The sequence below is a fragment of the Daphnia pulex genome, chromosome 3 (assembly GCF_021134715.1).
Source record: "Daphnia pulex isolate KAP4 chromosome 3, ASM2113471v1".
Lineage (NCBI taxonomy): Eukaryota > Metazoa > Arthropoda > Branchiopoda > Diplostraca > Daphniidae > Daphnia > Daphnia pulex.
In genome coordinates this window covers 4480166-4720628 of record NC_060019.1, presented here as the reverse complement: position 1 = coordinate 4720628, position 240463 = coordinate 4480166, and the positions used below count along the sequence as shown (strand labels likewise).

The window sequence follows — 240463 nt, the reverse complement described above, 5'->3', positions numbered from 1 at the left end:
AAAAATTAAATTATGTTTTATTAAATTACCCTAATACTCATTTTTTATTTTTTATTTTAAATGCATTTAGATAAAATCTCGTTAGGTGTAGAGACTTGAAAATTTTATGGTTTATAGATATTAATAATGTTTATCGTCATTAAAATTTTCAACGTCCGCCAGAACGGCGTGAATTAGTTATCATTGATTTAAAATGAAAAGTTAGCGCTATCTCTTAACACAGGACCTCCCCTTAATCGAGCCTTGGGCAACTCCCTAGACGCATATCCCTTGGGGACTCTCCCCCTTCTAGAACTTTTGTCCTATGTTAAAGAATAGGGCTATCTTATAAAATTAAATAAATCATAACTAATTCGCGCCTGTCTGGCGGACGCTGAAAGTTTTTATGACGATAAACATTATTGATATCTATATACGGTAAAAATTTCAAGTCTCTACACTCAACGAGATTTTATCTGAATGCATTTAAAATATAAAATTTAAAATAAGTATTAGGGTAACTTAACAAAACATAATTTAATTTTTGAATACAGATTCGAAAAGCCTGAATTATTTCCGATTTTTTCATGCATTTTGTTTTTCGATGCCGTAAGTAGAAACGGTTGAAAAACGAGTAAAACCGCTATTTCCGCATTCAAATTTAATGCAAAACCGGAAACTTTTATTCCGATTTCACAGCTTCCTGTTTGAATTAAAAATCTGAGATTTCACAGAGTGCATGATCGATGCATAAGAAACACACTGTAAAAAAATCATCAGTTTCTATTTTTTTCCGCGACGAAAAAATTCGAGTTTGGATGGAATGACCCGAATCACAAAACGGACATCTATTGGAAGAAAAAAACACAACAACAACGTCACTGAAATTAACCAAACAATGTAATAATAGTCCGTATTACTTCTTTTGTCAATGCCCATGCCAAAAGATAAGGTGACACACATCACCTAAACAAAAAAAAATTATTGAATTAGCAAAGAAAGCAATTGATTCACAGACTAAAAAAAACCTACCAGAGTTACACCTTCCATCCATTTGAAGTACGCTTGGGTTTTGCCGACCTCCGATAATTTCGAATGGTAAAAGTCGGCCGGTATGCCAACGTCGACGAGTTGGCTCGCAAGAAGTTCACAATCGTCCCTGGAGAAACAATATATTATGCCGCTTTGCTGGGCAAAGCCCTTTTCCAACTTGTTGATTATATCTGCGATAGCGCCTTTCTTTGAAGTCTTGTGGAGAATTATGAATTTCAAATTGTCACGCTTACAAGATGCAATTATCCTATTGAATGCACAAATCAAAGTTACTTTGAAAGAAAAAAAAAGTGTTGAAATTTGCGAAATTAAAATTCTCAATAGCACACTATAAAATAGCAACAAGAAAAGCTACTAAAACAAGGTTGCCAGTGACAAATAAAACGCTGCCACAAGAGCAACGCAAATTGAGACAGAAACAACAACAATGTAAAAAACAAAATTCCACCTATAATATAATATCTAGTTAATGAATTAAAAACAACTGCTGCAAACGAGCAATTGAAATTAGAAAACTCATAACCATGTCATAAATATGCTGCTATGAAAGCAGCGAATGGACTAATACCATAGACAAACAACCATAATCTTAGCAGTTGACGAGATCAATTTGCTAAACAAAACAACAGTCGTATTGACAAGAAAAATTGAAATAAAAATCTCGCACGGATTATGTAGGTTAAGCAAATCTTTGATCTCTAATCTAGTTTGAGGGGTCGCTGTGGCAGTTAAAGCAACTATGCTCACTGTTGGAAATAGTGATTTCAAAATGCACAACTTGAGGTAATGCGAACTATTTGAGAATAGAAAAAAAAATATACCAAACCCATTTCAAAATTAAAAAAGTAATATACCGAAATTCATGTCCCCATTGAGGAACACAGTGAGCCTTGTCAACCACGAAACGTGCCAGCTTCTGCCTCTTAAACAACGACTTGAGCATGGACTTTAACCTATTATCACGAGTATCCTCAAGAGCATTAACAATCCGTTCTGGGGTGAGATACAGTAGTTTGATGTCTAAAAGAAATTTGTCGCCCATTACTTAACACATCACAACGTTTATGGACACAAAGCACAACTACCTGGTTTGTGTTTTCCAAGATTTGCAAATATCCCGTTAGTTTCTTCCTCCGTGCCATTCAGGTGTTCTGCAGATATCTATTACAGAAATAACCAGTTGAGCTGGAATAATTAAATTAAATCAATATTCAAGGCAAATTGCCCCCAGTTTCTTCAAATAAAACACTTGATCAACCATCAAGGAAATCAACGGAGAAATTACCACCGTGACCCCAGAGTCGACAATCGCAGGTAATTGAAACCACAAGGATTTGCCTTCACCAGTGGGCATTAAAGCAAGACAGTCCTTTTTGGCTAGCAGAGCTTCGACAACCAAAGGCTGTTTTCCCCTAAGTTCACTTATGCCAAACCGTTTCAGATGAAAAATCAAATCAGTCTTCGGTGCCGGATCCCCGTTAATAAATGTTGCACCGAAAGTATCGGTGGCACTTTCACCCAAACAATTCAAATCACAAAAGTCGGAAAACAACTTGGTGTGCTGCGATTTTAAAACCAACAGCTCGTTGAGCAGGACTACAGCGACATCGTTTTTTTGTAACGATTCGCATGTGAGAGGAGATAACATCTCGACAACCGTTGCAATCTTTGAATCCAACAACTTTCCACTGACCAACTCAAATAAAAAAATAATATAAAACCATAAATTGCAAAGGAAAATTAACATACCTCTGGATTGTCTTTCATCTGACCAATCCATTCATAAGTGACTACCATTTCCTCTAACATGTCATTTAGCGTTTTCTTCTATAATACATAGATCAAAATAAAATAAAATAAAATAAATAGAGAACAATAAAACACTTGCGTGTATGAAACTGTGTGGAGTCAATACTGGACAGTTGTGCAGGCAATTTTTATCTGCAACATTGTTTGGAGAACAGTCTTCCACTTTGGAAACGTTTGTAGATCTAGTATAGCAAAGCAACGGTTTTAAATCAGTTTTTTTTGTTTCACTAGTATTACATTACCTCTTATTCAGCTTCAGCTTATTACGAAACGGTTTCTTCTCCACCGCGACAGTGAAATTATAACATTTAGAATGGTGCAGAACACAAAAAGCTGCGATTATTCACAAACCTTTAACATTAACAAACTAACGAGATTTGCTAGAAAAAACCACTCTTGGAAAGAAATGTGAAAATGTTAGGGGAATAATACTTTGAGATGAGAAGATATGACAAATGAAACAAGAATACCAGTAACTACTGTTGTTAGAGCAATTTATAAAGAGGGAAAGGCAAACTACTAAAGCTTGAGCAATTTTTCGGGAAATGAAATGGAGAAGACACCATGGAAATGGTGTGCAGCAGAAATGGTTGAGACAAAGAAAGGATATTACAACATTGCCAAATTCTACTCTATTGCAACAGTGTCGTCGAATTCGATGAACATTTAAAAATAGAAAACATTTTGATGAAATTTCCAATTTCTGTGTTATACAAAAAAATCAAATAAAAAAAGAAATTTAAATGGAAATACAAAAACATTGGTGCTATTTCGAGAAATCTGGCCAAATGTGGCTTTTTCCGCTCTAAGTTTTTTTCGATGTCGCTTCTGTGGTTGACTTGTGCAAAAGAATGTTTGTTATACGTCCATATCTCGAGGCGAAATTGAGCATGGAGAGAACTGTAACTTTGTCATCGTGACCCTTATAAAACGCAACTTTTCCATTGACGGATTCTGTCGTCTTTCGCGCTTTGGAACGTGGTGGCCCTTCTTTTTCTTCAACTGTTTGGCCGGGTTGCACACAAACCGACTTAGTTCCATTCTTTGACATTGAAATTCGATAGCTGCTGTAACGAGAGCAACTTGCTGAAATGTTACAAATTGAAACTGCTGCAATACGAGCAATACAAATGAAACGTATGACAAAAAAAAATTATCCTGCTGCGAGAGCATTGGATCGAAAATGATGTGAACAAACTGCTGCACTAATACATACATACACTACGAGCAATCCGACATTACCTAGGGCACACAATGTTCTCGAGAAGAAGATTAAATACCAGAATGGGCGACACAATTCGTTTCTTCTCTTTGTTCAACTACCAATAAAAATGAAGAGAGGGAAGGAGTGAAAAGTGAAACGTTGCCAGATTTACTACACCTGACTACCCCAGTGTCCCTTTCTGAAAAGTTGCCAGATTTCGGGAACTGGACCTGAGACCCCACATTGCCAGTTCTAAGAAAAAAACAGCAGAAAATTTTTGTTTTGATTTGGGTCCCTGGTGGTCAAAGTTTGAATCATCGGTCGCTTCGGGACTTTCACCAAAGCGTCGTTTCTTAGAACTGGCAAGGTGGGGTCTCAGGTCCAGTTCCCGAAATCTGGCAACTTTTCAGAAAGGGACACTGGGGTAGTCACTTTTTCCTGTAGAGGCTTATGGAGCGATGTTCCTCCTTCTTCTCATCCTCCGTGGTCCAGAATATTTACACGATAGTTCATAAGGAAAATTTATACGATAAGAACATCAAACAGTCTATAAGAAAGTCGATCAATCCGTCGATAATTTTTATATTTTACAATTCAAAAAAATACAAAGTGGACTGGACAAAAAACTATAGACTCATAATGCTCTAAAGAAAATGAAACAAACTATTTCTGATGGTAAAGCATTTCGTTTGTAATACCCTTTTTTATTGACACGCAAAAAAAAATCAGAAAACACAATTCGAACACAAACGAAACAAAAAAAAACAAACATCAAACATGTGGGACAAACAAATGATGAAATTTACATTTTTTCTAATCCAATAGACAGTATTGTAAGACCTTCAACCTCAGTGACGCCTACAGACGGAATAGAAAAAAAATTCCAACTATGAAAATTTAAAAAATCAAAACATTGACAAATACCTTTGATTTGCAGCATTGGTGGACCCAAAATGGAAGCCTGCAGGAAGAATATTGAGATGGGTTTGCTGGGTATTCCCCCCGCAATGAAACGATTTGTCATCCTCCTCTTCATAAAAGTACACCGTAGCAATACCCAATTGTTTGTCGACCATACGACTGGCGAGCAATGTCTGATCTTTACGATCATATAAACACACACCATTATCTGTAACACAACCAAAACCCTCTACTACACAACAATTCCACAAATGGTTTTTTACATACGTATTTAAAAAAACCCATTGCTTCCTTACTCCATTGGCGCCTATGGTTGGTACGGTCGTACGTTGCAATCAACCCATAAAGAATAAATTTAACACACAGTGGCTGATCTTGCACCTCCCCATGGAAAGTAATGTGTGGAGATTGCCGACCGCGAAGGGAATCATCAATATGCGTAACTTTTACCAACATTATGGGAAATTGCAGACAGAAAAAAGTTACAAAAAAATGCTGCAGCGAGAGCAGAATACAGAAATGACGAAAACTGCTACAATGTGAGCAATAAAAATGTGTTTACGGTGTAGAAAACCTGTTTGGGAAAAAAAACATACAATGTAATACATTTAAATAAATAGAGAAAAGCTAATTAAGAAAAATGAAGAAAGTAAAAATATTTAAGATTACAACGTAACAAAAATAGTCAGCAATGAAAAAAAATTCAACTTAAAATCATAGAATAGTGCCAAATTACCTGTCGATGAACTGCTTCTGGACGAGTGCCAAGTGTCAATGTGACGTAAGTGAAAATAGATGATTCTACCAAGATTCTTCTTTGAAATTTTCTTAATTAGCTTTTGTTTAGATTACAGTTATTTGTCAGCTAAGCATAGCCAGTTCACAATGGTAAAAAAATGTGATTTATGCCATCTTTTTGAAATAACTAAAAATGGCAATGTTTCACCCTGATTTTTCTTTTCTCCCCCCATCACCATCTTTTGTTCCTTCCATTCGTTCGACGCGAGTACAACACTTGTCTACATTTGCGGCCACCAACTGGAAATTATTACTTTCCTGTTGAATTCAGCCATTTTCAATTGCTCGCTTTGTAGCAGTTTCCCTTCATTGGCTCTTCGTTGCATTACGGCAATTTTTCTAATAAGCTAAATTGCTCTCACGGCAGCAATTCGTTTTGTTGATTGGATATCACATTCCATTTGTGTTGTTAGTCTCTAAAAGTAGTAGTTTGGTCAGTTTTACAATCCCCATATTGCTACGCCTCAAAAGGTTTCATTTCACAATGTCCAAGTCTGAGATAACAAAGCAATTGAATGCAGAAAAATTAAAAGGGATGTTAAACTCTCCCAATTTCAAACAGAAACTAATGTCAGCCGCATACGGTAAGTCAAATTTTTAAATATTGAATTCAAATATTAATGTTGTTTTTGTGTCACTTAAGCTGATTTGAAATTCACACGTCTACTACCACTGCCAGGTGCTATAAATTCTGGTGCAGCCACTGAACTTACGCTACCGTTATTTCAACAAACTCCGATGCACAACTTACCAGCTGGACAGTATTGTCAAACATGCCACGAAGGAGCAGGTAAATGATTATAATACATGGTACATTGCACTCTTCAACAGTTATTGAATTATAGGTAGACTATTCGAGGAAGTCGTGAACGGGAAACCAATACGTTAATGTAAATCCTGCAGAATAAACACGGTGAATTTGCAGGAAAATGAGGCATTCACGTTGAAGTTCATTTTACCACCGCTAACCTCTTTGCCCGTCAATTTGATTTTCCCGTTGATTCGGCAATCATCTGGTGGAAAATTTGAAATGGAAAATCTTCGTATGCAGTATTCTTTCGTTAGAAATTGGTGGTAATCACAAAATTTTCAACATTGAATAACATTACAATTGATAACAATTATTTCATTTCAAACTAGTGGTATTCCAAATCGTTCTACACATGTGCAATGGATAGTTGACATTTTTGCGTCACATGCTAATGCGTTGTCGTTGTAATCAGATATGGATTGGAGTCTATCAAAGTTTCCCGACAGAAAAACTAATAAAGAAATGTTTGTACCCATAAGCCATTTGCTTCCTCAAATACGTGCAACAATGAGAATGAACTTTGACAGTGTAACGATTGCTGTACCTACCAATGCGACCTTCAGTGCGAAGACCAGCAATTTGGTCATTCTAAAACCTTGTTAGATGTGGAAACGAAATTAATTCGATTGATTCCTCCCTAGAAAATTTTCTATTTGACGCAAGCCAGTTTGGCATACCACAGAAAGACATTTTTTTCGTCATGTATGGAACCGAAATGGAAAACCGATCCGTAAAATTCGACCCCATTTGTAAATCAGGGACCGACATATTGACAGACGTTAAAGAGTTTAAATGTATTCCTGGTTGAGAGGTTAAAAATTGCAAAGAAAAATGGTTGAGAAAACTAGATGTCAATTGTCGTGCAAAAGTATTAGCTAGTGAACTAGAATCCGGACGCACATGTGGCGCAGGATGGAAGACTTTCACAAACAAAGATATTGCTGAAGCTCGTCAACAAGTCGAAGATGAAACAAAATAACTTTTCTTTTGTGTATTCCAGATTTCTCAGTTAACACGGGATTTAATTAAAACAAATAATTCAGTCTATGGTTTTAATGTTTGTTTTATTGAATAATATTATTGAAACAAATGAAATTAAAAATACAAAAAAAATTCACTTGAATAATTGAATTTTTTTGCGGGACAATATGCCAATCGGCAAGTCTCGATTGGAAATGATGATGAATATTTCAGTATCAATATATTTCCATGAGGATTTACTTTGATCATAATTTCTCTTTCTTTTTTTGGGTTTTATCCTATCTGTATCGAAGTTTATTACAAAAAGAATGTTGTTTTCAAGCTTACTAAACATCAATAACTGCTTAATGAAAAGGTATTGTTAGGAATAACAAAATCTAAGTGTTTACGCAAGATAGATTACGTAATTTTTGTCGTTGACTGACAGGATAAGAGAAAAAAAAGGTTTTGGTTGGTGTATTTAGCTATTTTCTATTGGATTTGAATCACAAAAGATAATAACGTGTGGTGAACAAAAAAAATTTGATTGCTGGTGCGGATCTTTTCAAGGCGCGCTGTTGACATCATCTGGTTATTGAATGGTGGCTTTGAAGTGGTCCACATCAACTGTATTGAATATTAAACCTTCAGTAAACAAGTAATCCAAAATTTTGCTGCAAATAAAATAAAATATATATATATTTTTAAATCTTACTTTTCATTTTTTTTTTTTAATTTGAATATACTTACTCAACTTCTTGTTGCGGTAATTCACCCTGAACACGTTCCACGACGACTGCTTTTTCAATTCCAATATGGTTTGTTTCTGCCTGTACTTAAATATTGTTTTTAACCATTTCAATATAACAAAAAAACTTTTGAAAAACTAAACTTACTTTAACAATTGTGTAGATCAAATGTTGTAGTGGTGATGGAGTAGTGATAACAGAGTTGGGAAGTTGGGAGTCGTTAGAATTATTATTCCTTTTCAACTGACGTAGTTTCAGTCGTATCCATTGTGTCTTCAGCAAATGTGTCGTAATTTCATTGGCACTCGAAAGCTTTGATATGTTTAGTGCCATAACATGAGTGATTCCATCCGTAATTTTGGCAGATCCAACAACGCGACAAAACATTCCTTTTGAAATTTTAATATTGTGCGAGTATTTCTTTGTAAAAACAAAATGATAGGTGTTAAAAATTAATCAGAAAATATATAGATTTTATAGATTAATTTACTGCAGATCCAATTTCAACCCAAAGTAAAACATCGATCTCGCTCGTGTCGTCTCTTACCATGTAGGATATACAATTAACTTTTGGTTCAATTTTTTCTTACAAAGAAAATTGGCATTACCAAAAAATAAATTGTGTACATGGGAATATCGTACTAATTTGGCTTCACTGTCTTCGACGTAAACTTTCCCATTGGAAGACTGTAGAACATCTACAACATTAACTGGCATCATTATAGATAAAAGTCTTATTCCAATTGAGATGAGAAGATATGAAAAATGACCCAAGAATATATCAGTAATTACTGCTGTGAAAGCAATTTATAAAAAAGGAAAGGCAAACTGCTACACCTAGAGCAATTGTTCGGGAAACGAAATGGAGAAGAGACCAAGAATGTGGTGTGCAGTAGAAATGGTTGTGTTGGAGACAAAGAAGAAAGAAAGGATATTACAACATTGCCAACTTACTACTCTATTGCAAATTGTTGTCGGATTCGACGAACATTAAAAAAAAACATTTTGATGAAATTTCCAAGTTCTGTGTTACACAAAAAATCAAATAAAAAAAATTAAAATGGAAATGTTAAAACATTGGTGCTGTTTCGAAATTTCTGGCAAAATGTCGCTTTTTCCGCTTGCTCCAACACCACTCCTGTTATTCAAGATAAAAATCTGAAATTTCTTTCTGCAGGAAACAAAAATTAACATTTCACCTGAAATTGAAACTTTTAAAAAAATTGTTACCAAAACATTGGGATCATTTGTTGTGATTGTGTTGTGCCTCGTCGATATCTTGAATTGCTTAGAATCAGAGGAAACAAACAGTTTGGCAGCCTCCGCCGTTTCAAATTCCATTAACGAAGACATATCTTCTGTGGTTGACTTGTACAAAAGAATATTTGTAATGCGTCCAAATCTCGAGGCGTGATTGAGCTTGGAGAGAACAGTTACATTGCGATCGTGGCCCTTCCAATATACAACTTTTCCCTTAACGGATTCTGTCATCTTTCGCGCTTTGGAACGTGGTGGCCCTTCTTTTTCTTCAATATTTTGGCCGGGTTGCACACAAACCGACGTGGTTGCACTCGATGACATTGGGGATTCCCGTAGAGTTTCAGAAGGGGAGATTGATGTTTCATTTGTCATGTTGCTTTCCACATATTCTTCATTCACAACAGAGATTCTCTGTAGCACAACGGAAATATGCCCCACTTTTGGACTTTCGTGAATCACAGCTGCTTGGAAATGATTTCTTGTTTCGGTAGCTGTGTATCCGGTCATTTGAATTCCGTTGATGGAAGTAACGTCTCGAAAACTGAATGTGTTATTGACTTCCTTGTTTATATACTCCATAAACTTTGTGAAATCACACCTTAAGGCGATGCTTGCACGAATGTTGTAAGGAATTTCAAAGACCACACTCTGGCACAATTCAACTGGTAATGGCAAGGAAATCTTTTCCCATGATTCTTTTCCTAGAAAAAAGTAACAAACATTATGAACGAGAGTTACATAACATAAATTGAATTAAATTTTACCCAATTGTGGCACTTCTGAAACAGGTAAGTCTGGGTGAAATCTAGCCATGTGAATTTTGAAACCATCTTCAGTCAATGTGTTGCTGTTGCAAATTTCGCAAGGGTAAACCGTTTTAAAAGCATTTTTGTTGCAATTTTTCTCATGTCGTAATTGATCTTGTGGTTTCTTGTAATTCTTCTTGCACTCTGGTTACTGACAATAGTATTTCGTTACCCTTTTCTTGGGCCTGTCAACAGTCATATAATGGTAAACAATATTCGATTCTTCCGCTGAAAGGTTTTTAGAAGTTTCCGTAATTTTTCGGTTCAGATTGCGAATTTGCAAGTCGACGACAGATTGTTTTTCCAATATAATTTGCCGTCTTCTCATTTTCTCTCTGTACCACAACGCTTGTTCGTTTTCGTTCATGGACTATATAAAAAAATCATGGAAAACGCGCATTAGATCGGAAAAAAACGCAACTTTCAATAACATTTACATTTGGTTTGGAATGCAAGAAAAAATTAGCATCCAAAACTCCATTTTGGTTTTACACATTCTGTTGTTCAGCTTGATACCAGTAAATTCACTAGTGTAATTCGCCATTGTACGAATTGCGGAGTCTTTGATGCGCTCAAAGTCTTGTCGTTTGTGAATAAGAATGTAAAGCTGCTTCCATTGGTTCACCAATTTCTTTGCCGTTTTATTTTCCGTATTGGGCTGCATCTACAATAAATAACTGGATATTAGTGAAATGGACGTAACACATGTAACTGCATGTGAGAGCTGACTATTTCATTTGTAAATCTGCTGCAAGACGAGCAGTACATATATCGGGGAAGAAAAATTTCATTTACGGAGCAATTTCCAGTTAATGAATTTAACAACACTGCCGCGAACGAGCAATTGAAATTAAAAATTTAACGTATAGATTGTTCAATCAATTGATTGAATAGGCCTACTCATTATTTTGGTTGCAAAATAAATGCATTTTAATTTGCATGTTGTCAATTATATTATGTGTCATATGATTTATTAGTGTTCTTTTATTGCCCATTTGTTTCCGAATACATCGAGTGCATAATTGACGTGGCTGTTATCGGGTAAAATTTAGTGATGTGACGTTAACGATAACGTAACTTTTACGTTAATAAAGTAAGGATTGCAGCGGCTATTGTAAGCATGAAAAGGGCATCACCAATAACAGCTTTTTGTTTGTTTGACGGTACTTCTGGGGGCAAGCAAATAAAAAACAACCACAATTGGCGCTTTTTTTACGTAAACAATAGTTGCTTCGATTTGAACTTGACTAACGGCACTCCATTAACGTCACATCACTAAAATTTTGTCACCAAAAGAGAAGGGGAAAAGAGCTAAAGAGAAGGCAAAGAACTAAAGAGAAGGATTGAAAAAGCGCTAAAGAGAAGGGAAAAAGTATAGGAGAAGGGAAAAAAAGTATAAGAGAATGAAAAAAGTTATAGAAGGAAACATATAGGAGAAAGGAAAAAATTATAGGAGAAGGGACTAAGTTATAGGAGAAGGAAAACAACTAAAGAGAAGGAAAAGAGTATAGGAAAAGGAAAAAGAACTAAAGAGAAGGGAAAAAAAGTTTAGGTGAAGGCAAAAAGGCGTAGGAGAGGGAAATGAATAGTTACAGCGCGATCAAAGTTACATCGACACCCGCTTCCTAAAGAGAAGGGAAACTTCTAAAGGAGAAGGCAAAAAATATAAGAGAAGGAAAAACATGTATATGAGAAGGCAAAAAATATAAGAGAAGTAAAAAAAAGTATAGGACAAGGCAAACAATATAAGAGAAGGAAAAAGAGCTAAAAAGAAGAGAAAAGAGCTAATACGAAGAGAAAAGAGCTAATAAGAAGGGGACAGAGATAAAGAGAAGAGAAAAAGTATTGGAGAAGGCAAAAAGTACGGGAGAAGGCAAAAGTGCTATAGAGAAGGGAAACAATTAAAGAGAAGAAAAAAGGCATAGGAGAAGGGCATAAGGCATAGGAGAAATCATCTTGATGAACGGCCTCGTGGATGCCTCTGCCAGGCTCCCTGGAGAACAACACGGCCGAGCAAGCCTAAAACAGTCGATCCAGCAAAATGAGATCGTAATCTCATCATGATACCAGGTACTGTACAAACAATAATTCTATATTATTTATGAATATTCCAAGAAGATTTTTGCGATTGGAGTAAAACCTGTGAAGGGATCGCAGAGTTCCGAAACGATTTCGGGCGCTCCTTTCACGAAGACATTGTACTGTTCGTTTCCCTTACACTGAGCTATAACCTTTCGTGAAAAAAAGTCTTTGGAGTTATACCATGTGGACGTATAATGGGCAAAACGAGAGATTTACAAAACGTCATCCGTTTGATAGTCGACTCGAAGGGAAATCGTTTGAGTAATCCGTACTCCACTTGCTTGGCGTGGCGCTGCAACGGTGAACTAACCAAGAAAGGTGTTTCGACTCCGTAATCCGAATTAACGCCAGCTGGACTGTTGGCGAAATTCCATTTGGTAGCAAAGAACATTTTCTGATCGATCGAGTATCCGTTTAACTGGTCGTTGACTTTAATCAACGTATGGCATGTTGCTGCTGTGACTTGCAATAGCGGATGTGTGTCAAGTAGCTTCAACAACTCGAGAACTGGTTTCTGGAATTCTGCTTTTTTAATAGGAATAGCTCCAGCCAAATTGATATCCGTCTATGTCAAGGTCCCAGTCCTTAAGCGGTTTTATTTAGTACATAATTTATTGAAAAAACTTTTTTTCTTAAAAATAAAGGATTAATACTTTGTCGAAGCAAGCGACGTCAACCCCACCACTTAGGCTAATGTGCTTTGCGTTAAGGCAGTAGATCTTCTTTGACAAGAGGCGGCGTTGTGCAAAGGCTTTGGTTGCGGTTAAAGCGGCTGGAAGTAAGGGCGGAACGACGATTGTAACAATATCGAGTGAATGGAGGATAATCTGTTTCGTGGTTCCCTGGAGAATAAATCAATAAAATATTTCTTTATATGTTTACTGCCATTCCATCGAATTTTTCTACGAAGTTCACACCCCATTTCTGATCCAAGTGTAAATGGAATAGATCATTCCGCCTAATCGAAGGATGAAAAAAAGATCTGCCACTTTAACTAAGTCGGTGTAGAAACGAAAATGGATGGGCTTGGGGAATAAGATGGCCCGTATGAGTTTTCCTTTGCTTGTCATAAACCCTTTGATTTTCCATTCAAGATATTGATCTGCGAAAGGAAACATTAATTATTGACGACATTATTTGACTAACCTGTTCTTATGACTACGGCTTTTAGGAAGGCATTATTTCCTTGTGGTCGACCCTGTAGCAATTGCGTCCCATTGAAGAGAGTGTACTGCTTGTGCAATTCGTAATGGAAAAGCCCGTGGTCTTTGGGGGCAGGTATTTATTTAATTATTTATCGAGATAGGAAACAATAAAAAGCTAAAAAAAAGCTATACTGTTCCATGTCTTAAGATATGTATGATTAATGGGTTACTTTAGTGATGGGGTAACTTTCACCCGTCAACATGGATTCGTCAACCGAACAAGTACCCTCTATTAGAACAGCATCGCAATGGAATGGCACTTTGTCTTTTATTGGATTAATGCAGAGAATATCGCCCGGAACCAGCTGCTGAGTTAAAATCTTTTTCTCTGTGCAATAAAAAAGACGAAGATGTTGTCATTAATAAGCATGTTTTGACCTTCTAGCGCCTTCTAGATAATTCCATGTAACTAAACCACCACGGACCACGGTCACTGAGCCTACAACCAAAACCTTTTTCTTCAATACTGACATTTGCTGCAATCAATGAACAATTTATTGATGGGTAACCAATTTAAAAAAATAAAATAAAATAAAAATAAATAGTGGTAAATTAGAATACTTTTTTAGTTTCGTAAACACTGGTGCCAACTGCGATCGTTGTGGTTGCAATAACCACAGATGAATAGTCGAAATAGTATTGGGCCATGAAAACGACAACAGTTTAGAGTTGGAACAAGTGGAATGGATTGGAAATCTTATCAAACAAACAAACAAAAAATCTCTGTTAAGCAAATAGTGGGAGTTCCTATCGGATGCTGGCTATCAGCGTACGAATTACCTCTTTAAGAATTAGTCTGTAAACTGCAACCTGGTTTCACCAAACGCGACAAATGGTTCTGTCGAACCCGATATTTGTCGCTGACAAAAGGTCCCAGCGGAGTACCAACACTTTTTTTTTTCTTTTTTTAGGAATCTCCGGAGGAGGGCTGGCAATCGTTTTTTGTAGTTGAAATTTTATGATTGACCCCATTTGGAACAATTTCAGCCATCGAGAACGAAATTTGAAATCGTGCTGGCCCCCCCCCCCCAAAAAACATTTTTTTTCGCCTGCTGAACCTCTTTTTGAAAAGACCGATGAGCCCTAGAACCAACGACAAGCGTGAAAATTCTATATACTACACTTGAAAAACCTTTTTTTAGGGAACGTGACAAAAGGGCCGATCGAACACCGATTTTTATTTTTTATCCCTAAAAATATTTTTTTCTACTAATGAACCTTTTTTGAAAAGACCGATGAGCCCTAGAACCAACGGCAAGCGTGGAAATTCTATATACTACACTTAAAAAAACATTTTTTATAATTCTATATACTACACTTAAAAAAACATTTTTTATGGGAACGCGACAAAAGGGCCGATCGAACACCGATATTTACAACATTATCCAACGTATCCTCCGGATCTTGAGACAATGCTTTGTCTTAACTTTTCAAAGCAAGAGACAAAGCATTGTCTCAAGATTTATCAATAAGACATAGTTTTCATAGTTTCTTTGTTCAAATTATTGTTATGATAACCTTTTTTGACAAAAAAAATGAGTTTCATGGGAATTTAAGTTATTCGTAGACAAGCAATTCTGTTTTATGAAGGAAGACATAGCTTTGTCTCAAGATTTATTGTTGGTTTCTTAAATGAAATAATTCATGGTCTCATTGTTCAAATTAAATGTACGATACCCTATATTTGACCAAAAAATTATGATTTTTTGGGGAATTTATGATATTCGTAGAAAAAAGTTTCTGCAATATTAAGACATAGCTTTGTCTCAAGATTTGAAGAAAACATTTTTTGAAAATTCTTCCCATTTTCATTGTTGGAGCTTGGATAAGTTGCTTAAAAAGTCGGTAAATTTTTAATGTGTAGATATTCACACATGGCCTCCGGCGGTAAATTTGCAGGGTAGAGATTGTGTTATATTGACTCCGGCGATAAATTTGCAGGATAGAGGATATTAACGTTTTGCCTCCGGCGGTAAATTAGTAGTGTAGAATTTTTCACGCATTGCTTCCGGCTGTTTTTTTTTTCAATATGTATATTCTTTAATTTTACTGTTTATTTTTGTGTAAAAACTTTTTTTTTGCGAAGTTTTGACTTGTCTGAGTCATGGCTAACAAAAGCATCCGTAAAAAAAAAAATTATTCTTATTAAAATTGAGTCTATCACTGGAATTGAACCATGAATCTCTTTATTACAAAGCCAGTGCTGTAATCATTATGCCATTTCAGGTTAAATATTTTAATCATTTAAAAAATATATATTTTGTTTTGCGTCAACGCCGTGTTTTTTGCGTGAAAACTTTTCTATCACGATAAAGCTTCGGCACCGAACCTTGGCTGCACGTACCCATCCCCTGGCACGCCGTTATTTACGATAAACAGACGTATTCGGTAGTGGGCTTGAACCACCATACTTGACATCTCGAAGGCAGAGCCATATCCACTTCACCGTCAGCTGCTGTGATTGTATAATCTTTGCTAGATTCCATTGGCCTCCGGCGGTAAATTTGTAGGGTAGAGATGTTCACGCATTGCCTGACATAGGATATTCACGCACGATTTAATTAAACGGACGCGACAACGAATACGATTGCGGTCATGGGGCAGACGAGTAGCGCACGATCGTCCATTATTTTAGTGCTTATTGCGGGTCCGTCCGTTATTTTAGCGCTAAGCGAAATCCGTCATCTGTTTTAAGCGGCTCGCACAGCAATAAACAGTTTCGTTGAATATTTTGTGCTAGATCTAGCGCTAATCTAAGCGTGCATGGCGATAATGATTGAATTTTGTTTAACTTTTGCGAATTGCGCTAAACGTAGCGCAATTAAGTTCATTGATGGCATTTACGAAACGAGGAGAACCAGCTAAAAGAAATATTTTCAGCGAAAAATCGATTAGTCAAATATTTTGCGCTAGATCTAGCGCTATGTAAGCGCGCTTGTCGAAAATGATTTAATTGAGATTAACGCACGCGCGATGCGCTAAATTCTGTGCAATACATTTCACATATAATTTACGAAACGCTTAGCGCCACTTAACGCACATCGCATTTAAGTAAAATGAAGGGGCGCACTTCTCGTAAATTTTGGCTTGAAATTAATGGCGCTAAATTTTGCGCATCCTGCAGACGCATACACATAGGCTACAAGCGCGCCTGTAATTTGATCTATTGGCCTGTATAGAAATGTAAAGTCACGCGCATGTCTATTTTTAGCGATTATTGCGGGCCGGTTCGCCATTTTAGCGCTAAGCACCGCCTGTCTACTGTTTTGGGCGGCTCGCTCTAAACAAAATTAATTTAATAATATCGCGCTAGATCTATAGCACTACTAAGCGCGCATTGCGCTAATTTTTTCTTCTGAATAACTTGCGCGCGATTAAAATAATTTTGTGTGCTACTTAACGCGCATCACACTAAACGAGCACCCTTCTCATAAATTTTCATATGACATTTATCCCGCTAATATTTTACCCATAAAATTCACTTGCTGGCGACGACACGTACACAGATTAGTCCGATGATGGGTTTCACGACGGTCGATCTGTCCCGGTTGATCGGCTACCCGTCGTTGACGGCTTTTCTTTACGGCTGAGAGACCTCGCTACTCAATAAATAAAAAAAAAATTATAATTTAAAACCAAAATTTGCAAGAAGTGCGCTTGTTGAATTTACTTAAATGCGATGTGCGTTAGCCTAAAGTAGCGCTGAATATTTAATTTAGCGCTTGCGCGTTTCGCTAATAAAATAATGGAAATAACCGCGCTAAATTTCGCTTATCGTGCACAAGTTTATCACAAGTAAATGACAAGCGCAATGCGAGCTTACATCGCGCTAGATCCAGTCTAGATCTAGCGCGAAATATTTTACTAATCTATATTTCGCGCTAAATATTTTGTTACCGGGATATCCGGGTTTCGTAAATTATATAATGAACTTGATAGCGCTACGTCTAGCGCATCCCGCGAAAGTTAAGCACAAATAAATCATTAGCGCCATGAGCGCTTATAAAGATAGCCCTAATTCTTGCTCGAAATAATTGACTTCGTTATTTTTCGTGCAGCGAGCCGCCAAGAACGGGATGGGCGACGATTACGCTTAAATAACGGCGTGTGCTACTCGTCTGACCGCTGTCGCCACAATCGTTTTCCTTATCGACATATCAGCCCAGGATGCTGACCATTAGACCACCGGTGATATGGGAGCCAAGGAGAAACATGGGCAGTTATAGTATGGCCCAGGTATACCCCCCTTCACTGTCCCCTCTCCCATGGGTACGCGCCACCCCCCGCTCGACCCCCCTTTCTGGCCGGCTTGGGCTGCGTGTCAGCTCCGTAAAACTCAAAACTTTGAACGCGTATTACGGGCACTTCCGCTCATTTGCACACTCTAAACCCTATATTAAAAAATGATCAGCGTAAAAAGATCTACAACCCTGTAATAATCGTTTTTCCATATAAGAAAACCTGACTTGGTAGGGGAGAGCCGGTGTTTCGTTTTTTTTAAATGTTGGTTACGAAATCCTGTACAACCTAAACTTGTTCTTCTATCTGTTGCACTCAACGACATTTCCTCCAATAAATTGGCTCGTAAGAGGATCGTACTCATGACCTCTGCTTCATTAGCAAGGTGCTCTAACCAACTGAGCTAACAGGCCTCACATTGATAATTGGCCAAGAACCATTGAAAATCGTTAATCCTCTATCAAATGTAGAGATTATGACAGTGAAGGGATTCGTACCCTTTCCCCCTGAACGATTTAAAATCGTTAATACAATATCAAATGTAGAGATTTTTCCTCCATTACACAGGCCGTAAGCAACCTATCCTCCACATCTTTCAAAACCGTGAAAACTGAAAAGTCACTCACTTCAACACGGTGATAGACGGGGTAAAGAATTTTTTGTAGAAACATACATGGTTTTACGGTCCTACATGCGATGCGCGAGACTTCTCTAGCATGAGGCGGGCAAATACAAAAACATAACTACAACGGAAAAAGAAGAAACAATAACCCAACATAATGTGACATCCTGTGACGGGTGAACCAGAAGGACTGAGCTCTAGAAGGAGTGAGCCAACACTAGACCGACTGAACAGCCTAGCATTGACTGAAGAAGAACTGCGTTGGGTGGGATTTTATACAAGTAAAAACAGGGTCAAACGCGGTCATTTACAGTAGAGTCAAGGTTAGCGTGGGTCATAAAAAAGAAGGGGGGAATGACTTCTATCGAGGTCAGCGAGAGAGCAATAAACAAACGAGGAGAATGAACTATTTCGCTGATAACTAGAACGCTGACTGCCAATCATTACAATACCCATTGCCTTAACAATGTCAAGATGGCCGAGTGGTTAAGGCGCCAAACTTAAGATTCTAATTCAAATAATAGATTAATAGGTAATCGTGTGATATCGGTTACTTGGCATTCTGGTCTTCGAAGAAGGTGTGGGTTCGTACCCCACTCTTGACAAAACCTTCCTTTCAAGTTTTATTCTTTTTTACTTTAAATCTTCTTCTCCATTGAAAACACATACGTGTCGCAATCGTTAACAGTCACTCAAAGCAAAAGAACATAAGTAAAGGGTTTGTAACTGAGAGGTAGAGTGCTCGCTTCGCATGTGAGAAGACCGGAGTTCAATCCTCCGTAACTCCAAGGTTTTGCAAATAATCGAGTGTTAAAAAGCAAGTATCAGGAACATACTGGTAGTCTCGATTGTCAAGGGGTTGTAACTCAGTGGTAGAGTTTTCGCTTTGCATGCGAAAAGCCCAGAGTTAGAGTTCAATCCTCCGCAACTCCATGATATAATCACTTTAATTTTGAAATTAAAAGACCATTGTCAGGTCTGCCAACAGAATGAAACTACATTCCACATTCTTACGAATACCTCGTGAAAAGTGTAAATACCCATCAGTGATCAAACAAGTACTTGCAAAACGATAGGGCATAATCTTTCTCATCGTTCTTTTTCTTCTACTGGTAGAAACCGGCTTTTGTCGTCTCAGTGGTATTTTCTGACGGCAATTCGGTTGTGGCACTGTCGATTAAACCTGCAATGATCCTCGAAAATTGAACAGAAAAGCATACAATTGCCATTAATTATTGATATTTTTCCATGTAATTGTTACAATTGTGTGCTCTTCTCAATACACCTAGTTTACGCCACATTGCAATATAAGTAGTCATTGCGTTAATAATGTCAAGATGGCCGAGTGGTTAAGGCGCCAGACTTAAGATTCTAATTTAAATAATAGATTAATAGGTAATCTTGTGAAATCCGTTATTTGGCATTCTGGTCTTCGAAGAAGGCGTGGGTTCGAACCCCACTCTTGACAAAACCTTCCTTTCAAGTTTTATTCTTTTTACTTTAAATCTTCTTCTCCATTGAAAACACATACGTGTCACAATCGATAACAGTAACTCAAAGCAAACGAGATAATGTTAAGGGGTTGTAACTCAGAGGTTGAGTGCTCGCTTCGCATGTGAGAAGACCGGAGTTCAATCCTCCGCAACTCCGAGGTAGTGCAAATAATCGAGAGGTAAAAAGCAAGTATCAGGAACATGCTGGTAGTCTCGATATTAAGGGGTTGTAACTCACTGGTAGAGTTTTCGCTTTGCATGCGAAGCCCGGAGTTCAATCCTCCGGAACTCCATACTATAATCACTTTCATTTTGAAAAAAAAACCCATTGTCAGGTCTGCCAACAGAATGAAACTACATTCCACATTCTTACGAATATCTCGTGAAAAGTGCAAATACCCAGTGATCAAACAAGTACTTGCAAAACGATAGGGCATAATCTTTCTTGTCGTTCTTTTTCTTCTACTGGTAGAAACCGGCTTTTGTCGTCCCAGTGGTATTTCCTGACGGCCATTCGGTTGTGGCACTGTCGATTAAACCTGCAATGATCCTCGAAATTTGAACAGAAAAGCATACAATTGCCATTAATTATTGATATTTTTCACTGTCATTGTTACAATTGTGTGCTCTTCTCAATACACCTAGTTTACGCCACATTGCAATATAAGTAGTCATTGCGTTAATAATGTCAAGATGGCCGAGTGGTTAAGGCGCCAGACTTAAGATTCTAATTTAAATAATAGATTAACAAGATTCCTTCGGTAATGTCCTTCGGGAATTTTTTTAAACGTTAAAGAGACGGAAAAGCAAGGTGAAATAGTAGAAAGTAAATAGTATACATACTATTAAGCTTGGAAAATTCTGTTTCCCTTTATTCTCTTAAATGATTTTATGCTTATTAACTAATTGACTAATAATCTGTCAATATTATGAGTGGTGTGACTTAGGTGTGGCGGAGGCTTCACCCCGCCACCCCACGTCGCACTTCATGTTTAGATTAAGTTAAAGTAACACTTATTACTATAGTAACAATACAATTATATCATGCGGTCACATGTTGCATTAGATGAGTCTTGGCTAATAGATAGCAAGCTACCATCACACCCATTTTTTCCCTTCAAATAATATAATAATGATGGTCTAATGGTCATCAACTCAGGCTGTCATTCGCATGGTTCGCGGTTCGAATCTCGATCAAGTCGGAAACGAAAACAAAGTTTGTACTTTTTGAAAAATTCCTCTGAATAAGCTTTCGGAGGTAAATTGAAGTGGAAGATCGGTGGTAACTCTTCACGACTGCAAGAAGATCTTGATGACCGAGGAGAGGACAGAGGAAGAAGGGAGAGATGACCCAGAGCTTAAAAATGAATATAATCTAACATTTTTAAAATGTTCCTCAACTTCTTGGTTGATGACTAACTGTTAAAAAAGGAGGCATAGAAATTTTACTTGGACAACCTTTTTTGAAATTAAAAGACCATTGTCAGGTCTGCCAACAGAATGAAACTACATTCCACATTCTTACGAATACCTCGTGAAAAGTGTAAATACCCATCAGTGATCAAACAAGTACTTGCAAAACGATAGGGCATAATCTTTCTCATCGTTCTTTTTCTTCTACTGGTAGAAACCGGCTTTTGTCGTCTCAGTGGTATTTTCTGACGGCAATTCGGTTGTGGCACTGTCGATTAAACCTGCAATGATCCTCGAAAATTGAACAGAAAAGCATACAATTGCCATTAATTATTGATATTTTTCCATGTAATTGTTACAATTGTGTGCTCTTCTCAATACACCTAGTTTACGCCACATTGCAATATAAGTAGTCATTGCGTTAATAATGTCAAGATGGCCGAGTGGTTAAGGCGCCAGACTTAAGATTCTAATTTAAATAATAGATTAATAGGTAATCTTGTGAAATCCGTTATTTGGCATTCTGGTCTTCGAAGAAGGCGTGGGTTCGAACCCCACTCTTGACAAAACCTTCCTTTCAAGTTTTATTCTTTTTACTTTAAATCTTCTTCTCCATTGAAAACACATACGTGTCACAATCGATAACAGTAACTCAAAGCAAACGAGATAATGTTAAGGGGTTGTAACTCAGAGGTTGAGTGCTCGCTTCGCATGTGAGAAGACCGGAGTTCAATCCTCCGCAACTCCGAGGTAGTGCAAATAATCGAGAGGTAAAAAGCAAGTATCAGGAACATGCTGGTAGTCTCGATATTAAGGGGTTGTAACTCACTGGTAGAGTTTTCGCTTTGCATGCGAAGCCCGGAGTTCAATCCTCCGGAACTCCATACTATAATCACTTTCATTTTGAAAAAAAAAACCCATTGTCAGGTCTGCCAACAGAATGAAACTACATTCCACATTCTTACGAATATCTCGTGAAAAGTGCAAATACCCAGTGATCAAACAAGTACTTGCAAAACGATAGGGCATAATCTTTCTTGTCGTTCTTTTTCTTCTACTGGTAGAAACCGGCTTTTGTCGTCCCAGTGGTATTTCCTGACGGCCATTCGGTTGTGGCACTGTCGATTAAACCTGCAATGATCCTCGAAATTTGAACAGAAAAGCATACAATTGCCATTAATTATTGATATTTTTCACTGTCATTGTTACAATTGTGTGCTCTTCTCAATACACCTAGTTTACGCCACATTGCAATATAAGTAGTCATTGCGTTAATAATGTCAAGATGGCCGAGTGGTTAAGGCGCCAGACTTAAGATTCTAATTTAAATAATAGATTAACAAGATTCCTTCGGTAATGTCCTTCGGGAATTTTTTTAAACGTTAAAGAGACGGAAAAGCAAGGTGAAATAGTAGAAAGTAAATAGTATACATACTATTAAGCTTGGAAAATTCTGTTTCCCTTTATTCTCTTAAATGATTTTATGCTTATTAACTAATTGACTAATAATCTGTCAATATTATGAGTGGTGTGACTTAGGTGTGGCGGAGGCTTCACCCCGCCACCCCACGTCGCACTTCATGTTTAGATTAAGTTAAAGTAACACTTATTACTATAGTAACAATACAATTATATCATGCGGTCACATGTTGCATTAGATGAGTCTTGGCTAATAGATAGCAAGCTACCATCACACCCATTTTTTCCCTTCAAATAATATAATAATGATGGTCTAATGGTCATTAACTCAGGCTGTCATTCGCATGGTTCGCGGTTCGAATCTCGATCAAGTCGGAAACGAAAACAAAGTTTGTACTTTTTGAAAAATTCCTCTGAATAAGCTTTCGGAGGTAAATTGAAGTGGAAGATCGGTGGTAACTCTTCACGACTGCAAGAAGATCTTGATGACCGAGGAGAGGACAGAGGAAGAAGGGAGAGATGACCCAGAGCTTAAAAATGAATATAATCTAACATTTTTAAAATGTTCCTCAACTTCTTGGTTGATGACTAACTGTTAAAAAAGGAGGCATAGAAATTTTACTTGGACAACCAAATTTATTAAAATCAAGATAAAAAATAGTAAACAAAAAGAGGTAATAATAAAACAAAAGGGTTACAAAAATAAGAGTGGGAAAATACAAAGTAAAAAGAAGAATAAAGACGAAATCGAAGTCGAACATAAAAACCAAATCAAATAATTAATACTCTCCACTCCCATAGCAGAAAACTTGTCTTGCTAGGGAAGATCCAAACTTTTTTTTTTCTTTTTGTTTACACTGCTGAGCATGCACTGACAGTTGGAAGGTTACGCAAAAAAGCGAATTCACTAACTAGGATTCGGCAACCAGCTAGGTAACAAATACGCAAATTAAATTTCTAAAACAGTAATAAAAACAAATGAAAACCCTGTTACGCAATGTATCAAATTTTGACAGAATTATTTACAAAATTTGGTGACGATTGGTCATTCAGGAAAGAAACGTATAAAGGATTACAAAATGGACATTAAACCCTCTGAATTTCACTATTAGCTACTACTACCCAACCCCCTATACCCCACACCCTATATTGTAAAGGACCTTCGTATATAAATATACCTCAGGGATAGGTAATCTTGTGAAATCCGTTACTTGGCATTCTGGTCTTCGAAGAAGGCGTGTGTTCGTACCCCACTCTTGACAAAACCTTCCTTTCAAGTTTTATTCTTTTTACTTTAAATCTTCTTCTCCATTGAAAACACATACGTGTCGCAATCGTTAAAAGTTACTCAAAGCAAACGAGATAATGTTAAGGGGTTGTAACTCAGAGGTAGAGTGCTCGCTTCGCATGTGAGAAGACCGGAGTTCAATCCTCCGCAACTCCAAGGTATTGCAAATAATCGAGTGTTTAAAAGCAAGTATCAGGAACATACTGGTAGTCTCGATTGTCAAGGGGTTGTAACTCAGTGGTAGTGTGTTCGCTTTGAATGCGAAAAGCCCGAAGTTCAATCCTCCGGAACTCCATACTATAATACCTTTCATTTTGAAAAAAAAAGACCATTGTCAGGGCTGCCAACAGAATGAAACTACATTCCACATTCTTACGAATATCTCGTGAAAAGTGTAAATACCCAGTGATCAAACAAGTACTTGCAAAACGATAGGACATAATCTTTCTTATCGTTCTTTTTCTTCTACTGGTACAAACCGGCTTTTGTCGTCCCAGTGGTATTTTCTGACGGCGATTCGGTTGTAACACTGCCGATTAAACCTGCAATGATCCTCTAAAATTGAACAGAAAAGCATACAATTGCCATTAATTATTGATATTTTTCACTGTCATTGTTACAATTGTGTGCTCTTCTCAATACACCTAGTTTACGCCACATTGCAATATAAGTAGTCATTGCGTTAACAATGTCAAGATGGCCGAGTGGTTAAGGCGCCAGACTTAAGATTCTAATTTAAATAATAGATTAATAGGTAATCTTGTAAAATCCGTTATTTGGCATTCTGGTCTTCGAAGAAGGCGTGGGTTCGAACCCCACTCTTGACAAAACCTTCCTTTCAAGTTTTATTCTTTTTACTTTCAATCTTCTTCTCCATTAAAATACATACGTGTCGCAATCGTTAAAAGTCACTCAAAGCAAACGAATTAATGTTAAGGGGTTGTAACTCAGAGGTAGAGTGCTCGCTTCGCATGTGAGAAGACCGGAGTTCAATCCTCCGCAACTCCAAGTTATTGCAAATAATCGAGTGTTAAAAAGCAAGTATCAGGAACATACTGGTAGTCTCGATTGTGAAGGGGTTGTAACTCAGTGGTAGAGTGTTCGCTTTGCATGCGAAAAGCCCGGAGTTCAATCCTCCGCAACTCCATACTATAATCACTTTCATTTTGAAAAAAAGACCATTGTCAGGTCTGCCAACAGAATGAAACTACATTCCACATTCTTACGAATATCTCGTGAAAAGTGTAAATACCCAGTGATCAAACAAGTACTTGCAAAACGATAGGGCATAATCTTTCTTATCTTTCTTTTTCTTCTACTCGTAGAAACCGGCTTTTGTCGTCCCAGTGGTATTTTCTGACGGCGATTCGGTTGTAACACTGCCGATTAAACCTGCAATGATCCTCTAAAATTGAACAGAAAAGCATACAATTGCCATTAATTATTGATATTTTTCACTGTCATTGTTACAATTGTGTGCTCTTCTCAATACACCTAGTTTACGCCACATTGCAATATAAGTAGTCATTGCGTTAACAATGTCAAGATGGCCGAGTGGTTAAGGCGCCAGACTTAAGATTCTAATTTAAATAATAGATTAACAAGATTCCTTCGGTAATGTCCTTCGGGAATTTTTTTAAACGTTAAAGAGACGGAAAAGCAAGGTTAAATAGTAGAAAGTAAATAGTATACATACTATTAAGTTTGGAAAATTCTGTTTCCCTTTATTTCCTTAGATGATTTTATGCTTATTACCTAATTGACTAATAATCTGTCAATATTATGAGTGGTGCGACTTAGGTGTGGCGGAGGCTTCACCCCGCCACCCCACGTCGCACTTCATGTTTAGATTAAGTTAAAGTAACACTTATTACTATAGTAACAATACAATTATATCATGCGGTCACATGTTGCATTAGATGAGTCTTGGCTAATAGATAGCAAGCTACCATCACACCCATTTTTTCCCTTCAAATAATATAATAATGATGGTCTAATGGTCATCAACTCAGGCTGTCATTCGCATGGTTCGCGGTTCGAATCTCGATCAAGTCGGAAACGAAAACAAAGTTTGTACTTTTTGAAAAATTCCTCTGAATAAGCTTTCGGAGGTAAATTGAAGTGAAGATCGGTGGTAACTCTTCACGACCGCAAGAAGATCTTGATGACCGAGGAGAGGACAGAGGAAGAAGGGAGAGATGACCCAGAGCTTAAAAATGAATATAATCTAACATTTTTAAAATGTTCCTCAACTTCTTGGTTGATGACTAACTGTTAAAAAAGGAGGCATAGAAATTTTACTTGGACAACCAAATTTATTAAAATCAAGATAAAAAATAGTAAACAAAAAGAGGTAATAATAAAACAAAAGGGTTACAAAAATAAGAGTGGGAAAATACAAAGTAAAAAGAAGAATAAAGACGAAATCGAAGTCGAACATAAAAACCAAATCAAATAATTAATACTCTCCACTCCTATAGCAGAAAACTTGTCTTGCTAGGGAAGATCCAAACTTTTTTTTCTCTTTTTGTTTACACTGCTGAGCATGCACTGACAGTTGGAAGGTTACGCAAAAAAGCGAATTCACTAACTAGGATTCGGCAACCAGCTAGGTAACAAATACGCAAATTAAATTTCTAAAACAGTAATAAAAACAAATGAAAACCCTGTTACGCAATGTATCAAATTTTGACAGAATTATTTACAAAATTTGGTGACGATTGGTCATTCAGGAAAGAAACGTATAAAGGATTACAAAATGGACATTAAACCCTCTGAATTTCACTATTAGCTACTACTACCCAACCCCCTATACCCCACACCCTATATTGTAAAGGACCTTCGTATATAAATATACCTCAGGGATAGGTAATCTTGTGAAATCCGTTACTTGGCATTCTGGTCTTCGAAGAAGGCGTGTGTTCGTACCCCACTCTTGACAAAACCTTCCTTTCAAGTTTTATTCTTTTTACTTTCAATCTTCTTCTCCATTGAAAATACATACGTGTCGCAATCGTTAAAAGTCACTCAAAGCAAACGACATAATGTTAAGGGGTTGTAACTCAGAGGTAGAGTGCTCGCTTCGCATGTGAGAAGACCGGAGTTCAATCCTCCGCAACTCCAAGGTATTGCAAATAATCGAGTGTTAAAAAGCAAGTATCAGGAACATACTGGTAGTCTCGATTGTCAAGGGGTTGTAACTCAGTGGTAGTGTGTTCGCTTTGCATGCGAAAAGCCCGAAGTTCAATCCTCCGCAACTCCATACTATAATCACTTTCATTTTGAAAAAAAGACCATTGTCAGGTCTGCCAACAGAATGAAACTACATTCCACATTCTTACGAATATCTCGTGAAAAGTGTAAATACCCAGTGATCAAACAAGTACTTGCAAAACGATAGGGCATAATCTTTCTTATCGTTCTTTTTCTTCTACTGGTACAAACCGGCTTTTGTCGTCCCAGTGGTATTTTCTGACGGCGATTCGGTTGTAACACTGCCGATTAAACCTGCAATGATCCTCTAAAATTGAACAGAAAAGCATACAATTGCCATTAATTATTGATATTTTTCACTGTCATTGTTACAATTGTGTGCTCTTCTCAATACACCTAGTTTACGCCACATTGCAATATAAGTAGTCATTGTGTTAACAATGTCAAAATGGCCGAGTGTTTAAGGCGCCAGACTTAAGATTCTAATTTAAATAATAGATTAATTGGTAATCTTGTGAATTCAGTTATTTGGCATTCTGGTCTTCGAAGAAGGTGTGGGTTCGAACCCCACTCTTGACAAAACCTTCCTTTCAAGTTTTATTCTTTTTACTTTAAATCTTCTTCTCCATTGAAAACACATACGTGTCGCAATCGTTAAAAGTCACTCAAAGCAAACGAGCAAATGTTAAGGGGTTGTTTCTCAGAGGTAGAGTGCTCGCTTCGCATGTGAGAAGACCGGAGTTCAATCCTCCGCAACTCCAAGGTTTTGCAAATAATCGAGTGTTAAAAAGCAAGTATCAGGAACATACTGGTAGTCACGATTGTCAAGGGGTTGTAACTCAGCGGTTGAGGCTTCGCTTTGCATGCGAAAAGCCCGGAGTTCAATCCTCCGCAACTCCATCCTATAAACACTTTAATTTTGAAAAAAAATCCCATTGTCAGGTCTGCCAACAGAATGAAACTACATTCCACATTCTTACGAATATCTCGTGAAAAGTTTAAATACCCAGTGATCAAACAAGTACTTGCAAAACGATAGGGCATAATCTTTCTTATCGTTCTTTTTCTTCTACTGGTAGAAACCGGCTTTTGTCGTCCCAGTGGTATTTTCTGACGGCCATTCGGTTGTGGCACTGTCGATTAAACCTGCAATGATCCTCGAAAATTGAACAGAAAAGCATACAATTGCCATTAATAATTGATATTTTTCCCTGTCATAGTTACAATTGTGTGCTCTTCTCAATAGACCTAGTTTACGCCACATTGCAATATAAGTAGTCATTGTGTTAACAATGTCAAGATGGCCGAGTGGTTAAGGCGCCAGACTTAAGATTCTAATTTAAATAATAGATTAATAGGTAATCTTGTGAAATCCGTTTTTTGCCATTCTGGTCTTCGAAGAAGGCGTGGGTTCGAACCCCACTCTTGACAAAACCTTCCTTTCAAATTTTATTCTTTTTACTTTAAATCTTCTTCTCCATTGAAAACACATACGTGTCGCACTCGTTAAAAGTCACTCGAAGCAAACGAGCAAATGCTAATGGGTTGTAACTCAGAGGTAGAATGCTCGCTTCGCATGAGAGAAGACTGGAGTTCAATCCTCCACAACTCCAAGGTTTTGCAAATAATCGAGTGTTAAAAAGCAAGTAATAGGAACATACTGGTAGTCTCGATTGTCAAGGGGTTGTAACTCAGTGGTGGAGTGCTCGCTTTGCATGCGAAAAGCCCGGAGTTCAATACCCCGCAACTCCATACTATAATCACTTTCATTTTGAAAAAAAGACCATTGTCAGGTCTGCCAACAGAATGAAACTACATTCCACATTCTTACGAATATCTCGTGAAAAGTGTAAATACCCAGTGATCAAACAAGTACTTGCAAAACGATAGGGCATAATCTTTCTTATCGTTCTTTTTCTTCTACTGGTAAAAACCGGCTTTTGTCGTCCCAGTGATATTTTCTGACGGCCATTCGGTTGTGGCACTGTCGATTAAACCTGCAATGATCCTCGAAAATTTAACAGGAAAGCATACATTTGCCATTAATTATTGATATTTTTCCATGTTATTGTTAAAATTGTGTGGTCTTCTGAATACACCTAGTTTACGCCACATTGCAATATAAGTAGTCATTGTGTTAACAATGTCAAGATGGCCGAGTGGTTAAGGCGCCAGACTTAAGATTCTAATTTAAATAATAGATTAATAGGTAATCTTGTGAAATCCGTTATTTGGCATTCTGGTCTTCGAAGAAGGCGTGGGTTCGAACCCCACTCTTGACAAAACCTTCCTTTCAAGTTTTATTCTTTTTACTTTAAATCTTCTTCTCCATTGAAAACACATACGTGTCGTAATCGTTAAAAGTCACTCAAAGCAAACGAGCAAATGTTAAGGGGTTGTAACTCAGAGGTAGAGTGCTCGCTTCGCATGTGAGAAGACCGGAGTTCAATCCTCCGCAACTCCAAGGTTTTGCAAATAATCGAGTGTTAAAAAGCAAGTATCAGGAACATACTGGTAGTCACGATTGTCAAGGGGTTGTAACTCAGCGGTAGAGGGTTCGCTTTGCATGCGAAAAGCCCGGAGTTCAATCCTCCGCAACTCCATCCTATAATCACTTTAATTTTGAAAAAAAAATCCCATTGTCAGGTCTGCCAACAGAATGAAACTACATTCCACATTCTTACGAATATCTCGTGAAAAGTTTAAATACCCAGTGATCAAACAAGTACTTGCAAAACGATAGGGCATAATCTTTCTTATCGTTCTTTTTCTTCTACTGGTAGAAACCGGCTTTTGTCGTCCCAGTGGTATTTTCTGACGGCCATTCGGTTGTGGCACTGTCGATTAAACCTGCAATGATCCTCGAAAATTGAACAGAAAAGCATACAATTGCCATTAATTATTGATATTTTTCCCTGTCATAGTTACAATTGTGTGCTCTTCTCAATAGACCTAGTTTACGCCACATTGCAATATAAGTAGTCATTGTGTTAACAATGTCAAGATGGCCGAGTGGTTAAGGCGCCAGACTTAAGATTCTAATTTAAATAATAGATTAACAAGATTCCTTCGGTAATGTCCTTCGGGAATTTTTTGAAACGTTAAAGAGACAGAAAAGCAAGGTTAAATAGTAGAAAGTAAATAGTATACATACTATTAAGTTTGGAAAATTCTGTTTTCCTTTATTCTCTTAAATGATTTTATGCTTATTAACTAATTGACTAACAAGATTCCTTCGGTAATGTCCTTCGGGCATTTTTAAAACGCCGGGGAGTGGATCCTAATGAAAAAAAAACATCTACATGTAATTTTGTATTAACAATACTAGAAATGGAAAATTATCTATTTGCTCGAACAAAAACATTTTCCCAATCCCAAGAAGCAGCGTTGAGTTGACTATTTTACAGACTAGAAACAGACATTTTTCAGGTCTGTACACCATTCATGATTATATTAAAAAATACACTATTTGGCAGTAGAAATCAATTTATTCAATTATAACAGTTTATCACACATCGGAACCATGAATGTTTCATTTTAAGAAAATTAAATAAAATTGTTGCGAAAATCAAAACTTATTTTTTCAAACTTGAGTATGTTGGTGATTTCAGTAGACAATCAGTAGGGGATTAGGGGCCTTGGTGTAGTAGAAAGTAGCAGCATACATAGTCTTGTAATATTCAGTCCCACAGTGGTGTAGTACTTGGAGACCTCGTTGTTGTGAAGTATGGCAGCTTGTGGTGATTTGGTATCGGCCATATCCAGGAGGCATCAGTGCACCCGTGGTCGACCCAGCCATCCAAAGTGGTCGACCCAGGTCTAATGTTTCTTCTAGTGCGCTGTCGTCATAAACGAAGGCGGTGAGAACGGGTCCGAAAATTTCTCCCAACATTATGCGATCACGGGGATTTTTAGTTCCTACTAGGGTTGGATGTATAAAATACCCGACACTTTTATTCGCTGCCCACCAGCAATAATCTGAAGATCCGGTGACTGTTCGGCGTGCTTAATGTAAGAGGTTATGCGCTCATAAGCTCGACTATCAATGACCGAAGACGTAAGTGAGTCAAAGTCGGTGACTGGACCAATTTTCATTTGCTTCATACCCTCGATTAGCCCTTCCTTTATCTAGAAAATGTAATAAATTGATTTAATCGTGATGTATTAAATTAATGTGTGACACTAAATAGATCTAACCTGTTTCCATAATGAGGATGGGACATATAACCTTGACGTTGCCGAACACTTTTGTCCGGAATACTCAAAAGCGCCACGAAGGGTAGAATTGACAACGTGCTCTACATTTGCAGATGAATGAAGCCAATGGTAATTCTTCCCTCCGCACTCGCCAACCAAACGCGGCAAATTCCGGAAGCGGTCAACATTTTCTCCTACCTATTCTTAAATAAAGAATGGTTGAAGAGCGGAATAGGGCCACATAATCTGAAGTTCGAAAAATGACAACCATGGAAGGGAATCAGTTACTGTTACGAATAGTTTTCAAATGTTACTAACCTGACTAAACCAGTGATCAAAATCCACCTCATCGAGTAATTCAAAGGCTGCAAGTCCAATAGCATTGTAAAGTGCATCCTTCTTGATTATACGATTCATATCATCTGGTGGTATCAGTCCCATGCTCTCGTTAAGCACCGAAATCAGTACGGGACTCAAGATCAATTGATATTCGTGGAAGAGACTTAGAAATAAACATCCCGTACAAGGCTAAAAAAACGACAGAATTCATAGTCGCAATACAATATTTATAATTCAGTATACACACCCTAAGACTGTATTTCCAAGCTTCTCCACCTTCTTCAGCGGCTAGTAAAACAAATACATTTTTTAAATTAAAAATTAAGGAATTACAAAATCAGTCTAATTACCAAATTCTTCCGGATTTGTTTCCCAGACATGTAGATCCTCTTGCGACAGCAGCAAATAATTTTCAATTAATTGACGGCACATCAATGAGAGTGATTCAGGTGTAAAAACTTCCGACTTTATGCGATAGGCCTCAAGAGTGGCAGGCTCTTGGTATCTGAAATGACAACCAGTTAAAAATTAAGTCATAGTTAAATTTGAGACGAAAAATGTGAAAGATACCTTCGATAATCTTTCCTGGTCTATATTCGGCACAAAGTGCAATGCCCTTCACCAGATTTAGGGACTGCACAACAAAGGAATCGAAGAGTAGAACTTGGTTCTCTGGTTGGAACAAATAGTGAAGAACGAATTCTACGGTCATACGGATAAACGGGACAAAGGAAAAAGGATGGAAGTCGAGGAGATCCCGGAGAACCTTGCACTGAACAACCAAATATTTTTCGCACAACGCCAACAATGGGTCATTGGAAAGAACAACTTGACCTGCAAAACAGAAATGATTAGACTGACGGTCAAGTGATTTGGTTTCCTCCACTTACGGTATTGGAGAAGGTTTTTAATTCGCTCGTAAAACTCTGAACGAATTCCATAACAGTATTGGTTTGATGAGGTGTCTTAAAACCATGAACAGTCAATTTACGGATAACGCGCAAACACAGTAATGCTTTCTCCATCGTAGCCCCAACTATTTCAGCATTACGCGCTTCCATCTACATTATAACACACACAAAAAAAGAAAAAGTTCAGATCGGTCTTGCATAAAAATCTGATTGGAAATGGTTACTTGTTGCAGAAGCGTTTGACTCAGATGACTATAAAGGGCGCAAACATAGCTGTACATTTCGGAACTCAGATCCTGGAACGCGCGTCGATCACCTGCCAGTCTTTTAGAGGCAAGAGATTTTGTCACATGATGCAAGTAGAGCAAGGCTCTTTGTTGAACCAAATCATCTTCAGTTCTCACAAGATGCAAGAGGGAAGGCAGCAATTCTGGCCATTCCTTGGGATAGTCATATCTGAAAACAAATCATATTTGATTAACCACATGAAGTGAAAATGAACATCAGTCCAATATTCTTTGCCATCAATAACAATTGGAATTTCTTCAACAGTAGATTGCCTATGTTGTAATGCATTTTCCAAGGCAACTCTTTCTTCGCTGCTTTTCAAATAACCTAAATATGATTTTAAAAAAATGAAACCACCAAATCATAAGTAATTTTAACTTTTACCTAAAATAGGTTCATTTGCCAAATTAATTGGCTGAGCAATAGGTTTTTGAATAATAGATGGTCCACCCAAAAATCTAACAAATGATTTCCTATAAAGTGGGCAAACGTATATATAAATGTTGTACGCTTAGTTTTAACTCATTTATAGTCTTTTAAAACTTATTTACCCAACAAAAAGTCTCTGTGCTGATGAAAAATGAAGAGTTTTTTTGGAAACGGATGAAATCATTTCAAAAACTTTGATGGTAGTAATAGACCTCTGAACACAACGGTACTTTCCACTATCAGACTCCTGAAACTTTGGGATTGTCAGGTGAAGGGTGTTGATAGCTCCTGGCTTGTTGAGTATATCATGCATGCTGTGTTTCAAAGAGAATATTGCATTAGGAGTTGAGCAGAGCAGGCACTATGAATGTTGTCTGCAAATTTGACATACCGATTTGTACTGTGCTGTGGGAAGTGCCACTCTAGCTGAAATTTGACAAATGGTCCAGATTCTTTGACGACTTGGCAGGTATACTTGGCCTCTACATTGTAAAATTTAGTAAAATATATCAAAACTGTTAAAATTCAAGAATAACTTATCACAAACCATTTTAATCTCACTTTTTCTTCTTCACTTTGTTCTCTTTACTCGTGTTGAATTGCGTATTAAAATACAAACACAAAGGAGAAAGCATTGTGCTTATGAAGTTACTCTAATAATAATGATTACCCGAAGGGTTTCTTCTACTGTCATGATTCAAAGAATTTGCTAGATGTTGCTCGAAATAGTTTTCCAGTTTAATCAGCAGTCCACTTTAAGAATTCTTCTGAAAACAAATTGTTTCTCTAGTTGTTGACACTACTGAGAACTGACTGCACTACACTGACAGTTAGAAGGTTAAGCAAACAAAGCGAATCACTAACTTGGATTCGGCAACCAGCTAGGTAATACATACGCAAATTAAATTTCTAAAACAGTAATAAAAACAAATGAAAACCCCGCTACGCAATGTATCAAATTTTGACAGAATTATGTACAAAATTTGGTGACGATTGGTCATTCAGGGAAGAAACGTATGAAGGATTACTAAATGGACATTAAACCCTCTGAATTTCACTAATAGCTACTACTACCCTACCCCCTATACCCCACACCCTATATTGTTAAGGACCTTCGTATATAAATATACCTCAGGGATAATCTGTCAATATTATGAGTGGTGCGACTTAGGTGTGGCGGAGGCCTCACCCCGCCACCCCACGTCGCACTTCATGTTTAGATTTAGTTAAAGTAACACTTATTACTATAGTAACAATACAATTATATCATGCGGTCACATGTTGCATTAGATGAGTCTTGGCTAATAGATAGCAAGCTACCATCACACCCATTTTTTCCCTTCAAATAATATAATAATGATGGTCTAATGGTCAACAACTCAGGCTGTCATTCGCATGGTTCGCGGTTCGAATCTCGATCAAGTCGGAAACGAAAACTAAGTTTGTACTTTTTGAAAAATTCCTCTGAATAAGCTTTCGGAGGTAAATTGAAGTGGAAGATCGGTGGTAACTCTTCACGACCGCAAGAAGATCTTGATGACCGAGGAGAGGACAGAGGAAGAAGGGAGAGATGACCCAGAGCTTAAAAATGAATATAATCTAACATTTTTAAAATGTTCCTCAACTTCTTGGTTGATGACTAACTGTTCAAAAAGGAGGCATAGAAATTTTACTTGGACAACCAAATTTATTAAAATCAAGAAAAAAAATAGTAAACAAAAAGAGGTAATAATAAAACAAAAGGGTTACAAAAATAAGAGTGGGAAAATACAAAGTAAAAAGAAGAATAAAGACGAAATCGAAGTCGAACATAAAAACCAAATCAAATAATTAATACTCTCCACTCCCATAGCAGAAAACTTGTCTTGCTAGGGAAGATCCAAACTTTTTTTTTTCTTTTTGTTTACACTGCTGAGCATGCACTGACAGTTGGAAGGTTACGCAAAAAAGCGAATTCACTAACTAGGATTCGGCAACCAGCTAGGTAACAAATACGCAAATTAAATTTCTAAAACAGTAATAAAAACAAATGAAAACCCTGTTACGCAATGTATCAAATTTTGACAGAATTATGTACAAAATTTGGTGACGATTGGTCATTCAGGAAAGAAACGTATAAAGGATTACAAAATGGACATTAAACCCTCTGAATTTCACTACTAGCTACTACTACCCAACCCCCTATACCCCACACCCTATATTGTAAAGGACCTTCGTATATAAATATACCTCAGGGATAGATAATCTTGTGAAATCCGTTACTTGGCATTCTGGTCTTCGAAGAAGGCGTGTGTTCGTACCCCACTCTTGACAAAACCTTCCTTTCAAGTTTTATTCTTTTTACTTTAAATCTTCTTCTCCATTGAAAACACATACGTGTCGCAATCGTTAAAAGTCACTCAAAGCAAACGAGATAATTTTAAGGGGTTGTAACTCAGAGGTAGATTGCTCGCTTCGCATGTGAGAAGACAAGAGTTCAATCCTCCGCAACTCCAAGGTTTTGCAAATAATCGAGTGTTAAAAAGCAAGTATCAGGAACATACTAGTAGTCTCGATTGTCAAGGGGTTGTAACTCAGTGGTAGAGTGTTCGCTGTGCATGCGAAAAGCACGGAATTCATTCCCCCGCAACTCCATTCTATAATCACTTTCATTTTGAAAAAAAGACCATTGTCAGGTCTGCCAACAGAATGAAACTACATTCCACATTCTTACGAATATCTCGTGAAAAGTGTAAATACCCAGTGATCAAACAAGTACTTGCAAAACGATAGGGCATAATCTTTCTTATCGTTCTTTTTCTTCTACTGGTAGAAACCGGCTTTTGTCGTCCCAGTGGTATTTTCTGACGGCCATTCGGTTGTGGCACTGTCGATTAAACCTGCAATGATCCTCGAAAATTGAACAGAAAAGCATACAATTGCCATTAATTATTGATATTTTTCCCTGTCATTGTTACAATTGTGTGCTCTTCTCAATACACCTAGTTTACGCCACATTGCAATATAAATAGTCATTGAGTTAACAATGTCAACTTGGCCGAGTGATTAAGGCGCCAGACTTAAGATTCTAATTCAAATAATAGATTAATAGCTGATCTTGTGAAATCCGTTACTTGGCATTCTAGTCTTCGAAGAATGCGTGGGTTCGTACCCCACTCTTGACAAAACCTTCCTTTCAACTTTTATTCTTTTTCACTTTAAATCTTCTTCTCCATTGAAAACACATACGTGTCACAATTGTTAACAGTCACTCAAAGCAAACGAGCATAAGTTAAGGGATTGTATCTCAGAGGTAGAGTGCTCGCTTCGCATGTGAGAAGACAAGAGTTCAATTCTCCACAACTCCAAGGTACTGCAAATAATCGAGTGGTAAAAAGTAAGTATCAGGAACATACTGGTAGTCTCGATATTAAGGGGTTGTAACTCAGTGGTAGAGTGTTCGCTTGACATGCGAAAAGCCCGGAGTTCAATCCTCGCAACTCCATCTATAATCACTTTCATTTTGAAAAAAAAAAGACCATTGTCAGTACTGCCAACAGAATGAAACTACATTCCACATTCTTACGAATATCTCGTGAAAAGTGCAAATACCCAGTGATCAAACAAGTACTTGCAAAACGATAGGGCATAATCTTTCTTATCGTTCTTTTTCTTCTACTGGTAGAAACCGGCTTTTGTCGTCCCAGTGGTATTTCCTGACGGCCATTCGGTTGTGGCACTGTCGATTAAACCTGCAATGATCCTCGAAAATTGAACAGAAAAGCATACAATTGCCATTAATTAATGATATTTTTCCCTGTCATTGTTTCAATTGTGTGCTCTTCTCAATACACCTAGTTTACGCCATATTGCAATATAAGTAGTCATTTCGTTAACAATGTCAAGATGGCCGAGTGGTTATGCGCCAGACATAAGATTCTAATTCAAATAATAGATTAATAGGTAATCTTGTGAAATCCGTTATTTGGCATTCTGGTCTTCGAAGAAGGCGTGGGTTCGAACCCCACTCTTGACAAAACCTTCCTTTCAAGTTTTATTCTTTTTACTTTAAATCTTCTTCTACATTGAAAACACATACGTGTCGCAATCGTTAACAGTCACTCAAAGCAAACGTGCAATTGTTAAGGGGTTGTAACTCAGAGGTAGAGTGCTCGCTTCGCATGTGAGAAGACCGGAGTTCAATCCTCCGCAACTCCAAGGTTTTGCAAATAATTGAGTGTTAAAAGCAAGTATCAGGAACATACTGGTAGTCTCAATTGTCAAGGGGTTGTAACTTAGTGGTAGATGGTTCGCTTTACATGCGAAAAGCACGGTGTTCAATCCTCCGCAACTCCATACTATAATCACATTCATTTTAAAAAAGACCATTGTCAGGTCTGCCAACGGAATTGTCGATTGCTCGAGGAAGCGCAAAGCGCTTCCGAAGAGCAATCTTAATTGCACGAAATGAATGGAGGAGACCTCAACGGTGTTGACACAGTGTATTAGCTCCTTCAAAGAAAACACAAATCAGTCCCTCTAGCGGCAACGCTGAGAGTTGCCCCTCTCCCTAACGGCCTATCCTCAGACCTTAAGTCTTGGACAAACAAACCGGGAACTAGAGGGACTAGAGATCAAAATAAAATAAATAACCAATAGACGGTCTGCCTAGCTCAAAACATTGAACCGCGCAATAAGGCAAGATAAGGTGAAAATAATTGAAAAAGATCCGCTTGGCACCAACTGGGGCCGCGTAATAAGGTGAAACGCCGAAAAGATTAATTAACGCCCGCCACGAGAACCACCACGGCGACCACGGAAACTGTAAAACAGACAGAGGAAAAAAATATAAATTATAGTAAGGGCTGGATGTGGGTGGGATTAGGAGACCGTTGAGGTCTCCTCCATTCATTTCGTGCAATTAAGATTGCTCTTCGGAAGCGCTTTGCGCTTCCTCGAGCAATCGACAATTGCACTCAACCATTCCGTCAACCTCAACGGTGACTTTAAAGCACGGGGCGCTCCAAGGAATTAAAGACGGCCCCAGCCACGGTGGGGGTGTCCAGGGAACGATGATAAAATCGTGCAAATGTGGACTGGCTGGACCAACTCGCCGTCGCCAAAATGGAGTCTATTGGGACGCCCATAGACGCCGCCTTGGAAGATGCTGCCCCCCGCGTAGAATGAGCGGAAAAAAGAGGATTCACTCCGGCTAAAGAAAGATAATCTTTGACCCAACGGCCAACCGTTGAGCCAGAAACCTCCTTGTGAGGTTTACGAAGACTAATTAGTAATTTAGATTGATTATGAGCATTTCTTAAAAAATCGGTACGGAAAACATATTGGCCTAAACAATCAACTGGGCAAATGAGCGTATTGTTAATGCGGCGCAAGCTGAAAGATTGAAATCCCCCGGATTTCTGCGTCTTACGAAGACGAGAAAGAGAAAAGGAAACGCCATCGTTAGAGAAAACAACCGAGTCTTTGGCAATGGAAGCAATTTCCGAAACCCGGAACAGGGTCGCCAAGGCTATGGAGGTCACTAGTTTTTTAGACAGGTCGGCGAAATTTAAATCCGAATTGGCTCCAGATTGAGACATAAAATCCAAAACAATATCCGGGTCCCACATGCTAGAATAGCGGGGATTCGGCGGTCGAGAATGAAAACAACCTTTCATGAGTCTCATAACTAATCGATGTTGACCGATTGGTACCCCGTCAACAGAATCAAATGTGCCAGATAACATGGAGCGATGGAGATTGATCGTGGAGTAGGACTTGCCTTCACTATGGAGATCGGCCAGATATTGCAGAATCAAGTTTACAGAACCAGACAAGGGATTTGAATTCCTTCGATGGTTCCAATGACACCAGGACCTCCATGCTGACTGATAAGCAGCTGACGTGGAGTCTCTGTTACTTGCCAGCAATAAGTGGACCACGTCTTCCGAAAGGCCCTCCCCAATGAGCCGTCCCCGGACAACTTCCAAGCGGATAGTATTAATGAATTGTTGATTGTCAGCGGATGTGGAGCATTCAGGCAGGAGACGAGGAGATCCGGCCGGAAGCGGAAGATTCGGGGAATGTCGCAGGCCAGATTCAACAGGAGGGGGAACCAAGGTTGGCTGAACCATAGTGGGCATACTAGCACCAGTTCCGCTTTCTCCTTCCTCATTTTCGCCAGACACCTGGCTATGAGGGCGAATGGGGGAAAGGCGTATCCTTTGAATCTGCTCCAATTGAGCGAGAAGGCGTTCAGAGCAAATGCATCTGGTTGGATCATCCATGACACGAAGGTTGGCAATTGGGCATTCCATTTGTTCGCAAATAAATCGACTTCTGTCTTCCATACTGCTGACAACTTCCGGAAGGTCGACCGGCAGAGCATCCAATCGCTTGCGTCGAGCGATGTCCTGGACTGTTCGTCTGCAACGGAATTTAGAACGCCAGGTAAATGTGTAGCGGTAAGGGATAAATTGTGAGATTCGCACCAGCTTACTATTGAGGAGGAAATATCACATAAGGCGCGAGAGCGTGTGCCTCCGCGCTTATTGATATAACTAACGGCTGTGGAGTTATCGAGGATGAGATTTATCTCAAGATCAGTGGATTGCGCAGTTAGTGATTTAAGAGCATAAAAGGCTGCCAACAACTCGAGCTCATTTATATGGCGTAATCGATCCGATCCTGCCCAGGGACCCCTTGAACAGACCCCGTCACACATGAAACCCCAACCGTAAAGGGACGCATCCGAATAAATGATGAGATCCGGATCTTTTTTAAGAAAACACAAGCCATTGGAAGAAGAGAGATTTTCCACCCACCAACGAATGTCGTCGCGCGCAGAAGAAGAAAGCGACACGTAACGAGACAAATCATAATTAAAGAATTTCGAATGGAAAATGTAAAGACGCTGTAGGTGACGATAATGTGCCTGAGCAAAAGGTATAGTGGGAATGGCCCATGAAAAACTACCAATCAACGAAGATAAATCATGAAGAGAGACGACACCTTTCAATAGGGACCGACGGCACATTTTCAACATAGATAGGACCTTGTCAGAAGGCAACGCCAGAGACAACGCGATGGAATCAATCAACAACCCCAAAAATTCTAAAGACTGAGAAGGTAAAAGCACAGACTTTTCCCAATTGATAAGAAAACCCAAGCTAGTAAGCAAGTCGATAGCAGTCGACACATCTGCAATAACACCTTCACGACTTTCGTTCATAAAAATAATATCGTCCAGGTAAATAACCAAACGAATTCCTTTTCTACGAAGGGCTCCGATAACTGGCTTGAGCAATTTAGTGAAAAGACGAGGAGCAGGAGAAAGACCGAAAGCGAGGCAAGTAAACTGATAGCAAATATTCCGCCAACGAAAACATAAAAAGGGCTGATGTTCCAAACAAACTGGTACCGACAGGTAGGCGTCTTTTAGGTCGAGTTTAACCATCCAATCTCCGGGACGGATAAGGTGCCGTACCGAATCCATACCCTCCATTTTAAAATGTTCAAAACGAATATGGGAATTTAAGTTCTTAAGATTGATGATTGGGCGATATCCCCCCGTTTTTTTGGGAACCAAAAATATGCTGCTGAAGAATTTGCCGGATGACTCAGGAATAGAAAAAATAGCCCGTTTAACAATTAATTCCGAAATTTCTACGTCACAGGCACGCTCCATCTCCGAGGACATTTTGCAATTTGTGGGGAAATTGGATTGAGATGGAAGCGACAAAAAATCTAGCGAGACTCCCATAGAAACCATATTCAAAATAAAAGGGTCCGAAGAAATAGAGCGCCACACGTGGGCAAACTGCGACAAGCGGCCACCTACCGGTGGATAAGGGCAACTTACAATAGCGGAAAAAGCGGAGTATACTGACCCAGACGCGCGTTGAGAATTGCTTCCAGTTCCGCGATGACTCCCGGATGAAGGCCCAGCAGACGATTTCGGAGTAGCTGCTCCGCCATTGCGAGAGAATTTATTGAAAGGACGTCTAGACGATTGAGGATGACCGGCATTGCGCCCGACTTTGGCTATTTTATTCTCCTCATCAGCTTCCTTGGCCATAGCATTGAGAAAATGGACTCCAAATAAACGTGACATTTCACGGTTTGAAAACATTGTCGGATCAGACAAGAGGTTGAGGAAATCAGGAGCCGTCTGGCGGAGAATATTTTTTCGCCGGTTCATAGTGACGTCACGAAAGGCTACTCCCCACAAACGAAGGGCTGATTCGACATGTTGTAGATGAGGATCGTTCGGCGGCAATGAGCTCCATAGTTGAATTAAGGGACGAGCAATGTCCATAATTTTGTAGTGGGTCGAAAGCCAAGTCTTCTCGACGAAGTCGATCACAGAGCCAGAAGAACCTTTCAACCTCTTCAATGTACGACCCATAGATTCGTCTAAAATAGGGCATTGAAGCGTGAACGAACCTTCGTACGACGGGTTGAAAATTTCGCGAAGAGCCTTAGCTTCGGCAGGAGACAGCCCGTTTAACATCCACGAGCGAAGAGAACGGACTTTTTCACGGGAAAGCACAGTAGCCGTATCTGAAGCAAGAGACTGACGAGGAGCCCTAATGCGATCACTACTGGGGAATCTGTGACGCCTGCGAATCGGGGACCGTGAACGATCATTCCGTCGTGCCTCACTGGCAGGTGAACGGTAGCTGCGTCTAGAAGATCTGGAACGCGATCGTCGATTACGCCGTGAAGATCTGGAACTTCGTGAAGAAACCGAGCTAGAAGGCTCACGCGATCGGCCACGAGATGGATCACGCGATCGGCCACGAGATGGACCACGCGACCGGCTTCGAGAATGATCACCACGCGACCGGCTTCGAGATGGGCCACGTGAACGGCTATCTCGAGCTGGCGACAAAGAAACCACTGAACGAGTCACGACACTGATATTATCTGGTGGAAGAACCACATTCTCAACGCGAGAATCCAAAGAAGCACGAGGATTGCCTCGATATCGACGGATATCGATGTCAAGAGAACGAGAACGAGAGGTAGAGCTAGGCATGACCGTATGCACCAAGAGCTTAAACTGGTCTGAGGATAGGCCGTTAGGGAGAGGGGCAACTCTCAGCGTTGCCGCTAGAGGGACTGATTTGTGTTTTCTTTGAAGGAGCTAATACACTGTGTCAACACCGTTGAGGTTGACGGAATGGTTGAGTGCAATGAAACTATATTCCACATTCTTACGAATATCTCGTGAAAAGTGTAAATACCCAGTGATCAAACAAGTACTTGCAAAACGATAGGGCATAATCTTTCTTATCGTTCTTTTGTTCGTTAAGTGACCACTTTTTTTTTAAGCCAATCGGTGTTGCCGAACCTCACGTGACTTTGCCCTATCACCAATAAAAAGCCTGTTTTTACTCTGGAAAATGACAAGCTTTTTAGCTTCGTCGAATTTTTATGAAAAGATGTTAAAGCGAATTGAAAATCTTAAAGCTATTGTGGCAATGTTGCATTTAAAAATTGACTATATAGATTTGACAACCACTTGACGTTTTGTCGTATCTTTACGGTTGACAAAAAAAGGCGAATCTTTACACCCAAGAACAAAATTTAAATTATATCCTTTTTTATGTAGAATATTGGCCAACTTTTTCGGGTTCCAATTAACAGCAAGGAATTCGAAACTCGCATCAAACAAGGTAAATTTAGTCTTTTGTAACATCGTTTTATTTCAAAAATTGTAAAGTACACGTTATGCATGCATTGTTTTCAGATGCCACGTTAAGGTTGGAATTTGTTAAAAAGGTGCAAGCTAAGATTGCAGAAAATGATCCCAAATTTCTCAGTTTTGAAATAAGTATTTTATTTTTATTAGTTTTGTTTTTAGTATTGGTGCTAATTTCGATGTGTATTTCAGTTAGGGAAGGAGAAGCCACTAAGCTGAAATTAGTCCCATCAACTTCTGGAAGTAATCGTGCTCTCTCACCAATGCCAAAAGCTGCCCAAGCCAACAATCATATCGACAAGAAAAGGAGTGCAATGCCAAGAAACAATTTAGTACCGATTACTATAAGGACTGAGGCCCCTGTCAACGAAGAGATCAATGGTACAATTATATTCATTTATCTTCTTTGTGTTTGCTTTATTCCCATATGCTATCATTTACATTTTTCATCGCAATCTTTGTATTGCACACTAAGCAGGTCAATCAAATTCAGGTGCAGCAGCTGTTGCTGGTACTGCTGGTGCTGGGGTTCAGCGATGGACTTTTGATGAAGTCAGTACCTTACTAGAATGTTATGCAATTTATGAGCCTCGTTTCTCCAAGAAGATGGAAAGAACAGCCACTTGGTGGGAAAAGGTGACATACTTCAAAAGTATTGCTCTCTCTTCTTAAACTTTCATATTTCTTCCTTACTTCAGTCTTTCCTTCCTCCCTACTCCCTCTTTCCTTCCTTCCTTTTCTTATGGACATTGTTATTAGTTTTTGTCAATTGAAATATGAAATTGGTTAAACTAAATTGAACACCATTTTTCAATGCCTTTTAGGTCAATAAAGAAATGGAAAAGAGAGGAGTGAAGACTACAGCTGAAAGATGCAGTGTTAAATTTGCAGCAATGAAGATAAGATTCAACGAGCTAAATGATCAGAATTTCGACGGTGAAAAGGGCCGAAGGGTTCAGTGGCCGTTTTTCTCTAAGATGAATGAACTTCTAGGATTGTCGGATGCCTCAACGCTCAAACACGTGCATGGCGTAGGCGCTGACTCCTCTAAAATTCGGGATGATGACTCCAATCCGTCTACTCCTCCGCCACCCAAGAAGTCCAGAGCCAGGCACGCTAGGATTACCCATCCGGAATCAATATCCCGTTTAATTGAAATTGAAATGGACCGTTCATCGATGGACCAGGAATTCTTAAAGGAAATAAGAGCCAGTAATGCTGCTAGTTTAACGAAAACTGAGGCTATCGTATCAGCGTCGAAGGCCTTCGAGAAACTAGCTAATGGGATGTAAACCAATTCCAAAATATCCAAGGCGTTGTTTCTTCAGAAGTAAGAGAGAAAATTGGTCTCTAATTATATATAACTCTTTTTATCTTTAATATTTTTCTTTAGATGAGCGTAATACATCAGTCAGAAGAGGTCGACTAATGGCAGAACACATTGGAGAAGATGAATTGTGAACGAATGAACCTCAAAACTTGCCAGAGTGCACTACCACCCCGTTTCCTTTTGTAATCCACATTTCCAAAGAATTAACCATTGTTTTATTTCGGTTGTATCTTCAACTTGTACCTGATCTCATTGTGCAGCAGTAAATAAATCTTTTTTTGTTACCATGGGATCTAACGGTTTATGTTTCTGTGTGTCAAGCACAATGTTGTTTATGTCCATGTATTAAACCATAAAAATTCGTGTGTTGAAACCAAACAAAATGAAATGAATAGGCAAATACGAAAGCTCTTTCAAAAATTATTTGAAATTGTATTTGTTGTTCGAGGTGTTGCGTCATATTTTCAACAATCTAAAGGAAATTAAACGATGAATTGTTCTGCAATAAACTGTCTTTTTTGTAGACCCTCTTCGGTCTCTTTCTCTTCGTCTAACTCGTAATCAGGATCCTCTTCGTCATCCAATTCAACGTCTGGGGCATCGTCAAGCCAGTTGTCATGGCGCAAACCGAAATTATGGAAACAACAACAAACCAATAACGTACGTTGTGCATACCGCATTCGGAAGTAATCCAGGAACTTTAATCTTCGCCACTTCATTTTTAATAGGCCAAATGCTCTTTCCACAACCTGTCGGTCCCTCTTATGAGCTCGATTGAAGGCCATTTCATGATCTTCTAGTTCGCGGTTATTGCGAAAAGGAACGAGCAGATGTTGCCGAAGTGGATAAGCTGTTTCTCCGAGAAAATGATAGTTGGATCGTACAAGTTTAGCACCTAATGCTCTAGAGAGGGGACTGAGACGCAAAACTCTTGCATCGCCTATACTTCCCGGAAATCCAACCGCAGCGCCAATTATTTCCAAATCATGAGTAGATACTATTTGAAGCTTAATAGTTGTTTTGCATTTTCTGCTAGTATAAGATGGCAGCTGGTTTAGTGGTTGTCGTATTTCAAATTCTGTGGCATCGATAGCCCCTAAACAAAAAATGCTATTCAGTGACAAACAAAAATGATTTCTATCGTTAAAAAAAGTACCTAGACTGTCTACAATTTGAAAATTTTCTGAGAGCTCTAAGTATCTTTCTTCTCTCGGCCATACTATGAAGCGGTCAGCCATATTATAAATAACCTTCATGGTTTTCATAACCACATAGTTTACCGTCCCTTGATTCATCCCAAACCGACTTGACAAAACACGGTAGGCTTCACGGTTTGCTAAAGACCAGATCAAAATCATTAGCTTATCCGTTACAGGCAGGCCAGTATACACATAGTCAGTTAATATTTGCGGACTGACAAGCTTCACTAGAAGCTACAAAACAAAGAAATGGAATGTACACAGAAAATTGTGTTGACATATATTTCATACCTGGAACGTTCTTTTTGTAAAGCGAAAATCTCGTTTGAATGGAATTTCTGGGTACGTTGCAAACCACGTCCCTACATATGCGGTGTAATAAATAGTTCTGTTTGCGTGAATTCGATGTAAGATCAAACGCTGGCGCTGTAATAACTGCCTAAGAATGTCTTGTCTTCTTAAAATTACAGTCTCAATAATATTATTGTCATCCTCGTCAGCAACTTGGACAAATAACATTAATTGATTAAATAGAACTGAAACTTCTTGAATACAATCCATTTGACTTGAATTCACGTTTAAAAACAAACGTTAGTCATGTATTAGTTACCGTCTGCAACACAGAGTTACATTTTTATTTTATGTAATCTGGCAACATCATAAAACTATAAAAATAATGAAAAAAAAGTGGTCACTTAACGAACCCCTGGTAGAAACCGGCTTTTGTCGTCCCAGCGGTATTTTCTGACAGCCCTTCGGTTGTGGCACTGTCGATTAAACCTGCCATGATCCTCGAAAATTGAACAGAACAGCATATAATTGCCATTAATTATTGATATTTTGCCCTGTCATAGTTACAATTGTGTGCTCTTCTCAATAGACCTAGTTATCGCCAAATTACAATATAAGTAGTCATTGCGTTAACAATGTCAAGATGGCCGAGTGGTTAAGGCGCCAGACGTAAGATGCTCCAAGGTAGTGCAAATAATCGAGTGGTAAAAAGCAAGTATCAGAAAGATACTGGTAGTCTCGATTACAAGGTGTTGTAACTCAGTGGTAGAGTGTTCGCTTTGCATGCGAAAAGCCCGGAGTTTAATCCTCCACAGCTCCATACTATAATCACTTTATTTTGAAAAGCAGACCATTTTTAGGTCTGCCAACAGATTGAAACTACATTCCTTATTCTTACGAATATATCGTGAAAAGTGTAAATACCCAGTGATCAAACAAGTACTTTCAAAACGATAGAGCATAATCTTTCTTATCCTTCTTTTTCTTCTACTGGTATCCTCGGCAACTCCAAGGTTTTGCAAATAACGAGTGTTAAAAGGCAAGTATCAGGAACATACTGGTAGTCTCGAATATCATGGGGTTGTAAATCAGTGGTACAGTGTTCGCTTTGTATGCGAAAAGCCCGGAGTTCAATCCTCCGCAACTCCATACAATAATCGCTTTCATTTAAAAAAAAAAGATCATTGTCATGTCTGCCAACAGAATGAAACTACATTCCACATTCTTACGAATATATCGTGAAAAGTGTAAATACCCAGTGATCAAACAAGTACTTTCAAAACGATAGAGCATAATCTTTCTTATCCTTCTTTTTCTTCTACTGGTATCCTCGGCAACTCCAAGGTTTTGCAAATAACGAGTGTTAAAAGGCAAGTATCAGGAACATACTGGTAGTCTCGATTATCAAGGGGTTGTTAATCAGTGGTACAGTGTTCGCTTTGCATGCGAAAAGCCCGGAGTTCAATCCTCCGAAACTCCATACTATAATCGCTTTCATTTAAAAAAAAAAAAAGATCATTGTCATGTCTGCCAACAGAATGAAACTACATTCCACAATCTTACGAATATCTCGTGAAAAGTGTAAATACCCAGTGATCAAACAAGTACTTGCAAAACGATAGGGCATAATCTTTCTTTTTCTTCTACTGGTAGAAACCGGCTTTTGTCTTCCCAGCGGTATTTTCTGACGGCCATTCGGGTTGTGGCACCAATTAAACTTTCCATGATCCTTGAAAATTGAACAGAAAATCATAATCATAAATCATAACAATGTCAAGATGACCGATTGGTTAAGGCTCCATTACACTGGCCCGGAAGAAGATTGATCTCATGACCTCCGCGTTATTAGCACGGCGCTCTAACCAACTGAGCTAACAGGCCTCACATCGATAGGCTATTCAGCCAAGAATCATAAAAATCGTTAATGCACAATCAAATGTAGAGATTATGACTGTTAAGGGATTCGAACCCTTGCCTCCGAAGAGACTGGTGCCTAAAACCAGAGCCATAGACCACTCGGCAACACTATCATAGTTGGTATTGGGCTCTAAGGTTTCGACATAGCAGATTCTTCATGGGACTCTTCTAGTTGGGAATTCGTGTTTCGTTTTTTTTTTAAATTTTGGTTACGAAATCCTGTACAACTTAAACTTGCTCCTCTTCGATTTTTCCTCCATTGCATTGGCCCGTAAGATGATCGAACTCATGACCTCCGCGTTATTAGCACGGCGATCTAACCAACTGAGCTAACAGGCCTCACGTCGGTATTCGGCCAAGAACGATAACAAATCGTTTATACACAATCAAATGTAGAGATTATGACAGTGAAGGGATACGAACCCTTGCCTCCGAAGAGACTGGTGCCTAAAACCTTCGCCATAGACCACTCGCCCACACTATCATTGTTGGTTTTGTGCCCTAAGTTTTCGAAATAGCAGATTCTTCATGGGACTCTTCTAGTTGAGATTTCGTTTTTCGTTTTTATTAAATATTGATTAAGAAATCCTGTAGAACTTAAACTTTTTCCTCTATCTGTTGCACTCAACGTCTTTTCCACCATTAGACTGGCCCGTAAGAGGTAAGAACTCATGACCTCCGCGTTTTAGCAAGGTGCTCTAACCAACTGAGCTAACAGGCTAACAATTGATTATTGATAGAAAACTCGTCCACGCTATCATTGTTGGTATTGTGCCCTATGGTGTCGAAGTAGCAGATTCTTCATGGGACTTTTCTAGTTGGGAATTCATGCTTCGTTTTTTTTAATGTTGGTTACGAAATTCCGTACAACTTATACTTGTTCCTCTATCTGTTGCACTCAACGACTTTTCCTCCATTACACTGACCCGTAAGATGATCGAACTCATGACCTCCGCGTTATTAGCACGGCGCTCTAACTAACTGAGCTAACAGGACTCATATCGCTACTCGACCAAGAACGATAAAAAAACGTTAATACACAATCAAATGTAGAGATTATGACAGTGAAGGGATTCGAACCCTTGCCTCCGAACCCTTGCCTCCGAACCAGTCTCTTCGGAGTCCGAAGAGACTGGTGCCTAAACCCAGCGCCATAGACCACTCGGCCACAATATTTTTTGTTTTTTGTTTTTTTTTTGTTGATGGCGCATACCCCTAGAGCGGAGTGTTGCTGCCGTGTATTCATTTAAGGATAATAAGAATCTCAATACAATTTTTGATACGTGAATACATGATATAGTGATATAGACAAATAGGACTGTACAAGAAAGATATACAACATTGAAAATTTATTGGGAAGCTGGGCCTGTTGGACGAGAATACTCTGGTGTCGGTTCGGGCAAAAAGAGCCAGCTAGCCTCTCATCCTTCTTGAAGCTTATCCGGTATGGTTGGACCTTCAAGGCCCCACGAGGGGGCCACCGGCATAGCCATGGATGGGAGAGGTGGTTGGTTCCCGCAGTCCCCATACACCCCGAAAATTTTACTTTCTTAATTGGACATTTGGGTCTAAACGTTTGGATTTGAATATGGAATTTTTTATGGCTCTCCACATTATATCGGATTGTGGTATCATAGACAACTCAGGTGGCCAGGTCTTACACGCCTCCAGCGAGATGTCTTTAAACTCTTTTCTAATGATGTTATAGGTTGGGCAGAAGAAAAGTAAATGGGGTATTGACTCAATAGGATCACCACAACTGCAAGAAGGATCCTTAACTAATCCAAATCTGTGCTGGTGGGCATTTAGTAAGCAGTGGCCTGTCAGAATTTGAGCGATCTTATTGTTCGATTTTTTAGTCTTAAGGATAGCAGCTGCTTTAACGTTAGGAAAAAAATTCCGAGTTGTTTCGCCTTTTTTAGTACTACTCCATTCAGATTCCCATACAGAGATAAGTAAGCAATTTCCCTTTTGTTTGCAAATTTCGATGGTGGAAAGTTCACCATCACTAGAGGAGAGTTCCTGGTGGACACCTCTCTAGCAGCTTCATACCCAGCGTTCGCGCTATTGACGCCGAAATAAAGATTTATTCGGCCTCGAATAGAAGTCAGAATAGTAAAATTTTCAGCAACAAGGGAATCATGCCTGCTAGATGGTCTAGCAAAGAAGAAATCACTACTAGACTGAACGAAAATATCAATCTTTGAATGACAGTGTGATAGTGAGAGTGAGAGGGCGATACCAAGTACTTTTTTGAATGCTAACCTGAAGTTAGTTAGTTTTGATTTGTTGGATTTAAAAGAGAAGCTGTGTGAGGAGATTACACCGGTGTGATTAGTGACTACTATTTCTGTGACTGTTTGGACTGGTGAATGAGTGCTTACATAGTAGACATTTACTGATTTATCTGATGGCAGCAGTGGGACAACTATGTGTTTTGGGAGCAGTAAAATATTAAAACAAAATTTCCATGGTGGGAGAGACCCGGAAAAGGGAGATTCGGATTTTTTCAGATTTCTCTTTGGTGACTATATCAGGTATTGAAGTATTCAAGAATTTAAAAGAGGAAGGAGTAAAAGGATCATGTCTGTTTGACAGTAAACGACATGCAGCGATGCGGATTATGACGTGATCAATTGGCGTAATATTAGCTAGTAAAATTATCGACTCAGTGGACGCAGTTTTAAAAGATCTTGTTAACAGCAGCCCCACTGTCCTTTGAAATGACCTCAACTCTTTGACTATAGATTTACGATTGAGAGCTGAGACCCAAATCGCACAGCCGTATGTTAAAATGGGTTCAACAGCAGAAGAGTATAAGAAGCGCAATTTGTTGTGGTCGGAGCCCCATGAGTTTCTAATACAATTATTTACAGCAAAAAGAGCTCTCTTTGCTGACGCGCATTTGGCCTTGATATGACTAGTCCATTTTAATTGAGGGTCCAAGACAAGTCCAAGGAGGGTTGCAGACTCAGAGGGATGGATTTGGTTGCCGTTTACAGTCAGTGTGAGTTTAGGTAATTTAGTACGTTGTTTGGAAAAGATGTAAAGAAGTTTGATATCACGTAATTTTTGATTGACTGTACCACACACAATCTGCAGATTAGAAACTGCCTGAGTAGGTGAAAGGTGAGTAGAGGATGTCGTCAATTCATCGGCGAAAGCACCGATCTTATAAGGAAATGGAAAAGATAAACGAAGAATATCATCAATAAGCACAATCCAAAGGAACGGAGACAAAACACCTCCCTGAGGGCAGCCCAGATTTACCGGTATGGTGATAGAAGTACCATGCGTCGTAAGAATCGCTCTCCTGCCAGTCAAGAAATCACGAATGATTTTAATAAGGTAAATTGGACATGATTTGTTGATAAGAGCACTCATTATAGCAGGATGCCAGGCAGAGTCAAAAGCGCTTTTTATGTCCAATAAAGCACAAGCTGTGACCTCCTTGGCGGAAAATCCATTTTCAATGCCGGTCACCAAAGAGTGAGCGGCCGTTTCCAACATGTCCTCTCCGACTTAAGACAAGGCTGTGTCTGAAACTTTTTCATGTAACAGACAAAGCCATGTCTTAAGTTTTCCTTATTTTTATTACATTGCCTCCTTATATTTGTTATACATTTATTTTATCCCTTTTCAATTCACAGCAAAAACGTCCAAACGTTTATATTCCTTTTCATAATTTTCTAAAAAAATTTCTGTTTCAATGGTATGGGTTACATAAAAAATTTCAGACACAGCCTTATCTTAAGTCGCAGAGCATATGTTGAGGGTTGTACATTTTGAGAATTTTTTTTCTTTTTATCTTAGCATTTCTTTAAAAAACTTAAACCTTAGCGTAAAAAAAATTATCAAGTTTACTTCAAAATTTGAAAAAAACATTTTTTGAAAATTCTTCCCATTTTCATTGTTGGAGCTTGGATACGTTGCTTAAAAAGTCGGTAAATTTTTAATGTGTAATTATTCACACATGGCCTCCGGCGGTAAATTTGCAGGATAGAGGATATTAACGTTTTTCCTCCGGCGGTAAATTAGTAGTGTAGAATTTTTCACGCATTGCTTCCGGCTGTTTTTTTTTTCAATATGTATATTCTTTAATTTTACTGTTTAGTTTTGTGTTAAAATTTTTTTTTTGCGAAATTTTGACTTGTCTGAGTCATGGCTAACAAAAGCATCCGTAAAAAAAAATGTATCCTTATAAAAAGTAAGGCTATCACTGGAATTGAACCATGAATCTCTTTAATTCAAAGCCAGTGCTAGAACCATTATGCTATTTCAGATTAAAATTAAAAAATATATAATGTTTTGCGTCAACGCCGTGTTTTTTGCGTGAAAAATTTTCTATCACGATATATCGTCGGTACTGCACCTTGGCTGCACGTATCCATCCCCTGACACGCCATTATTCACGATAAACGATGTAGGCGGGAGTGGGCTTGAACCACCATACTTGACATCTTATAGCCAGAGCCATAGCCAATACACCGTCAGCTGCTGTATTTGTATAACCTTTGCTAGATTCCATTGGCCTCCGGCGGTAAATTTGTAGGGTAGAGATGTTCACGCATTGCCTGACATAGGATATTCACGCTTGGCCTCCGGTGGTAAATTTGTAGGGTAGAGAAATCCCGCACGGCCTCCGGCGGTAAATTCGCAGGGTAGAGCGGCATAGCCTCCGGCGGTACTCTTGTAAGATAGATGTGATGACGTATTGCCTCCGGTGGTAAGCTCGACCAATTACAGCGTGCGCTCACACCTACAGACAAACAAACAGACAGATACACAAACAAACTCCTCCCCATTTTAGCCCTTTGCGCTTTATAGACAAGGGACTATACTATATATAGCGCTAATAAGCGAAAGGTAAACGCGAAGATTACATATGTGCGATATATTTTATATCCAGCCAGATTTATTTTAGATATATTTTATTTATGAGAAAATTTATGAATGCTGAAAGTTGTTTTAGATATATATATTCGTTTTAGATCTAGCGCTATATATTAAGCGCGCATGGCGCTAAAAAATAAATTGAAATTATCTTTCGCGCGATGATCTAAATTACGCGCAATTAATTCCATCATATTATAAAAGAGCGATATAAGCGCTAAAATAAATATTTAGCGCTACATATCATAAAAAAAGAAAAATACCATGAGAATCAGCGTGAAAAACTGATTCTCATGAAGTATGTTAAAAACAAATCGAATTTCATGCAAAGACCCTATTGCTCTAATAATTTATTTGTACTTAGCTTGAGAACGAAGCGCTAAATTCGTAAAATTTACGAAACGCACAAGCGCTGAAATAAATAGTTTGCGCTAATAAACGCGCATCGTATCAAATATTATTAAATGGGCGCGACAAGGAAAACAATTGCGGTGACTTGTCGGACGAGTACCGAACGCTTGTCCGTTATTTTAGTGCTTATCACGGATCCGGTCATCCATTATTTTAGCGCTAAGTGCCGCCCGTCCGCTCAGTGAACAAAAAAAAAACAAAGTCAAATATTTCGCGCTAGATCTATATTGCTATCTAAGCGAGCATGGCGCTAATAACGATACATTTTTCCTTAACTTTTGAGGGATGCGATAAATTAATCGCAATCAAGTTTAATATAGTATAATTTATGAAACTAAGATAAACCGCTATAATAAATCTTTAGCTCGAAAAATCACGAAGTCAAATAGGCTAATTCGTGCTAGATCTAGTGCTATGTAAGCGCGAATTGTGCTAATGTTTTTTTGATTAACTTGCGCACGTTGCGCTAAATTTATTCTAATTTATTTCATCCTATTATTTATGAAACGCGCAAGCACTGAAATAAATATTTAACGCTGCTTACCGCGCATCATAATCAAGTAGGGTAAATTGAACTGTCGCACTTCTGGCAAATTTCCGGCTGAAATAAATTGCGCCAAATTTTGAGCATCACACGTTACTTTATCGCTAAGCGTCGCCTGTCCGCTGTTTCAGAAGCTCGCTCCATGAAAATAATTACGTTAAATATTTCGCGCTAGATTTCTCGCTAATAAACGTGCATGACGCTTATGATTTAATTAAGATTAACTTGCGGTAATATTTCGCCGTTTAATTCCGGGCTTGCAGTACTGCCCCTTTGCGACTACATGAACCACATGTGTGTCGTTTCAAGCAAGCGGTAGTCTCACTAGTCTGGCCAGCACGGAATTTAAGGGTAAAATATGAGCTGGATTAATTTCAGTCGATAATTTATGAGAAGTGCACCCGTTTAAATAAATTAAGTGTGATGCGCGTTGATTAGCGCAAAATATTATTTTTAGCACTTGCTCGTTTCTTAAATTTTATGATGATATTTATCGTGCGCTATTTAGCTTATCGCAAGCAAGTTATCCAGATCATTAGTGCAATGCGCGCTTATGAGCTAGATCTAGCACGATATTTTTGAATTAATTATTTGCGCGGAGTGAGCCGCCTAAAACAGTATAGACAGGTGGTTCTTCGCTCAGAAACGGACATTAGCGCTAAAAAGTCAAATAATTCGTGCTATATCTAGCGCTATGTCGCCTGTCCGCTATTTCAGGCTGCTGGCAAAGCGGAAATAACAGCATACACTTTTAAACGCATAGTAGGCTACTAATAATTTACTTGCGCTTCACTATAGCACGCGATGCCGGATGAACTATACTTTACGGAAAATTCATTTCGTCAGGTTTATTACGAAACGCGAAAGCAATTAAATAAATATGTTATTGCGCTACCTAACGCGCATCGCACTAAAATTTATTAAACAGGCGAGACAAGGAAAACGATTGTGGCGACAGCGGTCAGACAAGTAGCACACGCACCCGTCCGTTATTTAAGCGTAATCGTCGCCCATCCCGTTCTTGGCGGCTCGCTGCACGAAAAATAACGAAGTCAATTATTTCGAGCAAGAATTAGGGCTATCTTTATAAGCGCTCATGGCGCTAATGATTTATTTGTGCTTAACTTTTGCGGGATGTGCTAGACGTAGCGCTATCAAGTTCATTATATAATTTACGAAACCCGGATATCCCGGTAACAAAATATTTAGCGCGAAATATAGATTAGTCAAATATTTCGCGCTAGATCTAGACTGAATCTAGCGCGATGTAAGCTCGCATTGCGCTTGTCATTTACTTGTGATAAACTTGTGCACGATAAGCGAAATTTAGCGCGGTTATTTCCATTATTTTATTAGCGAAACGCGCAAGCGCTAAATTAAATATTCTGCGCTACTTTAGGCTAACGCACATCGCATTTAAGTAAATTCAACAAGCGCACTTCTCGAAAATTGCCGAACGACGGGTAGAAAAGCCGTCAACGACGGGTAGCCGATCAACCGGGACAGATCGACCGTCGTGAAACCCATCATCGGACTAATCTGTGTACGTGTCGTCGCCAGCAAGTGAATTTTATGGTTAAAATATTAGCGGGATAAATTTCATATGAAAATTTATGAGAAGGGTGCTCGTTTAGTGTGATGCGCGTTAAGTAGCGCACAAAATTATTTTAATCGCGCGTAAGTTATTTAGAAGAAAAAAATTAGCGCAATGCGCGCTTAGTAGCGCTATAGATCTAGCGCGATATTATTAAATTAATTATTTGTTTAGAGCGAGCCGCCCAAAACAGTAGACAGGCGGTACTTAGCGCTAAAATGGCGAACCGGCCCGCAATAATCGCTAAAAATAGACATGCGCGTGACTGTACATATCTATACAGGCCAATAGATCAAATTAGAGGCGCTCTTGTAGCCTATGTGTATGCGTCTGCAAGATGCGCAAAATTTAGCGCCATTAATTTCAAGCCAAAATTTACGAGAAGTGCGCCCGTTCATTTTACTTAAATGCGATGTGCGTTAAGTGGCGCTTAGCTTTTCGTAAATTATATGTGAAATGTATTGCAGAGAATTTAGCGCATCGCGCGTGCGTTAATCTCAATTAAATCATGTTGGTGTTCGACAAGCGCGCTTACATAGCGCTAGATCTACCACGAAATATTTGACTTATCGATTTTTCGCTGAAAATATTTATTTTAGCTGGTTCTCCTCGTTTCGTAAATGCTATCAATGAACTTAATTGCGCTAAGTTAACCCTTTTTCGACTGACTGGACGTTTTTTTTTCGACGGCTTTCAGTAGGGTCTGGTGGGACCTCGCCCTCAGACACGAGAGATTTCAAATCGGCTAAATTCATTCCTATCAAAGCTGATATCTCGAAATCCATCCTACAGAATTGAATTGCCTTACAACGAAAAATTAATCGACCTACCGTCTTTCAATGATAAAAAGGAGGAGAAATTAAAACGAGTATTTCTCGTGTTTTACCGAGTTTTCGGTGACGGGACATTTCTGGCCCGTCAGGCGGCTCTGATTGAAGTCTACACGAGAACCTTCGATCTGGACTGTCGGGACATATAAGTCTCCGCCAGATATGTCCCTCCAGGCGGCTGCAATTTTATCAAAAGCCCGGCCAGATTTGAACCACCAGGTGGTTGGGCACTTTTTCAAGTATTGATCAGTGGTGAGCTCCTAGTGTAACGTGCACTGGAATGATCTGAAATTCGGGAGAACGCCAGTGTTGTGCTGGTTTTCGGAAGTGTCCGGTTCATTTCGTTAGTAGGATCATTTCAGGAGTCAGAATTGGTGATGCCGGCGCTTAGTAGATATTTGATAAAAGGGGACGAACCGCCCTGGTTAGAGATGTCAGAAATTGTGAGGTTTTATTTGTGTTCCTCATTAAAAAAAAACAAAGAAGTAGAGCTGACCAGCCAGGCAGGCGCGTTCGAAAGAAATGGGATCGAGCGATGGTTGGATAGATATCGAAGGGAAGGCGAAAGAAGCGAAGAGTTAGCGCGAAATTTCTTTAGTAGCTTTGACGCAAAAACTTTGGTATCGACGGGGAGCTTTGGGAAATGGAACGAAGACGCAGAATGGGAAGTTGTCCGATTCGGCGTTAGTTGTAGTTTCATTTCCATCGTAGCTGAGCTCCTTTCCGACCATCAATTGGATTTATTTTGATTCCGCACGGGCATATATGAGTTCGAGAGCATGGCGGGTGAAAGAAATGAATTCGAAGTTGTGTTTGGATGGGGAGCTCTGTTGGAATGGGTCAAAAACGAAGAATCAGAAGTGTCCGATTCGGGGTTACTAGTTTCATTCCTTGTGGCCAGAGCTCCTTAACCTACCCGCCGCTTCAAATGAATTCAGCTTCGATTCCGTTGCATCGCTTCTCGGTCTTATAGTACCCACCTGTTTACGGCCGGAAGATATAAATCCGAACCGAAAGATTATGAGAGAGACGAGGGTATCGACCCGCGAAAGCAATTTTACCCTAGGAAGTCTGAAAGTCGGTTGCTTAATCAGGAAGTGAATACCTGATGGTGATGGTATTATTAATTCTTCCTTGATTACCGATGGAACAGCAAAGCGAAAGATTGGAGACGAAAAGAGGAGAGTTCATCACCAATTCGAATCTTAGTAGTTTTCATCTTTCGTGTTCTACTCACCGGTCCAAGATCGTGGAATTCCACTTCTGTACACAGTTCGCATAATGGTTTTAAATGATGGATATGGTCGAAGCGGTCGGTGAATGGTTCGAATCAGAGACGAAAGCGTTTTGGCAGATAACTCCTTACACGTTTATTTGGGCTGGTCCCCGTGCCCATTGCAGTACCGGGCGAATGCGCCAGGCGCCGAGTCTTGAAAAATCGAACCTTGCCAAGTCCCGACGACGGGGTAGTGACGTCGTTGCCGGGACTTGGATGAATGCGAGCTTGTGGAAGACAAAATAATAGACGAACGGAGCAATTCATCCTGCTGAACTTTTTGTTCGAATACTGATGAAACTTAAAAACATAGTAATCTTTCCAATACAAGAGTAACTCCGATTCATTTGCCCGATTGCCGGGTTTTTGGCCGCCTAGAAATGATCCTGATTCAACCAGAAATCTTTCCGGATTTATAGTGCCCGTTGGGTGGTCAGCAATGCCTCTTTTCTTGTCTTTTCTGTGCGTTGATCACAAATGTGCGGCAATCTGCGGCAGATGTGAAAAGCGCTGGATAAGATGAGAAACAAACCCCGTATTATTGAATGTGCATGCATGTCCCAGCATGAGGAGACCGTCGAAATCAAATAAAATTGGATCCTTTTGGCCAATATAGAAGCCTTGAATAAACATGGCAATAAAAAATAAAGTCCTAAGAGTTTTTTGGAAGTGGCGTAGAGATGAATGTCTCGTGAATTGGCTCCTAATTTATCCTAGAGCCGGGTGCAATTTCGATTAAGCCAGAGCAGACTGGCCGGTTAGAGATGTCAGAAATTCAAAGTTCAGAGATGTCAGAAATATATTGGTTAACACGGATGAAAGCAAAATGAAGGGGTGGTTGTAATGAATTCCCCTGGGAATTAGCGAAAACAGAACGGGAAGTGTCAGTTCTAAATAGTTTTTTTCCAGGCGGTATTTTTATTCCGTTCCGGTCCGTGTAATCGAATGAAATGAATTTGAAGCCGGTGGTTGGATAGATATCGAAGGGAAGGCGAAAGAGGCGAAAAGGAAAGCGCGAAATTTCTTTAGTAGCTTCGACGCAAAAACTTTGGTATCGACGGGGAGCTTTGGGAAATGGAACGAAGACGCAGAATGGGAAGTTGTCCGGTTCGGCGTTAGTTGTAGTTTCATTTCCATCGTAGCTGAGCTCCTTTCCGCCCGACGCTCCTTATTTATTTTTATTCCTATCTGGGTGCCGCGCGACTTAAGTGTCCGCGATGCCTCAAATACAAATAAAAAAAAGGGTTCAAGTGAATTTGAAGCCGGTGGTTGGATAGATATCGAAGGGAAGGCGAAAGAGGTGAAAAAGAAAGCGCGAAATTTCTTTAGTAGCTTCGACGCAAAAACTTTGGTATCGACGGGGAGCTTTGGGAAATGGAACGAAGACGCAGAATGGGAAGTTGTCCGGTTCGGCGTTAGTTGTAGTTTCATTTCCATCGTAGCTGAGCTCCTTTCCGCCCGACGCTCCTTATTTATTTTTATTCCTATCTGGGTGCCGCGCGACTTAAGTGTCCGCGATGCCTCAAATACAAATAAAAAAAGGGTTCAAGTGAATTTGAAGCCGGTGGTTGGATAGATATCGAAGGGAAGGCGAAAGAGGTGAAAAAGAAAGCGCGAAATTTCTTTAGTAGCTTCGACGCAAAAACTTTGGTATCGACGGGGAGCTTTGGGAAATGGAACGAAGACGCAGAATGGGAAGTTGTCCGGTTCAGCGTTAGTTGTAGTTTCATTTCCATTGTAGCTGAGCTCCTTTCCGTCCAACGGTTCTTTTGAATTGATTTTGAAGTCTTCGAGGCGCTATTAGTGCCCGTGTAATTAAATTTTACACAAAGCCTCTTGTACTTTCTTATCCGTGCGTTGATTACTGCTGTCTCGTGAGGAAACTCCGAAAGGCGGTGAAAGGCGCTGGATCAGAATCAGCCCCGGTAACTCCTGCATGTGCATGCTTTTCCCCTGCATGATAAAATAAGACCGTCGTATAAGGCTTAGGACGTAAGGCAATTCGTTATCCTTTTACCGAATTCACAAAGACTAATCGTGCCTTTTTTTCGATTCTGTATTTTCAGATTGATTAAAAATGGCGAAAAATAAAAAGAGAGACCCAAGATATACCAAGTCGAGAGCCGTGAAAAATTCAGCCAAGAAAGCCGCCGCCGCAGCTGTATTAAAAAGGAGGCAGCTGAAAGAAGAAAGAGAACGTTTAGCTGGAGATCAAGAGCTGGTAATCGATTTTGATACTGTACCGGAGGCTCAAGATCAGGAGGAGGAGGCGGTTGCCGTCGAGGAGCCGGTCGAGGAGCCGGTCGAGGAGCCGGTCGAGGAGCCGGTTGAGAAGCCGGATGAGGAGCCTGGTCAGGAGTTGGTTGCTTCGCAGCGGCCGGAACTTGATCAGGATCCGGAAATAGAGGATGAATCATCTGCCTCAGAGGATGATGAACAAAAAGCTGGGACAGAAGAAGAGGAGCCGGTGGTAGAGCCATTAACCCCGAAAGACGTTACAGTTCAACTTGAACGATTGGATCTATCACCGGCGACGCTTCAAAGACTCAAAAGAGTTCAAAAAGCGAAAAAAAGAAAGGAACGTGAAGACAGTTCAAAGAGTGGCTCCTCCCCACCAAAACGAACCAGAAGTCAGACCCGAAGACCAATTAGTGCAGGGTCTTCTTCTGAAACGGCCGATCCCGATGGTGAAGTAACACGGCACTACACAGGGAAAAAGGTCGGTCTCACGAACGCGACTTTGAGGTGTCGTGGGCCTCGCGTTCTTACAGCGCATCCGTTCCGGCTGGCCAAAAAAATGAACTCAGATTCGGCCAAGCTGAACATGCAAAAGAAGGCCGATGCCAAAAAAGTCGCCCAACATAAAGCCGTCAACCGGAATTGGAAAGAATGCAAAGTCTGGGGCGACGTTGGGAGACAATCACGGGCTGATGATGATTCACCGAGGCCTCAGTTCCAGGAAAGGGCAATTCAGTTTGCACCCCTAGAAGAACCAGGCCCCGTGTTGAGTCAATTCAGTCGTTTTTTGACTCCCCTCGGAGTTTTTAAGTCGATGCTTGGTGGTGAGGACACTTTGTACCTTCTTCGGGAGGCAACAAATGACTACATCGCTGAATTCTGGAATTCAAGGAAGACGCCACCGTCTCGAAAAGTGGGTGGCAAGCCTGAAGGCAGGTTAATCGGCCCGCGGTTGCCTGCTGGAGGTTTTGTCACAGACCACGAACTTATAGCCTTCTTTGGCATACAGTTCTTGATCGGATATCACCGTCTGCACGAGCTGTCGATGTTCTGGGAGCAGCAACCAGACACTGGTCTCGTGCTCGGAATAATTCAACAGGCCATGACTCGCGAGCGATTCAAATTCAGTTCTAAACACATAGCTTGCGCAAGCCCATGGGATGATGTTGACCCTAATTCTGACGACCCGGATCAGGATCCAGAGCGACCGGATCCTATCCGTAAGATCCGTCCTCTGGTCAAAAGACTCAATGGACGCTATCATGAGTGTAGAAAGCCTCCTAGGGGTCACAGCATCGACGAGTCTATGGTCAAATACAAAGGCCGCTCAATGCTGAGGCAGACGATGAAGAACAAACCGATCAAGTCTGGTTTCAAAATTTGGAGCCGCTGTTGCCATCGTGGGTATACCTATAAGTTTGAGATCTATCAAGGAGCTCGCTTTGGGGAAAAGCAAAAAAGATCTCGTAATAACGAGGCGGTGGAGAGAGTTGTCGTTGATCTTTGTCAACCCCTGACAGATCAAGGTTTCGTAGTGGCCTTTGACCGGTTCTTTACGAGCATTGCCCTCTTGGACAAGCTCCGCGAGAATGGTGTCAACGCCGTTGGAACGATTCTTCCAAGTCGGGTCAACCAGCCCATCATGACGAAGAATGAGTCGAACCTAAGGCCGGACGAATTTGCAGCCAAGTTCGGTGGTGAGCCCGGAACATGCCGAAAGGGAATCTTCGTATGGAGAGACACTAAGGCGTTTCGGGTCGCTTCCAACTATCACGGCTCAGATATTGTCAAGGTCAGGAGAAAGCAGCGTGATGGTTCGTTCCGATCCAAGTCTTGTCCAAAGGCTATTGACGATTACGTCAATAACATGGGCGGTGTAGACACGGCGAACCAGCTGCGTTCTTACTACGAGAGAGACCGTAAAGCCAAAAAATGGTGGCACCGTCTCTTATACTCTCTCTTGGAGACATGTCTGGTGAACAGCTGGATATGCTTCAATGATATGGTGAGATCACAGATGGAGGAAATTAAAACTTTAAACACACAATAATTTCCGTTTTTTTCTTGACTTAGGTCGAGGAAAATTATCTGGAGACTTACGAAGTTCAGATGCCGTTTCTCGAGTTCAAACGGAACGTCACGATGGGTCTTTTGTCCCACGCCCTGAACGAAAATAAAACCAAAGCTGGTCGAGCCGGGCGAATGATGCCAACCATTCACCCTTCCGCTGAACCAGGAGCAAAGCGGCGGAAAAGTCGACTGAGTGTAAGGGACGACATTCGGTTAACTTGTGTGGGCAACCATCTACCCATCTTTGGGGAGGCGAGAGGCAGGTGCGAGTGGTGCCAGGCAACGACACCAAAAAAATTGGAATCAAGACCATTCTCAAAGTGCAAACAATGTAATGTGTTTTTGAGCCTCGGGAAGAAGAGAAATTGCTTTGTCGAGTATCACGATGATAATTACACATCTGTGGAGGCTCCGCTGGACGAGGTGGAAGCTGTCTATTCCGCTTCGGAGGAATCAGACGGCCAAGCTTCTGACCATGAGCCAACCAACAAGGAGTGTTCTTCTTCATCCGCTGATTCCGACGAGCCAGAAGACCCTGATTACCGTGATGGATTTGTAATTGATGAATATGATGAATTCCAGCAATAAATTTGTGTTTTGTTCGTACGTCAGTGTGCATTTTTACTCTAAAGTGCGGCTACTTGCCAGAGTGGTGACCGACGAAGGATCTGACTGACTTTTCTAATTAGAGATCCTATTCCTTTTCATAAGGAGCCGTCGACTGGAAAGACCCCTGGTCGATGGTAAAGACCTCAACGTCAGGCGGGGCGCCTTTCATTCTGCCAGGTGAATGAGAGTCAAGCCCGCCTGACGGGACACATAATCGTATTCGTTGTCGCGTCCGTTTAATTAAATCGTGCGTGAATATCCTATGTCAGACAATGCGTGAACATCTCTACCCTACAAATTTACCGCCGGAGGCCAATTGAATCAACAAATGTTAGACCATCACAGCAGCTGACGGTGTAGTGGCTATGGCTCTGGCTATAAGATGTCAAGTACGGTGGTTCAAGCACACTCCCGCCTACATTGCTTATCGGGAATAACGGCGTGTCAGGGGATGGGTACGTGCATCCAAGAAGCGGTACCGACAATATATCGTGATAGAAAATTTTTCACGCAAAAAACACGGCGTTGACGCAAAACAATGTATATATATTTTAAATGATAAAATTTTTAAGTGAAATAGCATAATGATTCTAGCACTGGCTTTGTAAAGAGATTCATGGTTCTTTTCCAGTGATAGCCTTACTTTTTTTAAGGATAATTTTTTTTACGGATGCTTTTGTTAGCCATGACTCAGACAAGTCAAAATTTCGCAAAAAATTTTTTTTTAAACAAAACTAAACAGTAAAATAAAAGAATATACATATTGAAAAAAAAACAGCCGGAAGCAATGCGTGAAAAATTCTACTACTAATTTACCGCCGGAGGCAAAACGTTAATATCCTCTATCCTGCAAATTTACCGCCGGAGTCAATATAACACAACCTCTACTCTGCAAATTTACCGCCGGAGGCTTTGTGTGAATATCTACACATTAAAAATTTACCGACTTTTTAAGCAACGTATCCAAGCTCCAACAATGAAAATGGGAAGAATTTTCAAAAAATGTTTTTTTTCAAATCTTGAAGTAAATTTGATAATTGCTTTACGCTAAGGTTTAAGTTTTTTAAAGAAATGCTAAGATAAAAAGAAAAAAAATTCTCAAAATGTACAACCCTCAACATATGCTCTGCGACTTAAGGCTGTGTCTGAAATTTTTTATGTAACCCATACCATTGAAACAGAAAATTTTTTAGAAAATTATGAAAGGGAATATAAACGTTTGGACGTTTATGCTGTGAATTGAAAAGGGATAAAATAAATGTATAACAAATATAAGGAGGCAATGTAATAAAAATAAGGACAACTTAAGACATGGCTTTGTCTGTTACATGAAAAAGTTTCAGACACAGCCTTGTCTTAAGTCGGAGAGGACATGTTGAGCCGTTTCAGTGGATTTGCCGCTTCGGAAGCCATGCTGATCAGGGCTTAGCCAATCTTGAGATCTTGCCAGCCATTGAAGACGACCCAGAATGATTTTTTCCAGGATCTTAGAAAAAGAACTGGCCAGACTTATAGGCCTAAAACTCTGAATCTCACTGTAGCTCTGTTTGTTTGGTTTACCGATTATATTGACTTTAGAAATTTTCCATTTATCAGGGAAGAAACTGAGCATAATGCATGCATTCAAAATTATCATCAAGTGAGATTTAATTACTGGCAGGCAATGCACGACCATAGCAGTCGTTAATCCATCAAACCCGGCTGCTGACTTAGTATTTAAGGAGCAGATAGCAGCATCTAGCTCCCAGTTCGTTATTGGAGGAATTGTGTCAGTCGTGGCTTCAGCTAATTTGGCATTACAGTTAGTTTCAATATCGTTGTGGTAGCAGCTGGATTGCATTGGAGAAGGAAAGAAATGATCGGCACAACCGTTTATAATTTTGGATGGGTCAGAGGTGGGGATACCATTAATTATTATCGTATCAGGAAGAGAGAGATAGTTTTCTTTTTGTTAGTAAAATCCGATAAAGCTTTAAATGTATCAGTATTCGTTTCTGCTGTCCGAAATTTAGCAAAAGACTTATTCTTTGCAGAGCGAAGTGCTTTTTGATAAATGGAGCGTGCTTTTTTGTAATTATTACTATTTTCGTTGGTATGGGATCTGGAAAGTAATCTGTAACTATGCCTGGCCGAGTTGCGCAAAAGGCGCAGCTCGTCCGACCACCATGGCATATTACATGAAACGATTGGGGCAACACGAGGAATTTTAGAAAGCATAGCACACTTTGCGATTGACAAGGAGATTTTATCAACTAATTCTTCAATTTCAGAGATAGATGGAAGGCAAGGTGGATCTTGCCACTGCTTCGCTTGCACTTGCTCCTGATTAATCAAGCACAGTTTCGGAAGAGGGGGAATTGAACATTTAGCTCTAGGTGGAGCTGGTTTCACCAATCTCACTTCAAACAAGATGTAAGGGTGGTCTGACAAGGATGGCATGGACAAGAAAGACCAGGACTGTATATCAGTTGTAATACTGTTCCATACAGGGTTTCGCGCATTTGAGTCAACTCCGTATACCACGTTAGTGGAACCAATGGAGTCAAAGATTGAGGTAGCCGATGAAATAAAAGCTGGCTCAGACGGTCTCAAGTAGAGCGAACAGATACAAGAGGGCCATCAACAGTTTTTAATTCAATACACGCCACATGATTGTCAAGTGTGATTGTCAAAGAAGGTCAACACTATCAATATTGGTATTGTGCCCTAAGGTATCGACATAGCAGATTAGTCATGGGACTCATCTAGTTGTTAATTCGTGCTTCGTTTGTTTTAAATGTTAGTTACGAAATACTTTACAATTTAAACTTGTAACTCTATCTTTTGCACTCAACGACTTTTCCTCCATTACACTGCCCCGTAAGAAGATCGAACTTATGACCTCCACGTTATTAGCACAGCGCTCTAACCAACTGAGCTAACAGGCCTCACATCGATACTTGCCCAAGAACGATTGAAAATCGTTAATACACCATCAAATGTAGAGATTATGACTGTGAAGGGATTCGAACCCTTGCCTCCGAAGAGACTGGTGCCTAAAACTTTGGCCATAGACCACTCGGCCACTCTATCATTATTGGTATTGTGCCCTAAGGTATCGACATAGCAGATTCGTCATGGGACTCATCTAGTTGGGAATTCGTGCTTCGTTTTTTTAATATTGGTTACGAAATCCTTCACAACTTAAACTTGTTCCTCTATCTGTTGCACTCAACGACTTTTCCTCCATTGCACTGGCCCGTAAGAGGATCGAACTCATGACCTCCGCGTTATTAGCACGGCGATCTAACCAACTGAGCTAACAGGCCTCATATCGATATTTGGCCAAGAACGATAAAACATCGTTAATACACAATCAAATGTAGAGATTATGACAGTGAAGGGATTCGAACCCTTGCCTCCGAAGAGACTGGTGCCTAAAACCAGCGCCATAGACCAATCGGCCACACTATCATGGTTGTTATTGTGCCCTAAGGTTTTTACAGAGCAGACGAGTAACCTGAGCCCCGTTCAAATCCGGGGAACTTTTGTCTAGCGTAAATTCGAACTCTTTTGCTATTCGCTTTTCTGTAGCTTAATCATCTGCCCGTAATAGATTTAAGCATGGGAAATCTGCCCAGTACTTTACTTTAAGATTATCACGGCGATGCTATAGACATCTGGTGGTGATGCTGTATCATCAAAGATTGCGTCATCACGGCGACGACATCTGGTGGTGATGGGCATGTTTGGGCATGTTCCATTTTGGGGGAGGAGCCTGTGTTGACACAGACACAGGCTCCTCCCCCAAAAATGTCCGTGACAGACACAGGCTCCTCCCCCAAAAGCTTGCTGTTTTATTATATATGGATTATTCATGGGACTCTTCTAGATGGGAATTCGTGTTTCTTTTTTTTTAATGTTGGTTACGAAATCCTTTACAACTTAAACTTGTCCCTCTATCTGTTGCACTCAACGACTTTTCCTCCATTGCACTGGCCCGTAAGAGGATCGAACTCATGACCTCCGCGTTATTAGCACGGCGCTCTAACCAACTGAGCTAACAGGCCTGATATCGATACTCGGCCAAGAACGATAAAAATCGTTAATACACAATCAAATGTAGTGATTATGACAGTGAAGGGATTCGAACCCTTGCCTCCGAAGAGACTGGTGCCTAAAACCAGCGCCATAGACCACTCGGCCACACTATCATTATTGGTATCGTGCCCTAATGTTTTTACATAGCAGATTCTTCATGGGACTCTTCTATATGGGATTTCGTGTTTCTTTATTTTAAATGTTGGTTACGAAATCCTGTACAACTGAAAATTGTTCCTCTATTTGTTGCACTCAACGACTTTTCCTCCATTCCACTGACCCGTAAGAGGATCGAACTCATGACCTCCGCGTTATTAGCACAGCGCTCTAACCAACTGAGGTAACAGGTATCATATCGATACTCGGCCAAGAACGATAAGAAATCGTTAATACACAATCAAATGTAGAGATTATGACAGTGAAGGGATTTAAACCCTTGCCTCAGAAGAGACTGGTGCCTTAAACCAGCGCCATAGACCACTCGGCCACACTATCATTTTTGGTATTGTTCCCTAAGGTTTATACACAGCAGATTTTTCATGGGACTCTTCTAGATGGGAATTCGTGTTTCTTTTTTTAAATGTTGGTTACGAAATCCTGTACAACTTAAACTTGTTCCTCTATCTGTTGTACTCAACGAATTTTCCTCCATTGCACTGGCCCGTAAGAGGATCGAACTCATGACCTCCGCGTTATTAGCACGGAGCTCTAACCAACTGAGCTAACAGGCCTCATATCAATATTTTGCCAAGAACGATAAAAAATCGTTAATACACAATCAAATGTAGAGATTATGACAGTGAAGGGATTCGAACTCTTGCCTTCGAAGAGACTGGTGCCTAAAACCACAGCCATAGACTAATCGGCCACACTATCATTTTTGGTATTGTTCCCTAAGGTTTTTACATAGCAGATTCTTCATGGGACTCTTATATATGGGATTTCGTGTTTCTTTATTTTAAATCTAAGTTACGAAATCCTGTACAACTTAAACTTGTTCCTCTATCTGTTGCACTCAACGACTTTTCCTCCATTGCACTGGCCCGTAAGAGGATCGAACTCATGACCTCCGCGTTATTAGCACGGCGCTCTAACCAACTGAGCTAACAGGCCTCATATCGATACTGGGCCAAGAACGATAACAAATCGTTAATACACAATCAAATGTAGAGATTATGACAGTGAAGGGATTGGGGGTTCCGGACATCTCGTACCCAAAAATTCTCGTACTCATTTTTTCAACCATCTCGTACCAGTACGAGATGGTGGTACGAGGTGGCATCTGGCGGTAGAGAACAGTACCGGCTGGTACGAGGTGGCTGCCATAATCTTCCGGCTGGTACGAGTTGGCTGGCAGAAGTTTCCGGCTGGTACGAGATGACTGGCAGAAATTTCCGGCTGGTACGAGATGGCCGGCAGAAATCTCCATTCTAGAGGGAGCCAAAGGGGAGCGCCGAACTGGATGTCCGGATGAAGTCCGCCTTGAAGAACGCCTAGCCGGTGACTGATAACTTAGTACGGCCGCGGCGACCTTATATACTGCGGCTCGAGCATGCGCCACCTTGTGGCCAGTACGAGATGGCAGTACGAGATGGCCGATAGAAAGGCAACCGGCTAAGTATCCCAGCAATTATGCCATGGTATAGGATGATTATGCTTGTAATTATTCACCCTTCAATAAACTTTTTAAGAATCTTTTTATTATGTTAGCAGTGTATTTCATATTTTTCCTCAAACTTATTTTAATGCAGGAATTATGGTTGCTGTATGGGTGAACCACACAGCAGACTAAAAAAGATCGGTAAACATTTCGTTAAGAAATGTTTGAAGTGTTTCGTTAAGAAGTGTTTTAAGAAGCTTTGTAAACATTTCGTGTGCTGCATAGAACAGGTAAAGATTGGTCTTAATTTGAATACCAATATTTTCATTAATGCAATACATTTTTCACAGAGCAGGCAACATCCCAATCCATCAGCTTCATGTTATACGGCCTCAAAGCTTGTATATACCAGACCAGGAGGTATTCCTCCAATACCTAATCATTGTACGTAAGCTCATTTTTCAGCTTATTATGGCATTCTTAACATTTCATTTTTACTTTGTTTAGATAAAGACTGAGAAAATGCTAGCCAGAAGCAGAAAAGGCATTATTGCCCTTGATTGTACTACATGCTCTTTCTTGGATTGTTGGTTTTCATTAGTTAACTCGTTGGCTGCCTCCAGTCTAAAAATTTGGTCTCGTTGTCAATTTAGTTTTGGCACCATTAGAAGTGTCAAGTGTGTTAAATTGTTTTTATTTGTCAGAATTCCATTCAACCTAACTAGCTAACTAATTTCTTTCATAGTTGAAATCTCGACTGGCAGAAGTATTTGGAACAGAAATTGTCAAAGGAAAAGTGTACAGTTTTGGTGGTGGTTCCAAGATCGCTGTTTTCACATGGCAAGGTTGTCTTTTAGAACTGAGAGGGAAAACAGAAGCGGCTTATGTGGCAAGAGAAACTCCAATGATTATTTATCTCAATACACATGCTGGATTAGAACAGGTAAAGTTACATGCAGATTGAATTGTATTACTTAAAAGTTTTCCAATATTTTGTTTTGTGTGTATGTTCTTAATTTATTTCTTCCTTAGATAAGGAAGAAAGCTGATGCTGACAAGACTAAAAGAGGCCCTATAGCCATAATCATTGGTCCAACAGATGTTGGAAAATCAGCAGTTGGCAAGTTGCTTTTGAACTATGCAGTGAGAATGGGTAGCAGGTAGACAAATTAAGAAAACACAATAAAACATTTTATATCTAAAGAAATAGAATCAAATTTGTTTATGTTTAAATAGGCCTATATATGTTGATTTAGATGTTGACCAGGGACAACTTTCCATTCCATGCACTATTGGTGCAATGGCAATTGAACATCCTGCTGATGTTGAAGAAGGATTTTCCCAAGTATGCCCACTAATATACCACTATGGGTACAAAGAACTGGGAGTAATGTAATGCTGTACAATTTACTTGTCACCAAATTAGCCCAAACAGTTGCAGAGAGAATGGAAGCAAATCGACAGAGTAGGAGAGAAAGTAATATTCATTCAATTATTCAAATTATTTAAATTTCTGTGTAGATGCTGTTAGTGGAGTAATAATCAACACCTGTGGCTGGGTAAAGGGCCAAGGGTATCAAATGCTTATTCACGCAGCCAGAGCGTTTGAAGTTGATCTAATAATCGTCCTTGACCAAGAGCGACTTTACAACGAACTAGTGCGTGATTTACCTGAAACCGTGAAAGTTATATTTCAACCCAAAAGTGGCGGAGTATGTTTTCATGCTTGTTAGTTATTTGTGTCATAGCTACAACTCTTAATTCTGGAATTATTGTTTGTGTTAGGTTGTGGAACGGAGTCGGCAGGCAAGAGTAGAATCTCGAGATCAGAAAATTCGCGAATATTTCTACGGATCAGCAGCCCAGTTTTATCCACACTCATTTGAAGTGAGATTTTCAGATGTTAAAATATTTAAAATTGGTGCGCCGGCCTTACCAGATTCATTAATGCCTCTCGGAATGAAAGCAGAAGATCAACTTACGAAATTAGTCACTGTTCAGCCAAGTATAGATTTTTTATTTAATTTAGAGACTGACAAATTTTATTTTTGACGTTCCCTCTATTGCAGGCTAGCAATTATTGCATCATTTGATTTCAATTAGTATGGCTGAATCCGGGGAAGATGATATTATTCAGACCAACGTTACTGGGTTTATTTGTGTGTAAGTTTTGACGTCCTAGATCAGATGTTATTTTATTTATGACATTTCGTGCATTTACAACAGGAATAACGTGGATTTAGAACGGCAAATGCTTACGGTGTTGTCACCTCAGCCTCGACCACTACCTCGAACCCGATTGCTTTTATCCGACATTCAGTATATGGACTCCCACTGACCCTATAAATTGAACGAACAATAAAAATTCTTGACAACCTTGTTATATCTGATCTTGTGTATTGTTCGTTCTGTAGGCCGTATGATTGCTCAAGTCAAACACTCACATATACATACATACAAAATTTCTCTATCACACATATTACACCCCTCACAAAACAGTTAAATAAGCCTCGCAATCGCGCAGGACGAGGTATCCTTTTTTATCTAACCAAAATTTATGTTGAATTAAGAAGTGGACACTTAATAATCCGGGCACTGTTACATTTGACGACACTAGTGAACTATCTCATATTTTCGAGAGGGTAGGAAGAAAAGGTGGAAAAAATATCCTAATGAATAAGATTGTTAAATTTTGCAAAATTCCCGTCGAAGAGACAAAAATATTCGGCAACTGAAGCCAAACACACAGAACGTAAGTTGTGTGTGGCATTCTGTTTGAAATACTTATCGATAAAGAAACGCGCGCAGTACACTGAATACGATCAGCTATCTATATCTATATCGGCCATCTCGTACTGCCATCTCGTACTGACCACAAGGTGGCGCATGCTCGAGCCGCAGTATATAAGGTCGCCGCGGCCGTACTAAGTTATCAGTCACCGGCTAGGCGTTCTTCAAGGCGGACTTCATCCGGACATCCAGCTCGGCGCTCCCCTTTGGCTCCCTCTAGAATGGAGATTTCTGCCGGCCATCTCGTACCAGCCGGAAATTTCTGCCAGTCATCTCGTACCAGCCGGAAACTTCTGCCAGCCAACTCGTACCAGCCGGAAGATTATGGCAGCCACCTCGTACCAGCCGGTACTGTTCTCTACCGCCAGATGCCACCTCGTACCACCATCTCGTACTGGTACGAGATGGTTGAAAAAATGAGTACGAGAATTTTTGGGTACGAGATGTCCGGAACCCAGGGATTGGAACCCTTGCTGGTTCGGCGGATGCTGTTTAGCTTTTGTTAATTTTAATGGCGCCACTTGTCCGACCACTGTTTAGCCCCATTTCCCCCTTTCCCCTGTCAATCAAAGTCATCTTCTTTGTGATATCGTCCTTTCCAATTTTTCTGAACTGAAGTGACTCTTGCCCTGACAGGTATTTTAAGTTGTGACCATGTTATTCCTAACCAATATTGATTTACCATGTCTGTGCTCCTCTTTTAGATAATTACTTGTATTCGCGTTTTGAGTATTGTGACCAAATTGTTCTGACGTGCAGTCTCAGACGTCGTCGACACATGCAATTTGTGACAAGGTGGCAATTCCCACACCAGTCCACTTCTACTTGTCCAGACCGAGTTATCATCTGGTCCTTCGAACCGGAGCAACCGGTATCGTTCTGAATCACGCTGTTCAGCATTTAATTCGACTTCGACTGGCGTTGTAGCAGACCTGCCCACGCCTTCAGCATTTGATTCGACTTCGACTGGCGTGATAGCAGACCTGCCCACGCCTTCAGCGTTTTGATTCGACTTCAACTGGCGTTGTAGCAGACCTGCCCACGCCTCTTCAGCATTTGATTCGACAACGACTGGCGTTGTAGCAGACCTGCCCACGCCTTCCAGCATTTGATTTTGATTTGCCTGCCGTTAAAACCGACCGGCCACGCTGATCAGCGTTGAATTGACCTGCGCTGTGGCGCCTTGACAAAGATTGTCTGCCGTTAAGCAGACCCGACCAAGCCAACGAGAACCAAGTTGGAAGGAACTGACCAGTTCCAGCTAAGAGGATCCTTGCCCGTCAAGCAGAGCCGACTATTCGACGAGAACCAAGTTGGGGAGTTCAGCTATAGACAGACGGTGTTCCAGGATCCTAATTTCACCCTCATTTGAACTGACTAAGAGCCTGCCGTTAAGCAGGCAACCCAGGAGACGAAGATTCTCCATCGACGAGCAGAGCTGCCATCCACTACGTTGCTGTTAGCTCTGATCCTTCGCTGTCTCCTAGCCCTTTTCATCATGGCGGAGGATATTGCAGCATTCACCATCGACCAATGCAGGGCCCGCCAGAAGGTACTGCGCTTTAAGATAACCGGATGCTGCACCCTTATGCGGAAGGTTATAACCAACAAGCTTTCACGCCGTGAAGCCACGCGCCTCCTGGATGAGGCTCGCACTCTCCTTGGTGATTCCGGCCCGATTAATGACCGTTTATTGGAGCTGTTGGAGGAGACTGAAGGAGAGCAACAACAAGAATCATTCCTGCGTTACGGAGGAGATGTTGACGCAGTGGCGGACGAGGTGGCTGCTTATATCTCTAGCCGAGAGGGGGATTCAGCCTCCGTCCCTGGATGGGATCCTACAGATCCGGAAGTCATCGCAGCCCGACAACGAGCCCAAGACGCCGCGAAGGTTTACGAGGAGGCTGCCAAAGCAGCCGAAGCAGCATTGAAGGACATGGAGGCAGCAAAACAGTCCGTTCAGGACCTAGGGGAGGAGAAAGGCTTAGATGGAGATCGAGAGGACGATTTTCGGTCGATTATCTCCGTACCCCGCTACAAACCGGTAGCACGAGTTCATGCTCCGAATGAATGGATCACCAACTATTGCAGTGGAAGAGAGAAGCCCTTCGTTTATTCCGGTGATCATCGCCACACATCGGTACGAGTTGATTTGGAGGTCTACTCTGGGCGCGCTCTAGATTGGTTCGAGTGGATCGACCTCTTTCACTCACTCGTACACCAGACCGGCAAGGCACCGGGAGAGAAGTTGGCGATTTTGAAGAGGAACGTACGGGGAGAGACGGCCGATTTAGTTTACGGATTAGGTGGAGGCGAGCTGGCCTACAAGGAATTTCTCCGACGTTTGAAGGAGACATGTGGCAGCCGTGCAGTTATCCGTGCAGCACACCTTCAAGCCTTGGATCGAGTCGAGCCTCCGACGCCCGCTACCTTCCGTAGATTTGCCGAAAAGGTGAGGACTCACCTCTTCAATCTCACCTGGATCGGGGAGACCGGCCATGCTGATTTGATCGAGCGGCTCACGCAGAAACTTCAGCCCCAGGATCGGTTGCACTGGAATGACGGCCTGCGTGGAGGATTGGAGCAGCGCACCATGAACGAGTTCGGCCACTGGCTATGTACGCGAGCGGCTGCCTACCAGAATGCTTACTCCATTGCCGCCGAACAGCACCAGAGGAGCAACAATCCAGCGCGGCCACCTCAGACGGGAAACATCCCGCATCATCAGAAGAGGCATTCACGGGCCCACCAGGCCTCCACCAATCACAGGGCCGGACCGGCTCGAGGGGCTCCTGCCCCTACCCCTCGTGAAGGAACGACACCAGCATCCAAGCCTCCATATTGTTTTAAATGTGAGGGTGAGCATCGGTTGGCTGATTGCCAATTCTTCAAGAATATGCCCGTGGCTGGACGAATGACCTTCATCATGGTGCGTGGCCTGTGTTACTGTTGCTTCGGCGTACGACATGGAGCTAGCAACTGTAGTTTCAAGAAAGAATGCGGCAAGGACGGTTGCAAGACGTTCCACCACCTTCTGATCCACACTGACCGGGGACTTCCGGAGAGAACGGGCACGTCACATTCCGCCAGAGCAACGTTCGGTACCATCGCCTTTGGGGTGATCCACCTCGACGCCCTGAATGCTGACGGGGAACTGGTGCCCATTAATGTCATGTTGGACGCCGGGAGCAACACAACTTTCATCCGTGAGGGATTGGTACGTTCGCTCCGGATTTTGGGCGAGCGACAGACACTTCGAGTTCAGGGAGTAGGTGATGCGGCCTCAACGCATCTTAATTCAGAGGAATTGTTCCTTCAGCTGAAGACGGCCTTCGGCGACATGGTGACCCTTAAGGGCTCAACCTTAAAGACCGTGACGCAGCCAGTTCCCGTGTACAATTGGGAGCAGCTTTGCCACCGTTGGGTCCACCTTAACGACTTGCCGCCGCTACGCAGTTCCGGCGGAAGGACGTCCTGATTGGTTTAAACCATACAACGCTCATCACACCGACAGATTATCGACTTGGAGCCGACGACGAGCCAGCAGCTATCAAGACCAGGCTTGGATGGACAATCCTTGGTGTGCTGGGATCTGGATCGACGACGGAGGCCCTCTGCCACCGTGCCTTTGCCTCATCAGACGTACGCATCACAGCGGAGCTGGTTGAACAACTACGACGGTTTTGCGACACCGAATCATTCGGTACCGAGTATCAGGTTGCCGGAATGTCCACCGAAGATCGACGGGCAGTCGCGAGGCTGGACGCTGAGACCAAGAAGCTGGATGTGGGTTACCAGGCCCCAATTCTCTGGAAGGATGAAGAGCCTCCATTGCTGCCCGACAACCGGAGTGTAGCTGATTCCCGTATTCGTCCGCTTTTGAACAAATTTGCAAGAGATCCAGCCTATGAGAAACACTATCGAGAGTCGATAACCAAGAACTTTGCCGAAGGTTATGCAAGGCGCCTGTCTCCCAGAGAGGTCGAGGAGCGGCCAAATCGATATTGGCTACCCCATTTTGCAGTGCCCAAGGTTGCTGGCCGTCCTGAGCTGCGGTTGGTGTTTGACGCAGCTGCTAAGTACCGCGGGAGGAGCCTTAATGATTACGTCACACCTGGTCCAGCAATTCAAAATCCGCTCCCAGCTGTAATTCTGCACTTCCGGGAAGGAGAGGTGGCGTGGTCGGCAGACATAGGAGCCATGTTCAGCCGGATCCGACTAGACGACATCGATCGACGCTACCTTCGATTCCTCTGGCCGGAAGAGGACGGAACATTGACAACGTGTGAGATGACCCGGGTGACCTTTGGTGTCTCATGTTCACGGCCATCCGAACGACCTGGAGAGCAGCAGACGACGCCGCCGTAGACCAGGGTGAGGCGGTAGCCGCCATCCGGAGGTACCTCTACGTGGACGATTACCTGGATTCCAGCAAGACCACTGACGAGGCGCTGCGCCGGGCGACAGTAGTCAACAAGGCTCTGAGCAGTGGCGATTTCCATCTGAATCATTGGGTGAGCAACGACGCACGCCTGCTGGAGCAGCTCTCTCTACCAGATCCAAAGGAGAGCGGCGTCAACACGGTCAACCTTGGCGCTGACGACGCCGAGATGGTCCTTGGCGTCACCTGGAGGCCAGCCACTGATGTTTTGGGGTTTCGTGTCCGGTTGGCAGAGATCAACTACACCCGGGCCGGGCTCCTTTCGAAGGTTGCCGGATTATTCGATCCCCTTGGCGCCGCTGCTCCAATCACCGTTAAGGCCAAGATACGACTACGCCACCTTGGCGTGAAAGGCCTGAAGTGGGAGGATGTGGTGACTGGTCCAGACCATGAATGGTGGGAGAGTTATTTCGATACAATGCAGCAGCTGAAGACGGTGGAATTTGCCCGCTGCCTGTTTCCGGATGAAGTCCGAATCGTCCGGACCGAACTGGACACGTTCGTGGACGCCTCTGAGGAGGCCTGTGCAGCCGTATGTTTTATCCGCAATGTTTACAGTGACCACCGAGTGATCGTGCGCTTCATCAAGGCCGTGACAAAGTTAGCGCCGCTGAAAACAGTGTCCGTGTGCAAGTTGGAGCTGAACGCTGGACTTCTTGGAGCGCGTTTGGCCCGTTTTGTGGAATCTTCATTGACCCGGAAGATCGCAGCGCGTCGTTTCTGGACCGATAGCAGTACGGTGCGCAACTGGGTTCGAGCGTTATCTGGTGACTACCAGGTCTACGTGAGCAATCGTATCGGTGAAATCCAGACCCTATCGGACCCTTCAGAGTGGCGTTTCGTCCCGGGAGTCCTAAACCCAGCGGATGCGGCGACCCGCTCTCAACTGGATGACCGGGCAATCCCAGCGTGGTGGTTGGACGGACCACCCTTCTTGTATCAAGAGGAGACGGCCTGGCCGCAAGACCTCCCCTGGACCTTGGAGAAGGCGGAGATGCGTGGGGCCCGCGCCCATGTGAGTGATGTCGTGTCGGAGAAGATAGTGCCATTCGACTGGAAGACGGTGAAGATAGCTGCCAGCGACGTGCCTACTCTCATCAGATTAGAGAATGACTATCTCGATCTCGTCCGACGGTGCCAGAGGGAGACCTATCCCGAGGAGATAAGCAGACTGGATCGTGGAAAAGTGATTCGCCCTACATCAACCTTGCAGCCCTTGACCCCCTTTTTGGATGCTGACAAGGTGTTGCGGCTTGGAGGCCGTCTCAGCAGAGCGAATTTACCGTACGAGGTTCTCCATCCGCCGATTCTGAATGGCCGACATCTGTTAGCGCGAGCAATCACCCGCGCCATTCATGAGCAGCTTCATCATTCCGGAACCGACATGGTGCTTGCCCAGGTGCGACAACATTTCTGGATCACAGCAGGAAGAGAGGCGGTCAAGAGAGCTCGCAACGAGTGTCTGGCGTGTCGGCGTTTCCGACCAAAAGCAGTGCTACAGATGATGGCGGACGTTCACAGGGCCCGGCTCGGTGCTCACCACACCTCCGTCGACTATTTTGGCCCCATTGACATCGCCTACCACAGAGGGACGGCCAAGCGATGGGGCGTCCTGTTAACGTGTTTAGTGACGCGTGCCGTGTACGTCGACGTGGCGATCTCTCTATCAGCCAATGATTTCTTGCTGGTTTTGCGCCGCTTCGTTTCTATCTACCGCAAGCCAGCTGAGATGTTCTCCGACAACGGAACTAATTTGACCGGGGCGGAGCGACTATTACGTGAAGAGCTGGAGAGACTAAAGAAGAGTTCGGCGTTGGAGACGGAGCTGAAAGCTCTCGGGATTCGATGGTGGTTCCAGCCAGCCCAGACACCCCACTTTGGTGGAACTCACGAATCACTGGTGCGTTCGGTCAAGCGAGCGCTCTACCCCGTGCTGGACAAGGAGTTGAACGGTCAGCGTAATCCGAGCGAGGAGATTTTTCGGACGCTCCTGTTTGAGGAGTCAGGACTGCTCAATTCCCACCCACTGACTTATGTCAGCTCAGATGCGGACGACATTTGGCCCTTGACGCCGAACGATTTTTTGAATCGCGCGCCAATTGCGGATCTTCCGGCGGGTGATTTCTCTCAAGCCTTACCACGGGACCACAACCGGTACGTTCAACGGATGGCGGACCGCTTCTGGGAGCTGTGGCATGGAGCATTCCTGCAGTCCATGACCTCGCGACGCAAATGGACAAGACCAGCCCGGAACTTAGCGGTTGGCGATTTCGTGCTCGACGATTGGAAGGATGCACCGCGAGGACGCTGGCGGACCGGAAAAGTTGTGAGAACGTATCCGGGAAAAGTTGAACTAGTTCGAGCGGTAGACGTCGAGTTTTCTACAGGGATTATGCGCCGTGGAGCTAATCAACTCGCCTTATTGGAACCAAGCTCACTCGCTCCGGAAGCCGGATCCAGTTCGGGGGAGAATGGTTCGGCGGATGCTGTTTAGCTTTTGTTAATTTTAATGGCGCCACTTGTCCGACCACTGTTTAGCCCTATTTCCCCCTTCCCCTGTCAATCAAAGTCATCTTCTTTGTGATATCGTCCTTTCCAATTTTTCTGAACTGAAGTAACTCTTGCCCTGACAGGTATTTTAAGTTGTGACCATGTTATTCCTAACCAATATTGATTTACCATGTCTGTGCTCCTCTTTTAGATAATTACTTGTATTCGCGTTTTGAGTATTGTGACTAAATTGTTCTGACGTGCAGTTTCAGACGTCGTCGACACATGCAATTTGTGACAAGGTGGCAATTCCCACACCTCCTCCTTTAGGTATTACCTTCATTGTTTGTTCTCTGTCGACTCCACTAAGTTTTATTGCTATTCCCAGGTTGTGTGTGTGTTTTGTTGTATATGTGCATGAGTGTGTCCAGGACGGACCACTCTTATTTTCCATTTCCCCATCGAAGACTGGTCTCCAGGTATTTTTACTTCTCGTGCTTTACTTGAATTGTTAGTGACTTCCTTTTACTCGAATAGGATTGATGATGATGGATGCCTGAGTATGTGTCGATGCTCTGATTCTGACAGTGACTTGATGTTACACGACAGACATTGAATGCTTTAAATACAGTCCACTTCTACTTGTCCAGACCGAGTTATCACTTGCCTCAGAAGAGACTGGTGCCTTAAACCAGCGCCATAGACCACTCGGCCACACTATCATTTTTGCAATTGTTCCCTAAGGTTTTTACGCAGCAGATTCTTCATGGGACTCTTCTAGATGGGAATTCGTGTTTCTTTTTTTTTAAATGTTGGTTACGAAATCCTTTACAACTTAAACTTAATCCTCTATCTGTTGCACTCAACGACTTTTCCTCCATTGCACTGGCCCGTAAGAGGATCGAACTCATGACCTCCGCGTTATTAGCACGGCGCTCTAACCAACTGAGCTAACAGGCCTCATATCGATGTTTGGCCAAGAACGATAGAAAATTGTTAATACACAATCAAATGTAGAGATTATGACAGTGAAGGGATTCGAACCCTTGCCTCCGAAGAGACTGGTGCCTAAAACCTTCGCCATAGACTGTTGGGAATAATACGCAACAAACAACGACGACGAGATCCGGACGCCGCGTATCTATAACGGCGCACTTACGCGACTATTGCCTAAGGAGCCCCCGATAGGTGGCCCAAACTCCACTCGTTATTTCCCTTCCCTCCAATTGTTTACGCCCCTCTAAATTTAGTGTACAATCGTCAGTGTGTAGAATATACGAGAGAGAAAAGGACACGGTTGTTTGTGTCCAATTTACTTTCTTCTATTAAAACTGTAAGTACAGGCCTGACACGCCGAAAATATTTAATTACAAGTTTTAACATGGTCCTTCGAACGGTTGTTTAATTCAATGAAACACCGTGTCCTCCCTCTCAAAACAAAAAAAACTCAAAACAAAAAACTGTGAAGCCGGTTGGGGCTACACAACACGAGACCCCCCAAACGTTGATACTTGTTCCCCTTTTGTTAATATTTGCCCAAATTAATTTAAATTGTAAGAACAAAAACGACGAGTAGGGGGGGGGGGGAACCTATGCCCAAAAAATTCATCAAATCCTTCTCAAATTTTTTCTCGCATTTCATTGTCGGGCTAGCCTAAGGGGGCGGCCTTGTTGACCCATTATTGGCTCACAGATGGGCCTACGCCAAAAAATCGTGCACTCTTCCCCTTCTTTTGTCTGTTCGTGTGTTGTATTTCCGTGTCCGTTTCTCTCGTTTTTTGTTGATGCTGATTTGTTGATTAGAAATAACATTCTTTTACTCTCTGTCTCAACAAATTATAGAGGAGCCGAAAGGTCTCCAAAAACTCAATCAATATAGGCAAACGAAGCCAACGAATCAAGAGAGCGCAGCTGCGCCGGGAAGGGCTGCTGCCAGCCTGGGTGGAACCATCACCTCGTCCACCACCGCGGGAGCCGATCCCGGACGCACAACTGCCACCCGGTGCCCTTGCTTCTCACGTGCAGCCAATCCTGGAGATAGAAAGAAGGGTTCTCAACGCGGAACAACTCGCCGAAGCTCTCCGCCCGAGATACTACGGCGACTTCCGCTACCGTCCAGTCGAGGAACCGGCCCCACAACCGGTTCCACCGCCTGCTCAGAATTTATTGCCGGACGTGATTGAGGAACCGGAACCAGCACCGGAGCCAATCCAGGCCCCGTTGCCCGACATCGTACTATATCCACAGCAAGGAGGAGTACGATCCCCAATTCGGCGAGTAGTAGGCCTAGTTCATCAAGAAAGACAGGAGGAAGCAGCAGCAGCTGCAGCCCCAAAAGAACAAACAGAAAGTGAGTCGGAGGAGGAGGACGAAATCCAGCTTTGCTACGAAAGCTCGTCAGACGAATCTACGGTCGAAAGCAGCGCCACAGCAGAAAACAGGCGCCATTTCGAAAGAGAGTTGGAGGCCAATCCAGCTCTCAGAAGAGCCTACGCCAGGAGCGAAGCAGCAAGGAGTCAACGAGGCCACTTCAACGCTCGCCCTGTCCGCTGCTGGTCAAGGAGAAATTCAAGAGGCACGGAATCGAGGAGGCCAAACGAATAAGTAACAACTAAATTGTATTCTTGAATATGGCGGCAATCACCGCTAAATACAATTGTTGAATGAGTATTCTTTGATTATCTGTTCTTCTTTGAAAAAAAACTTTCTCACATAAGGAGCCCGAGGAATCGGTGACTTCAAACAAAAAAAAATCTTTTTCTCTATCACGCTCACTGTAGTGGCACGCCGCAAGGGGCGCCACCAACAAAAAAAAAACTCTCTTTCTCTATCACGCTTAGTGTAGTGGCACGCCGCAAGGGGCGCCACCAACAAAAAAAAAACTCTCTTATCTCTCACTCTCAGTGTAGTGGCTCGCCGCAAGTGGCGCCACCAACAAAAAAAAAACAACAACAACAGTTTCGCTTAATTGAGTTGGCCAGCCCGGATTTTTTGCAAGGAGCCAAGGTATCGCCCTAGCTCCAAATTTAAATCGATTCTTTTTTCAGATTCATCCCAGGGAGCTCAAACAAAGTGGAAACAAAAACGGAAACGCATCCGTTCCACGAACACCCAAGGAAATAGGAAAAAGAAACGCGCAAATCAGTCAATAAGTGTTCAAAAAATTAAATTAATTCTCCATTTCTTCCTTTTTTCCCCCAGTCAACCACAACAGCTCTTTAAGAGCTTCACAACCAGGAAGAATGGTTCAGCAACTGAAAGCCTCAAGGTCAGCCACAAAAGGCCACATAACAAGAGCAATAGGCCTGATAAACGGATTCGCCAAAAAAGTGATGAACCCACTAGAAGTATCAAACCTAGAAACCCTAGAAACAAGATTGAAAATTCTCTTTGAAAGTTACCAAAGCGCAACAAAAGAAATCGTGGAGAAGTTAAAAGCGATCAAGGCCGCGCAGGAGGAGATTGATGAGGATCAGAACATCTTTCTCCAAACTAAAGATGAAGTATCTGGAGCAAGAATGATTATCAAGCGGAAGAGCCAAGAATGGTTGGATGATGAAAGAGACAGACGATTGTTAGCGCTAGTCCAAGCATCAAATCAAGCATCAAATCAAGCGCCCAATCAAGCAACAAATCAGGCACAGATGGCGCAACTCATTGCCTAAATCATGGCGGCCATTCCGGCACCTCCCGCGCCAGTAATTAACGTGACGGCAGCGCCAGCCCCAGCTGCAGGCATACAATCGATAAGATTGCCGCAGCGATAAATTAAGCACTTTGGAGGGGACGTGCTGGAATGGACCTGTGACGGACAGCCCGATTCTCCCCGCCGGGTCAGATGGGGCTTCCGCAAAATGATCCTCGCCATCGTCCCTTATCTTGCTCCCTAATACCTCCCTTATACCTGAGGCCCGTATTCCACAATCCTTTTCTTGTTTCATCATTTGTTTTCTCGCGACACAGTTAATTGTATCTCGCCTTGCTGGCAACTTGGCGAAAGTCACTCTCTGTCTTGTCGACAATAAAAACCTTTGAAGCGATTTAGTGGCGAATCTATTTTTCATTTAAAATCTAAAACTCTAGCGACGCGCATTTAGTGCCGCCGCACATTTGGTGCATCGACCTTGCATTCGAACTCGAATCTAAATCGTGAAAATCTGATGCACACCTGGTGCATTTGAAAGAAAATCGGAGCTTCTCGTGGCGTCCCTCGTGCGGTTTCCCGAATTTGCCCCCCAGTCCGCAAACTGTTATCCGAGTAAACCCGTGGCATCTTATCGTTCTTTTGCGTTTCTGGTAAGCAAATAGCATTCCCGATTATTCTTTTTTGTATCGACACCTTTTTAAGGTGCTCCCGATTGTCGTAGTATTTGTAACACGACGGCGTTGACGCTTCCCGTAACGCGTTCGGTAGTCATTCGTCAAGTATTACACCTGTTTAATTATTCCCTGTTGTAAAATTGCGATAGGCGTAGTTAAACTATTTGATTATCTAGACAGTCCAAATAAATAAGGGAGAAATATTTTTCAGAAAAATTTGTAAAAAAAAAAACTATTCGCGCTTGTTCATTGATAGGCCCTGTAATTATCCCGTGTGCATATTTGTCCCTGAGTAGCTAACAGCAGACATTTTTTTGCCTCGTGTAAAAAACCAGACAGGCCGCTCGTGTCCAGCACGAAATTTTTCCCCACACCCCGCGCGTGTCTCTTTGTAGTCGCGTATCGAAGCGCGCGTGTCTAGCAATTTTGCTCTCTCTCCCGTCTTTTTCTTTTTCATTCATCGCTGTGCATTCCACATTTTCGTCCTTTTTTCTTTAATCGAGCGGCCACAGGGCCTATTGTACAAAACTGCCGCGCAATCGTAACAGTCCAATCAGTAGGGCCGTCCAAGCCGCCGGGCACGAAGCGAGAAGGAACGAAAAGCGAGAAGCCCAGATTGCAGAGCGTAGAGAAGTGGAAGCTCGTTTTTTTGCGGAAAATCAACAAGAAGCCAGAGACGCAGCCGAAAGAAAGAAAGCAGCGATTGAAGAAGCGAAAAAAATTTGGCGTCAACTGATAGCCGAGAAAAAGAAGAAGACCCCAGTTCAGCCCAGCGGTAGTCAACAGCTGGCCAGAGATCCAAACTCTCGCGATCAGGAAGACGAATTTATTCTTCAAATCAGCGAAGAGCTCCCGGAGCAATAAATTTCGCGTCTCTATATCTGCAAAGTCGGTGTAGTCCTAGGGTGCTTGGTCCTAAGCCGCAAGGTCCGTTGGTCCAGCGCTTAGTTGGGCTCGCTACTAGGTAGTCGGCATAAATAGTCCTAGGGTGCTTGGTCCTAAGTCGCAAGGCTCATTGGTCCAGCGCTTGGTTGGTCTTTTATCGCCCATCGTTCATCATTATTCCGAAGATTTTTTCATCTCATCATGGCGGAAGCACCAAGCAGGCCGCCAAGTCGCAACGCGGATAATCAGACCGAGCACAACGAAGATTTCCCGCCATTGTTTGAAGCTAGAACGAGGAAGCAGCTTAGGTCGAATGAAAAAAGAAGGCTGACGAATCTTACAAAAAGGATTGAAAAACACATGGCAGAACGCGGTAGCAGAACCGAATTACAGTTCTTAAGAAAAGAGCTGGCCACCCAGTTGGAAGAATGCACAAGAGCTCACAACTTGTACCGCCAGTCGAACGACCTAGATCATGTACCACCCGAGGACTGGATCATCCAGCTGGAAAACGTCACCGCAATCTGGTATGGACGTATCGACGAATACATCCGCACGGTCAATCGACCACCTTCAGCCGTGCCCAGCAATCCATCCGTCCGAAGCAGGCAAAGCATCCGGAGCAATACGACGTGGCTCGACCCTAACCATCCTGGAGCTTTTCAGCAACGAGAAAATGAAAATCCCTTCGACGACCGAGCCTCAGCTTCAATCAGCGAAATACGCGATTTGCCGTCCGACATTGAATACGAAGATGATTTAAGACAGCGTCTGGATGACGAAAGATTGGCGAGAGAAGATTTAGAAAGAAGATTGCAACAGCTACAGACAGACATGGCAGCGAAAGAAAAAGCCGGTCCTGAAAAAGAAGACAATGCCGCCACCGCAGCATTGACAGAGGAACTACAAAACCTCCGGCTACAGATGAACCAATGGAAGCAGACCCAGGATGCAGAAATGGCAAACCGCATCAAGCTAGAAAAGTCCTTACGGGGCGACATCGAAAAACAAAAAAGAGAATTGGAAGAAGAAAAACTCGCCCGTCAGACTGAAAAGTATCGGTACGAACGGGAAAAAGAAAGCGACTGGGACAAATTTAGGTCCGCCGTCGACGAGCGTTTTGCGCAACATAATGAGGCGACATCCACCAACAAAGCAGCGCACAACACGGAATCACATACACAGCACCAAGGAGCAAGACCCAAGAAACCACCAGCCTCCGCGGGCAACCGAGGTTCCGGTCCGCCACCTTACACGGAAGATGACGCTTCAATCGGCGCGGAATCAGTACAGTCGTATCAGGCGCCTCATCAAGACAAAGAAAGCGATGCAAACAATTGGTCGTTCAATCTGAATGGCAAAGAGGATCGACAACCGCCAGGAATTCATGGATCGGCGCATTCCGTCTTTCGTCTTCCGAAGATGGACCTAAAGCCGTTTGACGGCGACCCGAAGAATTGGCAAGACTTTATCGCCATTTTTCGTGATTTGGTTCATGATAATTCCAGTCTGACAACGACTCAAAAAATGGCCATTCTCAAGCGCTGTCTGACCAGCGAAATACGAGACGGACTTGGTGATTCGTTAAGCAGTCCGGCTTTGTACCAAGAGGCATTGCAAGAGCTGGAATCAACATACGGACATCCCCAGATCGTGTCGAGGACGTACATTCAGTCCCTAATTCAGCTCCAGCGAGTAAGCGCGAATGATTACAAGGCGTTATTGAAATTTTCGCAAGCTGTAAATGGGGCAGTAGCCTCGCTGAGAAGCGGCGGCTACCAACACGAATTAAAATCATCCGGCCTTTTGGACATCATCGTAACCAAGCTCCCTTCCGAGGTACAAAGCAGGTGGGGGAGACAAATCGTGAAGAATCACCCTGTCAGTCAAACACTCCAAGACTTTGCTACCTGGTTCAGCAAGTTCGTCAAAGGCGAAATGATGGCAAAGCACAGTCAGATTTCTCTGACACCAATCACGCCAGCAAAACCGAAAAGCGGATCAAAACCGGGCCGGCAGCCCGACAACAAATCCGGTTTTTCACCGACTATAAACGCAGTCACGCATCCAGCGACCTCCGGCGGATCATCATCGTCAAAATCGAAGACGGCGCAGCAAGCGGAGGCGCCTCCAAAGAAGCTTATTTGCCTCCTATGCAAAGGCGATCATCGCCTGGGACAGTGCAAGACTTTCGTTGAAATGTCGCTCGAAGAAAGAATAAAAATCATCAAAGAAAATGGATGCTGTCTCCGATGCTTAAGCAAAGGACACATGAGCAAGGACTGCACAAGCCGGAAGAAATGCATCATCAACAATTGCGGTCAACCGCATCACTCATTGTTACACGACGCTCCGCGCTTGGCCCCAACCGAACCCAAATCAATCCTAAAACCAGAGAAGACAGTCACGCTACCCCTGAATGTAGCGACAGTCTCCGTCGAAGACGACGAATCATGCACGGTGATGCAAATAGTCCCTGTCACCCTCGAAGCGGACGTAAAAACATTGGAAACGTTTGGATTCCTCGATCCAGGAAGCCAAACAACTTTGATTTTAGATCGCGCTTCAGAACAGCTCGACCTCGACGGCGATGAAGAAATGACAAAGCTAGGAACGTTCCATGGAGACGACCCGATCATCAAAATGAAGAAAGTTAAGTTCAACATCCAACCAAGAGACGGAAGCCGATCGTTTCCTGTAAAAAAGGCGTTTTCTGTTCCCAAGCTCAACATCAACGCCCAGCAGATTGAATGGCCAGTCACAAAACGGGAATGGGGCTATCTTCAAGACGTGGACCTGCCGCATATCGACACCAACAACGTGACCATCCTCATAGGCAGAGACGTTATGCGCGTCCATGATGTACTGGAGCATCGCAGTCCACCCGACGGAACCGAAGCGCCAGACGGAATCTTAACTCATTTTGGATTGAGCATCGCAGGTCCCGTTCCAGAGTCACTGCTGAAGCGACAAACTTATCGGCCCATGTCAGTTATGCACATTTCACGTCAACAATCCGACGAGTTCTTAAATGAAGCTGTCCAGCGGTTCTGGAGAACGGAATCGTACGGCGTCGGACTTTCTTCTCATCAAAACCTACCACCCGATGATCAAAAAGCGCTTCGCATTCTCCAAGATACCATCCGGCACACTGGCGAGCGCTACGAAGTCGGATTAATGTTAAAGAATCCGGAATTAAATCTTCCGAACAACGCCGAAGTCGCCTTCCGTCATTTCGCGTCATTGGAGCGCCGCTTTAAAAAGGATCCGGCGTTTGCTAAGAGTTATGCGGCCGTCGTCAACGAGTACATCGCGGCCGGCCATGCAAAATTAGTCGTCCCCAACTCTCCTTTCACTCGCGGCCATGTATGGTATCTGCCGCACCATGGAGTCACAGCGGCAAGCAAGCCCGGAAAAGTTCGGGTAGTTTTCAATCCGTCGGCGCGCTTCCGCGGCACATCATTAAATGAAGAGCTGTACAAGGGTCCGGATTTACTAACTTCTCTCATCGGAGTATTATTGCGCTTTCGGCTGCACCCATGCGCAATTTCTGGCGACATTCAGAAAATGTACCATCAGGTACAAGAGCCGGAACATCAACAATCATTATTGCGTTTTATCTGGAGAGAACCAGGCAGCACGGAAGACCCACAAACATTTCAGATGACCGTTCACGTCTTCGGAGCTGTCTCCTCACCGACAAGCTGCATTTATGCTCTGCGACGGACCGCCGAAGACTTTGGACCCCAATACCCAGGAGCCGCGGAGAAAGTATTGAAGAATATCTACGTAGATAATTATCTGGATTCAGCCGATACGGAAGCTGAAGCCATCGCCCAGCGCCAGGAAGTAACTGATCTTCTCAAGCACGGAGGATTCAATATGGTGCAATGGATGTCATCGTCCCGCCCCGTGTTGGCCTCTGTCAATCAGGCTGATCGAGCAAGAGCGCTGGATATCACCACCGATCCTTTGCCCGTCGAGCGCACCCTCGGAATTCATTGGGATTGCCAGGACGACGCGTTTATGTTTAATTCCAACACTCGACTCGATGTCAAAACGAAGAGGCAAGTCCTGCAAGAGATCGCCTCGATTTTCGATCCATTGGGATTTCTTGTCCCAATCGTGATGGTAGCAAAAATCTTGATGCAAGATATCTGGCGATCCGGAGTCGAATGGGACGATCAGCTCCCACAGGCCCTTCTCGATGTTTGGAAGCGGTGGGTCGCTGACCTTCCCGCCATCTCAACCCTGAAGATTCCCCGATGCTTTCGTCGATCGACCCTGCCGTCGGAATATCAACTGCACGTCTTCACGGATGCCTCGGAATTAGGATTTGCCGCTTGCGTATTTCTTCGCGCGTCGTACAGCGAATCCCATGTTGGCCTCACTCTGATTATGGCAAAATCAAGAGTCGCTCCTCTCCGCCAACTGTCAATTCCGCGGCTGGAACTTCAAGGCGCAGTTCTCGGCGCCCAATTATGTGCCACCGTCATCAAGGATCTTGGCCCGATCGCATCCGCCGTTTATTATTGGTGCGATTCACAGACAGTGCTACAATGGATACACTCGAAAACGTGTAAATACCACGCCTTTGTCGCCCATCGAGTGACAGACATTCTGGATAAAAGTGAAGCGACTCAATGGCGTCACATCCCCGGTGAGCTTAATCCCGCCGACGACGGATCCCGAGGTGTGTCCGCTGCCTTCTTCACCACCCAACATCGCTGGTTTCGCGGCCCTGATTTTTTATTGATGCCTGAAATGGCCTGGCCCCCACCGATGAACATTGCCGAGCCGGCAAATGACGACCCGGAAGTCTCACCCGCCAAATGGATTGGTTCTATTCGAGTTCCGACGCCTCATCCCATTTTCGAGTTGATTCAACGTTCCTCCGACTTCATCAAAATCAAAAGGATCGTCGCCTGGCAGCTGCGCTTCCTTCGGAATCATTCTCTTTCGCTGAAAAAGTGTGTCATCCCGTTATCTCGATGGCTCACAGCTCCGGAATTGCGTGATGCCCAAACATTATTGATTCGGGTCGATCAGGAACATCATTTTGCCGTAGAGATTCGTTTTTTACGCAAAGGAAAACCCGTGCCAGTCACATCCAAGCTGGCCACGTTGACCCCCTTTATAGATGCGTCCGGAATTATCCGGGTAGGTGGCCGGATTCAACATGCTTGTCTCCCTGAAGACACAAAACATCCCATCGTCTTGTCTTCCGACAGCCAGCTGGCGACGATGATTATTCTCGACCTCCACCATCGACTGACTCACGCAAAAACGGAGCGTTTGTTACATAACCTCCGGGCGACGTATCATGTTCTGCAGCCACGGGCCACCATCGAGAGAGTGATTCGTCCCTGCTTCGAGTGCAAGCGACGCGACAGCCAACCGGTGTGTCCACTCATGGGTCCGTTGCCGGCCAGAAGAATTAAAACACACCAGTGGCCGTTTTCTCACGTCGGAATCGACTACTTCGGTCCGTTGTACGTCTCCATGCTCCGACGGACTCTGAAGCGGTACGGAGTCATGTTTACTTGCCTGGATTGTCGAGCCGTCCACCTTGAACTGGCTGATTCCATGGACCTCGATTCGTTCATGATGGCGTTTTCCCGTTTTACAGACCGCCGTGGAGTTCCTCTTGTCTGTTACAGCGAAAACGGAACCAATCTGGTGGCTGGCGAACAAGAGATCCGGGATGCGATCGCTCAATGGAATCCGGAAGCGTTGGCCAAAAATATGGCTGATCGAAACATCGAATGGCGATTTAGCCCTCCCGATTCGCCTCATTTCGGCGGATCATGGGAACGGATGATCAAGTCCGCCAAGCTCGCCATGCGAATTGTTTTAAAGGAGCGAGTCGTCACTCAAGAGGTGCTGTCTACCGTCATGACCGGTGTCGAAGCTTTGCTGAACGCCCGTCCATTAACCCCGGTGAGCAGCGATCCAACCGAAGTCGACGCTCTTACCCCTAATCATTTTCTCCATGGACGGCCAAACATTCAACTGCACTCCGACTTCGACGCTCAACCGCAGTTGCTCAGCAAGCGGCGGTGGATGGACGCGCAGGAGATCGTCAACCACGTTTGGAATCGCTGGATGCGCGAGTATCTCCCGTCTCTAATTGAACGGACAAAATGGCTCCGCCCACGGCGAAACCTAGTTGTCGGAGATGTCGTCCTCATGGAAATGCCCAATCCGAAGAGAAGCACTTGGCCAATCGGCTGAATTGTTCGTGTAGAAGCTGGTGCCGATGGAGCTGTCCGGTCCGCCGAAGTAGAAGTCACTCGCGCTGTACCTGGCAAAAAGGGCCGAAAAACTCTTTCCGACATCAAGTCGAAAACGACCCGCTACATCCGTTCAGCACACAAACTTTGTTTACTCGAGGCGGATGATCCAGAAGATGTTTTCACCACTGAAAACAGGGCCGGCAATGTGACGGACAGCCCGATTCTCCCCGCCAGGTCAGATGGGGCTTCCGCAAAATGATCCCCGCCATCGTCCCTTATCTTGCTCCCTAATACCTCCCTTATACCTGAGGCCCGTATTCCACAATCCTTTTCTTGTTTCATCATTTGTTTTCTCGCGACACAGTTAATTGTATCTCGCCTTGCTGGAAACTTGGCGAAAGTCACTCTCTGTCTTGTCGACAATAAAAACCTTTGAAGCGATTTAGTGGCGAATCTATTTTTCATTTAAAATCTAAAACTCTAGCGACGCGCATTTAGTGCCGCCGCACAGGACCCAATTCTGGGAATCCTTTAATGCAGCTGTCCACTCTTCATCTCTATCGAACGTGCAAAAGTTCGATTACCTCAAAGAGTATTTGAAAGGTGAAGCGTATCTATTAGTTAACAATCTTGAATTAACAGATGCGAATTATCAAGTCGTCATCGACGAACTGAAAAGGTTGTACGGGAAGACGGACGTCCTAATCGATTCGCACTTTGAGAAACTGGATGCCTTGCAGCCCGTAAAGGACGGGAACGACGTTCCAGCTCTAAGGAGTTTCCAGCTAAATCTCCAATCGCACATCAGCGCGTTGGAAACGTTAGGAGTCCCCACAAGTTCCTTTGGAGGACTCCTCGGATCAAGATTAATCAAATTGATTCCTTCCAGGCTCCAACTAGAATGGGCGAAATCGGCAACGAACAAAACCACAGACACCGAAATGGTCATCAAATTCATTGGAGAACAAATCGATGCAGCCGAGAGGTACAACCGGATCAAAGGTGTGGAAAAGGAGAAATCATCTCCAGCTCCTAAACAGCCAAAACCGGCAAATCCACCGCCAGCAACAGCATCACAACTGGCAGTAGGAGCCAAAGCAAGCCCAGCTCCTCAGGTTAAATCCTCCTTAAAAAATAAAAACGTTAAATTTAACCCAAGTTGGATTGTATGTGAAAGGCCCTGCATCTTCTGCAGCCAAATTCACTGGCCGACAAAATGTCCGAAAGGACTGGCGGAAAGGAAGAAGATAATTTTTGATTTAAAAAGGTGCGTGAATTGCTTTGGATCAAAGCACGAGCTGAAGGATTGCACATCCACCCGGAACTGCAACAAGTGCGGAGGAAGACACCACACCTCTCTCTGCGACAAAGGAGACGTATGAGTCTCCAACCCAACAACGGCAGCAAGCATCGTGGCCAGCAGTCCAACTACAACAACTACAGCCTGTGCAAGCACCTTTGGACAATTGATGCTGAAAACGGCAACAGTCATCATCAGCGGCCAGAACGGTAACGAAACAAGAGCGATTTTATTTGCAGACGACGGGAGTCATCGTTCCTGGGTGTTGAAATCACTCTCATCGCAACTCAATATGAAGACGGTAGCGGTGGAGAACATCAGCACAAGAGTGTTTAAGAAAAAGGAACCCAGCAAGCCCGAAATGACAAAAAACGTTGAAATGCAAGTAAGGGGCACCTGGCAAGGCGCCCCAAAAGTTACTCTAATGGCTTTAGAATCAGATCATATTGCAGATACCGGCACGTACGTAGGATCCAAATTTGCAAGCAGCCTCTGGATCCAAAACGAAAAATTGGCCGACGACAGATTCGAGATGGCATACACAGAAGAGCAGCAAATTGGAATTTTAGTCGGAATGGACCAGATGTTCCAAATCATGTCGAATGAAGCCGCCATACAGAGTCCATGCGGATTACGCGCGTTTCAGACGAAACTCGGAAGAATGATTGCTGGACCATCACAAGAAGCAAAATCGAAGACAGGAACTCAAGTGATTCAAAATTTAATTTTAACGTCAAGTTATCCAATTCCACAGATTACGTCAACATTCGTGGCAAGTAGCCAAAAAAGAAAAATCCTTTCAGACCAAGCAAATAAACCTCCAATGGAAAAGGAGACTGGAACGGCCAGTCCCCAAATTCCGCAACCAAGAGCGTCATTTTCGGATGCCCCAATCGGATCCAGCGGAGCAGCAGACAGCAAACGGTTTGAACAGGAAGAAAAATGGGCTACTAATTTCGACCTTTCTCTCTTTTGGAAAATAGAAAACTTCGCGAATCTTGAAGGCGCTGATGCAGTGGAATTATAGAATCGCTTCGATTTCTTTGACGAAAAAATCACAAGATGGCCAGATGGAAGATATTGTACACCGATCCCTTGGACGACTGACAAGTGGAGACTTCAGAAAAATCTCCCGTTGGCAACCGGAAGAGTGTAAAGTACAATAACAAGATTGAGAAAAAATCCAGGAGATTTGGTGAATTACCACGCAGAAATCCAAAAGCTCATCAATAGCAAATTCGTCGAAGAGGCGAACATGGATTACGAAGAGCTTCACACCTATCTCCCACATCATTCGATCTTCAGAGGCGACAAAACAACGACAAAAATCAGACCCGTCTTTGATGGAGCAGCAAAAACGAAATTTGGACCAAGTCTGAACGACGTGTTGGAGACCGGACCAAATCTCAACCCCGATCTACTATCGGTGCTAATACGCTTCAGAAAGTACGAGATTGCCTGGATTGCCGACATAGAAAAGGCCTTTGTAAACATCGCCCTGCAGCCGGAAGATGCCGAAGCAATCAGGTTTTTATGGCCCAGGGATCCAGCAGTGCCTGGATCGCCTCTAATTGCCTACAAGTGGAAGAGAGTGCCCTTTGGCCTTAGTTCTAGCACTTTTCTCCTACGTGTAACAATTAATAAGCATTTTAAATCACTAAAATCTCGTTTTCCAGAAACGATTGAGCAGCTGGAAGAAAATTTGTACGTAGACGACTACTTAGGCGGAGCAAGCAATTTATCACTCGCCAAGAAAAGAGTCGACGAAACGGACGAGATCTTTAGTGACGCCCAACTCAACATGAGAAGCTGGGCAACCAACAACGAAGACCTCGTCGAGAGAAGGCCAACGAATCAAGTCGTAGGCCTACTCTCCCCAGCCTTGGACGGCCAACAGAAGGTGTTAGGAATCCGGTGGGACACCGGATCCGATTCTTTCAAATTTGATCCAACATCCATCATCCAAGCAGTGGAAGAAGTGGGAGCAGAAATCACCAAAAGAAAGATACTTAGTATCTCGGCAAGGATTTTTGATCCAATTGGATTTTTATCTTCCACTGTACTTTTACTTAAGATTATTTACCAGAAACTCTGGGAAAAGGAGATAGGTTGGGACCAAGCAGCTCCAACCGATATCCAAAAATCTTGGAAGATAGTGATGACTGGTCTCACCGATTTAACCGAACTACAAATTCCACGATGGATAGGATTATCTGAAAAGGTCACTTCTCACGAACTTCACGTCTTCGGAGGCGTTTCTGAAGCAGCGTATGGAGCCGTAGCTTACGCCCGACTCCAAAAAAGATTCGAAGCCTTGCCTCCGAAGAGACTGGTCCCTTAAACCAGCGCCATAGACCACTCGGCCACACTATCATTTTTGGTAACGTGCCCTAAGGTTTTTACATAGCAGATTCTTCATGGGACTCTTCTATATGGGATTTCGTGTTTCTTTAATTTAAATGTTGGTTACGAAATACTAAACAACTTAAACTTGTTCCTCTATCTGTTGCACTCAACGAAAATTCATCCATTACAATGGCTCGTAAGAAGATCGAACTCATGACCTCCACGTTATTGGCACGGTGCTCTAACCAACTGAGTTAACAGGCCTCACATCGATACTCGGCCAGGAACGATAAAAAATCGTTAATACACAATTAAATGTAGAGATTATGACAGTGAAGGGATTCGAACCCTTGCCTCCGAAGAAACTGGTGACTAAAACCAGCGCCATAGACCACTCGGCCACACTATCATGGTTGTTATTGTTCCCTAAGGATTTTATAGCATTTATATTTATAGCAGATTCTTCATGGGACTCTTCTAGATCGGAATTCGTGTTTCTTTTTTTTAAATGTTGGTTACGAAATCCTTTACAACTTAAACTTGTTCCTCTATCTGTTACACTCAACGATTTTTCCTCCATTGCACTGGCCCGTAGGAGGATCGAACACATGACCTCCGCGTTAATAGCACGGCGCTCTAACCAACTGAGCTAACAGGACTCACATCGATACTCGGCCAAGAACGATAAAAAATTGTTAATACCCAATCAAATGTAGAGATTATGACAGTGAAGGGATTAAAACCCTTGCCTCCGAAGAGACTGGTGCCTAAAACCAGCGCCATAGACCACTCAGCCACACTATCATTATTGGTATCGTGCCCTAAGGTTTTTACATAGCAGATTCTTCATGGGACTCTTCTATATGGGATTTCGTGTTTCTTTATTTTAAATGTTGGTTACGAAATCCTGTACAACTTAAACTTGTACCTCTATCTGTTGCACTCAACGAAAATTCCTCCATTACACTGGCCGGAAGAGGATCGAACTCATGACCTCCGTGATGTTAGCACGGCGCTCTAACCAACTGAGCTAACAGGCCTCACATCGATACTCGGCCAGGAACGATAAAAAATCGTTAATACACAATTAAATGTAGAGATTATGACAGTGAAGGGATTCGAACCCTTGCCCCGAAGAGACTGGTGCCTAAAACCAGCGCCATAGACCACTCGGCCACACTATCATGGTTTTTATTGTTCCCTAAGGTTTTTACATAGCAGATTCTTCATGGGACTCTTCTAGATCGGAATTCGTGTTTCTTTTTTTTAAATGTTGGTTACGAAATCCTTTACAACTTAAACTTGTTCTTCTATCTGTTGCACTCTACGACTTTTCCTCTATTGCACTGGCCCGTAAGAGGATCGAACTAATGACCTCCGCGTTATTAGCACGGCGCTCTAACCAACTGAGCTAACAGGACTCACATCGATACTCGGCCAAAAACGATAAAAAATCGTTAATACCCAATCAAATGTAGAGATTATGACAGTGAAGGGATTCGAACCCTTGCCTCCGAAGAGACTGGTGCCTAAAACCAGCGCCATAGACCACTCGGCCACACTATCATTATTGGTATCGTGCCCTAAGGTTTTTACATAGCAGATTCTTCATGGGACTCTTCTATAAGGGATTTCGTGTTTCTTTATTTTAAATGTTTGTTACGAAATCCTGTACAACTTAAACTTGTACCTCTATCTGTTGCACTCAACGAAAATTCCTCCATTACACTGGCCGAGAGAGGATCGAACTCATGACCTCCGCGTTATTAGCACGGCGCTCTAATTAACTGAGCTAACAGGCCTCATATCGATACTCGGCCAAGAACGATAAAAAATCGTTAATACCCAATCAAATGTAGAGATTGTGACAGTGAAGGGATTCGAACCCTTGCCTCCGAAGAGACTGGTGCCTAAAACCAGCGAGATAGACCACTCGGCCACACTATCATGGTTGTTATTGTGCCCTAAGGTTTTTATATAGCAGATTCTTCATGGGACTCTTCTATATGGGAATTCGTGTTTCTTTTTTTTAAATGTTGGTTACGAAATCCTTTACAACTTAAACTTGTTCCTCTATCTGTTGCACTCAACGAATTTTCCTCCATTGCACTGGCCCGTAAGAGGATCGAGCTCATGACCTCCGCGTTATTAGCACAACGCTCTAACCAACTGAGATAACAGGCCTCATATCGATACTCGGCCAAAAACGATAACAAATCGTTAATACACAATCAAATGTAGAGATTATGACAGTGAAGGGATTCGAACCCTTGCCTCCGAAGAGACTGGTGCCTAAAACCAGCGCCATAGACCACTCGGCCACACTATCATTATTGGTATCGTGCCCTAAGGTTTTTACATAGCAGATTCTTCATGGGACTCTTCTATATGGGATTTCGTGTTTCTTTATTTTAAATGTTGGTTACGAAATCCTGTACAACTGAAACTTGTTCCTCTATCTGTTGCACTCATCGACTTTTTCTCCATTGCACTGGCCCGTAAGAGGATCGAACTCATGACCTCCGCGTTATTAGCACGGCACTCTAACCAACTGAGCTAACAGGCCTCACATCGATACTCGGCCAAGAACGATAAAAAATCGTTAATGCACAATCAAATGTAGAGATTATGACAGTGAAGGGATTCGAACCCTTGCCTCCGAAGAGACTGGTGCCTTATACCAGCGCCATAGACCACTCGGCCACACTATCATTATTGGTATCGTGCCCTAAGGTTTTTACATAGCAGATTCTTCATGGGACTCTTCTATATGGGATTTCGTGTTTCTTTATTTTAAATCTAAGTTACGAAATCCTGTCCAACTTAAACTTGTTCCGCTATGTGTTGCACTCAACGACTTTTCCTCCATTGCACTGGCCCGTAAGAGGATCGAACTAATGACCTCCGCGTAATTAGCACGGCGCTCTAACCAACTGAGCTAACAGGCCTCATATCGATATTTGGCCAAGAACGATAAAAAATCGTTAATACACAATCAAATGTAGAGATTATGACAGTGAAGGGATTCTAACCCTTGCCTCCGAAGAGACTGGTGCCTAAAACCAGCGCCATAGACCACTCGGCCACACTATCATTATTAGTATCGTGCCCTAAGGTTTTTGCATAGCAGATTCTTCATGGGACTCTTTTAGATGGGATTTGGTGTTTCTTTTTTTAAAATGTTGGTTACGAAATACTTTACAACTTAAACTCGTTCCTCTATCTGTTGCACTCAACGACTTTTCCTCCATTGCACTGGCCCGTAAGAGGATCGAACTCATGACCTCCGCGTTATTAGCACGGCGCTGTAACCAACTGAGCTAACAGGCCTCACTTCGATATTAGGCCAAGAACGATAAAAAATCGTTAATACACAATCAAATGTAGAGATTATGACAGTGAAGGGATTCGAACCCTTGCCTACGAATATACTGGTGCCTAAAACCAGCGCCATAGACCACTCGGCCACACTATCATGGTTGTTATTGTGCCCTAAGTTTTTTACATAGCAGATTCTTCATGGGACTCTTCTATATGGGATTTCGTGTTTCTTTATTGTAAATGTTGGTTACGAAATCCTGTACAACTGAAACTTGTTCCTCTACCTGTTGCACTCAACGACTTTTCCTCCATTGCACTGGCCCATAAGAGGATCGAACTCATGACCTCCGCGTTATTAGCACGGCGCTCTAACCAACTGAGCTAACAGGCCTCATATCGATATTTGGCCAAGAACGATAAAAAATCGTTAATACACAATCAAATGTAGAGATTATGACAGTGAATGGATTCGAACCCTTGCCTCCGAAGAGACTGGTGCCTAAAACCTTCGCCATAGACTGTTGGGAATAATCCGCAACAAACAACGACGACGAGATCCGGACGCCGCGTATCTATAACGGCGCACTTACGCGACTATTGCCTAAGGGGCCCCCGATAGGTGGCCCCAACTCCACTCGTTATTTCCCTTCCCTCCAATTGTTTACGCCCCTCTAAATTTAGTGTACAATCGTCAGTGTGTAGAATATACGAGAGAGAAAAGGACACGGTTGTTTGTGTCCAATTTACTTTCTTCTATTAAAACTGTAAGTACAGGCCTGACACGCCGAATATATTTAATTGCAAGTTTTAACATGATCCTTCGAACGGTTGTTTAATTCAATGAAACACCGTGTCCTCCCTCTCAAAACAAAAAAACTCAAAACAAAAAAACTGTGAAGCCGGTTGGGGCTACACAACACGAGACCCCCCAAACGTTGATACTTGTTCCCCTTTTGTTAATATTTGCCCAAATTAATTTATATTTTAAGAACAAAAACGACGAGTAGGGGGGGGGGGAACCTATGCCCAAAAAATTCATCAAATCCTTCTCAAATTTTTTCTCGCATTTCATTGTCGGGCTAGCCTAAGGGGGCGGCCTTGTTGACCCATTATTGGCTCACAGATTGGCCTACGCCAAAAAATCGTTCACTCTTCCCCTTCTTTTGTCTGTTCGTGTGTTGTATTTCCGTGTCCGTTTCTCTCGTTTTTTGTTAATGCTGATTTGTTGATTAGAAATAACATTCTTTTTCTCTCTGTCTCAACAAATTATAGAGGAGCCGAAAGGTCTCCAAAAACTCAATCAATATAGGCAAACGAAGCCAACGAATCAAGAGAGCGCAGCTGCGCCGGGAAGGGCTGCTGCCAGCCTGGGTGGAACCATCACCTCGTCCACCACCGCGGGAGCCGATCCCGGACGCACAACTGCCACCCGGTGCCCTTGCTTCTCACGTGCAGCCAATCTTGGAGATAGCAAGAAGGGTTCTCAACGCGGAACAACTCGCCGAAGCTCTCCGCCCGAGATACTACGGCGACTTCCGCTACCGTCCAGTCGAGGAACCGGCCCCACAACCGGTTCCACCGCCTGCTCAGAACTTATTGCCGGACGTGATTGAGGAACCGGAACCAGCACCGGAGCCAATCCAGGCCCCGTTGCCCGACATCGTACTATATCCACAGCAAGGAGGAGTACGATCCCCAATTCGGCGAGTAGTAGGCCTAGTTCATCAAGAAAGACAGGAGGAAGCAGCAGCAGCTGCAGCCCCAAAAGAACAAACAGAAAGTGAGTCGGAGGAGGAGGACGAAATCCAGCTTTGCTACGAAAGCTCGTCAGACGAATCTACGGTCGAAAGCAGCGCCACAGCAGAAAACAGGCGCCATTTCGAAAGAGAGTTGGAGGCCAATCCAGCTCTCAGAAGAGCCTACGCCAGGAGCGAAGCAGCAAGGAGTCAACGAGGCCACTTCAACGCTCGCCCTGGCCGCTGCTGGTCAAGGAGAAATTCAGGAGGCACGGAATCGAGGAGGCCAAACGAACAAGTAACAACTAAATTGTATTCTTGAATATGGCGGCAATCACCGCTAAATACAATTGTTGAATGAGTATTCTTTGATTATCTGTTCTTCTTTGAAAAAAAACTTTCTCACATAAGGAGCCCGAGGAATCGGTGACTTCAAACAAAAAAAAATATTTTTCTCTATCACGCTCACTGTAGTGGCACGCCGCAAGGGGCGCCACCAACAAAAAAAACTCTCTTTCTCTATCACGCTTAGTGTAGTGGCACGCCGCAAGGGGCGCCACCAACAAAAAAAAACTCTCTTATCTCTCACTCTCAGTGTAGTGGCTCGCCGCAAGTGGCGCCACCAACAAAAAAAACAACAACAACAGTTTCGCTTAATTGAGTTGGCCAGCCCGGATTTTTTGCAAGGAGCCAGGGTATCGCCCTAGCTCCAAATTTAAATCGATTCTTTTTTCAGATTCATCCCAGGGAGTTCAAACAAAGTGGAAACAAAAACGGAAACGCATCCGTTCCACGAACACCCAAGGAAATAGGAAAAAGAAACGCGCAAATCAGTCAATAAGTGTTCAAAAAATTAAATTAATTCTCCATTTCTTCCTTTTTTCCCCCAGTCAACCACAACAGCTCTTTAAGAGCTTCACAACCAGGAAGAATGGTTCAGCAACTGAAAGCCTCAAGGTCAGCCACAAAAGGCCACATAACAAGAGCAATAGGCCTGATAAACGGATTCGCCAAAAAAGTGATGAACCCAGAAGAAGTATCAAACCTAGAAACCCTAGAAACAAGATTGAAAATTCTCTTTGAAAGTTACCAAAGCGCAACAAAAGAAATCGTGGAGAAGTTATAAGCGATCAAGGCCGCGCAGGAGGAGATTGATGAGGATCAGAACATCTTTCTCCAAACTAAAGATGAAGTATCTGGAGCAAGAATGATTATCAAGCGGAAGAGCCAAGAATGGTTGGATGATGAAAGAGACAGACGATTGTTAGCGCTAGTCCAAGCATCAAATCAAGCATCAAATCAAGCGCCCAATCAAGCAACAAATCAGGCACAGATGGCGCAACTCATTGCCCAAATCATGGCGGCCATTCCGGCACCTCCCGCGCCAGTAATTAACGTGACGGCAGCGCCAGCCCCAGCTGCAGGCATACAATCGATAAGATTGCCGCAGCGATAAATTAAGCACTTTAGAGGGGACGTGCTGGAATGGACCCAATTCTGGGAATCCTTTAATGCAGCTGTCCACTCTTCATCTCTATCGAACGTGCAAAAGTTCGATTACCTCAAAGAGTATTTGAAAGGTGAAGCGTATCTATTAGTTAACAATCTTGAATTAACAGATGCGAATTATCAAGTCGCCATCGACGAACTGAAAAGGTTGTACGGGAAGACGGACGTCCTAATCGATGCGCACTTTGAGAAACTGGATGCCTTGCAGCCCGTAAAGGACGGGAACGACGTTCCAGCTCTAAGGAGTTTCCAGCTAAATCTCCAATCGCATATCAGCGCGTTGGAAACGTTAGGAGTCCCCACAAGTTCCTTTGGAGGACTCCTCGGATCAAGATTAATCAAATTGATTCCTTCCAGGCTCCAACTAGAACGGGAGAAATCGGCAACGAACAAAACCACAGACACCGAAATGGTCATCAAATTCATTGGAGAACAAATCGATGCAGCCGAGAGGTACAACCGGATCAAAGGTGTGGAAAAGGAGAAATCATCTCCAGCTCCTAAACAGCCAAAACCGGCAAATCCACCGCCAGCAACAGCATCACAACTGGCAGTAGGAGCCAAAGCAAGCCCAGCTCCTCAGGTTAAATCCTCCTTAAAAAATAAAAACGTTAAATTTAACCCAAGTTGGATTGTATGTGAAAGGCCCTGCATCTTCTGCAGCCAAATTCACTGGCCGACAAAATGTCCGAAAGGACTGGCGGAAAGGAAGAAGATAATTTTTGATTTAAAAAGGTGCGTGAATTGCTTTGGATCAAAGCACGAGCTGAAGGATTGCACATCCACCCGGAACTGCAACAAGTGCGGAGGAAGACACCACACCTCTCTCTGCGACAAAGGAGACGTCAGAGTCTCCAACCCAACAACGGCAGCAAGCATCGTGGCCAGCAGTCCAACTACAACAACTACAGCCTGTGCAAGCACCTTTGGACAATTGATGCTGAAAACGGCAACAGTCATCATCAGCGGCCAGAACGGTAACGAAACAAGAGCGATTTTATTTGCAGACGACGGGAGTCATCGTTCCTGGGTGTTGAAATCACTCTCATCGCAACTCAATATGAAGACGGTAGCGGTGGAGAACATCAGCACAAGAGTGTTTAAGAAAAAGGAACCCAGCAAGCCCGAAATGACAAAAAACGTTGAAATGCAAGTAAGGGGCACCTGGCAAGGCGCCCCAAAAGTTACCCTACTAACACGGCCCATCCTCTTTATGTAAGATGTAGATAAATATGGGATGGATAGATCCAGGTCGCAATCGTAGGGCGGTAGTATAGCGTAGGTATAAATTTATTCGGATCTAGGATGGGATAAAATAAAGAATATTCATCGTAGATCCACCAGCGAATATTCATTAACATACTGATTGTACATCAAAGTAATATACTCGGGGGTATGATTTTGTTGTGATACCATTTGGTACATACACAGAATGTGCATCACAGTATAACCATATTAGGTACACAGTGGACGAAAAAGCTAAAAAATATCTCAATTTCCATTACTCCCAAACGTTTGTTCCTAAATTGTACGAACAGTTGGTCAAATGGTAAGAGAGATGAGCTACGGAATTAAAGGTCAGTAGTTCAAGTCTCGGGGTAGACTTTTATCTTTTAATTTCTGACAGAAATCATATCCAAAGATGGATGTTATTTAAGGATACTGTGTATACACAAACCGGTATATTCAAGGGACATACAAATGGTACGTGCGGGGAAGGGGAAATAAGGATAAACATGAAGCATTCCATGGATATGCTGTTTGTATCTCCCTTATCCTTGAGAGTACGCTTCAGTCATATCCATGGTACATCGCTGTGTTAGTAGGGTACTCTAATGGCTTTAGAATCAGATCATATTGCAGATACCGGCCCGTACGTAGGATCCAAATTTGCAAGCAGCCTCTGGATCCAAAACGAAAAATTGGCCGACGACAGATTCGAGATGGCATACACAGAAGAGCAGCAAATTGGAATTTTAGTCGGAATGGACCAGATGTTCCAAATCATGTCGAATGAAGCCGCCATACAGAGTCCATGCGGATTACGCGCGTTTCAGACGAAACTCGGAAGAATGATTGCTGGACCATCACAAGAAGCAAAATCGAAGACAGGAACTCAAGTGATTCAAAATTTAATTTTAACGTCAAGTTATCCAATTCCACAGATTACGTCAACATTCGTGGCAAGTAGCCAAAAAAGAAAAATCCTTTCAGACCAAGCAAATAAACCTCCAATGGAAAAGGAGACTGGAACGGCCAGTCCCCAAATTCCGCAACCAAGAGCGTCATTTTCGGATGCCCCAATCGGATCCAGCGGAGCAGCAGACAGCAAACGGTTTGAACAGGAAGAAAAATGGGCTACTAATTTCGACCTTTCTCTCTTTTGGAAAATAGAAAACTTCGCGAATCTTGAAGGCGCTGATGCAGTGGAATTATAGAATCGCTTCGATTTCTTTGACGAAAAAATCACAAGATGGCCAGATGGAAGATATTGTACACCGATCCCTTGGACGACTGACAAGTGGAGACTTCAGAAAAATCTCCCGTTGGCAACCGGAAGAGTGTAAAGTACAATAACAAGATTGAGAAAAAATCCAGGAGATTTGGTGAATTACCACGCAGAAATCCAAAAGCTCATCAATAGCAAATTCGTCGAAGAGGCGAACATGGATTACGAAGAGCTTCACACCTATCTCCCACATCATTCTATCTTCAGAGGCGACAAAACAACGACAAAAATCAGACCCGTCTTTGATGGAGCAGCAAAAACGAAATTTGGACCAAGTCTGAATGACGTGTTGGAGACCGGACCAAATCTCAACCCCGATCTCCTATCGGTGCTAATACGCTTCAGAAAGTACGAGATTGCCTGGATTGCCGACATAGAAAAGGCCTTTCTAAACATCGCCCTGCAGCCGGAAGATGCCGAAGCAATCAGGTTTTTATGGCCCAGGGATCCAGAAGTGCCTGGATCGCCTCTAATTGCCTACAAGTGGAAGAGAGTGCCCTTTGGCCTTAGTTCTAGCACTTTTCTCCTACGTGTAACAATTAATAAGCATTTTAAATCACTAAAATCTCGTTTTCCAGAAACGATTGAGCAGCTGGAAGAAAATTTGTACGTAGACGACTACTTAGGCGGAGCAAGCAATTTATCACTCGCCAAGAAAAGAGTCGACGAAACGGACGAGATCTTTAGTGACGCCCAACTCAACATGAGAAGCTGGGCAACCAACAACGAAGACCTCGTCGAGAGAAGGCCAACGAATCAAGTCGTAGGCCTACTCTCCCCAGCCTTGGACGGCCAACAGAAGGTGTTAGGAATCCGGTGGGACACCGGATCCGATTCTTTCAAATTTGATCCAACATCCATCATCCAAGCAGTGGAAGAAGTGGGAGCAGAAATCACCAAAAGAAAGATACTTAGTATCTCGGCAAGGATTTTTGATCCAATTGGATTTTTATCTTCCACTGTACTTTTACTTAAGATTATTTACCAGAAACTCTGGGAAAAGGAGATAGGTTGGGACCAAGCAGCTCCAACCGATATCCAAAAATCTTGGAAGATAGTGATGACTGGTCTCACCGATTTAACCGAACTACAAATTCCACGATGGATAGGATTATCTGAAAAGGTCACTTCTCACGAACTTCACGTCTTCGGAGGCGTTTCTGAAGCAGCGTATGGAGCCGTAGCTTACGCCCGACTCCAAAAAGATTCGAAGCCTTGCCTCCGAAGAGACTGGTTCCTTAAACCAGCGCCATAGACCGCTCGGCCACACTATCATTTTTGGTAACGTGCCCTAAGGTTTTTACATAGCAGCTTCTTCATGGGACTCTTCTATATGGGATTTCGTGTTTCTTTAATTTAAATGTTGGTTACGAAATACTAAACAACTTAAACTTTTTCCTCTATCTGTTGCACTCAACGAAAATTCATCCATTACAATGGCTCGTAAGAAGATCGAACTCATGACCTCCGCGTTATTGGCACGGCGCTCTAACCAACTGAGCTAACAGGCCTCACATCGATACTCGGCCAGGAACGATAAAAAATCGTTAATACACAATTAAATGTAGAGATTATGACAGTGAAGGGATTCGAACCCTTGCCCCGAAGAGACTGGTGCCTAAAACCAGCGCCATAGACCACTCGGCCACACTATCATGATTATTATTGTTCCCTAAGGTTTTTACATAGCAGATTCTTCATGGGACTCTTCTAGATCGGAATTCGTGTTTCTTTTTTTTAAATGTTGGTTACGAAATCCTTTACAACTTAAACTTGTTCCTCTATCTGTTGCCCTCAACGATTTTTCCTCCATTGCACTGGCCCGTAAGAGGATCGAACACATGACCTCCGCGTTATTAGCACGGCGCTCTAACCAACTGAGCTAACAGGACTCATATCGATACTCGGCCAAGAACGATAAAAAATCGTTAATACACAATCAAATGTCGAGATTATGACAGTGAAGGGATTCGAACCCTTGCCTCCGAAGAGACTGGTGCCTAAAACCAGCGAGATAGACCACTCGGCCACACTATCATGGTTGTTATTGTGCCCTAAGGTTTTTATATAGCAGATTCTTCATGGGACTCTTCTAGATCGGAATTCGTGTTTCTTTTTTTTTAAATGTTGGTTACGAAATCCTTTACAACTTAAACTCGTTCCTCTATCTGTTGCACTCAACGACTTTTCCTCCATTGCACTGGCCCGTAAGTGGATCGAACTCATGACCTCCGCGTTATTGGCACGGCGCTCCAACCAACTGAGCTAACAGGCCTCATATCGATACTCGGCCAAGAACGATAAAAAATCGTAAATACACAATCAAATGTAGAGATTATGACAGTGAAGGCATTCGAACCCTTGCCTCCGAAGAGACTGGTGCCTAATACCAGCGCCATAGACCACTCGGCCACACTATCATTTTTGCAATTTTTCCCTAAGGTTTTTACGCAGAGGATTCTTCATGGGACTCTTCTAGATGGGAATTCGTGTTTCTTTTTTTTCATGTTGGATACGACATCCTGTACAACTGAAACTTGTTCCTCTATCTGTTGAACTTAACCACTTTTCCTCCATTGCACTGGCCCGTAAGAGGATCGAACTCATGACCTCCGCGTTATTAGCACGGCGCTCTAACCAACTGAGCTAACAGGCCTCACATCAATACTCGGCCAAGAACGATAACAAATCGTTAATACACAATCAAATGTAGAGATTATGACAGTGAAGGGATTCGAACCCTTGCCTCCGAAGAGACTGGTGCCTAAAACCAGCGCCATAGACCACTCGGCCACACTATCATTATTGGTATCGTGCCCTAAGGTTTTTAAATAGCAGATTCTTCGTGGGACTCTTCTAGATGGGAATTCGTGTTTCTTTTTTTAAAATGTTGGTTACGAAATTCTGTACAACTGAAACTTGTTCCTCTATCTGTTGCACTCAACGAATTTTCCTCCATTGCACTGGCCCGTAAGAGGATCGAACTCATGACCTCCGCGTTATTAGCACGGCGCTCTAACCAACTGAGCTAACAGACCTCATATCGATTTTTGGCCAAGAACGATAAAAAATCGTTAATACACAATCAAATGTAGAGATTATGACAGTGAAGGGATTCGAACCCTTGCCTCCGAAAAGACTGGTGCCTAAAACCAGCGGCATAGACCACTGGGCCACACTATCATGGTTGTTATTGTGCCCTAAGGTTTTTATATAGCAGATTCTTCATGGGACTCTTCTAGATGGGAATTCGTGTTTCTTTTTTTAAAATGTTGGTTACGAAATACTTTACAACTTAAACTTGTTCCTCTATCTGTTGCACTCAACGAATTTTCCTCCATTGCACTGGCCCGTAAGATGATCGAACTCATGACCTCCGCGTTATTAGCACGGCGCTCTAACCAACTGAGCTAACAGGCATCACATCGACACTCGGCCAAGAAAGATAAAAAATCGTTAATACACAATCAAATGTAGAGTTTATGACAGTGAAGGGATTTGAACCCTTGCCTCCGAAGAGACTGGTGCCTAAAACCAGCGCCATAGACCACTCGGCCACACTATCATTATTAGTATCGTGCCCTAAGGTTTTTAACAGATTCTTCATGGGACTCTTCTATATGGGATTTCGGGTTTCTTTATTTTAAATGTTGGTTACGAAATCCTTTACAACTGAAACTTGTTCCTCTATCTGTTGCACTCAACGACTTTTCCTCCATTGCACTGGCCCGTAAGAGGATCGAATTCATGACCTCCGCGTTATTAGCACGGCGCTTGACCAACTGAGCTAACAGGCCTCGCATTGATACTCGGCCAAGAACGATAACAAATCGTTAATACACAATCAAATGTAGAGATTATGACAGTGAAGGGATTCGAACCCTTGCCTCCGAAGAGACTGGTGCCTAAAACCAGCGCCATAGACCACTCGGCCACACTATCATTATTGGTATCGTGCCCTAAGGTTTTTACACAGCAGATTCTTCATGGGACTCTTCTATTTGGGAATTCGGGTTTCTTTATTTTAAATGTTGGTTACGAAATCCTTTACAACTGAAACTTGTTCCTCTATCTGTTGCACTCAACGACTTTTCCTCCATTGCACTGGCACGTAATAGGATCGAACTCATGACCTCCGCGTTATTAGCACGGCGCTCTAACCAACTGAGCTAACAGGCATCACATCGACACTCGGCCAAGAACGATAAAAAATCGTTAATACACAATCAAATGTAGAGATTATGACAGTGAAGGGATTCGAACCCTTGCCTCCGAAGAGACTGGTGCCTAAAACCAGCGCCATAGACCACTCGGCCAAACTATCATGGTTGTTATTGTGCCCTAAGGTTTTTACATAGCAGATTTTTCATGGGACTCTTCTACATGGGAATTCGTGTTTCTTTATTTTAAATCTAAGTTACGAAATCCTGTACAACTGAAACTTGTTCCTCTATGTGTTGCACTCAACGACTTTTCCTCCATTGCACTGGCCCGTAAGAGGAACGAACTCATAACCTCCGCGTTATTAGCACGGCGCTCTAACCAACTGAGCTAACAGGCCTCATATCGATATCTGGCCAAGAACGATAAAAAATCGTTAATACACAATCAAATGTAGAGATTATGACAGTGAAGGGATTCGAACCCTTGCCTCCGAAGAGACTGGTGCCTAGAACCAGCGCCATAGATCACTCGGCCACACTATCATTATTGGTATCGTGCCCTAAGGTTTTTACATAGCAGATTCTTCATGGGACTCTTCTAAATGGGATTTCGTGTTTCTTTATTTTAAATGTTGGTTACGATATCCTTTACAACTGAAACTTGTTCCTATATCTGTTGCACTCAACGACTTTTCCTCCATTGCACTGGCCCGTAAGAGGATCGAACTCTTGACCTCCGCGTTATTAGCACGGCGCTCTAACCAACTGAGCTAACAGGCCTCACATCGATACTCGGCCAAGAACGATAAAAAATCGTTAATACACAATCAAATGTAGAGATTATGACAGTGAAGGGATTCGAACCCTTGCCTCCGAAGAGACTGGTGCCTAAAACCAGCGCCATAGACCAAACGGCCACACTATCATTATTAGTATCGTGCCCTAAGGTTTTTACCAGATTCTTCATGGGACTCTTCTATATGGGATGTCGTGTTTCATTACGAAATCCTTTACAACTGAAACTTGTTCCTCTACCTGTTGCACTCAACGACTTTTCCTCCATTGCACTGGCCCGTAAGAGGATCGAACTCATGACCTCCGCGTTATTAGCACGGCGCTCTAACCAACTGAGCTAACAGGCCTCATATTGATATTTGGCCAAGAACGATAAAAAATCGTTAATACACAATCAAATGTAGAGATTACGACAGTGAATGGATTCGAACCCTTGCCTCCGAAGAGACTGGTGCCTAAAACCAGCGGCATAGACCACTCGGCCACACTATCATGGTTGTTATTGTGCCCTAAGCTTTTTACATAGCAGATTCTTCATGGGACTCTTCTAGATCGGAATTCGTGTTTCTGTTTTTTAAATGTTGGTTACGAAATCCTTTACAACTTAATCTTGTTTGTTACGAGCGAAATAACGGGTCGATAAATTCGAGTGATCAGTGTGGGGGGAAAAAATAGCACTTTTTTTATTGACACGAACGATTTACACATGAAAAAAGAGTTCGATACAAATCGAGCTTGAATTGTCTCGGATCGAGAATCGGGAGAGATATTAGCTCTACGGTGTCAGAATTGCCACTAACGGTCGTCTGGACCGCTTTGTCCCGGGATAGGAATTTCGGTGCCCTAAGGGCGCTGAGGTGTCAAATATCCATCCGTATCACAGCCGGCCCTGTTTCGGATGTCCGAAACATCGCGTTCTTCGGTCTCCAGCACACACAGCTGATGAGCCGCTCGGGTCCAAAGTTTCGTTTCGGTGCCTTTTCCGGACAAAATAGCGACGGATGCGGAGCGAACGGTGCCGTTGAGGTCGGGAAAGACTTCATGTACGCGGCCGAGCGGCCACTCACCTCTTCGAGTGGCTGGATCAACAATCAAGACAATATCGTTGACAGCGATATTTCGATTCGGTTCTGTCCATTTTGACCGAGCATATCCATGGAATGCTTCATGTTGATCCTTATTTCCCCTTCCCCGCACGTACCATTTGTATGTCCCAAATCTGCCATTTTAAGTGCTCTTCGTGGCATCCGTGGGGAAGGCGTTACTTGTGAAGCTGTTATGAAAGACAATATGAAACACTTCAAAAAAGTTGTCAAATCGCAGCTTTCATTGCCTATCCTTCTTCCAGAAGAAATCTCTGTTCTGAATGCTGCCCTTTGTGACATGGAGCTATCAATTTGTCTAGTAATCAATCATTTCCTTTATTCATCCGTATACAAACTTACCTAAATTGATAGACTTGCTGATTATTTATAATGTCCGTTTTGCTCTTTCATCATTACAGTGCTGTGTTCATATACAGAATCTGCGGACATTATTAGGATCAAAAGATAAAATAGCAAAAGCTGTTTTGATCGCCTTTTTTAGTCCGTTTCTTTGCTCCAAAGTCCAATGGAAAAAACGAGGGAAAGATTTGAGGATTGGGATCGGCCACTTGATCAATTTGGTCGCAGTTTTTGGAGGTTATTATCTGCTCAGTTGGTTAATTTTTAAATATTTTTTACATTTGTTTATTATCTATAGTTGTCATCAACAAAGTTCTGGAAATGCATAAACAACCCCAATTGGCCGTTTCAGCTGTAGTGTGCGCTGTGAAAATGCTCGCAGATACCATGGTTACGAATACGCGAAGTCCGTAACTGCGGCAGCAGGTTCCAGCACTCAGATTGACGAACTCGATGACGAAGAGGAATGTCATAGTAGAGCCGACAAGCAAAAGATTATGGCGATTGACAGACGAATGCTGGAACTGAACAAAGCGATACTCGAGTACAATCCGCCGATTGTTCTTATCAACAAAAAAATAAATAGCGCGCTATTTCATTTATATTTATTATTTCGAAGTGCAATTGATTTTGTTTTTGCCTTATTTTGACTCCCACACTAATTACGATGATTGGGAATGAATCTAACCTTTTCAATTTCTTTTCCGTATTCATTTTGAAGAATATAACTGATTTGTTTATTGCATATTCATTTTTGTTTATTAGTGCGACAATCTTAAACATAATATAGATAGATGCTGATTAGTCCCAATCACCGTGCTTGTTGTTTGAAATTTTCTAAAGTCGTCTTCTGTTGATTTTGACAGTTTAACAGAGTTAGTTCCAATTACTAGCTGTCAGAATTCTTTGATTATGTGGCTTCGTAAGTGTTTTTATTCATTTAAGTTGTTTTTAAATTTTGTGGTTGTCATTTATTTAGATGTTTTGTGTTTGAAGTAGACTATCTGTTTTTCATAAGCAAAGTGCGGTGTAGAAGGGGTTCCATAATTTGGAAAGGTTACTACTTTCAGCAGTTAGCTGAGTTGGATTTTACATTATTGCTCTTAATAAACCAAGAAGTGAATAAGCTATGGTGATTGACTGATTGCAATCAATTAGTGTAATCTAGGAGACAACCGTGATACCGTTAAAGTGCATTCACTATTTCATTTAACACTAATGCACAACTTTCTGTAACTTCTGTATACCAAATTGGGATCTACCAGCTGATGTGTTTCGTTTCACTTTTGAACAAGTGTGTGTGTGTGTTTTCAACGATTTTCTTCTTAACGAACGTTCTTGTTCTTCTAGTCTGAATCTCGTCAACAGACCAAATCAAAATTTGCATTTAGATAATGTGATTCCAGAATATGTGACAGCAATTTTTAAACTTTGCCCTCAAGGTATTTGCTGTGTGTTTAAATATCTTGGACAGTAGTCTAACTTGATTTTTTTAGATAGAATTTAACAACTTGATAATTGTGAATTCTTATTAAGTGAATGTTCACACACAGTGTCATCACTGATATCATTCATATAGGAAATAACCGAGAAACATAAATTTATGTTCTATTAATCTAGGTAACGAATCTAGAACTTTGTGATATTCTACAAACAAAAGGTGCTGATGATCACCATCAACTTTAATACCAGAAACAACTCAGGTGACTCGCCTCATTCCTCGGCCAGTTGGCGAACTTTACCCAGGAAAAGAATGGTCCTTTGGCGCTGTGAACCACGAAAATTTATTCGGAAAAAGTCCATCAGTATAACGAAGCCGTTCGGGCTGAACTACGGTTAGTAACTTCCTGATATATGCACAAAGAAATCTATAGATTAATAATTTATTTCTTTTTAGGAGTTGACCACCCAGAAATGCGAATCATGCATGAAATTCAAGTAATTCGTTGGTTGAGGAATACATCCGTGGGTGTGTTCACTTTCAGCAACGCAGCATGCAATTTGGGAAGTATCTTCTCTCACATCCGGATTATTCTTATACATTAACTGCAACAATAACGCCCACCCAGCTTATTACTTGGACCAACCGCAAGCCACTCTAAACTCGTTTTTAATGACCTGAAGATGGTAACAAATTTGATTTCCCATTGACATTACACTGGCGTACAATTTAATATTTTTTTTTTGTAAAAGGGGAATTTTGTTTTGTAACCGACAAAGAATTTTCCTTGTCACAATGGAATAGTAAAATGGCAATATTTGTTCCGTTATTATTTTAAAAGTTTTATTCTCCTTCATCCGGGTGTTGGCGACCATCGTCACCATTCCATCACCATCGACCGATGCAAGTTTTGCCTTTAACGAAATATTCTTGAATAACCAATCTGATAGAAACATTTTATTATTTTCTTTCAGCTATAGCTAATACGGAGACGCATTTTTCGTTGGTGGAAAGTTATTTAGCCTCAGGACTAGAACTGGGATAGCGCAACTAATGTTGCAATAGCCTACAACGAAATGTCATTTCATCTTACACATGCTAGCTGGCTGATACCTAAAAACACTTCGATGCCCTTGAAATGTGAACGAGGACCTAACGAACGGCTATAATTAAAGATCCGCACACGTGCACAGGGTACGGGTATCGTGATGTTCAAGTGGATTTCAGTTGGAATTTGACAAAATGATAGCTAAAACACACCCAACAAATTTCTGGATTGTAGGCCTACGTATTATTGTTCTTTTTTTTTAAGTAAAACTATTTACCGATTTGCGCCTTCGTAACAAAACTTATCTCAATATCTTAATTTTGTTTTTCGTTTCATCGTATTTTTCTCTGTGAAATCAGGCGAAATTTTCCTCAGTTATTTAATGTAAATCACTTGAGAAAATTAGGCCTCCATTTTCCAAAATCAGCTGCAAAGAAATCTAAACGTCAAACGTGATCCGTTTGTACCGAAAGCACACTCTGTTTATTTTATTATGTCCATATTGTGCAATTTTAGTGTGAAGCGTTGCAACATCACACTCAAATGGAATGTATTAATGTTGGGCGTGTTCTTTTTTATATCAGGCGTGATCATTTTAATCATTTCTGCAAGAAATCATCTTCAGAAGGCAGCTGACTGTTGGCAGCCTTTATGTTTGGATTCCCCAACGGGCGCATTTACGTAAGATTAGACTATAAAATTATTTCTCACAACTGTAATTGTTCACTTTAACGGATTTATTTATTTTGTTATACAGTCCCCTCCATAAGTATGGTATCACCCCACGCCGTTCCATAAGGCGGCGTGTATATTTCTAGTTGGTTTTTCGGGTGGCAAAAAGTGAAAAAATGACATAAATTCACAAAACTTGGAATTTATGTCATTTAATCTCTTATGTTTTGTCTGGATTTTTTTCAGATTTTTTCGTTCATGGGTTAGGCCTCTAAAAGTGGCTCCAAAAGTATCGGATCACTCCAACGCCCACAATGTTATCTTATGGCCCAAACTTGTTTTTCATATTGCTTTTTATATATTTAATTTTCTAGAAGGAATTTTTATTTTCAAACCGTGTATACAATACCCTTTCATAAATAAACTGTGAGTTTTTCATGATGATCTGAATTATTTTTGAATTTTCCCAGATTTATTCGTTTCCCGAGTTTCTGAAATAAGAGACTGCAGAAGACTTCATTTACGGTTTACAACCTCTATCAGCTGGCGTAGGCCGGAAAATTAGTGTCGTTTCTATACGCCCCTTAAGTAAAAAAGGAAGCAGAGCGCCAGTGGTGGTAATTTAATTTAATAGCTGACGTCATAATACATAGTCGATCGTGAAAAACCAACTTTTTATCTTTGCGCTGCAGGGCAGACGGAAGGAATTTCGTGAGAAAGTGCTGGAATGGAGTCGTATAACTAAAAAGACCAACGTCTAGCGATCAGTTCAATGGATGTGAACGATGTGAGAATGCGACGTCCAACTCTGCACCTGTTTACATTACACAAAAAAGCGAGTGAAGAGCAGATGAGCAGGAGCGTTCCTACACTGGTAAAAAAGTATGTATACCGGCTTTGTAATTATAACTATCACCTGCTATGTATTAGTTGTGCACCACCAATAACTCGACTTCTTCGAAATTTTGAACTTATATATTTAACGAATTTCACTGATAGTAAACTTGTTTGCTGATTTCGTTTTACTATCATGTCACTCTCGAAATGTTATTGTAAATGAATGGAAAATAAAGTATTTGTAATTAAAAATGCTGTGTGAATTTTAAAACTTAGTATCGATATTTTAAGTTTAAAAAACTGGATATCGATTCGATTTTATGACAATAATTAAACGGGATTTAAATGGTCCGATTTACAGTTTTAATATAGTTTCAAAACGGAAACAACAGCATTTTTTACTAATTTGAAATCCGCTTTTATGAATTGATTTCGAACGCTTTTTGCATTGATTTGAAATATTTTAATCTCGTTTCCGCACGGAAAAATTCTTCTCGGGTTTACGCCACATTGCAATATAAGTAGCAATTGCGTTAACAATGTCAAGATGGCCGAGTGGTTAATGCGCCAGACTTAAGATTCCAAATCAAATAATATATTAATAGGTAATCTTGTGATATCCGTTACTTGGCATCCTAGTCTTCTAAGAAGGCGTGGGTGCGAACCCCACTCTTGACAAAACCTTCCTTTCAAGTTTTATTCTTTTTCACTTTAAATCTTCTTCTCCATTGAAAACACATACGTGTCGCAATCGTTAACAGTCACTCAAAGCAAACGGACATAAGTTAAGGGGTTGTAACTCAGAGGTAGAGTGCTCGCTTCGCATGTGAGAAGACCGTAGTTCAATCCTCCGCAATTCCAAGGTAGTGCAAATAATCGAATTGTAAAATGCAAGTATCAGCAACATACTGGTAGTCTTGATTGTCAAGGGATTGTAACTCAGTGGTAGAGTGTTCGTTTTGAATGCGAAAAGCCCGGAGTTCAATCCTCCGCAACTCCATACTATAATCGCTTTCATTTTGAAAAAAAGATCATTGTCATGTCTGCCGACATAATGAAACTACATTTCACATTCTTACGAATATATCGTGAAAAGTGTAAATACCCAGTGATCAAACCAGTACTTGCAAAACGATAGGGCATAATCTTTCTTATCCTTCTTTTTTTTTCTACTGGTAGAAACCGGCTTTTGTCTTCCTAGCGGTATTTTCTGACAGCCATTCGGAGCGCACGTGTGCCGACGCTCTACACTTTACGTTTTCAGAGTCGTTTTCCGAATTTTTGTTTTTCTTGTGTTTACCGTGCGGACGTATAGCAGGCAACTATCGTCCCGTCGCCTAAACCCGAATTGTGTTCCCGTGAGCCTTATGGTAGCTAACCATCGATTAAAGACATTGGCTAATGCAATGCAACATGTGATCGCATGATATAGCAATGACTGGTGCAGTTGTCATTATAAAATTTATAAATTTCAATTATTTCGAAATTTCTATTTCGACTTGCCCGAAATTCGAAACTCGGACCATTGCCATTACAGCCCAGGCTTTTGACCATTAGACCACCGTTGATATGGTGACATAGAGGAAACATGGCCGTAGATGTTATGGCCCAGGTATACCCCCCTTTCACTCACCCCTCTCCCAGGGGTGCGCGCAGTCCCCGCCGCTCAACCTCAGCCGCTAAACCCTATATTAAAAATTATCAGTGTAAAAAGATCTTCATACATGTATCAATCGTTTTTCGATAGCAGAAAACTTGTCTTGCTAGGGAACAAATCACTTTTGAATTATTCAAAATGCACGTCTGTTAAACGCTGATTGGCTTTCGATATATTTATGTATTGTGTTTTTATGTATAGCCTTAACTGATTGATCATTACTGATTGATCATTATTTAAAAAGGTTTATAAATTCTTAGGTATGAAATGTATTTCCAATATATTTAACTGTGAAAAACATAAAAATTATATTGGGCCTGAATGACATTCAAGTCCGCCTCTCAGGCCCAATTTTTTCGACGTTCAGGCCCAATAAAAGTGGGACCATGACCAAGATATGCTACATATGCCAATGGAAGGTGGAGATCGGAGTTTCCTATATCAAACTTGTCGTGTGTCAACATATCAGACTGCAAACTTTGGATAGATCCGTTTCCAGCTGCCTCATTAATAAAGTGGATGTCGTACGTAGTCCATGCCTTTAGATTCTTTTAGAAATTTTCGAATTTTCCTAAAATAAAAACAATCAATTTTTGAATTTTTAATTGAAAATGGAAATTACTTACCCAAAGTTATCAAGCACAAATTTGCGCAAATTATTAAAAATTTTATCTGGAATCAATGTTCCAGTTGACGATCTAGTAACCAGGACCACAACAAAGCAATTGGCAGACGATCGCAAACATTTTATAGGCGGACATGACCATATATGTTTTCCATGTGTTAGAGGAAGTTCGCTTCTTTAACATAGACCAAGTTGTGAAACGGACCCCAGGTGGCCTTCATCCTGGCACCAGATTCCGTGGGGTAACTTGTGATAATCTGTTTTTGGAAGTACCCCATTAACAGGTTTGATAAATCCGCAATCCTTCTTTGGTAGACGACACACTACTTCAGTTTTATTCAGTCACTAAAAGAAATTACTTTAGGTTGTCATTTAAAATTGCCATTTTAAAATGTTTGTTTTAAACAATTGTGGCGGCCGCCATCTGGAACGAAAGAAAATTTGATTACCCGACATTTACACTCAAAATAGTTTTTTGGACATTCAGAATGTTTTTTCAAAATGTTGAGACATTTGAACTCAAAATAAAAATATATTTTTTTTAAATTAAAAAACATATTGCCGACATCTGGAACGAAAGATAGTTGGATTGCCCGACATTTGGACCCGTGAAAATTACTGGGACATTTGAATTAATAATTAAAATGTATTTATTTATGGTCGAGACATTTGAACAGAATACTCGTAAAATCAATTGATAATGATCGCGATACCTCGAATATCTACGGCTATCGCCGTTCGTTTGTTTTGCATTTCACACACACAAAAGATTCTGTCTGCTGCATTGTTATTGATTTAGCTCCCCTAACAAAAATGTGCTGTTATCGTGTTATGTAATGTTATTCACAAGTTAGAATTGAACGCTTGCACAAAAATAACGGTGGAAGTGATGCTGGCAAAAGTGCAAGGCGGAAACTTTTTGGGTTTCAGATCACTAATTATTTTAGTGCACATAAACTTGGTGGTAGGAAAACGTTCCTGAAGTAGGTTTTGCTATTTAAACGGTTTGGTTGCTTAGAACTGTCAACACTTGGCATATTGGGGTATACTTGACAGTTTGCCAACAATAGTAGATGAATATACTGTAAACTGTCTTTGTTTATCCATATAGAATCTCATTGGTGGATTCAAGGATGACGTTAGTCTGTCCCACTTTTAGGTTTTGTTTTTCTATTTTGACGGCCTTTGGAATTGGATTGTGTTTCCTAAAAACAAATCTAAATCCAAAGTATGAATCAACAAAAAAATTTTGTACATACCCCACCACTTGAAAACCCAGTTTTTTCTACCCCAAAATTTTCTAAAAAAATTATATCAAATTTGTTGGAATGCGTAAGGAAACACACAATAGGTGGCAGCACAAACAGGAGTGGTGGCAGCACAAGCTGGAGTCCTCTCGGCCTTCTACCTTGACTGTGCAGTGCTCTCCTTTGTCTCTTTCTCTGTTTTCTGTCTGCTGAAACCTGTCATGCGTTAACTTGTCTCCCCGTTTTGTATCAAGAAATCAGGTCTCAAGTTATTCTTCTGTGTTCCAAATCTCGTAATATCGAGACTCTTGAGTTATTCTTTTGTTCATCCGAGTTAATCAGACTCAGGTAATTATCTCTGTAATTCAGTCTCATGTATTGCATTTTCTATGTACACATTTCGACATGCATTGAAGAAATGTACTTTGCCTGTACAGTCAATACAGAAGCCTGTGTTTATTCAATACAGAAGCCTGTGTTTATTTAATACAGAAGCCTAGTTAAATCCTTGTCTATTTCTTACAAAATTAACTACTTTATATTTGTTTTTGGCCTTTTGACATTATGTGTAGTTACATGTTTCCAATAAGTGTACCAAATTTCAATATCAGATGAAAACTAAGTACCCCACTTGCGGTTTTTATTAGGCACCCTTCATGAAAACGGGGGAAGGGAAACATAACGTTAAGTCAGTAGGGCGCGAGGCACCCTACGAGAATGGCGGTTAAGAGAACCGGAAACTCATAGATCTCATTAGATATTGAGAAAATTAGATGATAGCATTAAAACTCATCTTGATTAGTAGCTTTAAAACCATTATGCTGCGCTTTAACGAATCTTGAAGATAGCTAGGACTAATTTTTTATTATAGGTGGAGTAGAATAGACTTGACGCAAACATCAGATGCTGGTGAATCTTGAGGACTGCAGAGCTTCATTAAGAAGACAGAAATGCTGGAAATGGCTTGCCTGCTAATAAGCAAGTCGATAGCCAGGATCTTCGTGCGTGTGTGTAGTATTAAGTGCTATGAACTTTGCTACCCCTTTTTTTAAGCGTACACACAGTGTCCGGCACCATGTATGTGATCTGCTACATGCTTGGATGCTTCACATGTATCATAGCCATGGTGTCCATTAACTTAATAATTACAGCTGAACACGCCCCCTCCCCCCCAATCAATAGTAAGGAATAGGCCACATACTACTGCTGAACGTTGGATCGATGGAATCCTCAATAATTTTGGCTAATCCATACTAGATTTTTCAATTATTAGAACACTAAGTCTATCGCTTTAACTTACCAGTCAAATATCTAATAAGTTTTTTTAGTTTCCGGTTCTCTTAACCGCCATTCTCGTGAGTGAGCGAAGACCAGGCGAAAGGGAAAACACAATACAAATCAAAAGGCGTTAGAGAATATATGCAGAAATATGGTTTGACACAGAAGGATGGAATAATAAGAGATAAAATTTGGGGAGAGAAGATAGGTGCGAAAAAGCCTCGGCCTACAAAATGGCGCAACATAGGATATAAGTTGTACGGAGACGGCGACATGGTGACTAGAGTCAACAACTAAAAGATTCAAATGCATGGTGCCCATAAAACGATATACGAGACGTGGTTCGTCCTATAAACTCTCGCCCAAAGTAGCACCGTCCACAAGAGTCGCTATATACAGAGCTATATTCTTTAGTTTTTTTATTTGTTTATTCTAAAACACGAATCTCTAACGACAAATAATTTCCCTGTATATTTTTGTTCAGTTATAACGGAGAAAACCGTTTGATAGACGTCGTCGTCGTCGTGTCTTGTGTGCGTCTTTGTTATAAAGATGCGCGGAACATACAATTTGTATCCTGTCGTATAGTTGACTATGGATACGTGTGTAAATTTATGCAATTTCTGACATCATATTTGGAATCAGCGTGAAAAGTTGAGTATATGGTACTATTTTCATTAATTTGGGCAGTAGCGTGATGGAGTTGCCATTTCAACGACCAATATTTTCAAAGGAAAAAACGACGAAAATCTTGTAACTTAAACAGGGCGGACTTTCTTCGGAAAAAATTAGGCCGCAAAAAACTCCCGCAGGCTACCACCCAAATGAATGTTTTCATATATTTTATGCGTTCAACAATGGATAACCCATCACTTTTACACAAATACACACAAATAACGACAAATAATAAAAACAAAGTGCGTAGGTATGCGTCATTTTCCAAAACCTTTTATTTTAGCCAAGACTAAGCTTGTACAGATGGCTATCAAAGTATTAAAACTTAATTTAATACACCATCGGAAACATTAAGGACTTCGTGTGATACGGTTGTTTCTACTTATGATAGAAATGATTCATGGTGCGGGCTTCTGACATTGTCTTTTCTGCCAGGTCTGAAAAAATTTCCTGGCCTCCTCCAATTCAGTCGCATGCTGGTCTATGATTTCACCACGCTCAGCTTCCATTTGCTTAAGTTTTTCCTTTAAACTTTCGAATGCATTCAAAGCTTGTGAGAACCAAATATCCTTCACAGGATGATAGTTTCTGAGGGATGGATTCTTTTCTTCTCGATAAATCCGGTCATTGCAATATGGACACTCGATGTAAGGGTTGCCATCGCAATCACCAGTCCATTTAGACTAGGAAAAGCATAAAAAATAAAAAATAAATACGATGCATGAAAATCTCATTTTACATAAACAATTGACGGAAGAGAAACGAAAAAAAAACTTACATTATGACATTCTAGCAAAGCCTATGTGTGCATGGAAGGATCATCGGCAAACGAGTGCACTCGTTAAACTTGCAATAGCAGGATTTACAAACAGCAAATCCTGGATGGTCAAATTGAGACATTCTTTTCCCGTAGTGTTGCGTTCTTAACACGCACAAGATTTCCAGTGACTAAAGCTAAGAATGAAGATGAGCGGATATTATATAGCGATATTACCCTTCGTTAGAGAAACGCCGAGGTTTCACTAGATGAAATTCTTAAATCATTCCAAGAACACCTGGTCTATCACTTTCTCAATAACTGCCATCTGCATGACAACGTTTCCGAGGAGAATTTTGGCATGACGACGGCATTCCTGAGCACCCATTTGATTGTGATAGCTCAGTACATAACATTTGAAATTGAAAAATTGAAAAGGGAATAATAAGAGATAAAATTTGGGGAGAGAAGATAGGTGCGAAAAAGCCTCGGCCTGCAAAATGGCGCAACTTCGGGAAGCTACATATAAGTCGTACGGAGACGGTGACATGGTGACTCGAGTCAACAACGAAAAGAGTCTAATGCATGGTGCCCATTAAACGAGATACGAGACGCGGTTCGTAACTCCTATAAACTCTCGCCTAAAATAGCACCTTCCACAAACGTCGCTATATACAGAGCTTTATTCATTAGTTTTTTTTTATTTATTAAGTCTAAAACACCAATCTCTAACGAAAAATAATTTCCCTATATATTTTCTTTCAGTAGTAACGGAGAAAATCGCTTGATAGACGTCGTCGTCATCGTGTCTTGTGTGCGTGTTTGTCATAAAGCTGCGCGGGACATGGAATTTGTATCCTGTCGTATAGATGACTATGGAGGCGTACGTGTAATATTATGCAGTTTTGACTTGATAGTTGGAGTCAGCGTGAAAAGTTGAGTATATGGTACTATTTTTATTAATTTGGGCAGTAGCATGAAACATGATGGAGTTACCATTTCAACAACCAATTTTTTCAAAGGAAAAACGACGAAAATCTTATATCTTAAACAGAGCGGACTTTCTTCGGAAAAAATTATGCCGCAAAAAACTAACACCGCAGGCTACCGCCCAAATGAATGAAAATAACACTCTACACTAAACTTTTCATGCTGACTCCAAGTATGAAGTCAGAAACAGGATAATTTTACACACGCATCAACTACTAAAGAAAAAAAAATTATGTTCCTTGCAGCTCCATGAGAACCACGAGCACAAGATAAGACATAACGACGACGACGTCTATCAAGCAGTTTTTTCCATAATAACGGAACGAAAATAATATAGAATTGATCTCTTTTTATAAATTGGCGTATTTATTAGACTATATTTGGTGAATCCCTAATTAGAAGAACTGGCGTATATCGTTAAAGAAATTAAACTTTTCTCGACATCTAGTGGCGTGCGTTCCGTTTACTAATCGGCAGCTCGCAGACTGAGTAATTGACCGACATTTTCTTCTAACGGAAAAATCCTAGCACACAAAAATGTCAGGTAGGCCTATGTTTGTTTACGTCGTTAATAGGCCTAGGTCGTTAATGAATTTAATTTGTACTTCATTTCTTAGATTGGAGATGGGCACTATGCTATGTAAAACCATTTTTGAAGTTGCTCTCGAAGTAGGAACCCAATTTCCAGTCTGCAACTTCAGTTAGAAATACTTTACTCATGTCAAATAAGAGAGTAGGCTAGACATACAAAAATCTTTCAAATTAACAATCGTTATTTTTATTCAGTAGAAATAAATTTTTGAACTTATTTGGCCTGCTGAAGGTTCTGCTCTCAGAGTTAGTTACATTGGATGTTACTTACATTCTGACGATTTGCCGGAGACACATACTTTATTAAACTAATAAAAACATTACATTCTGAGCATTCTGGGAAGCTGGAATTCTGGATCAGTATCTGCCAGACATGCTTGTGTTGCTCTGGTCATCATTCACTCAGTTGCTGCAATTCCTTCAACTTAAAATCAAGAAATGAACCCCAAAGCCTATTCACCAATCTTTCGCTGTCACTTCTGTTGTATTAATACTCACATTCATAATAGTTTAAGCTTTTTTTATCTTTTCTAATTACGTGCTTTCTTTTTATTTTGTAGCAATTCATCACATATTTGTAGAAGGCTATTCAAATTGAAAACCCCCATGATTCGTCCATCAACGTTCTAAATCAACAGGACAGCGAAACACCTCATGCTGAACAAGGATGTTCTTAATTTTCTGAATAAAGGAGTCCATATTCCCCATCCCATTTTTGCACATTTCCTTCTTGGCTTGATGAGTATTTAGGCTCCATTAGGCAAGTAGTGCACATAGGATTGCCACCACTTTCGGCACTAGGGTTAGATTTAAACACATTCGGCACTGTAAATAACGTTTTCGGCACTGTCAAAAGTACATTCGGCACTGTCAAAAGTACATTCGGCACTGGAAAATACATATTCGGCACTGTAATAAAGACTCAAAATTTACGTATTGATTGTATTGATAGAACAAGAAGTACCACATTTTTATTTAGCCAAATAAGCTTAGCTTAGCTTTTACAAAAGAAATTTACAAATTTATTTTAATCTTCTAGTTCACAGCAACGATCATCGTCAGGGTGGGGTTTGATTTTTTTTAAATTAAAATCAGAGTACAATTTTGCACAAGACAGTAAAAGAGATTCAGAAGAAATTACGTTTTTCCTGTGATCTTCCCATAATTTAAAAAGTTTTTCATTGAGGGCCGTGTACGTCTTGCGCTCTCTCCTAAGTTTATGGCCTTGAAGGAGCATTTCTTTATACATCTCTGAAATTTGAGACTCTTTAAAAAAGACATCGATAAGCAGATACAGCGGCAATCCATTGCGACGTCGGTTGCCACAATGTACATTCAGTCGCGTATGCCATCCCTCAACGTCATTATTTGTGCGAATTTTCCTGTGATGCTGGCACCAACTTGAAATAGGCCATGTAGAAGAATTAAACCACGTTTTGGAGACGTAACTGAACCATTTTTTTAAAAGCTTTCTCGCATCACGGTTGGAAATATCACACAATGTTTCGCTAAGACGCTCAAAATTCAACTTGATTTTTGCTTTTGGGAGGAGGTGTAGGCTCATCACTTGGTTACAAAGAATAGAGACTGTCTTGTCGTCACGGTAGTACGACGTGAGTCCAATTTTTTCAATTGCCTAAAAAGGCATTGAGTCCAGTGAAAACCGCAACCGAAAATATTTACATTTTCCCCAAACACTAAACGAACACTCTGCCAAACGGCTTTTTCAAAGTCACATACAAATTCAACTACACGGGCCTTTTTTTTAAGAATTTCATTAAACAATAATTGCAATACTTTTTCGTAATCAACTCTTTGTCTTCGCGACATGAGAACATAAGCCAATGGAACTTGCTTATGCTGTGTACCACTCCGCATCATCCCATGAATAGTCCATAATTGCATGAACGGGACCTTCACAATGCTAAAGGTACCATCAAGATACCACCGCTTAGTTGTTTTTAATAATTTAAGTTGGGCGTCAGAGAAAAACAATAGATGCCTAGCTTTGCCGTTGTCGACATCAATGTTGAAATGGTTAAAGTTTTTAGGAATAGCTTTTTTAACTAAATCAAAATCTAAATTTTTTGGATTGGAGGGCCGTGAATCCTCCCGAAATTTGTTTACACTACGACACCAGTTTTCTATCTTAGGAAGTAAATTTTTCTTGTTTGTGCTGAAAAGTTTATAGAGAAGCGGCTCTACTATGGCTTTTGCTGTTTTGTCCTTCTGTTCCAAGCCATGGCGCTTGGCATCGCGAAGAAGTTTAAGCTGATCGGCCAAATTAGGAATTGGTTTGCACTCGGGAATGTGGTCACGTTCAAGAAAAAACGTTGTTTCAGTTTGCTTAACATACGACTTACAGGCAGGTTTTCCTCTTGGCCGAAAATTACATCGATGAAGAACAGTGCCGTCTGAGTTGGTTTTCCATTTGCCAAACTTGCGCTCTTGGACGAGATCAATAAGAAAGGTTGAACATCTTCAAAGAAGAAATAAAAATATAAGAAAGAAAAATGTAACAGCAAATAGGATGTGTTGTACCGTTTTCCCACGCCATTCAAAAACTTCCAACGCACGAACTTTTGCTTCTTCTGTTGGCGCAATCTAGTTCGTTTTGGGCGCGGAGAAGGTGACGATTCAGAAAGAGCAAGTTGACGTTTCCGTTTCCTGGCTTGTTGTTGTCGAATGTTTGCATCAAATACATTCCAGTCAGTTTCTGTATCCTCGTTGGTTTGGTGATTGCATGAATAGATAGATTGAGAAAGTTGTAGGTGTTCAGATTCAGACAACGACAGAGGAAAACACCCTTGTGGCGGAGGCAGTGGCAGCTCACAGTCGGCTACATATTCAAATTGCTCCGCTACATATTCAAATTGCTCTAGCGGAGGAGGCAGCGGCAGCTCCCAGTCGGCTACATATTCAAATTGCTCTGGCGGAGGAGGCAGCGGCAGCTCACAGTCGGCTTCATATTCAAATTGCTCTGGCGGAGGAGGCAGCGGCAGAGGGAAACACCCTTGTGGCGGAGGCAGTGGCAGCTCACAGTCGGCTACATATTCAAATTGCTCTGTCGGATCAGGAGTTGGAGCACGCAATAAACAATTTTCGTTGTGGTATGATTGTACAGCAGTAGTTGGCTGGTGCTCGTCTGACCTCTGCAAACTAGACTCGTCTAGGATTGTTGGAAGTGTTTGTCTGCTGCTATTTTCTCTTGATATTTCGGGAGCTAGTACTTCACCCGGACTAAGACCAAGCAAGTTGTTTGTTGGTGCATCAATGGGCGTGATAACGGACGTTAATTCTTGTTCAAACAAGTGGCCAGCTCCAGAACTCGATAGAAGCTGAAATAAAAATAAAAATAAATAATTACATACAATAAAGTACATTAGTAAAATAATAATCCCAAAATACGTACCGGTCGTAGACAAATCTTTTCAGCGAAATTTCCAACATTCTCGGTGGCATGTGGGAGCTCAGACTCGACTATGACTTCGTGCTGTTCCTGTAAGTGCTGTTCCTGTAAGTCAAATGTCTTAATTAATTTTTGCACTCACTTGAAGTAATAATCGAACAACTTGCACTTGCCTTATTTTTCCGCCCAGGTGGACGACCATGGCCTCTCTTAACTTCTTTATCAACGGTATACTCCCAATCTCCAAACCGATTGACTTCTTTCTTTTTTCGTATGGGTCTTGACATTTTTAAACACAGACAAAAATCCTTCAGCACTCACACAACTAAAACTGTAGTAATAAAATCGCAAGCCTATTACAAAAACACTCACTAAAATAGGTATGATGTAAAGTCAGCTGGACATCAGCTTTGACAGTGCCGAAACGTCTTTTATCTCGAGAACAATGTAACAGAGGAATGGCAGCATATGCAACCCGTACGAAACTTTTAGCTTAAAATTTTACTGTTAGCTAATAACCGCTAGTAACAGCTCACGCGGTGCTAGGCTAAAAAATCAAACCTTTTATCATGCTGCAAATACCTCGAAATTTGTCATCTCAAAATAATTCCCCTTTTTTTTAGCAGATATCAGCTTTTATTTTGCAAGCTAGGTCGTTTTCTTATCTTGCTTGAAAAAATAAACCTTAAAACCAGCTAGAATTTCCCCCCCTAAATATTTTACCTAACTGTAAGCTAATTCCAGTATGGAAATTTTAATCTAGGGTTTCACTCCACTTTTTTTAGCAGATTTCAGCTTTTATTTTCCAAGCTAGGGCGTTTCCTGATCTTGCTTGAAATAATTAACCTTAAAATCAGCTAGAAATTTTCCCCCCTAATATATTTCCTAACTTTTTCAGCTAATTCTAGTATTGAATTTTTAATCTAGGGTTATTTCGCTTAATGTGATCGGAATAAATCGTGATTAAAAAAATAATAGGTTAAAAAAGCGACATGTGGGGTGGTCCTAGACACAAAATATATGCATACAGATTTTTTTTATGTATAACCTAAAAAAAGCATAGCATAATTCTATATGTGTATGGGCAATAGCTGAAATTTTGAAAATATTTGTTTACATTAAAAATGGTTTATCTTTATACAAGCTTCTCATTAGTTTTTTAATTAGAAGTCTATGTGAAGAATTATAGACACAAATATAGTACCATCAAATAATTTTATTGTATAAATATATCAATAGATGCCAGATCAGGACAACCAGTGACAATAGATAAAATAGTGCAGCAAAGAATTCTACGGTAGTAAATGGATGGGTGACCCTGTTAACAATGGTAATGCGCGCAAAATTCTCTTTTCATCAATTGGTATGGTAGCGAGAAAATTTCAAGCTACCTTCAATCTAAGAAATCTAGCTAGCAAATTCAAAGCTAAAACTACTCTAAAATTCCCAATGTGGAATTTAAAATTTTTGACCTGAAAATTCCTAGCTATATACCCCTAACTTCGTAGCTATATTCTAGTATAAAACTAGCTAAAAATTTCGTACGGGAACGGTGCCGAATCATCCAATCTTAGTGCCGAATGCGTAATAGTCATCTACACATATCAGTGCCGAATGTGTCTAACTCAGTGCCGAATTTGTCTTTTTTCATTTAAGCAAATTAGTTGCATTTTGAAAACAAAAAAAAACAAAAAAAAACAGTTGTTCTCGGACATTGTCACTGCTGGTGACCATTCGCGTCATCATCTCATCAATGTTGATAATTGATCATTTTAAATGCTAAAATAGGATGAGGGGTTCAATCTCTCCGTTTTGCAGTCGATAAGGGTACAAACTTGGATCACTCGACGTGCAAGACCGGAAATGGAAGCAACTTTACCGTCCGCGACAGCCTTTCACCAGCTGCTTCCATGGCGCCTCGAGATGTTGACGTTAAACTTAAGGTAAATTAATAAAATGATTCGATTAAAAAGACGCTTAAAATCTACTATTAAATTTTAGAGCTTGGAATCTAATGACTTGGACGTTTTGTCAACTGCAAACTCTAACCTAAATTCAACATCCAATTTATCGCTTAAAAATTAGTCTGTCGTGGAGGAGTGCGGAATCGAAGACATTGTCCATTTGATGATGTATTAAGTTTATGTGTAGGAAATTTGGTGAATTTTATTGTTGAAAATTTTTTTTCTGTTTGTTTTGACATGCGCTATTTTGCGACATTGCCAAGATCTCATAAAAGTCCCTCACTAAACTGCTTAGTAGAGTAGTCTGCCTCTGCTATTTATTGTTTGACCTGGTTAATGACCTGAGTCAATTTTCCTACCATGATGGACAATTATTCTCGTGAAGAGGGTTTTACCTCTAATTCTATAGTAACGGTTTTTAACAACAAAGTATTTTATGACCACTCTACAAAGAAGAACCCTAATGGGTTAGTTTCATTGAACAAATGTACAAAGTTTTAAAATTGGAACTTATTTTATTTCCAATAGTGGTCGATGTGTTAACTGGAAACAACCCATTGAATGCAAAGCACATTTTCTCACTCATAATGGCATATACATATTGGGTGAACATCAACACTCATTAAATTGCCCTACGACAGAGGTGAACATAATCAACATGAGGGTTAGGTGTGCTCTAAGAAAGGCTTGTCATGAGGAAGCAGGTACCAACCAGACCATTTATGACCGTGTCATCACCAGGTAAACTCAAGTTGTTACACTTACGATGAGCAAAGTTGTTATTTGTCAATTTTATTTTCTAGATTTCCTGGTAACACTTTCACGTACCAGAAATGCAGCAGAGACATGAGCAGAAAGAAGAAAAACTTCTCTCCCAGACTCCAACAAACATTTCAAGAGCTAGACCAACTGCTTCAAGAATATCTCAGGCTCAGGTAAACATTTTTCTGGTATGGGAGATAACGCTTTCAAAGATTTAATTAAATTTTGTAATTAGGATGGTACACAGTGGCGAACAACCACTCTATTCTGGAATTGTATCGACTGAAGGAACGAATCCTCAAGAGGCGGCATCTTCATAAGTCCTGCTGTACTGCCATACTTTAACGATTGTGTTGAAATTGGCGTGGACGGTACTTTTGGGTCGAAACCTAAAATTCCTGTTGGTGTCCACCAAGTCATCGTGTTAACTATTTTCTTCGAAGGCCACCTAAGTGTTTATAAGAAGATTTTTTTTTCTGATTGGACTCGCATATATTTATTGTTTATTAGGCGTTTGTGTTATCCACCGTTCTGTGTTCAGGCAAGACGGAAGCGCTGTACAAACTTATACTACGGCACATTAAAATGAAGGCCGCTCAACTTCCGGGGCTCGTGCCATGATACCAAAAAAATGCACTGTGATTTAGAAAGAGCCACGATGAACGCTCTTGCTGAAGTCATCACCGGAATTATTTGTGGATGCTACTATCATTATTGCCAGGTATGCAACTAATCTTAAACACTACAATTTTCTTTTAACCTTTTACAATTTTAAATCCTAGACCCTGCATAGACGGGTGACTGACGTATGCCTGTTGGGACGGGAGTACCATAGTGTTCCACTGGTCAAAAAAATTGTGTCAAGCTGTTGGGTTCCCTGTCATATCTACATCTAACAGCGGAGAGTCAAGGCTTTGAGGTAATTACTTTGACTACGTTACAAAAATTGAAATTCAAATGGCAATAAGATAATTGCGGATTAGTAGCCATGCGGTTGTTTGCCAAAATGTAGGCTGATTGATATTTTCTTCTATTACAGATTATTAACGCATATTTTGAGGGACAAAAAGGCTTAGTTGCTCCACGTATTCAGGAACAGCTTAGATTATTGTTTATCTATTAACAAACAACCTGGATTGGAATTTATGGCCCCAACGTGTTTTGCATTGAAGGAAGGACATATCTACGAATAGCAATATGGAGTCCATCAATCGAAAGATAAACGCAAAATTTCTCGACCACCCTTGTCTGATAGCTTGGATTGGTAAATGCTTTATTAGAAAGAATATCAACTTGAGTTCCCCTAAGACTATTTTTGTTTTATAATTTAACAAGGTATTTGAAAATGCCACTGCCAGCGAACTAAAGCAATTAATAGAGGGGCAAACAATTCGTAAACCATTCACTAAAATGCAACTTGATTTCAAAGCACGAATGACTAGAATCACGATTTTGCAACATGAACAACGCACTTATTCAATTTCAATTGAATTCTTTTTGGATTCTGTATCGAAATTTTATCTAGCTACTGGCGAGCATGAAGAAGTTGTCGTAAGTAAATATCATTTTGTACCTTTCATTCCCAGTTTGTAATGATGTTTTTGTAGTCACTGTATATCACAAGCCTGCCAGCCAACGCGTATCCTCTTTTTAGAGAAACCGGAACCCGAAGGGTGACAGATGAAGGGATGGCTAATCCAAGGCTTCCTGTTCGTCCAATGCCGGCTCTCGTCCCTGCTTTACCAGTCAATCCTGCTCATCCTATCAATATAGTTCATCCTGTCGAGCCTGTGCATGCACTCGAGCCTGCTCATCAAGCCAATCCAGGACATCCAGTCGATCTTGCACGTGCAATTGAGCCTGCTCATCTAATCATTCCAGGTCATCCAGTCGATCCTGCGCATGCATTTGCACCTGCTCGTCCAGTCAATGTAGGTCATCCAGTCGAGTTTGTGCATACACTCGTGCCTGCTCATCCTGTCCATCCAGGTCATCCAGTCGAGCCTGTTCATCCAGTCAATCCAGGTCATCCAGTCGAGCCTGCTCATCCAATTGAGCCTGCTAATCCAGTCAATCCTGCTCATGCAATCGGGCCTGCCAATTCACTCCATTTTGGATATCTAGTCGAGCGTGCTCATCAAATTATTCCACTAGCAGCACATCCTCATTTGCATGCTCGCCAACAAGTTTCCCGAAGATGCAGGGAGAGAGCGTTAGCTCGAATAATTCCGGCTGGCCTGGTTGGAGCACCTCAACTTGATGGGCAAGATGGGATTCTTGTACGTGATGAGCTTGTGCATGCTGAACCTTAACTGAATGTAGAAAGGAAGAATATCGTACGTGACGTGAGTGCTGGACTTGATGGACGAGCTGATGCCTTACACATTTTTGCTACTGGCCGTGATGGACGAGCTGATGCCTTACACATTATTTCTCCTGGCCGTGGCGTCGGTGCTATCCGTGACATCACTGCTATCCGTGGCATTGATGCTGGCCGTGGCATCACTGCTGGCCGTCCTCGTGGTCGACCTCGCGGCACTACTAATGCCGTAATGGCAGCTCGTCGGTCTGCCAATGATCCAGCTATTCCTCATTATCGTCGTCCTGCTATTGCTGATGCTGTATTCGCTGATGATCATCCTCATTTGGAATTTGAAGATGAAGAAAACCACTTTTTTCAGGACGAACACACGATTCGTAACCCGGCTGCCTTAAATTGTAACCGTATTCCGTTAGCTACTCAAAACCAAGTCCACGCCAGACCTGAGTTACGTGAGCTACCAGCACCGGAAATCAACGTTCCTATTCTGGCTGACGTTGAGTGTTGTATTTGCCAAAAACAGCGGAGTTATCGAGTAACCAGTTGTGTACATCTATATTGTAACGATTGTTACTAAACCTTAATAACCACAAGACGCAATTTATGGGACGATAAATATTTGTTTGGTGACTTTGAAGACTTTGAAGAGTTTGATGTCGAAAAGGAGAAATGTGCTCTTTGCCGAAATGTACTAGGAAGAGTAGGAGTGGTGCATTTACATGAAGTGTAAATCGATGTTACGTGTAGCAAGAAAAATCTCTTAATTCGTGTCAGTGAATAATAGAGAATCGGCGATTTTTCGCTTAAAAATCAGCAATAAAAACTCAAAAATCCATTAAAAACCTGATCTTTAATAAAGTCAGTTAGGCAACGCACTATTTTGCCTTATCCTTGTCAAACGCGATTTTCAAGAGATTGGAAACACGAGTCTGGAAAAAAGCAATAAAACAAATAAATTGTATCCTGTTTGCCCTGGAATGTGACCGCCACATATTTCAATGTGTCTTTTCAAAGTTAACTACACATCGCCGAAGGTCAAAAGATTTCAATCTGTCTTCAATCGTAAACTACCCATTACCCCTGGCAAAACTCAGCAATCCGTAAATAATAAGCACATTTACAATTGAAACATTTTAAGAAACTAATGCGGTTGCTTTTGATACAGGAAATTCAATCAAACAAAGAAATTCTAAGTTGTTTGCCCCGGAATGTCGACACATTTTTCAACGTGTCTTCAAACGTTAACTACACTTCCCCTACGTCCATGGAGGCAAAGATTTCATTGTTTACCGAATAAAGGGTATTGCTAAATAAACGGTATTGCGAATGAGATTTTTCTTGATCTCAATTCAACAAACAATCGTCAAATTTCAAGTTCAGAATAAACGTCATGGAAATTTTGATTAGATTTTATTGTGAAAACAGAACAGACACAGCCATAAAAAACAATTGAATGGCAACAGCCGCATATTTTAAGTCATCGCGATAACTACAATCGATTTTCCAGGTCCAAATGTCTTGGTTATAATTGAAAATTTTTTCAAATGTCTCAGTAATTATTTTGAGTCCACATGTGGGACAATCCAACTGTCTTTTGTTCCACATGTCGAGATCAATTTTATTAATTAAAAAATAAATATTTTTATTTTGAGTTCAAATGTCTCAACATTAAGGAATTTATTTCCAAATGTCCAAATAATTATTTTGAGTCCAAATGTCGGGTAATCCAATTTTATTTCGTTCCAGATGGCGCAAACCGCATATGGGTGTTAAAAAAAAGACAGAAAACGGCAAAATTTTCCCCGAATGATGAGTCTCTCTAGTGGTAGGCATAGCAACTTCTTGTTCTGAGACGAGAAATTTTGCCGTTTTTTTCTTTTTCTTTTTTTTACACCCTTAAACTTTAACAAAAAATAAATTGAATTGTTTAAAATAAAGATTGGCTTAATCTCCATCTTCTGCTAAAAACTAGAAGGGCGTTAGTCTACCAGCTATTTTTTACGATTTAAAAAAAACAACGCCTTTTTTTTTGGAAGTGCCATAAGAAAAGCACGGAAACTGCCCCAACTTTCACTCGGCGAAATTGGTACAGTTGACGCCAGTTCTAGGGGGCAGGGAAATGTACATAAAGGGGTGGCGCATTTTTTTCCTGTAACCAATTTTGTTTCAACCCCTCCAAAAATCTTAAGACTACAGCAACTAGGTTGCTAATTCAAAAATAAAAACTTAAGACGCGTAGCGCCATAAGACGCCATGCTAAAAGCGGGCGAAAGTGGTACACTCTAAAAATTTCGCCGGTAGGTACTGTATCTTTCATTTTTTTGTAGAAAATAATTGTAAATATTCATTTCTCACATTTTTGTTTATGAATTTATACGGTTACTAATGTTTCTGTACTTGCTGGGCCTCCATCATCACGTTTCCACCACGACCTCTTTTTAACGAATGAAAAACGGCAAATTCTAGACAGCTGTAGTAAGTGTTTCAGGAATAGCACATTCAAAGTGGCACCAAAGGAATTCGCTCAAGTGTTCTCGAAAGTATTTTCGATCAACGGCTTCCTGAAAGACAAAAACGGGGAGATTATTCAAGTCCCTCTTGCGTTCTTTAAATAAGGCAACGAATAAAAGAGCCGTACACTTTGTAAAGGTTTTGAGGCGATACAAAACTTGTGTCTCAGTATTTTTGTTGAAGAAATGGTTTCTGATTTTGAGAAAGCCGTATTTAAGGAGGTAAAGAAGTGTATTCCTGGAAGCCATAATTTTTTCCTTTCATTTGAAAAAGGCAGAGTTACGTGAGTCAAGAGAAATTTTGGGTTCGGATCAGAATATCTGAATAAATATATATCATATAACTTACAAAGTTATATTACACCGCATTTTACCATTTCTTCCCAAACGAAATCAACTCTCAGCAGCACAGCGAAAAGAAAAAAGTCCATAGATAACGACCAAAACACGGAAACTTTTCAACAACAAAAAATATAATTCAACACAAAACAAAAGGGGAGGCTGACAGCTTTTTTCCTTTTATAATTCCTCCTTCTAACAAGTGGCCGACCACTTTTTGACAACTCCTAGCCGAGACTGTTAAACAGCAACCTTAGTCCGTGCATCTCCCAAGAATTTTATTTGTCCGTCATTTGACACGAAAGCGCCTATACCGACCGAGTATTATAGCAAAAACTAACTGGTGTGGATAGCAACCCTGACAGGCAGGTTTGAAAAAAAAAGTGGAACTGATAGAGGGCTAACGTAAGCGTTCGCTTGGCGGTAGTAAAAAATAAATATAAAACCACCACTAGTAAAGATGTTCAAACCTTTGAAATGATTCGCGTCACCATGGTTGATAACCACAAATAGCCAATGTAATCAATCCTGCCGATATTTAATTAATTAAATAAATTTTATTAATTATTTAAATGTCGATGTTTCCTTGTCCTTGAATTTAAATTTAAAAAAAATTAGTAAAAAATCCGGAATCCGGAATTTAATATTAAGAAATACCTTGCGCTTGCGGAAGAAGATGCTGCCGCTCTTCCGTCTTTTGGAAGAATTGGCGTCGTCGTCGTTCTTGAATCCCGGTGGCCTGCTCAAATAAAACAATTACGTCACGTGAGTGTGAAAATGGGAGGGAAAATTAAAAAAACCACGCTACATTCCGTTGGGTGGGAAGAAATCAAATGAAATGAAAATAAAATAAAAAACAAAAAAAAAACTTACTCGGCGACGAAACTACCAAGAGAATAACGGGACGAGACGTGATTGTGACTAAGGTGGTTGTGGTAGTGGTTCAAATGCAATTCAGAGTGATTCAGTGATGAGGCAGCAAGGCGTAGTAGCCGGAAAGCATTTCTGGTGGTCATAATCTCAAAAGACCCACTCTTGATAACCTCGCAAGAGCAGTGACTGGAAATAGCGTAAACTATACGAAAAGGAAGATTATACAACTATAAATTTGTGATGACTTGAGTCATGTAAGCCAAAAATTCCTTTTTTAATAGTTCTGCCTAAGATATAAACATCGATATACACCAGTCACCACAACGCACTCTTCTAAAAATAATGACTAATGAGTGTATGTATGAATGTATGAACGCAAAAAGAAAAGATGCAGAGAAATGCGAAAATGCTTTACTACTCGATTAAACAAATCACAATTTTGCAAAGCAAAATCCTTTCGATAAGTAGTGAACAAATTTGTTAAGAACAAGTTTGACTGTGGTTGGCAACGACTTTATTAGATTCAATTCCTCTTTTTAAGCAAGAAACTGTGGAAAAACAAATACTTTATTTTCCCAACAAAAATGCCACCTGCATTTCAACAGTTGAATCAATTTTGAAAATTGCCATAGAAATGAGTAATCAAGCCTGTGAAAGATAGTCACCAATCAGCTATAGTTCATAAATCCTGGTTGAAATAAATAAACCAAAAGAAAATGCTACTACCACGAACGACTTAACTGTTACCTCATATAGCAGTAGGGAAAGGTAGCCATGTGTCGGAGCCAAACCAAATACTCACAACTGAAGAAGTTAAACATCGACAATGCCCTAAGATTCAATCAGTGATGGCAAATCAAATACAGATTCCGATTGGAGAGAATTTACAGAGTCCGTCTCTAAATCTACAGCTAAGTAAAATCAAATAACCTCCTTGGAGCCATGTATAGCCAAGGTGCGCCCTTGACTTGTCGAGCCTTGATATTTAAACGAAAAAATCAAGACTTGAAGTGAAAATGTTCCTATGAAAACCAACCATCTTGCTTATCCTTTCACTGGTAAGCGAAATGTAAAATGAAAAATCAAACTTCCAACCTCTTGTTTCCCACGTCTTTTTCTTCCGTCCCATCCTCACAGTAGTACGACATCGCTTCAGGGGACCAAAAAGGCCAAGTGGGCTCTCATTGGTAATTTGAAAATTGCAGTATTGCACGTCTCAGTAACCAGTCTTCAAACGCGTGAACTGCTGGACAGTGGTTTGTTTCTCAGTAATTTTCAATTTTTACCGGAGCATCACTTACGAAATTCGTGTGGATGTCGCCCAAAAAGCCGAAAAAACAAATTAATTTTTTTTCGTTTAAATAATTAATTTTGTTTTCCGACTTTGTGTATAATTTAAAAATTTGTATTGGGCAAGAGATGTGTATTCGAAGCCTCTTGTTCCAAACTTTTTTATATTTTTTATTATTGATGTTTTTTTCTTTGTGGCGTTTACTTTAGAAATAGATGTAGATAGTCTGGAGGAAGAAATGGCTAAAATTTACGAATATATTGTCAACAAGCCAAAGAAAAAAAAGTCGAAGAAAAGCTCTAAGACTAAGTCCTCCTCGACGAAATCAGGAAAAGAGAAAGTTTCGTCATCGTCGTCGTCTGTGAGTAATTTCTGGATGAATCGCATCATATTAGCCTTCGTTATTAATTTGTGACGTTCTATGTAGGATGTCGACCAGAGTAGCAGTGATGACGAGGTTGAATATCTTGCAGAAGTGAAAGGTGTAAAAAAAAGAAGGAAAGAAGTATAAGATTGTGGTTAAGGAGGAGAAAATGGACGAAGATTCCCAAGTTGAAGTTGGCGGAATGTCGGATCAGTCGGAAAAGGTTGAAAAATTTTAAAATAAAAAAAAAAGCGTCAACAAGCAGGATACGTTAAGTGAAGACAAAAAGATGATATCAAAAAAGGTTAAAGAAGATGACGAAGACAAACAAAAACGACGAATTCGCAAATGTAAGGAAACGCCTCCGGGTACACCCCGGAAGAAAGGAAAGGTAGAATCGAAAGACCAAGAATCGATGGAACCGGAACGTGAAAGACGCCGTAAGAGGCATGTTACTTCTTCTGAGTCCTCTAGTTCCAAGCTCTCTTGTTCGTCGACTTCATCCCCCAACAAAGTCGAATCTTCACGCGGCAAGTCGGGTAGAAGCGGTAGAATAGCCAACAAAGGAGGCACTGAAACAAGAAAACAAGCCAGGCCTCACCGAAAAAGGGATGGAAGTTCTTCTTCATCTAGCAGTAGTCAATCCGCGTCCCTGCGTTCATCTTCTAAATCACGAAAAAGTAGCCGAAAAAATAAGCAAAATTCGAACCATTCGCGGTCCCGATCCAGTTCGCCCGGCTTGTCTTACTTACTTCAAGACAAAGAAAGACACGATAAAAAGAAGGTTAAAAATGAAGCTGCTGCTGTGCTAGCCCCTTATGGTTTCAAGAAGAACCGAATTGGCGAAGGTAATGTGTAATTAATGAAATGAGTTGATTGCCTTCGGAAAAATAACTAAAGTTAAATTTTGTGGGGGAAATGGATACTCCGGAGAAAAAAAGAGAGACCGTTCGAAAGTTTTTTGGTCTCCCCATTGCAAGACAAAAGCATGTACCAGCTAGAAGAGAATGGGAGTCTCTGAAATATTGTGGCATCGGTCTTAAGGATATTTCTATTCCCAAGAAGGCCACTGGAGAAGACATGCAGCGATTGATGTACAGGTATCGAATTTATAGCTCGTTAATAATTAATGGTATTTTGTCAAATATTGCTATGTGATTCAGCAACTTCCCTCCCTTGAAATCTGGTGGAGCCTATGCGTATTTTGATGTAGTTTCTCGCGATAAAAGCCTGGAGTGACCCGTTGGAATGACAGCGAGTATGTTTTATTTGGAGGTAACACAATATAATGTGTTTATCATGCTTAGAAATCAAACTTTTTTTAAATATTACATCAGAACGCAATCGAACCGCCAAGGACAATTTATGTGGTGCCAATTAAGAACGATTTGGAGCTTAAGCGAGTGACTGATGGTATAACACAAATACTCTGCCAAGTCTGTGACACTCCCATTTTAGGTTGTGAATTCCCAGGGCATATGGAGAATCACGACCAGTAAGTTTTGCAAGGGAGATCATTATTAAAAATTCCCGTGAACTAACTTTGATTATTCTTTAGGGAAGGTGACATCAACTACCAAAAAATTGTTTGATTCATCAACCAGCACAAAAGTTTACACGAAGAAGAGGGATGGAGCAAACAACGACCCCTAAACAATTAAATTTGTGTTAGAAAAATGTGGCGTAATACCTGCCTCAGCCAAGCTATAACTTAGAACGATGAAGCAAACTGCTGTCACCAATGCAATTTCCTTGAAAAAAATTTTCAGTGTTCAAATTCAACAACAAAGAAGCAATCTTGACGAGTACTTATTAGCCTATCAATTTTGCTAGCTAGTTTGGATATTTAGAAGGATTTGGATTGATCTCACAGAAATGGAAGGAAGGGAAAGTGCAATGCGCATTTTTGCACGAGCTGGCCAAAATACCTAGCTTCTAAGTTTAGCAGGTCGTCATGCCTTATGTTTGAAAATATAGTTTATTTCTTTTAAAACCTTGATTTGAATGTGATTCAGATTTACCTCTACAAAATATGTCAGAAAAGAATTGTAAACTGCATGTGGCCTTTTATGAATTTCATGATGAGCGTTCAAGTGTCCTGGTATCATTTTGCTGTGTATATTTGCTATGTGAACGGTCAGGCATCAGCGCGGACATACTCATTACGATTCAGTTTCAGAAGGTATGGTCCTTAATTTCTGTTCGCAAGTAGAATTTTCGTTCGCTGTATCGTTAGGCAACTTAGATAAAAGGACTGAAAAAAGTGAAACAAATCCCAAAATTCCAACAGTGCTTTGTCTCTGCAGTGATTTGCTTCCCCTTCCTCTTTACATACACTCCCACTTCATTTGTTCTCGAATGTTCAACCTCTAGTAGCCAGTACTTCGCATCGCTTCACTTCGTCTCGACTCTCCAACTGAAGTGGACGTTATGCTATTTATTGTCAGCATCAAAATGGTGAACACAAGAAAAGCTGTTAAGTGACTTTTGGAAACGAAGGAGAGCGTGGTTGAAAAAAAATCAAACGTTAAAGAGACCAGCAAGACAGCTGTGGAAAAAAAGTTACAGGAAGAAAAAATGAAAACAAAGGTTTTGGAAGATGAAGTTACGTTGCTGAAAGCTAAAGAAGAAGAATTAATAGCTGAAAAGAAGCGGGTAGAGAAAATGAATGAAGAGATTAAGGTGTTGAAAGAACAACTGCTGGAAAAAGAACAGAAACAGGTCAGCAAAGAGAAGAAAAAAAAGAACGTAAGTGTGTTTCAATTTTCAAATTTTTTTCCATTTTTTCACAATTCCACGATCAAGATCAAGAACAGCCATGTAACCTGGCAATGTTTTTGTTTTTAAAAGGAAGCAGACGTTGGAAAGAAGCAAGGTGTAAATTGTTCAAAAGTAACGGAAAGTGTTGAAGAAGACAGCTCATATATCTGACGAAGAAACCGAGAATGTAAGTACCGGAATCCACCTTTAATTTGAATCATTCAATTTAAACCTTATTTGTACTGGTGATGCAGGATACGGATACCGATTCGAGCGATTTCAACATAGAAAAAGACGTCTTAGCGTCCCACAAGAAAAAAGCATTTGATGAAATAACCAGGGTAGAGAAGGAATTAGCTCTTCAGAAGACAGAAAACCCTAACAAAGAGCCGGTGATCCAACGGGTTTACACCGTCAAACAATTTGTGTATGACATCATGGAGGCTGGCTTTTCTGATGAATAACGTGCAACAACTAAAATGACAAGCCAAAATGCTACACGAGGAGATAATGTTAGGAAGACAATGAAGTCCTTGGACCTTGATCATATGATAAGTAAGTAACAAAGAATACAAAAAAGGTAATTGAATAATTAATCAACTATATTTTCCCTTTACAGATCTTACGAAGAAGGTGTGGAAAAATTTACCTGGTTGGTCTCTAATTCAAATTGAGAGTGCAACTTGCACTGCTATCCGAGTGAAATTCAATAGTAAGAGAAAGACATGTAAGATGGAATGATATGGATGATGGAAGGCTGGAAGTCATGGGAATGCTTGGTTTTTTGTTCAGTTTTTAGTAACAACATGTTATTTTGAACTGTCTCAAATTATTTGAAAGTCCCAAAGTCCCAAAGTGAAAGTCGCCAAAACTCCTAAATTAATGAGTTCTTCAGAATAATGAAGCTTTTATTGTATTACTGATTAAATTTACAGGGCAGAAAAATAGACATCATTTAAGAAGTAGGTGGTAATAGTAAGGCGTATAGTAATAAGCGTAATAGTAATAGGCGTAATAGCGTAATAGTAATTGGCGTATAGTAATAAGGCGTATAGTAAAGTAGGCGAATAGGAAAGACTTAATACAACTAGACTTCACTATATACCAGGTCAGAGAGCTGAAGTTCCTATGTAACTATACTACGCTACACTACACTACACTACATCAGGGGAAGGACAAATTTGTAGAAAGACCCGTTTTCACTATACTACACTACACTACACTACGCCATACACTACACTATATCAGGAGTCAGAAAATTTTAGAAAAACCAGTTTCACTACACTACACTACGCCATACACTACACTACACGGTGGCTGGTGTGGAAGCATTCCCTATACACGTAGTTACACATACGCTCACTAGGTGGCGCCACGGTATTTCAAAGTCAGTAAGGGGTAGTGAGCCAAACGGCGCGTCATACTTTCGACATGAAAAGAAAACAAAGCGATGCTAGCGACATCAAACAAGACGCTGGGTTAGTACATGTTAGTTGCTAGTTTCGCTTAGTTGGTTTCAAAGCAAAGACCATTTTGCCTCGCCCCAAATTGAATCGTCTTACTAATGAGTAATGAACTAATGATGAATTGTCGTTACAAATTTGTTAAACCCTTGCAAGCTCGGTTCACCGTTTAAAAATATCTCTAATATGTTAACACAATCAGATTGCACATCTTTTGTTCTATGTTGCTTCGTTAAAACTTAAAACCTTAATTTTCATTCGTGTGATTGACCTTCTGGTTTCCATTCGCTAAAGGGCAGAGAGTGGTGGGAATTTTGCGGCCAAAAGTCTACAGTGACAATCAGCAAAATTTATTTCAACAAGCTCTGGCCGGTTATGATGATTACAAAGAACAGAAAAAGTGATATCCATCTTCCATTGCCCAAAAAAGACCTGCCGCAAGTGATTACAAAAAGACAAATTTATTTTTTACCTCAAACAAATCTTTTTCTCTCATCATCCGCATTTCCTCTGCGACAGGATCGCGTCGACCGAATTGAGCGAAGACGGGTGGTGTTTTTTTTCGGGGGATCAGGAACACAAGTTACACGAGTCACATCGCCATTTTTAGCCGCATCTCGGGATAAATTAAAACACACACAACACACGAAACGAGGGATCTTTTAGACTACACTCGATAAACTTTTTTCTTTTTTTTTCTTTCCTTTTCTTCTTCAATCACCAAAAAGTCAAACAGTTTCGCTCTCTCTCTCAAAATCGAGAATCAGGATCTCGAACTCAGAATCGAGGTAAGATTTCCCTTTCTTTCCCACTTTGACGACAGCGTAATAATAACACCAAAAAACGACCTTAATGATGACGAAATTTAGCACGTCGGTAGTCTTACCGGTATTCCAGCTTGGCTCGCTATTCCATCATCGATTTGGAAAAGGAAATCATGTATTCATTGAGATCTGTTCCGAACGAGCCCCAGCTGAAAATGCGTTACACCACCTGGAACAAAAAAGAAAAAAACGTTATTTACATTTACAAAAACCATATCTATTTCCGGCAGAGACCCGACTCAACAATAGCTGTTGTTTCGACGCCGATAAATTCAAATGTCTCGATCGTGTTATAACGAACAGCAGAGCTCCATCAACGTTACCGTAAATGTTGAGCGCATTTTATTCCGTGCTGGGCAAGAGAGAGATAAACTCACCGAAATGTACTGCCAGCCTTTGTGGACGCGGACTAGAAGACTCTCCTCCTCGTAGAGATAGGCGATGGTTCCGACGGGGCTGCCGTCTAAAATCTGCAACACGACAAACACAAAAAACACCCAAACGGTTATGGTTTGGACAGGTGAACGGGCGGAAAAGAAAGAAAAAAGAGCAAGGTGGATGGGCCGGACATTAATGATTTCTACGCTCCTGCTGGTAATGGCGGTGGTTGATGATCGTTTGGCAAACCCCCCATCCAAACGGCCAACAACAGAGACATGATTGCCCGTCTTTTAACGACAAACACATGGCACTGCCGTTAAAAAAACAAAAATCTTCTCCTAAATTACTCAATAAAAACTACTGGGGTCAACCCGTAAGCGCCCAAAATAAGTTTCCCTTTTGTCCGTCCGTCCATTTGTCAGTTGGGATCTCGTTCGCCTCATCGATGTTGTTCGGATCAAGTTCCAGTGTCCGTCGTCGAATGTCAGCCTGGGCTCGTCACACGCATTTCTGCCTATCCAGGCGATGACAATCTTCAATAAAACAAAACCATCACCACTGTCGGAAAATTCCGACCCATCAAGAATAAGTTTTTAATGTTTGTCCTTGTACCATGTAAAGACGAGTCGAGGCCCAACTGTTTGGTCCAGACAAGTCTGAACGTGTCAGACCCCTCGGGCTATTGAGCGCATCATGTGTTCCCCTTACCCCTTTTTGTCTGAAGTGTTCGTCAGTGTCTTAGTATTCGTGGAGCCAGTAGGTTGTAGAATACAACTGTCTTAAAGATTTTCAAGTCTTCAAGTTAATGTTAGGAAATATCCGACATTATTTAGAATTTAAGTCTTTTTTAAGTTAATGTTAGGAAATTCCCGACATTTTTGGTGCCGTAACCAGGATACTAGTCCTGGTTTTTTGTGGACGTTGGCGTTACGGAAGTAACGTATGTTGTCGTCATCACCACGTGGTGGTACAAACTCCCCTCTGCAGCAGCAGGCGTCGTCTTTGTTCAAGTTGGCGTTACGAAGTGTAACGGTTCCAAACGACCTTATTGAGCCAGGCAAATCTCAAAATTTCGCGTGTTGGCGTCATCACCACGTGGCGGTCCAAGCACCCCCTGCTGCAGCAAGCATCGTTTATGTTCACGTTGGCGTTACGGAAGGTAACGGTTCCAGACGACCTGATTGAGACAGGCAAATCTCAAATTTTCGTATGTTGGCGTTATCACCACGTGGCGGTCCAGACACCCCCTGCAGCAGCAGGCATCGTTCTTTGTTCAAGTTGGCGTTACGGAAGTAGCGGTTCCAAACGACCTGTTTTAGACAGGCAAATCTCAAATCTTCGTGTTGGCGTCATCATCACGTGGTGGCGGTCCAGACACTCCCTGCAGCAGCAGGTATCAAAGAAACACAACGTAGGATCATCAATCAACATTCGTTCGTATCTGCATTCATCTACTTCCCTACGCATCATCGGGAGTCATCTTTAATTAAACCAGCTCGAAAGATTCACAAACTTGAGAGCAAGTTGGTTGAGCTAAAAGCCCGATTATGATATGCTGGAAGATATGGATCAACAGATTCAAATTGTCACTAGCTCGAAAGATTCACAACCTTGAGAGCAAAGAAGAAGATGTGCAACGAGTCATGGAGGCGGAAAAGATTTCAACATTGCCGTCAAGTCAACCGACAAGCAGCGGAAAACAGTATGGATGGCGCGGATGGAGACCGTGAAAGAAGAGGAGTAATTCCGGCAGGGTGTATGTCGGAAAATTCCGACCTATCAAGAATAAGTTTTTAATGTTTGTCCTTGTACCATGTAAAGACGAGTCGAAGCCCAACTGTTTTGTCCAGACAAGTCTGAACGTGTCAGACCCCTCGGGCTATTGAGCGCATCATGTTTTCCCCTTACCCCTTTTTGACTGAAGTGTTCGTCAGTGTATTAGTATTCGTGGAGCCAGTAGGTTGCAGAATACAGCTGTCTTAAAGATTTTCAAGTCTTCAAGTTAATGTTAGGAAATATCCGACGTTATTTAGAATTTAAGTCTTTTTGAAGTTAATGTTAGGAAATTCCCGACAACCACCTGGGACAACATCACAAGCGGATCCATTCCCGCATAATATTGTTCCAGCTGCACCACGGCCATAGCCAAAAAAGAGCAATCAAACGAGTTTAATTTTCGTTTTGTCATGTTATTTCGAAATTTAAAAAAAGGATTTTGTTGCAAGTTTTTTTATTTTATGACCTGATTTGGAAGGTCCGCTGGGGGTTCTAGGTGGGCCTGGAGGATAGGGATGAGGATGGTGGTAAGGTACAGGACTGGAAGCAGGGCACGGAAGACCAGGGGGACCGGGAAGTCCATCACGGCCATTGGTACCAGGAGCTCCGCTATCGCCTTTAGGTCCTTGCGATCTTCCAAGAAATCCACTGATGGATTCTGGCTCTCCTTTAGCTCCCGGTGAACCAGGACGACCGATGCGACCCTTAAAACATTTCCAATAAAAAACGTCAAACAATTGAAAACTTATTGAATTTAATTATTGTCTGAGGGAAGGTTTAACGAGGGGTTTACCTTCTACCCAATCCGAGAACAGCACAAAATTTCAATCACCAAAATTTTAGTTGCAATCAATTTACAAATTATGATATTAAATTTTAGAAATTTGGTTTCACCTGATATACATACAACATGCGTATTGAATAGTGCAAACACATAAAGTTAATGAAGAAAAACATTAAATTAGCTACTTACTCAAGGATGACTTAAGGATTCAAAAAAGTTGAGAACCAAAGTAAAGGATGAATGAACTGCTCTTCGTTAAAACTCTGCCAGTGCAATGTGCACCTTCTTTCGATGAGCTTCTTGAAGTTTTGCTCTATCTATAATCAAATTAAAATGTTACTAATTTGATACTTTAAAATTTAAAAAAGATGTCAGTATCCTACAAAAAAATCTGAACGGCAATTTTTTTGTTTTGAGCCACCTATCCGTATTTCGGGAAACTGTTTGGCTTTAGACCTAAATTCGGAAGGCAAGGAACAAAGCGAATGGTGTGAACTGGGAAGAATGAAAAAAGGAGTTTATAGGCTAAATTAGCCCATGGCCATGTCTCAACCCCATCCCCCCTAAAAATATGAACAAAATCAGACAGGCTGTCTGGAATTGTCATGGCGCGAAAAATTGAACAACGAATTATTCCCGCAGCTTAATTAGGTTTTCTCGTCACTTGTCCAAATATTGACAACGAGCCTAAGGCTATTCCAGACATTACTTTCTTCCCACCATTCGCTTTGTTCCTAGCCCCCTAAATTTATGTAAAAAATCCAAACACAGTTTCCCGATATATGGATAGGTGGCTTAAAACAAAAAAATCGCTGTTCGGATTTTTGTGTAGGGTACTGTACCATGATCTCCTTTAGAGGCATGGCTGATGCCGACTACAAAATGCTTTTTTCTTGGCAATTTCGGAGGCAACTTCTGTAGGCAATTTCTTCCCAGTAGCAACCAAGTCAAAGTTTGCTCTATAACTAGAAAAGGTTAAACTGGAAGTAACGGACACAACATGAAATTCATTAAATACTCTGGACAAGAAGTGTAGAAACTGGCACTTTTTCTCTCAGAATGCATCTGGGTCAAGTAGAAAGCGACAATATTCCAACAGTATAATGGGCGCTAGTTACAGGCAACAAGATCATTGTAATCAGGAACCAAATCCTAAATAGACTTAAAGAAACAAATATTATTGGCAGCTTCATAATTAATGAAACTATCTAACCACACATTGACTATACATTTTTACGAGAACTTCATTTCCAGTAATTGAAAGGGAGATGACAGTGGATGTGGGGTGTAGTGGCTAGATCGTCAAAGCTTTGGAAAAATGGCAATGATGCTCTGGTTTCGATCCCCGGCTGAACCCGTCATAAAACTTTTAGCCTGCGCCTTGAGGCTGTGGCATAACACTAAGAATGTTGTTAGACAGGATCCTTGATTGCTTTCAAGGATATGACGTTAAATTCGCGTCATTAGAACTTTACTTGGATAGTGCGCGTTACAAATAAATCAAATCGAATCAAATCAAGTTACTTTATCATTTAATATAATTTACTCATTTGAACACAAATTTTGATGGAAGCAAAGGTGTCATTACATCAAAAGAAATAAGTTGAAGGAATTTAAAGGAAAAAAAGTCTGTGTCCGACACAACCCCCCTCCCTTTTTAGATAAAAAATCTACTCTAGTTCTACAGATAGAAAATCCATAAATATGGCATCAAAATGTGGGAACTTTAATGTAGTAATAAAAACAGTGATACTTTACATTATGAAGATAATCACAAAGAAACGAGCACGTACCGAATGATCGAACACCATCAACCAGTGTGAAGCAAGCAGAAACCATATTTGTTATGAAAGTAGCTGATCGACTATTAATAAAAGGTAGATAGTACTTGATTGAAAAAAAAAGAAAAATACAGGATTGAATCGAATTTAATATTTTCGAAAATTCCTTGTGGAAATTCACAATTTGTTCATCATACATACAATTTATAACACAAACAAGTCGGAATTAAAGTTTAAAGGCCACCAACAGGATCCTCATTCAAAGCATAAAAAGGCCGCGCCCACTGGTCAAGCAGTCTATTCACACCATGAAAAAAACGAAATAATGAAAAATATTTTATCTTGAAATAAATTAATCCGAATCAGAGAGCGTTCTTTAATTTTAAAAAAGAGCATTCTTAATTTTAGTTAACTAATTGACCACTAGAGAGCGAAAGGCAGAGAACCGTACTTTTCACGTTGAGAAGGGCAGTAGGGCACACAAGACTGTTGACTGTTGAGAGTAGTAATAATATCCCATTCATTCTTTTAACTTTAAAGTATATAGTTTAACTGATGAATTGCATTTATCGTTACAACCTCGGGTTTTGTTTTTAATTTGTTTTTTTTTTATTGCGGAGATACCGTAAATCGAAGAACGAATGGCGAATTTTGGTACAAATGCGGGAAAACGGGAGCATCACAATCCCCTTCGCCTGCAAAAAACACTGTACAATGCACATTTTATTAGACAGTAGACACATATTCATTTAAGTGTGTACCCACTTTTTTATGGGAAGTTTCATTTCCCCGCTGTTAAGGGTTAAACGTGTAGGAAGAGATTTTTTCTCTACTAGTACTATACTTTATACTACTAACCATCAATGCAGATTATTTAGAATATGTTAAGTCAACCATAGTCTTTGTATTCTGGGAGCAGAGCAATCTAAGGATTACAAACTGGGTTTATGGCAACAACAGCAAATTGAAATTGGCAGACTTCTGATTCTTCATTTTCTTCTCTCAGTGCCTTGCCTTTTCTGTGATGAGCTTCAGACTTGAATCGAACTTACAGGCTATTTCTTGTCTTTTTCAGTAGTAACCGCAACCAGGGAACCAGCTCCTGCAGCTACAGCCCCAATTGGAACTCCTACAAGTGCACCAGTTTCTCCCGCCGCCACCACTTTTGAAGTGCGATTGGCCATTTGTAAGGATCTTTCAGCTGCTTCTTTGTCGCCGCACTCGCTTTGAATCGCACTTTTAACGTAGCCAACTCCTGGTACAGAGTCCAAAAAATCTCCGATCAGTCCCAGTCCCCACGGCATTCTGAAATGTGTTAAAGCAATCGAAATTTAAAAGATCAGCGAGTTCGTTGCAAGCAGTTCAACGCTGATCAATAACTCAAGGTGAACTCCGAGGAGGAATCAGCGGTTTTTGTAGGAGAGACAGAGAAGAAGAACCAAGACTAAAGTAATAGAAAGAAAATTGCAATGGGAGTGGCAATAGCAACTGATTTCACTGCTCCGTTTTCCGCTCGTCGACAACAATTATTATTTTTAATTATTCTAGCCTATATACTTTTAACACAAAATCCTATCCGAAAAACGAAGACTGTTATCTCAACCGATAGAAATAAAATAGGGTATCCATTTGGTGGCGTATAGGGGCAGTTCGGTTTATTTTCGTTCTAAACAAACAGCCCAAAGGTAAAAACGGCAATAAAAAGAGACAAAAAAAGTTTTGTCGTTGTGTTGCTGTAATCAGGGAGGGATTATAAAAAGGCTAACCCAACTGATGGCAAATGTCGTGCGACTTAAAAGTTCCCTCAAACACCCAAAATGTTATTAATAAATAATGAGATTGAGTATACATCTTTGTTTTTGAAATCTATTATTACTGATCATTGGGGATTTCCCGAATGTCGTTATTCGGCTGATTATATGCAGAAGTTAGAGTCTGTTGGGAAGAGTTATAAATTTACTGCTTGTGAAATTATTTCGGACGCCTTTGATTGGCATCTATCGATTTCGGTATTTATGTTTTCATTTCGTTTTTTTTTTTTTTACTTTTGATGATGTTTTGCTATTCAGTTGAATGTTTTCGATGGATTGAATGACTTTGAAGTGGTTGTTACTTCTGCCAAGGCAGACAACGGAGGACAAAAAGAAATGATTTTTTTTTCTTTGACGATGTCTTCTTTTCTGAATGTGAAGAAAAAACAAAACCAGAAGTATTTTTTGGTTTTGGTGGACGTAAAATTCTTATTGGTAGTTTAGATACCTATTTGGATAATGTGTGTTAACTGGAATGAAGTTTGAATGTATGAAATTAAAATTGGTGAAATGAAGTACGAGTGCTATAGTTTGTTTGGTGTTTTTCTTCCAGGAAAACATGTTTTCATTGTTTTGATCAGAGAAGAACCGTCAAGGAGTCGTGGTTTCCGATAATCAAAGCTGTTTGGGTTGTTTGACATCGAAAATATGAGTGGTCTATGACTAAAAGGTTGGATTATTCAATCGCTAATGTTATGTTTGATTATATTTTTTTTTAGATTAAGGTTTGTTTTTCGTCTACCTAGTGTTCCCATCGTTTCTTATTCGTAGTTGGTAAATGTACTACTAAAATTATGATTGCTGTGCTGGATGAGGACATTGATTTCCTGATTTCATCGTTCTTCGATTGTTTAACGTGTAAGTATGAAATAATTTTTTTACGAGAGTTGAGTGATTGTTTAACGTGTAAGTATGAAAGAATTTTTTTACGAGAGTTGAGTTGCATTTTACGTTTTTATATCTTAGTTGGTTGTAAAGTATGGCATTAGACCTAGTTGACAAACGTTTTTGACTTTGATTTTCCAGAAAATGAGAAGAGTCAACAAGGAAAGTTGTTGATTCCTTCATTTCATTTGCTCATGTTGGGTGTGTCTTATGTGGGAATATTTGTTCAAGTTGATTTGGGAATTTGAACATTTAAATTTGAACATCCATGATGAAATAGTTACCTTTGATTCTTTTAGAGAACGAGAAGGGCACATTGAAGAAGTGTGTAGATCACGTTATGCATGGTAAAGGTGGAAGTATTCATTTCAGTTCGTTTTTGATAATTCAAGTAAGAACATGTTTTTGTTGAAAAAATAATATGGTGCAATTGATTTCTTTTTCAGTTGCTCGTTCGTCGGCATTAACCAAATGTCGTAAAATCTAGAGATGGAGTCACGGCTCCGAGAAGTGTTTGTGTTTCGAAAAGAGAGACGAAGCACTTTTAGTTAAGGTCCTACGTTGTGCATTTTTAAGATGGTTAATTCGCGAGGTAAGAACAATCTGAATTGAGAGCTCAGAAGTGTGCGACTGATCGTTACTGTAACGAGGGTGCGAATTGAACAATTAAAGGGGGGAAAAGAAGGGGGTGAGAAAGGACTCGACGTGTTGAACGTCCAGACAAGACTGATGAGACAAGTTTAGACAAGGTGATGACAAACGTTTAGACATGAAACAAAAGACAGGCGAATCTGTTATAGCTAGAGGGTGTTGAGCAAAACGGATGCGAGAGGGGTGAAAACAAGAGAGATTAGAATTAAGTTAAATGAAGTTAAGTGTGGAGAATAATATTTGACACTCCCGGGGCGAGAGAAGGCCGCTATTCGGCGTCTCTTGGTTGAGTTATTCTTGAAGATGCAGCTGGAACTGGATCGGCTGGTTTTCTAGCAGCAGGTTGAACGGAAGCTCGCAGAAGGTGAGGGGAAGAAGATAAATCGATTTTTGAGGTGAAGTAGTGACGGACACCGGCCTTTCTATTCAGCTTTGTGGAGGCTAGTGTGATGAGGACGGTGACATTAGCGGCACCGAAACGAAGAAGGGCACTCCGCTCCTATTGCATGACATTTGCTGAGGCAGTTAAAACAAAGCTTTTTGACTTTTGCGATTTCGTATCGCGCTTCGACAGTGATTGCTACGTCGCAGTCGGTGGGCCAGTGATCGCTAGAGCAGAAGGGGCAAAGAAGTTTTCAGTTGGAGAACTCCTTTGCTGAAGAAGTGGCTCCTGAAAACGAGACGTTGAGTTTTTGAACGGAAAAGGGGTGAGTGAGTGAGTTCTCACTGTCTTCGAGAATTTCGATTTCCTTTAAGAGACTTTTTCTTAGCGTGTCCAGATCCCACTCTGCGGCGTCACTTTGTCGAGCCAAGTTACGACGTAGTTCTGCAGATAATTTGTCCAGGAGAATGCAGACGAGTAGATCACCTTAAGAATCAGGTTTCTTGTTTAGAGCTTCGAGGCCACGGATGTGAGACTCTAAACAATCGACATATTTGCGGAGAGAGACCCGATCAGTGCCGGGGTTTGGTAACGATGTGAGTGCTCGCATGTGAGCCATGATAGTTTTGGCCGGTTGACCAAAGCATTTTTTTAGTAGATCGACGGCGACAGTGTAGTTGTCGTTGCTTAGCACAAGGCCGAGAAGAAGAGCTTTTGCGTCACCGGACAGACGAGAATTAAGGAAGTTGAATTTGGTAGCATTAGAATACTTAGTTTTAAGATGGACTTCTACTTCGAAGACGTCCCAGAATGCGTTCCATAGAAGAATGTTTCCGTCAAATTCGGGAAGGTTGAATTTGGGGAGATGACTCGAATCAGTGGCAGTAGTAACGTTGAAGGTTGGAGTTATTGTAGGTGCTGGAGGATTTGGATTGGTAGCTGCTACTGTAGCAGCAGAGGCAGCAGCAGCGGTTGCTGCTTCTGCGGCTTTTTCATCCATAAGCTTCTTTAGAGTGAATTCTGCTGCGTCACGAGCGTCGTACGCTGTCGTATTGATCACGCCAGCACTGTCCATTTCAGCCTGCACGTCAGCAGCGGCCAACAGTTCAACGATTTTGGTATCGAGCGTCTCAACCACCTTGATCTTGTCGTGCAGATCTGTCAACTTCTTGTTGAGTTCGTAGATTTTTCGGTCTCTGTCCATAGCAGCATCGGCGATGATGTCGGAGATTTTGGCGATGAGTCGAGTAACCGCATCGCGATTGCCGCCACGTTTGGACGTGAGAGTAGCCACGTTCGCCATATTTTTCGAAGGAAATGATGAACGGGAGCGTGGCCAAGAGAGAGCGTAGCACGAGGGGGCTAAGAGAGAGAGTGTCCACGAAGCTGAACGTAGCCACGCGGTTCGATGTAGTGTTAGTTTGTCAGTTACTAAAATGAGTTGCCACGTCTGACAACCAGAGATAAAGGGAGATCGTCTTAACACGAGGGGGCTAAGAGAATGGAGATGACCAAGCTTGGCCACGAGGTCAGCACGCTGGCTGAGTTTGAGTAGAAGCGAAGGGCCAAGTCTGGCCACGAGTTCAGCTCACGGGCTGAAGAGAGAAGAGCTTTAGCTTAAATGCAAGGGTCGATGATGAAAGAAAAAATGGATGTTGTGGCTCAAAAGATGGATGATGCGAATCGAAATGAATCCGCAAAAATCAGAAACATCCGATGATGAAAAGGGGTTTTCTCGGCCGTACTTGTCTTGAGAAAGACTTAGCAACCAGATAGACCATGAAATCAACGCCACGTGAAGAGAAAGAGAGAGAATGATTGCCGACCACACTTGGCTAACAATCCTGGTTACGGCACCAAATCGACGACGATTCGGTTCATTCCATTCAAAAATGCACCAGCAAATGCCATGCTAGGCTTATCATGTTTTTCCATTTTCAGTTTTACTTAGAAAATTAGATACAAAAAAAACTTCATCAGCTGTTTATTTAAGAACAAATTTAATTTATAAATTGAAATTTTAAATGTAAGTTATTCTACATTAATTATTGCTTGACTTCATTTGATAAATTTCTTTAATTTATTTGATTTAATTTCAGTAGGATGTGGCAACATCTGGACATCTAGTTCTGCTTTTTCTTGATGTATCGGGGTCATGAATTTCCTTATCATTGTAATGTGAATTGATAAAAATTGAATTATTGATTTTAAATTTAATTTGAAGTCATGTTTGCCTTTCGTCAGATTGTGTTCCCATCGTTTCCTGTTGCTAGTTTTGAAACAAACTACTAAAAAGTATAATGATGGGCTGGATAAGAAAATGGACTTACCCATTTTATATATATTTGATCTTTTAACTTGTAAGTATGAAAGAATTGATTTTATCGTTTGTTTGATTGTCGATGAGTTACATTTTAACATTTTTTTTGTTATCTTTGTTGTCAGGTATACCATCACATTCAGTCGAATGAAAGATTGGTGACTTTGATTTTCCTAGAGAATGAGAAGAGTCTACCAGGTAAGTTGTTGATTCCCTTCAATTCGTTGGGTCATGTTGTGTGTCTGATGGAGTGATATTTGTTTTAGGTGATTTTAGAACATTCATTTCAGGTATGGAAGATGTGACATGTTGATGTTAAGTTAAACTGTTATTGGTATTTTTTTTTATTTAGTTGCTTACAAGGTCATAAAGAGATGCAGCAGATTCCAGGCTATACCTAGATTGTTCTCCCACTTGCAGTTTGATTCTGCGCAAGTTTTCTCTGGATGCAACAAAACAATTTTCATTGTTCTGTTGTTTTTGTGTTGTTGACGTCAGTAGAAAGTAGTTGATTGTCATGGGAAGTGTTAAAGGAGGATTTAATGGTTTTTGGTATTTAATTTTAGTATGATAAATATTTTCATTTTAGTTTTAGTTTTCCTAAATTCAGTATTCTAATTGATAGGTATTTTTTTCTCGGTCTTTGTCTTGTTTCGGAATTTTGAATCCAGTTTCGCCATTGCATTCTACATTCTTCAAGAATATTTTCATCAGTTGGTGGTTTGTACGAGTGTTCACCGCATATTTTCTCATCATTTGCGTCATGGGTAATTTAACCATTTTCTGCTCTTTTGTCGTCTTTGATAGCTTATACGAAGGTTTCGAATTCAGCCGATATTGAAATTACGTGTGATCACAAAGACAATTTGCGAACTAGTTTTTTATTGATGACGGAAAGCAAAACAGTTTTTTTTGTTTTTGAAGTAGCATTTGTTAGGATAACCGAAGTTTCTTTCTGTCATCGTAATCATAAAGCTAAGTATGTTTTCAAAGTTTATGATGCAATTTAAACTTATCAGCTGTTAGGCGGCTCCATTTTCCGGTTTTAAGTCAATGCCGCGTTGCCAGTAAATTAGTTTCAGTTCTGGTTTGAGTTTTCTATATGTTGAAAAGTAAGACCGGGAGGGATTGGCATTATTTTCACGTCGCTGCTTCGACGCACTCTCGATATTCCGGTATATTACGCGTCGAAGTGGATGGGTCTTGTTTGTTTGCAATTCAAATCCAGAATGATTTTTTTTCGAGTTTTTCCTTGAATTTTTTCGAATAATTCTACGACGTGTGGTCGTATATTGACTTTGTCCACCAATTAATAGAGATTGCAAGGTCTAACTTTCAATTGCTTTTCCCCGGTCTGCATCAGTATTGGCAGCACTACTCTACCTGGAATGAGTGTTTCAGTGTCCGGCCAGTTTACCGGGTTTGAAACTGGAAAGTGAACGTTGATGGTGTTGGGACGGATTCGTTATACCACCAACTCTCCTTGTCGAGCAGTGACTATTTATAGGGTAGCTATCCGTGTGTCCTCTTCGTCTTCCTCTTCATTGAAGGAAATGGACTCGTACGATATAAATGACCCTTGAGTTAGGAATCCTGGCACCCTAACAACAAAACCTCCCACAGCCCACGTTCTTGTTTGTATAGTTGGTCAATTTTTTCTGCGGTCATGCTGGTTGCTCTTTCTCCGGAGATGGGAAAACGCCAAATAATGATTGGAAGACGACGAACTTTCGCGAAGCGCACATTCATATCGTAATTAATTTATGTTCTTACTTCTTTGAGCGTGACAACGATTGGTGTTCACGCCCATTCAGAATCCTCGGTAATGTATTTTTTCGGTTAGTTTTTTTTCGGTCAATTTTTTAAAGACTTCGTCGTCAATTGGTTGGGTTAAGCGCGGGTCACGCAATGTATAAATGAGTGCTATTTGATCCGTGTCTCCTGTTCTCATTTGTTCTGTGAGCTCAAACAAAACAAAATGAGAGAACAATTCTGGACCGATCGTTGATGGGCGTATTTGAGGTGAGGCAGAGTGCGGTTGCGTCGATCGACAACGGTGAAAAATAACGAATTTGCTTCTATGGGATGCATTTGATAGGCGTCACCAGACAATATCACTGTTATGCCCCCAAATTGACGATCCAACACCCTTATTATATATTACGAATACAAATGACTAATCGTTAGTTTAAGCTTAAGTTGTTACGCTTTACTTCTTTAATAAACTTTTTTGTACTAACCTGTTATCTATTTAAGACGCTGATCTATGTGCGCCAATCCAATGGGTCCTAACATCGAAGCCTCGTCGATCAGAAAAATATTCTTCCCGTGAAATGTGATTCGTGCAGCAGCCAGCTTTAAAGGGAACATGGGTGGTAGTTTGGCGTCCGTAGTCATATCAGAAGGATTCACCCTAAATCCGAACAAAGAATGAATTGTTTTGCCGTGAGGAATATTGGCGGCGGCGGATCCAGTTGGAGCGCACACGACGATCCCATTGCACAAAGATTCCACCAGTTGCTGTAGTGAAATGATTGTATGTGTTTTGTCTACTCCCGAACCACCATAAAGTAGCTTCAATTTTACTGCACTTTAAGATCACTTTCCAGTTCTTGCAAGTAAGTCGCCATTTGATCCAATAACCATTGTTGTGGTTAGTTTTAAGAACTTTTTTTCGTAACGGGATCGCGAATATTGAACGCATTTTGAACTTCTTTTTCTTGCGTTGCGGAAGATTCTGTAATCCTTTTTTTAAAATTCTGACTGAGTGCTGTTGTATGTTGGGAGGTTACCTCTATCAATGTTTGCCTCCACAGTGACGATGAATGGGCTGAGAGTTACGATCGCTATCATTATCGAAATTACCGAATTTCTTCTAAGGAAAGACGACCGTTACAAAAACGTCATGACGGGCAAATTAAATCAAGATTTAATAGAGGTAATGATGATAGCCAACAAGCCATTGTTCTTTTCTAATTTTATTTTTATTTTAAAGAGGTTTTTTGGTTTGATTCGACCTGCTGGTGGCAGTTGTGAAAAGCCACGCACCTCGTCTTTTTTACAATTTTACCACTTGTTGTCATGCTACTACATGACTAAAAGTGCTTTACAGGGGAATGTAGATGGCGCTGAAGATATCGAACTTCTCTCAAACTTCAAGAAAATGTATCACAAAAATAATAAAGCTAACAAGGTGGAAAAGAAGTACATGAGAGATATCCTGTTCGACGGCATTGTTGTAGAGATTAACGACAGCTGTGAAAAACACAGAAAAAATGATGCCAGTTTCGAAAACAGGAACACTGTCAACGACAACATCGTTTTCTACGTTTATGAAACCTTGGTAAATAGAAGAAGAAGGGAACAATTTCAATAACAAATTGATGAAATTAACTCATCTTTGTATAACAATAAATTATTCACTGACTTACTTCTAACTTAATTTACTTCAAAATATGAACATGAAAGTCATCTGTACTGAAGGGAAAATTTGGTGACTGCAATAGGTGCAAACAAGTGCAGCTCAATAAATAAATTGTGTTTCAAATTAAATAACGAAGGTTCGGGGTGAGACTAGTCCAGGTTTGTTGAATTAAAAATGCTACCTTTCCAGTGAGGCCGTCTTAACTATTCGCGACGGAAGCTTCTTTGAAGACTTTGAATTCTTTCTTTAATTTAGTTAAATGAGCAGCGGCATCCTAATAAAAAATTTGTTGGGTTATTTAAGTATATATGGAGCTGTTGATTTATGAACCTTTTTCCTCTTGCTTGCTCTAAGAGTGTTCTGAACGGCATTTATTTTCTCTTTCTGATATCCTTTTAACTTTATTTTCAATTCTGGGGCAGTAAGATTCTTGTTATTGCTGGTATACAGGCTGAAGCAGTCACCATGGTCAATAAAACGCATTAATCTGTGTTTCAATACTTTGGTTTTGAATGTATGACCGCTACCACAAATTAGGCGTTTCGTTTTTTCCCTCCAACAATTTTGGGCACCTAATAATTACAATTACGGTCAGACGACCGCTATAAAACCAAAAATAACACTTGTCTTACTTGTAGCCCATTGTCTTCAGTAATTACAGTAGAACTATCACTATATATAAGTGCAGGAATATCGATATAACTTTGTTTCTCTACATTGTCAGGTGGAGGTTAGTTTACTGTTACATCCTCTTTTGCTTTCTTCACTGCCACATGACTTATGTGTATTCCCTCCAGTAATCTTTTAGGTGGCTTTGACCTGTTGAAATATGATGGGCAATCTGTTGTCGAGCATAATGGGACGTGTTATTAGATAACATAGTAATACAACACAATCTAATTTTTCACTTGGAAATCTGATTGGTACAGCTGTAGGTTTAATGCGACATCACGACGGGACTTCAATACGATTACCATTCACATTTTTTGGTACAGTTTTCAGGATGTCACTGTCATCGAGATGTTTGTCACACAATTTACTATTTTTCGTTATTTCACTTTTGTTTCGAGGAATAGCTTTTTCCCTTAACGATAGTTTCCATATGTTTTGAGAAAGAAAAGAAATACCTCTTTTCCTCAACCGTATTGTTTGGATTTCGAGAATTACACCCGGGATTCAAGCCATTATAACTTGGCACTTTGACGTAAACAAAAGCTATTCCACAATCCACTATTTCACTCTTGATCACAAATGTAGCGACGCGAGTCGCTTGCAATGGTTGTACTACTTTATATAGAGGTGCGCTTTTCCTCCATTGCTTCTTAATTTTTTTCCTAATCTTACAATAAAGCGATCGACGACAAAAGAATATAAAAAATATAGCAGGTCTTAAAGATTAACATATATTTATTTCAAAATAAACACAAATGTATTTCATACAATGTTAAAATAAAGAAACACAGAGTCTCATAAGTCCCGTGTGATACTGTGGCGACGGGGTTTTTTTTTTGGGGGGGGGGGGCAGAAGTAGTTGAAAAGGGAATTTTGTGAGAGAAATTCCCCACAGGACAACACTTCTTACTAGGACACAGCCAAGCAGACGATCTTACTTCGTGGTAGTTGCACTATTTAAAAAAAATCAAAGAAATTTACGAGTGGTTCTACGTTCTACTAAAATACTCACTTCCTTCAAATCATGCATATTACTTCGCAATTCTGGAACCATCTCCGGTCTGAAAATATCTCTTGCATATGCAACTTTTATACGCTCAAAATTATCAAAACATGTCTTGTGGTGAATTCTACATAGAGATAATCCACCATTCATTGTTTTCGCAAACAGTACCTTTATCAAGGAAAAATCCATTAACTCCCCATTCCATTTCAGGGGGCGTCTACCATCTAGTTTCTGACATTTTTAAGAATGCGTTTGTTGTCAAACGACACACATTAAAATTTAGGGATCCGTCTGATTGGTGACTTTATAGTCTCGTCGATCTGTTGCTCTTCTCAAAAACTTAAACAGCTTTACATTGACTTTTAAGTTATCTCGAACAATTCTGTAAACCACTAAACTTTAAATCCATTTTCTTTCAATTTTTATAACGTAAATTGACAGGAAAAACAGCTGATGTCTTCCGGTTAGTCTCGTCACGCATGTTGTAGCATTAGTGACTTTTTTTTCCATATTCCTGTGGAATCGATGGCTCGAATTATTACCTAACCTAAATAATACCTAAACTAGCCTATTATTCTGAAATTTGTGAGAAAATGTTTGCCATGTATCTAGACGACGGTTAAACAATGGAATCGGTCCAATCAGAAATCTGTTCAGTTGCATCATGAAAATGAAATTGCTTAGTTGTAATAGTGATTGGATATTCACAGTTGAAACTGGTAGCACCCGATAATCAATATAAGTATAGATCTTTTGCTGAAAGGAAAAACAAAAGAGTTAATTCTGTGATGCTTTCTTAGAGTCATGTTTCTTGTAGTAACTGCATATGATGGACAAATGGTGTAATGCCCCTATGGTGGACAGATGGTGTAATGCCTCCATAGTAAAAGGAAAGTGTAGGTAACATCCAAACAATATTATCTGGTCCGTAAAGTTCTGGCACGAAATATCTTTAATGTTGTTGTGTTATTTCAGTGAAGGGATGAGCTATATTGCTTCAAAACGACTATCGCTATTAATATTCTTTAATACAGAAAATGAAGTAGTTAATATGAATGACATGTAATAAAAGTTGAAGGCTTTCAGAGATGTTTTGTTGTAGCACATTTCCACGAAAGGTAAGAGGCTGTTTCAGTTGAGATGTTGTTGTCGAGAATCAATTGCTAGTTCATTTTTTAGATATATTTTTTTAAAATATTCATACCAAAGGCAGATAGTTGGTTCAATGGAGACCCCAAATGTTGTTTATTAGTTGTATTACATGTTGGTCGACCAACCACAGTGGATAAAGGTACCACTTGAGAATCATGGAGTAGATCTTTTAGCTTACAATGAGAAATCATCGCTGTTTTTTTTGTTACTGGCGGTATGCTTCACCATTACAAAAATTACCTTACCAACGAAACGGAGTGTTTCCAATATAAACACACAAACTTCCGTTTGAGGGTCAAAGACACACGCATGCATGGGTAAAACCGAAATATTTATGGTTACTTTTCCTTTTTGTAAAGTTTTTTTTTTCAAAATTCAAAGAAATACTTGAACAGAATTCCAACCTGTATGACATCACCTAGATAAACATGGTTCTGAAGTAGTACAAACACCCCATAAGATATGAATGCTGCACAAATGGCGAAAATTAACATGAAGATTAAACATCTTCAAGAACGGGAAAAAGATATAGGAAGGAATTCAAGTCATTAAAAGAACTAATATTCTAGTAATTTAACGTGAAACCTTATTATTTGGGCCAGTTTTGCATTAATAATTTCCATTTTTTACCATATAAACCACTCCCTTTTCCCATTTTGGGTTTTCGTCAAAGTAAACAACCCAGTGCAAGGCTTGAGGACACATTGACATACCGAGTGCATATACTCGGGAATAAACGCTTTAACGAAATTGATTTAACAATGTGTTGATATAAGCTCCTTGGAGGGAAAGTAATTGGATCTTCGTCCTTTGGATCTGGTTCTGGATACCCCGAGCCCCTTTACCTTCTGTCTAATTTTAAATCTACTCTCCTGGATGGAAAAAAAATTGCATCCATGTTTACCATTGAACTACGTGGTTTTAAGCAGAAGTGTTAGATCAACGGTATCCGTTGTTACTATTAAAATCCAAATTTTAAAAGGAACACCTTTAAATTTGAAACCCTCCCTTCCGAGTTGATTTAGCTCCTCAATAACGCTATAAAGGAAAACACTAGCAAGGGTTTTTTGTTCCCAAACCACAGAGCAAGAATGATGATTTAAAAACTTTGCAGTTTATAGGGCACGTCATTTATGAGAGCCACCAAAGGCCAAAAGCTAAACTTACTTTTCTTAAAACAGCTAGCTTGCGCCATCAGCATTGATTTGAAGAGTTATGGTGAGGCTGTTGATCACACCTTCTTCTACAATAGTTGTCCAAATAGATTTCCAGAGTTCACATCCCTTTTTTAGTTGGGATCGACCTTTGTCATGATTTCTGGTAGAGCGTAATGTTCCAAGAAGTAAAGGAGCTGTTGTTCAATTGGTAAACGGAAACAAAACAAATGTTGGAGAAGTTATTTATGTGCTTGTGACCACAGATCGGACTGGGATCGCCCAAAAAGACCAGAGGGCATGAAAGCCACTACGGGTTCCCAGTATAATCCAACTAGATAAGGCTATCCGCGGAAGGAATGCAGTAGATCACAACGACGTCCTGAATTTGCGTCTCGTCTGAAATTTTTTTCTGTCATTGCACTTATGGCTGCTGTAGCTTTCGCAGCAGCAGAAAATTTTCCCACGAACTGAAGTGGAGTTGGAAATCCAGGTCTGTTTCTCTTTCCAAAGGAACCATCGTAACTGCAGCACACACATGCTGTAAACGGAATGAAAGTCTTCGCTTACCATTCAGATTGTTTCAGTGATTTTTCATTTTTGTCGAAAAAATCTGTTTGTAAGATTTTCATGCTAGATTTTCTGGCACATAAAAAAGCCAAAGTCATTCCGTTCTGTCTCTTCTCCAAAGAATGAGTAAAAAATTTGGTTTGCTTAGTTGTTGTTTGTATTCGGATATGGCCTTTTTAGCAGTGCAACTTTTCCGTGTTGTAGAAATAGGGAATTTGTCGTAACGGCTTACAGTTTGGATTCCAGAATACTTTGTAAACCGACTGTCTGAGTTACTCACTAAAAAAATGTAATACATTTTTCGTTTATATTATAACAATACAGACGGGAGCTCGTGTATGTAACATATGTCCCGTGCTACTCCAAATTGTACTTCTCGTCGTCCAAACTGGAGATTTGCTTCCACACGTGAGCCGTGCTCGATCCCGGTAGTGAAGCAACCCTGGTGAGAGCGAGTCTTGCGGCAAAACTTAATCAGGCGTAAATTAGATTCAGTTCTTTTCATCAGTCCGTACTGATGAACTCGTCTCTCGTTAGCTTTGTTGTCATATCCGCAAATGATGTTACATCCCTCATCATTAACAACGCGTTCATAGAGCCAGATATCCAGATCTCTTCTCGTAAACTTCATTTGCCAACGTTTAAACCCAACTGGACACATCTACAAAAACCTAGACCTTACACCCACTTACTCAGAGAAGGTTGAATTGTTAATTAGAATGGAGATAATTAAGGCGCAACAAAAAGAAGAAATTTGATCACGATGATGATGATGATTGTGCTCCTTCCACCATTGGAACGCTGTGTTTCATGCAAAACACATGGTGATGCAACAGAGAAATAATGGAAAAATTATAAAAGCTTATCTGGAACTGTTAACGTCACACGATAGAGTTTGTTATCTCTATCTTGTGACACTCTATATCTGGGCCCCACTTTCAAATCTGAAACCAGAAATTTGTACAGTCTCTCCCTCATGTTGTCGTTTGGATCCATTCTGATATTGCTGAAAAAACAAACCAGTAGCGTTAGTTTACATTTCGTTACAAGTCGATGATGAATTATATAGTCTTTTCACGATAAGTCTGTGAAAAGCCTATGATAAATTTCATCTCAAAAATTACTACGAATTATTGAGCTTGCACACACGAGATTCGTATACAACAAGGTACCAGCAAAATTCCTTGCTTAATCTTTTTCTGTGCATGAATAAAACAACATAATAATAGAACAAAACTTACTCTAGACAAAAAACTCCAAGGAATTAATTCTAGTACATTATAAAAGTGATTGGAAATTACCACTAACAATAAGTGATTTTTTTAAAATTATAGACTTTTTCTAAACAATAAATTATAACTACTAATTTTTTAAAAAACAATGTTGATCAGTTTGGGGATTAGCACAAATCCTAATAAAATTAGGAATGGAAGCTTAATTCAAAAATGAATTTAAATTACGAAATTTAACTGTAAAAAAAGTATGATGTTGTAAAGATAAGAATGTGAAAAAAACATTTTTACATCTTAATGATCTAAGGTAAATAGGAAGTGACTTAATACAAAAGCCCACCAGTAGACAATATTTTACTACCATACGTTTCAGTAAAATAAAGAAAAAAAATAGTTGATCAAATTTGGGAGATTTACGCATGGAAAAGAGATTTTCAATAAAAGAATGGCATTCCTACATCAGTCTCTGAAATGAGAGTTACATTTGATCATTGCAGACAATATAATTTAAAAAAATTATATATTACCAATTCTTTCAAAAAATTCTCCATCAGATGCATATTTAAAAAAAAATGAATTCTAAATTGCCATTTTCCCCTCTAGAAAGTTGAGTTAGCATATCCAGTATCCAGTATAGCATAACTGGGACGTGTTTTGACAGAGAAAATCAACCCTGAAATTAGACTTGTGATTTCCGGATTATCTATTGGCTAGGAAAAAATGAGTGTTAAATGTCATGTTCTTGTCTTTCCTGAATTCCTTGTCATGCCTAATCGATGGATGAAGGCCTTGTACTTTTTGGAATTTAACAACGGATTTAGCTATGGATTTCAACTTGATCAATAACAGTGTCGTTTGAACCTTTTCCAACCTGAATTATAGTTTTGTTGTTTGGGACGGACCAATTATTTGAAAGCTTTAGTGAGGTTAGCTGGATTTGTTTTGATATTGGAAGTGTAGAGAAATTACTTAAAATGTATGTATGTATGTATGTATTGCATTTTTATCCCACACTTTCACAAAAAAGATCAAATGACGGCAGAGTGTGCTACGATTTACATTATTTACAAAATGAAGGGAACGCTAAGGAGAATAGATGAGTCTTAATAAGTTTCTTGAAAACTTGGCGGTTGGTTGTGGAGCGAATCAGAGCTGGAAGACGATTCCAAGTGTGCGGGGCATAGTTGGAGAAAGACCTCATCAGCAGCTTTTCCTTTGTGGCGAATGGTTTCACGTAAGCTCCTCGTCTCCCCTCTCTGGGAATCGCCCTCCTCGACAATCTTCTGCTAGAAGCCTTACGAACATCAACAGTGAGTGTCCGAGCAGATGATCGAAGTCCTGTGTGGCCCGGGACGTGCACGTTGATTGTCTCTTGGAGGTAGAGTGGTGCTGAGGCCGTAAGACAGTCAAAGACAATCAAGAGGATCTTAAAGTCAATCCTTTGCTGAACTGGGAGCCAGTGCAAGCGGTACCTTGCGTCCTCGGTCGAGATTGACCGGCCGCGGTAGATAAGGCGAGCTGCTGAATCCTGGACTGCTTGAAGAGACTTGAGTTTGTAGGCCGGCAGACCCGCGAGAAGAGAATTTGCATAATCCAGACGAGAGATGACCAGGGAGTGAACCATCGTTTTTGTAGCAGATGTTGTAAGCTGATTTCGAATCTTCCCAAGACGATACAGTTGGTAGTGGGATGATTTGACCACGGCAGAAATCAGACTGTCCATAGATAAATCGCTGACTAGAGTCACTCCAAGAAGCTTTGCCGAGTTGGATGGGCTCAAGACTTGATTTTTCATCCGTAGTGGAAACAGAGGCAACAAACAAGCAAGATCCAAAGGTGCAAAGTACAAGAAATCACTCTTGTCAGGATTAAGTTTTACCCAGTTGAATGCGAACCAGTCGGCGAGATCCCCAGCACAGCAAGACAGGATCCTAAGAGAGTCCATCTGGTCAGGGATCCCGGGCGGGAACCTAAACTCGAGGTACACGGTTGTGTCATCTGAGTACTGGTGTATTTTGACGCCATGGACAGCAGCCACCTTCCGAAGACAGTTCACATATATTGTGTAAAGTTTTGGACCGATAACCGAGCCCTGAGGAGCTCCATAAATGACATCGACTGGATGAGAGAGTGCCCCGTCAATGACGACAGTTTGGGTTCTTCCTGAGAGATAAGAGGCGAACCAAGACAGAGCAGTACCACCTAAGCCGCAGTGAGACGACAAACGATCAATGAGAATCCCATGGTCAACTGTGTGGAAAGCCGCACTGAGATCGAGTAGCAGTACGACACAGCCATCAGCACGACTAGCAGCCAGGAGCAGATCGTTCTGTAAGGCCAGGAGGGCAGTTTCGGTAGAATGTCCAGCCCTGTACGCCGATTGAGACGGTGAGAGGAGGTCGTAGAGTGCTAGGTGTTTGTTCAACTGAGAGGACGCAACCCGTTCAATCAGTTTTGACACAAATGGTAGATTTGTGATTGGTCTGTAATTCTCTAGAATTTCTCCGTCAAGTTTAGGTTTCTTCAGGATAGGAGTGATGAGGCCATTCTTGAACTGGTGAGGGAAGACACCACTGTAAAGAGAAAGGTTGACGATAGATGTGATGGAAGGGGTGAGATAATCAGAGACTTTCTTGAGCAGAGACGTAGGAATTGGATCGATGACGCATGACTTGGTTGGAGAATCCATGATGAACTTACGAACTTCATCACATCCAACCATTCTGAAATCATTAAAACAATCAGCCTCGCTCCATTTGTCGAGAAAGCGGTCAGCTCCCAGGACCCACTTGGGATCGATCCTCTCCCTCTCAGCAAGCAATGTCGTCTTTATCTTCTCCACCTTGTCGTTGAAAAATGCAGCGAAACGGTTTGCCAAGTCAGTAGCGCTCTTGTCTTCAGGAAGGACGCAAGCTTTTTCCCTACCAAGCCAAGAATCCACGATTCTGTAGAGTTTACGCTGATCACCACCGCAGTCTGCGACGATTGAGCAGTAGTACTGACCTTTCTCCATTCTTAGAGTTTCTGAGTAGTCAGAAGCAAGCGTCTTGTAAGCTTCCAAGTGAACCTCCAGGTAGCCACTGCAACGCCAAAGTCTCTCTCCCTTACGCAGCGCGCGACGAGCATCAAGAATCCTCTTATTGATCCAAGGAGCCGGGTCACGGATCGTGACTTCCTTTACCCGCAGCTTAGCGTGATTTTCAATGACTTGGCGAATATCCCCGTACTGGTCGACAAGGCCGTTCAGGGAAGCTAGGCAGTCATCAGTATCCAAAACTGGATCCAGGATCAGAGGTAATTGTAGAAGATCGTCAACGAGGTCATTCAGATCAATTGATCGATAGTTACGGCAAGAGACCGTTCTTCCTCTGAGGTCGGCCAAGACCAATTGAACAGGTAATCAAGTGATGGTCGCTCACCAAGTCACCGACTTGCACGTTGACGACAAATGGGCTAGCGGTGCGTGTGAGGACGAGGTCCAAGGTGTGAGCAGCAGTATGTGTCCGCCCATTCACCAACTGAGTCCAGCCTAAGCTCTCAACCAGCTGGTTGAATAATCGAGCTTTGCAGTTGTCAACGACCTCAACATGAATATTGAAATCTCCGACGATTACCAGATCTTCCTTGCTGTCAGCCAATGAGCACAGTAATTGTTCAAACTCGGAGATGAATACTGAAAAAGACTGTTGCCGAGGGCGCTCAGGTGGGCGATATATCACCAACAACCTGCAGTGTTTTGTAGAGGAGGAAATCATGAGATCCAGTAATTCGAAGGACGTTAGGTTTAGGTTAGATGGCAGCTGCATCCGGTTGACGGTGAAGGCATCACTGTAAATAAGGCCGACACCTCCAACCCCCTTCTTTGAAACTGATTGTGGGCGTGGTAGATGCACGGCAGTAAAACCAGCAGGGCAGGCCGACTTAAGGATGTGATCGCCCTGCGTCATATTTAGCCAGGTCTCAGTTAGAGCTAAAAAATCAATCTTCAGGGAGACAATGAGGTCAGCAATCAGATCTTTTCTCTTGCTGACAGAACGGGCATTCAGCAGGCCCAGTTGGGGTAGACTCGGTTGGTGGGATGATCCGTGACCATGATTTATCCTCTTATCCTTGGAAAAAAGAGGCGGGGAGACGGACGTCCAGTCACCACAGCAACTGTCGAGCCGGAAACGTTGGCGTAGGCCAGCCAGCCGTCCACCTCGATAGCTTCTCCTAGTTGGTAGTCGAGCAGGCAGATCCAGGAGCTTTAGTGTGTGGTAAACAGCTTTCGAAGTCCAGTCAGTAATGAGCTGAGTTTGGCCCAAAGGCCTGCAGGCTCAAATTTCTTCCATGGTGTAAAGCGGAAGAGGCATTTCAGTACGTCCACTTGGGCAGATAAGAGCGAGGCATAAATTCTTAAAGAAAAAAATTCAAAGTCTCAAATATCTTTACCAAAGACGGAGGGTATGGTGGCAAGCCCGCGCCACCATAAGCCGTTATGGGCCTTTAGAAACAGACAGCCAATCCCGAAACAGCCGCGGCCGATGCCGAAAACTGTATTCTCCTTGGCTGGCCAGCGAGAAAACCAGATGTAGAATGAGCAGGAATGGATGGAATGCCACAGGCAGTGTTCAAGTGGCGACACCAAGCGGAAAAAGATGGAAAAACTTGACAGCGACGGGGTGATTCAGATCATCAGAAAACACAACAGTTCGGAAAAAGACACGAAGTCGGTGGAAAAAGCCACAACACGAGAACCACCACAAAAAGTAGTTCAAGAAAATTGCAAACTAAGGTTGCAGAAAGCAAAACTCCAAAGCGGAAAATGAAATGTAAGTAGAGCAAGAAACAGGTGCAGCCTTCCTTGGCGCGACTCAGCAGACGACGATGACACGATGACGAAAATGAAAGAACGCAAACACACAAATAAAGGATTGTTAATCACCCAATTAGAAAAAGTCTTTTCTATGAGAAGGCTGCAATTGCCAGTGTATATGTACTGTCCTATTCTGTCATTTGATATTGAGTTCACTCTTAATAAAAGGATAATTAATTTGATAAATCCTAGAAGATTTTACCATTTAAGACATCTCATTTTCATCCAAAGGAAGGGTTTTGTGATTTCCTTCCAGCTCAACGAGTGCAGCTACATGAAATTAAATTAATTAATTAATAATGAATTTAAAATAAATTAAAACACCCTCTCTCAGAAGTGAAATGGTTCAAAGACGGGAAGGAACTGAAGGCTAATGAGAGGATGACCATTAAATTATCTTCGGATTTGGACTTGAGATGTCTTTGGCCGATGCAGCCAAGGACTCCGGACTCTACAATAAAATGGTTGCGGTGAATCCAATGGCTTACGTTACCAGCCGGACAGCCATCGACGTCCAACACAAAACCGAAGCACCGGTACTTCTGGATGATAAATTGCATGTAGAAACTTAAGAGGTCGAAGACGACACGTTACGATTGTCTGTCAAAGTTGGCGGTAATCAATTGCCGGACGTTAAGTGGTTCAAAGACGGCCAAATACTTATTGGTGACGAGTGGACGGAGATCGAGCTGCTTTTGGATGGAACTGCAAAATTGGAAATTACCAAAAGCAGATTCGGTAAAAGATGCTGGAGCCTACAAAATGGTTGCCAAAAACGCCACTGTTCAAATTACTAGACAGACTACAGTTAACGTCAAGGAAAAATTAAAGGTGGCTAAAATTGAGGAAGCTCTGTCATCTAAAGTTACGGCATTTCAGGGACAGCCAATTAAATTAAATTTTAAAGTTTCTGGTAATCCTTTGCCGGACATGAAATGGTACAAGGATTGCCATGAACTCACTCCTGATGAACTGACAACTGTAACCTTGCTATCGGACGGAGCTGCAGCATTAGAAATCACTTCCACTGATGCACCTGCAGATTCAGGAGTCGAATTTTGAACGTAGTTTTAGACTAAACTTACCCTAAACTTTGGCTGTATTCGGACTAAACTTTGGATTTTCCATGACTTTTTGTCCATCTTTTATTAAAACTCAAGGCTAAAACAAGGCGGAATTCATTTTCTTTTGAATTCATATTGATTTAATTTTGCAATTCTACGTAACAAAAACTTTTTAAAATTACAGTTAGAATGTTCTTCGTGGTCCTCTGATAACGTAAAACTACTGTGTCACGATATTACAACTGCAGTTTCTTAACTCTTATCTTTTATATTGAAAAACATCATTATCTTGAACTTGAAAAACTAATGCAAGGATATTGTTAAATTTCCATTTCATATTCATTTTAACACATAGCAAAAATATTAATATGCTGAAAAGCAGTTATCCCAAGCGCCATTGGTTCAATTGGCTGGCACGCTTATTCGAAATCAAAATCTGTGTTTGTCAAAGTTCCAAGTCCTTTTTACCGGGACTTTTAAAGTTAAAATTCGTCTCTTAAGACGAAAAACATTCTTAGTAAGACCTTCGGCCATTGGCTCAGTTGCCACTTTCAAGTTAAGTGTTCCTAAGCCAAGTAAAAAATCTAAGTTAAGTCCAGGGAAAAAAGTGAGCTTTTTTGGTTCGGAATCATACTCGGACTTAAGATTGAAAGTTTTTAACTTTAGCTCAAAACTCGACTTTACTTGGACTTAACTTAGATTGTTTCAAGTCAAGTTTTCCTTAAGTTCAAGTTGACGTTTGGAATACAACCCCAGAGGACAATATAAAATGGTGGCCGAGAACCCGTTAGGTCAAGATACCAGCGAGACTTCGGTTCGAGTCACGAAGAAACCCCAAAAAGCAACGGTCGACGAGGAACTGTCCTCCCCATTAACAGCCTACCATGGTGACCCAATGAAACATAAAATATTAATTGTCAATTTAGAAGACGCGATGAAAGCCATTTGTGAACTACCTTGCAAATTTTGATGGTTCCAGGTCCCCAATAGAGCTAAACTAGATTACGTTAACGATCACAATCAATCGAATGATCCGTTAAGCAACACAGTACTAGATAAGCCAATATGGACAAGAATCGATTTGTTGGCACATTTAGACCGAGCCCTGGGTGATGCGACCTATCCTGTAACAAAATGTGATGGAACAGAGCTAAAAATATTGTAATCAAATTTTCCGACCCTTAATAAACAATCTAATCATTGGTCTCTAAATGCCAAACAACACCAAGCATTTCTGTGGGCTGGAATATTACCTATGCGTACATATAACAAAGGCCAACTCCATTGACCCATCCAACAAAATACTACCACTTAACTAGCAGCATGAACATGTCAACTTTAGTAACAGAACATCTCAACATTAATTTGACAACAGATGGTCAGCTAATTATGTACTATAGGGAGGCTCAGGAGGTACAGAAAAATCACGGGTAATCCAAGCGTTTGTCAACTTTTCTCGTCGTTGGCTAGCAGCAGCTTCGATAGTGATTACTGCATCATCAAGAGTTGCGACAGTTTTTATTGCAGGATCAACTATTCATTAGCTTTAGGATTTAAAAAAATCAATGAAGTCTAGTGAACCAACGCCAGCTATAATAATGGCTTAATCAGAAATTGGAGTAATGTTCATCGATTAATTTGATATGGTGAAAGCAGACCTCTGCGACTTTACGTCGTGAACCCTTACTCTGACTTTTACCTACTCAAATAATCGCAGAAGCAGGGTAGGCCTCACTTTTCTTAGACATAAGATTGTGAAATTTTACGACTACGACTAGATATTTATTAGTTTTTCTATCACAAGTTCCCTTGTAACCGACTGTCTTATCCTTCTTATTTGCTGTATTTAGTAGTCTTTAATATTTGAATTGAGAGTAATCATGGCTGTTGTTAGTAACTTTTGTAATGGGCCAAAATAGCCCGGGGACGGAGCGCGAGATACAGAACTGACAAGCGGGAAGATTGACAGCAAGAGCCGAGCCGATTCTCATTTCTTATCTGTCATTCACGATTATAATTATGTTACACACCCGCGCTTGTCACTCATCAGACCCATGATCATATCGTGCGCAATCCGTATAAATACCCCCTATGTGTAGCAGTAAGGCAGAGTTCTCTCAGCTCTCCTTCAAGCTCCAGCTCCAGCTCCAGAAGTAAGATCACCCTTCTCATACTTTCTATTGTGTACTTGTATGCTTATATGTGCTGTATATGAATACATGGTAGACAAGAAAAGAACTCTACACTTTGAAAAAAACAGAAAACCCCGGCGAAACAAACGTTTAAAAGGTCTTCGTCTGTTTTCTGGTCGGTTTAAGTTTATCAATCAATTAAATCCTCAACTGAAAATAGCGACTATCAAACCTCGTTCTCTCCTCGGTACCTGTCTACAACAACTATATTTTTTGCTGTTTTTTATTGAGAGGTAGCAGATTGATTGTAGCAGGAAAATGCGCGCTACAATTCGGCGTGAAAATCTGGATTTCTGGTGACAACGCATATTAATCAGCAAAGTTTTTGACGTCAAATTTCAAGGTTCTTGAATCAAAACAGCGGTCTTCATGGATTAGGTCTGGAAAAAACTTAATTGGACCAATGTAATGTTTTTTTTTGCGGACCAAAAGTGGACGGAACGGATGGGCATGCGTAATTCCTTGCTCACCACGGATGCAATCTGGTTCACTTAAACTGCCTTTTGCAGTTCTAGTGGAGGAATAGACAAAACTTTTATAGGCACTACCCTAGATTTAGCAAAAACAAACTTTACAACAATCTCTGTTCCACTCTCCATTGGGACACGGTCTACCAGGAGAGGTAGCCAACACCCTATCCCTGGCATCAGCCAGAATGACTGAGGGACTTTAATGGTAAATGGTTCCCTGAAATTCTGACGATTGATTTATTTCTTTTTAAAAATCTTAATAAGACGAAAGAAATCCGCGCAATAAAATAAAATAACATCTAAACATACTCAGCTAAATCGTGACATCGAATCGAATCGTCCCATCGAAATTGGGTTACGTGTTAAAATAAGCGAAATGCAATCTACGATGCGATCGTATTTGCATTTCTTGCTAGCAGTTTTTGTTTACGCCATACCAATTTGCATAATTCTGAGATGAGATAGTGAATAAGGTTTAATGTAATTAAGGCTTGCGAAAAAGGCAGTCTCCACGAGAAAAACGTCATGTTGAAAGCATCAGCATCGTACCAGATTAACTGAACTGTTTCAAATACTTATATGTGGAGAACTTCTACTTTCTCTTCTCTTCTCAATCCAATTGCAGACTCGAATTTTACATGGGAGTTGAATTTCTAATTAGAAATGTTATCAAAGTCACAAACTCTCGCTTTTTGCGAATAATTTTGAAGATAAGAAATTACCTTATATCCTTATAACCTCCTTTGGTTTATATAACCTTGACGTTTGAAACGAAGTTAATGGGAAAAATAACGTTTTAATACAAATCGTCCTTATCTTTGGGAAAATTGCTACAAAACTACTTTAATTGGAAAAGCTCCCTGTAATTAGAGAAAATTAAGAAATTAAATTTGAGAAAAAATTCAGATTTCTCTTCGTTATTGTTGACATCTGGTAATATTGAGTTGAATATCTTGAATCCTTGACAGAATCCCTAACGACGCAATGAGATTTTTCTGCGTGCTGCGTGTCCAAAAAGTATGGAATGACATTTTTCAGTAATATCGGGCATCACTTTAAAAAAAGAAATATATTAGTCAATATTGTTTTAGCCCAAAAATGCATTGATTTTAATCATTTTTTACTGGGTAGAAGAGTAAGTTGTTGTTGAAGGGTTGCTAGTTGCTTCTTAAGTTCATCATTCTCTTCACATCAAAATTTTTGTACGACTTATGATCAACCGACTACTCTGTTTGTTCTATGCTGTCGTCGTTATTGTACACATCCGGACCATCACGATCATTCTTCTCATCTTTCCCATGATCCGTAAAATTTTCGTCATCTTTATTAAAATCTCGACACAAAATAAACTGCTTTGATGTGGATGAACTAGTTTCAACGACATTACTTCCAGAAATAATTTGGCTTTTATAACATCGTCAAATTCCAACATGATTGACGTTTTAGAATCAGAATCCTATAATTAAAACATTCGCTGACAATTAGTACAACAAATACTGTTAGGGAATCCCTTTTGTCACCTTAATATTATTACTTTTAGTTGGGTGAGTCATTTTCTGAGTTGAAGTGACGAAGCTTTGTGGATTATCTTCGGGATCATCTTTTTTAAGCAATGTGTTGTTCTAATTTTTTAAAATTAAAAACAAACTTTTGAAAACGAACGGCAGTAATGGCTCTTCATAACATGTTGATTGCTGAAACCAAACATTATTCAAGGAGTGGACAATCAGACTACTTTGACAGAAATGGTGGTCTCATGGATGGTGAATGGAGACGAGATGATGAACTATGTAATAACTTTACTACTTTTAATAATATGGCACCATCTTCTAATCGTAATGCATCGAAAAATGCAATGGAGTTACGTGATTCCTACAAGGATTATTTCTGTAATGAAGGAAGTGTTCCGTGGCAGTACGATATTGTTAACTATACTAGCCAAAACAGTTGAAAAGAAGTATTTCAAATGTATTCCCTGTCAGTGATACTGCTCTTTTGTGCATGCATATTTTGTTACATGACCATTGGCTCATAATAAAGCGTGCAGTTTAGCAGGATTAATGGAGCCGTTTAAATACAAAAATCAGCGATGAGGAGTTGTTTGTATTTAAAAAATGTGTCATGGATGACACAAATGCATATCTGGATTAGTTAACATTTCAAATCACAAATAAAACATTGAATCAATATTATTAATCAGTTGGTTTCCACTTTTTGTAAGTTGTGTATAGATTTTCCATGCCCAATCTGATCTGGTCACGTGCATCTTCACACTTGATGGCAGCAACACGAATTCCAAAATTGGCGGCATAACTGTACCAGTCTTTTTGATTGTCGTCAAGATCCGGTTGTTTAGGCTTGCTTTCGACAAGAGATTTCATTGAGTCTCCTAAAAATGCAATTTGAGAATCCAGATCTTTAATTGTGCTCTTCCCTTTCTTGCTTTTCAATTGGTTTCAATTGAATTGTGAACAAACCGAGTTTTAAAATATCGCCAATAGACGATAAATTGGCTCCCGTGGGTCTACTTGAAGGCGTGGCTGAATTGGAGGAAGGGAAGCCAAATTTGCTTCGAAAAAAGCCCAAACCTTTCGGCTTCCTAAAAAGAGAAAGCTATGAAGAAAGTCAACTTGAATCATATGCCATCTACCCATCACCAAACGGCCCAAGTTCCTGCTAGTTGGTGTCTGCAAGCGGCAATATTTGAAATCAGCTTTTATTTTTTCTTGTATGATGAACTTATTAGCATAATTTTCGACTTGTTGCTCTTCTCAAATGAAGCTAAAAACTACCTGTTTCTTTTTTTTGTTTCTATTTTCTCCTTTTGTCAAATTGCATACCAAACCCAAAAATAAGCAAGACGCATAATAATAAAAAATCCGATGTTAAGAAAAAAGAAACGATAAAAAACCTTTTCTTCAATAGCAATTATGGATATGGCTCCACAGTGCATAGTTAACTGCTGTGACTCTGTGTCCCAAAAATGATTATGATCGTAAACATGCATATTTTTATGGAATTCGTTCGGACGAAGAACGAATGAAATTTTGGGTCTCTATTATCGAAAGCTATTCCAGATTACGGTCACTTAGAAAATATTTTCAATAACAAAATGAAGAAAGTATTTGGGTGATGAAAGTTTCCGTAGCCATTATTTGTACGAAAACGGAAAACTACTATGTAATGCGTTGTCATATTTTTTGCTGTGTCTTTGACGAACCACAAGAAACTGTTACTCCTTCAGTTGGAGAAGAGTTATCAGAACCACCAATGAAAAGAATTCGACTATCTTATGTTCTAATAAACGCACAATCAGTTTCAAGGTAAAATAAATTGAAAATTACCAGAGGGATCGCTCAGCGATCCCGAAAGGTAATTATGATTATACAAGAAATAACGAAAGAAGACCCTAAGGGTGTAGACGATATTTATTTAAGCTCTTTAAAGTTTTAAGGTTACTTCACCCCTTGCAACGACCCTTTCCGATCAGACTTTTTTGTGGCTGATTCTAAGAATAATACAAAGTTGGGCAAATAAATGTTGCAATATATATTTTGGGGTGAGAAAACAAAATAATCAATCAAACAAGCGTGACATTTAACAAGCGGGCTGCAACATAGCTTGAACGGTGTACAAAACTGAACAAATTGGCACTCTGCTATTTGGGCAAAAAAACCGACGGCACCGGAAAAAAAGTCTCCCAATCCGTCCACGACTATAAGTTGAGTTGGAGGGAAAAAAGGTAGATGTCATCATTCTTGTTTGTCGCTTGCTCCTTGCCTGGATGGAACAGAGTTCAAAAATTATGAAAGATCATAATTCATCACATAACATCATCATCATAACATCGATACGATGACTCGCCCTGTGAAGGTGTCACCAGGAATAGGTATCGAAGGAATGTAACGCGGGCGGATCACCAGACTCACAAGGAAAATAGATAAAAAATAGATGATGGGGGACGAAAAACAGTTTGACAGAATGTTTTTCTCAGGCGAATGGTCACAATAAGGTTAGAACCGTGTGTGGCTATGGAGAAATATAGTGGTCGATACGATGGAATATTTAAAATAATCCGCAGGACCCAAAATTATTTGACCAGTATGCCCATTAGGGCAAAAGATCACAAAGATTTTACCATGGGTTAAGAAAAATAGTAATTTCCAGGGATATATTAATATTAGTCTATAATCCAGAAACAATTTAAACGGAAAAATTCTTGAAGTATAGTTGGCGAGCTGTAAAGCTAGTGTTCAAACATTTGATCGGGCTCACCCTAGATCTTTGAAGAGTTTTCATACTGGAAAAAGAAAAGCGGTATGTCCAAATTGCACCCTAAATTTTCCGTGCCCTTGCACCGTGGCAAAGATAGTGAATATTATAGGACATATATTATGTTCAATGCCATAAAAATCCAGGATTTTAGCGATAAAAGGCAAAACTTGTGTTGTTAACTTCTTTTGCAAAAAACTACTAATAAACTTAATGCCAATATTATTCGTTATGAAGGAAGTATTTGAGACCACTAGGGAGAAAAAACTATATCTTCTCTTAGTATGTTATACTATTAGTATGTTCCCTAGTTTTCATGCGGATTTACAGTATTTCTTATTCTCTGGTTTTTATTTTGGTGATTTTATACCAAAGGTAGATGGCGCTATCGTATTTGGGATCTTTGTCTTATACTTTTTATCGGTGTCCTGACTTAGGAAGGTATTAAGCCACAAAACCACAGCATGCGAAACGACAATAGCCAAAAAAGTGTCCCAATTAGAAACAATACCCTATAGATATGATTATTTATTAAATTTTTATATATTGAAAAAGTGGCGATTTTGCGATCTAATATTTTAAGTTCTGTTCTCTTCTTGCTTTTATCACGAAAAAAAAGAAGATAAAACGCCGTATTTTAGTTAAATGAACCAGGTTGATGATCGAACTTAAATCTTGAATATTGTGTCGTGAAGAGAGACATCGGTACACGAAATGTGAAACAATATGAGGACTGAAATATTGTTTGGTTTCATAGTAGAAAGAAAGACTGACACTCACTCTACGATATTAGTCTACTGGAGATAACCTTCATACTTTCACATATGTTAGTAAGTTACACATCTGTACTCAAAATGAGAAATATTAAACAGTGTATACTCTACCCATAATCATTTTTTTAATACTTTTTTCGCTCTATGGATACGTCGAAATTCTGTACTAAACAATTAAACATAGATACTAAATACTACAAAAGTATTTTACCATTTCTTGGCTGAAATTTACCAACATTTCCTAATGTAAAATTCAAATGACAGTTCGAAAAATTATAAACGTTGCTTAACCTATTCAGAAATTTATAAATTTAAAAGAACTAATAGCTTAACAAATTGTAGTGTAAGTGATTCTTAAGAGCAGACAATTCAGCAACGAACTGTCCCGTGTGATTATTCGTCGTTATTCATTGATTACACGTTTCTTTTTTCTTTTTCTTCGGAAAAAAACTTTTTTTTATCACGGTCGTGATGTCCTTGATGGCGGTGAGAAAATTCTTTGTGCTTCGACGGTGAATGTCTCTTAGATTCATTCGTTTCTTCAGCGTTTGAAGCAGTTGGGTGGCACTACTACTGCTCAGTAGTTCCAATTGGCTTGATGAGGACGATTAAACTCATTGACTGTTGAGATGCGATTTGCGACGAAAATATTCTTCTGACGATCGTTTTTTGAAAGGCTATACAACATTTTTTGACTGTCAGACCACATTGTGATAAAAAAGAACTAAAAGCTTAAAAAATTGTAGTGTAAGTGATCCTTATAAGAGCAGAAATCAAGCACGAACAGTTCCGTGTGATTATTCGACGGATTAGACGGCTGGAATCGATCAAGTGTGTTCTCGATAAAATAAAAAGCGACAAAGTGCAGACAAAAATATCTAAATCACTGTTGGGATTAAAAATTCAAGATATAAATCTATCTATCTTAACAAAAAATAAGAATATTACTTTTAAAATAAGGACAAAAATGATGAAAAATCTTACTGAAAGGTCAAATGAAAGTCACCTGTAAACGATTCGTGGATATCACGCCATTGTCTTTATATTCTTTAATTGTGAGGGAATGTTCCAGTATTACAGGACTGGCGACAAAAACCACGCTCGGACGACATGGAATCACATTCGAGTATGTTCTTCCCTCCTTTGTCAGAAAAAATCTTGAAGTCCGAAGCGTTGTACAGCTTTCCAAAGTAGTTGCAAATTGTTACTGAACGATTATTGCTTACCAGATTCAATGTTGGAACAAGACGAGAAAATCCATCAATTGTTCCATGGATGACAGAACGCCACCGAAATTAAAATTAGAAGCAGTTCAGCCAAAATTATAGCTAAATTAGAATCAAAGATATGTGTAATTAAGAGGTGGTTTCTGGCAACGAAACATTTCAGAAATTTTTTATGTTGAAAAGTGGCAGTTTTGGTATAAAATGTTCAAACTTTGAATAGTTTTGTTCTCACTTTGCTTATTTCACAAGATAAAGAAGATGAAACGCTGTCCTTAAGTAAACTTATATTTCAACAATGAACGAGCAGTCATTAGACTATCGACTTACCCTGTATGCTTTATCGGGTACAGAATTTTCTGACAATTTAAAAGCAAATAATTTCATAGAAGACATCTGGAATTCATTGAGGCAGGACCATTTCTATGCTGAAGCAGCTGAAGCTGTTTTCAATGAAAGATTAATGGAAGACTGCCAATACAAATCATCATCAAGTGCATTATTACTGACTCCTTCTACTACCACATCTCATGACATTTCCACAAATACCCTTGAAAATAATTCACAGGTAGTATATTATAAATTGTATCCCCGAAAAAATTGTATCCTTCCTTTTTTAATTTTACTTTTACACTTCTTTCGGATTACACTTCCAAAACTAGAAGTCCAAAGTTCAGAATCTAGTAAAAAAAACCTCTTTCGAACGAAATGCAAGTCCACAAAGTTTCGTTACCCACTGCTCCTAAAAAAACAGGGATCCTTAAGATTCTTCCGACTACGCCATTCCTTCCCGTTGGAGAATTTCGGCTAGAACGGTTGCGAGAAGTGATTGAATCCTTTACTGAAGGAGATAAGAAACTAACAGGAGGCAGTATTCGTTCGCTGTCTGACTATAATGTGCAGTTACGTGATTTTGAGTCGGCAGTCGAAGGGGCATCCAAGTACAGTCAAGTAGGACAAGAGGATCATTCCAGTAGTTCATCCGCAGCATCAGTAACTATTCAGCTATACTCTTTCCTTGATAAAATTGTAATCCGATTCGAGATGAGAGATTCAACTTTCTATAAAATTGCTAGTCCGAAAGTCCTAAGTTCAGAAACTATTCTAAAATCATGACTGAATCTTTGTCCATGTGTAGCGGAGATTTTTTGAAATGGTTTCCTGAACTAACAGAACCCATTGTTAAAGAAGGGTGTCTGAGTTCTGTCGAAAACCAAATTTGTGATGTTGCGTGATGTCAAGAAGTGCACCGTGTTTTGGAACGGGACAATCCACAACAGTAAAGTTATCGGGATTATCAACGTTAGAGCACTCACAATGAGTTTATAGTTTTTGTTGTTTCTTGTTATTATTTTAATGTTTCTCTATTAATCTTATTATCGATAAGGATCGTCTAATTTGTATCGTGAACTTTTATTCATTTGTTTATTAGGTTATTGGGAGGAAGCTTGTTATCAACTTGAAATTGCCACCAATTTAGGAACTGATCGTTCGAAAGAAAAATGGAGTTGTATTGGACTACATCTACTTAACTAAACGAAAAGGAACCAGAGATATAGCTGTAGTTGTTTTTCATCCGGATTCCCAGTCTTCTTACGCGCATTTAATGGGTTTTATGTTTTATCCATAGCTTGCAGAAAATGAGGCAGTTCGCTGTCGTTGAGAAAGTTAGTCCCCTCGTAAAAATTTGATTTACCATACACAAGGACAGTCCTAATCCATCGGAAGTTGTTGCGTTTTTTTGAAAGCATTGAAAGTAAACTGTAATTTTTTTTTAGAAAATGGTTGATTTCGATTAGTATTTTTTGTTTTTGTTTTCCTTAGTGTTGGAAATGAGAAATTCTTTTGTCTTACTTGGCATAATGGTATGTTGCAAGAAGCAATCGGTAGTTTCTCCTTGCGTCACCGAAAAAATTCATCAGTATAGGTCACCTCGACCGCTGTGTTGACAATGACAACAGTATCTTTTTGTTAAATTCTAAACTAAACACAAATCACCTTTAAGACATGTAGCGCAAATTCAAAATATCCGTATTTGTTTTCGTTGACTTCAAAGCCTGATTGTCGCATATCACGGAAAAGAAAGAAGTAAAGCTTTAAGTTTTAAAAATGGTTCACGTACATTTTCTAACGGCTGTTTTACCAGAAACTCGGAAACAGACTTGCATGAAAATCTATCCTTGTGCACAGGAGTTTTCAACAGGTGATTAATAGAAAGAAGGTCGATACAAAACAGCTGAAAAATGCATGGGGTCTGTGTTCTACAGTTCTATAGATCTGCTCCACAGCTCCACAGCAATTGAAGGACACAATCTAAATATTAAGATCGTGCCTCTTGTATAAACATTTATGCGAAAAACAATCCACGACGAAATTCATTTTACCCTCCAATCTATACCTTAACAGACGTTGTACCTAGTCGACGATTATTGGTAGGAATTGCATTTGATTCCAATCGATTCAACTCGAATTCATTTTTGAGATTTTTCGAATATTCATTCATCTCAAATCGGAAAAATCGAAATTAATATTCATTCAAATTCCAATTTTTTTGTAAATATTCGTGGAAATTTACCTGAATATATTCAATTTCTGAATCATGAATTTTCATTGTGAATATTCGCGAATAATTTTGCAATTTGAGTCAAATTTGATTAAATAAGTACAGAAAAATAGAAATATTTACGAAATGTTTAGTTTCATTTTCGACCGCTAGATGTGCCACCTCTTTTTTCGTTAAACGAAGGGGAGGGGTTTGTTTGGAATTTTACAAATTGGCAAAAAAACTCGAGTTAAAGTTCCACCCAGTAGTCTGGCGTTTTCCATTCAGGCAGGAATGGCACCCCAGTGATCCTTGCCTTCCTTAATCTCCTTATGGTATGGTCACTTCTTTTTTTTATGTGTGAGAATATTCAAGCAATCTCCTCGTGCCACGATTGCGAAAGAAAGCGTCTATACCGGATAAGCCTAGCAGTAAAAATTTGAGTCGAATCTCTTAATTTCCTGTCTTGATTGGAAACGAACGAATCGATGGCGAAATTTTATTCCTGATTGTTTTCTTAAAGTCTTGACGTCGACTTTCCAGTCATCCGTGTCGAACATTTTTTAGCTGCCATCCGTAATCTTGATACATGGATCCTCTCGTAAAAAGTGAATATGGATGAGGAGGGAGCAACTTCGCCTTCACCTTCAGTGATTCAGTGGATCAGCCGATGGACGGTGCTCTCCCATTTTAACACTTAGTTTTATGAAGATGTAAGGTGTTGATGGTCGACGATGCGTCGGAAAAATCAGATCTTGTTCGGGATCTGCAAATGACAAATAAGACCGGTTAGTCTGATAAGCACTTTACCGGAACGAGACGAAATAGCTGATGGGCTATTTTTTTTCTTGCTGTGGAGTTAGACCACACCGAGGAACTACGATCAGAGGTGAGCTGATTGTATGTTGGGACCGTTAAAACCACCAGAATTATTGTTAGAACCACCAGTTGAGCAAAACAAAAACACAAGAACGTCCTTGTACGCCATTGTACGGAAGCGAGCATCCTGGCCGGAGGGCTTCCACTCTGGAGCGGGATTTACAACAACTGCATTACTCGCCATAAACTTTACGAGAAATAGGGAGAAGAAAAATACTGCAGGAGTATTTTTTGAGCTTCAGAGATCTTGGGCTTGGAGAGCTTCTTCTCCTCTTTCAAACTTTTTTGTACTAAATATACAAGAATTACATTAATAGTTTCTTGGTCTGTAAGGTCCTTACGGTGACCACGAAGAATGCAATTTTAACTTCCCTCTAATCCATTTCGTGCAGCGATCTGAAACACATTACGTACGCCGTCATGCATAAGAGAAGAATATTCCATGTACGCAATTGCGCCAATCTCGGCCCCGACAGATTCAGCCTGTTTTGCTTCCACCGGCATTTGCCCCTTCTCTTCTAATTCTGTAATTGACAAACAAACACATAAACAATAAAACAATCGAAATTAGCATTGCAAACTAACCTGTAATAGTAACGGCGTCGTTTCTCAGATCTTTTTTGTTCCCAACGAGAACAATTGGCGTGTTAGGACACCTTCGATTCACTTCAAGCTTCCATATGGTCGGGATAATCCCCGAACACTGTTTCAAAGTGTGAAACGGTATTGTTGGGCTATGAGCTATAAGTATTTGAGGAAGTACAGCACCCTTGTGCTTTTTAACGACAAATATAAATTAATTACTCAAGCATCAAGGGTACATTTAAATAAAACTCACCAGTTCGCTGCTTCAACTTGTAATAAGGTGATACTAATTCACGGAATAGCTGCGCTGCCCCTCCTTGTACTTGTAGGACAGCCTAAATGCAATCAAAATGTTAGACAAAATATTCCATCTTTCATTCTAGGATGACAGAAAACACTTACACGATCCAGTACTTCGGTTTGCCAAAGTGAAAGTAATTGATGCTGAAGAGGTTCAAATCCTCAACATGCCAACAGGAAAAACTCCCCAGTTAGCCGATGAAGATTTGAGGCACGTTAATTCCAGGTATGTCATCAGGGCGATGCAGATATGGCCTGAAAATTTTTCGAAGATTGGGTAGATACCTATTTAAAATGAGAAATGGATTAGACATTCCCATTACGAATACCTGTTTTTTTTATCACATGCTGTTGCTGTTACTGGGGAAGAGGGAAAACTGCAGATCAATAACGTTCTGTCGATGCTGTTCCCTACCTTCCACAACGTTCTTGAAATGGTGAAGCATGGAAAACCAGATGGGCAAATTTTGCTTTGTTACGCTGCTGTGGAGAGCTCCGCTTTTTGCGTCGTCGGCTTTAAGGGATGCGTCGATGAAATTCTCAAAAGTGATATCTGTTGATAATTTGAAATGATTTTGAAGACCCTTCCCTTTCTTTCAGTCCTTCAAGTCGGTCAGGAGGAAAACCCCATCCTGCTTGCTGGGTGTTGGTGTGTAGACTTGCTGCAAGGGGGTCACTTTTTTTAGATCTGTCATTAGTTGGTAATCGGGTTTCAAACTTGACGTTGGCCTGACAATGAAACCAACGTGTTCCTCCTAATTATCGGCATATGTTTGTAAGATGTATCTTTCAAATTGATCAAACTCAACTTGAGATTGCGTCAATACCAAACCAGAGTTTTCTGGTATATCTGGAAAAAAACTCTGTTTGAAGTGGGCCTCTTAATCCATAAATATGACTACTCACCTCAGCCTAAAGAACTCTGACTGGTGCAGAGCTTCAGCTTCAACTGTGGCACATCTCCTCCCAGAACAAACGGGTGTCACAATGTCTCCAATGGTGCCCCATCGGGATCCAATGACGGCAAGGCAAGGACTTGAGGTTGGGACACTCTCGATGCAAATGTCCAACTTCTCCGCATTTGTAGCATGCACGTTCGTTCCCTGTAAATAACACTTCACTTTACTACGTGAAAAATTACGTACTATGCATACTTACAGAGTGAAATAAAAATTTGCTCGCCTAAAACCTTGCCTAGTAGCGTTACATGTTCACCACAGCAGAGCTTATTACAGACAAGTGCAATGAATTCTAAATAACATTTATAGTTAGGGGAGACTGGAGTAAAACGGGACACCGGGTCAAAAGGGACAGTGGGGGGAAAAATAGTAGATGTTAATAAAACTGTAAAAATTTTTAGTATGTTATGTAAATCTGTATAATCTAATTTGGCATGAAATTTGGTTGGTTTTTGTCAATAACTGCATGAGTTATTGACAAAACAAAAAAAACGGTTTTTTTTTAGAAATTTTTGTCTCCGCCATTTTATGTTTGAAGAAACAAATAAACGCTAATGGCATGTAAATTTAATATGGAAATGAAGCTGATTCATTTCTTGATCGTTTAAAACAGAAATTATAATTTTAGATCGATTAGTTTAGACAGTATGAACTTTAAAAAAAAAGTGTCTAAACCGGGAAATCGGGACAGCTGTTTTTGGCTAATTTGGGACAGTTACGGACCAATCAGCGTACAGCATTTTTAAGAGGCTCGATTTCGTTACCTAGCAACGCAGGATGTCCTACTGCTCCATAAGGGTTTTTGTATTTATAAGAAAAAAGGTTCATTAACACAATAATCAATTTGAAACATTTATAAACTCAAAGAGTATATGCAGTGGAACACTTTTTCAATTTTTTTTAATTTTATTGATGAATTTTAAGGCGAAAACGGAGGACGTCCCTCATCACCCACCCCAGTGTCCTCAATTACCCCCCAAAATAGGCCCCTCCCACAAATCTGAGGAAACTTTAAAGGTATTTTATGGGGAAATGGTTCATTATAAAATTATATAAAAAATATGGGGGGTTCATTACAATATGGAATACATAAAAACAAAATTTTAAAGAAATTCAATAATTAGTTTGGGAGATATAGGGGGGAAACAAAAACCGTCCCGTTTTACTCCAGTCTCCCCTACCCAGATTTTTAGCCATTGATACTATTCTCCATGTCTGTCGCTATGCGTACGGAACCAGAACGGCGGTAGCTCAGCAAACAAATCGTATAAATTGATCTGAAGTATAGAGAAAAAACATAACAAAACTTGTCCATATGATTGTGTGTTGAGACATATAGAAAGTGAGATGGAAAACACGACACAAAAGCACAACAAAACTTACCCGCCAGATAATATGAAACACAGAATAATTGTCTACTTGTCGCACACACGGTAACGAACAAATCGATTGCGAAATTTTATTCATGATTGTATTCTTGAAGTCTTGACGTTGACTTGCCAGTCATCAGTGTCGATCATTTTTGAGCCGTCATCCGTAATCTTGATACATGGATCCTCTCGTAACAAATAAATATGGACGATCTATCGTTAAGTCTTTTACAGAGAATATAAGTTGAGTCATAACTTGAAAAACTTCTTCTTGGATATGGCTCTTCCCTGAAGTAGTTGTTAACAAATTAGCCAAGATCTTACTGTTGGTGAGCCAAGACAAGTTCGTTTTTTTTTTAATTCCTGCCTTTATGTTTACTATGTAAAATTATCAGGGAGAAACTGATTCAGTGGAAGAGCCGATGGTGGGTTCTCTCCCGTTCTAACACTTAGTTCTCTGAAGATGTAAGGTGGTGATGGTCGACGATTTGTCGGAAAAATCAGATCTCGTTCAGGATCTGCAAATGAAAAATAATTCTGATGCACTTTACCGGAAAGAGACGAAAAAGCTGGGCTATATTTTTCGTGGCTGTGGAGGTAGACCACATCAAGGAACTACGATCAGATGCGGGTTGATTGTATGTTGGTATCGTTCGACGATGGCGTCTTCTGGTACCCGAGGAATCAGTTCTAGTGATAAGGCAGGTGGTGTAATTTCTGCATAGGCCTACTGTGATTGTCCAAAATGGGTATTTCATTTAACGTTTTAAGAAATGTCTATTAATAATTTGTTGTGTTTTTATTAAGATTATGCTAGTGTTCTCACATATTGGGGCATTCCATTTGCATTTCACTTTTGACTAAGTACTAGACTGTAACTCTTCATCACAATGAAGATATTAATAGCTTTGTTGAGATAAATTTAGAAAGTGAAATGTGTGAGGTTGCAAGTTACTGTCAAACAATTGTGGTGTATGAAATTGACAAGGAAAACCCAACGCCACTATCAAGTTGTTTGTATCCCTGTTTCTGTAGTGGTGAAAAGTATAATAATGAATAAAAGATTGCTAATGATATTATAAAAGTGTTCTATATGTCTTGTAGAAAAGGTCCATTTCAAAAACAGAACTTGTGAAAATATGAAAATTGTGTGAAAAGTGTTAAATGAAAACCACTTTCAATAAAAAATACCTAGTTCAATTTTTTCTTATAGTCTTAAGGAACTACACTTGGGCACACATTTTTTAGAACACAAACACAACCAATTTTGTTGTAGGGGAAACCGGACCCACTTGGGACACCTCCGGTTTTTTCCCCATATCTCCCACCCCCTTACGCAAAGGAGAAATGTTTTGCAAAAACACGCGGAATAAAAACAAAAACACATGATTTTTTCAATTACATACCTTTAAAAATAAAAAAGTTATAGAGATTTTAATTTTTCGTGTTTTATTACCAGGTAATATTGGACAGACGGCTGTACCATGTAAGACAGGGTATTAAAACAGGGATAGGATGAATACAAAATTATGAAAAATAAGGAAATGTAGATCTTAATGTAGTTAAACTCCCCATAAAACTTGGAAATGATACGCTTAAAACTGAAAAAGATTTCTTATAGAAAAAAATTGCATCTTTTAGATGGGGCAAGATAGGGAAACAATGAAGGTGGAACTGAAGTCTCTCGTTAAGATAAAACAATTTTCCTGTTTCAAATGGCCCCAGAGACCGTTCTCCACTAAAATGTAAATATCGTCTAAACTACCATACTTAAAAATAAATATTTTGGTGAATAATGTAGGGTGAATAATCTCACTCAGTCTGAAATGGATGAAATTCGAGAGCTCTTGATGAACAATCGTCGTTTCTTTTCCCCCAAAAAAGGTAAAACCCATTTACCTCAACAAGAAGCCATCTGTTTGCTGTATCATGTTTCTGTGGCAAGGAGCTGTGGTGAAATTAATCTTTTGCAGTAATGATCGATATTTTTAAAGAAAAATAGATCGAAATAGATGTTTATTCTAAAAGAAAAAAAATAAACAAAGCGAAATCCCATCTGCAATTATTTCTACAGTGCTGCCAGAATAATGTTTTCAATCTTATTTATTCACTATTAATTAAAAACAGTAGATTTTGCCCTAATTCATGCAAAAGTTTTTTTTCCATATTTTATTACACCAAGTGAGATGCCATACAAAACAAAAGTTTCGATGAAAAATGTTTTAATTCCGAAAGTAAGGTTTCAATTTTTAGCCAAAGTTTCGCCATTATGATTGCCAAACGATTTTGCTTTGTATAATCTCAAACCTGGCGTAAGGTGAACTGGAGACTAGAGAGTTATTAAAACTGATGGACTACTTTACTACTTACCCCCTATTTTGAGTGACAATGTGATCCTTGAACTTTTCTTTTTCAACGAAGTTTACTTTCGATTCAAAACCTTAGTACCCCGAAAATCGAAGACGTTTTAGGACGCTTAAATGGTGCAAAGTATTTTGGTAGTCTAGATCTTGCAAGCGGCAAATGGTTTTAGCCGAAGAACATCGAGCAAAAACTCTTCGTCACACCGGATTTACTATTTGAATTTTTGTGCCTACCGTTTTGTCTTTGCGGATCCCCTCCCAGCTTTCAACGTCTCATGGAACAAGTGCTACACGGACTCAAATGGACGGAATGATTGTGCTACATGACGACATCTTAGGGTTTTGATCTATAATTTCGAGGAGAATCAAAGCGGGTTAAACAATGTGTTAACCGCCCTATTTGACACCGGCTTAGTGATGAATGCAAAAAAAGTGTATTTTGAGCAAAAGAAACTGTTCATCCAGGACATTTAAGCGACAACGAAGGCATCCACCCTGACCCTGCCAAGACCAAAGCCATCGTGAAATTTCCCAGGCCTGGGAATGTCACTCAGTTGAGAGCCTTTTGGGACTGGCATCGTTTTATCGTAGTGTGGAGAGAACGGCCAACCATATCGGCAAAGAGATACCGGCCAATGGCCGGTTTCGTGTTTTGTATTGGGCCGGTGCATCCATCCATTGACCGGTGTTGTATCACCACGCCGGTGATATAAGTTCTATTCATAGAACAGTTTTTTCAAGTGGAGGTTTATTGGCAACGATTTAACTATTATTAATTTTCAACACTTTTAGTAATAGCTACTGCTGAATTTCATTTAATGAAACGAAATGTCGTACTTAGTTACATATGCCAGTGTCATCATCACCAATCACAAGCCCCATCGACTCAGTTGATCCTCCACAGATTGATGGTAGTAATTGAATAGTTACAATGTCATGAAACATTTTTAGCCTAATTGTATTTCGTTGTCAAGGGAAGAGAAATGGAGGGCGGCCCAAAAAACAAACTCTCACTGACCAGCCAGAAGCAGCACAATTAAGCCCCCATCGCCACAGGATTGATCCTCCAAATGTTGAAGGTAGTAATTTTATTGTTACAATCTCATGAAAATTTTACAATCTCAAATGGAATTTCAGTGTCAAATCAAGTAAAGAGAACTAGCGGGTGACTTAAAAAACAAACTCCCGCCGACCAGCTAGAAGCAGCACAAGCCCCCATCGACACAGTTGATGTTCCAAATGTTGAAGGTGAGAATTTCCAGGGATGAACGCCGGGATGAACTTTTATGATCTTGTCGTATTGTTGTATATCGAAGCCAATCAAATTCCCTTCACTGTTGATATGTTGTGTGCTCAAAATTGACGAGCAAGAACCTCTAAGTCTTTCTCAGAATTCCAAAGTCAACTATATTCCAATGTCATGTTATGTCATGAAATTTCATGTCTGGATTTGCGGAATCGGCCAGGCCACTCCATGCTTTGTTAAAAAATCGCTTATCCAGACGTCGCCGGATATTGGTCATTGCGGGTTTTCGTTTTTGGGTGCAATATTCTTAGAGTTTAATTCTCCATTTAAAACTGTATTGTATAGGGTATTATTCGTGATGAAAAGTTTGTTAATTAATTTGTAATTTATGTTTGATTAGAATTGTCGCGGGCGGTTGTCGTATGCATTTGTTTTTTATGTTATGTATATTGGGGGACCCTCCTACCGTCCTACGTTTCGAATAATCATTTTTTATTTGATGTTTTAGTTCAATCGATTCGCCGTTTCATATTGCAGCCTAAAGGTTAATTCCCATCGATATTGATTTCGTTGTAAAAACGTAGCGCTCCCACTTGATTTGCTGATAATCGATTCAAACCGATTATAATCGACTAATTAATTATTGGATCATGATCGACGACAAAATTATCCAATCGACTCATAATCGATTAGTTTTTCTAATACATATTAATCATTCGATTTGAAGAAATAAAAATCGATTAATAGACCGATTTTCTTAATGGTATTTCTCTTGCTTTTTTTCTCTTAGAGCCACTACATTCTGTAAAAAATTTGGCCATTGATACATTAATGTCTTGTCACGCCACTAATCATCTGTTTGAGAATGGTTTCTTTTCATTTAACAGCTGAAATTAGATTCAATTGAGATTGTAAAAAAAATATTTTTCGTACAAAACACCCTGAGGTGCATGAATCAATGAATCTGACTCATTCTTCTGATTTTATGTTGTAAATTTCTTTGTAGACTTAGTTCTAGCGATATTTATGCCACCGACTACTTTAAGCATAAATAAGAAATACACAAAAGTCTTTTAGCATCACAAATTTCTCGAAATTAGTTCCAAAAAATTAATTTTAAGAATTCGAGAAATTTTGATCACGATTTTATCGACTTTAGTCGATTTTAATGATTATGATCGTTTGTAATAAATGTTAACACTTTTTTATTTTATTTCTTTAAATCTATTATAATCGTTAACAAAAATTAATGAAACGATTATAATCGATGGTAAAAAAATTTAGTCGATTTAGAATCTATTAGGATTTTTTATATAATTATCCAACATAATCGGTTGGACACTTTTTTAATCGATTTTGGTCGAGTGGAAATCCTATAAAAACGTTACGAGCATTTTAAGAAAGAGCTAGGAGGTTTTACAGCCGGGAAAACTACTGTACATCAACCAGTCCTTCGCTTAGCGACATCTAGTGGCAATGAAACATCCTAATCTAACCCGCCGTAGCGTTTTGTAATAGCACTCTTAATTAAAGAGTTCTGTGGTACAAAAAAACAAAACCAGTGAAATTTTGGACAGAGATGGAGGAAATCGGAAGTACAGACAAAATTGACAGGAAAAAGGGACAAGAGAAGACGATCTTATTTTTTTTATTATTAATCAAGAAAGGAAGTCAAATTTCAAAAAAGAAAAGGTCCCTTGCGCGAAAAATAAATTTGATCCTATGTATTTAAAATCTCTCTTGTTGTTACATCGAGTAAAGTCAAGTCTCTAGCGCTACTTTCGCAATTTGAATCTACTTTCTAAAAAATATTTCCATTGAGACGAATATAGGGTTGCTTGCCATAATTCTCTTTTTTTCCTCTCAATCTCTCCCACACGTCTTTTGTTACAAAAAACTTGTTCTTCCTTCTCCGCGTATATTTTTTATGAACCAATCCTGCAAGTTAAGTTCAGTTAAGTTAAGTCCCCTTTTTTTGGCGATGACGATTTCGTCGCTTTCTTTATTTTTTTAATACTTCGACATTTTTTCTTAAAACTAATTACATAAACATTGCATAAAAAATATTCTACACATGATAAAAAATGTAACAAGTTAAAATTTTCTTAAACACATAACTGTAGGGCTTCAAATGAGTAGTTCCATAAGGTCCCATGTAAAAGTAGCCTTCTTCGCTACACACCCGGCCAGAGTTGCCGACTTTGACAATTTCAGTGTTCTTCGGTTCTTCCCATTCTGAAAGTCAAGGGCTCTGGGAAGTATTTGTACCAGTAATATAATAGCGCTGTCGCCCTGTCTACTCTCTCTTGGCACGTGATAGACTAATTTCAATGAAGCCTCGAACTATGGCGTATGGATTTCGTTCTTTCAAAGTATATTCCCCGCAGCTTTGGAATTCCCTCCCTAGTCCAGTTCCGTTACCGTCTTAAAACTCACTTGTTTAGTGTTGCATTTAGAGATGACATTGATCGACTTGCTCGTCGGGAAAGAAAGAACCTTTGATCATGTCATTGGAAAAGGCGCTATATTAAATTAAATACGTTATTATGAAATACTTTATACTATGTTACCGATGTTATCATCACAGAAGAAGGGCGTTGTGAAGCACCTCAATTTAACGGTGCTAGAAAGTGCTAGAAGTTTACCAATCATGGATGGATTTGCTGTAGGTTGCGAATTACAAATCATTCAGAAAACAAATAAGTCGGTAGAAAAAAAATCCTAAATCCTAAATCTTACCTGTTTGGTAGGAAAATTCCAGAACAGAGAACAGTGTAATCAGCTCGAGTACTCTACATTCTGTTCCTTTCGAGCAAGTGGATGCTTTGAGTGGATTCTGTAAATGTACCATAACATAAGATACTCTCTTGCATAGTTTGTGATTTTCCTACTGAAGCAAACCACAAACACATGCTGGTGAAAATGTATTCTTTTCCAGTACGATTCCGTTAAAAATTAAAAAAAAATACTTAAAATGACTATCAATTCTTATTCCCTTATCAATTTCTTTTCCCTCCAGACAACCAACATTGGCCAACTGTTTTATTTATTTTTTTAAGCAAGAACAATGTAATACAGAAGAGCCAAGAGCTAAAAAAAGGGACACACTGACACAGTTTGCAAAGTCATTTGATAAAACAAAGATTGCAGTCCTGGCACAACAAAAGTTTAGTGATGGCATCCACAGGTGCAGCCAGGCTGACATCGACAAAAAATACATCTGGGCCCCTGCGGAGGGGTGCTGAAAATCTAAAGCACATTATTAAAATTTTTGTTAAATACAGGTAAGAAAAAAAAGTAAAAGAAACTTACTCTTATCTTGCTCGAAAAAACACAAAGTCTTTCGATTTTGTCTATGGCCGTGAGCAAATTCTTTCTTCATCCATGGTTTACACTTTTTTTCGGGGGAAACATAATTTTTCACGCATGGGATCGCACAGAGGTTGCACGATGAGCGGTTATCCAAATTGTATGATCCTCATCGACAAAACCAGTCTCTACCAGTACCGCCATCACCACCACCACTTCCGTGAGCGCTCCTAAAGATGAACCACCGAAACCTCCACCGGAAGAGCCTCTGTATCCACCGCTCCAGAAAGAGTCTCCATTTCCAGCACTTCCACCTTAAAAAAAATGTAATAAAAATGTTTTCAAAAAATTTAATGAAAATATAATTAATTACCTGGTCGTTCCCTACCTCCGCTACCTCCACCGCGTCTTTCTCCAACTCCACTTCGACCACCTCGGTGGCTACCTCCACCCCTGCCTCCCTGATCGCGGCTCCCAGCGAACATCCAGAAATTCGACATGCGATTCGCAATTAGTCAAATCGACAGGAAATCAGTAACACCTCCACAAAGAAATAAAAACAAATTTAAACTACACTTATACAAACATACAAATTACATACATACATTACAACATTTATCGTAATGCCTGACCAGTACGATAAGCAAATTCAACAACAACTTCACGAATAAGAATAATATGATAGTCAAGCGATTTTCTAAGTGACTAAATTGGTCTTAGCTAACGACTAACTTTCTTGAAAATCTGTGTTTAGTCTGTAAATGGTGATTCCGTTTTACGTGGCCTTCGGTGACTGCTCATACAGCTGTACCTTGTCGACTTTTCGGTATGCCCCTACTTTGAATTGTAATGTCTTGACAAATAATACTGTTTGCTGGTTGATTGTTGATTTGATTTATTTTCTTTTTCCCACTTTAACCAGCCAGTTACAAGAACTATGTGGTCCTGCCGCAGGTGCTAAGGGCAACCGACCCCCCCCCCCCATACCTTTCCACTGCATCAAGCAGCAGAAACCAGGACAATACGTAATAACCTTTCCCGGAGCGTACTACATGGTCGTCAACGCGAGTACCAATTGCACGGAAGCTATTAACTTTTGCATGTCTCAGTGAGAGCGTTTTGCCCATATGAGTGCACGTGTAAGACCGACTTCACAAAAGTACGAGAGAAGTTCAATTTTCTGTCGGTGGCTAGTGCTCCCACCGTTGGCGAACAAGTTTACCACGACGCCGTGGTTGACCGCACAGTAGGACCACAGTGGAATTTGCTAATTGTTTAGATTCCGCCTTTCCGCTGCGATTACATCAAACACGAAATGAGGAATACCTCGAAACAAGTAGTGCTAAAGCCGATGAGATGAAATAGAGACATAAAGTCAAAAGGCAGAGATCTGATCACAGTGTTGCAATTGGGTCTTATAGAAAACGGAACAATAATACTGAAATAATTCCAAGCGACTTTTGGGATGCATCCAACAGCAAAAAAGATCGCCCTACATGGAACGTCATTTTTAATCTGGAGAATATTTGACCTACTCTACACTGCCTCTTCTTTTTTCTGTCTTTTTTGGACCTTATCGACTTTTCCCGAATTTAAATCTCGTTGGCCCTCGTTTCCAACATTTTCTCTATCAGGTCGATGGGAAAAAACAAAAAAAAGGGGAAGAGATGAAACTTTAGGATTACCCCAAACACATCCACTCTGTGTGTCGTGTGTAACGGGCGCGGGATCCTGGCCGCTCACCGGACGATGTTCATCTTTCCAGGAATGATAGGCTTCGGTTTAATTGTTTATTGTAGCAACCGTTGGCCAGTTGTCAATTTTTTGTGTTAAATGAGTTTTGACCTCGAGACGGTGGTTTTTTACCTCCCACCATGAGTGAGCGCCTATGCGTAATTTTATTTAGGTTTTCTGTTTATTTGGTTTGGTTACAGTTTCTTATTGTTTTGTTGTTGAACTAAATTGTTAGGGGATATCCGGGTTACGCTAGATATCGGGACAATTTTTATATCCCGTCGGCTCATTTTTTATGGTATTGCGAGCCAGGAATTGATGTTTTTTCTTTCCCGAAGGCATTTTTTTTTATGTTGAAAAATTATATGGATTATATCTACTATATATTTACTATGTTCTCAACTGAGACCGGATGACAAATAAAATATAAACTGTAATACAATGAGCTGGAGCCCAAGGATATTGACTTAAGACCCGATACCCAAAGGAGCAGTCTAAATAAGAACTTACTAGTTTGAGTTAAGTAAGTGATCGAGTTTTGCCTCGTTGCACTGTACGATAAGTGGAGTCTCTGCCGTTCTCTGTTCCTTGGCGTCGAGACTCTGAAAGTGTTGCTCCAATTTCCACGCGTCGTAATCCAGGAGCACCTCCTCGTGAATGATGGCCTAGCGTTTGGGTACTTCTCTGGCGTTTAGACTCCATTCGTGGGCGATACGGGCGTTATCGGCGAGGGCCCTGTCATCCTCTTTGATTGCATTTCACTTGTCTTCTGGGAGACGGGTGACGGCTTCTTTCAAGCGTCTAGACGTCTGTATAATCTTGCAAGATTGTTTGGGCTCAAAGAGAGCCAAGGGCGCCGGGGTGTTAATAAAGGTGAAGAAGGGTAGCTCAAACAAGTATTCAAGCAGACGCCAGCACTCGCGAGGATCCCCTTCTTCGACAAGGGTCTTTCCGTATTCCTTCACCGTGTCGAATGTTTCGGTGAGGTCGGCGGGTTTTGGGATGAATTTGCTGGTGTTCGACACAGCAAAGATATAGAAAACAATTATGGTAGAATCGGCTCTAATCCTGGGAACCGGTTCGAAGGACCATGTAGACCAGGTGACGTAGAGCTACAGCGTTCTTTTAACCACAGATAGTACTATGTCGATCAAAATGATAGATTTCGTTAACCTTCGTTCGGCATCCCAGGGTAATCTAGGTGGTCTTAATTAATTAAATAAGCACAGGTTGCGTACCAGACGAATTGCTGGCCTAGATTTTCTATCCGTCCACACATGATTTGCAACAAAACTTGATTTCACGAAGGGACTTGACAGTCCCATAATTGATAACACTGGTATCTGGGTTGCTGAAGATCTGATAGTCAAAATCATGGCAATTCGCAACGAAGACTTTTAGCCAGTCTAGGGACTTTTTACTCGTTTTCAGTTGAATACCCCATCCTCTCTGAGTATGACCTCGTCCAGATGTATGACGGAGGCCCTGGCTTTCATGTTTACTACTGTTCCTATTGTGGGCTCTGTAGAAACACATTTATGCGAGTGTCCGAGCTAATTCTCCAGCTGTAAAGTTGGGGAAAGGGCGGGATTAAAGGGGAAAGGGCGAGACAACGAAAAAGCGTAATCGTGTCCAACCTTGCTAATAGGGTGATCCAAAGATCGTGGAATCCAAGTGGTTCCTATTGAGGTTAAAAACCAATAAATTAAGAAAGCAAAAAAAAGAAAGGTAATAGATCGCATTAGAGTTTTTATCGCTTGCTAGAAAAAGTAAGTGTCGTAACATGTTATAAGCCTCAATAAAATTAATTGTTTTTGCAATCGTTTATTACATTATGAAAATTTCATGTTATCCAGAAGTAGTAACAGGCTGTTTAAAATCTGGGGACGTCAGGTAATCCACAGAAAGTAGTTATGCAACAAACAATTAGATTGAATGTTTAAAAAAAACGAATTGTATTGAGATTGTAAAAATATTCCCTATTAAAAAATATACATAAATATTGCAAGGTAAGCTTTACTTTACTAGTAAAGTTTTCCTGTCAGACGGAAGACAAAAACGATGATTATGGACTTTTGATGGAGCTTTCATCTCGGCTGACATGACTGATTTTTGGTCAAATAAAAAAAAAATCTTGGTAACCTTTTATATCATATTGTTTGCTGTTCGTTGAGTAAGCTAAGTAAGCAGTGTGATTTTTAATGTTGGACATTCACATACACACAAACATGTTGTACACATTCTTTATAATTACTTCAGAATAATTGTAATTAATCGAAAAGAAAAGAAGAAGAAATACTCTTCAGAATTCCGATATCAGCATCGTTGATGCTTACCATGTTTTCAATTGATGAGAAAAAATACCCAAATGTCTCTTGTCTATTATTGTTTTTTCCGTCTCAAAATTTGATACTGGTCTAAATTGACAGTGAAAATGGTTTTTGGCCATTGAGCCAATTAAATCCTCGATACCACGATACTAAGCGTCGTCGTTAAAACATATGTCTTGCCCAGCCAAGTAACACAAATTCTTGGGCTTATATTTTCCTGATCGGTTTTCTGGTCGGATAGGCAATGTCGGCAAAAAATACAACTTCCAGACCAACTTGTATCTGACGAGTTGTAACGTGTAACTCCTACTGTAGGCAAGTTAGTTGCCGATATTGGATCATTGTCGGCTTGAGAATCTATTCCAACTTAAAAAACAGGATTTTGATGATCGCAATCGTTCACCCGATGTTCTGTGAAATTGCTGCCGCCAATTCTACCATGTTCCGGATTCCCTCCTTCCATGCAATGGCTGCTTTACGCTTGGGTTTTGTCGGAAACGTTTGATTCAGGCTGAGTTGAAGATCTTGAAACCTCAATTGTTTCAATGACTTTCAAAGAAAAGAGTTTGGATATTGGACGGTTGGTTTTTCCTCCAGCTGCGTGGATACCGGTGGCGCGGACTACTCCATCTGGGCTAACGATAAATTTGTCGATGATGGCTAGTTTCCGTTCCAACCCTGGGCCTTCGTTATAAAGGAGAACTACATCGCCAACTTTAACGGTGGACTCGAATTTTACAAACGTTATGTCTTACACCAAGACTAGTTAAGTAGTATTTTTAAAGGATTTGAAGATTTTCTGACAAGGGAAAAAAATATCCAGGAGGCGAAAGGGTTTCTCGCCAAAGGTGGGATCCAAAAGCTCGTCTTCGATAGATGGATCGTAGGGAGGAGACGTTAAATGATCCCCATAGAGAAGATGAAAAGGTGGGAGCGCTTCAGGCTTGTTAAGATCAAATGACACGTAAGTTAAGGGTCGTTCGTTTAAAATGGCCTCAAACTCAGCAATGACATTCCGGAACTCATTGAACTTAAGTTTTGTGCGTCCTAGCGTCTTTTTCAGGGCATCTTTTGTGAGTCCAAGGAATGGATGGAAACGGGCCGGCGAAATCAATACCAGTTAAGTTAAACGCTTTGTCTACGCGTTCTCTGAAGCTGGACAAACTTTCAAAATATGGAGCTCTGTACGGAGGTTCGTTCACTTGGTAGTAATTGGTGCAGGCACGCACCACACCTTTGACTTGCCCAATCTGTCGGATGGACGTTATCCAAAAGCGTTGACAGATGCTGCAACTAGTGGAGGAAACACTAGAATGAAGAAAGCGGTCATGATAATGACGAACAATCAGTCAATCGCGCTCAGTATTTTTTGGTAGAAAGATAGGGTTGATGGATTGGCATCGGGCAGGGGAGACCGGGGCTTTGTGGGACAAGGGGCTAAAATGTACAGGGCATGTTTTATATGTACAATCTGTTTTAAAATTCTGTAATAAATACAGCGTATTTTCAATTATGTATTATTTATCCTTTTTTTGTACGTTTAGTTTTCAATTTAATTATACTTCTATAAATATTTTTATAAAACCCAGATAGCTATTTCATAGGGTTTTCTTTCTAAGTTAAAAAGGTATTTTTATTTTATAAAAAATTTGTCTCTAAGTATTTGATAATTTCGTTTTTTTTTATGTTGTTTGGGTCCGGGTTAAATGGTAAAGCCATCTGTTGCCAGGTAAACGACCAAAAATGATCGAAAAAAAAGACATATTTACTTTTTTTATTGTATCTCCACTTATTCTCAACAGAATGAATAAAATTACAGTAATTCTGAAAGATAAATAAATTTCCTTTTCAGTAATGCGTTTTTCAATAAATTTAATCCATCCGTTGCAGAGAAATATGGTGTTCTGTTTTTCCCCTGGCTCTGTTCCGTTTAACCATAAAAATATTTTTGCCTTCATTTTTTCTTTACATTTAATCAAATAACTATTACATAGTTTAACGAAAAAATATGAACAATAACCTAATGTAGAGAAATGCATGAAAAACACTGCTATTCTTTTATTTTAACTTAATTCTTCTATTTAAAAATTGTCAGCGTAAAGAAAAAAAGTGTCCCACATAGCCCCGGTCCCCTACTCTAGTTGGAAGAAGCGATGCCAATACGGTAGAAAAATCCATTGGGAGGGGAAGTCTATCTGAAACTGCGAAATGAAGAATTTCTACTTGACTGAGGCTTGAGACGCTCCACTGTGGCCAGTCTTTTTCGGAAGATAACGGAGTGGCCCACTTGTCCAAATCGAAGATTTTTGAAGTTGGTGTAACTTTAGTCATTTTGTTACCGCAGATCTGCAGGGTTTGAAGCAGTGGGGCGGGACTACTACTGCACAGTGGTTCCAAATGGCAAGATGAGGACGATTGCACTCATTGACTGTTGAAAACGAAAATATTCTTCTGATGATCGTTTTTGAAAGCCAATACAAAATGTTTTGACTGTCATTCTTGTTATGTGAATGTATATATGTAATTTTTGGCTTGTCATCATTGAAGGCGCGATCCCAAAATAACGAAATAGGGTGGTGCGGGAGGGAATAAGGACCCTTAGGGTCTTCTTTCGTTATTTCTCGTATAAACATAATTTCCTTTCGGGATCACTGAGCGATCCCTCTTGTTATTTTCAATTATACCTACGAAAGTAACTCTTTCGACCCAAAAGTTTGACTTCAAAGCTGATCGAGCACTATTTGAAGGTAGGTTCGATTATTTTCGTTGCTACCGACGGAAATATCGAGTCTCTTTGGTAGAATTTACTAAATGTAGACTCCCTACTCCACTGCCCCACTTTCAGAATGCTATCTAACGATAAACCGGACGCTAGGGCTTTCGAGGCCGCTGCTCCTCTAGTAGAGTGAGCTTTAAATACCGCTGTGTCGATTTCGGCCGCTTTAAGAGACGTAAGGAACCAACCGCTCATTGTGTTGGCCGTGATGCTTCTATACGGCACGATAAGGGAGATAAAAAAGAGAGTTAATGTTTGTGTTTTCTCGATGGGTAGCTGTACGGTCGATATACACTCTGATCGCTTCCACGGGGCAACATGCGTCGTCCGAAATGCTGGGAATAATGATGGATTTCAAAGGTCCACTATGCTGCGCTTTTCTGGGTTTAAGCTACGTGAATTTAATTCCGTTGCTTGAAAATGCTATTGACTGCATATCAATTGTCAATAGTTCCGAAACCCTTAGGAGAGAATCTAGTGCCAACCAAACCGCTGTCTTGCGAGCTAGAACCGAGTAGCGGTTATCGCCCAAATTTAAATATTTAATTACGAAATCCGGATCCCAAAGTCTATTGTACTTAGGTCGCGGGGGATTGAGGTTGTAGCAACCATTGAGGAGCTTTTTTGCTAAGGGACGGATTCCTACCGGATGACCGTTGACAGACGGGAGGGTTTTGGACAGCATCGAGCGATTTATATTGATGACACTATAAGATTTTCTCGCTCTATGCAATCCGGCCAAATATTCCAATACGGAATTTAAAGAGTTCGAAAAGGAATTCTCACCCCGTCGAACACACCAATTATTCCAACCTCGCCATGCCGACTCGTATGTCGAATGTGTTGTAGCTCGGATGCCGGCCACGAGTAAATTGACCAGTGGTTCCGAAAATCCCTTCCGGCTGAACTCTCGCCGGATAACATCCAGGCGGCTAACTGAAGTATGCCTGTCTCCAATAGGGGGTGTGGCTCTCCCTTCGCTGACGTCAAAAGAATGGGGGCATGTTGTAGGAGAACTGGGGCGTCGCACGCTATTTCTAATAGAACTGGGAACCAAGGCTGCGCTGACAAGACTGGACAAACCATAACGATATTAGCTGCTTCCTTTATAATTTTTTCAAGACAATTAGAAATCAAGGAAAATGGGGGGAACGCGTATCCCACCCGTCCCTACCAATTAATAGAGAAAGCATTTATCGCCGTTGACTCAGGTTTTGGTCACCATGAAACGTAAGCGGGCAACTGGACGTTCCAAAATGAGCTGAATAAGTCGATCTCTGTCGGCCAGACGATCTGTACATTCCTGAATATTGCGCGATCCAACATCTAGTCACTCGCGTCGCTGGTGGCCCTTGATTATCTATCCACCTCAATATTAAGCACCCCCCACCAAGTGAGTCGCTACGATTGATATTTCCCGCTGCTCGCAAAAACTAGTTAGTCCTTTCTATATTTTTGTTAATTCAGTTGATTTGGCACCACCTCTTTTGTTTATATAGCAAACTGCGGTAGAATTATCTAAGTGTATCCTTATAGATAGGCCGTGTGCGTTCTTGGCAAGTGACTGTAAAGCATATAAAGTGCCCAGTAGCTCAAGACAGTTGATATGAAAAGTCAATTGATCCGTCGTCCAAGGCCATCGCGTTGTTATACCGTCACAGACGGCCCCCCGCCTGAGCGCGAAGCGTCCGAATAAATTTCGATATCCACTATTTTCGGAAAAAATTCTTTCCCGTTCGCTTCTTCGAGATTGGCAATCCACCAATCCAAGTCAGATCTAGCCCCGACTGAGAGAACGCACTTAACGCTGAGGTCACCTAGCGCTTTCTGAGGTTCGGTTGTATAGAATCTCTGCATGCTCCAATAGTGCGACTGGGCAAGGTATGGTGGGGATCGCCCACGTAAAGTTGCCTAAAATGGACGCAACATCTCGAAGAGGGACTTGCCCCATATTCAGAGCGTTTTTGCACATTTTCTTGACTTCTTGAACCTTAATAGGCGGAAGAGTGAATGATAAACGTACAGAATCTATGACCATTCCCAAGTATTCCACAACCCTAGATGGAGTGGTGACAGATTTCTCCCAATTTATTAGAAAACCCAGATACTTTAATAAGCGCAAAACAGTTTCTTAATCTTCGCGCGCACCTTCCTCCGGATAGTTCTTTATTAAGAAGTCGTCGAGATAAACGACTATCCGAATCTTCTTAAAAAGGCCACTGCTACTTCCAGGATTTTTGTAAAAATCCTAGGAGTGGGAGAGAGACCGAAGGCCATGCATCTAAACTGGTATACTCTACCTTTCCATGCGAATCTGAGATATTTCTGCTGTGAGCTATTCACGGGCACCGTCAGATAGGCGTCCTTGACGTCTAATTTGATGAACCAATCCCCTTCCCTGACTAAATAACGAACCGTCTCCAGATTCTCCATTTGAAAGTGTTCGTAGACAATGAAACGATTGAGCGGCTTGAGATTAACAATGGACCTAAAACCCCCGCTTTTCTCTGGAACACAAAAGAAAAGAACACACGAAACCTTCTGATCCATCTGTTACTTCCGTAACTGCCCCTTTTTTTAAAGACTAGAAAGTTCAGAATTGCAGACTGACTGCATTTCGTCCGACATCACGACATCGCGGGGCAATAAATTTTGTGCTGGTTGAGACAAAATATTAATAACTAGCCCATTCTTAACCGTATTTAGTAACCACGGGTCGTCGGTTACGGTAGCCCAAACATTTGCAAAATCCAGCAATCTAGCTCCGACCCTAACGCTTTCGGGGAACTGGCTACATGAATAAGGCCTAGAAGGTATCAAGGGAGACAATTCGTACCTTCTACTGACGCCAACGCGTCCGCGGGTGCCTTTAAAATCCACGAAACCTTTCCGGCCGTTTCCTCTGCCACGATCTCTCTGCTGGTGGTCCGAAAAATGTGGTTGACGGCCTGGAGTATCTCTCGGCTGGTCCCTCCTTGTCGACCGAACTGGATTTCTCCAGCTTCTCCACTTGATCCGACCCCGGTTGTCTGAGACGTATTCGTCTTGCCGTCGGTATGCGAATTTATACTACGTGGTCGCCACGGACGCCTGATTACGACAAGATCCTCATCATCGCCTTCCCATTCGTCTTCCTGACTCTCTTCTAGTACTAAGTCCTCTACATTTTCTTTGTCGTTTTGCAGAAATTTGCCATACGTTGGATAGGATTGTGGTTCGTAATCGGGGCGCTTCCTGTATACATCGGCGTAATCGTACGGTCCGTAGCTACCCCCATAATGATAAGGGTCCGGGGATTGCTGTGCCTTCTCAACGGGGATCTCTCCCGATAACTGAATTCCTCTCTTTCTTCCAGATTGTAAGGATCATACCAGCTGTAGGGACGCTCTTGACCCTGATAGTAACCTAACAGGCCTGGATTGTCAAAGCGATTGGCAAAACGATGGTTATCGGGGCCATTGGGGAACTCCCACCTGTCACGAGGGTGTCTTGGCATTCTACTACGATTCTACTACGGGATCACGGAAAGCGAATAGCGAATCACGTTGAATAAACCTGAATTGAATAACTGCAATGAAATTGAAGAAAAAAAGAGTTACTTTCGTAGGTATAATTACACATATGTTTTATAACAGTCCCATTCCTTATTTTAAATTATTGAATAGTGTAATAGGTGGCTCACCGGTTTCAGAAGACGATAACCTTGTTGATGGTGTTTTCAGAGTGCAAGAAATAAATAATGATGATTATTTGGATGGTAACGGCCCCGGCGATGACGAAAAGGATATCGATGATTATTGCGATCCAGTCCACGAAATAGGCGCGTAAAAGTTATCCAAATGCGATGTAGTCTATGAGCTCAGCGACAAACAAATTATTATTATTTAGCAAATGGTTTGAGGCAAAAACATCTGTTCACATTTACTTAGTTAAAAACTCACATATTTCTTGAAATTCCTTTACACACCGACGACTGATGGCCCAAAGGCCCAGATTATGACGTCAGTCTGTTGGAAATTAAATAAATTTGATTTCTCTCTATTTTTTAAGATACTATTCATATTTTTTAAACAAAGTTGATTTTTTTACGGTTCCTGCCGATTTCGGGATTGCATCACGCTTGAATGCCCCGGCCGCCAGTCGACAGACGTGGTTTTTCTTGTTCCTAATACCTCCATAACCATATTATAGCCTCAAACCTTTTGCTAAATTACAATAATTTTTTTTCCGCTGAGCTCCCAGACTAATAGAGATTTAGATCTTGCGAAGGATTGCTCAAATTCCGACTAGCATTTGAGTTTTTCCAATACTTGTGATACTGATTCCAAGTGCAATTTTAAATCTTTGGGGTGTGGTGATACTGATTACGACTGCGATCTCAGTTCGCGGGAGGGGTGTGATATTGATTCCGAATTCGAATAAATGATTCAAACACTTTGGAAACACCGGGCTCTGACACTGATGAAATTTTGTGACCGAAGTAGCGACAAAAAGTGATCTAAAATCACGAAATAAGGTTAGGCATTCATATGCTAAAAAACTATGGGTAAGCTAGAAAAGAGAATAAATGATTTGGAGAATACTATATATTGCAGGCCTCACTTGCCCCGAGTTGAGTCTCATGAAATCAATAAAAAACAAAGCATAGAAGGAGAACTATGGAGCTGTTTTATAATGGATCAAATGAAAAACTAACAAATAAATCTATAAATGGTTACAGATAGACCGAGGAGTTCATCTGACAATGCACGAGTGTCTGACAACTTACGAATGTCTTCATAAATCAGAATTGGTAATCATTCCTTCCTCTAAAACACTCCGAAGCTATCTTGCCTGATCAACAATGGATGTTGGTGTTACAGATATTGTCAAGGAATCAATAAAAGTAAAAATTGCAGGGCTGGGAGGTGGACTTGGGTTACATGTGAACATCGACTGGGATGCAGTGCCAATTAAATAAAATGAGACCTACGTTAGCTGGTGGGCCATCCCTTAATGTTAATCACCAATGTAAATATGGGGCCTATTCAACTGGCAACGATCCACAGAGAAAAAGAACCAGAAAAACCTTAACGGATCATGACATAAGATAAAAGCATAAGAAAAACAAGGCAATAGCTGTATATTGAAGACACCTTGCACCAAAGCCACACCAACAGCCCTTTTACCACCACTGTTGCAGGATCTGCCAATAAGTGAGCCCTCACCAACCCATCATCAAGAATTAATTAATAAAGCCGTGGAATGGACTAGTACCAATATAAAGGTATGGCCTCTTCAACTGGCCACGAATCCAAATACAAAAACCCTGTGGGCCAAAACGCGGAAAAGAAATATTTAGTGTGTGAGGCTTTTATATTAGAACGACGAAGTACTTTGAGATAAATCATCTCCCATTTAAACACATTTGAATAACTTTCCTTGTTTATATATGAACATTTTCAGTTTCAAAAATTGTAAATTAGAATAGATCAGACAAACCACGAAATTTCGTAAACCAGCTGTCTGATTTTCAAATATTTTATCTAATAATAAGATAGGTTTTTTAGTCATTTATCCGATCGATAACTAAGCTTGTGGACTGAACACTTTAAAAATTCAAGATTAATTTTAGTCAACTGAATTTTCATCATTAATTCGTCCATCCGATAGAATTGGTTAAAAAAGTCGGGTAGGGAGGGGGGTAGAAAATATTTAAGAAAGTAGAGACTATTGTCAGTAATTTATTTAAATAAAATTTGTTTTTTCTACGAAATGTTATGTTTGCAGCCTAATTTTCAACTTGACTTAGAATTTCCTTAATAAATTCATCTCTCTTGAAAGATACATCAATGCTGCCAAGCTTCAGTAAATTTAACCGTGAATATATTAAACCGTGGACACTAAAATAACCATGGACTACTCTAACTAAAGGAACGGGATCTTCGCCTATCTCGCCGTGTTAAAGCTAGTCCAGTGGGGTATTTTTATTAGAAAATTAATGGGAAACATCAATAAATGCAGTATTTTTCGTTGATTCCAACTATAGATATAAATCTTAGTGAAATAAACTAATCAATAAGATGTTTAATTTTACTTTAGTAGTAGAGGTAAAAGGACTATACACCCGTGCCATCTAGCAACCAAGCACTCTAAACTCTTAAGAATATACGCCAAGAGTTAGGCAGCTATGTCAAAGCAATAGAGAAAAGAGAGTGGTCTCTCTATCTCTAGGTATGCACGCATGGGCATCTGCTTGCTAACTTACAAGAGCTTAGGATGTTGTGTTTCTAGATGAAACCGGTGAACTTACCGATTTTAAATTATCCGAAAAGCATTTCAAATATTTCTATAAAAATAAATTTTAGGTATAGGAACATTAGGTAACTTAGAGTTATTTTTTAAATTCGTATTTCGATTCTTCTGAAAAAAAATTTACACAGCCGACATAGGAAATGCCGAAGACTCCCGTCCTTTAGTTAAAGTAGTCCATGCAATAAGAGACCAGGGGGTGCCAGTGTGGCAGCAAGTCTTTTTTGTGGTCAGACCTATTGCCATCTAGCTACTAATTATAGCATCCTAGAAAAAAATACATTCTCACTTGGCAATGTTACCTTTGTTTCGCGGACTTCACTCTTTACCTGGAGTTCATTAAGTGCTAGCTCTAGAGTGCTCACTGTGATTTAAAAACCATAAAACAAATTAATACATTGATTGAAAATACAATATTTTTTTAAATTCTTACTTTGTAGAGTTAGCCCATTTCGAAGGTATTCGATGCCATTTACAACTACAGACATAGTCTGCTACAATTTGGTGTTGCCAATTGTAATTTTAATTTTTGCTGGTACATGGCAGCATGGCATGGTAGCATCTCGTGGCAGCTTTTTCAAGGGTACGGAGAGAGAGGTATGGGAGTCTCTCCATACCCTTGGCTTTGTAAAACACACTTTTCGTGCCATGTATTTACTAGGCATGGTCGAGAGTACTCAAGGCATCATCTTATTGGGTAAAATGTGGCGTCACGTGACTTTTGGCAACGTCTATTGGGAGATTGACTGTGTGCACACTTAACGAACCCCTGGGGTGCGTTAAGTGTATATACCAAATCTCAGTTTGGTGGATTTCGACGGGTTGCCAAATTGTTGTAAACATGCAAACACTGGATATTCACCATCAGCATATTTTACAGAAACATTTTGTCTTTTTGTGGATTCATTAACGAGAAACAATGGATTTATTTGAACAAGTCGGAAGACTTTTCGCCTTATTTTAAACTTTTTTTGAAATCGTAATTGACGATGATATAATGAATGAGACCTTTTAACAAGCGATCCACGATTCAAGTAGACCGAAATCCCGGAGTGGCTTTCCAGATATAAATCCGGAAAAGGCCTTAAAAATATAAAAAAATATAATCATGTTCTGCTCTGCACGCCGAATTTACCTGCGTTTGCAGAAAGACGAAATTCCCATCCGTTTCCGAGATATTTAGCGTTAAAGTTTGGGTTTTTTAATTTTGTTAGAAATGGGGGGGTGCTTTAACATCGCTTTTCTGAAAAGCGAAGGAGCTATAGAAAAAACTAATTGTATAAAAAGGTTTATTGCTATCTCAACTACAAAAATCCAAAAAGAATTTTCTTTCCGGATTTTATTGGTTGAGATATGGCAAAATTACTGAGAGGCTCATTTTTCCCTTTTCCGTCTCTGCCTGGCAGCCATTTTTTGTACTCTCCACCGCGCCCCTTGCGGAAGCCAGCTTGGTTCCACTAAATATTAAGGCCGATATGACTTCTATTGGTCTAAAATTAAGGCCAACAGATAAAACATTCGGCTTGCTTTCACAAGGGGCGCGGCGGAGAGCACAAAAAAATGGCTGCCAGGCAGAGAGGGTTGATTAGTTCAATGGCTTCCATTGGTTCTGCATTATTTTCCAAATTTGGGGATAGGACCAGTGGAAGCAGAGGCTCGATCGATCCATCCAGAGACGAATCGTCAGCTTTGATGGCATTCAGTAGATTTCCAAATTTTTCCCAATAAAAAATTAATATTTCAATTTTAATTTTTTAATTTATATGTATTACCATATGATCATCCTTAAAGAAGACAGCAAATTCATCTTCCCCAATTAAATTTGGTATCATTAACTCAATTGCAGAGCGAATGTTGTCATCATTTAATGAGTCAGCTTTTTCATAATACTTGGACATTGTTTCTCCAAATCGTGTCGAATGCACAGCTTGTAAATGCTTAAATAACGTGCCTTTATGGTTGTATATATCTAAATCGTCGCAATACTGACAGAAAAAAATAATATTACACAAATAAATTAGTAATAAAATAAGTATAGCTACCTCGATGTTTTTCTATAAGTAGCCAATTTGTTGAAATTTTGTTTGCAATTTTTGTTTTTCTGACGTAGGCATCCATTGCACAAGCAACAGACATTTTCTGGACAATTGCTTTTGTTTCGTCGTTAGCTTGCTTAATTTAAAATGGCAAGTTGTTAGTTGTTTAATTAAAAATGTAAAATGTTTAAAGGAACTACTTACAAAAAATAAAATGCGATTTTCTTTATTCATTGTGGTCTGATTAAATGACGCTAAACGAGTCCACTCCGCTGTTTTTCCAAAGCATCCAACAGCTGTGAAATACGTAACGATTTTTTTTTTAATTAGAAGCTTCTCCGTCTCAGATTTTAGTTTCTTAATCGCATTTCAATGAACAGTTATCTACACAGAAAATTTTATTAGAATAATCTAAAATAAAAAATAAAAAATAAAAATAACTAACCCCAATGACAAACTTCCAACCAGTGCCTCTAAGACAGGACAATGTAATTCCTCTTCGGATATAAATGGATATCCTGTTTTTCGCTAGGTTCTTTTTTCTTCAAATCCAGTGATCTAATCTTTAACAAGCTTATCGTGCACTTAATGATTGCTGATTATGTGACAACTGTAATAAATGAAAAATCATCAATCCACTGTGTATCACAGCAAAGAAATTATGGTGCCCTAACTGATTGTTGGTTATGTGATAATGGTAAAACATTAAAATCAATTCTTATTAAAGACTTAGTATACGCTAAGTAATTTAAAAACATCTTGCCAACTCTTTGTAACTGGGATGTTCTTAAAGTTCCTGGCAGTTCCACAAATAATAAGAATCGACTGTAACTAGTCGTGGTCATCGAAGAATAACAAGCCACTCGCATTGATACTTTTACATGATGGTTCAACATGCATATTTACCTTTAAAATAATAAAACGATACAGTTACCAAGTTGTGTTAAATATAATTGCAAAAAGTGGGGGTAGAAATACTCGTGATATTTAAAAGAGTTCTGCTGAAGAAGTGGTTCCCTTTTTGGTAGAAAACATAAGATTAATGGCCATTAACAATCCAATAGTTAGTTCCCTTTTCTCCTACACTATAAAACTGTAGAAGCTGCACTCTGACTATTATGTTCTGCAAGGTAAAAGCGCTTTAAGTTAAGTCATTACCTCATTAAAAGTAACTTTAAAAAGACATTCGTTAATGTCAGTCATTTCCAGGAAATTTTGAAAACCTATAGAGAAATAAAAAGCATCAATGGAAAAAAACAATGCCTCAAATGGAAGATAAAATTTTTGTCTTAGCACGAGCAAAATTCCAGCTTCCCACATCAGCTGAGAATCAGATGTTGCTCCTGTAGGTTCTTCAAAGTTACATATTGCAGGTTCTGTTCTTGCGTCCAACTATGGTTCTAAACCAGCATACACAACTGTAGAAAGGATGTCTTGAGATGTAGAGAGTTCTTCGATAGTAACCATTTCAGGAACTATTTATAAAAAGAGAAATTATTTCTTACAAAAATGAATTTTTAACGGAGAAACCATCACTTCAGTTTAAATTAGAAAGTCCACTTTTAGAATTCTTCTCACAACAACTTTTTTCTCTTGTCACACTACTGAAAACTGCACTGACAGTTTTAAGGCTACGCAAACAAAAGGGAATTCACTGCCTAGGATTTGGCAACCAGCTAGGTAGCAAGAACGCAAATCAAGTTCTAAAAATAGTAATAAAAACAAATGAAAACCCCACTATACGCTGTATCAAATTTTGACAGAATTAAATTATTCTTATTAAAATATGAGAGGTAATTCCTTGATTGCTTAAAATTAGGAATTTTATATCTCCCTAACCAACCCTCGTCTCAATTTTTCCAAGAAACAACGGTTGATTGCAGAATGGTAGAAAATCATTGAACATCTCAAATCAGGACGCCCAGTTTGCGCCATTACAGCTAAGTGAATGATCGTCTTTTTTTAACAAAAAACTGTTCATTGACGATCTTATCTACGTCTCTGCGTGACACCAAAGTATCATGAATTCGTTTTTCTCGTCATGGCTTGACGATTCCAGATCTGGAATCGGTTGAAATGCTGGTAATTCTGTGAATTAAGCGAACGCTGACCAAAATAATTTGAAAATTTTTTTGGAACATCATTTACTCATATGTCACTTATTATGTCCGTTCTTGAAAAAAATGTCAAACCATAAAACGTACTTGTTCCCTTTCTTTCCGGTGCGCTACAATGCATTACCGTCGAACAACCTCTTAGGATCTTTTCCTATCTCATCTCACCATATCTTCCTACAGTATGTTGACAATCAATAAAGTAAATTACTAAAATCATAATCAATTAACAACTTGGGACAATGGGACAGCAATAAAACTGTCCCATTAAATTAATACATCATCCAACGACAAAAAATTAATATTAAATTTACAAGTTTAAAGGCAATTAATGGTGTTTTCTGCATGCGTGTAGAGAACACAAAGCAGTTTTGGTGGGAAAATTGTTCTTTTTTTTGGAGATATAATTTTTGCCCTTATTTGCGAATGGTTGTAAATCCAAAGAATCCCATTGTAATGATAAAATTGCAAGTTCAAGAAAGTCAATTTTCTAGCAATTAAAGCTGCAGAGTCGTTCGTTATACGAAGAAATAGTTTGCGTTAAATTGGGCAGATTGCGCAGATGATGTTAGTTTGAGGTAATTGCTGGGCCAGGACATAATGCTAGTCTCATTCCTATAGTTTATGGCCAACAACTAAAAGGAAAGTAAAATCCACCATTGAAAGTATAGTTGGCACAGATTCTTCAAAGTAGTTAATAAGCAGAATTTCTTCTGAGTCCTCATCCGCAGAATTTCTTTGATGTACTGATTCATCGTCGTCGTACGCGGGGTTTGTTTCCTTGGCGTACAGGGAAATTTAATTATTGATCATAATGTACAGTACCCTGCAATAAAATCCGAACGCGATTTTAATTGTAAAAAACATCTAGTGGGAGAAAAATTAACTAATACAAACAAAGTATTGTACTTGTCTATTTTTTCGTTATGACAAAAAAAGAGGAGGGGGCGAGTGGAATGAGACGAAAAGGATGGGACATAAGCCAGACATGGCCTAGGGGCATTTTCATTTTGTATTGTTTATTCCTTTCTAGGGTTACCGACTCTAGGCGCTCCCGATGGTGTGGTGTGTATGGCATTTAGACGCTGTTTGGGAAAAATGAGAAAGCAATTTAGTATTTTTAGTGTATTAAGTATTTTTTTAGAAGCGGCAAAATACGATTTTAGAATTGTATTTCTCGTCGGTTACACAGGCGTTTATCCGAATTAAAAGTAATATATCATGCTGGCGAGGTTGAACCGTGTGCTTCTGAATTTTTCAGGTCTGCTTTCATTCAGTTTAGAATGAATGTTTTTCCCCTAACCGAAATCTTGCAGCGGCATGTCAACTAACGTTTCGAAACATTGAGTTCAATTCAAGATTTCAGTACACAAGCTTCGACAAACAACACATATGTTGGAAAGCACATATTGGGAGGATTTGCAAAAAGACGAAATCGAGTAACATTAAAACAAGGTCGCGATTAAGTAGAGGGTCCGTTAAGCATGAAATAGTAGTTTTTAAGACGTCAGTGCAGAGATCCTCGCCAAAAATTTTGACAAGTAGTCCTAAAAATAAAAGCGAAACGTTATCTTCGTGTTTCTGTTGTCGGAGCGGTAAAAATATTGTTTAGTCAACAAATGGGACACTTCCTGGGCCACCTGATTCACATCCTCTTCTTCTGACAAAGTGACATCCAAATCGTCGACGAAAACTGTATGACGCAGCGATCGGAGGTTGTCGGCTAGCACATTTGGATTAGAAAATTACAACAGTGATCCTGATAAAAATATGTCAATGTTAAAGAGAATGGCTTTTTAGCGCACAAGTAGACTAACTTGAAAAAAAACTTTCAATTCGCTTTTCGATGACGATTTTAAGGGCCAGCAAGTTGTTTAACTTATTTCCATTATTAGGCCTGACCCTGATATCACCACCCTAGGAATGAGTCACAAAATCCTTACATGCAGCTGATGAAATGCCAGTAGACGACGCCGCCGAAGTTGTGTTCTGAGATCGGGCTCTATTTACGGCACCGTGAAGAGCCGGCCCAAGTTACCCGAACTCCTGACGGTAATCGTCAATGTTATCAGGCGATTGGCGCGTCACTTTCATGACTTAATGCAATTAAAATAAGAACATAGAAGCTGACTGATGAACACATTTTTAAGGTAAGACATACGATCGTCAATTGCTTGATGTGGGAGGCTGCTATCCGATCGGCATTGGCCTGCCCTGTTCCATCCAAGTAAAGTTCGATGCGTCCACCTATATCGTTCGTATTTTCGGAATAATGAAGGCTTTGATCAATTCCGTTCCCAATTTGGATGATCCTGTAATTTTACAAAATTGAGAAATTGATTAAATCATTTGGGCATTACGAGATGATGAAATTACCAACGAGGGCGTGGTAAAATGACGCCAATGGCATTTTGTCGTTGCCCAGCGCTCAACAGAACAACCGCGACACGAGTCTTGCAATTATTCGTCGTTGTGGGGTAATTTTTGCAAATCAGGCGTGAAGAGAATCTCTCAAAGCCCAATGATTATCCACTTCTTGCCGAAGACAAAGTTTTTGCTGTCCATGCAAGACGTGACAGCAGGAACTCATTCGTGAAGCTGAAAATATAAATGAAATTATAAATAACGGAGCTGCTGGGAAAGAACTGCAAATATGTAAACTCACTTCTTTTTAAAGGTAAAGCGTTTGATTGGAAAGCAGTGCTTTAACAGGTGCCAACTTGTTTTGAACAACATTAACTCGAACGCCTTCAGCGATAAAGGTGCACAGGCCAGGTAGCATTTAATGCAATCCAGGATCTTACTTTGGAATGCTTCCTAAAAAGAATCAACACAGAAAAGGGTATTCAGAAGGAACCAACAAATATATAAAGCTCAATCTCTTACAGCTCTTCTGGCTTGATCGGAGCAAACACAAGCCTCAGTAATTTCTTTAGAGTAGAGCTGCTGTTCAACAGACAATTGTGCTGCAAGATGTTTAATTTGTTTCTGTTTTAGGTTTGTTAATTGCCCTGAAAACAAAAGCAATATAATTTGAACTGAAATAATTAAGTGAGTCAAACGATTTACGTAAGAGCCTTTTTGGTCTTGTCCCCAATTTTAGCAAGTTTAGAGACCGGATCAGAGCTTTCCAGCCGCTGTTGATCTTTGGACAAGGAGGGGGGGGGATAATAGTTAGAACTGGTGGTTTTGTTAACCATGTATCTCGTAAGTTCAAACATTTGACAAGTAAATTGGTTATGCTGCTCGATAATGGCAGTTGGTCATCAAACCTGTTCCAACCGAGTAAAACATTGACTCATTATAAGAATATATAAAGGGGCAACTGGATTTCAATCTATTCCACCTTTTACTGGTTCGTCAACAAATTTTGTCGTAGTTTCCAAATTTGGTTGTAATTGGGCATCCGTAACGGCAGATTCTTGACTAATAAGTTGAATGTTTAATTCACTGCCATAAATGTAATTCAAAGGCTTCATACGCCGATTCAATTCGACAAACTTTTTTTTCATTGCCTGTTATTGTCTTTTCGTTAAAGCCGCCGACAGCCACTTTCTTCTTTTACTGTTAAGCACTTCTCCGTGTGATAATACTCTTAAAACGCTTTTTCACTGTAAAAAATCACTCAACAAGTTCACAACATTTGTAATTAGCTGGCCTTGCTAGCAAAGAGCCAAAGAGCAAAAACTACAATATTGACAGATCAGAGATCACAGTAGTTCAGGTGTTGAACATCAGGCCGTGAAACTTAGCTTCTTTTCTTAACCGCTTTCTTGCGACTACAAAAACGACCGACAGGTGGAGATTTCCCGTTCGGTTTTTTTTGCAGGATACTGTACTTCATTGAAGACCATTATATGCAAACTGAAATTCCAATGTTCAACTCTTTAAGCTCTAATCGTAGAAGTGCGAATCTAATCCAGTTATCCGTCGCATTCATTTCACAACAAAACCAATTTTAAAGGATCTTTGATCAATACATCTGGACCAATATGAGTTCATGTAATTTATCGTAGGAGTGTAACTGAAAATGTTCAGCTTATCCTCAGGAGCTCCTTACATATGAAACATGGAAACCTAATTAATTGAGATGCCATTATAGATTAATCTAATGTCTTTTGACTTCATGATGTCAAATATCTTGCTTGAGTCAGGATTCAGATATAAAGGACAGTCCGATGATGATAATGGAGACATTAGACTGAAGTTAAGAAGCTTGCCAATGAGATTCTCGTTAGTCTTGTCTGCTCAAGTTAGAGGAGGTGTAATGTGATTGAAGATCTGCCTTCCATGACTCGATTGTTTCAAGAAAGAGACCATTTGTTTCAACTCAGTCTTTGAGCTTAGGGTGATGCTGCTGACATATGACTAGAAAGAACCCCCTTGTTGCTTAGTGTCAATCTTGATGACTGCAGCAAATTTGATCAGAATTTTTGGTATAGCTTTTTGGTATAGCTAAGTTAACCTACGAAAAATAATAAGTAGTATTGTATTTTTTAAATATATTATTTAAATATAAAATGTCTAGGAGGACGGAAATTTTTTAAGGACGATCGGACTTATTTACTGTAGCCTAAGTAGTTGGTATGGAAGGAAAAAGTAAGCTTTAATAAAGAAGCACTCCCTAAATGGCAATAGTCATCTCCTGAAGTGATCGTAAAGATTCCAGTCAGGGATTTGAAATCTATCCTCTCCCAAATTGTTGAATCTCCTACACTTTCTTAGACACTAATGACGCTGTTTAACGTAATACCAAACGATTGATTGTATGGAAACACCGCCTAGAGAAAATGGCAGACGATCTTGACGAGTTGGATTTTTTCACAAAATGGAGCAGATATACATGTTCTACTCGTGAACCAGGAATTTTTCAAATTCAACTCAGAGAGCACAAAAACATCGTTGAAAAAAAACGAAAGAAAAACACCGTTATCACTTCTTTCCGTAGTTTCTCGCGCTGCACAGACTCGACATCCCGTTTTTGTTCAGTTGTTGCAAATCGCCTTCTGCCTTGGCCCGTCTGTGCACACTTTATTTTCTCGTCAGTCATTCAAAATATCCTGGTAATATATTTTCAGATAACTTGTGTTATGTATTATAGATGTACTAATTCGGTTTTCATGTTTTTCTATTCCAATCAATCCTTAGTTAATGTCGAGCTTAAATTGTGGATTGAACTGATTGATTAACGTTTGTTATCAGTGCCCTTGTTCAGTTTCTTCTGGATTCCGTCTGTATGAATTCCTAGCGTCGAAATAAAATTCAAGGCAACTTATGTGTTTATTCAACTGACTTAACCAATTGAATTAAAAAATTCCTAAATGCAGAATTTAAATAAAAAGATGATTTCTGGTGCCTAGTCATGTGAAGTTCCATTTTGGATCGTTAGCCCTTTATCTGCCGTTGGGAAAAAATTGGATGAATCAGCCAAAAATTTCTAAAGCCTGTCGGAAAAAATCCTGGCAGGCTTATGTACTATAGGGAATCCTTCCTGGAACCATGTTTACGTGGCGTCTAGCAACGGACAAATTTTTTGGTTCCAGGCTGAAAAAGTTTCTTTATAGAGCCGTTTTTCTAATGTCCTAATTACGTCTGTAACCCTGTAATAAAGCTTCCTTCACTCATGCTGCAAACATTTTTGTACGGGGAAATGGTTGCAATGGTCCTCAAACATCGGGATGTGAAAAGTGGTAAAATGCCTTGTCGTGTTTGCGTTTCCATAAAGTGTCATTAAATTCACTTCCAGATTCAGCTATGAATAAATATTTATAATTCTGTGTGATTTAAATTGCATGCCGTTTTATTTTTTATTTAGTTGCCATCTATTAGGTTGGAACTACTAAGACCAAGGAGGTATAAAAACAACCATTTGCCACAGTCGGGAAGATTTTCCAGAATTTTCAGTCTACAAAGGCTGCAAGGTTCAGAAATCGCTGCCTTCAGTTGTTAAATATGTCATTCGGGCTGTAAATTGGGAGAAATAATATCTCTTTCCCAAGATTGACATGAAAAAAAAAAAAAACTACAAAATCAACTTTAGTGCAGTTAAAGGTAAGTATCATAAACCTATATTTCATTTAATTGAAGTACATAACTGCAAATATTAATTTATTCATTTTTCTTTGTGAATTTAGACGGAGATTTTTTTACCCAAGTTCCTGTACTTGTTGGGCCTCCAAAAACGTGTCCGCCACGACCTCTATTTAAGGAATAACCAACGGTAAATTCTAGACAGTTGTCGTCAGTGTTTCATGGATGGCATATTCAGAGTGGTACCAAATGAATTCGCTCAAGTGTGAAAGTGTTTTCGATCAACGGCTTTCCTGAAATACAAAAGCGGAGAGATTATTCAAGTCCCTCCTGCCTTTTTTAAGTAAAGAAACGAATAAAAGAGCCTTACTTTATATGTAAAGGTTTTGAGGCGATAAAAAAACTGTTCCTCAGTATTTGTTTGAAGAAATTTTTTTCTGATTTTGAGAAAGCGGTATTTAAGGAGGTAAAGAAGTGTATTTCTGAAGTACATCATTTTGGACGTTCCTTTAATTAGAAACAGGCTGGATTACGTAAGGCAAGATCAATTTTTGTTTCGGCTCAGAATATCTGAATATATATGTATATAATATAACTTACTAAGTTATATTACACCACATTTTACCATTTCTTCGCAAACAGGCTCAACTCTCAACAGTAGAGCGGAAAGAAGAAATTCCATAGATTAACCAAAATACGCAATATACGATTATGAACAAACCCGATACTTATTACTTGTCTATTCCCCATTAAATTTTCGCATTTTTATAGAGCTCAATGTAAAACATGTCATGATTTATTTAAATTTTCATCGAAAAGTTAAATGAATAGCAGGCATCTGTTGTCCAGGTAAATGGTAAGTTATATTTCATAGTTTTATGCGACTTTTGATCCCCAATTCAAAATGAAAATTTTTGAAAATCTATTTTTTAAATCAAATTGAAATGTTGAGAAAAGGAAATTAATCCTTAGGCTGATCCCTGTCTTTTAACCATTGTAAAGGAAAAGGAAATGTCACTACGAAAGTTGAGTTAAGCTACCCATTATTTATTATTCTTTCTTTTGGGTTATAGTAGTATAAACAAAGGGCTATAACGAAGACATTTTATACAGAAAAGCATATTGAAGTAATCAGACTTATACAATGTAAATTACTGAAATTAAAAAAAAACGAAATATTCACGGGTGTCCTTAGAAATAAATTTTTATTGAAAAATTGGGGCTTCGGCCTATACCGCTAGTGTATAAACAAACGTAAACAACCAGCAAAAATGGCAGACCCCAAAACAATTGACACGCGAAACCGCGAAGTGAATTGCCCCTATAGCGACGAACACAAGGGAAGAGAACGACAGAGAAAACGGCGGAAGATGTATTTTTTTAGAGGCAACGCCGCATAAACAAAGCTCAAGGCAAATTTAAACGTACTTCAATTTGATTTAAGCATTGTTATAACTTGGCAACTTCGCCGCTTTCCTCTTAGAGAATGGGTAGTGCAGTTGGTCTTGAATCTGTGGTCAAGCAAGTACGCATTTTTTGTTGTTCCTAATGGCGTCCAATCTAACTTCATTCCAAGCAGTTTCCAAGCGATGAAATTTGAACAGAATTGACCAGTATTTTATGGGGTTCAGAACAATTTGATGGAAAGGTTAAAAAAATAATTAGATTGAGTTTGGGTTTATCCAAAATGAAAATGTCATGAATGAAGGAATTCCTCAATCTGTGAAATTCTATAAAGTAATTGCTCACACTTATCTTGTATTCATAAGTTCTCTTCCTGCGATAAACAAATATTTTAGTTTATTAAATCTTTGCTTAAAAAAGCTTACTTTTTCTATAATAAGATAAAAATGGACAAATCCAGGGCTTTTATTTGGAACACCATAGATTAATAGGATACGAATGAGTACGCAGTAGTCAGGATTTGACTCAATGCTGTCCGTAGGTAATGAGCGATATCACTACTACTGGCACAGCACTACCAGTAGATTTATGAAACGAAAAACTTGAGAAAAACTAATCAGAACAAATTGAAACCACTTAGAGCATCCTTGGTTCAAGAACAAAAATAATGTAAGTATTACTTTGATAAGAAATAAATTAACAAATCATTCTAGAATTACCAAATCAAGATCAATACCAATATTTACTCAGACCAGCTCTTAACAAGCTCTTTGCTGAGCTCTCAAAAAATACTGTTTCCTAAAGATAATAAGACCAAATAGATAGTGTTTATAAAGTAAGTGGAATTTTACCGAGATTACTTACTTAAGAGTAAGACTACAATAAAAAATACAGGTATCTTTAGCTGGTTACGATGCGAAACAATAGAGGAACTGAAAAGGCGGCTCACGGAAGTCATCATTTCAGTCAATTGCTTCTACTTATATTGTTTATCAAAAACTCTGCACATTGCCTGTATGAGGAAATGAACCTATGCCAAAAATAAAACCCTAACACAGATTGCAACTTAATAAAAGAAAGGGCGGTTTACCGTTCTGCTGATCTTTTACCAGTTTCCTCATTCCTAATTGCCTGAAGTGCCTTTGATTGACACGCCCATGCCAGGAAAAAATCTGATGTGGTGGGAAAGGCGCTGCGTACAACCACGTCCTGATTCACCCCGCTACTATTTGATGGTTCGGAAGCAATAAACGGTGGAATGGCTGAGCCATAGTATACATAACTGTTTGAAAGGGTGAATAAAACGTTCAATATAATTTTCAAATGTCCAATTAGATTTAAAAAATTACTCTCACTCAGACGCTCTCTTTGCCAGACGTGGAGGAAAAAATGATTGGTTTCCATAACAGCCCGGGGAATTTTTGGTCAGAAAATTCTGAACAAATATCGTTTATGTGTTTTTCACCGCTATCGGCAGTTAAAAATCTCCCCAAGCGTCCATGTGACATTATAGCAATGACCAAGTCGTCAAATAGATTCCAGTCAATGTCCTGGAGACGGTCGATCTTTTTTGTCTCTTGGTCATAGGTGAGATCTTTTTGTAATTCAACTGTGGCGCCTAAACTTATGAACTTGAACTTCAGTGCATTGACATATTTTCCAGATCCTGTTCGAGTTTTGCCAAACTAAAATGTCCTGCAATTAGTTTTACATGTTACACAAAGTAGTATACCTTTCAATTTTTCAGCCTGTTGCCGATTTTCCTCTTGAACCATGGTGATGTTTTTCTCTTGTTCTGGCCGTGGGATTAGACCTTGAATTGGTGGAAGCAATTGCTAATTTTCCTCTTGAAGCATGGTGTTGTTTGCTCTTGTTCTGGGGGTTTGGACTTTGAATTAGTGAAAGCAGTGGCTGATTTTCATTTAAGGGGATGGAATTATTATTTTGCTCTGGTTTTTGGTGGGTCAGGCACACATAACTCTTTAAACTCCTTCCATTCACGACCTAGTCTTCCTTGCATTTCAAATACTTTGACTTCCTGGAATAATTTTATTGAATTTCAATGAGTTTGTTAAAATAAATATAAATATTTATTATATTACAATTGATCCTCCAACAATCCTTGGCTCTTCAAAAAGGGAACTGTAATGTTTGGTGAGGGCTTTATTTGCGTAACGTAAATTTCATTGCAAAATGTTTTCATTAATTAGCTCCATCGGTTTAAATGGCATTTTAAAAAAAGAGATCTAAAATCACTTCTAGCAGACTTCAATCCAAAAAAGCTATTGCAAGCATATAGTTTTGTTCCAAGGCAAGCATGGAGATAACGGAATGGTATAGAGCTACGTCTAGTCATGTTCAGAATATCAGCGAAATCGAAGCGAAAAATAATAAAATTAAATTTTATATCCGGTTCTTCAAGCTGTTTTGCAGATTCCTCCGTTAATGTGGGTTGCGCTGCTATTCACTTTTTTCCATAATGTTTCGTAACTTTAAGTGCGAACGCACCTTTAGCTTCGGTCAACAGCAAGCCAATGTACTTCTGGCTTACAGCAGCGCAGTTTGCTATTTTAATTGTCTCTTTATATTTGAAATTCTGTTTTTTTGAAACCTTCTTACCATCTATGATATCGTTCATGAGAGTTAAGCAACCGAAAAGTCAATGAACTTCAAATATTGTCAATATGGAATCTATGTCGTTAATTCTTTCGACGCGCCGACTTCCACCATTCGGCAGTATTAAAGCCCCCGTGTTTTCCTCTAGCAGGGCTGGCTCGTTTGAAGAGGACCACTCTGGCAATCCCCCTTAGGTATTCAGTAGTAACTTGTGTCTTTATACTTCTTCTCTACTATCCTGTCGTTACTGAAATACATTTTAGTCGTCCTCAATCCGAACTCTTGCAACCATTTAATACGATACAAAAAGTAAGGCCCGGGACGAGCCTAACAATTGTTTAAAAGATATTTCTAATTCACTTTGAGTAGAACGGGAAAAAGTCGACTTGAGTCGTATACCATCTATACACTAAACGGCCTAAGCTCTTACTAGTTGGTGTCTGCAAGCGGCAAGTTGAAATAAGCTTGTCTTTTTTTGTATGATCAACTCATTATCAAAATTTTCGAATGGTTGCTCTTCTTAAATAAAGCTAAAAACTACTTGTTTCTTTTTTTGCTTCTTTTCTTCCCTGATTTCAAATTGTTTTTTCTACCCCGAAATAAGCAAGACACGTAATAATACAAAATACTTTAAAACTGCTTTAAAATCATTTAAATACTTTTACTGTTAAAAAAAGAAACGAGATACCATTTCTTTAGTAGTAATTATGGCTTCAAAGTGCATAGTTAACGGCTGTGACTCGAGAGTTCCAAAAAGGTGATGACAAACATGCCTATTTCTTTACATAATGCCTTTGTACGAAGAACGAATGAATTTGTGAGTGTCTTTTATAGAAAGTTATTCCGGGGTACGGCCGCTTAGAAAACATTGTCAATTAAATAATGCGGTTGTAGGTGGAAAACATTTTGGTGCTGAAAGTTTCCGTAGCCATTCTGTGTACGAAAACCTCAAACTACTATCAATGTGGTACCAATAATTTTTTTGAGGTCTTCGATGCACCACAAGAAACTTTTAGTCCTCCACTCTGAGAAGAGTTATCAGAACTATTAGGAAAAGAATTCGATTATCATATGTTATAATGCACAATCAATTTCAATATAATAAACTACACGAGTGTTATATAGAAGTTCTATTCCTGAACTTAAATTATCAAATGGTGTAATAGGTTCCTCATCGGATTTAGAAAACAATAACCTTGTTGATGTTGTTAGCGTGCAAGAAATAAATAATGTCCATTATGTGGTTTGTAAAAGCCTTGGCGATGACGAAAGGGATATCGATAATTATTGTGATCGCGTCGGAGAAGTCAGCGCGTTGAAGTTATCCGAATGTAATTGAGATTTCGATCTTGCGTTGGATTGCTCCAACTCCGACTGCCATTTGAGTTCGTCCAATAGTTGACTGTTGTTAGTTGACCAACTGCAAATTGGCGAGTTCGTCAAGTAGTTATAATACTGATACCGAGTGCAATTTTAGCTCCTTAGAGTGTTGTGATACTGATTTAAACTGCAATCTCAGTTGGCGGGAGGAAGGAGATACTGATTCCAACTTCGAAAAAAAACAAATGTCTTCGCTAATCAGGAATGATAATCCTTCCTTCCCCTAAAAAAGTCCCTACTTATCTCGGCTTATCGGAAATGGATGGTATTTCAAATATCGTCAAGGAAGCAAAAATTGAAGAGCTGGGAGGTGAACTTAGGTTACTGTGAGTCTTATTTGAAGTGGAAATTAATCCAAATGAGACTTACGTTAGACATGCGACAAGCTGGGGGCGATTGGTTACCAATGGCAAATTTAATGCATATCTGTTTCTTTGAATTCAAGGTTTTATTTATGGAAAAGTTTACGGAACTACTGCGTATTATGCTGATTTAAATAGAAACAATTTAATTGCACATTTGCTGCCAGGGTAAAAAATTAAATAGATTACATATTTCAGATCGATAAAATGTGCACAGATATTTATAAAAACCAAAATGCACCTTTTTTAAGGGTGTACGATGTTCAGGTCCAGTCATTCTGGCCCACGTCTTTCAGACCCATTTTTGGGGGGCCTGAAAGTCGCATAAATTGGGAATGGAATCCGGACTAGAAAGTAATTCAGGCCAAAAATTATTTTTTTATATTGGGCCGTTGCAAAAACGTTGTAAAATGTCTCAAAATGGAAACGTGATAATAATAGGAAAATACAACTTAAGTTACTCTCGGTATAGCCCCTGTTACAGAGATTTATGCAAACAACATTAAATTGGCTGCCTTTATTTAGAGAATTGATTCATCAGTAAGAAACATTAATAGTTGCTGACGAGTTCAAGTAAAAGCATATTAGTCAAAGGAATGCTTATCAAGGCATAAAATTAAGAAATTTTATTATTAATACTGTAAAATTCAAACTTGGTAGGAAAGTCCATTGAATTATATTTTCCATATAAATTGTATCCTGGCATTGTACAACCAGGCTGTTTTGATTCTATTTGTGCTCTTCTTTCTCTTATTTCTTATGCATGTAGACCAGTAATCACAGCAAAGAACGGGGATTTTGTAAAAGTGGGATGGATGATGGTACGGAACCATTACCGTTGGGCAGCAACGACGTAACGCGAGTCGTAAACTGCAGAATGATAAAGAATTTGGGCTAGTGAATATCAATCCAACATTAGATGGATTATATTTTTTTAAACTTTTGCTTAATAAAGAAAATGCCGAGGTTGATGTAGATCGTTCGCCGTTAGCTGGCAGTGGAATTTCGATTATTTTCCAATCAAGATAATATCCGGGTTGTTTCAATAACCAGAGTTTACCCTGATGTATATTTTTCAGAGAAGGAATTAAAGCTTTATTTATTCTTCAATAATCCTAAAATTATAAGGTAATTGTCAGCTAAATGGTTAACAACAGGAGTCTTAAACTTTATAATATATTTCGTGTTCCTCTTAGAATTTGAATTTACAAGAGATTTCAAGTCTGAGGTATTTCTTCTTGAATTCCTATTAATGACGCTTGGAAGTGCTGCTAGCAACAACAACAAATTAATTGGCCACTTCGAGTATCAATTACGGCTATGACTCCTTCCAGTATCTCTTTCCTGGGATATAGAAACAAGTACAAAATAATTCAATGAAAATTGTCTTTAATTAGATCCTAACAGAACCTTATTAGGTCCACCTGGTCCCGGAGTTCTTCCGATGCCTATTGAACTTCCGGCAGACGTACACGTCATCATTTCTCAACCCCATCCAGGGTATCCGTTTGCCCCATAGATCAATCTTCAGTTTTCAGTAACTGATTGACAAAAGCCTTCAGTCGGAGAACTGTCCAACTACCGGACAAAGTCGTCAGCCTTGTCCTGCTCTTCATGCCTAAGTGTTGATCTATTACCTCCGCGTCTGCAGAGCGACCCAACTGCTCCAGACGGTGACCGTCAATAAAAAAAACAGCAACAATCGATCCCAGACAGCAGTACAGTAAGTCCAGTGATTTGATTTGATTCGAAACACTGGACTCTGTGGTTTTAGTTTTGGGTGGTAAAATGGATCACTTGGTGGTTCTATGATGAATCAGAGCCGATTTGGGATGGTATTTGCCGCTCATGAATATGCAACCGAACCTGGATCAGGCCCCATTTCTGAGTACCATTTTTTGACTTTGTTCCAGGCAATGTTAGATCGCAAGAACTCCATAACCACTAAACACAGCTATCGGCAAGTGTGCCTGGATCGATAACGAGTCCAAGGCCTGGTCCGGTTCTCAACGAAAGGCACTGCAAGCCTAGCCATGCCTTCACCTCGGTCCACTGCAGGTTTTAATTTCTTGGCTGATGGCTCCCCCCAATTCCAACAACGGCGGCAGAAGCCGGTTGATGAACCACAAAATACCAGTACGCAACCAGCTGAACCATGACTGCATGTCTCTCCCAGAATAGTAACCTCGTGTCTGCAGGGCAACCTCAACCTAGTAATCAATCAAATAGAATCATTTTATGTTGTGCAGTGTTTTCAAAAAAAAAATCATGTTGTAAATGGCGTGTCTTTTTGGCCGTCAGTTGCAATCATTCGACCAGATGTAGTACGGTGATCAGCAGACGGACAAGCAGCGGCAGCAGCAGAACGAACCTAATTTTCTGTCTGTTTCTCCGAAGATGATGGGCGGTGGGGATAGATAGTCATTATTTCAATCAATATAATAATTGTTTTAGAAATAATAGTTAACGAACTATAAAGTGTACATAGGTTGTGGCTTAACAAATGTAATTGTTGTCAAGCCAACTTTTCGCGTCATCACGCCCATTGAATCGACAGTTGTCACATCGAAATGGCCAATCGAATTTTCGACATAAAAATGGCGAGGATTAAATCTCTGATGCAACCACTGGAAACTCTTTTGATACCATTGAAAACAAAAATGTCTTACCCCACTACACTTAAAAAATATGCTTTTCCACAACAAATTATCTGAATGTTTCTGAAATTGAATTGGGCACTAAAATCGTGGCCAATGATGCTAAGGGAATGAGTAATAAAAATAATTATTTGTTTGGTCGAATCTATGCCAACAAGCCAAAACAATGCAGTTGCTACCAGGGGGTAAATTTTATTTTTTAAATAATTTACCTCCCATTTAAATTTAAATAAAAAAGGTAATAATAAGACTATCAGCTTTAATTGACTTTTAGTTAGGATGATTTGATTTGATCTGTTTTTTATTGTTCTTTTTACTTTCTGTTTTACTTTATTTCTATTATTACCTTTTTTATTTTTTTGTTTTATTATTACTTCTTTTTCTTTAGTGTTTTTTGTTCTTGATAAATATTTTGACCAAGTAACATTTCCTTGCCTCCTTTTTTAACAGTTAGTCATCGCCGAAGAAGTCGAGGAACATTTTTAAAATGTTAGATTATACTCATTTTGCAGCTCTGGGTCATCTCTCTCCTCTCCCCTTCTCCTCTTCGTAGTCACGGTCACGTCCTCCCGCTCTTGTCGCGGTCGTGAGTTACCAGTTTACCACTGATCTTCCACTTCCATCAACTCTGGAAGCTTTTTAAATTTAATTTATCAAAAATCGAATTAGTTCGACCGAGTTTTGAACATCGGACTTTTGGCATGGCAGCACGGATCGCTGACCTTACGGCTACCGTTGACATGTGTGAGATGAGGGAAAGCATGAGCCTTATGGTAGCTCCCCACAAACATAGCTTTATGTAATGCAACATGTGACCGCATGATATAGCAGTGACTGATGCTATTCCCATTTTAAAATTTCAATTTTTTTGAATTTCTCTTTTCGACTTGGCCGAGATTCGAACCTCGGTCCTTCGACATATCAGCCCGGGATGCTGACCATTAGACCACCAGTAACATGAAGCAAATGGGGAAACATAGGCTCGTATAGTATGGCCTAGGTATACCCCCCTTCACTCACTCCTCTCCCATGGGTACGCGCCACCCCCCCGCTCGACCCCCTTTCTGGCCGGCGTGGGCTGCGCGTCAGCCCCGTAAAACTCGAAAATTTGAACGCGTTTTACGGGAACTCCCGCTCATTTGCACACCCTAAACCATCTATGAAAAATGATCAGCGTAAAAAGATCTACAACCCTGTATTAATCGTTTTTCGATAGCAAAAAACTTGTCTTGCTAGGGAATGTATTATTAAAACAAATAGACAATTTTTCTTCAATACAACCATAGGTGCCCATCAATTTACGTCGAAGAAAAACAAGATTATCTCTTCGTTTTCCCTCTGATGACTTTAACCTGTTGGTGTGGCAGTCGATTTTGTTGACCTTCTCAATGATAGCTTTCAGACTAAAGAAAAAAAATCTTGGGCCTGTGGATCTTTTAGGAGTAGCGTAAAAACACAATTGTAACTGCACAACCAAAGGTAGATGGCGCTGGTGATTGTCCCGCATTTGGGATCTTTGTTCCATATTTTTATCGGTGTCCCTACTTAGGAAGGTGTTCGGCCTATACCATAGCATGAGAAACGTCAAAAGCCAAAAAGTGTCCCGAATTAGGAACAATACCCTACATGTTATATGAAACCTTAAAATACTTATTAATACCTCTATAAGTGAAGGGGAAACGATAAACCAATAGTTACCAATGTGAGCAGATTATGCAACAGATTGATGTGGTCTTTATTGCCAATTTTCGTGGTCTGCCCCTTTTTTGGAACCTGGTTCTGCTAAATCTGTATTGCAGATAAAGCAAACCCAATCTATGCCAGGCAGAGGAGAAATCTGTTGGACGTTGTTATCTCCTAAAGGAACATGACCAGTCAGTATTTTATTAAAGCAAATAAATCTTTTTTGTTCACAAACCTGTAACTTCTGAATTTTCCTGTGGTGGTTCTTGAAAATAAACTTGTGTAGGATTGGGTAATATTTCACCATAACCATCATTTTGGGACCTCTGATGTCTCTGCCAAATCGCAAATCTCTCTGTTGATCGGAGGGATTGATCTTGGTATTTTTATCCTTTGCGTCAAGTTTTCGCTTTCGAAGTAGATCCAAATATTCAACATTTCATAAGATAAACTATTAGATTTAACTGGTAAATTGGATTAATGAAATTAAATACTTACACATTCTTTTGAAGTAAGTGAATTCATTCGATTTCTTTTGCGAAGTAACGTAGTTATAGTATTAGGTAAAGCTGGAATGGTTTGGGCCACTTTGGATGATCTGTCTTGTTTTCCAAAAAGGGATCCTTTCCAGTATTTAAAGAGGGACGTATGAATCACCTCTCCCTTCCATATTCCTCCACCCCTTTCCGCACTCTTAAACTCTTGCAACAAGGACAATTGAATAGTTTATTCAACATTGGCTCTGGCGATGGCAGACATGATATCCTGGAAAGCCCGAAACGCAATATTACAGGAATCCACTTTTTCTTTGGAAATAATGTTGGAATAGCTTGGACGAATTTTTCTGGAGTAATCTGAGACCCAATTTCACTCAATTAAATTAGATGTCACCATAAATATAGTAAAATTATAACGTATGCTACCTGGGTGAAAGTTATCCTTCCATGTACGAAACGTAAAACAAGTGTGTTCATACCAGTTATCACCATTCATCGGAATTACATATCCTATAAATATGTGGTTTAAGTGTATTATTAGGTACGTTATGGAAAATCTTTTGGTTTCACCACTTGCTTAAAAGTTCCTGTACGGTCCTATTCGTCAAGATGGTGATGAGTATTTTTTTCTTGATCGAACTGACAGTGGCAGCATTTTTGTAGCGAAGGATATGCAGTCGGTCCCATATGCTCAATTCTGACCTGATTCATGAACAGCCATCTGTATAATCCGCAGTGTAATTGCTGGTGAAACCGGCAAGTTTTTCCATTAAATAACAAAAACAAATTGCTTATACTTTTGAAGTTTCATGAACTTCCCTTTTTATTGTGTGTAAAACACAGGTTTTTATCAAATAGAACACGAAATTTCTTTTATTGTGTACGTAACACACCAAGAAATTTGTTTTGTATAAAGTCGTACACAAGAAGGTACTGTGTTTTCCATTGATTTGCACTTCTTCGCACTGGCCTAAACGAGGTACAATGAATTCCAACAAGTCCTCAACGATTTTTCTTGTGGTCGTTGATTGAGGAAACATTCATCTGAAGAAAAGGAATAAAGTTCACTTTCTAGATTCCAGTCTTTACCTGTATATTTTAAACCATCTGTGTCTGAAGAAAAAGGTCACTTTGCAAAGATCAAGGTTAAATTAATATTGATAACGAGAATAATTACCAAGATTCTTATAATATTGCAGAATATGCAGAAATGGTCAAGTTGACCATTTTTAAAAAACTTAAATATTGCATAACCAGTAATGTTTATTTGGAACGCAAAATAGGAAAACCTTAGTAAAATGGAATATATGGTCTAATTTTACAAAACAGTCAGTTAGAATTAACGAAATTCAGATATTTACAAAACTGTGGAAGAATGTAAAGCTTCCCAATAAATTTAAATTAACTGAATTTTTTTTATTCAAGATTTCTCTATCCCTTAATTTCGTGCATTTAGGTTTTCTTTCGTTCATTTTTAGGGCATCTCCTTTCTTCAGAACAGCCTCGGTTACCAAAGGAGAATTACAACTAATGGTCAATCAAGCTCTATTAATTCTTGCAATCGCACTCATGCAGTGACGTAACCGGATGGCGGGATGATCATTGCTACCACAGTAATTCCGTACGGCAACATGGAAACCTTCGAAGTTATCCGTGGAGAAACTTCTTGTGAGGACGAACTGAAGTCCACCATGTAGAAGATACTTTATACCGTTCGCTGTAGAGCGGGATAAGTCTTTGCTTCTAGTGTTTCTTTAGTAAAACATTCTATTGCATTTTTCTTTTGTTTATTCCACTTTGGCAGGATTTCCGGTATTTCCTCGTCGAGTTCATATATTCGTTCGTCGTTTTCATCCGAAAATGGTTTTTTGGGCTTATCGCTCCACGAAATTTACGAGTGGTTCTACTTACTCAAAAACTCACTTCCACAAGACTGTTTGCTAGAACAGGGGGTCCACCAGGATTCGCTGCAACGTTGGCATGGGTGAATGCTGCATTTTCCTAAATTTTTCCTCCATCTTCATCTCTTCCGTGACCAATTGTTTCTTCCGGTTCCTTGACGTTATCGTCTATTTCTTCTTCGCATTCTTTGTTGATTGAGGTGTTTGTAACTTTCATTCATAACGACGTCGCCAAAGTCGACTTCACCCACAAACTGCTGCCTCGATTGTATCCGGAACAAAAGGGATCTAAAGGCCATTTCATCAACATCAAAGATAACTATCTTTCTTGATCTGTTAGTTCATCCGCAATAAATTTTAGTCTTGCCAGGTTGACGTTTATTATTCCGATTGCACCCTTGGTTGTTCCGGTCTAGCTTATAATAGTGTTTTTTTTTCAGGGAAAGGTAAGTAGGTTATGCTTTCTCTTAAACCTGAGTACGATTTCTTCCTTGGTCTAGTTGACAGTGTTACGTAAAGTAGATGTCATATTTTAGGGTAAATAGTACCTAGCCGCTAGTTTTATTTGTTACATGTAAGGTACACAGCCGGTGCAGCGTCGTTTCTTACATTAAAGCGGCATTATAATAGGGTGCGTTTTTCATGAAAGAAATTCCCTAACTTGTTTCAGACAAAATTAAACACTTACCTCTAAATTTTCTCCAAACTAGTCTCCATTGTTTTCAGGGTCTAAAACTGTCCTAGAATTTTTAACAAGTTTTTTCGTATATAAATAACACGTAAGAAAATGTAGATTCTACATCGCTCTATGTATATCTAATCGACATAATAATAATAATAATGTATTTCATTTAATATCGCGCCTTTTCCAATTACGTGATCAAAGGAATAAGAAATCAAGTCTCTCAGTTCACCCAGGGCATGATGCAAAATCTCCTTGTTTATTGTCAAGCCAGTCGTCCTCCAGCGTCTCTCTAACCTTCTTACTTTTTTTCTGAGTCAAGGCAATGTCTTGATTTTTCCAGGGATTATCAGGGCGGATGGTAAATACCCTTTTTTGAAGCGGTGCATGTTTATCCAGTATCTCCGTAAAGCCAGTGTTGTACCACTCTAGAAGACGAACGATGTCATCAGATTCCTCAGAGAGAAGAGGAAGGCAGAGGAGATCAGATGCAAACTGCTCCACGTCAATAGCTTTGAGATTTCTGAGTTTGAGAGATTTATTGGGACGAACCGGTCGTTTGGCATTGGCAAGCCAGTGCACAGCATAGTGATCACTCAGGGAATCAGAAACATGACAGTTCAAAACTTATTTATCCGCCGAGCGTGAGAGAACTAAATCAAGAGTATGGCCACTATTGTGAGTAGGACCACTAACATGTTGAAGAAGGTCACACGATTCAAGCAAGGAAACAAACCTTTGAACCGCCGAGTCAAGCTTGGAGTCAACATGAATAATGAATTCACCAATAATCAACAACTTTGAAGGAGTGGGTAGAAGTAACCCAAGTAGGTGTGGAAACACAGTCATAAATTGCCTGAAACTAAGTACCGGAGGTCCGTATGTAACTACTAACCAAAACGTAGTACCATTCACCGAGAGGGCAGCAGAGAGATATTCAAAAGACGCCGGGCTAAAGTCGTGACTAACTTAGATTGAGTCACGAAAGAGAAGGAGGCGAGGCCACAGTATAAGAATTTCACAGTTGCTTTCTTGATCCTCGCATATTTTCCTCCTCTTGGACCACGTCGTGTAATCAGGGCAGCCGCGATGTTAAGTGATATTAAAGTCTTAAATAATGTGCATGGGAGACGCTGGCTCACCAAAGCCCTTTAAACTAACAGGGATTTTTGTTCCCAAACCACAGATCAAGAATGATGATGTAAAACTTCGCAGTTTATAGGGTACGTCATTTACGAGAGCAACCAAAGGCCAAAAGCTAAACTTCCTTTTCTTAAAACAGCTAGCTTGCGCCATAAGCATTGATTTGCAGAGTTATGGCGAGGCTGTTGATCACACCTTCTTCTACTATAGTTGTCCAATGTCCATATAGTTTGCCAGGGAGCTGCGGTAAACCGTGCTTTAGGACGCATTAAAAAAACCTGAAATAAGATAAGATAATCGTAGTCAAATAGGAATTTTTAAACATAGATTGACGACAAAAACCTCATTTTTTCTACAACTGGCTCAACTTCATGCAAAGGTCCGCCATTATCGATGATTTTTTGAGTCAAGTTGACAACTACACGGAAAAAAAGGAGGATGCAAAATTAACACATGACGAAATACATTTTTCATGGAGTAAAATTGTTTAACTTTTTTGTTTACTGTTTCGTGTCTTGTGAGATTTTTTTTTCATCTGATCTCCATTGGGATTTACAAAATAATAATTATCTTGGTAGCCCTTGTCAGCCAAGGCCTTTTCGCCATAAAGATGATTGATGACATGATGGACATCAAGATTTAATCTACAGGCCGGCCATTCGCCGCAAGGATATCCACGGTGGGTCCAACCAATATTCACCGTTCTGATGCAAAGTCCAATTTCATAGCGAAGGTTAGGTCCTCTGAATTTCTGCGAAAACCATTTTGGGGCGATTTTAGTGGGCTCCAATGTTGGAAAGTCGGTGCCGTCAAGATAGACGAACCTAGTGGTGCCTGCAGGCGCGTTTTTAAGACGCCTTTTAAAATCAAGCTAATAAATTCAAGTAAAAATTTAATTTGATCTCGGTATATGTAAACATTAAAAACATCGTTACCACGGAGAAATTGGCTATAAAATGAAAATACATTAGCGACCAATTACGAAAAGTTTTTTTCTGTCACTCCAACAAGCACGGCATTTCCGCTCTCGATATTGTATTGCTTTAACAACAAAAGTCCCCATAAGAGATGATGGGGGTCAAATGTGGTGGCCGTCTGGTTGACAACATATGCAAACGATTTCACAAACTTGCGTAGTTTCACAAACCCTCTCGTTGTCTACTTTTGCTGTTGTTGCAAGAGTACAAATTATGGTTTGGATAAATGATAAGACACAAGATTATGTTTACAGGCGTAACCTGGAGAAAAATTTTTTGCTGTAATTTTGACAATTTATCTATTACTGATCGAGTTTTTGTGTATTGCGATTTCAGTTTCGAGAAAAAGTTTGCATGTTTTGCAAAACCCACAACAAGTTCATTTAAAAAACAACAACACAACTTTTTTTCTCGATATTTCTACATTGAAGTTTTTTTTTAAATACTTACGCTTAATTTTTTTTATCCCTGAGGTATATTTATATACGAAGGTCCTCAACAATATAGGATGTGGGGTATAGGGGGTAGGGTAGTAGTAGCTAGTAGTGGAATTCAGAGGGTTTAATGTCCATTTAGTTATCCTTTATACGTTTCTTCCCTGAATGACCAATCGTCACCAAATTTTGTACATAATTCTGTCAAAATTTGATACATGCCCTAACGGGGTTTTCATTTGTTTTCATTACTGTTTTAGAAATTTAATTTGCGTATTTGTTACCTAGCTGGTTGCCGAATCCTAGTTAGTGAATTCGCTTTTTTTGCGTAACCTTCCAACTGTCAGTGCATGCTCAGAAGTGTAAACAAAAAGAAAAAAAGTTTGAATCTTCCCTAGCAAGACAAGTTTTCTGCTATGGGAGTGGAGAATATTAATTATTTGATTTGGTTTTTATGTTCGATTTCGATTTCGTCTTTATTCTTCTTTTTACTTTGTATTTTCCCACTCTTATTTTTTTAACCCTTTTTGTTTTATTATTTGTTTACTATTTTTTATCTTGATTTTAATAAATTTGGTTGTCCAAGTAAAATTTCTATGCCTCCTTTTTTAACAGTTTGTCATCAACCAAGAAGTTGAGGAACATTTTAAAAATGTTAGATTATATTCATTTTGAAGCTCTGGGTCATCTCTCCCTTCTTCCTCTGTCCTCTCCTCGGTCATCAAGATCTTCTTGCGGTCGTGAAGAGTTACCACCGATCTTCCACTTCCATTTACCTCCGAAAGCTTATTAAGAGGAATTTTTCAAAAAGTACAAACTTTGTTTTCGTTTCCGACTTGATCGAGATTCGAACCGCGAACCATGCGAATGTCTGCCTAGGTTGATGACCATTAGACCATCATTGTTATAAAAATGGAAGGGAAAAAATGGGTATGATGGTAGCTCGCTATCTATTAGCCAAGACTCATGTAATGCAACATGTGACCGCATGATATAATTGTATTGTTACTATAGTAATAAGTGTTACTTTAACTTAATCTAAACATGAAGTGCGACGTGGGGTGGCGGGGCGAAGCCTCCGCCACAGCTAAGTCGCACCACTCATAATATTGACAGATTATTAGTCAATTAGTTAACAAGAATCAAATCATTTAAGAGAATAAAGGGAAACAGAATTTCCAAACATAATAGTATGTATACTATTTACTTTCTACTATTTAACCTTGATTTTCTGTCTCTTTAACGTTTAAAAAAATTCCCGAAGGACATTACCGAAGGAATCTTGTACTCTTTAGTTTTAGACATATTGAATTTTTAAATATATTAATGTTATCAAATCGATAAAATGGCAACAACTGAGCAGACGATTAAAAACTCTTCTAGTTTTCAACCATGCCAGCAAACATGTTTTCAATTCTTTTGCTTTTTTATGGCTACGGTTCCTAATTGTTGGAATCGTGATTCGGGAAATCCGGTTCATGTTGTTCTCGAAAAATTGTTTCAAGACGGTACCATTGAAGGTACTACACAACCTAAAACAATCTAAAACGAACATGAAATATTAAAAGAATTCTCATTGAGTGTGTTTTGTAATGTGTTCAACGATTTGAGAAGCTCTATTGGTCTGTTATGTAAGCATTTGCTCTTAAATTTTTGTAGTATTTGAATTACATGTATGTTAATTTATTCAGTGAGGAAGCGACACGCTGAAGCGACCGCCTCAAATGAGGCTGCAGCAGCAATAGAGGTGTAACAAAAGTTGCTAAAAGTTGCTAAAAGAGGAAGAAGGCGCTACTGCCTTTGCGAATCTGGACTCAAGATTTAATCATCATAATCAACCCATCGTCGTCTCTGTCTACAAAGACCATGTAACAGAGCAAGAAAAGTCATTATCTTCTGCGTCCTTCCAGCCGGCGCCGACTAAATTCGTTTTCGCTTAGTTGGTTTCTCAATAGAATATGAAATAGAGGCGTTATTCGGAGATGGAATTAAAAAAAGGAGAGATAGCAACTTGCGATCCCAAAATTAATGCCTTAAAAAGATGATCTGAAGTTTAATCGACAGCATAAGGATCAAGTTTCCAAAGGCTCCATCGAGGTCACCCTTCCCATCCCAGTCCAAAAAGCAGTGAACACCATTACGCGTGGTGGAAAGACGAGGAAAGACGGCACCCAGGTCATTCTTGTTCCATTAACTGCCTACCAAACCAGCTAAACAGTAAAACCACAAGACAAAAAAATTGTGTTCAAAACATCAGATTTTTGATTCCCTTCTTGACTCTCTCATATTTGCAGTCTACATGTTCATTTGTACATATATGACAATAAAAACATTGACAGGTATTTCTTTGTGTTCAGTAGTAAGTTTTACTGCAGCTCCCAGACCCAGAGTTCAAATCACTTCTTACGTTGGGATCGACCTACGTCATGATTTCTGGTAGAGCGTAATGCTCCAAGAACTATAGGAGCTATTGTTCGACTGATAAACGGTGTTTGTGACCACAGTTTTGGACAACTTTCGGGTAACCGTCGTCTGAAGTGAAATTCACTTTAAATAATATTATTAATAATATTTTATTAATAAACAAACACAGTTTTAACTGCTGATATACAAATGCCGTGATTTTTAATAAATGTTATAAAAACTTACATCATCAGTAACATTGCTGTTGTGTTATTTGTCAGTATTTTTCACAGTGTTATTTGTTTACCCATGCTGGTCTTTATGTACAGTATCGTCCAAAAAAATCCGAACACCATGGTCTCTTTCTTTATTTAAAAAAAATATTTCTGCATTTTTTTCTTAATTCTAATAAATGAACTTTGTAAAACAATTAATTCTACACATAATATGAAGTCTTGAAAGTTAAAAACAAAGAATCTACATTAAACTGGGCTTTTGAAAAAGAGGTGCGTTCGGATTTTTTTGGACGATACTGTACAGTAACTTCCGATATTTTAGCTTGAATACAATCTCCACTATCTGTGATGTTGCAGTTTGAGTCCTCAGATGAAAGAAACCAAACTTTTAAGTTAATTTACTATGTCAAATTGAACTGTATTGGATTTGATTGAATACCTCATGATCAGGGTGTACATTTCCCAAATATTCTGGACTTGTAGATATCAGTGGTAATTCCTCCACTTCCACTACACCGTCACCACTTTCTTTTACTTTCTTAAAATATTCAATATGTAATTTGCATCAATGGCAGTGGTAGCTCTTCCTTTCAATATTTTCTTGTGACGGCCCTTGTTTATAAAAGACGCCATTTATAATGTAATGTGTAAAGGGAATAAGTAATGCTCAAAACTTCAAAAGATAAAAAAAAAAACAGACGAAACAAAAAGACAAAAAATTTTCGTCGAACGCTATTTATTTATCGATAGATGAGATAATTGTCTGCTATATATTGTTATCGATAATTGCGATAGAAAATCTTCAATGCGAATATGTAAGCATACATAAAGTAGCTTTTGTGAAGCTGTAGTACTAGCAAAATAATCTTAGCTCATTACAAATTTAAAATAAGTAGGGGAGAGCGGGGTCATACTGGACCAAAACTTTGTTTTGTCTGTAATTCAGTTTGTAACAATGCTGAATAAATTAGATTTGTATAAAGAGCGTTGTTTATATTACATTAGGGAATTTTCTCATCGCCATACGTTTTATAGTTCACGATTACAATGAATTTTGAAAAATAGGGGAAAAATGGTTGATGAGGAAAAATGTGGGGGTAAAACAGGACAGAGGTCCCATACTGGACACGGTTAATTCCACAAAAAGTTTCTAGTTATTTATGGTCAGTGTCGGATATTTCCTAACATTAACTTCAAAAAGACTTAAATTCTAAATAATGTCGGATATTTCCTAACATTAACTTGAAGACTTGAAAATCTTTGAGACAGCTGTATTCTGCAACCTACTGGCTCCACGAATATTAAGATACTGTGATGATTGGATCACAATATACACTCACACTGAAGTTACACTTATACTGAACTAACACATAAACACAAAGTAGATTATAAGGAAACTTGTATTTACCACTTGTTAGGGAGTACACTGCCGGGATCACTCTGCCGGGATGAGGCAGAGCGTGGGCTTTTATACTTAGGGTTAGTTATTGCAACATAGATAAAGACACGTATACAGTTGCACCATCACCAGGATGTGGTGGTGCAAGAAGAGAAAGATGTTTGTCGGATGGCGCAATTGGCATTGCACCATCCGAAGCAACCTAAGTATCAAGGCTGAAAGCGCCTGCCTTGTCATAAAAGGCTGACGGCTTTCACCTTGAGAGGCAGGGCTCCCGCCTCGCTACAATACTGACGAACACTTCAGACAAAAGTGGGTAAGGGGAAAACATGATGTGCTCAATAGCCCGAGGGGTCTGACACGTTCATACTTGTCTGGACCAAACAGTTGGGCTTCGACTCGTCTTTTCGTGGTGCAAATAAACAAGAGCATAAAAAAAATAAACAAAAGCAAATAACTTAGGCTCCGCCCATAAAAAATCGATTTCGTCCGATTAAACTTACAAATCCATGTCCAGTATAACCCCTTATTGGAGTTCTTTTTAAATTCATTCACAACTCTGAAATCGTAATCCGTAAAAAAAATTTTATACTGGATCAGCAAAAGTAAATAAATGAGCTAGCTGGGTCAATCCATGCCGAGCCGTCAGATCTTGGGCGCGGGTAAGTAACCGATTTTTTTTAATTTGGACAGTTGATTCATATCGTTATGAAACACTGATTTCCAAAACTTTTGTGTTTTTTACGAGTATTTTGACGGTAAAATAAAAATCAATTTTTTTTAATTTTGCCGTAGAGGATTTTCTACTTGCTTTTTTTTATTTTTTATGTTTTGTCCCTATCATTTAATTTTTTAATAAATTTAATTTGATGCTATCTTACTCAGTTTTTTACGAGCTTTCGTTTGATTTAATTTGTTTTTTGAAAAAAATTACTTCTAATTAATTTTTCTTCTAGGTTAAATTCTAAGTAAAAATTACTTGTAATTTAACTTTAAAGTTTGTAAAAGCTTCCGTATTCAAAAATCGAGATCGCGATACAACCAAAACACAAAAAATAAAAAAATGCGTTAATAGACCATGCTAAAGGCCACCTAGTGCTCGTGAAAACAACATTTCCCCTTCGTTGCCTTTAGGGTATGTTCGGATGGTCTCCCTCATAACGTCAGCCTACGCCTATCGAGAGGGGGTGGGAAATTTTCGCCTTTGCTCTAGTAGGCGATATTTACCCTTCCTAAGAAAATTAAACAAAAGAGAAATTACGACAACACCACGGGGAGGGATAGAAGGGGGAAAACGGTCTAAAATAACAAATCTCATTTTCAAATTGAAATTCATCATATTTAATGTTAATCGAAAAATTGTAAAATGGCACTTGTTAAAGAACGGTAACCGTACGATTCGGCCAAAAAAATACGATTCGGCCTGGCCGAATAAAAAACAAAGAATTGTGGCTGCTTTTCTGAGTTTTTTATTCGGCCAAGGCCGAAGTTCTTTACTTTCCCTTTTTTTTCGTCTCAGGTGGGTTATTTGTTCCCTATTTAGAGAGCAGCAAAGTAGCCACTTTTTAAAAAAACCCCTATAGCGTGTTTCCAAACTTTTACATCCATTTTTTAGCTGCCCTTCTCTTAGATATAAAAATAAGAAAAAATTCAGCAAGTAGCCAACTATTATGGCGGCAAAGTAGCCACTTTTTAATAAACCCCTACAGCGTGTTTCCAAACTTGTACATCCATTTTTAGCTGCCTTTCCCTTAGATATAAAAATATGAAAAAAAATCAGGAAGTAGCCTATTCTATCTATCTATTATGGCTACTTAAAAAACATTTCAATGCCCTCCGTCAAAAACTTAATTTTTGGGAACCGCGAATATCGGCTTTTAACATAAGCTTCTCTCGGGCGTTTCCAAACTTCTGGTAGGTACTGTATACTCCTCATCAGTGTAGTCGCTGCCACTTTCGCTGCCGACAGAATTATTTTCCATGTCAGCCGGTGTGGTTACATTATAGTAGATATTAGGCATACCGAACAATTACACAACAATTATCCTACGAAGATCCAATGATTGTTGGTTCCGCACATTGAAATTTAACATTGGAATCATGTACTGAAAATCCGGGTGATCTTTTACGTATTTCAACAACGCTGCCTTTCGTCTGAAACTGCGTCCCTTTCTATATTGGAATATTATTATTATATTTGTATTTGTATAGCGCACTTTCCATATTATAGATCAAATGACGCATGGGTTTTGGGAACAGAATCACAGATAGTCAAATTAAAAATTATGCATTGAGCGCGACATCGAGTAAATGTTTTCTGAGTCTAAATTTAAAAGTTCTGAGATCGGTGGAAATCTTGATGTCCTGGGGCAATCCGTTCCAGAGAACTGGTGCAGCATGAGAGAATGTACGAGAACCATACGTTGTTCTAGCAGGGGGTTGAACTAGCCTACCCGATGTAGATGAACGGAGGTTTCTGGTCGGTATGGAACGTTCGATGCGTCGAGAGAGATAGGCAGGGGCCAGACCATTCAGGCAACGGAAAGTAAGGACACACAGCTTGAAATTGACTCTTAATGTAATAGGCAACCAGCGTAGGCGACTGATTATCAGCTTAGCATGGTCGAATTTGCGGGCGCCGACAACCAGTTTAGCAGCAGCATTCTGTAGTCGTTGAAGACGGGCGATCAGCTTCTCTGGTAGATTGACGAGCAGGGAGTTGGCATAGTCGACATGCGATAAAACCAATGCATTAACAAGGCATTTCGCAGCTGAGGTGGTCAGGAACTTCAAAATTTTGCCAATCGTCCGTAGTTGGAAGAAGCCGATCTTGCACACCCGACCAATTTGGGCCACCATGGAGAGGGAGCTATCAAGAATAACACCCAGGTTTTTAACTGAGTCGGACAGCGGGATGACGGTGTCACCGAGGACGAGAGGAATAGGCGCTATCTTGGTCGCAGCGTGAGGAGAAGATGTGTAGAGAAGAAGGTTCTTACTTGAGTTAGGCTTTACTTTATTCCTTTTGAACCAGTCAGTCGTGGACGAAGCACAGTTGGCCAGGACAGTAAGAGCATTCACTTGGCCAAGAAAGTCAGGCAGAATTGGAAAGCTTAGGTACTCTTGAGTATCGTCGGAGAACTGATGCATCTTTACACCAAAGGGAGTAGCCAACGTTCGTACCGGATTCACATAGGTGGTAAATAGGACTGGGCCTAACACTGAACCTTGCATGCGGCACCCCCGTCGTAAGCACTACATCAGGCGAGCAATCACCGTTGATCGCTACACACTGTTTTCTTCCGCTGAGGTAGGAACGAAACCAATTGAGAGCCATCCCACGAATACCGAAAGATACAGAGAGACGATCGACTTATGTCGCATGATCAATTGTGTCGAAAGCGGCACTGAGGTCAAGCAACAAAAGACGTTTCCACATCCACCGTCGATAGCTCGTGTAAAGGTTGACCCAACACAATCATTGTGTCACCAATACGAAGATACTTAATAACTAAAGAGGCGAATTTACTCACAATGTTATGGCACAAATGATGAAGACAAACATGAACGATTTTGGTTTAACCCGTGTATTTTTACTAGTAAGACAGAACAAATAGGCCTAATATAAATTAGACAAGAATAAACGATAGCGACAATTTACTTGAGTACAAATGGTAGGCGGCGGTCGAGCGTCAGGCTAGGTGATGAACTAGTAAAGGGTCGATACTAGTTTAAAGAAGATTTGACATCACTTAAATGGAATTGAATTTCATACAAAACAGTACGAAAAGAGGAGCGAACGCCTCGGTAAGTTACGGGTAAAATGAGAGAGAGAAGTGCGGGCAGAATAGCTTTTACATCGGGTTTTTATACTCATGCCGGCTGCGTTTTTTAACACGCAAGGCATAGGGAAAAACAGGTTCAGACAAGTTAAAAAGTTATATAATCTTGCCCGACCTTGTCGAAAAGAGGCAAAAACCAAGTTCAGACGAGACCGACAAAGGTTATGTAACGACTATTTCTAGAGTTCCGAGAAGGGTAAAACGAGCCACAAAATATAATAAAAGATAAAGATAAAGGGATAAGAGAAAAATGTAATTAAAGTTAAACGCGCTCTTGTCGCCCGGTTGAGTCTTGCTTTTGCGCTTCTTGATAAATCGCTTCTGGCGGAATAAGCGCGGTTGGCGCTGACATCTAGTAGTCAGAGTTGGCGATTGTTTTGCAGCAGAAAAAGGGAACAGATACGGGAGTGAGCCGAGCGTTCTGTTACATCGCTCCCGGCCCTATGAGATTACGTCACGGAATCTAAACAGGAGCCTCGTCAAATTCGGAGTGATCCAAATAGATAGAACCTTCGGGTGATTTGAATTTATTATGCAAGAATGCCAAGAAACGCGCCACTCCGAAACATTTTGTCACAAGACAGATGGCGGCACCCAACGAGAGAAAGAGAATGATGACACAAATGTGCATAAAGTTCTTGAAATTTTGGAATGTAGAATTGGTTTTTTCCACCGTAGCGACAATAACATTAGATGCGCCCATAGTAGTATCTTGAGTGGAACCTTTCGCCGAATGTTCGTTGATTGAGGCCGTGAGATCGGCAATAATATCCATCGGACTTGATTGTGTGTCAGCATATGCAGGATTTGCTTTTTGCTGATATTCGAAAAAGTTGACGTCAGTATAGCGAAAAGCGTCGGCAAGATCACGTTGAGGGACTACGATTGAAGTTTCAACTAGCTCCCAGGTGTGATTGCGATACGAATGGAGACGGTCATTAAAATTCACGGTCCCCGTAGTCCAATAACAAGGAGTGAAAGTAGTTAACTCCCATCCAGCACGGCTGATGGTGAAATTTCGGAAACGAGGCTGTGCTCCACAAATAGTTATTTCAGTAGTAAAGTTTACCGTAAGTGGTGTGCATTGAATAGCCGAAACGGTATTTCCAGCAGCTGCCAATTTAATGCATTCGCGTAGGCCTAATTGAGATGCGGCCAACCATCCGTTATATTGAGCAGTTGACACAGCTTGCGCATGTTTAATGCGACGTTGCTCACATTGAACACTTTGTATCACTCGAATTAATTCGTTTTCGTGACGCACAGCGGAATCAGTTAAATACTGAATATTAAAGTTTTGATGATCGTTTATAAGCTGCGCGTTTTACCAAAAGTTAGGTGAAGTGTAGAAAACTGGTTTTTTCGGCGCCGGCGGGGCTTTCCCAACTATTGATTGAACAATAAACAAATGATTGTTGCTGACCACTGTCCAACTAGGGATTGTTTTGTCGCACTTTACAGTCTGACATCTTGGCATCAATTTCACATGAAAGTCTAATTGATTGTCGTTGTCTTGAAGAATCCAAGTATCTTTAGTTGATGATTCGTACCAACTACCGACACCTTTTTCAAGTTCACGCAGCACAATATTTGTAGGCTTTGCGTAAGTGTCGATCCAAAACAAGGTCATGTGATTGTGAGAAATAACTCGTTCAGAAATATTCGCTTTTCCGAGCGGAGTGATGATAATATCGCTTTCGTCTTCATGTGCGATACTAATTTCTTCGAATAAACAATTAATTTTTTCGACAGTCACTGTACGAAGCCAATAGCCAATTGCCTCAGGCTCTTCAGTATAAGTCCATTTGTTGTCCAATTTAGCCATCGGGTCATCGCCGCATCTCAGTGATTGCCGCATGATATCACATTGAATCAGTGATGTGTCAATGGCAATGCGCTCGGGGACGACTATAATTTGGCCAAGGAAATTTTCTGTGACGTGTTTGGTATTGCGCCAACGGGAACAGATAAATCCCGGAAAATTGTAGGCAGCTTTGCGGTCCGTCATGACTTTGTAGTTGACCCGCGTTTTTCCAACTTTTGTCGCCGGTTCACAAGTGCCGTCGGAAAATGTGAGTAGGCCGATTCCAGTCGGCTTAGTACAATCACATAATTTCACCTCGAAAGCGGTTGTGAAGGCAATAAGGCTGAAAATGATAGGAAGCAGCATGATCTAAAAAAAATTACAGAGAAAGAGATAGATAAACAAAAATTCACACAAGAAAAATAGGCCTATTGATACAAAGAAAGGAAAACAAGCAAAAAATTGCATAAAGGGATACAGTTTATGATGGCAAGCTAGGAAAAGATGATACCGAGAAATGAAAGGAGGGAAAAAGAAATACGCGTATTTGAGTCAACAAAGAGAAAGGCGACACAAATTATAAGAAAAGGTTCGGTGTTTGATGCCAGCTGATCATGAAGAAAATAGACGAGCGGGGAGGTGCGAAAAATAAGAATAAGATCATACAAGGAAAAGAAATACGGGGAAAAATAAACGGAGGCAATCCGTAGTCATCTTTTATATGGAGGTGTGAAAAATTAGCAGATTTTTTAGATTCGAAGGGAAAAAGAAGTGAAAATTTCATATAGAAAGAAAAAAATTCACGAATTGTCACAGTAAGATGGAAGAGAAATCTCTCCTTCATTCTCTTTATGTTTTTTGTGCTTGATCTTTCTGTCATTTTTTCTTTCTTTCTTCCTTTCATTTTTATTTCTTTCTTACTTTCATTCATTTGTTTTTTTTATGTTTTCTTTCTTTCTTTCTTTTTTTTTATATGGTAATGAATCTCAATGTTTATAATTTTTGTCTTCTTCTTTTTTTTATTGTAAACATGACGTTAAAGGTCCATGGAAGATAAAACATACAAAAATACAAAATAAGAAAAAAAAACGATTTGTTTATCTTCCTTCCTGGCTTTCTCCAATCAGTAGTGGTCCTCGGCGAAGTGGTCGTTGATCTCCTCCAATTCTTTGTAAAAGGCCCGTTGGAGGATCTCCATTTTGTTGATAAATTTCGCCTGGGCCGTCATTATGGCTAAGGCGAGTTCGGGACATTCGTTAGTTGCCGGGACGAACCGCATCGTGGGCTCATCATCGTTCTCAGATGACGAGCTGTTGTCGTAGTGATTTCCAGGTCGTAAATGTTTTGGGAGAGGCGATAATACAACACGGTTGTATTTAACCTCAGGGAAGCGCGCCGTAGACGGCCGCTTGACGCCCCGTGTTTGCTGGTCTACAGGAGAAGTGGACGGAGTCGAAGTTCCTGGTTCCGGCTCCGGATCGTTCGATGTAGACGGTGAAGTGTGGAAGTCATCCGACGGATAACTTTGGTATGTCCGAGGAAGAGGCCATTCAATGTTACGGCCAGCTACAGGAGACGTAGGGAGATCTACTTCGTCGTGGACGAAGCCAGGTTCCAGAAGGAGACGACCACGTCCGGCCATGATGAATAGGAAAATAAGCGGTAGCGAAGTGAAGAAAGAAAAGATTTTACAACGATATTTATAGTAGGCTACGTGGCTGAAGAAGATCACAATAGAGAAATTGGGGCGGTAGCCAACTTAAAGAAGGTGTAGACAAGATGAATCTTTGTTTCCCTTTTTTTTTTTTTTTTTACATTTAAACAAATTTTTGGTCTTTACTACTGGCTACAAGGAAAGGTGACAAAAAGAGGAGGAGTAAAAAGGAAAAAGAGACAAAAAGACGAAAGTTGGTGTAGTTTAAACCAACCTAAAATTAACGAAAAAGTTTGCGAAAAACATATTCGACAAACATAAACAAACCAAGAAAAATTACATGCTCGCATATAGTAGAATTGACATGAACAACAAATCCAATCATATGGATGAATTCTTCCAACAGACGACGTAATGGAGTACGCGGAGCTGGAGTTGGAACGGGGTCCGTGATGGTCGCCAACGGTTGGAGCGGGCGATACAGGCGGCCATTCAAACCTTCTGGCCGTTGAATGTCTCGAATGTAGTTTTGAACGGCGAACAAGTTTGGCCAGTGTACTTCATTGTAGAAATCATGAGTCAAAGAACGATGGCTGGCCGGATTGGCGATGAACTCGTCGACGTCGCCGTCCGACATCAGTACGTCCAGTTCAGCGGGAGTAATAGAGGAAGAACGTGAACGGTAAGACTGGTTAAGCAAGATGTCTTCGTTGTCGTCGTCGTCGTCAGTGGTGGAATCATCAACGATGACGAGCGGGTCGGTTGGAAGAGCAGGAGGGACGAAAGTCTGGACTGCAAAGATTTCTTCGATTCTTCCCCAATCGGCGCAAGAAAAGTGAATTTTGGGCTGGTTGTCGTCAGACATGATTAAGTAGTTTGAATAGACTTGGTTGGAATGAAAGACAGGGATTGAATGGTAACTTTGAACATTATACATGGCGTTTTTATACTTTAAAATTTCAAAGTTGATTTTTTTTTTTTATACTGCGAACAATTAAGAATGTGAAGAAAAATAAATGGCGAACGAGAAAATTCCACCGAATTTCTTTCGGCATTGTACAATCTTCTCAGTACGTGTTTGACAAACGTCGTGAGTGTGAATTTCACACTCTTTTTCTTTTTTTTTAATATCGCGCTTGTCTTTCTTTCTTTTTTTTTTTTTTTGAATTTGAATGTGGGAATACAACAAATGTTTCTCCGTACACATATATTTTTACATTTTACATATAACACGTGTAAGTTTTTTTCGTCTTTTTTATATAATCATACACTTTCTGCGAAATACCGCATTTCCACTAAACTTCCGTAATTAAACGCTGCCTCGGCTTGATAGCCGATCGCGATCGTAGGCGGGGAAGTTCAGTTGGTTGCAGAGCAGTTTCTTTTTCAATAATGGTAACAATGGGGGATAAAGGGCGAGGAATGGGAACATTCATTGGGGGATCATTTCGTACAATTAGTCGGGATTTGGGAGAGAAATCTCAATATGATCAGGATTTTCAGCAGCTTTATCAAGTAAAGGGGGATCATCAATTTCTTCAGGGGAATCAGAGTCAATGTTATTCAATCCATCCCTTTCGTCATCAGCTTCTTCATCAGAATTACAATCAGGCTGAGTGACTAAATTTTTTCGGGAGCGTTCAGTTGGATCGATTGTTGACTCTATTGGAGGCATAGCTTCATCCGTCCACAACATAGTTTCATATAACGGTTTTAGTCGATTACAGTGTACAAGTTGGGCTTTAAATGAGCTATCGGCTATTTCGACCGTTCGATTTTTATTTACTTTGATTATTCTATATGGGCCCTTAAACTTGGAAGTAAATTTTCTATTGTCGCCTTTTTGAACTACTCTTACATCTAACAAAACTCTATCACCTGGCTTGTAATTAAAAAGTTTAGCCCGCTTATTATATTGCTCCCTCTGTTGTTCCCGCGCTTTTTTGTTATACTCATGGGCTCGTTGGAAACTATAACGCAGCCTCTCCAAAAGGGAATCAACATAATTAGCTGAAGGGACTGGGTCTGGGACTGCCCCTAATATTTTGTTAATGGGAAAGTTAACATCACGGCCAAAACACATATAATACGGACTTTCATTGGTTGAAGAATGTATCGATGAACGGTATGCAAAGCACACTTCACCCAAAACATCTTCCCAATTATCATGATGACCATCAATTAATTCTTTACGCAACATAGTCGTCATAGTACGATTAAAGCGCTCGGTTTCCCCATTACAAGCCGGATTATAAGCGGTAGTAAAACGTTGCTCAATATTTAATTTTTTACAAAAATATCGCATTAATTTAGAAGTAAAATTGGAGCCTCGATCAGAAACAAGCGCTAAAGGCGGGCCATGCATTAAAACAATATTTTTGTATACGCAATCAGCAGTAGTTTGAGCCGTTTGATCGGGCAAAGCAACTGCTGTTACGAATTTTGTAAAATAGTCAGTCATTACACAAATACAGTTATTGCCGTTTGGCGAAATAGGAGAAATAGGCCCTAAAAAGTCAATACCGATTATCTGAAATGGAGCTTTAGCTAACTCATGAGGAAAAAGATAAGCTGAGCGAGATTCGATTTAGTGTTAGCAATACATATTTCGCAGGCTTTACAATATTCTTTAATATCGGCCAAAATTGTAGGCCAAT

At 40.1% G+C, this 240463-nt stretch overlaps 10 protein-coding genes, 3 long non-coding RNA genes, 31 other non-coding genes and 1 pseudogene across 55 annotated transcripts; 18 read left to right on the top strand and 27 right to left on the bottom strand.

The window, feature by feature from the left end:
- Positions 1-578: 578 nt before the first annotated feature.
- LOC124189859 (Bloom syndrome protein homolog) lies at positions 579-2930 on the bottom strand. Of its 2 annotated transcripts, XM_046582339.1 has the most exons (4): positions 1887-2930; positions 1012-1279; positions 900-945; positions 579-827 (listed from the first exon to the last, which is right to left on the bottom strand). In XM_046582339.1, exons 1-4 carry the CDS (start codon positions 2072-2074, stop codon positions 763-765), a joined length of 567 nt encoding a protein of 188 aa, XP_046438295.1. In that variant the 5' UTR covers positions 2075-2930; the 3' UTR covers positions 579-762. The 2 variants fall into 2 exon arrangements, with proteins under 2 accessions (XP_046438295.1, XP_046438294.1); XM_046582338.1 differs by having other exon boundaries at positions 579-945.
- Positions 2931-18966: 16036 nt separating this feature from the next.
- On the top strand, positions 18967-19103 carry Trnal-uaa. The gene is made up of 2 exons: positions 18967-19003; positions 19059-19103. It is a non-coding gene; the product is annotated as a tRNA-Leu (tRNA).
- Positions 19104-19829: 726 nt separating this feature from the next.
- Trnal-uaa lies at positions 19830-19966 on the top strand. The gene is made up of 2 exons: positions 19830-19866; positions 19922-19966. It is a non-coding gene; the product is annotated as a tRNA-Leu (tRNA).
- Positions 19967-21833: 1867 nt separating this feature from the next.
- Positions 21834-21970, top strand: Trnal-uaa. The gene is made up of 2 exons: positions 21834-21870; positions 21926-21970. It is a non-coding gene; the product is annotated as a tRNA-Leu (tRNA).
- Positions 21971-24195: 2225 nt separating this feature from the next.
- Positions 24196-24267, top strand: Trnaa-cgc. The gene has a single exon. It is a non-coding gene; the product is annotated as a tRNA-Ala (tRNA).
- Positions 24268-24801: 534 nt separating this feature from the next.
- On the top strand, positions 24802-24938 carry Trnal-uaa. Its single transcript has 2 exons — positions 24802-24838; positions 24894-24938. It is a non-coding gene; the product is annotated as a tRNA-Leu (tRNA).
- Positions 24939-25047: 109 nt separating this feature from the next.
- Positions 25048-25119, top strand: Trnaa-cgc. The gene has a single exon. It is a non-coding gene; the product is annotated as a tRNA-Ala (tRNA).
- Positions 25120-25186: 67 nt separating this feature from the next.
- On the top strand, positions 25187-25258 carry Trnaa-ugc. The gene has a single exon. It is a non-coding gene; the product is annotated as a tRNA-Ala (tRNA).
- A 1904-nt stretch (positions 25259-27162) lies between these two features.
- Positions 27163-27234, top strand: Trnaa-cgc. Its single transcript has one exon. It is a non-coding gene; the product is annotated as a tRNA-Ala (tRNA).
- Positions 27235-28618: 1384 nt separating this feature from the next.
- Trnal-uaa lies at positions 28619-28755 on the top strand. Its single transcript has 2 exons — positions 28619-28655; positions 28711-28755. It is a non-coding gene; the product is annotated as a tRNA-Leu (tRNA).
- A 714-nt stretch (positions 28756-29469) lies between these two features.
- Trnal-uaa lies at positions 29470-29606 on the top strand. Its single transcript has 2 exons — positions 29470-29506; positions 29562-29606. It is a non-coding gene; the product is annotated as a tRNA-Leu (tRNA).
- Positions 29607-29716: 110 nt separating this feature from the next.
- Trnaa-cgc lies at positions 29717-29788 on the top strand. Its single transcript has one exon. It is a non-coding gene; the product is annotated as a tRNA-Ala (tRNA).
- A 1076-nt stretch (positions 29789-30864) lies between these two features.
- Positions 30865-34339, bottom strand: LOC124189993 (delta-1-pyrroline-5-carboxylate dehydrogenase, mitochondrial-like). 9 transcript variants are annotated; one of them, XR_006872752.1, is made up of 13 exons: positions 34050-34311; positions 33880-33970; positions 33701-33802; positions 33611-33629; positions 33444-33532; positions 32996-33386; positions 32751-32921; positions 32431-32694; positions 32211-32365; positions 32108-32148; positions 31840-32049; positions 31522-31767; positions 30865-31452 (listed from the first exon to the last, which is right to left on the bottom strand). XR_006872752.1 is itself a non-coding variant. In XM_046582509.1 (13 exons), the coding sequence occupies exons 9-13, from the start codon at positions 32290-32292 to the stop codon at positions 31246-31248; spliced, it is 738 nt and encodes a 245-aa protein (XP_046438465.1). In that variant the 5' UTR covers positions 32293-32365; positions 32431-32694; positions 32751-32921; positions 32996-33227; positions 33294-33386; positions 33444-33532; positions 33611-33802; positions 33880-33970; positions 34050-34328; the 3' UTR covers positions 30865-31245. The 9 variants fall into 9 exon arrangements, 5 of the variants coding, with proteins under 5 accessions (XP_046438465.1, XP_046438461.1, XP_046438462.1 ...); XM_046582509.1 differs by having other exon boundaries at positions 31522-31719; positions 32996-33227; positions 33294-33386; positions 33611-33802; positions 34050-34328; XM_046582505.1 differs by having other exon boundaries at positions 31522-31719.
- A 2562-nt stretch (positions 34340-36901) lies between these two features.
- Trnav-gac lies at positions 36902-36972 on the top strand. The gene has a single exon. It is a non-coding gene; the product is annotated as a tRNA-Val (tRNA).
- Positions 36973-37613: 641 nt separating this feature from the next.
- Trnaa-cgc lies at positions 37614-37685 on the top strand. The gene has a single exon. It is a non-coding gene; the product is annotated as a tRNA-Ala (tRNA).
- Positions 37686-43022: 5337 nt separating this feature from the next.
- On the top strand, positions 43023-45026 carry LOC124189866. Of its 2 annotated transcripts, none has more exons than XM_046582346.1 (6): positions 43023-43147; positions 43222-43305; positions 43366-43554; positions 43652-43809; positions 43998-44503; positions 44567-45026. In XM_046582346.1, the coding sequence occupies exons 3-5, from the start codon at positions 43437-43439 to the stop codon at positions 44463-44465; spliced, it is 744 nt and encodes a 247-aa protein (XP_046438302.1). In that variant the 5' UTR covers positions 43023-43147; positions 43222-43305; positions 43366-43436; the 3' UTR covers positions 44466-44503; positions 44567-45026. The 2 variants fall into 2 exon arrangements, with proteins under 2 accessions (XP_046438302.1, XP_046438301.1); XM_046582345.1 differs by having other exon boundaries at positions 43649-43809.
- Positions 45027-59522: 14496 nt separating this feature from the next.
- LOC124190245 lies at positions 59523-62372 on the top strand. The gene is made up of 2 exons (XM_046582841.1): positions 59523-61701; positions 61770-62372. The coding sequence occupies exons 1-2, from the start codon at positions 59536-59538 to the stop codon at positions 62352-62354; spliced, it is 2751 nt and encodes a 916-aa protein (XP_046438797.1). The 5' UTR covers positions 59523-59535; the 3' UTR covers positions 62355-62372.
- Positions 62373-66350: 3978 nt separating this feature from the next.
- Positions 66351-66424, bottom strand: Trnai-aau. The gene has a single exon. It is a non-coding gene; the product is annotated as a tRNA-Ile (tRNA).
- Positions 66425-66486: 62 nt separating this feature from the next.
- Positions 66487-66568, bottom strand: Trnal-uag. The gene has a single exon. It is a non-coding gene; the product is annotated as a tRNA-Leu (tRNA).
- Positions 66569-67494: 926 nt separating this feature from the next.
- On the bottom strand, positions 67495-67568 carry Trnai-aau. Its single transcript has one exon. It is a non-coding gene; the product is annotated as a tRNA-Ile (tRNA).
- A 1009-nt stretch (positions 67569-68577) lies between these two features.
- LOC124190294 lies at positions 68578-70434 on the top strand (annotated as a pseudogene).
- A 1909-nt stretch (positions 70435-72343) lies between these two features.
- LOC124190293 lies at positions 72344-78423 on the top strand. Its single transcript, XM_046582920.1, has 5 exons — positions 72344-74264; positions 74360-75130; positions 75196-78106; positions 78165-78255; positions 78314-78423. Exons 1-3 carry the CDS (start codon positions 72344-72346, stop codon positions 77778-77780), a joined length of 5277 nt encoding a protein of 1758 aa, XP_046438876.1. The 3' UTR covers positions 77781-78106; positions 78165-78255; positions 78314-78423.
- A 239-nt stretch (positions 78424-78662) lies between these two features.
- On the bottom strand, positions 78663-78736 carry Trnai-aau. Its single transcript has one exon. It is a non-coding gene; the product is annotated as a tRNA-Ile (tRNA).
- A 4446-nt stretch (positions 78737-83182) lies between these two features.
- On the top strand, positions 83183-90730 carry LOC124190292. Its single transcript, XM_046582919.1, has 3 exons — positions 83183-89094; positions 89702-90332; positions 90485-90730. Exons 1-3 carry the CDS (start codon positions 83183-83185, stop codon positions 90728-90730), a joined length of 6789 nt encoding a protein of 2262 aa, XP_046438875.1.
- A 2718-nt stretch (positions 90731-93448) lies between these two features.
- Trnan-auu lies at positions 93449-93522 on the bottom strand. The gene has a single exon. It is a non-coding gene; the product is annotated as a tRNA-Asn (tRNA).
- A 444-nt stretch (positions 93523-93966) lies between these two features.
- On the bottom strand, positions 93967-94047 carry Trnal-uag. The gene has a single exon. It is a non-coding gene; the product is annotated as a tRNA-Leu (tRNA).
- A 300-nt stretch (positions 94048-94347) lies between these two features.
- On the bottom strand, positions 94348-94429 carry Trnal-uag. Its single transcript has one exon. It is a non-coding gene; the product is annotated as a tRNA-Leu (tRNA).
- Positions 94430-95104: 675 nt separating this feature from the next.
- LOC124190244 lies at positions 95105-107298 on the bottom strand. Its single transcript, XR_006872924.1, has 2 exons — positions 107137-107298; positions 95105-95322 (listed from the first exon to the last, which is right to left on the bottom strand). It is a non-coding gene; the product is annotated as an uncharacterized LOC124190244 (long non-coding RNA).
- Trnal-uag lies at positions 95111-95192 on the bottom strand. The gene has a single exon. It is a non-coding gene; the product is annotated as a tRNA-Leu (tRNA).
- Positions 95493-95574, bottom strand: Trnal-aag. Its single transcript has one exon. It is a non-coding gene; the product is annotated as a tRNA-Leu (tRNA).
- Trnal-uag lies at positions 95875-95956 on the bottom strand. The gene has a single exon. It is a non-coding gene; the product is annotated as a tRNA-Leu (tRNA).
- Positions 96502-96575, bottom strand: Trnai-aau. The gene has a single exon. It is a non-coding gene; the product is annotated as a tRNA-Ile (tRNA).
- On the bottom strand, positions 103513-103593 carry Trnal-uag. Its single transcript has one exon. It is a non-coding gene; the product is annotated as a tRNA-Leu (tRNA).
- On the bottom strand, positions 104521-104594 carry Trnai-aau. Its single transcript has one exon. It is a non-coding gene; the product is annotated as a tRNA-Ile (tRNA).
- On the bottom strand, positions 104658-104739 carry Trnal-uag. The gene has a single exon. It is a non-coding gene; the product is annotated as a tRNA-Leu (tRNA).
- Positions 105422-105503, bottom strand: Trnal-uag. Its single transcript has one exon. It is a non-coding gene; the product is annotated as a tRNA-Leu (tRNA).
- Positions 105799-105880, bottom strand: Trnal-uag. Its single transcript has one exon. It is a non-coding gene; the product is annotated as a tRNA-Leu (tRNA).
- On the bottom strand, positions 106808-106881 carry Trnai-aau. The gene has a single exon. It is a non-coding gene; the product is annotated as a tRNA-Ile (tRNA).
- Trnai-aau lies at positions 107170-107243 on the bottom strand. Its single transcript has one exon. It is a non-coding gene; the product is annotated as a tRNA-Ile (tRNA).
- A 31900-nt stretch (positions 107299-139198) lies between the features above and the next one.
- Positions 139199-145064, bottom strand: LOC124190291 (EMI domain-containing protein 1-like). Its single transcript, XM_046582918.1, has 4 exons — positions 144843-145064; positions 141732-141899; positions 139416-139508; positions 139199-139207 (listed from the first exon to the last, which is right to left on the bottom strand). Exons 1-4 carry the CDS (start codon positions 145062-145064, stop codon positions 139199-139201), a joined length of 492 nt encoding a protein of 163 aa, XP_046438874.1.
- A 2912-nt stretch (positions 145065-147976) lies between these two features.
- LOC124190290 lies at positions 147977-148792 on the bottom strand. The gene has a single exon (XM_046582917.1). The coding sequence runs from the start codon at positions 148790-148792 to the stop codon at positions 147977-147979; it is 816 nt and encodes a 271-aa protein (XP_046438873.1).
- An 11287-nt stretch (positions 148793-160079) lies between these two features.
- On the bottom strand, positions 160080-162966 carry LOC124190289. The gene is made up of 2 exons (XM_046582915.1): positions 162378-162966; positions 160080-162295 (listed from the first exon to the last, which is right to left on the bottom strand). The coding sequence occupies exons 1-2, from the start codon at positions 162964-162966 to the stop codon at positions 160080-160082; spliced, it is 2805 nt and encodes a 934-aa protein (XP_046438871.1).
- A 42900-nt stretch (positions 162967-205866) lies between these two features.
- LOC124189962 lies at positions 205867-207702 on the bottom strand. 2 transcript variants are annotated; one of them, XR_006872736.1, is made up of 7 exons: positions 207589-207702; positions 207368-207519; positions 207079-207300; positions 206864-207014; positions 206646-206798; positions 206343-206461; positions 205867-206249 (listed from the first exon to the last, which is right to left on the bottom strand). It is a non-coding gene; the product is annotated as an uncharacterized LOC124189962 (long non-coding RNA). The 2 variants fall into 2 exon arrangements; XR_006872735.1 differs by having other exon boundaries at positions 205867-206461.
- A 21024-nt stretch (positions 207703-228726) lies between these two features.
- On the bottom strand, positions 228727-229208 carry LOC124190128. The gene is made up of 2 exons (XR_006872848.1): positions 229118-229208; positions 228727-229015 (listed from the first exon to the last, which is right to left on the bottom strand). It is a non-coding gene; the product is annotated as an uncharacterized LOC124190128 (long non-coding RNA).
- A 3581-nt stretch (positions 229209-232789) lies between these two features.
- Positions 232790-233656, bottom strand: LOC124190288. The gene has a single exon (XM_046582914.1). It carries the CDS (start codon positions 233654-233656, stop codon positions 232790-232792), a length of 867 nt encoding a protein of 288 aa, XP_046438870.1.
- Between the last annotated feature and the right edge of the window lie 6807 nt (positions 233657-240463).

Bases quoted from the DNA above. Each gene is read 5' to 3' on its own strand.
- LOC124190291 (XM_046582918.1), bottom strand. From the start codon at position 145,064: ATGCCGTGGGGACTGGGACTGATCGGAGATTTTTTGGACTCTGTACCA. The intron at 141,900-144,842 runs GTTACTACTGAA...AAATGTTTTAAG, and splicing joins GAGCTGGTTCCCTGGTTGCG to GGTCGCATCGGTCGTCCTGG. The intron at 139,509-141,731 runs GTACCTTACCAC...GTCGTGTTGCAG, and splicing joins CGTGCCCTGCTTCCAGTCCT to ATTTTAGACGGCAGCCCCGT.
- LOC124190292 (XM_046582919.1), top strand. From the start codon at position 83,183: ATGGCGGAAGCACCAAGCAGGCCGCCAAGTCGCAACGCGGATAATCAG. The intron at 89,095-89,701 runs GTATCTCCCGTC...CTAAAACTCTAG, and splicing joins TGGAATCGCTGGATGCGCGA to CGACGCGCATTTAGTGCCGC. The intron at 90,333-90,484 runs GTTAAATCCTCC...TGATTTAAAAAG, and splicing joins AAGCAAGCCCAGCTCCTCAG to GTGCGTGAATTGCTTTGGAT.
- LOC124190289 (XM_046582915.1), bottom strand. From the start codon at position 162,966: ATGACGCAGGGCGATCACATCCTTAAGTCGGCCTGCCCTGCTGGTTTT. The intron at 162,296-162,377 runs GTCTCTTGCCGT...TCCTGGATCCAG, and splicing joins CCGACCTCAGAGGAAGAACG to TTTTGGATACTGATGACTGC.
- LOC124190288 (XM_046582914.1), bottom strand. From the start codon at position 233,656: ATGCATCAGTTCTCCGACGATACTCAAGAGTACCTAAGCTTTCCAATT.
- LOC124189859 (XM_046582338.1), bottom strand. From the start codon at position 2,074: ATGGGCGACAAATTTCTTTTAGACATCAAACTACTGTATCTCACCCCA. The intron at 1,280-1,886 runs GTATATTACTTT...TGCATTCAATAG, and splicing joins CAATGGGGACATGAATTTCG to GATAATTGCATCTTGTAAGC. The intron at 946-1,011 runs GTAGGTTTTTTT...TTTTTTGTTTAG, and splicing joins GGATGGAAGGTGTAACTCTG to GTGATGTGTGTCACCTTATC.
- LOC124189866 (XM_046582345.1), top strand. From the start codon at position 43,437: ATGCCAAAAGCTGCCCAAGCCAACAATCATATCGACAAGAAAAGGAGT. The intron at 43,555-43,648 runs GTACAATTATAT...TTGCACACTAAG, and splicing joins TGTCAACGAAGAGATCAATG to CAGGTCAATCAAATTCAGGT. The intron at 43,810-43,997 runs GTGACATACTTC...AATGCCTTTTAG, and splicing joins CAGCCACTTGGTGGGAAAAG to GTCAATAAAGAAATGGAAAA.
- LOC124190293 (XM_046582920.1), top strand. From the start codon at position 72,344: ATGGCGGAGGATATTGCAGCATTCACCATCGACCAATGCAGGGCCCGC. The intron at 74,265-74,359 runs GTTGGGTCCACC...TCACACCGACAG, and splicing joins TTGGGAGCAGCTTTGCCACC to ATTATCGACTTGGAGCCGAC. The intron at 75,131-75,195 runs GTGAGATGACCC...CCTGGAGAGCAG, and splicing joins GGACGGAACATTGACAACGT to CAGACGACGCCGCCGTAGAC.
- LOC124190245 (XM_046582841.1), top strand. From the start codon at position 59,536: ATGGCGAAAAATAAAAAGAGAGACCCAAGATATACCAAGTCGAGAGCC. The intron at 61,702-61,769 runs GTGAGATCACAG...TTCTTGACTTAG, and splicing joins GGATATGCTTCAATGATATG to GTCGAGGAAAATTATCTGGA.
- LOC124190290 (XM_046582917.1), bottom strand. From the start codon at position 148,792: ATGGCGAACGTGGCTACTCTCACGTCCAAACGTGGCGGCAATCGCGAT.
- LOC124189993 (XM_046582509.1), bottom strand. From the start codon at position 32,292: ATGTGCCGTCAATTAATTGAAAATTATTTGCTGCTGTCGCAAGAGGAT. The intron at 32,050-32,107 runs GTGTGTATACTG...TCGTTTTTTTAG, and splicing joins CTTGGAAATACAGTCTTAGG to CCTTGTACGGGATGTTTATT. The intron at 31,720-31,839 runs GTTAGTAACATT...ATTTAAGAATAG, and splicing joins TTGATCACTGGTTTAGTCAG to GTAGGAGAAAATGTTGACCG.